The 283982-nt window shown below is 43.8% G+C and overlaps 18 protein-coding genes and 1 long non-coding RNA gene across 29 annotated transcripts in view; 12 read left to right on the forward strand and 7 right to left on the reverse strand.

The window, feature by feature from the left end:
* Nucleotides 1-5915: 5915 nt before the first annotated feature.
* LOC128444060 (coiled-coil domain-containing protein 73-like) lies at nt 5916-13145 on the forward strand. Its single transcript, XM_053426352.1, has 14 exons — nt 5916-6046; nt 6197-6268; nt 6351-6386; nt 6587-6661; nt 8541-8579; nt 9596-9731; nt 10171-10250; nt 10436-10561; nt 10674-10733; nt 10916-11020; nt 11944-12054; nt 12212-12352; nt 12641-12858; nt 13049-13145. The coding sequence occupies exons 6-14, from the start codon at nt 9695-9697 to the stop codon at nt 13143-13145; spliced, it is 975 nt and encodes a 324-aa protein (XP_053282327.1). The 5' UTR covers nt 5916-6046; nt 6197-6268; nt 6351-6386; nt 6587-6661; nt 8541-8579; nt 9596-9694.
* On the forward strand, nt 13021-33174 carry LOC128444367 (uncharacterized). Of its 3 annotated transcripts, none has more exons than XM_053426830.1 (6): nt 13021-14505; nt 14709-14799; nt 14925-15052; nt 16883-16971; nt 17209-17384; nt 32974-33174. In XM_053426830.1, exons 1-5 carry the CDS (start codon nt 13153-13155, stop codon nt 17372-17374), a joined length of 1827 nt encoding a protein of 608 aa, XP_053282805.1. In that variant the 5' UTR covers nt 13021-13152; the 3' UTR covers nt 17375-17384; nt 32974-33174. The 3 variants fall into 3 exon arrangements, with proteins under 3 accessions (XP_053282805.1, XP_053282806.1, XP_053282803.1); XM_053426831.1 differs by lacking the exon at nt 32974-33174 and adding an exon at nt 25896-25941; XM_053426828.1 differs by lacking the exon at nt 32974-33174 and having other exon boundaries at nt 17209-18280.
* Nucleotides 33175-36332: 3158 nt separating this feature from the next.
* Nucleotides 36333-55434, forward strand: wt1a (WT1 transcription factor a). 2 transcript variants are annotated; one of them, XM_053426833.1, is made up of 8 exons: nt 36333-36926; nt 40693-40815; nt 42049-42151; nt 49658-49751; nt 52023-52167; nt 53024-53113; nt 53485-53577; nt 55223-55434. In XM_053426833.1, exons 1-8 carry the CDS (start codon nt 36455-36457, stop codon nt 55342-55344), a joined length of 1242 nt encoding a protein of 413 aa, XP_053282808.1. In that variant the 5' UTR covers nt 36333-36454; the 3' UTR covers nt 55345-55434. The 2 variants fall into 2 exon arrangements, with proteins under 2 accessions (XP_053282808.1, XP_053282809.1); XM_053426834.1 differs by having other exon boundaries at nt 53485-53568.
* A 6384-nt stretch (nt 55435-61818) lies between these two features.
* Nucleotides 61819-71665, forward strand: LOC128444364 (probable E3 ubiquitin-protein ligase HERC3). Of its 2 annotated transcripts, none has more exons than XM_053426819.1 (23): nt 61819-62115; nt 62467-62587; nt 62712-62788; nt 63345-63566; nt 63908-63999; nt 64495-64625; nt 64757-64881; nt 64962-65038; nt 65119-65237; nt 65364-65423; nt 65552-65657; nt 65799-65991; nt 67388-67536; nt 67744-67860; nt 67974-68072; nt 68260-68430; nt 68522-68668; nt 68816-68982; nt 69122-69188; nt 69299-69369; nt 69843-70026; nt 70168-70270; nt 70584-71665. In XM_053426819.1, the coding sequence occupies exons 1-23, from the start codon at nt 61896-61898 to the stop codon at nt 70793-70795; spliced, it is 3030 nt and encodes a 1009-aa protein (XP_053282794.1). In that variant the 5' UTR covers nt 61819-61895; the 3' UTR covers nt 70796-71665. The 2 variants fall into 2 exon arrangements, with proteins under 2 accessions (XP_053282794.1, XP_053282796.1); XM_053426821.1 differs by having other exon boundaries at nt 68263-68430.
* A 1552-nt stretch (nt 71666-73217) lies between these two features.
* Nucleotides 73218-83328, forward strand: LOC128444365 (probable E3 ubiquitin-protein ligase HERC3). 3 transcript variants are annotated; one of them, XM_053426823.1, is made up of 23 exons: nt 73219-73553; nt 73958-74078; nt 74203-74279; nt 74836-75057; nt 75398-75489; nt 76046-76176; nt 76308-76432; nt 76513-76589; nt 76670-76788; nt 76916-76975; nt 77104-77209; nt 77351-77543; nt 78951-79099; nt 79307-79423; nt 79536-79634; nt 79826-79993; nt 80085-80225; nt 80372-80538; nt 80676-80742; nt 80853-80923; nt 81394-81577; nt 81682-81784; nt 82097-83328. In XM_053426823.1, the coding sequence occupies exons 1-23, from the start codon at nt 73334-73336 to the stop codon at nt 82318-82320; spliced, it is 3033 nt and encodes a 1010-aa protein (XP_053282798.1). In that variant the 5' UTR covers nt 73219-73333; the 3' UTR covers nt 82321-83328. The 3 variants fall into 3 exon arrangements, with proteins under 3 accessions (XP_053282799.1, XP_053282798.1, XP_053282797.1); XM_053426822.1 differs by having other exon boundaries at nt 73220-73553; nt 79823-79993; XM_053426824.1 differs by lacking the exons at nt 81682-81784; nt 82097-83328 and having other exon boundaries at nt 73218-73553; nt 79823-79993; nt 81380-81569.
* Nucleotides 83329-84256: 928 nt separating this feature from the next.
* On the forward strand, nt 84257-96909 carry snrkb (SNF related kinase b). The gene is made up of 5 exons (XM_053426353.1): nt 84257-84351; nt 86192-86551; nt 86636-87030; nt 94180-94321; nt 95458-96909. The coding sequence occupies exons 2-5, from the start codon at nt 86316-86318 to the stop codon at nt 96494-96496; spliced, it is 1812 nt and encodes a 603-aa protein (XP_053282328.1). The 5' UTR covers nt 84257-84351; nt 86192-86315; the 3' UTR covers nt 96497-96909.
* Nucleotides 96910-99594: 2685 nt separating this feature from the next.
* ano10b (anoctamin 10b) lies at nt 99595-109029 on the reverse strand. Its single transcript, XM_053426294.1, has 16 exons — nt 108781-109029; nt 108619-108673; nt 106861-107138; nt 106345-106518; nt 105497-105634; nt 105230-105346; nt 104993-105109; nt 104516-104854; nt 104089-104271; nt 103680-103735; nt 103514-103588; nt 102628-102792; nt 102349-102540; nt 102123-102260; nt 101915-102031; nt 99595-101124 (listed from the first exon to the last, which is right to left on the reverse strand). Exons 3-16 carry the CDS (start codon nt 107129-107131, stop codon nt 101104-101106), a joined length of 2103 nt encoding a protein of 700 aa, XP_053282269.1. The 5' UTR covers nt 107132-107138; nt 108619-108673; nt 108781-109029; the 3' UTR covers nt 99595-101103.
* A 3846-nt stretch (nt 109030-112875) lies between these two features.
* Nucleotides 112876-137589, reverse strand: fa2h (fatty acid 2-hydroxylase). The gene is made up of 7 exons (XM_053426296.1): nt 137200-137589; nt 118690-118833; nt 114900-115042; nt 114466-114566; nt 114097-114269; nt 113120-113372; nt 112876-113009 (listed from the first exon to the last, which is right to left on the reverse strand). Exons 1-7 carry the CDS (start codon nt 137473-137475, stop codon nt 112942-112944), a joined length of 1158 nt encoding a protein of 385 aa, XP_053282271.1. The 5' UTR covers nt 137476-137589; the 3' UTR covers nt 112876-112941.
* A 10331-nt stretch (nt 137590-147920) lies between these two features.
* On the reverse strand, nt 147921-156651 carry csnk2a2b (casein kinase 2, alpha prime polypeptide b). Of its 2 annotated transcripts, XM_053427751.1 has the most exons (12): nt 156036-156647; nt 155490-155601; nt 153997-154098; nt 152566-152616; nt 152348-152407; nt 152161-152244; nt 150549-150659; nt 150239-150340; nt 149721-149821; nt 149247-149395; nt 149044-149127; nt 147921-148646 (listed from the first exon to the last, which is right to left on the reverse strand). In XM_053427751.1, the coding sequence occupies exons 1-11, from the start codon at nt 156137-156139 to the stop codon at nt 149051-149053; spliced, it is 1053 nt and encodes a 350-aa protein (XP_053283726.1). In that variant the 5' UTR covers nt 156140-156647; the 3' UTR covers nt 147921-148646; nt 149044-149050. The 2 variants fall into 2 exon arrangements, with proteins under 2 accessions (XP_053283726.1, XP_053283728.1); XM_053427753.1 differs by lacking the exon at nt 152566-152616 and having other exon boundaries at nt 156036-156651.
* Nucleotides 156652-166651: 10000 nt separating this feature from the next.
* znf319b (zinc finger protein 319b) lies at nt 166652-171682 on the reverse strand. Its single transcript, XM_053426359.1, has one exon. The coding sequence runs from the start codon at nt 171680-171682 to the stop codon at nt 169889-169891; it is 1794 nt and encodes a 597-aa protein (XP_053282334.1). The 3' UTR covers nt 166652-169888.
* On the reverse strand, nt 171594-173045 carry LOC128444859 (uncharacterized). Its single transcript, XR_008339195.1, has 3 exons — nt 172695-173045; nt 171823-171988; nt 171594-171728 (listed from the first exon to the last, which is right to left on the reverse strand). It is a non-coding gene; the product is annotated as an uncharacterized LOC128444859 (long non-coding RNA).
* A 570-nt stretch (nt 173046-173615) lies between these two features.
* usb1 (U6 snRNA biogenesis 1) lies at nt 173616-178304 on the forward strand. Its single transcript, XM_053426983.1, has 7 exons — nt 173616-173910; nt 174220-174359; nt 174442-174625; nt 174972-175025; nt 175120-175225; nt 175498-175578; nt 176821-178304. Exons 1-7 carry the CDS (start codon nt 173729-173731, stop codon nt 176926-176928), a joined length of 855 nt encoding a protein of 284 aa, XP_053282958.1. The 5' UTR covers nt 173616-173728; the 3' UTR covers nt 176929-178304.
* pla2g15 (phospholipase A2, group XV) lies at nt 177309-184919 on the reverse strand. The gene is made up of 7 exons (XM_053426982.1): nt 184567-184919; nt 183126-183282; nt 180940-181058; nt 180697-180795; nt 179955-180179; nt 179577-179689; nt 177309-179275 (listed from the first exon to the last, which is right to left on the reverse strand). The coding sequence occupies exons 1-7, from the start codon at nt 184724-184726 to the stop codon at nt 178874-178876; spliced, it is 1275 nt and encodes a 424-aa protein (XP_053282957.1). The 5' UTR covers nt 184727-184919; the 3' UTR covers nt 177309-178873.
* Nucleotides 184920-186733: 1814 nt separating this feature from the next.
* Nucleotides 186734-190779, reverse strand: lcat (lecithin-cholesterol acyltransferase). Its single transcript, XM_053426016.1, has 8 exons — nt 190695-190779; nt 190040-190230; nt 188891-189047; nt 188617-188732; nt 188392-188487; nt 187771-187995; nt 187459-187654; nt 186734-187170 (listed from the first exon to the last, which is right to left on the reverse strand). The coding sequence occupies exons 2-8, from the start codon at nt 190188-190190 to the stop codon at nt 186807-186809; spliced, it is 1305 nt and encodes a 434-aa protein (XP_053281991.1). The 5' UTR covers nt 190191-190230; nt 190695-190779; the 3' UTR covers nt 186734-186806.
* A 2364-nt stretch (nt 190780-193143) lies between these two features.
* uba2 (ubiquitin-like modifier activating enzyme 2) lies at nt 193144-201608 on the forward strand. Its single transcript, XM_053426018.1, has 17 exons — nt 193144-193377; nt 194961-195044; nt 195198-195268; nt 195390-195454; nt 195555-195655; nt 195792-195913; nt 196041-196108; nt 196256-196377; nt 196646-196745; nt 197096-197247; nt 197404-197497; nt 197625-197737; nt 197957-198112; nt 198383-198479; nt 198739-198844; nt 198954-199096; nt 200427-201608. Exons 1-17 carry the CDS (start codon nt 193237-193239, stop codon nt 200633-200635), a joined length of 1944 nt encoding a protein of 647 aa, XP_053281993.1. The 5' UTR covers nt 193144-193236; the 3' UTR covers nt 200636-201608.
* A 1289-nt stretch (nt 201609-202897) lies between these two features.
* ca5a (carbonic anhydrase Va) lies at nt 202898-213008 on the forward strand. 2 transcript variants are annotated; one of them, XM_053426019.1, is made up of 7 exons: nt 202898-203604; nt 207046-207243; nt 208174-208292; nt 210116-210211; nt 210361-210423; nt 211392-211550; nt 212354-213008. In XM_053426019.1, exons 1-7 carry the CDS (start codon nt 203436-203438, stop codon nt 212522-212524), a joined length of 975 nt encoding a protein of 324 aa, XP_053281994.1. In that variant the 5' UTR covers nt 202898-203435; the 3' UTR covers nt 212525-213008. The 2 variants fall into 2 exon arrangements, with proteins under 2 accessions (XP_053281994.1, XP_053281995.1); XM_053426020.1 differs by lacking the exon at nt 202898-203604 and adding an exon at nt 206733-206918.
* A 10272-nt stretch (nt 213009-223280) lies between these two features.
* On the forward strand, nt 223281-236602 carry slc7a5 (solute carrier family 7 member 5). Its single transcript, XM_053427589.1, has 10 exons — nt 223281-224339; nt 227040-227165; nt 232682-232787; nt 232955-232999; nt 233100-233223; nt 234187-234290; nt 234399-234495; nt 234846-234995; nt 236191-236368; nt 236454-236602. Exons 1-10 carry the CDS (start codon nt 223763-223765, stop codon nt 236504-236506), a joined length of 1560 nt encoding a protein of 519 aa, XP_053283564.1. The 5' UTR covers nt 223281-223762; the 3' UTR covers nt 236507-236602.
* A 10357-nt stretch (nt 236603-246959) lies between these two features.
* klhdc4 (kelch domain containing 4) lies at nt 246960-252088 on the forward strand. Its single transcript, XM_053426817.1, has 13 exons — nt 246960-247187; nt 247832-247923; nt 248020-248098; nt 248511-248609; nt 249008-249144; nt 249262-249354; nt 249552-249714; nt 249826-249904; nt 249996-250204; nt 250393-250621; nt 250744-250926; nt 251091-251243; nt 251369-252088. Exons 1-13 carry the CDS (start codon nt 247089-247091, stop codon nt 251539-251541), a joined length of 1788 nt encoding a protein of 595 aa, XP_053282792.1. The 5' UTR covers nt 246960-247088; the 3' UTR covers nt 251542-252088.
* Nucleotides 252089-257769: 5681 nt separating this feature from the next.
* The window catches only part of jph3b (junctophilin 3b), a 29375-nt gene continuing 3162 nt past the window's right edge, over nt 257770-283982 (forward strand). The window contains exons 1-6 of one of the 3 annotated variants that reach the window (XM_053426884.1): nt 257770-258151; nt 269214-269700; nt 271158-271523; nt 279330-279454; nt 280414-280752; nt 280786-281408. In XM_053426884.1, the coding sequence (XP_053282859.1) occupies nt 257770-258151; nt 269214-269700; nt 271158-271523; nt 279330-279454; nt 280414-280752; nt 280786-281408 (2322 nt within the window). Of the gene's footprint in view, nt 258152-269213; nt 269701-271157; nt 271524-279329; nt 279455-280413; nt 281409-283982 lie in introns of all 3 variants that reach the window. The other 2 variants (XM_053426885.1, XM_053426883.1) reach the window with 2 other exon arrangements.

The raw sequence follows: 283982 nt of genomic DNA on the forward strand, positions 1-283982 counted from the left end.
GCGGGCTAACAGGCTAACAGGCTAATGAGCTAATCACTAAAGGTAAATATCTCCCATTAAACCACTTTATTCTCAGATATTCACTCTAAATTAAGACATTTTCAATATCCACTGACATTAACATCTTAACATGTCGTTAAAATAATACATATTACAGTTAATTCACTTATTACATTATTATTTGTTTGATATGTGGTAGCATTAAGGAGGTTTATGCTAGCTAACCTTCCTTTACAAGTTAGCTTCGTGCTAAATGCTAAGTTATTTTTAGCAGATAAAGGACTTTAATTAACGTTTAATTAATTAAATTAGTAATTTAATTCGGAGTTTAAAGTCAAACACTGAGAGAAATAAGATTTTAAACTTGAAACATACATGACTTTTAGCAAACAACATTATGAATATGTATCTGTTATGTAGATAATGTTTAAATCTTTTAAGGATGAAATTAAACTAATAAAGGAGACTCTGACTTACATCAAGTTAATTACACCTTAAGTTCAGAGTTACCATGTTTATATATTACTTTCCATATGTTCACACTTTATTAGTTTTTACTTCATTTATATTTATTATTTTTTCCTATATTTCCTTATATTATACTTATTGTTAACTGGTGTTTATTCCTGACTGATCTCTTGCTTCTGTAACGTTGCAAATGTCCCCAATGTGAGACTAATAAAGGATTATCTTATTTTATCCTATCCTATCATATCTTATATAATCTTATCTCATCTTATCTTATATTCTACAAGGAACAAAGAATTTAAATAACATAAAGGACAATTTATACCAATTAGTTCAAAAAAGCAAAATTAAAAAGGTAAAGCGATTAAAAGGGCTGAAAGAAATGAAATTGATAAATAAAACTCTTTATTGTTGTTGTACAAAATAATACAGTAGTGATCTAATCGCACTTCTGATTAGTGCAAGATAATAAAGTTACGACAGACGGTTTGAAACGGACACAAACAGTGAATATAACAATAAATAATATAAGAATAATAATGTGAAAAGAAATAAAGGATACATCTGTATTAAAAATAAGATAAAGGATTAATTCAAATCAAATTGATAGAAATATTTAAAGTAATAAAATGAAATACAATGACGGGAGGATCTAAGATTTTGTTAAAAAGTTGAATAGAAAAGTTTTCAATCTGGATTTAAAAGCTGCGGTGGATTAATAAAGAGTCTTTACTGATAAATGGTGAAAAAGCCTCTAACATGATGAGACTCCAGAGTGTCGTGTAAAAGACATGTTGGCTTTTTAGAGAAGGAAAAGCACAGGTGTTACTAATAACATTTAACAAGGGCTCTTGTCCACTCCAGTGTCCCGGTCGGACCTCGTGCCAACATGCACAGCACCACTGCCATCAAAGTAAAGTGGAATTTTATTGTTTCAAACCAGGATTTTATTATTTACACCTGTGCTTTTCATGCTGGGTCATGACAAAATGGTAAAACAGCCATTGAAGTCCACTTTCTGCCGTGGTTTAACATTGTGTTGTTTTTGGCTGCACTGTAATTACATGTAGTACATTCCCAGCGCTTTGTTCCAACTTTATTTCCTCTGTGCATTACACAGTTACCAACATAACTCACCCCAAGGTAATACAGGCATCGTGCTGTTTGATAGAAGCGTTCCCATTTTATGGATGGCAGCTCTTTTAATTTGTCTTTTCATGGCTTGGAGACGGTGGTTAATACCTGCTCAACTGAATCACAGGAGAAGCAAATAAAGACATTGTGGTTTCCTCCCGCACCCGGAGTCAAACACACACACACACACACACACATTCACGCTGTGCACAGAAGACACACGTGCATCATCACTTTGACACACTAACACACGTTTGCACATCCCTTGCCTCCTCTGCCTGGGGTCACAGTGTCAGTTTATGATAGTAGCCAATTCTGGCAGGGATCATTTAATTCTCCCAACATGATTGATACCAGCGCAGGTTAAATGGGAGAAAAAAGGTCTGTTCTATTAAGAGACCAGTGGCTAGTGGAGACCTCCCACTTAAATAGTCATATTTTCCAGTAGGTGTGTGTGTCTGTCTGTCTCTTGGCTGCGTTGAGGGGACGGAGACGGTTGAAGAGGACCATCCACAGGTCAAATTAAATAACCTAGATAATTTAAAAAGCATTGACAGCACAATTTGTTCAGTCAGTGTTATTGCTCTGACCCCTATTAGTGTCAATGGGCTGGTTCATTTGAACCTAGATGGCTTATCAAGGTGTAATCTTCCCACTGCAGTGGAAGCGGTGTAAAACAAAGAAGGAAAAAAAACCTTATGGTCGTTCCAGAGCCGTTAGGTGAGACTGCAGTGATTGAGAAGCATTACCAGGCTTTAATGTGCCGGCCTATTATTTCTAATAAAATCATTTATCAGTCAAACTTGCAGATGAGGACGTAATTATAAGCGTGTAAGTGTTACTGCTTATTAAACAGCATATTCTATTAACCTTTTTCAATAATGTTTTTTTTTTTTTGTTGATTAGCAGGAAGAGGAAGCTCAGTGGGACCTTGGCCTGAAACAACCCGATGGACCTGAGTGCAGAGTCTGGGACAGTCGCTCCACACGCAGCTGTAGGGCACAACTTCATTAATAACATCAACTGTTTATGAATGCCAAGATTAAATTAAACATGTTTTTAATACACGGAACAGAGCCTTTTCACAGCGGCCATTTTGACCTGATACAGAAGGTAACACAGGTGTCAACAATCACAGTAATGAAGACTTTAACCTTCATTACTGTTATTATCGACACCTGTGTTACCTTCTGTTTCATATCCAAATGGCTGCTGTGCAAAAGTTCTATTGACAGATATTGAAAACATATTTACTACATGTGTCCTGATATTTATTAGGAATATACTGTGTTCATGCACATTACCAAAGTGATAAATCACATATTTATGTGATTAACCAGTTTTTTCTTTTCAAAATTAGGCCGTTAACTCTTTCCTAGTGAATGCAAGGAGACATGAGCATCGTAGTCATTTGACATATAATGCATTTCATCTGCATTTGGTTAATATTTGAAGGGGCCTAATAAGAAGTATCAATTTCTCATATTTCATACTCTTTTTTTTTTTTAAACTGTAATGTTTATTCAGTTTTTTCCCTCATATTTCATATTCAGGTAGAAGAGGAGAGCCTGTCTCTGTCCAGCGCCTCATGTCAAAGAGAAAGCGGAGGAACCATCTTACTACAGTTGTTGGAATTTAAAACTCATCTTCTTGAAGCTGTAGAGGAGCTGCATATTCGGAAGGTATGGTTTTATAATTTCTCTCTCTATGGGTGGACATTTATATTACTAGAATGTTGACAAAAATCGTAATATTTTTAAATCACAATCTAAAGCAGTAGTGCCCAACCACTGTAGCTGGTGATCCCTTAAAATTATGGCATGTAAAGTTTTGAACAATATCTTAAAACCCCTCAGATCCACCAATCTAAAGAGTTAACTGTACTGAATATAGAAAGTCGCTCTGTTTCAGCATTGCTTCCTGTCTGTGTACCTGCGTCACATCCCTATTTACAGAGTGGAAGAGTGCAGAGGACATTTGGCTAAAGAGCAGAATAATTTAATAGGAATGATCGAGGAGTTGGTTTGTGTCCGTAGAGGAAACCAGCTGCCCCAGTTAACAGTCTGGACAAGAGCCAGCTGGGTTTGAAGAACGCTGCATCAAGATGGGGGACACACCAGCCATTTGGCCCCTGACCAATAAGTAGAAAGTAAAACTGTTTGTAAAAAGTAAAAAATAATGGTTTGTTGCCTGCAGCAAGTACTTTCAACCTGACGACATATCCAGATTGTGCTTAAAGGTTAGAGGAGCAAACATGGGCTGCTGGTCGTTTGTTGTCATTTAGTTTTTATTGTTATAGCCGTGTTAACTGGGATACGAACACAAGACGGCATATCAGGCTGATCCTCCTCAGGCGCTGCTGTTATCAGAGCAGCTTTCTGCGGTTGTGTGTTGTTCACCGGGTGGAGAGGTTAAGAAGCGAGAGGATGTCATGATGGTGCCGGACATTCCTGAGCAGGTCAAATTCCAACAGCTTTCCTTTTTTTATACGGTACGGCCCACTGCTTTAGTCTCTGTTGAACTGGTAGAATTAACCCTGAGTGTGTAGGAACACAAGAACGAGTGCAGTGGGATAAACTGGGTTGAAAACTTCTTCCAACTCAACCATCAAGCACACCATCACATTTTTATTCACAGAGAGAGACTCTTTTAAAATCCTTTTTTAATGCCCCATAAAGAGCATCCGTTCAGAACAGCAATATAACAGCAAAGAGATGAACAGCCATGACAAATATATGATGTGAACCATCATGAATTTTCACATAATAAGTAAAAATATAAATTTGATTTTAGTGTCCCTCAACCTTCAGTTACATGTACAGTATCCTACTTTTATTTATATGAGTTACCAGGTTTTATATAGTTTTTGTTTGCTTTGTAAAACACATGTACACAATTCACTGTGGAGAACTCATTTAGATAATGTATTCACTTGTACCTTAACCTTAACCCTCACAAATAAATCTTACCTTAACCCAAAACAACCTGAACCTTAAAAACAAAAACCAGTCTGCTCTGGACCATAGACTGAAGAAGCAGATGGACGTCATGTCAATTCCCCAGAACTTGATGTCCCCTGGTGGCTGGTTGAAGTATAGCTCAACCCTTCCTCGCCTATTTTAATAGTTGACACATGGACCTCACTAAAAAGTAAAAATGCTCGTCAAATAAATCATTATCAAAGATTATGTTTGTCATATAAGTTACTTCTTATTCATTTGATGCTGTTAAAGTGACTCGTGATTGGTCGAGATCGTTTATTTGGCGGCAGCTTGATACCACGGCTCGAGTGCTGCACAGATTCTGGCTCAAGATGACGTCATCGAGCGTCTTGGATATTTGGGCTTCATCTCTAGAAATTGGGAGAAGGTGGAGACGCATCATCCATCTTTGTGCACAGTCTATGTTCTGCATGTCGGGGGAACCTCAATTTTGTCCCCACGAGCGACTCACGTCCCCTCATGTTCAGTTAAAGTCCACACCAGGGTATAAAAAGTAGTACACACACAAAAACACACACACACACACTAATTATTCCTGTGTGGAAAAGTAACAGCTTTATCTCCTGTGCACTCCTTTCTTTTAAGTGCAGTGCCACGCTGGTAGCATAGTTTAATAGGAACTTATAAAATAAACTCAGTGAGTTAACCAGCTCCCACATGCACATAAAAAAGTCCTGTGGATATAGAGAGCAATTGACTTTTACCTGCCTTCTCCCAGGGGAAGAGGGAGGATAGGGATGACTTTCCATAAATATCACCTCCCTTCTAATGTTCCTCTTTTCTCCGGGTGCTTCCTCAAAAGATACGCAGGGGAAAAAAAGAGGAAACTTAAAGCGCCTTGCAGTTTGGGCCAAAAGAGAGTTGTCTGCCCGTGGAGTGGAGGATATCATGGAATTATAGTCTGTATCATACCATAATTTACTAGGTTGTTATTTTATTTATCAGATGTCGTCACCTCGTCTGTATTTTCTTTAATAAAGCCAAAATATCCTGGATTCGAACGCTGCCATCTTCCGCCGTTGAGCCAGCATGGATTGTCAGTAATGAAATCATGTACACGACCAATTTGGAATCATTCTCAGCTGTCAATCATGATGTTTCGGCCATCAACTGACAAATTAAAACCAAAATTAACAGAAACAAAAACGCTTGACAAACATCAGTGTGATGAGAACGTCTGAAAATGACAGAAAGCTTCTTTGAGAAAATAATTTCACGTGTAATCGGATTATTTTGTTTGCCACCTATACCACAGTCCCCCACCAGGGTCGAAGATGAGTTGAGCCGTCATGTCCGCCATCTTTCTACACATCCTGTCTGTGGATGAGCTTTGTTCAGTAAATAGTTAACGAGGTGTTTCCGTGGTGCAGGATGCAGAGACGCACTTCGAGGATCAGATCAGTAAACTGGTGCTGGAGAAACAGGAGCTGGAGTGGGAGAGGGTACGACTCAACTTTCTTGTCTTCACAGCGTCTTTAATTTAATCGTCTTTAATTTACATATAATAGGAAATCATATTCCTCATATTTGATCTTTTAAAACACAAACTCATGAGTGGTTTTAATAGATTTTCTCTTTTTCCTGTATGACAGGAATCCCTCCAGCATCAGATTGAAACAGGCGTGACTCAGCACACAGAGTCACTCACCAGTGTGAAGAAGCAGGTATGTCTTTATCTTTATGTCTAAAAGTGACGTCGCACAATCCATTAAAAACCTCTTGATCATTTTATTTTCTCTCCTCAAGTTTCAGGCCAAAATCCGAAACGTTGAGGAGGAGAAGGTACGAAGAGGCTCCCCCCCCTCCCTCCCCCCCCAAAATGTCAACGTGATACTCGCAGCATTTTATTCAGTTCATGTTTTTACTGGAGCAGTAAATTCACTCATCTCAGTTGCACAATCTTGACCCTCGGAGCGGATTCCTCTGCGCTGTGCTTTAGTATTTACTGCTCTTCGTTTGTCACTCATCATATAACATTTCAGGGGAAATACCAGGTCAGTGCTGAGTTAAAGGACAAGGAGATTAACAACTTGAAAGAAGAACTGAGGTCGCTGCAGGTACTGAGATGTACAACACTTACACAGACTCTTCTCTCTGACTGTGTGTGATTCATGCAGGGATTTTTATACGACCTGATTGAAACGTGCTGTGTGCAGGAAACAGTCGCGTGTCTGCGCTCACAGACGCATGCTAACAAAAGCTTAATCAAATTAACTTTAATTATTTAAATCTAATCATTAAAACCACAATAGTGCTAAAAGAAACCCGATGAACCCGATGAATATAACCATTTAAATAAAATTCTCCTTTTTTCCCCAATTGGTGAAGTGACATTTGTCTTCAATTGGACACAAACTGTCCCCAATGAATTGTTTTTTAATTTGTAATCTGTCCCTAGAGGTGAGCCTATGAAAGACACACACACACACACACACACACACACACACACACACACATCCTGTCACCTTCCTTTCTATCTTTTACCTCTTTCTTTCTTCTGTAGAAACAGTTCAAACAGATCTTTACCCTCGAACACTCCAGTGTGTTTGATGATATAAAGAAAGCTCGTGTCCATCCAGACTCTGGCACGTTGTGTTTTGATGCACAGGCCTGAGCCAGCCTGGCTCCCAGAGCGTTCGTCTTCAGGGCCTGACACCCCGGTGGTGATATACGTCCGTCCCCATGGTCCAGCGCACTTTAACAGCCCAGCCGTGTTACAGAGACAATAGAGACTGTTTTTGATATTCTATCTGGGAGTGTTTGGCTCAAGTGAGGCCCGCTTGTGCTCATTCCTGTGACACGGTCGGCTGGACTTCTTTAATTTAAACACATTTTCCCATCCGTGGCAGTGATTTAATTGTCCTACCTTGATGAACTGCTAAATTGCAAATTTGAGCTCCGTCGGAACAGTATGGTTCAATTAATCCATAATGAAATCCAAATAATCCATCATTGCAGTTAGTTAATAAACAACCCGTGGCGGAGGAATAACCATAACATGTATTGATAATTAAGGCTATATTTTTAAAAGGGGGTTGTCATTTGATCCTAAAATTAACAAGATGCTGCAGCGTCTCCTGCTCTCGTGTGATGTCTTTGTTAACAGGATTAGATGAAATGAGATAAAGTGAACAAGGAAAATAAAATAGCAATATAATATATTATGTAACAATGAATATAATGCATATAAGATATTCAACCTGATCCCTTTATAATGTATATTATACAAAGCATTGACAACCTCCATCCCTGCTGCACATGAGGAAATCATATTTCCTTTCTTCAGTTATTTTATTTTATTTATTATAAGAAAAAGACGTCAAATATTCAACTAAAACAAAACATGTAAAAAGAGCAAAAGTAATTCCAACCTTGCAACAATTTAAAGGTTTTATCTGAAGTCTTCTCGGGGTTTTTATTAAGTGCTGCTTGTGTAAAGCAGTTGTTAAAATTAATATTAAACAAATTAAACATTTCAATCATTTTAACCTTTGCACTGTTTGAATTTCAAGTGTTTGTTCTGTTGTTGTTTTCTGTTTTCTGATTATTATATAAGAGTGTACATCAATACACAGGAAACACATCGTTTTATTTGAATTTATGTATTCAAATAAATAATGTATTATAGGCATTTTATATAAATAATAAATATCACAGAAATATTCATTATAATATACATTATTTCATTGTATGTGATATTTAAACCCTGAATTAATTTCAAGTTTAGAAAAGGTTTCTGATCCTAAATGAAATCTGAACTCGACTCACCAGTCGATAATTTTACTCATTGTTATTTGTATGTGCAGAACATAATTATGATGCATCTTCGGTGACTGTGCTGAAACTCTCAATTCACACACTATAACCCACAATGCACTGCAAACGGCAACAGAAAGCCTTTATCTTTTTTGATTTTCTTTTACTGCTGTTTTGCAGTTGCTGAAGTTCAACTTGGAGAAGAAATCAAAGGAGCTGGTGAGGAAGAATCTTCCACTTACACAAACTGTTGACAGAGGGCTGGTGGGAGTGAGGAGAATTAAAAGAGGAGGATGAGGGAACGGTGCTAAGGAGGGATGGGTTCGGAGGGAAGAGCTCATCAGGAGTAACAGATAGGGAGTGTGTGACACTTTGAACTGCCAGCCCAGCAGAGAAAATATCTCTATTAAAATATTTTATAACTGAGCCTCGCTCGGTTTAACCTTCTCCTCATAACAGTGGCTCAGCAGAATGAGGGGGTGGACGAGCGCCGCCGTGTTGTAGAGGAGGAGCGGGGGGGGGGTGAGAATGAGAGTGAAATGAGCGAGTGGGAAAAGAATCTGATCGGCTTGATACAGACAATCAAACTGTAATGACAGTTTGAGGAGCGATAAAAGGCCCTGAGGCATGAGCCGGCTTGATACCCTTCATCCCATTGAGAGAGACGGAGGCTCGCTGTGTTAAAGCACAAGCTCTCAATCACCCGACAGCTGTTTCCACTGTCGTGTTCAGTGTCGGACAAACTGTGCCTCTGCCTTCTGCCTCCTCTCGTGTTGTGGAAGTCTTTAAACTGAGCAAGCCACATGGAACATTTGACAGACGGCGTTAGAGCCAGCAGCTAGCGACCTTAGCTTTTGATAAAGACCAGTAGCAGGGATAAGCAGCAGGATAATGCACATCAGGACCTCTGATTCAAAATGAAAACACATGCTTTTCATAATAAATGAAGTTGGAAACCACACATTAATAATCTTAAAACCAAACAGACATTCGTTATCTATTGTGTGGAGGAATTGAGAAACATAAGAAGGCTCTAAGAATTCTCACTATACACTTTTAGTTGAGTCAAATTCTGCACAAATAATGTATAAAGCCTAAGTCACTTCTACACAGAATTCAGAATGTGTTTGAATCGCACTCTACAAAATTACAGCTCTAATGGCGTTTAATAACATTTTCTTTGTTTAATTCATCTCTGAATAGAATTTGCTCTTTTCTTTGATTAAACTCCACAGGAGCAGAAACTCTCCTTGCAGAGCAGGTCGAAGGACAGTCACCTGAACCAGCTGGGGGAGGTGGAGAAACGATTCAGTGCCCTGTCCAGGCAGTGTGCCATGGTCAAGAAGGGACACGAGACACTACAGCAAAATGGTAAAGGAATGATGGATACACAGAACAGGAGATATATTCATGTTGTATCAATAGATGTCTTGTTTGTTTACATACTTCACTATGCTGCAAGTATGCAATCAAATATAACTACACTAACAATGTTCTACACATATCTAGGTACGTACAGTACATGAGTTTGTTACTGAGGTACAGTACCTTCCTTAATATGTAGTGCTCACTTTATTTATTTTAGTATGCAGAAAATGCTAGAAACCATTAAAAAACACTATATAACAAAGAATTTGTAGAATTCTCAACATTGCATTATGTCAAGTTTCACTTCAATGAAAAGAAAATGAATAAAAAGTTATATTCTTTGATTTGTAAAGGTCCCTTCCTGTTTGACCTTGAGCCCAGAATTCACAGCCATGTCAGAGCATTATAAATGACCGTCCATTACAATGTGCCTTCTTTGCAGTGGATGAGGCCATGAGAATCAACAAGAAACTGACTTCTGCAAATGAAAAACAAGAAGCAAACATTGTGTCACTGAAGAAGGTGCAGTATGAAGAAACCTGAAAATGTCCTGCACCCATAAAGTGCGGTTCTAGAACCAATCTATAGGAGGAGTCCTGAGACCTGACGTGGAAGTTGAACCATGACATCCACTGTGAAAACAGTAGCCTCATGTTTTCAGATCATTTTGTACTTTAGAAATGTTTGCCAGTATCTTGTTTTGTCAGGAGTTGGAGCGGGTGAATACCAAGCTGATTAAAACCAAGATGATGTCTGTCACACATGACAAGTTCCACCAGGGTCAAACGGGCACAGAGCAGCATGTAGAGAAACTGCACCAGAGACTGAGGATGGTATGAGAACACCAGTGAATATAAATACTGTATTTTAATGTGCCAGTTAACAAAACATCACATCAAACATTAACTTAATTCATTGTTTTCTTCACTTCTGTCACATCTTTAGGAAACTGAAATTATCAAGAAACTCGAGGAGGAGAATGTTTCTGTAAGAGCAGAAAAGCAGGTAAATTAAAAACAAGGAAACCAGATGTGACCATTATGTTAAACTGGTTTTGGTCTTTGCACTGGAAGAAAAAAGTATTTCTGAAAGCAGGCCGGGTCTTTCCTGTAACTGTGATGTAGTTTTTGTAGTATATTGTGATTACTAACATTACATTGTGTGTATGTGTGTGTTTATTTGTGTAGAGGTTAATGACTTCTCTGCAGCACAACCAGCAGCTTCTGTTGAGTCAGACACAGGCAGTGAACAGAGTCGAGCTGGAGCTGCAGACACAAGAAGAACAGCACCAGGTACCAGAGTTCCTCCTCCCGTTCTCTCATGTACAAAGACACATGAGTGTATAAATATATAAACAATATGTTTTATAAGTGTAAGTATATAAAGAGCATGAATCTGTCTTTATTTGTTGAGATTTAGTAAATTAATCTTAACAAAACAACAAACTCGGAAACAAAACCAAACGCATAATTTCAAAAACTAATACCGTAACAGCAAAACACAACCTAAGTAGAACTTGTATTTTATTATTGTGTTTTGTTGGACGTTGTTTTAAGCACTGAAAAGCAACCAGAGCATTATAGCATCAAAAAAACAATATTAAACTCTATTTCTGAGAATGTCTGTGGATTTTTCGCTGGAAGAAATAAACTCACAGGTGTCAGTTTAACTTGATTTGGTTTATATCCACCAGTGTTTATTAGTTAACTGATGGATTTGAATGGTTTGTGTTTGTGTGCATGAGTCAAGTTCATGCACCTCCTACAGAATCTGAAAACACAAGGAATTTTTCAGGGTCCATTTAAATGATTATGGAGAGAATTTACACGAGGACGTGAATAAATGACGGCCATCGTTTCTTCTCGTAAATGTGATGAATGTGATATCGAGACGTGAACATCTGTGAATGAGGACATTAGTGAATATGATTCCCTCCGCAACTGAATGATAGTTAGTGTGTTTATTCTCCATTTACGGCCTCACAGTTCATTATTCTCTCTCCTTCTCTCTGTACCCCCTTCTCTTTTTTAATTCACCCGTTCATTCATTAAATTATTAAAATCAGGATTAAAGTGTCACAAGCCAACTGATTTGTATTAGCAAGAAGCCCTCTCTCTCTCCCCTGCCCTGTTTAAGACCCTCTGTTCACGTTAAATAAACACATAAAAATTTAGTATTGCATTAAAAATCCCATGGGTTATTAATTTTACTGCAGGCCCTTAAGCAGGAACACGAAGTGATGCGAGACAGAAGCAAGGCTCTGGAAGATAAGGTGGCCCGACTGATGGAGTGCCACGCCGCCTCCGTGACGAGCTGGGACAAAGAGGTAGAAGAGAAGCTGTCGTTTGAAGTGTCACTGAAACATCTGATGAGTTAAATGTGACATGTCAGGAAGCTACTGATGAATCTACGTGTCGTGGTGAAACATCAGAACAGAGTGGACGGGTCTTTAACGTGCATCTGTTGATGTTTGTGTCAAACAGAAGAAAGTGTTTCTGGACGACATGGAGAGTGAACAGCAGGAGCTTCGATCGGTGAGGGAGGCTTTCGACGAGCTTCATGGGAAACACACTGAGGTGTCCTCACTGTCTAAAGAGCAGGCACAGCACATACTGGAATTAGAGGTACAGATAGACACACACACCAGATACAACATGTTGTCCTCATAGGTGTACGTATATGCATATAAAGACAAAGCTGTTTCAGTTACATTTAAACTCGTGGCTCAGGAGGAAGAGCGAGTTGTCCACTAACCAGAAGGTTGATGGTTCTTAAACCCGTCTCCTCTAGACTGCCTGCCGAAGTGTCCTTGGGCCAGAGACTGAACCCTAAATCACACCTTATGACTGTTCTGTCAGAGTAAAAACGATTTATTATTATTCTATTATTATTGTTATTTTTTCTCTACCAAGACGAGAAACCAGAGTCGGAGCCGCCTCAGCGATTCCACCCAGGTCGTCCTTCCCATCGAACCCAGCGATGAGCTTCTGATCCTCGGCCGCGTGCTGCAGGCGGCCGAGGATCAGAGACGACCAGAAGGTCTCGACCACACAGGAGCTGTGACTGAAGGTCAGCCAGCCACAGATAAACAGGCAGTAGATGGAGGAGCCAAAGTTGATGCTCCGCTCATGTTTGTAATTGTTTATCTAGGCTGCAAATGTGTTTTATTATAACTGCAGGGGGGGGGCAAAGGATTTCTCTTTTCCTTTTCATCTGTTCAATAGGTTTGGCGATACACAAGCATTGTTATCACCGATAAACTGTAATTTAACAAGCAGAAGATTTTATTTTCTTAAAGTGTACGTTGTGTTTTCTTACAGGACAAGAAGTCCCAAACTCTCCAGATCTGTTCACACGTCCACGTGTCACCAACAGCCTCTCCAGCTCCTGCAGTCATTCTGGAACAACAAGCAGTGACACCAATATGATGAACAAGCACTTAACGAATGCTGGTGTCATTTCAGAATCTATTCATATGCCATCCTCTGCGTCTGATGATAATATCATGTTTAGCACGGGGAAGAATGAGGGAAAACATGGAAAGAAGGATGATGAGGGACAAGAAAAGGAAGAAACTGTTACAGAGCAGCAGCAGGATGGAGAGGACGTCCAAGGAGAAGATGCAAAAGATGGAGGGAGCACTGGAGAGAGGAGAGGAACTCTCATGGCCGAAACATCAGGTTCTGCCGACAGACGAGAGGACGGCCAGCGGTCAGCGGAGGAAGCTGAGGACACCAGAGCCTCTGAGGGTGAAACAAGAGACGAGGGGTCAGACGCAGCAGAGCACAGAGGAAAGACAGCAGAGCAGACACCAGCAGCACAGATACCGACCCAGACGAGCACTGATTGCTCCTCGGAGAAGAGCAACACACTGCAGGTCGTTGACTTCATGGACGCTGAGACACCACTGGTTGTCTCTGAGCCCTCCCACCACCCGGAGAGTCTCTGTCAGGATTCCACTGAGCAGGACGCTGACTCCAGACGAGTGAACGAGGGAAGTGGGACAGAGAGAGGACAGTTTCTCATCCCCCTCGCTCCTGATGAAGGCCGAAGAAGTGTCAATCATGGGCCTGAATCTGTCACTCAAGTCCATCAAGTTGAGGTTCAAACTCCAGACGCCGAGCCGCTCACTAAGCTGCCGAATCTGAGTCATCAGGTCTCTGAGAAAACCCCAGAAGAGACGCCAGGGGACGAATCAGCAGCTGAGCCTCTGAGTGATTGTGGCTCGGCTGTGCTTCCTTCAGCTGCTCAAACAGACGTTATTATCAGTGTCAGCGAGTTGGAGACGACTGCTGCACAATCAGAACAGAATGATCCCTCTGGCATTAACAGTGACGTGAAGCAAACAGATGAATCCAGTCATAAACATGCGAGTGAAGAATGTGAACTAGGGAGAGCATTTGTCGAATCGCAGCCATTTCCTCAAAGTCAGGAGATCTCAGAGCAACAGAAGGGACCGATCAAGTCTCTGATACCTGAGGAAGATGATTCTGGTGCAAAGAGCGGACGTCAGGCAGATGTGGACACACAAGAAAACTGGGACAGTGAGATTATACAGATGAAAACTAATTTAAAAGATGTCTGTGTCGATATCACGATGGAAACTGAGGAGGACGTTGAATCTGACAAACGTCAGGACCAAATGAAAAATGATAAACCAGAAGACGCAGGAGATGAATGGACCAATAGAAGTGAGACTCATTCGAAGACGTCCGTCCCCTCAGCTGGACCCGGGTCGTCTTTTGATCTGGTCTCAGTCCTGCATCAGTTTGCTCAGGTAGTCAAATCAAGAAACTGAAGCCATTAAGAGGCTGTGATGACAATCTGTCAGTAGTTCAACTAAATAAACTAATTTAAAGTGTAAGTCTTACCACATATATCAGGTTAGATTTTATATAAAAAATGTATGTTCATTTTCATAATTCAAGTTCTACTTTTGGGTTTTATCAGTGTCTCTTGAAAAAATTGGTTCCTTTTCAGGGATCTGAGCAGAACCAGAGTGGGTCTGATGGACGCCTCCATCTTCCTCCCAGCAGATTAACCATGTTCCCTAAGAGCAAACACAGCAGAGGTCGGGCCTGTTTGATCCCTTCACTTAAAATAACAACTCATGCAGTTATGGTACATCTGTATGTCTCACCCTCACTAACAATCCGTCATTCTTACCTTCCTGCCATCTCACCTCATTCCTCTCAGTCCCCTTGGTGATTACCAGGGCGTCGGATCTGTTGAATGCCTCCAGTGTCTCTGGGAACGCGGCTTCCTCCGCGAGGCAGCAGCAGGGAGAGTGGAAACCTCTGGACCAGACGACGGCAGCAGATACGGTCAGTAACAGAACCTGTGGTGAAGGAAGACTCCACTCTCAGGACAGCTTGTGCTCACAGGCTGATAATCCAAATGATTCCTCACACTAAACAACTATATGTCACTCAGTAGAGAGCTTATCTCCACCAACAGTCTCCTTAAAGTCGGTCAAGCTGCGAAAGACACACTCATAGATATCAATCCTCTAAATTTGCCTGATTTGTTTAAGATCCAGGAATTATATCCTGGGATAAATATGAATATATAAAAAAAAAAAACATCCTCCATCGCCCATTTGGAAGACTTGTCTCCACTTCTTCCCACTATCTAGAAATGAAACCAAAATATCCCGTCAATCAAGACGTTTTCACCTGTTTTTATATCATCAAATAACCAAATGTTAAATTCAAATTGATCAGAAACATGAACATTTGGAACAATCATCAGTGTGGAAAACCTGAAATGACAGAAACCATCTTTGAGAAAGAAAGCTGGGGCTGTCAAATCCATCTTTATATTCCTTCTTTGTCCATTTCCCGTCTTTCCACCTAGTTTCATCAAAAGTAGTTTAAATAGTTTTTAGGTAATCTGTCTGACAAGCAAACAAAAGTACAGAGGTATCAACATCTACAAGAAACACAGGGGCAACAGGGCAACAGAGATAAAACACTTATTATTTCCTGATCATGTGATTTATTACTGATTCCCAATTGTCTGAATTCAACTTGCAGCCTTGTGGCAAATTTCATTTCATCATTTTAAGCTCATGTCTGAGTTTCGTCACAGTAAAAACCATAAACTACATCAGGAAACTGCCACAGTTTGTTGTAAAGGAACAATTTGCCTCAGAATGATTCTTAATAGAAAAGATTCTCTATCAAACAAATGTCTCTCAGGTCGTTTTCTGTTCCCCGGCTCCTGAGCTTCATCATCTTATAAAATGTGTCTGACTGAACCTCGGGGGAAATCTGTGCTGTAGCTTTACAAACGTGTCTTTTACATCACACTGACTTTTCCTTGTGAGGGTCGAGACATTACCCCGAGCTCAGAATGTGAGCGTGAGCTAATATTAGCTCAGGTCAACACGGTGTATGTAATGCACATGATGTCTCAGAGTTATTCTAGAAATGAAGAACTCTGACAAATGTTAAGTCACGTGTTGAGTGAGAGGACGAGTGGAGGATGAACGGCCTGTGGAAGAAAATGTACTAATGACGCCCGGGTGCCTCTCCTCTTTCACCCACTCAGTCTTTATCCATCCCCTCGCCCTCTCTCTTCCTCTCTCACTTCATCATCTGTCTGTCACTCACTCACTCTCTCCCCTCTCTCTCCCTCTGGCCGTTTCTCTCGCTCTTTTTAATTCTCCGCCTCACTCTTTCTCTCGCTCTCGCTCACACGCTCTCGTTCCCTCCTTTGTCACCATCACCACAAACTGTCACTGGGGCTTTATACGATCCAGGTGCCGGCAATTGAGGGAGATAAAGTGCAACAAGCATCGAGTACGAGGAGGAAAAGAACCTCGCTCTGAAAGTTTGACAAATTGAAGTGAAGGCCAAAGCCTTGTTTTCTGTGGACTGGGAGCAGTGGGAATGTCACACAGAGTTCAGCCTGGGTCTGGCTACTTTCTCCGGGCTGGATATTGTTACATATCATTGCCACTGGTTATTGTCCGCCCTGCATTTGTTTATCAGTTTAATGTGCTTCTCACTAGAACATTTCACTTTCCTCAGGAGGCTTGAGCAAGAATTAAATGTGCTTTTGAAAATGCTCTTGAAACATGAGACACACGTGGCTGTTCTGCTGTAGATGTTTGACTTCTATGATTATTATTATTATTGTTTTTCTGGTAGGAGAGCAGAGCTTCTCTGTCGATCACTTCTCTTCCAGTCTCGACCTCCTTCAGCACAGTCAGTGGTTTGTCATGGCCGACCACTACAGGGTAAGACCCCCCCTCCCCCTCCATTCATCCTTGTACAGTAAGAGTGTCTCCATGTCTGTGAACCAGAATAAATTCATAATGATTTCTAGGCTTGCATTCCGGTGTTCAGTTGTGTTTGTGTAACAAATGAAGCTTGGATCTGTGTTGCTTCACGTCAGGGTTTCATCTAAAAGAGTTGCATCATTAGAAATACATCAATCTGTGTAGAGCTGTCTGATGTGAGTCTCTCCTCTTCAGGTGTAGCAGAGCTGCAGCTCCTGTTTCTGAGCCTGACCTTGAGCCGTCCTTCTCTCAGGAGAGGGAGGAGCAACAGGCCTCCTTCAGAGCTCAGATCTCCAAGATCGAACAGTTTCTCAACACGGAGCGACTCCGTCTGCCCAAAAGACGGAAAACTGACAACTGACCCATCAGAGGTATTAACGGATGCTGCTGTGTCTGTAGTTATTGTCTGTAGTTATGAGTCACACATACACATGCAGCATTTTGTAGAAGCAGTCAGATGTGCTAACGTTAATAGTTTTCTTAAAAGTTGGACTCTTTCAAGTTCGAAGTAGAGAATTATTGTTAACTTGTTCTGAGGGATTTAACTTTAACTTTATAGTTATTACTTATTCCTGTATACTATACAGCTCAATAAATAGCTTGTTAGTGTGTTTTATTGTATCAGTGATTGTTACTATTCTAAATAATTCACGTTATATATTATATTCCAGTGGACAAACACTGTTCATTTGTTGGTGTCACATTGCGATTGTGTATTTGAGGTTATTGATTGTTCTACTGGAAGTTATAATATTGACGTGGCTAGATTAACATGATGTCATCATTAAACATGGTATTGACAGGTATGAATTATCATATCTATATAAATAAAACGTTTGGTTTACAGTTCACATTCGATCATTAATTTCACTCGTGTGTTCACAGCACATCAAGCGTTTCACAGCGAGAAGCCAAACAAATAAAAACCCGTGAGCAGACGCTGCTGCCACAGTTAAACCGGCCGGTGACTGTTAACATGCTAATTAACATCAATTAGCTTCATGGCTAATCAGGGCCGCGTGTCTCAGAGGAACTCTAATCCGGAGGTCGACACCGTGTTGTCTGTGCTGCTCCTGTTGTTGTTGTTGTAATTACGACTTGAGACACAGGCTCCGTTAACACCGATTAACATAAATTAAGAGATAACAATTAGAGCCCTTAACTGTAATTAACAAAAAAGATCATTAAAACGAACACGCACAGTCCAATTAACACATTCTAACAAGCCTCTCGTTAACTTTATGTTCCCTGTGCACCGGCTGCGTGTCCACGTGAAGCAGCTGAACACCTGGCTCCTCGTTAACTCGACGGCTGCACCGGTGGAACATGTGGAGATAAATCTGGAAGAAGAGAAGTTTGGTTGCTTTACCTAAAGGCCGAAAGTAGAAATACACCTGATGATCCTTCCAGCATGATTAGGACTAAGTCTATGTTCTGACTGTGTTCATGTGAAAAAAATCATTCACCCACACATCAAATATGTGTGTTTTATCATTTAAAAGGTTTATTAAACTTAAAAGAAATTGTGTTGGATGATTTTCAAAACGGTCAACGTCACTTTCTGTAGTAATTTCACCTCTTTCACTGTAATTTCTATCAAAATACAACTGCTGCTGTATTTAACTGCTATTTTCTACGTCCTGTAGATCAAGTACATTATATAAGTATTACATTACTTCCTAGGGAGTATTTTTGAAGTACTCATCCCATCATCCTATGCCCTTATGACTGAATCCTATGTCGTGCTGTGTCTTGAGAACTTTCTCTGCGCGCTGTGGAGAGAAATGTCTTGAATACCCAACATGGCCGGACTCACCTTGTTGACTGTGGCCTCCCGTGTCTCAGGTTCAATATCCAGCTGTGGTTGTTAATGTGAATAATTGAATTTGAAGGACAGAGCTGCCACATGTTCAAAACTTTAGTTGAGCATGTTGGAAAAGGAGATAAATAGAGAAAATATTGTTGTTGTTCTTTAGCTTCTTTTTTCCGTTGAGTATTTTGTTGAATTCTATTTTTCTAATCCGTCCGACATTCTGCTCACGTACGTGAAATGAACCGCGCTCGTTTCAGTGGTGGCACTCGGTCCCCGCTCGGTCCATCTTACTACACTTACTGATAATGAATACGCCTGAATGTTAATGCGCTCATAAAGAAATCTGGAGCGTTTGAGTGGCTGTGCCCACCACTGGTGACCCTTATCCTTACTGGGAGGGAAGGGAGCGCAGGGGAGGAGCGGTGTGGGAGGGGAGGAATATAAAAGAGTTAATTTTAATACACACACACACACGTTTAGATTCTCTCTCACATACAGTTTCCGCCTCTCTCTCTCCCTCACACACACACACACACATACTGGGTTATGAAGTGCTGCCTTTTTGAAACAGTCAATTACCCTCTGGCTGGGGAGGATACCTGCTGTTAATTACTGCTCTGTGTTTTATATGGAGAGTAAATAAAGAGAGCGCTGACATTCACATTCCATCAGCGTGTCCCCGAGCACGGGGTGTTATCTGATGTTAAAGCCTCGGAGGATCAGAGGAGGGCACCGTGGGGAAGAAACTCACTGCGGACATATAAACGTATAAATGTACATGTCAGGATTCTGTCCGTCTGTCACCTGCTGAGTCTTATCCTCTTATCGCCTCGTCTATAGAGTGAAAAGAAAGATGGACGACATGTCATCACTTCCTCCCGCTAGGAGGAGGAAACACAAAATGTCCTGCAGTACGAACATCTTGCGGCAACGACACACTTTGGCGTCAGTGATGGTGGGATGGGGGCGTGGTGTCCAGGTACTGCCGATGCACCCGTTCGACCAATCACCACGTCTGTCTCAGCTGTCAATCATGATGCTCATTTCAAACCAAACTTATGAGCTGTTGGATTATTATTACTGATCTAAAATTGTCGTGTACAGGTAGTGTCGGGGCCAGTGAGTCGCTGGGATCAGCATTTTGAATTTCATATTGTTTGTTACTCTACAATTAAAGTTATTATTATTATTATTATTACAGATAAAGTTAATAATATGTCTGTGGACAGATTTGCAGTATGAACAGTGCCAGATTTAATTTTCATGAGCAGTCTATGATAGAAACAAACAGTCGCCTGCAGCTCAGCTCAGTGGAGCCTTCATGCTGCACGTATATTTTACACAGAGGAAATTTCACCCATCTGTAAGAGATGAACACAAACTCACAGGTCCAGGGATTCAAACCAACGACCTTTCCATCGCTGCGCCCCCCCCCCCCCCCCCCTTAAAGAACTCTAAATCCAATCCTGATTTATTGCCCCATTTTATTGAAATTCTGTACATGAGAAAGGAGGAGAGCAGTATATTCCCCGATCCTCCAGCTAAATGGGTCTCGCCACTAAAGCTTGTTGAATGTCCCGGGGTTACGGGGCCATGTTTTGTCACATTATACCTCTTTGCCTCAAAAGCCATCACAGTAAATCTGGCCGGGAAGTCGTATTAAACGGTGCAGTGGATAGAGGACGTCTGCTGAGTGCAGTCCTGGCACCGTGAGTGGACTGAGCCGTCTCCGGGTGAAGAAGTGCAGCTGCTCCGCCGGCCCTGTAAAAATACTTAAATGAGCAGATTATTATGGAGAGAGAGGATCCTGCTCCTCTTAACTCACCTTGTACCTTTGAGCCGTTATATCGACGTTGTTAACAGAGATAATACACGTTGCCTTATATTTGTTAAACTCAGTAAATAGTATTCAACAGAAGAACTTTTTCTCTTTTGTTACTTAAATGATTAAATTCAAATTCACTGTAGTTTTCTGTATTTAGATGCTGGTTTCTGTCTTTACCCTGATTCTGTTTTATCTGTTTAAAATGCATTTGTCTTAAAATAAGTCAGTTTAAATCCCTCTGGAGTTTTAAATCTCTGAGACGGAAGAAAGAACAAGTGAAACAACAACGAACATAAGTGAAGAGTTTTAATCTGAACGATTTGAGACCATTTTTGATCCAATAACTTTTAGAGTCTGACTGAATTTAAGCTTTGTCATGATTTGTTTGTTAATGAACAGAACAGATGTTCATAACTGGCCGTTGGACGTCTTCTTTTATTTATCAAAATGTATATTTCATCATTTCTTCTAAGTTTAAGAAAGGTGGAATATAATTTTTAAAGTCATTCCCCGAATATAATGAGAAATAGTTTATTTACCCTTTGCTCTGACTTTTTGTTTGGTCCCGTCCATTAACATGGAGAAGTTGGGTTTATTACTTGTACTGCTATCAGCCACCAGGGGGCGATCAAGATGGCTTGACTTTCTTCTCCGGAGGTGTCACGGCGTCCATCTTTATTTACAGTCGACGATTCCTCCCGAACCCAAAATCTGGCGAAGATCTGGAGTTTATATTCCCAGTAAATCAGGTGACGTCTCCTCCGACAGCTGAAAACACCAGCAGAGTTTAAAGAAAACAGAAATCTAAACTAAAAAGCTCTCAGTGTTTATTGTTTTTCTCCTCATTTGAATTATCATTCTGCCGTTTGTCTTCCGAGGTTTGAATCTCTGCACGTTTTTACTGGTGAAACCTCACAACGCTGATAAATAACAGGCTTCACCTTTCCTTCGCGGGGCTTAGCATGACTGACTGCGCCCCCAAGTCTCTGAGAGAGTGTGTCCTCAGCTGTGAATCACTGCTGCTCGACACACACACACACACACACACACACACACACACACAAGGCGAGCGTGCACACTCCTCTCGTCTTTCACCCACGTGGAAAAGAGCAGAGCGGAGAAGATAATCTCTGGAAACGTCGCCCCGCTGTCAAAGGTCGGCAGAGTTGAGAGGTCGACCTGTGCATCATTTACAGGCTCTTAAACGGGCCCAGACTTTGTGCTGCGAGCGACTCTCCCTTCTCAAAGCTGTTATCAGCGTCTACGAGTTATGAATTATCTCCAGCGTGTCCTGCAGGTCTGCGCGTGGAGACATCGGAGACACTGTGCAAGAGAAAAGAAGCATTGTGCAAAAAGAGGAAGAAGATATAGAGGCGTGATGGAGGGAGACAGAAGGAAAGTGAATACAGCAAATATGTTAAAGTGGGTTCAGAGACTTGATCGTCTGACTCCTGCTCGATGACACTTCACCACAAACCTGAGGTGAACTCAGCAGATCACATCAACAGTTATTGAAATTAGTTTTTATTTGGATCTGCACCGACTCACAGATTTCAAATAATTCAACATTGTCAAAGTCAATAAATCGATAAAAACCTGATTTTATAGAAAGTGAAAAACAATCCTGGATTCAGAGTTAACTTCCTTCCTTCCTTCCTTCCACCAAGTTTCATATTCATCCATCCAGCAGTTTTTGGAGGTCATAAAAAGTTTTCACTAAGTCCAGTTGTCATATGACTTCCAGACCAAAAAACCAATCTTTATTCCATCAGGGCGCTGACGTGCTGGAAGTTCTTGTTTGGGCAGAACTGCCTCCGCACATCTGCTGGTTCCTCTGCAAAGGTCAATTAGTTTAAAATCTCTTAACTGTAGATTTACAGCACCTGCTCACTGTGACTGTGTTTAAGTCTCTGTGCATGAGGTGAACTTCACGATCTGATAACGAACTCGCACGTAGAATCACTTTCTGTGTCTTCACAAACTTTTATTAAATCACATCAGCCTCGGATCCAAATCCCCCTTTTGCCAGTTTCGCTCTCACCGGTGGAAAAAGCGGTTGCTGCTCCAGGAACAGATCTGTAGTTCGAGGTCGAGGTGATATCTAAACGCTGTAAACACATAAATACAACACGTCTTTATTGACGGCGTCCATGTTTTTTTTTTCCACATTCTGACGTCAAAACACTTAAAAACGCAGCGAAGTCGGAACAGCGAGTTTCCGTCCGTCTCTTAATCATCATTGCAGGTCTATTCTGGGCCCAACATGCAGTAAACCAGTCCGTGGGTCATCTCCTGTTTCCTTTAAGAGACACTAAAGCCTAAAAGAGCTGGGATCAGTGGAATCTCCACAGCTCCCTGATCAGTGCAGTGAGCAGAGCCCTCGCTGTAAAATGACAGAAGGGCAAGATGGTGGCGCCTGTACCCGGGATAATTCAGATAGATTTCTCCACGATGGGAAGAGGTGGAGATGGTCTGTATCGTGAAGAACGAGAAGGGACGAGGAGAAGAGAAGAGAAGAAGGGATGAAGCGGAGCGAGAGGAGCTGGTTGGTTCTGGGAGACTCGGAGTTCTCCTCACGGAGGACCACCGGGGCGGCAGGCATACGTTTCTGATTTCCTGGGAAGGCTTTAACTTCTTATGGGTACATGGTCCTCCCACAGACCAACACTCACTGGTGCCTATATATCTACTGCTGTGTGTGTGTTTGTGTTTGTGTGACTGTGTGTGTGTGTGTGTGTGTCTCTGTGTGTGTCTCAACCCCACAAGATGAAGCCATTTTGTTATTGATGGAGTATAGGGGCCTAAATCTTGGCTCTGGGTCACACAGACACACACTTGGACCCCAGGAGGTGTTGGTATGTGAGCCCCTCCCTCGGGGGGGGGGGGGGGGGGGAGAACTCCAGGGGATCCTATAAACCTGTCATGACCATTATCTCTCTCTCTCTCTCTCTCTCTCTCTCTCTCTCTCTCTCTCTCTCCTGCGTCTCATCTCTTGATGCCACTTTTTTTGCGTTTGTCACTTTTGTAAATTCAAACCTAGTAAGACACTTCAGATTGGATCAGAACTCGTGTCTTCTCCATCTAACCCATCACACGTGCACTGACCTCTACATCCTCCCCCCCCACACACACACACACACACACACACACACACACACAACAACCTGTCAAGCTCCGTTATGCTACAAACGTATTTAGTTACCGGCTTCAAGAGAAGGAGATTAGAGACGTGAACGTTCGTTGCGTTGCTTTTGTGTCTGTTGTGCGTCTTGTTTTGAACGTGAACTCGTAGATAACAGCTTCTTTGACCTTGTTTCCTTCAACTTTGTTTCAAATACATGGAACCAGTGAGGATTGTGTAATTTTTGTGTTTATGAATTATCTGGTAACTTCAAAGTATTAATAATATATGTCTCACGAAGGTCTAATCTACTAGGGTCTTATTTACATGTGGCGTTGTGTGTCTGCGCCCTGTGAGCTCTTTATGTACCCGAGGCTGCACACACCTGTTCCCACAGCCCTCACTGGTCCCAGTTCAGCCGCCTTCAAAAGCTGCATTTGAATATCGACTCTGTTTCAAAGTCTTAGACAAATGAATCCGACCCGTTCCCAAGCAATGAAGGATCTGTTCCCTAAACACACCTGATCTTTTTCATCAAGATCTATTAAATGATCCTCTGAGAAATGTTTTTAACTTATCTCTCACATGTTCCTGGTTCTGTCCCTTTATCTGGATCTATGCCAACATGTACTGGTTTGTCTGTTGGTTCACGTCTCATCATTCCACCAGGTTTAGTGGAAATCCAGTCAATAGGTTTTACTAAACTCAACAAACAAACAAATAAACGTAAAAGGTAGAAACCATATTGTCCTTGGTGGAGGTGGAGAGAGAGAGAAGCAGAAGAATGTGCAGGTGGGATTTGACGCTATCTGGTCAGGAGAGCAGAAAGTGATCAAGACTCAAACTGGACGTGGAGTTAATCCCAGTGACCGGCCCATTAGCCACTCAGATACATCTCAGCTCTGCTTGTTTTGATAGTAAAGCAGCCGCGACACAGATGAATGTCTTTCTCTGTTATGATTCCATTAGCTGAGCCAGTGTCGCTTTCCCTTCTCTCTCTCTCTCTCTCTCTCTCTCTCTCTCTCTCCGGCTCAGGAGCTCTGTGGTTCTCTCTGGGGCTGAGACCCGCCGCCCTCCACCCAGAGAGGGCCCTTGCTGCTGGGGGGGACACGTCTGGTTGACCCCCCGGTATGCCGGACAGGCGAGACCCAGGAGATGCTGAGTGAATAAAAGGGGGAAAATCAAATACAAGCAAACTGGAAACTTTATGATCTCACCAGAGGGTCATATTTTCTCTCCTGACTCGCCACAGTTTCAGTTTGAACAAGGTCAAAGATATAAATATGGACATGACAGGGAAAGTTAGAATTCCCTGTGTGCACGTGATCTAATCCCGACCGAGTTCTGCTCCGGTGACTGAGGAGACAGTCGGGAACAGATCGGTAGAACCAGAGAGGACTCACTTTACTTCACACTGCAGTTACAGTTGGTAAAGCAGCTTTGAGCAAATCATACGAAGTGGCAAAATTAACATTAATAAGAGTTAATCAACAGAATGAATCACAACGTGTGGCTGCAGGGGGCGCTGTGGCTCAGTCAAAGTTTAATACTGTTGCTTTAACCCGACCCCATTCCAAGTTGAGAGTTCTTTGTTTGGGGGGTTTGACCTTTAATTCAAATTATAATCAGCATCAAGTCCTCAAGTCATTCTAAACCTAAATATAATCTGAATAACATCATAAGTGCAAGATTATTAGAGTTATTGTTTAGACCTGAGATACAACTTGTTGATGAGCAGCTGGTTTCTGTGCAACACAAAAACATCATCTCAGAACTGAAATGGTCGTTTTTAATTGATTCTAAAATAAGTTATGATGTGGAAAATTACTCAAAGTGCAGAAGTCATTTTTCACTTCACTGTCACGTATTCATAGTTTGACCTCAGACTCACACTGGTGGGTTGTTATGGTTCCATATCAGCCAACACAACACTGCGTATTGAACACAGCGGTGCCACAACATCGTCCAACCGAGTAACACAAAGCTGCCCGACAAACGAGTCCTCCTCCAGCTCCAGAGACACAGTTTGTCTTTTCGTGACAAACATTGTTTTCATAGTAGAAAATCTTACTTTTTTTTAAATCTGTTTTAAAGCCTCGGTTGTTTTTTCCATCTATTTTCAGGCTCCGCGTTCTGTCCACCAGTAAATTTAGAACCGGCTCCAGTGGCTGATTTACTGATACGCAGAGGTCAGCGCTTTGATTTACTCACTTCCTGTGTTGCCTGTCTGTTGTTTGTTCTCAAGTTGTTTTTGCCTCTCTCTCTCTCTCTCTCTCTCTCTCTCTCTCTCTCTCTTCTCTTAATGGTTTTTCATAACTGGTAAACATTTGTCACTGGAGGAAACACTTTCCCGTCTCCCTCGTTCACGCAGCTTTATTTATTAGATGAAAGTTTTTAATTGCAGGTCAAACTTCTTGATCGAAACTAATTGACAAAATGATTGATGGAGTGTTGCTGCTTTGAAATAACTATTCGGAGGGAGGCAAAAATGAGAAATCGATGGTAATCTGTTACTCAGTGACTGATGGCGTTCTGTACAGCCCCTAATGACCTGTCAGATGGAGCGAGTGGGGGGGGGGGGGGGGGGGGTGAGGTCAGAGGTCATCAGATTCAGACCAGCGGAGCTCCGGCCTGCTGCAGCCGTGGTCATCTCTCTCCGTGTCTCTGATAACCACGAGCGGTGTTTGTTTGTCCGTGTGCTCCGTCATGTCGGAAGTGAAGTCGGGCCGTTCCTCCAAGAGCAACATGCGCCACCAGGAATAGAAGATTTTCAAGGGAGCCGGGGATGGAAAGAAAACAAACAGAAGATAGAGACGCTGGAGGACGAGAGGAGAGGCGTCTCCTACTGTTCTCCCCGGGTAGAAGATGGCGTTCCTCACACGAGGAGACGCCGTCGCACCACAACGTTACAAGAATCCATTATTGTACTTGATGACTGGAGCCGTGGGCCGCCATCATCATTCCCCGTCAGCCCATTTGTTATTAAAGTGCTGGAATGTGTCTGGTGCTTCATCATGGCGAGCGGTCACTCTGCAGCAGGAGGCCGCATGACTGAGCCTCGTCCTCACCCCCCGTTCTAACACACACACACACACACAGACAGACACACACACACGCGTTACAATGAAAACACAGGTACACACAGACCTCCATCCAGACAAATGAAGTGAGTCCACACTCGTAAGCTGATTATTACAGAGACACAGGTGGTCCGGAGCTTTGTCGTAGATCGTTCTCAAGCTGAAGTGGAGACGAGGAATCTTTCTTCTTCGTCTTCTTCTCTTGTTATAGGACATGGTAGATACACTAAGGAGGTTATGTTTTCAGCCCGGGTCGTTAGTCTGTTATTTGGTATATTTGAAAAACAAAAGTTTGACCTGTTGACGATGTTGTAGCCACATAAACATCAAGGCTGCGTCAAGGGTTAGAAAGTCTGTCCAGAGCTTTCTGAAGACGACCCTGGAGGAAGAGAGAGGACTCGACCTGGGTCTCGACTGAGTAGATGGGGCCTTGGGGCTGAGCCCAGGACCCGGGATTCACTCCTGAACCCTCTGGAGACCTTGTGGACCTGTCAGAGGAACGTTGAGGACGGAGGGTTCCCAAGTGTCCGTCCTGCAGAGTCCAAGCAGCAGGTCTCATGTGTGTGAGTGATATTAACACAAAGTCCTATAGAACAGAAGGTTTGTTAACATAATCACGTAAAAGTAGTGGATGCAGAGCAAAACCTGGTAGAAGGATGAAGTGTTGGTGAGGGAGGAACCCAACGAGTCGGGATCAGTGGACTTTGGGAGATTGGTTTTAATTTTCACGGATATCAAACGGAATAACTCATTGATCCTGATGAAAAAGATCAGGCTCATTTAAAGGACTAATATCTCTAAATGTGTGTCATTGAAGGGTTGAGCCTCTGAGGAGGAATCCACTCGATACTTGTGCTCATTCTAGTTCAGAAACAACTGAATGGATTTCCACGATAGGAAGCAGTGACTTTAACCAAGAAGTAAACCTTCTGGATTAAGGTGTTTCACTATCAGAGAGTTGCAGGTTAGAGGTTTGAAACACGGTAGATTAACCAGGACATTTAAAGCAGCACACATTCAGAAGAGTAACACAGTTCCACAGATTTACGAGATCAAACGTTTTCTTTTCTGTGATGTTCCCGTGTGGATGGACCCGGCGCTGAACCCACACACTCTCAGTCTCGTGTCTCGTGTCCGTGTTCCTCTCAGTTTTCCTGCCAGAAGCTCGGTCGTCTGCTCTGCTTCCTGTTTGGCTGCTTCATGGCGCCGGTTGGCTGAATGACTCCGGCTCCTTATGAGCAGGTGACGGGGACGAGATGAGGATGGAGAACTACGTGGGATCACAAGTCCGTTAGTCCACCGTGGCCGTTTGGGCTCTCTGTACAGGAAAAGCAGGTTATTAGTGTATTTTACTAACAACAGAGAAGAACCCAATAGATGTAGGTGTTGATCCTGATCAGGGGGCGAATCCAGACGTATTTCAAAATTGTTGTTGATTTCTCAGATAATAATTCATAGAGCTTTATGATAACAGCCTGACATTTGTAGAGACTTAATTTGTTTGATCTCGTGGTGCAGATCCCTACAAAAAACTGAGTCTAGTGAATTTAATGGTGTTTGGAACAGGGGGCTGTTGGACCTTGAAGGAGGTGTGTGCTCTCTAAGTTTGATGTGTTGTTACCACAGACTGTACATACAAGTACACGTAGTTTCAAGTACACGTAATATCAGGAACCTGTTTTCTCTCTTATGAAACAGCAGAGGGCGAAGTCGGTTTCTGTGACAGACTCATATCAGGTGATAAATCTGATGGGTTCTAGTTTAGAGCAGAGACTAAAGAGCCTGTTATGCCTAAGAAGCCTAAAGCTAGTGGTGAAGTGTTGTTTGTTTCTGGGATGTATCTCATCAGTCTGAGGCTGAAGAACTTCTCATCACGGGTGTCCCTCGTTCAACCGCTTCAGAAACAAGCTCCATGAGGACGAGGTCTCTGGAGGATACGTTCGTGTCTCAATTCAGGGATAATGTGATGATGATGAAATATTTTACAAGACTTTAATGAATCACAAGTTTTATCAGGATGAGTTAGACTTTTTCAAGTGATTTGAATCAAAGGGTTTGAATTCAGATGTTTAATATCCGCAGCTTCAGGCAGTGTCAGGTGGATTTGGCTGCTTATTAAAGAGAGAGCTGTGATTTGTTACTCCAGTGTTCAGCTCTGAATATATATATATTTTTATAATTATATATATACACACATACTGGTTTAGAAGTTCTTCCCTCGGCCGCTCGCTCGCTCGGAGACAGAGATAGTATCTTTGAAGAATTGTCCGCAACAGCCAGAACATAACTTACTTCACACGGCCAAGTGAAACTGACTGCAAGCCAACTTCACTGTGTGTGTGTGTGTGTGTGTGTGTGTGTGTGTGTGTGTGTGTGTGTGTTTCTGCTTCTCCCTCTGTCCTCTCTTTCACATCTGCCTCAATAAAAACATCTGTAAAGGCTCTTTTCTTTCTCTCCTGTACATTGTTTCTGACTTATTGAAGACTTCTGGTCAAGTTGAAAACAACATTAAATCCAGAGATGTGTAGTGTGTGGTGTGCTGTGTGTAGTGTGTGTGTTCTGGGCTTCTGTAGAAACATGGCGGTGGAACATGGCGGCCTCCATGAAAGAGGACCTGTAGTAGTTTAATGTAGAATCACCTTGTGTGTGTGAACGAGAGGCAACGATTGTGAACCACTTTGTTAAACCCGTCAGGTAAAAAGACAGGAAACAGTTTTATTAACACACGAGTTCATGAAGTTATGAATCATCCAGGTCACATCCAGCAGGTGAGATTCATTTCAAACCATAACTCTTTTTCCTTTAAGTAGTTTGGAGCTTATCTGAATACCAGTGAGTCTTAGTAACCGAGGCCTCAGCCGGTGGTACCACTCTGCCCCGTCCACTGGGACTTGTAACGTGGCCAAACTTTCATAGAACGTCTTCAGGGAGACGCCGTGGGTTTGAGTCCGGGGTCAGTTCACCACCTGTGTTTGCAGGAGGACGACTCAAGTCCGGCGTTGACCAAAGAAAACACGATTCAGAGGTCGAAGGTCACGACAGTTGAACTCAGTTCACTCACAACCATTAATTATCAGTGTCAGTGAGGACGAAAGTTTCAAAAGTTTCATTATGTTGTTTTTTTATATTAAAGTTGATGCCACTTTTCAGACAGTTTGTAAAATGTTTCATCTTTTTCCTCAAAGAAATAAAACTTAAGACGAGAGTTTTCACGTTTGTGCTGTTTTCTTCTATTGCTTCATCATCTGAAATCCAGATGATGAGCAGGTTTTTGTGTTAGTTAGTTTTGTGCTGGTTGTGTGTTTGATGATGTCATTTGGAGCGATGGTATCACACACTGATTCACACACTGGACCGATGTGAGTCCGTCTCAGGGAGAAACTGTGTCATCACGATGAAGAAAGACACAAAACGCTGCAAAATGAAATATCAGACCAAGAGGAAATGCTGCGACTTCCTTAAACTATAAAGAAAAATAATCAATATGTTTTATTGGTGTGGTCGATCAGAAAATGGAAACAAAATTTAAGGATATTTGGTCAAAACAAAACAGGAAAAAGAAGCTCTTTGTTGTGATATCATGAAGCAGCTGTGTGTAGAACAACTCATCCTTCCTCCTTCGTATCAGTAAATAGCTCAGACGGGAGGATCCAGGACCGACACACACACACACACACACACGCACACGCACACGCACACAGCTTGTCTGTAGGAGAGCAGGGAGGAACCAACCATCCGGGCCCAAATACAACCTGCTTTAAACAAAAGAGGCCTTTACAGACAGACACACACACACACACACACACACACACACACACACACACACACACACACATGCACACAGAGATATACACACACAAACAAACCAATCTCAAGTTAAGGCTGTTGCACACTTGAGGATAATCAAGTTGATTTTAGACCCAATTTGTCTCTTCTTCAGTAAAATGGTCTGAATGCTACAGATTGAGTCGGAGTCTCAGCTACGTCAGAAAGTGAGAGAGAGAGAGAGAAAGTGAGAGAGAGAGATCTGGAGTGAGAGAGCGAGCTCAGCGGAAAGTGTCACCGACAGGATGTGACAGAACCCACGACGCCGGTCCTCCTCCATGTTTGTTTTTCTTCCGAAGTCTCGTTCAATCACACGTTTGCGAGATCAACACTTGATTTACAGAATCTTGATTTTAAAATCTCTGCTGAAATATAAGGAGAGAGAGGAAACCAAAGAAGAAGAAGAAGCAGCAGCACTAGCGGCTCAGTGGCGCTGATTCGGTCTCATAACTCACAGAAGCTCCACCTCAACATGAGTCCTCTGAATATGGAAAAACTAAATATTTCCCGGGTCAGTGGGATCTCTGTGTTTCTAGAGGGAGCACTGGGAGCACGCTGGAGCAGTTTTCATTTGAAGATAATTTGTTGTTGGTGGAGCAGGAATGCGTTCCATTGGCCGAGGGGGCCATCAATCTTCAGACCATATTGGTTGAGTGGTCGGATGCCTGAGCGCTCCTCGGGGATAAGAGGCGCTCGAGTGTGATTGTGTTTCTTTATGTAGATCTCTGTCTTATTTCTCCAGAAGGAGGAAGAAACGACAGGAACGAGGAGAAGGAGAGAGGAGCAGCAGTTCGGCTGTTCCCACCTCCGTGCTGCTGCTGCTGCTGCTGCTGCTGCTGGCTTCTTTCTCCTCAGGACGTCTGAGGCCTATCAGGGATCACGTGTCTTATCATGATGGATCCGTGTTCGTTTATCAGCTCAGCACAGAACAAACGGCTCGGACGTGTCTTTGTGTTCCACAGTCAAACCCACGAGTGAGAGGGTGAGAGGTCATGATGATTACTGCAGGTTTCTGGATTTGGTAAAAGAACAAGTTGCAGAATAAAGTCAAAGTGAACTTCTTTAGTATTATTGCTCCTCTGCTCAACTAACAGTAAAATCACAATGAGCCAGAACTCACGGTCTCCGAGGCCTGGACCCGGTTCAGCCTCCGTGAAACTCAGCCGCTGTGGTTGAGCAAAGCAAATATGATTTTTTTCTTCAGTTTATGTTTCAGTCAATTTAAAATTACAACTTCCCAACTGGGAAAAGTGAAGCAGAACTAAAGTGGCCCAAATGAACCCATGAGGTCAAGTCTTGTTTGTTCACTTTCTACTGAAATCTACAAGAAGGGGATTCTACTTCTCACTTTAAAAACTTCTCACTAATGAATTATACATTTATATTATAAATTAGGATCCGTTTAGAGTCAAATAGATCCCTGGGCGTGGATCCCATGTGATTGACAGCCCGTACCGTCCAATGGGTGCAGTGTGTTATAGTAACATGAGGATGTGTGTGTGTGTGTCAGTCGTGTTCCTTCACACTTCATTTCTACAACATCCTCTTTATTCCCTATGAAACAACATATGTAATGTACATGAGTAACACAGAGGTGTGTGTGTGTGTGTGTGTGTGTGTGTTATTCACATGTGCACACAAACTCCGGTTGACGTCTGAACAAAGTGCTTTCTCAAACTGATTCCTCTGCCCATGACAAACACTTTTAACACGTGCCCCCCCCCAGCCTCCCCCCTCCTCCTCCTCCTCCCTCCCTCGTTCCCCCCCCCCCCCCCTCCTCCCCCCCACTAACCTCACTCTCTCTCTGCCTCGTTCCTCGGGAGTTGAAGAGTTGAATCGTGGGTCAGCAGTTCTTTGTGCGCGGAGCCAGACAAGATTTCCAGATGGTGAAGTCACCATCGTTCTCTGCTCATCAATTTAATACAGATACACACAGACTTGCACTTGCACACACAGACACACACACACACACACACACACACAATAAATGGGGATGTTAGTCTCTTTTAACACTGCTGCTGCAACACAATTGTCTAATTGTACCTGTCCTGCTACAAATTGAGACATGTCAGGGCTTTAATTGGTTCCAGAAGAAAAGCATGATGGGAAGAAAAGTGCTGAGTGGACACTTCCGTTTCGAGGGGGAAAACCCACTTTAACTGTGATGCTTTAATGCTTCACACACTCTGTGAATGTGTGTGTGTGTGTGTGTGTGTGTGTGTGTGTGTGTGTGTTTGTGTCCGGTGGTGGCAGCTTGCCAGTGTCTTCGGCCTGTTTAACATCCGTCTCTCTGCAGCAGGAAGAACAACCGGTTACAGAAGTGTCTCAGGACGAGGACGTGATGTTGAGGGTTGAGGATCTGATTGAGAAGCTCATCGACTCCATAACGTTGAAGAATGAAAGTGTGTTTCCACCTCAGGTTCCTCCTCCATCCAGCTTCTCCTGGGTTTTCATCCAAAAGGGATATCTTCTAACAAGATGACCAGGGAATCATTTTTTTGCTTCTGTGGATTGTTAGTGAGCGTGTGTGTGTGTGTTTGTGTGTGTGTGTGTGTGTGTGTTTGTGTGTGTGTGTGTTTGTTGCCATGGCCACAAGAGCGGTCAAAACCAGGAGCATCACTCATCAGAGAGAGAGAGGGAGGGAGAGAGAGCGAGAGAGAGAGGAAGGGAATCTTAAAAAGGCCGACGTTGTTCAGTCGTAGATCAGAAGCAGTGGCAAGATTCAAGGACAACACACACACACACACACAGGAACACACAGTTACAATTCAATAATGTGATTCAGACAAAGCTGTTGTGAAACCTTCAATTTATAAATTGTGTGAACAGGTTTAAAAGGCTCCAGCAGGAAGTCGAACCTCCTGGTTAGAGGAGCTGTTTGCTTCTGATCAGAAGGAGAACCAGTCGGGACGTCTCATGAAGGCTTCTGATTGGACGGTTTATGACATTACGTATATTAATCGATAATGAGGTGATGATGAAATTATTTTAAAGTATATCTGGAGACACATTGATGGACAGGTGTGTCAGCCAATAGCAGTCAGCGGCGGTGGCTCCTCCTCCTTCTGATCTGGATGACGTCAGACTCATGACATCATGGTTCCTCTCTCCTCTGGCACCAGAGCTTCCATGTCATCACAACCTTTACTAGAGAAACCAGTCAGTCTGTTTTAATAATAATGATGAGAGGGGGTAGAGCGGTCGTCCTCTAACCAGGAGGTCAGCGGTTTGATTCCCATCTGCCTGACGAAGTGCCCTTGGGCAAGAGACTGAGTTGCCCCTTGTAGAAAAAAAGTGGCATTTACATACACGTCAGCATCACAACATTAATCTACAACAACACCATGAATGATAAGGGTTAGGGTTCTGAACAGGCCTATATTAAAAGTCAAAATTTATCAATGAAAAATACCTTAACTGACAATATAGAGAAAAATGTATTTGACGCCTACACTGAGTTTAGTTTGGTCCATATCTGTAAACATGGAGAAGTCAGTATTTATTACCTGTACTGCAGCTAGTGAATAATCCAGCTTTTAGATGTACTTAAAAAAAATAAGAATCTGTATATATGTAAACTTTAAGAAATGAAGTGTGTGTGAATGAGAGACTCTTCGTCTGGTTTCCTCCTCCTCTCCCTCACCTGTCTTCAAACTATAACACAATGACACATGTGTGAGCCCAGAGGTTTCTCTATTGATACAAAGGTTTAAAAGGCTGAAGCAGCTGTTTCATAGAAATATTTAGTAACAAAATAATATTATGTGTAGGAATAAAATTAAATTGTCTAAAGTGCATGTTTTGATTATTAAAACGTGTCGGTGTTGCGATAATTTTTTCATATTTATTAAAAATAACAGATTATAAATGACAACTAAGTTTATGTCCCCAGATTCTGTTTATCATTAAACTATAATTATTTACAGCTAGTGAAGTAAAAGGAAAAATTAATTTAAATCTTTAATTTTCTGTCAAGAGGTGAAAAGTCCGCTGGTTTAAAAAAAAGGCCTTTGTTTTTATCTCTTTTTTTTCAACATCAGTGGATTTGCGTTAAACGATTTATTATCCTCCCGTTAACATGATAATTATAACACACACACACAAACACACGCACACACACGCACACACACACACACACGCACGCACACACACACACGCACGCACACAGGAAGAGGGAGTGGAATTGAGGTGAAGCCGTCCGTGTCAACAAATTAATAATAATGATAATAATGTAAATCAAATACCTTAAATAAATAAAATGTGATTTAATTGATTTACTTTGTTCTGCAGTGGAAATAAAATAAAGATAGAAAATGTTAATAATTGAATTCCTCGTGTAATTAAAACGTGTCCTGATGAGTTTCCGGTCAAAGCTTCACTTTGAAACTCACGAGGATGAATCTGAGTCTCTGACCTGAATTTACACGAAGATTATTAGTCTTTTATTATTATTATAGTTTTTTTTTAAATGAAATAAAGTAGAATAAATCAAATAAATCGAGCAGAGCCTCAAACAGCGACTCGTCACGCGAGCTGTTCACCAGCGCGCGACTTAACACATTTATACCAAAAATCTAATGACACAGACAATTATTTCTAAAGTTCCCATATTTAAAATGATTTATAAATAAATCACAGTGTTCAGGTTTGATCAGTATTTATCTAGCAAGCCGCCGTTTTTATATTTCATTTAGTCTCTTAATTAAAACTGATTCCAGCGCGAGGCCCGAGCTGCGAACACAAACCTGAAGAAGTGATAAAGCTCGCGTGACGCGTCCTGCTTCAAATAAAGAATAGAACTAATATTTTATTTAAAGAATAGAAACGAGTCGACCTGTTATTTACTGGAGTTCTGTAATAAACTGAACTGAGAGAATTAACGAGCGAGAAAGAAGATTAACACTGAAAATCTGAATAACGTGATGATCACTTGTTTTATGTAGAGACGTGAGTGTGAGTGTGTGTTTGTGCGCGTGTCCGTTATTATGTATTTATTTCTCTGTGTGTGTGTGCGTGTGTGTGGTCACATGGTCACGTTATGGGAACAAAAGACACGTTCCCATAACACAAATAATATAAATTAAGCTCAAGACGTGTGTTTGAGTCAGTTTAGGTTGAGGTTAAGTTAATGTTCAGGGTTACACATGTAACTGGAGACCCACTGTGTGTGTGTGTGTGTGTGTGTGTGCGCGCGTGTGTGTGTGTGTGTGTGTGTGTGTGTGTGTGTATGTGTGTGTGTGTGTGTGTGTGTGTGTGTGTGCTCTTCATCATACAGTAAATGAAGTCAGGGGCCTCCTGCCCCTCATCACCTCCTGACTCCACCCCCTACCCCACAAACACACACAAACACACACACACACACACACACACACACACTGACAGGCTGACAGGGAGAAGAGGGCTACTCCTCCTCACTCCTCCTCACTCCTCCTCACTCCTCCACTCGGCTCCCTCCTTCACAGAGAAGCTCTGGGCTCAGACCTCTCTCCTCCCTCACTGAGCTCCATCTCCCTGCTCCTCCTCCTCTGCTGTGGGACGGAACCCGAAGCTGCAGCTGATCCTCGTCTCTCACGTCTCCTCGGCTCTTTTGCTTCTGACTTCTCTGCGTCGCCAGCAAACTTCTGTCGGACTTAAGAGGTTTCCAGAGCGGCTCCTCACTCACAGGGTGTGGAGGGTGGAGGTCACACCGACTCTCAGGGCCAGGCCGACAGGTAGAAAGGTCGAGACCAACTTTAAAAATTGCCTACCAACTTCCTCCTCTCCTCCCCTGGACCACGATGGGTTCAGACCTACGTGACCTGAACTCCCTGCTGCCCCCCCTCCCGGCGGGCCCCAGCCCCGGGTGCCCGGCCCTGCCCGTCAGCACGGCCCCGCAGTGGGCTCCCGTCCTGGACTTCCACACCGCCGCCTCCCCCTACTCCTCCCTGGCGGCCCCCCACACCCCCCTGGGGTCCCACTCCTTCATCAAGCAGGAGCCCACCTGGGGGACCACGGTGGACCCCCACCACCACGAGGCCGACCCCCACTGCGGCCTCAGCGCCTTCACCGTCCACTTCTCGGGCCAGTTCACCGGCACCGGGGCCTGCAGGTACGGCTCGGCGTTCGGGGCCCCCCCCCCTCCGCCGACCTCCAGCCAGCCGCCGCCTGTGACGGCGCCGCACCACCACCAGCCGCCCGGCAGGATGTTCAGCAACCCGCCATACCTGACCAACTGCATGGACACACAGCAGGCGGCCCGCAACCAGACAGGTAGGGCTCTGTGTGTATGTGTGTGTGTGTGTGTGTGTGGGTGTGTGTGTGTGTGTCAGAGGTCAGAGGTCAGTCAATCACAAAAGCATCATCTCCCCTCGATCGTCACCTTTTCTCTCTGAAACTTGGAGGAAATCTCTCAGAAGTTTTGTCGTCTTTGCTCTGTTTCCTCCTCGTTTGTGTCTTTTCTTTTCTTTACTTCTGTTTTCTGAGTCACACAAAGTTCAACACATGTCAAACTCGCTGCTCTAACTCGTACACATCTCTGAATCTGCAGGAACTGACCCTTTATCCCATCTGACGCAAAACTGAAACGTGACAAACTCCTCACACATCGCTCACATGTAGATTTCTCAGTGATGTTACAGCTGCATGACGGTGATGTAGCATTATTTCCTCCAGTTTAAACTCGGCCTCATGTTGTTCTGACTGTCTGGCTTTGGTTTTTACTTCACTCATAGTTTCACGCTGTCACAGAGTAAACAACAAACAGTATAAATCCCAGTAAATGTCACAGAAACTGTTCTTTTCCAGTGAAGAACAGATGATCCGACTTCTACACAGAAACAATACACAACTCTTTAAACAACACACACTGAGGAATCCCTTTATTTCAGTGGATACTTGTTCATTTACAGGAGAAACCTGGATGTTCATGTTTCCTCAAACGTGAACTGTGTTTGTCAAATGAGCGTAAACAAGTTTTAATAAACGGCAACACAACTGTGGAAGTAAAGGAGTTCAGACTCTTTCTGATTCTTGCACAGTGACGTGTGAACAGCTCTGATTCATGAGCTTAAATCCATATTTAAACATTTTAATATCAGATTCCGGTTTGAGTTCCTCATCGCTGTCATCAAAACTTCACATGAAGCGAAACAGATTCACTCTGAAGTCGACTCTGTGACGACAACAAATCTCTGTGCAACTTCTCTTGTTATCAATAATCACAGATTCATTTCAATAAGCGCATGAATGTGTTTATTTCCTCGTGGTTGTGTTGCGGTGTTTGTTTTGAATATTGTTGTGTTGTGGCTGAAGATCTAAACCAGAGTTTTTCTCTCTAGATTTGAAATATTTAATGTTCTGGAAAATCAGTTAAATCATATTAATTCCAAACTTGGGACTTTATTATAAAACTCTTCTGTTACAGTGAAAGTAAAAGTTGATTCTATTAGTTAAGTATAAGATAATTGTGCCTAATTCAATATTGTCTGTATTAAAGACTTGATGAGAAATCTGGAGCCTGAACATTAATATCACAAATACACAATAATACACGGCATCTAAAATTTAAACGCTTGTGAATTTCGAGAGGAATCAAAAATATCTGATTTTATATTAATCGCATCCTAAGAATTAATTTCCTGGGATGTTTGAACAAAAATCATGATTGATGTGACGTACGGCAAAAAGGATAATGCACGAAAATTATATATTTTTAATTCAGTTTTAATTAAAAGAAGAACTTTATTATAGTTAATTATATTCTTGAGTTTTGGCCTTTTGAGATCTAGTAATTGTTTTCTACGTAGATTAATTAAATTAATCACATTAACACAAAATAACTACACTTAGTATTATATATACATATTATATCTGAGTGTGTGTGACCTCATACTAAAGCCACAGTGCGTCAGACAGTGTTTTATATTTTGAATAAATTAAATTAACTTCCGTTCGTCTCTTTTAAATTTATCAGATTTAAACAGAACTCAGTTGAAGTGACATCTGATCCCAGGTCTGTTGCAGTCGGGGTAATGAATCTCCTAGTGGTAAACCAGCAGATTAATTAGTAATAACATGCTTATCAAGCAGATAATTTAGGAATAACATCAAAATGAAAGAGCCGAGCTGACCCCCGACCTGTTTTATCTGCCCCCCCCCCCCCCCCCCTGCTGTGGCTGGACGAGCACAGACAAACAAGCTAACAGCAGGACCCAGGTCACAGGGAGCTGATCCCAGACCCGGGTCACACAGCGACCGGCACATCATCCACCACTGATTTCATCTTTCACAGAGAAACGCTAAAAATACACTGAAATAATTAAACAATAATGATAATAATACAGTTTTGTTTATGAAGAACACAGTTAGAAGGTGTTTTACAAGTTAAAAATGAAGATTTGAAAGCAAAATATAGGAAACAACTAAATGAAGTATGAAAAACAATAGACAACAGATTATTTAAAACATACAATATACTAATCAAAATGTAGGTATGTTAACAGGAAAAAACTGAAACAAAATATGGATGCAGGTTTGAGAGGGAACAAGTTTATACTTTACATGTTTTTACGTTTGTTCTAACAGTTAATTATCTTCTATAGATTATGAAAGTTTTTCTACTTGTAATTAATTTCTATACCTATATTCTACTGGCAATTCTGAGTGTAATTTCTTTGGAGAATTTATATTAGTGTTTTCTGTTTGTCTTTTAAATAATTTGCTAATTAAAGCTGGCATTGAAGAGCATGAGTTTAATGAACTTTAATTATTTGAAGCAGCAACTTTGAAGACAGAAGTTAAAGTTATATTATACTGGGATTATAAATAACCAGTCCAAAGAAGTAAAGAGGACATTTCCTCTTGATTCTCTGAATTCTCTCAACATCACTAAAGTTTGAGAGACAGTAAAAAAAAAAGAAAGATCTCGGGGTATTTCCAGACTTTCAGTTTCTCCAGATGAAAACCAATTGACCCGGTTGCCTGTCACCTCAGTGCTGGACTTCAAGGCAACACGCACACACGCACACACACACACACACACACACACACACACACACACACACAGACACACACACATACACACAGATCGGGGGGTGTAGTCAGACAGGGGTGAGTGGAAGATAAATGAAGAAGTTTAATGAGTTTTTTTTTTCTCTTCTCCCGACTCCCCCCCCCCCCCCCCCACACTCCTCACCCACTGATTCAGAGTAAAGTCAGTGAAAGTGTTGCATTTGAATTAATGAAGCGTGTGTGTGTGTGTGTGTGTATGTGTGTGTGTGTCGTTCATGCATGATTTATGAGAGTGTGTTGTGTCCTGTAGGTCAGCCAAAGTCATGAGTCAGGTCTGGGGTGCCAGGCACAGATCTAGAGAGTGTGTGTGTGTGTGTGTGTGTGTGTGTGTGTGTTTGTGTGTGTGTGTGTGTGTGTGTGTTTGTGCGGTCTTGATATTACACATGTTGTGGGGACCTAAATGTGTTTACACAGAGTTATTAGTGGGATCTACCTTCGTTATTGGGACGTACAAAAGTTGCTCGTGCGTTTGAATGACAGAGACATGAATCTGATTTAATTTGAATCATTTGAATGAACATGTTGGTCGTCAGGTGAAATTAATCTCAGTGAATTAATCTTTTAAAAACATCTGTCTCTGTATATGAGTCCGTACTCACGATGGTTAATGTCAGTTTCCTGCTCAGTCTGTCAGGAGCTGATTCTCTGATCGTCAAAACACCTTCACTGCAAAACCATCTTAAAACTCACGGGACCATGTTGTTATAGTAACTTTATATTTAATATGGAGCATTAATTTGAAAAAAGAAATACAGCAGCACACCGAGACTTGAGTCCTCCTGCAGCGGCCTTCAGCTGCGTGGCCTCGTCCGTCCTCTGTCCTCCTCACATCTACTGTCCTATATGTCTATATGAAATATCAAGCGTCAATCATTATTTTGATGATCATGTTGAGAGGAAAGCTTCCAGCCTCACGTCCTTGCAGCTGTCAATCAAAGTAAATAATATGATGTTTCTCATGTTGCAGGTTACGGCGCAGTCGCATTCGATGGAGCCGGGAATTACGGCCACACTCCAACTCACCACAGCTCCCAGTTCTCCAACCACACCTTCAAGCACGAGGACGCTTTAACCCAGCAGAACCCGATGGGTGAGTGTGTGTGTCTGTGTGTGTGTCTTTGTGTGTGTGTGTGTGTGTGTGTTTGACTTCATCAGCATCAGGTGGATTCACTCTCTGAATGTGTTTGACGCTCGTATCTTCAAGTTAATTCATTGTCTCAATGAGGACGGAGGACATGATGACAGCTCCTAAAAGTGAAGCCACAAGTGTCTCCAGCGCCCCCTGGTGGCTGATGTGAACAGATGGGACATGAACTTAACTTAAAAGTCGAAATACAACTATTTAAAAACTAAATGTTGAAAGTCATTTAAGGTCTTAATAAGTTATTTGATGCTATACAAACTGGGTGAAAAGTCATGATTGACAGCTGAGACTGACTCGGTACCTCGTCTCCTCATCATTACAAGATGGCGGCGCTCGTGTCCGGGATGTTTTGGCCTCACTTCTGGATAGCGGGAGGAAGTGGAGATGTGTCGTCCATCTTTATAGCAGATAGAACGTTTTTGATGATTACATAATACACAGAATAACTTCTATATTTTGTATATTTTTCCAGTATAGTAGTATCTCTGAGTAGAGATGGTCTTTTGGGCTCCATGTGTATTTAGAGTCACAGCTGTGTCTGGATGGCAGCTCCGTGGCCCTCACCTAGGGAGAGTCTTGTCCCTTAGTCTGACGTCTCCGCTGTGACCTCGCCTGTCGGAGCTTTAAATCACCCACATCCTGACCTGCAGACTCCCTCTTCTCCTCCCCCCCCCCCCCCCCATCCACCCACCTCCTCTTCTTTTAATCCCTCCCCTGCGCATGTTATTGGTAAACATTTAAATGCATGGTTTATGAAGCCGCCCCGCTGTAAATTTATGCCGTTTTGTTTTAAAGAAAACCGGGAGATCTGGAGCTGAGAGGGATTTTGGAATGTAGGGAAATGTCCAGGGAGCCATTCGCGGCGCTGCCGGGGAAGCTGGGAGATTAGAACCACGCAGAGCAGGATCTTTATTTGTAGAAGAAACCGATGAAAAGTGGAGAAAACCCAGGGAGGGCAAGAGAGGGCCGAGTTTAGAAGAGATGAGATATGGAGCAAGTTTAAATTCATCTCCTCCGAGGGAGTCGGGAGGAGTTTACCTTCATCTGCAGACTCTGGAGCTGCACACACCCACAAATGCATTTGAACATATACTTTATTGTTGCATGTATGTGCGTGTGTGTATGTGTGTGTGTGTGTGTGTGTGTGTGTGTGTGTGTGTGTGTGTGTGTGTCCCATAGGTGAGCAGCAGTATCCTGTACCTCCTCCTGTTTATGGATGCCACACACCGTCAGACAGCTGTACAGGCAGCCAGGCTCTGCTGCTGAGGAACCCTTACAACAGGTAACACACACTAACACACACACACACATAATTCATGGATTTGTTGATTTCTTATAAATGTGGGTCTGGATGTTTGTTTCTGAAACACTTTTCATAATTACCCGTTGGACTCCTCTTCACGTCCTGCCGGGCTGTGACCACCACGACTGATCCATTCATGTGGATTGAATGAGATGATTTGCTGTCGATAACTAACCTGGTCAGTGGTTTGGGGGCGTGGCTTTGACGAGAGAGCCGACGGGATTGGTTGCTGTTTCTACCTCCTACAGGATTACCAACCCGAGCTTTAATAACGTTTCTCCTTTTATTTACGACGTAATTTCATACAATTTCCATTTTTATCGAAGTTGATTGAAACACGTTTGACAGATAACAAAGGTACAGACAGACGGCTGAAACGAGTTATTAAAGTGATGGTTGGATCAGGGTGCATTGTGGGAGGAGACGTGGTCGTCAGCACACACCTGGGATCAGGGAGCTTTGACAGGTCCGACCCCGAGAACGAGAATTGACCCAAGAACAGATATTTAAAAAAATGAGGTTCAGCCAAAATGTCCTCACGGCCCCAAAACGTCAGTTCACACTCGTCTTCTGTCTTTAAAAATCTATTTTCATCACGAAGCAAAAAGAAACAAAAGCATTGTTGATTGTGTTGGTCCGTCGGGGGGGCGGCTGCAGGATGCAGGTTGAACAGGATGTTCACCTTCAGGACAGGTCTGTCTCCCGCTGCTTCCTCCTTCCTCCGGCTCCTGCTCTTTACTGGTTTTCACTTGTTTTCTGCTGTGGTTTTTTCTCCTTCAACTGGTTTTTAATGGGTGACCTTGAAATGCACCTCACAGCTAAGTCATGGTGCCACTGGAGGAAGTAGAGGAACACTGGGAGGAAGAGCCGACGGAAAGTGGGATGACTTTCTAATCAGAAGATATAAAGTATTCTGGAACCATTTCTTCTGTTTTAACTTTTAAATAATCATCGTTATCATATTGTTCTATTTTCACCTCCATCGAGGAGGTCGTGTTTTCACCGCTTGATTGTCTCACAGCGCGAAAAACGACTGAACCGATTTTATTGAAACTTGGTGGACGGATGGTTAATGGGCCAAAAATAATTTAATAATTTCTTGAGGTGATTCATGATTATTTGTTGCGAGTTACAGCGTTTTCCGATGTTTTAGTGAATTTCTCCACCAGGTATTTAGATTTTTTCCGGTGGTGCACCTCCTCACTGTCTGCTCATCGTTATCTTTCTAAATGAAACATTCTTCACAAACTTTGATTTTAATCGACAGAGAAACTGAAGGAATTCAGTGTAAATCTACTGCAGCAGGGAGGATATAGAAGTTTCAGTCTGTGTGTGTGTGAGAGGAAGGAGAGAGAGACATGTCGTCTAAATCCGAGGGTCTTCTTTGTCATAAACATAACTGCTATCTACCCAACACACACACACACACACACACACACACACACACACACACACACACACACACACTGCTGGGAATGCTCATAAGAGTTGCCTCAGTCGTCTAATCTTGCAGCCTGGTACCAGCAGGACTGTATTTACTCTACAGGCCGTCAGCTCAGGCTGCTGGAACAACATGAAATGAAAACATGCGCAAGTCTTATTATTAGAGAGAGAGAGAGAGAGAGAGAGAGATGTGTACACGCAGACACAAACACACACACACACACACGCACACACACAGATCCACTCTAGGTCTTATCATGGTAAGAAACAGTATGAGAAGCCCTAATCTGCACAAAGTGGAGACACACAGCGTTTTTAATTAGTGAAGTTGCTCATACAGATACATTTAGACACTGAGAAACTCACACGTGTCAATCATAGATACATAAATACATATTGTAAAAACTTTAAAAAACAGTTTTTCAGGTCGTTGACCTTTTTAAAAGATGAACAAACCCAAACAGACTGAGTGGGGGGGTCGTGCTGGTGCCGGTTTGGAGAAACTGTCTCTTGTCCAGTTGAACTTGGTGAAACAAGGTGTTTCCGGTGTTTCCTCCTCTTGCTGTCGAACCTTTAGCTGTTAGTGGATACAGTATAAGTGGCTGTGTGGTGGCTGGCTGCCTCTTCCATGTTAGTGGACGGGACATAGTAATGTAATGTTAGAAACCTTCTTTCTGCCCTTATAGATATTTGATTAATGTTGAAATGTTAATGGTTCTGATGAGTTTGGACACTTCATCGTTGACGGCTGAGACTCAGGATTGGTGGAGTGTGTCTGGACCTCGATGATGCAACTCACACGGAACCTGAGACTATAACAACTGTGGTGAGTCTCCATCAGGTCATCAGGTCAGAAACCTGTTTTTGCACGACGACCAATAGTTTATGACCAAATCCTTAAGTTGTCCTCATTCTCTCTTCAGCTTTCACTTCCCACTTTCCTCCTCTGTTTATTCCAACAAGTCCTGTAAAGGTTTCCCCTCTGCCCCCCCCCCCCCCCCCCCGCTGGTGGATCAGGGCAGGAGATTAGGACACAGACAGTCCGTTAAATGGATGTTGACTGAATCTGTGACAGGTTCCATCGCTCTGCGGCGGAGGAAAGAAAAGCAGACGCGTATTTATTTGAAAATGTCACGGATCGGTAATTTAAATCTCACGCTCAGCAGCCTCCATTCCAACGATACTTCAGCAGGAATAGTGTTTGTGCTCTTCTGGCCGTGTGCCCCAGCTCTACTGTAGAAGAAGAGCCGTGTAATGAGCCGGGTACCAGGCACCACACCGACCCCGACCACGCCACTGCAAGCCTGCAGGTGGTGTGATGGAGGGGCTGTGGTGTCAGGGGGTGAGAGCTATAAATCTACTGTGTGTGTGTGTGTGTGTGTGTGTCTGTGTGTGTGTAGCAGTGTATTTAATCACATGGCAGGTATGAATAATGATGGTGGAGTCTGCTGTGTTTAATGAAAGATGGCTGTTATGGGAGAATTTAGCTTTCGTGGTGTCTGTCTGAGGCACATTCTTTAACATGTGCGTGTCTGTGTGTGTGTGTGTGTGTGTGTGTGTGTGTGCGTGTGTGTGTGTTGGCCTTTTCCATTAAAGCGTTTCTACTGAGAACAACAACTAACTACACAAACGGCTGCTCATACTGGGGAACGTCCAGTCCACTGCACAGCTCACGAGTGTCTCCTCTACTTTTTGTCTTTCCTCCACAGGGGAGACAATTTATATGAAATGACCTCTCCCAGTTGGAGTGTGTGTCATGGAACCCAGTCAATGCACTGGCCTCCACCATGAAGAGGTAGGAACTGATCCCTCGCTCCCATCAAACAGCACCAGTCAGTCCAGTTGGGGTTTTATCAGACGATGGGAAACAACGACACCTTCATTGTCTAAACAACAACTGAAGTGTTAAAGTCCCTTTGTTAGTGTGAAGTCACATCAGTGTCTCTTGAAAAAGTTCCACCATTGATTTATTTTGATATTCCTCGTGTCCAATGGTCGTGTCCCTTGAACCATTGGCTACACTGCCCCCTCAGGATTTCTGGTGGTACTGCTTTGTCTCATCCGTTTTGTCCTTATCCACAAGGTTTCTGTCAGTTTCTGTATATATTTATATATTGTTGAGCATAAATCAGCTTTTTGTCATACTTCTTCAACACACACCCCATCTTTCTGCAGGTAGCCTGGTCCAGTGATACCTACAGGACAATGTTTGATTCGACAGATAAGATCCCTTTCAAAAGTCAACTCAGAATAGAGTTTGCTCTACAAAAGCAAGTTCTACAGTCCTTCACAAAGCTGGAGAAACTCTGAAGACCCTGTTGTTTAAAGTCCACTCGTTGAATTTGGCCTCATGACGTCTCCGGTGTCCTGTTTATCTCATTTTCTGTAAAACAGAGCAGATTTAAAATCCCAAACAATCAGGGAAGTGTCGGCGTCTCTCAGTCGTATACGTCCTGGACGTTGTGTCACTGTGACCTGCAGCCGGATCGCATCACGCTGCTCAGCGTCTGTGGAACAAACGCTTTCCTGCTGCGAGCCAACAGGCGTTCACCACAACTGACAAGTGTGTGTGTGTGTGTGTGTGTGTGTGTGTGTGTGTGTGTGTGTGTGATAGAGACTCACACAACGATCTGTAGCAAGCAGGAATGTCTGTGTTGTGTTGCTGCATGGGGAAGTTGTGTACTTGCATGTGTGCAGTGTGTTCTTTTCACTGTCACATGACGAGGTCTGTGCAGAGGCTTGATAAAAAACACATCATGGTGTTTCAACATCACTTCTCAGGCTGAGCTGGTGTTTCTCTGTGAGCAGCTCGGCCGTCTCTCCCTGCGCCGTCTCCGTCAGTGAGGGGGAGACGGGAGGGGAGGTGTGAGGGAGTAGTAAGGATGAGGAGGAGGAGGAGGAGGAGGAGGACAGAGGCAGCAGAGATAAAGAGGAACAGGGGGGCGAGGTGCAGGAGTTGAGGAAGAGGAAGTGAAGGGGAGTCGAACCTGGAGAGGAAGAGCAGATAGTCCCATTCCAAATATTCACAAGGAACCTGGCGTCACCTTAAACACTTATACTCTTATACTCTTATACTCTTATACTCTTACACACTAACACTCTCATACTTTTAAACAACAATTCAAGTATTTTATCCATAGTAACATGGTTTGAACCATAGACTATAAATAAAGATGGACGACGCGTCTCCAGTTCCGCCCACTATCCAGAAATGAACTGAGGTGCGTCAGATACACAAGTTCGACCAATCATGAGTCAGTCCGCTCTGTTTTTATTCTTATAAACGAACAACAAACACCAGTTTGATAAGAAACAACCTAAAATGTCAGAAACCATCTTTGAGAAAAATGGACTTTGCCTTGTTGCTTCGGCCCGTGTCCCATCTACTAACATGGAGGAGGTGGGGTTTGTGACTTAATACTGCAGTCGGACACCAGAGGGCACTTTGGCTCCACTTTTATGTCGTCCATCTTTGTAAACATCAGACACAAAAACATTTGGAGCTGAGATTTTAGTTTGTTTTTTTAACCATACTATGAATTATGGGTATTTCTCTTCAAGTCGGCAGATTTGAGGAAAGATGTTTGTTGATTTTTACAGTTTGATGTCAGGGAGAAACTTCAAAGTCTCTAACTTTAGTCTATTTACTTCATTTTTTTTTTCCTTTGAGTCACTTTGCACTACGATATTCTTTTTATATCTAGTTGTTGTTGTGATGACAATAAAATTTACATGGAACCATATCACACTTTTCATTCAGTTCTGCGTGTTCAGGGCTGAACTCACAGGATCACTCAGTGTAGGTCACATGGTCTGTGGACGTCTCTCGTGGACAATGAGCGTCTCATGAGCGTCTCTTGAGCGTCTCATGAGCGTCCGGCCGGTCGCCGTCCGTTCCCACTGCCACAGGAAGCGAACTCCCATCGCTCGGTCGACCGATTGAAAAACTTTGACACATTTCAGAGACAAGAGCTTCTTGTTCCTCTGTTATCACAGGAAGATACGAGCGGCAGCTGTGTCACACAGAGCGGTTCTGTTCAGAGTGTTGAAGAGGATCCAGAGCGATGTTTGTTGTTTCATTTATCTCATCAAGAAAGAGAGTTATTTGACTTCATTGAAAACAGATGAATGTTTTTAATATTACAAAATGTTCCCTGGTTCCAGTTTCTAGTTTTTACCACTTTCCTTATTTTAATGTGATTTTAAATTAAACATCTTTGGATTTCGGTTGAAACAGTTGAAAAAAACGTGGAACTTGTTAATGAACTAGGATTACGATAAATCTTTTGTCATCTGTTTGGCAAAATGACATTTACATCATCACTAATGTAAATCGTTGTCAGAGAAAGTAGTAATAAAAATGCTAAAACATTAATTAAGAGTTAATTGACACGTTGACAACCATATGATTGGGAATATTGTTATTTTTACCCTCTTAAACCAAAAAACTAGTTTGATCTGAAGATGTTGCTGAATCACCAAAGTTATAACAAGCCATTAGGGGGGGGGGGGGGGGGGGGGGTCCAAAGTGGTTTAACCGGCCGTTATCATAGCTTCAGATGCAACATGAGCAAATTCCATTTTGTAGAGATAATTTCTGTTGTCGTCCATTTCTGGATTTAAACCTTCAACCCACACGTTGCTCAGTGTCAACACATAAACCAGTTGATCTTGTTCATCAGGGTTTGTTCTTCTTCTCTAAAGGTTTTAAAGTTTGTAAATGTATTCAAACGTGTGTAAACAGAGACGTCCAGGGTTCAGCTGGATATAAAACGTGCTCGGACAAATTCTGAATCAGCGACACACGTCTCTGCAGTGACGTCTCCACACAGTCTGTGTTCTGCATCCCGGGCTGAGTGTGAGTAACGATATGTTCCTGACCTCGCTCCACCTGCTCTGACCCCGGGTCACGCTCCATGTGTCGGCCAGCGTGTGTTACACCGAACGAGTTATGTCCCTGGATCACGATGTGGGATCCTGGTCTCTGACGTCTTCACCTTCATCAGACTGAGAGATATTATTTTTTTTACCTGCGAGTGAGACGACCACAGACAGAACTGAACCCAAAAGAAAAGTTGTTTATTAACTGGAGATCGAAAAAACAGGGGAGGAGGGTTGATACCAGGAAATCAGCCCCAACAGCAAACCCATGACTGAAGGGGGATGTGAGGGAGCGACTGGATCTGAAATGACAGAAGAGATTTAAATCAGATTTAAAAATGATTCAGTGGCACAGTCCCAGTATTAGAGCCAAGATTTCGTGATAAAAAAATCAGAATACTACTTGAATCAAGTTGTAATATTACACAAATAAAGTTTTCATGAGATTAAAGTCATGATTATAGGTGAAGTGTCCTTTTACAGGGGGAATATCAGTCAAGCAGTAATAATGAGGAATATGGAGCGTCAAGGAACTTTTTATTTATTTATTCTCATAAAGTTAAGATTTTCTTTCTTGTAATTTTACAACTTGATTCTCGTAATATCAACATGTCCCTCTCATAATATTACGAGATTATTCTCGTTATATAACAAACTTTATTCTTGTAATACAACGACTTCACTCTCACAAAATTAAGACTTTTTCATTCTAATTTTATTATTTAATTGTGTTGCAATTTCACTACTCTGTCCTCATGGTATTATCCGTTTGTTCTTGGTAAATTTTGACTCTTTTCTTGTAATATTATAACTTTTTGTACTTATGACTAAAGTACAACATTAAGACTTTTTTCTTGCCATTTCACAATTTTTTCATCGCAGTTTAAAACTTTATTCTCTTGTTTATTATTGTGTCTAAATAACTTTTTCTAAACACGACCTTAATTCTCTGCCTTAGCAATGTGATATTTCAAAGGTAAAATGATTTGGACTGAATAGTTGTTTTCTCCTGGAGCCAAAATATAAAAGTGTCATAATATAAAAATGTAAAAAGTGAATATATCGACTCGTTTTTCTCACTGTGAAGTGAGTAAACAGTTTATTTTGCAGAGTTAACACGTCACCTTCATCCTCGTTGTTGTTCTCTGTGTGTGTCTGCAGCCACGCAGCAGGATACGACAGTGACCCCAACATGGTGTACAGCTGCAGCACGCAGTACCGCATTCACACACACGGGGTCTTCAGGGGAATCCAGGTAAACGCTCATGTTACTTCACTCACTGTCAGGAGGCCAGCGGGGGGGTCACACTAACCTCCTGTCTGCTCCCTGCACTGCTTTACTGTGTCGTGTCGACATCGGGACCAACACAACTCACTGGAAACAACACACACACAAACACACACACACAAACTGAGGGAATAGGACTTTTTTAAGATAAGTTTTTAATGAGCTGACTGAAAGAGACGAGCGGTGGAGAAGCTGATGCAGTAACCAGACAACATGAAGAGGAAACACTGATGTGTAGCAGAGTGGAGATTTACAACACACACACACACACACACACACACACACACACACACACACACACACACACACACATATTTTAAAAGGCAGCCCTTGAGGCCAAGAGGAATCATTTTCCACAAATCCATTAGCAGTGGAGAAACACACTCTCTCACACACACACACACAGACACACACTCACACAGGGTTACACTGGGTAGAGATATAGTTTCCATACTGGGATCAGAATGTTAATAAATCATTAGATTTTAATTATTGTCTGTCAGCGGCTGTAGAGGACGGAGAGCAGAGACTCTCCAGACCTCCTCTCAGACTTCTGGAGATTCGTCTTTCTCTCTTTTCCTGGGTTTCATTATTCACCCTGCTTCTTGTCTTTCTTTGCACCCCCCACACACAACAACCCCCCCCCCCCCCTAAAAAAAATTCGGACAAATGAACTGCATGAAACACGTGTACGAGTTCTGGCTCGATGCAACACAATAAACAAAACCTCATTTAAAGATTTAAGAGCCGCTGAAATATAAGATAACAGCCGAGATTCTTCACTCCTGCTTTTTTAAATTATATTTTGTTTTCATTCTCCATCAAACAGAAACAAGCTGTTGATGCTGTGATGGAGATGAATGAATGATCATCCTGCTGATCCATCTCACTGTCCATCTGTTTGAATCACTGCAGACAGGCTCATTCCTCCAGCTGTCAATTAGAGCCTCACTGTTGTAATTAAACGAATTAGCAATTATAGATAAATCGTCACAATATGTGATTAAACCAATACAAATAATTAAGACTTTGTGAAATAATGTGTCATATTTGCTTCAAGATTCTTATTAATCTTGTTTCTTTTATAAATTAACATCAATACACATTTTTATGAATATTAGCTTCATGCTACTTTAGCTACCGAGCTAACAAAAGTTTGTGTGAGAAGCAGTAGAAGCTCATTCGTTTCTTTGTCTTATTTTCCTTATTTAGCCAACGCAGCCATCACATATGAGATGATTGAGAAATAATTCCAAATGTTTCAGAATTTATTGATTTTACACAGTTTATGAATACGATTATTTCAAAGTACTTGTTTTTCCGGCCTCCTCTCTAATAACTCCACTGAATTAAAAACCTTCTGGGGATCGTTTGACATTCACGTTGCTTGAGAGACGTCAGGTGTTATAAAGTAAAAAGATGTTTTTTACATGTGTTATTATTTCCTGTTCCTCAGCAGAGAGCGGGGGGGGGGGGGGGGGGGGGTAATGGAGGTGCTCTGTCTAACAGGCGTGACTAACAGCTCCCCGCGGGCCGCAGTCAGTCCGAGGTCATTTTACTGCTAATTCACATCTAATGAATATTTGACCGATTTGTCACGATGATCCTCACGAGCCGACACGTCACAGGTTTAAGATCCTGAGATTCAAATTACATTGAAATTAGAATAACAGTTAATAAATATTAAAACGATTGAATATGTTACGTGACAATAATCCTGTCCTGAAAATTACATTATTTTTTAACTGGGTGTATTGTTATTTATTTTTTGTAATGGACTGTTGAAGAAAACTATTATTTCCAGAATAAAGAAGTTTAATTAATCATTAAAGTCACAATATGACAAGAATTAAATTGAATTTTATAAAATAAAATTATGACTTCATTCTCGTAAAATCGAAACTTTATTCTCACAAATAAAATGTTCCTTCAACATGACGGCATTGCACCTAAAAGCTCTTCACCAGCCGTTAACCAGCAAGAAGTTCTGGTTCTGGTTCTGGTTTGGTTTCTAGCTGATTTAAAAATTTCACAAATCTGTGTCATTCATTTAACTCCAGCAAAGTTATGAATCAGGATTAACAGCAGCTCAATCTCCATCTTTGTCTTTCTTTGTCTTGAAGTATTGATTTGGCTTCAAATAAAATGTGTACATACTGTATGTGTGTGTGTGTGTGTGTGTGTGTGTGTGTGTGTGTGTGTGTGTGTGTGTCTGTGTGTGTGTGTGTGTGCGTGCAGGACGTGAGGCGGGTTCCCAGCATCGCTCCGGCCATCGTGCGGTCCGAGGCCAGCGAGAAGCGTCCGTTCATGTGCGCCTACCCAGGATGCAACAAGCGCTACTTCAAGCTGTCCCACCTGCAGATGCACAGTCGTAAACACACAGGTGAAACCAACAGAAACACACAAACACACAACGACATCACACTGACCAACACGGCCGGGTTGTCGATACCGGAGTTTCCACTCGTCACCGACTTGTTCCAGTGTCACTCAAAAGTCTCTCTGATGTTTCCATTGGCCCCAGTTCCCTGATCTGCTGCTGCCAGATGATACTTCCTGTTTAGTCAAATCAAGAAATCCGAAATCGGTTTTCCAGTTGGATCTAACGTCAGTGGAAGGAAAAGATCAAACTTTATTGATCCCACACACCGGAGGAATCTGCTTGTTACAGCAGCAGAAGTCTGAAAATATAGAATATGTAAATAACAATAACATAACCTTCAGTTAAAAAGCATCAACAACGCTTGATTCTGTTCCATGCTTAAAAAAAACAAGAAGCCACCATCAGAACCAGTGGGAACATCTCACTGGTTCCTTTAGTTTGACCTGAGCTGAACTCAGACGCTGTGAAAAGCCTCAGACACTCGGTCAGAGTCCAAAACCAAAACTGAATCATACAAGAAAACCAGGTTTGAAAACCTATTCTGCTCATATTTAGGATGATCCTTTTTAATTTGTGTTATTAATGAAAAGGTTGATCATGATCTGCAGCAGTGGAGTCTCCTGTGTCCTTTAAAGAGATTTAAACCAAATCTTATATTCTGATAAATGAAGGAAACCAGCAAATAGACACGTCCGACAAGTTCAAACCAGAAACATTTAGCCAGTGTTGTGTTCTACAGAATTAAACCTTTGCACCTTGTTCCTCTGTGAATGTGTGTGTTTGTTCTCTGTGGTATTTAAAAGGTTGAATAATAGATAAACTTATTCAGCTTCATTAAACTCTTGTCTTTGTCCAGGGGAGAAACCGTACCAGTGTGAGTTCACAGACTGCGGCCGGAGGTTCTCCCGCTCCGACCAGCTGAAGCGACACCAGAGGAGACACACAGGTTCGATTCCCCTCCACTCTTTCCTCTCAGTCTTTTGTTGTCTCTGCCCTCACCACGCGCCTTCCCCTGCTGTGTGCATGACAGCCGTGTTGTGGGTCCGCAGCCTAGTGCAGGGCCCAGTTTGCATTGTGAGAACAGCTCCTCTCAGATGAAGTTACCACAAAAGGCCGGCAAAACTTCTGAATGGCTTCAAACGCCTGCAAGCCTCTGCTCTACTGTATTCTTCTATCTCCCTCCGTGTGTGTGATGCTGAACGTGTTCGTTGTACGTGTGTGTGTGTGTGTGTGTGTGTGTGTGAACCTGGACTTGTTTGTGTGGTGAATGTGTGGACTTGTGTGTGTGCGTGTGTGTGTGTGTGTTTGTGTGTGTAGGAGTTAAACCCTTCCAATGCGAGACGTGTCAGAGAAAGTTCTCTCGGTCTGACCACCTTAAGACTCACACCCGGACTCATACAGGTAAAACAAGTGCGTAAACTTTTATTTTTCCATTTCTTCTTCATCCATTTAATATTTACACAAAGATTACAAGTAATTTGTCTGTACACTCAGTGAGCACTTTATTAGGAACACCTGAATGATACTGTAGATGAGTCGGCTGCAGGTTCAGGCTGCCAATCTGGGGCTGGGATCACTGGGGGAAACCAATGACTTAGTTTGAGCTGGGAGCATCTTCCTAAAGAGACAGTAACAATACTCAGATAAAGTAGGATTTCGGGGAGTAGGGTAGAAGTAGGTAGTTTGCAAAATTGCGAAAGCATCTGCAGCTTCAGCAGAAATCCATCAGATCAGGATACGTTTATAAGGTCAAAAGTTTTCCTCTTGGTTTGAGCCTTTCGAAGCAAACAGCCTCTTCACTCACTACAATGACATTTGTACATTTTCCAAAGAGCTGATTATTAAAAATTAATAATATAAAAGTATAAAGTGTATAAAAGTATCAGTGTGTACATGTAAAACAGAGCATGTGCCAGAAACAACAAAAAACAATGGCGGCTGACTGGAGAATAACATAATTTCTGTTAATCTCCTTCATATGTGAAAGTGAAACTCAGCAAGCAGGTGTGTGAGTGTTTCTAATAAAGTGCTCAGTGAGTGTCCACATGTACAGTTTATTATATTAGTATGGGTTATAATGGACGACACATATTCTATATGAAGATCACTGAATCCTCCCATTCAGCTTCTGACCAGCACAAAACTCTAACACTTTGTTTTTCATTTTCACTCTCAAATCCCTCGTGTCCTGATTCACTCCTCCTCTCATCACTGCTCCATCCCTCTCTCTCTCTTCTTCTTCCTCCTCTTCTTCTTCATCCCCACCTCACTCCTCCTCTCATCACTGCTCCATCCATCCCTCTCTCTCTTCTTCTTCTTCTTCTTCATCCCCACCTCACTCCTCCTCTCATCACTGCTCCATCCCTCTCTCTCTCTTCTTCCTCCTCCTCTTCTTCTTCATCCCCACCTCACTCCTCCTCTCATCACTGCTCCATCCCTCTCTCTCTTCTTCTTCTTCTTCTTCACCTCCACCTCACTCCTCCTCTCATCACTGCTCCATCCCTCTCTCTCTCTTCTTCTTCTTCTTCTTCTTCTTCTTCACCTCAACCTCACTCCTCCTCTCATCACTGCTCCATCCCTCTCTCTCTCTTCTTCTTCTTCTTCTTCTTCTTCTTCTTCTTCTTCTTCTTCTTCTTCTTCCTCCTCTTCTTCTTCTTCGTCTTCCTCCTCTTATTCTTCATCCCCACCTCACTCCTCCTCTCATCACTGCTCCATCTCTCTCTCTTCTTCTTCTTCTTCTTCTTCTTCTTCTTCTTCTTCTTCTTCTTCTTCATCCCCACCTCACTCCTCCTCTCATCACTGCTCCATCCCTCTCTCTCTCTCTTCTTCTTCTTCTTCTTCTTCTTATTCCTCCTCTTCTTCCTCCTCTTCTTCCTCCTCTTCTTCTTCTTCGTCTTCCTCCTCTTCTTCTTCATCCCCACCTCACTCCTCCTCTCATCACTGCTGCATCTCCCTCTCTTCTTCTTCCTCCTCTTCTTCCTCCTCTTCTTCTTCTTCTTCTTCTTCGTCTTCCTCCTCTTCTTCTTCCCGCCCTCCTCCCTCCTCCTGCTCTCAGGTGAGAAGCCGTTTAACTGCCGGTGGCCGAACTGTCAGAAGAAGTTTGCCCGGAGCGACGAGCTGGTGCGACACCACAACATGCACCAGAGGAACCTCAGCAAGCTGCAGCTCAGCATCTGAACCCGAGTCCGGCCCACGTCCTCCTGATGCTCCACACGTAAACATCTGGGTCACACCTGCTTTTGTTTTCTGCCCCCCCCCCCCCCCCCCCCCCCCTCACGAGACACAACATTCTGCATTCAGACGTAAAGTTCGGTCTCAAAGTCGTGAAAGATTCTCACAGACGTTGAAAACCGTTTGTCCTGGAAAAACTTTGTCCCTCGTTTCGACTGAATGAGAAGAAGACGACGACTTTGAGGAGAATTCACGATCTTCTGCCTCCTACATAATAAAACTGTTCTCAACTTCAAGTGTTTCTACATCAGATAAACCTTCGGATTTACTTGCTGTTTCGTGAAAATGTAAATTATACAAACAAACAAACAGAATTTAACATTTACTTCACGTGTCGTCCTGCGGCTCAGGTTTTTATCTCCACAGACTTTATCTCGGTTTTGGACTTTTCATCAGAGTTCATTCCAGTGAATAAACGTTTCTGTCTGGATTTAAATTCTCATTCCCTGAAGTCAGTGAGCACATGAGTTCCTCCAGGTTTTAACTAACAGGATTCACAGCTGAGATTTCTTTATACCAATATTTTGTAAATATACACATGTACACACATTCGATCTACATTCACTTTCCACGTCCTGGTGCTAAAGAATCTTTCCTCCTATGTGATGTCTCATCCCCCCCCCCCCCCCCACCGTGTGCACAGGGAGGTCAAAGGTGACGGTCGGCTCAGCTGTAAATATCTCTTCACGTTGAACGATGACTTATTTATTATCCGTTCATTGACACAAAAACCTTCCACTGGATTGATTTAAGACGAGAGAAGTGTTGTTTCTTTCATTTAGCATTAAACTGAAACAGATGCCCTTTAATTTGAAACAAAGATCTAATTAATTAATCCAACTCCTTATACGGTGTTTTGCAATGTCAGCTTTTGGTGTTTTGTCTCGTCGGCATTAAAACATACTTTTTGCAAAACACGTCTTCCCGGTTGTATATTTAGTTTCGGCGTGTTGTCGTCCTCTGTGTTGTGTAAATATTGCTGGACTGTGACAGCGAGCTCTGAGATGTGTCTGCCGGGTCACACTGGCTCTGTGGCCGGGCCGTCATGGTCAAGATGTAAATAAAACCTCTTCACAGTGGGAACGGAACTCTGTCCACGGGGGAGAAACATGTAACTGAACCGATGTACTTCAGACTCTTTCTTTCTTTCGGAGCAGGAACTGTTTCTACTTTGTTGTGTCTTCTTTTCTCTGATGTGCGTTGATATCTGAGTCATACAACAAGACGTGTGAGATTAATGGAAAAATGCTGGTTTCTCTCTGTGTAAAATGTAATGTGACTGTTTTGATACAGCAACACTTTCAGTCTCTGTGGTCTCGTTTTTTTTATTGTTTCCACATTTCTTCAGGATCAAGTTGACATTTATTTATTAGTCGGTCGTGTGTAACTCAAGTTTTACAGCTTCACATCAGGTCACTTCCAAGTTTCAGTCCAGAAAGTGACATCATGTATTTTCATCATCATGAAGATGTGATTGTTAGATATTAAATATGAATTTTTGATTCCACTTGATTCTTATAAATAACACACAAATGTCTGAAAATGACAAATATGCAGATGCTACACTTTTCCATCAGCTGCTCTTCATCCTGACCTGTTTATAATGAAAACACTGATACAGAGATATGACTCATTATATCTATAACACGACAACAAGTTGAAGATGAACATGAGATTTAAAGAAGAGCAATCACAACAAGAGAAAGAAGGGAACTCACCTCTGATTGGCCACTTCATCACCATATTGCATATTAATGTATTGAGATCGGATACATAAGGAAATGTCCTGTTCATGCATTATATCTTGAGAAAGAAAATTGACATAATTCACAATAGTTTTAATCAAACTACAACGTTTAATCAAATCCTCTGTAGAAGTTAATAGGTGACCTATGACCCGAACTTTCCACCAAGTTTCCATAAACTCGGTTTGGTAGTTTTTGCGTGATTCTGCAAACAGACACACAAAAGGCAACGGAAACCTGAAAAGATACTTGAACGAGGTAATAATCAGTTCAACACATCATATCTCAAATATTCATAAAAGCTTCTGGGTAAAGAAATGTTTTAAAAACAAAGTTTAAAAGACCAGTTTAACAGTGTGCGGAGGAAAACATGTTCCTCTTCATTTTAAAAACTGCATTAGACTTTGATAGAGAGCAGGTTTGTGAGCGACTAGTCAGAGGAACCTTTACACACACACACACATACACCCACACAGACACACACACACACACACACAGTACAGTACCATCCACTTTCCTCTTTATCTCTCACCAGATTCCTCGTTGCATTCCTCTGCTCTCAGTAGAAAAAAAGGAGCAGATAAAAATGAATGTGTGTCTCTCTCTCTCTCTCTCTCTCTCGCTCTCTCTCTCTACTCTTTCTTTACCTTCTTCTTCGACCATCCTTTTATGACCGATTATTTTATCGCCTCTAAAAACCTCGGCTTCACATTTGCACGTGAAAGCCGCCACAGGTCGGGCGGCGTGGAGCGGAGGCAGAGACGGATGGAGGCCCAGATGGATAGAGACAGATACAGTAATGTTTCTTTTGTGAACTTTTATCATAAGTTTAGCCAAAGTGTTAGTGTAAATCAGAGGATGTGTCCGATTCCCCTGGTGGAAATCCCCTGAAACTCCCCAGGGCTCTGGTGCTATATCTCAGCTGTCTGACAAGGCCTTTATCTCTCATCTGTGTGTGTGTGTGTGTGTGTGTGTGTGTGTGTGTGTGTGTGTGTGTGTGTGTCCTAGCCTCATGCCGCCACACTCCCTTTCAAGCCTGATCGCTGCTCAGTGTAACTGGAGGTTCGTCCTCTCACATCAGACGCTGTATCTAAATATTCACTTTAGAGCCGATAGAGGAAACATGGATCAGAGGCCTTCTTCAAAGAGCACTGAGGGGAAAGTCAGAGATGTCAACAGAGCGACTTTAATCTGCTTGTTCCCGCAAACAGGAAAAATTCATATTAAGCTTTTCTAGTGATGATGACAGTGCATCTCGTTCTCTATCGTTTATCCTTCATGCATGTGGACTGGGACTGGGATGGAGCCACCGACCCTCTGGTTAGTGGACCTTCCTCCGGAGTCACAGCCGCCTTTCCTACAGTTTCTAAAAGTTGAATTCATTTTCTGGAGTTATACAGAGAGTGTAGCATAGCAGCATGTTGACAATATGATATATAATCTATTTGCACAAACGCATACAACATAACGAAGATGGTTCAGCTTAACTCCCGATGAGGATCAAGCCCCTGTGTGTGATTAGTCCACAGTCGACTCTGGTCCTAAGCTGCTGTGACACAATCAGTTGGTGTAAAATGTTGTCGGTCACTCAAATTAATACTAAGATCGTGAATATTGTGCTGATTCACTACATTTATTTATTAATGAACTTTCTCTCAGCGCCTCAGACTCAGACTTCCTGTGTCCTGGTGACAGATGTGCAGCTCATCAACCAGAGGAACCAAAACATTACTTTCATACTCTCATACTATAAGAATTAAATGTATCTTTGCTGCTATAGTACTGAAGTATTTTTTGTTTGGGATATGCAGGAGTTTTACTTGTACACATTCCTTTATTGGTTTTAACTGTCCTCACTAAAGCATCATAAAATAATATATTTATATATAAATAGATGTTATACATAGCCTGAATATTGGGATTAAAAAACCAGTTTGAAAACCTGTGATTGTGATATAATGTAAAAAAAAAAAAACAGCAGCAGAGAGCTATCAAAAAATAAACTGGGGCAAAGAGTTAGAGACCAAAAAAAAGACAGAAGACGAGACGTCCTCTGCGGTCATGTTGTTCTGCTGTGGAAGCAAAGAAAGGGAGATGATAGTGTGGATGTTTAGGTCCTGGTACGACTCAGACGCACACACCACACACACACACACACTGACACACACACACAAACAGTGCTGGAAACGCTCCGTGCAGTACATTTCTCCAGAGGCTGCATTCCTTCACCTACTGTCAAAGACTCAAGTTGCTTAAGAGGATAAACATTTCTAAAGATTCATATCAGCATGAGTGCAGAGTAGATTGCTGAGTCAGCACAGAGCAATAAAACTGGACCATTCATCTTTTTCTTCAGTTTTAATTGAGACTCTTCAGAAACTTCCCTGAGCATCAGTGACTCGTGTTGATGGTGGACGTCCTCCGGCAGCAGCGCTCTGAGTTTCACATCCTGTGTCTCTGGGTCGAGAGCTGGAGGAGAATCGGTTTTACTGCTCTGAGGATGTCGATGTTCCTCCAGCTCGGACTGAACCAAGATGGTTCCTGACAGCAGAAGATTGAATGATCACTTCCACCGTGATTGTCCTAAAACAAAGAAAACCACCAGGGGACTTTCAACACATGGAGAAATCGTATTAATGCTAAATTAGGTCTAAGTTTTGAGACATCGTGAGCCTCCGTGGCTTCTAAAACTATCGTTAAGATCAGCATCCACTAGCATCGGTGTTCTTATGACTTAATCAGTTGAATGTAAGCTCAACAAGTGCACCAAGCTAACATGCTAACTCAGTTATTTAACGTTCTGCTGGGAGATCGTATCAACAGCCCCCTCTTGTGGAAGTCTCAAAGCTCCTGATGTTTTCGGAAATGCAGAGGCCATGAAAGTTTTGTTGGAAGTTATTGTAACATTATATTTGTTAATTGCTACCCTCTGTACCTTTTAGACTCCGATAGTAATATTAGCGTCCATGTTGCCGTCGCCCAGCAGCGATGTTCTCATAACTTAACCACTAAAGCGCTAAACACGCCGCGTACGCAACTTCCCACATCGTGACCACGGGTTCATGAGTTCGAGGGCAGCTTCGGTTTCAGAGCTAATTAGCTACGTCCCGAACACATAGCTAACAAACACACAAACCAAAAGACAGACGCTGGAGAAAACATAACGTAATTAGCGACCTAGCTATAATCAGCTACAAACAAATAAACAAGGCGACAGACTTCCTCCTCATCTTCGAACCCTCACGTCGGTCGCACTTGGTGACTTGTGCGAGTTTCTTTCACCTGAGTTGTGTTACCGTGGCAGTGAACACAAAGAGGGAAGATGAAGAGTTGCAGGTGATTGACGAGCCGAGATGTTATCGGACATGTTTTATATTCAGGCCGTGATGTTTATCTGCAGCCTCACCGCCCACGTCTCATTGGAAACACATGTGAGGCTCAATGACATCACAAGTGAATGTGTCAGATTTAAACACATTTGTATTTAATATTATTACAACTATTATAAGTAATGTTCTTTAAGTTCAAAACGGGACATTTCTCATGAGGCCTTTTGTTTCTCACTGACCAGACATCACATTACATTAGATTACCAGACAATGTCCTTGTTTTTAACTGGGATGGGGAAAGTACTGAAAAGTCAAATTGCTTCAGAAATTAAAAGATCGAAATAAATAAAGAATTAACTTAAGAATCATCCTGTAACATTCTGGTCTGAACAATGAGGAGTCAATGCACTGGAGAGAGATTGAGTCTCTACCTCCACCTTGTGGTTGATCTCTGTCATTATCTCTACATGTGAATATGCAGTATGAGGAATTCTAAAGTGTTGAAAAATAGTTGGATCAGAAACACTTTTTAAAAATGATGTATATATTCTTTATTTCATGTTATGCTGATGTATTTGGATCATCTCTTTCATGACATCCTCATTTACATTTACTATATCTTCTTTCATTACAAATGCAAAACACAAAGGAAAAGACCAACTCACAAAAAGAAGAACATTAAAATAAATCCTGAATGAATTTATCAGATACAGAATCGTAACATAATTAAATTTGAATCAACAAAGAGCTTTTGTTTGTCTTCAAAAACAGAGAATTTCCTCGACAACAAAACTGAAACTGAAACTCAACTTTCACTGACACAAGGCATTTTGAAGACGAGGTCATATGCTTATATAACATTAGTTGTTAAAAAGTTAAATTACAAGTATACCCTCAACATTCTGACTTTATTCTCGAAATGCAAATCTAAATTTATTAATCACGCTCTGATTTATTCCCAACATTTGGAATTTATTCTCCTAATACAAAGGGAAAACCTGTTTCACTATTTTTTTATTTATTCATGTATTACAAGTTTGTTCTCAATTATGAGTTAATATCTAAAAGAATCACGACTTATTCCCTCAGTATATTACGACTTTATTCTCAAAATACATTTTCTTTGTACTTCTGGCCCTAGTACTATGTTATTATATTTTGGAGTTCTGGTATTTAGTAGTTTTTTAGGCTGCTTTTGCCTCGAGACCTGAAAACCCTGACTTGTTTACATTCGTTCCTATTAGTTTTTAATGTTTGACACCACTAACCCACCGTAGCTCTGACTCACTTTCGTTTCCTCACATGTGTAGGTTTCGTTTTCCCTCTGTGACGTCACAGGTGGACTGAGGTTCAGTTTTGTTTCTCTGTCACAGCTGCAGAGGTTTTAAAGAGCCGGAGCTGCGGGACGCGCCTCACATGCACCATGTTTTCCTGGGGAGAGGACTGTCACCAGGTCTTCTGGTCCAAACACCCCCCTGTGGACGGGTCAGCAGAGGCCAGGGTTCACCAGTTTAACCCGGGTTATCTCATCCGGGGCCTGTCTGCAGGACACAGTGTGCTCAGCTTCATTAAGACCAACGGAGATGCTTTTATCATCCGGACACACGAGAACAAGGACGGAAGAAGAGTCCGAGGGAAACAGAGTGAGAAACAGCTGCTGCTATTTATCTTTGAGTTTTACTCTTTAACTCTTTTTAATCCTGTTCACTTTATTATTATATTATGTTATCTTTCATATATCTGTCTCTCTCATATCTTCCTCCTTTGTTCACTTTTATTATTTCTTTTGCTATGAGATGTTTAGTTAAATTCTGACAAACAGGTGGTAGATCCACAGGTAGAGATCTGGGACCCCCTGCTGGTGGGTTGGGGTTGCTGTATTACGATCATGTGTTTTCCTACAAGAAACCAGTTCATCTCTTACCTGTGATGCTCCCAGTGAACCAGCCTCCTCCCGGTTCCTCTGTATGAGCCGCTGTGGTTTGTGTCCTCAGAGTTCGTGGAGTGCAGAGAGAAGCTCCGGGCTGTGAGCTGCACTGATGACGTGGTGTCCCTGCTGACTGACAGCGGCTCGGTCCTCTGTGTGGACACAACGCGCCCCCCCTTCACACCAAGGTCAGAGACACCAGGTGTTTTCTGCTCAGCCTCAAATGAAGATATGGGATTGTTATAATAACAATACTTATTATTATTATTACAGTATGTACCATGATGATTAGTTTCTGTTCTGTTTTCTCAGGCCGATGAAGGAGTTGTGTAACATACCTGTTTGTCAGGTGGCGTGTGGGAGTCAACACTCAGTCGCCCTGACTCATGGTAGAGTGACGCCACACTGATGACATCACAAATCCATTGATTGAGATCATAGAGTTTATACAAAGATCATAGATTGTAAATACAGATTTATTTGATCTGCACAGTGGCCTCGGCTGTCAATCATGACATCACACCTCATTTTGAATTAACAATTAAAACCCAAATTATCAGAAACCTAGAGAGACGTCAGGTCTCCATCTTTATTTCCACCCTATGATAAAGATGGACGATATGTCAGCATCACACCGCCACCTGGTGGACAGCTGCTGTACAGGTCATTAAGCTCCCCTCCTCCGTGTTGGTTGACGGGACATGGACCAAACTTATCTCACAGAGGGTTTCTGTCATGTTAGGTCGATCTAATCACACTGATGTTTGCTCATGTTTCTGATCAAAGATTGAGTTTCAATTAGTTATTATATGATATAAAAACAGGGTCAAAGGTCATGATTGACAGCTGAGACTGACTCACGACTGGCTTCACATCACAGTCAGACTTCAACATTTCAAGATGGTGGCTAGAGCTAACAGAGTGGTGGTGGTGGTTTCTCCACAGATGGCCGGGTGTACACGTGGGGTCAGGACTCCAGGGGCCAGCTGGGTCTCGGGCAGGGGAAGCCCTTTGCCAACTCACCCCAGCAGCTCCGCTCCCTGTCGTCCACCCCGCTGGTTCAGGTCGCCGCGGGGGGGGAGCAGAGCTTCGCCCTCTCTGTCAGTGGAGGTGTGTTCGGCTGGGGCAGAAACGACCGTGGGCAGCTCGGGCTGGGAGACACAACAGGTGCCGTACCTCTTTGTACTGTATTTATATTCATATCAATGTTAAACTTCAATGTGGTGTCACGAGTCTTATCTTTGTACAAACACTTAAAGGTTAAGGTGAAAGGATCAATTGGTAGAAATTGAGTATAAAATAATCCTAGTGTGTTATATCTAAATCGTAGGAATTGTTGTTTTCTTTACCCTAGAATGGGCCCTTTATATTGAAATACTTTATATTTAAATACTTTATATTTAAATACTTTATATTTACATCAGGAGCGGTTCCTCTCTACGGAGAGGCTGCAACATGCAACTTCACCACTAGATGTCACTACCTTGTTGTTCATTTCTCTGCTACAGACAGACGGACACCAGCTGCTGTTAAAGGTCTAAACATGAAGGGAACTGTTCACATTTCCTGTGGGAAGGATCACACTGCTACTCTAACTAAGGTAATTTAAAAAAGCTAGTAACAAAAATGTTTAAATACTTAGAGGTTGTGTTTTGGTCAGCGTCTATAAAGATGGACGACATAAAAGCTCCCTAAAATAATGCCATGTCATCTTTATCGCCCCCTGGTGGCTGGCTGCAGTAAATTTCATAAACCTCGCCTCCTCCATGTTAGTGGATGGGATATGGACCAAACTAAAACATTGAGTAAACGTTAAATAAATAATGGACAGCATGAGACTGACTCGCGATTGGTTGAGCGTGTGTATTATTGGGACTTCGCTAATACAGATATTTAGAAACAGTGACGCAGACACCGATACTCATTTATTTCTTGATTTTATAACTTGACCACCAGCGATGAATATACCACATATGTGTAACTGGTCCTGTGATATGTGACACACACACACACACACACTCACACTCACAGTGAACCCTGCCTTACCTGATTGTCTGCGGGACTTTGAACCGTTGCCCTCTGGCTGCTTCCTCAGGGTGGTGCTGTGTTTACGTTCGGCTCGGGGCAGTTCGGGCAGCTCGGGCACAACTCGTTCTCTGATCAGCTCCGTCCTCGTCTTGTTGCCGAGCTGTTGGGGGCAAAGGTCACAGAGATCGCATGTGGACTGTACAGTAGACCTACTATTTCTTTTTTTAAAGAATTTCACTTCATCAAATATTGATGCTTAGAACCTGCTTTGAAGAACCAACGGGGATCAAAGTGTCTCTAATGATATTTTTAATTCATTATCTCCTCAGAAACCACACGTTAGTGTCCACAGACGCCAAGAAGGTTTACTCCTTTGGGTGTGGAGAGCAAGGGCAGCTGGGACACGGAGACGAGAGTCATCCCTCTGTGCCGCTCCCCGTTCAACTGCCACAAGGTTTCAATGAAGTCATGAGGGAACAATTACCTAACCTATGAAGGAGATGATATTTTTACTCAGTACTTTTTTAATTCCAGGCAGCAGTGATGGTCCCGATATTAGAAACATCTTCGCAGGAGGAAACTGTTCATTTGCGACATGCTCGTCTAACGAGGTACCGACACTAATACACCGACACACTCAGGGATGGAAGGATAATAATGGCCACATCAACTCAACCAGTTTATTTTGCAGGAAACTCATGAGGAGCCAAACAATGACGGGGTCAGTAATGCCCCACAGTCTTGTCTTGATGACATGATCGACAAATGGACGTCTGAATGTGATGCAAAAACCTGGAAAAAGATAAAACAGTGAGTATATGACATGTTCTCTGTAGGTCAGGAGTTTGCTGAATAGCCTGATGTGTCATGACTGTAACTGTAAATATATCGATCCACAATTTCAAGATCCAATCTCTTGCTATTAAATCTTCACAGGGAAATCCACAGGACTTTTTCCACAGCATCTTGTATGAATCAAAGTTTCCTGGAGAAAAGGTAAACACGGAACCTCTTTGCACGATTATCCCTTCTTTCTTATCTGGTGAATTTCTAATATGAGGAGAACTTCCACTCTCACTTCCTCATGGGTTTGGACCCAACGTTGTTTTGCTTTGTGTTGTTAGAAAAGACAAACATTTCCAGACCTCATCAAAGTACCACGGCATGAACTTGTCACTTGCACGACTTGCTTTCAAGAGACTGGTGAGGAAGGACGATGTTTTGTCAGAGGTGCGTAACTGTTTGTTAAGAGTCGCTTTCTAAATTTGATTGTTTTAATCAAGGGAAATGATTCCTTCTTGTTGTTGAAGTGAAAAAGTTCTTCTGAAATCCTCAGTGGAGGTAATAAGTGAATCTTTTTCCATCAAACAGGTGGTGGCTGCTGTCCTGAAGCTGCTTCCCTCTTTTGAGGATCCAGTGGGAGTGGAGGGGTTGAGGATCTTCTTGCTTCTCAATGATCTTCTTCACGTGATCCAGAAGCTCCATCGACCACAGAGCACCGAGCTCGCTCAGGCCGTCGCTGCTGCCGTTCTGAAGCTGTCTGCTGAGAACCTTCAGGTCATAGGTACTGTGACCACTGCATGAGCAACATCAGCAAGATACCTTTCATTTATTTTTTATTTAAAATGCAGCTCATTAAAATTGAATCCCTAAGATTTCCATTATGTCAAACCCAAATTTTAGATTCCCATGTACCTAGTGCTGACTTCTCTGTAGAGCAGTAACAACAGCATCACTCTTTATTGTTCGCTCTCTTTACGCCATATCAGAATTTAATTACATTTCTGCTCATGCAAATTAAATTGTACTTTCTTTGAGAGCAGATCAGTTTGACATTGCTATGAGTGTTGGAGGAAGTAGGAGATTAAAACCTGCGGGCTGCACAACTTCAAGTCTACAACCTATTGTGCAATAATGCTTTAAAATTGAAATCATAGAATGGCGTGCCTTTCGGCATTCAATAAATTTGGTTATCAAAATAAACTAATGAAACATTAACGTTACCTTGGGCTACTACCCTTTAAATGAAGGGAAAAGATAGCCAATTTAATGTAGTATCTAGTGTACTATCTACAAATTTGGAACTCTGATTAACAATTAAATGTATAACTATAACCAAAATTACCATATAGATAGTTAGCTAAGTTGAAGGATATGGAGTTCTTGACAGTGTAGAGGTTGGCAAAATTCACTAATGAAACATTAATGAAACAAACCATTGTGAAAGAAAAACATTTATTATGAATATAATAAAGTATAAAAACACAAATTACTAGCAATGTGCTAACAAAACAAAGATGTGTATGTGAATGTGTGTGTCTGTGTGTTACATGCTTCCCAAAATGGCGGCTGACAAAAAGTTAACACCTTCCTCAGCATGCTTTCAAAATGGTAGCTGGCCAACCTAAAGTTAACAGCCCCCCTCCTTTTGAAGTGGTTTTACGACAGGTAGCGGGGGAAGAGATAATTAGGTGAAGGATTATGTGTGTGTCTATGTTGGTGCTAAATCAGAGACAGAGTGTGAAGAGCATTATAACTAACCTTACTTTCGAATAACTTATTACCCAAAATATCACAACTCATAAACATCACAAAGAATCGAATAAACGGTCTTGCTTAGCCTAGTATAATTATTAAACCCAGTTGTGTTACCCGTCTGTCGAAAGGGGAAAAAGGAAGTTGCAGTTCTGTGAAGTCTTCATGGCTGGTTGTGTGGTTTCTGCCTTCGCGGTTCTGTTGAGCTGTGGCGCTCAGATGCTGGTTGAAGTTTTCCTGCAGGACATCGAGTCGCTGCTAGGAGTTTAGAAGAGCTTGAGTTGCAAGGAGGTTTCCTTGGTAAGATGAGCTGCAAGCTGTCCCGACAAACCTGATAACTGAAGGTTTCTAGCCTCGATGCTGGGAAGGTGCAATATGTCCTTGACGTCCGCTGAGTTGTTAAATGTCCATGTTGTCTTCCTCAGGAAACTGGTGGACGACACTGTCAGCCTCCACCATATCTGCATATGTTAGGGTTTGGAAGAAAGCCCTCTCAGACCTGCTCTCCTCAAGCCCTGTTCTTCCCCGCTCCAGCTTCAGAAATCTGTTACAAGTCCTCCAGTACATGTACAATGTTAGTATGCCTCAATACTTGTGTTTTCCATAAATATTACTCACCATAATCCCAACCTACTGAGCCCCCGAAGGGTCAAGGGGAAGTAAAGAATTCTCACCATGACCCTTGGGGGCTCCGTACTAATCTTGCGCACTTTTTTTACAAAATGAAGCTTATTTACTTTTTTTATTTTTTCACTAAATGAATAAAACCTCTGTGTTAAAGGCCAACAGCAGGACCTCAGAGTCTCAAAGGCTGCCAGACAGCGACTTCTATTTGCTCATGGACCCAATCTTTCTTGGTTTGGATCTGCGTCAATGGACTTTACAGACGAAACAGAGGGTAAAAAAAACCCGCAAAGTTGCAGTCCCTGTCTATTCATGTAAAAACAGAATGGTGGCCACATACATGTATATTTAGACCTAAATGATGTGTACTCTCTCTTTTCCTTCTAGATGATGGATGCTGAGCCTCTTATCATTGGTAGATTTCCAATTGTGATGGATCTGACGTCAAAGAAATTGATTCTTGACACGTATGCTGAAATCATCAAGGTAACTGAGGTCCTGAGCTGAGCCTCATGAGAAAAAGCTTTAATGCTCAACACGAGGGTCAGTGATCGCCCTCTGCTGGATCATGAGGCAAAGTGAATGTCGATTGATCCATTCACTTTGCAGAAAAAAGCCAGATGTCAGCGTTGGATGTGAATCTATAACCAGTGACATTTTTATTTTCATGTAGCAGGAATCATGCAATAAGATCGGGTGGGATTTCTATTGCATGTATGGACTAGAACATCTGCTTGCTGAAGATCCGCTTTTTAGACTGGAGCTGAGACGAGCATCCATTTCAGAAGACACTTTTGAACAACTGGATGCTGTCCATCACAGGGACTACAAAAAAAGACTAGAGGTATAGTTGATCGCCGTAGCATAGCCATAATTTGCATTATGAACTTGTGTACTCTGATATTAGTTACAAACTTTGTCCTTTGGTCTTTTAGGTCTTTTTTGATGAGAACTTTGAGCAAGACGATGTCAATGTCAACATCAAAGACTTTTTTAATGACGTCTTTCACGAGCTGGTGTCCGACGAATTGGGGATGTTCATTTTCAACGACTCCAAAACACTTGCATGGTTCCCTTCAAATGTAAGATTTCAAATCCACATACAGGAAAACAAATATTCACTTTCTACTTTTCAACTTTAACTCCTCGTAGATTCATTCATCAGTTCAGTATTTAAGCTGTGACTACAGTGGATTCATGGTTTTAATTGTCACTTCCATCAACACCAGGCAACACACGACCACCACAGGTACTTCCTGTTCGGAGTTCTGTGTGGATTGGCTTTGCACAACCAGTGCATCATATACCTACCGTTCTCAATGGCTCTGTTCAAGAAGCTGCTCGGTGTGAAGCCTTCGCTGGAGGACCTAATGGAATTCAGTCCAGACGTCGGAAAGTAAGTGAAAATAAATATAAAATTCAAATAACAATATTTTTAGCTGTAGGGCTCGCTGTAAGTACTTTCTCAGGGTACACTGTAAACATTGTGAAATCTCATTGATGCTTGAACATTGCTGCTTGTGTTGTGTTTGTAGGAGTCTGCTGTCCATCCTGGAGGAATATGGAGACAAAGAGTTGGAAAGCCTGGGCTTGGATTTTTTAGTAGGTTTTTTACAGATGGTCAATAACTGACCTCATTTGTCCTCTTTCTGATCAACTGATCGATTTATATCAGTTCCCAAAGCAGTGATATCGCTCTTCTTTCTAAACAGATCAGCTGGGATGGGACAGACGTTGACCTTGATCCCACAAACCCTGAAAAAACTGTGACAAGTCAAAACAAGTAAGGACCATGGAAGCAGTTAAATGTCACTTTCATCTATTTTGTGCCACAATACAAATTAAGAAGCCCCTTTTAAAGAATTTTTAACGCAATATCGGGGGTGTCAATTGTCCAGAGGTTGACGCTGATTTATGCACGAAATGAGATGTGGCCATTTAAAGGATGTAACCATCACTGCACACGTTTTCATTTTCTTTACATTGGCATTGTTGTTAAGAAATACAATCCACTAGAGGGCAGCGCAAAATTTAGATTTTCTGATAACAAGAACCATGACTATGGTTTAAGAGGTTGATATAGTTTAATTATTTGTTATATTGTTGATTATAACCAAGAGGAAACATGAAAAATAGGGCCCAGAATTGATCCTTGAGGTACACCACGAGTCCACTTTTAAGTGAAAGAGGACACGTCATGATTTATGAGTTGGGTCCATCTGTTTGTTGGATTAAAACTTAGCATCTGCTTAACAGGAAGGAGTTTGTGGACGCCTACGTGAATCACGTCTTCAACAGATCTGTGGAGAGTGTGTTTCTGGAGTTCAAGCGAGGCTTCTACACGGTTTACGACCGGGACTTGTTGAAGGTGTTGCGACCAAAGGAGCTGCAGGAAGTCCTGCAGGGCAAAGACTTCTGTGACTGGAAAACACTGAAACAGGTAGAATCAAAACAAGAGCTCCTTGTGTTCCTGTGTTCTCTACAACTACAACTAATTAATCATGTTTTAATTTGCTTGATTTAAATCCTACAAATGATTACGACAGCAAGTTATTCTAACAACATCTTTCCCTCTAATTAGAACACACTTTACGAGCCGCCGTACCATGTTGACCACCCCAATATGCAGATGTTTTGGGAGGTTTTTGATGAACTAACCGAGGATCAGAAGAAGAAGCTCCTATGTAAGTATTAAAATATAAAATGTTAAACTATCACAATCAAGACAGATAAATGATTTATATAACTAATTTACTAAACCAGACTTTCTATGTGCTCAGAATGAAGGGAGAGCTAGTTGGTCATTTTATCTGACAACGCAGATATAGATTTCTTCAATCCAGAGTCAGGAACATTTTAATATTCACTTTTCTGTTTAATGTACGATGATGATAGAATCGATAAACTAATGAAGAGAATGCAAAGCTTTATACTGATGATATCACCAAAATAAATCAATTAAAGAATCTCTTTGTTAACCACTTCTCTCTCCTCAAGGGTTTGTGACCGGTTTTGAAAGGTTGCCCATTCTTGGCAATAAAAGCATGATCATCAGGCTCAAGAACGTCGGTGACGTCTCTCAGGACCAGTTCTACCCTGAAACACACACGTGTTACCATTATCTGGATCTGCCCCTATACTCAACCAGGGAGAGTATGAAAATCAAGCTGACAGAGGCCCTGAGCAACAGTAGAAGAAGCTACAAGTGAGGCTGGAACTCTGCCGCAGGTATTCTGCCCTGAAAAGAGGGCGGAACGTAGTGAAAACACTTTATAAATCGACCAAACACAATCCATTGTACTGTACCTGCACCTGTTTACTGGCTCACATGACAGGTTTACATTTCTTAAGAGGGCGAGTGGACTAAGTGGTTGTATAAAAAATGAATGCCTCAAAGTAAAAATACATGTATAAGAGAAGTCTTAATTAAAAAGGGGTGATAAATATTTTTATTAATGTTTTTCCAGGTACATTATTTAATTCAACTGCAAACTTGTCATGGGAACTTGTAAATGTGGATAAATGTGTGTGTGCACAGCAGTCACTTTCAATGCCTATTATAGTTTAATTGTTCAAACATTTTATTAGGGTGCCTGCATTAACTGTAAAGAAAAGGAGATCCAATATGCTTTGAGGGCCTTAAATGCCGTAAAGCTTCTAATTGATTCAAGTCTTTCAGAGCATTAATAAGGAAATTAACAGCAACTTACAAACTCTTTAACGGCGGCCAGCAACAAATGAGGCTTCCCCCGTCACCCCGTCTCCATTCATGCACTAACTAGGGAACAGGTGACGTTTATCCTCCTACACCATGTGACCTGATTGTGACCTATTGCTGGAACGATGTGTTGACTGAAATTCTCAGGTTGGATGTAGAGCAATATTTTAAGTATTTTTCATAAACGTTGGGTTTTTATTTATTTATTTTAATTGAGTAACAACTGCTGTCATCCTTCGATTGTGCAAATGTTCATGTGTTCACTGTTATTCTTTTCTTTCGTTTCTTTTTCTATGCTTGTTGTATTTGGAAATTCTGGATTTAAACTCGTGTGGAAAATAATAAAAGAAATCTGACATTTGTTTGAATAAGTCGTTATTATTTTTTTACTTAAGATTGGCAATAATACACGATTACTGTTAGACACTGCACCCTAACTTGAGTGCATGATCTTGGTGAATTACGTTGAATCGTGTGCTAATATTTGGATAAGAATTTCGTCCACCGGTTCGCACTAAAATCGCGATAACGCGACCGAAAACGATGAATGGGACTCAAGGTCTCTCGCCCTAAAGAGTGAGATGGCAAAAATGAATGTTTTGAGATCCTTTCTTCGTCACTTAAACTGCTCTCAGATCCCCAAACAGAGGTTCTCAGACATGATTTTTAGATTTAGATTGTGAAGACGTTTCCTTCGCAGACATGTCCCTCTCAAATCTCGCGGAGTTCTGCTTATATCCGCCACGAGAAATCAAGAATTATTTCTGGCGCCTTCCCCCATCGGGTTTCATGTTAATTTTGACCGATATTTCTGGAAAGAACAAAACTGAAAAATAAAACCTGAATCGCTCCCACGGCTCCATTTCTTAGCTCTCACCAATGAAAAATATATCTGATATATCTTTAAAGTCTTGTGATTCTCAAAAAGTTTTCATTTTACAGATAGGACTTATAGTTTTTGAGTAACAAGCATTTGTTTGATGAGAGCGCTAGAGTGGAGATAAATATCGGCCCCATTGAATCCAATGTAAATTTTCGGAGGACATTTTTGGAATGATAACTACGTTTCTAAACTGCTCGAACGGCCTCATTTTTTTACTCTAAACAATAATATGGATATGTGCTTGTTCGTCAAAGTCTTCGTTCTCAAGACCTCAGATTTCTCACTCGCTCCCTTTCACAGGTGCAGTCATTAGTGACGAAACACACATAGAGGGAGGGGCCAATGGGAGAAAAAAGGGGACAGTGGAAAATCTTTAGAGAAGCTACTTCAAAAGTATTGATCAACATTATATGTAGTGCGGTTGGTAGAGCAGAGGGTCAGTGACTCAGAGGTGTGGATAGAACTTTAACATTCACTAATAGTGATAGCGCCCCCTAGTGGTCAATTTTCACTGACTCATCTACACAAGGCATTTTGAAGACGAGGTCACAGGCTGATATAACAGTAGTTTTTAAAAAGGTCAACTACTAGTATATCCTCAACATTCTGACTTTATCCAAATCCAAATCTAACTTCATTAATCATACACTGATTTATCCCCAACATTTAGAATTTATTCTCCAAATACGACGGGAAAACATGTTTTCACAATTTTATTATTTTATTCATGTCATATTACAAGCTAGTTCTCAACTATGACTTTATAACTAAAAATATTTACGACTTTCGTGTAAAATTAGGACTTATTCCCTCCGAATATTACCACTTTATTCTCAAAATACATTTTCTTTGTACTTCTGGCCCTAGTACTATGTTATTATATTTTCAGTTCTGGTATTTAGCAGTTTTTGAGGCTGGTTTTGCCTCGAGACCTGAAAACCCTGACTTGTTTACATTCGTTCCTATGTGTTTTATGTTTGGCAGCACTAACCCTCCGTAGCTCTGACTCACTTTCGTTTCCTCACATGTGTAGGTTTCGTTTTCCCTCTGTGACGTCACAGGTGGACTGAGGTTCAGTTTTGTTTCTCTGTCACAGCTGCAGAGGTTTTAAAGAGCCGGAGCTGCGGGACGCGCCTCACATGCACCATGTTTTCCTGGGGAGAGGACTGTCACCGGGTCTTCTGGTCCAAACACCCCCCTGTGGACGGGTCAGCGGAGGCCAGGGTTCACCAGTTTAACCCGGGTTATCTCATCCGGGGCCTGTCTGCAGGGCACAGTGTGCTCAGCTTCATCAAGACCAACGGAGATGCTTTTATCATCCGGACACACGAGAACAAGGACGGAAGAAGAGTCCGAGGGAAACAGAGTGAGAAACAGCTGCTGCTATTTATCTTTGAGTTTTACTCTTTAACTCTTTTTAATCCTGTTCACTTTATTATTTTATTATGTTATCTTTCATATGTCTGTCTTTCTCATATCTTCTTCCTTTGTTAACTTTTATTATTTATTTAACTATTTCATGTTTAGTTAGATTCTGACTGACAGGTGGTAGATTCACAGGTAGAGACCTCTATATATACAGTCTATGGTAGAGACCTGGGACCCCCTGCTGGTGGAATGGGGCTGGGGCAGGGAGGCCTCTTGGGTGGGAGGGGGGTGCTGCTGCATCCTCTTGACACTAAAACCAGTTCATCTCTTACCTGTGATGCTCCCAGTGAACCAGCCTCCTCCCGGTTCCTCTGTATGAGCCGCTGTGGTTTGTGTCCTCAGAGTTCGTGGAGTGCAGAGAGAAGCTCCGGGCTGTGAGCTGCACTGATGACGTGGTGTCCCTGCTGACTGACAGCGGCTCGGTCCTCTGTGTGGACACAACGCGCCCCCCCTTCACACCAAGGTCAGAGACACCAGGTGTTTTCTGCTCAGCCTCAAATGAAGATATGGGATTGTTATAATAACAATACTTATTATTATTATTACAGTATGTACCATGATGATTAGTTTCTGTTCTGTTTTCTCAGGCCGATGAAGGAGTTGTGTAACATACCTGTTTGTCAGGTGGCGTGTGGGAGTCAACACTCAGTCGCCCTGACTCATGGTAGAGTGACGCCACACTGATGACATCACAAATCCATTGATTGAGATCATAGAGTTTATACAAAGATCATAGATTGTAAATACAGATTTATTTGATCTGCACAGTGGCCTCGGCTGTCAATCATGACATCACACCTCATTTTGAATTAACAATTAAAACCCAAATTATCAGAAACCTAGAGAGACGTCAGGTCTCCATCTTTATTTCCACCCTATGATAAAGATGGACGATATGTCAGCATCACACCGCCACCTGGTGGACAGCTGCTGTACAGGTCATTAAGCTCCCCTCCTCCGTGTTGGTTGACGGGACATGGACCAAACTTATCTCACAGAGGGTTTCTGTCATGTTAGGTCGATCTAATCACACTGATGTTTGCTCATGTTTCTGATCAAAGATTGAGTTTCAATTAGTTATTATATGATATAAAAACAGGGTCAAAGGTCATGATTGACAGCTGAGACTGACTCACGACTGGCTTCACATCACAGTCAGACTTCAACATTTCAAGATGGTGGCTAGAGCTAACAGAGTGGTGGTGGTGGTTTCTCCACAGATGGCCGGGTGTACACGTGGGGTCAGGACTCCAGGGGCCAGCTGGGTCTCGGGCAGGGGAAGCCCTTTGCCAACTCACCCCAGCAGCTCCGCTCCCTTTCGTCCACCCCGCTGGTTCAGGTCGCCGCGGGGGGGGAGCAGAGCTTCGCCCTCTCTGTCAGTGGAGGTGTGTTCGGCTGGGGCAGAAACGACCGTGGGCAGCTCGGGCTGGGAGACACAACAGGTGCCTACCTCTTTGTACTGTATTTATATTCATATCAATGTTAAACTTCAATGTGGTGTCACGAGTCTTATCTTTGTACAAACACTTAAAGGTTTAGGTGAAAGGATCTATTGGTAGAAATTGAGTATAAAATAATCCTAGTGTGTTTTATCTAAATCGTAGGAATTGTTGTTTTCTTTACCCTAGAATGGGTCTATTATATTGAAATACTTTATATTTAAATACTTTATATTTAAATACTTTATATTTACATCAGGAGCGGTTCCTCTCTACGGAGAGGCTGCAACATGCAACTTCACCACTAGATGTCACTACCTTGTTGTTCATTTCTCTGCTACAGACAGACGGACACCAGCTGCTGTTAAAGGTCTGAACATGAAGGGAACTGTTCACATTTCCTGTGGGAAGGATCACACTGCTACTCTAACTAAGGTAATTTTAAAAAGCTAGTAACAAAAATGTTTAGTTTAAATACTTAGAGGTTGTGTTTTGGTCGGCGTCTATAAAGTAGACGACATGAAAGCTCCCCAAAAAATGAAGCCACATCATCTTTACCACCCCCTGGTGGCTGGCTGCAGTATATTTCATAAACCTCGCCTCCTCCATGTTAGTGGATGGTATATGGACCAAACTAAAACATTGAGTATACGTTAAATATATTATTGACAGCATGAGACTGACTCGCGATTTGTTGAGCGTGTGTATTATTGGGACTTTGCTAATACAGGTGGATGTGTTTTCCATCTTTGTCTACAGTCCAAGGTCCTGACGGGCAGAAGCAGCGATATTTAGAAAGAGTCACGCGAAACTCGTTTATTTCTTGAGTTCATAACTTGATGACCGATGAAGGCCAACTGTTGCTAACACACGCATGCCCAATGTGTGTAACTGGTCCTGTGACATGTGACACACACACACACACAGTGAACCCTGCCTTACCTGATTGTCTGCGGGACTTTGAACCGTTGCCCTCTGGCTGCTTCCTCAGGGTGGTGCTGTGTTTACGTTCGGCTCGGGGCAGTTCGGGCAGCTCGGGCACAACTCGTTCTCTGATCAGCTCCGTCCTCGTCTTGTTGCCGAGCTGTTGGGGGCAAAGGTCACAGAGATCGCATGTGGACTGTACAGTATACCTACTATTTCTTTTTTTAAAGAATTTCACTTCATCAAATATTGATGCTTAGAACCTGCTTTGAAGAAACAACGGGGATCAAAGTGTCTCTAATTATGTTTTTAATTCATTATCTCCTCAGAAACCACACGTTAGTGTCCACAGAAGCCAAGAAGGTTTACTCCTTTGGGTGTGGAGAGCAAGGGCAGCTGGGACACGGAGACGAGAGTCATCCCTCTGTGCCGCTCCCCGTTCAACTGTCACAAGGTTTCAATGAAGTCATGAGGGAACAATTACCTAACCTATGAAGGAGATGATATTTTTACTCAGTACTTTTTTAATTCCAGGCAGCAGTGATGGTCCCGATATTAGAAACATCTTCGCAGGAGGAAACTGTTCATTTGCAACAATCTCGTCTAACGAGGTACCGACACTAATACACCGACACACTCAGGGATGGAAGGATAATAATGACCACATCAACTCAACTAGTTTATTTTGCAGGAAGCTCATGAGGAGCCAAACAATGACGGGGTCAGTAATGCCCCACAGTCTTGTCTTGATGACATGATCGACAAATGGACGTCTGAATGTGATGCAAAAACCTGGAAAAAGATAAAACAGTGAGTATATGACATGTTCTCTGTAGGTCAGGAGTTTGCTGAATAGCCTGATGGTTTCATGACTGTAACTGTAAATATATCAATCCACAAATCCAAGATCCAATCTCTTGCTATTAAATCTTCACAGGGAAATCCACAGGACTTTTTCCACAGCATCTTGTATGAATCAAAGTTTCCTGGAGAAAAGGTAAACACGGAACCTCTTTGCACGATTATCCCTTCTTTCTTATCTGGTGAATTTCTAATATGAGGAGAACTTCCACTCTCACTTCCTCATGGGTTTGGACCCAACGTTGTTTTGCTTTGTGTTGTTAGAAAAGACAAACATTTCCAGACCTCATCAAAGTACCATGGCATGAACTTGTCACTTGCACGACTCGCTTTCAAGAGACTGGTGAGGAAGGACGATGTTTTGTCAGAGGTGCGTAACTGTTTGTTAAGAGTCGCTTTCTAAATTTGATTGTTTTAATCAAGGGAAATGATCCCTTCTTGCAGGTGAAGTGAAAAAGTTCTTCTGAAATCCTTGATGGAGGTAATGAGTGAATCTTTTTCCATCAAACAGATGGTGGCTGCTGTCCTGAAGCTGCTTCCCTCTTTTGAGGATCCAGTGGGAGTGGAGGGGTTGAGGATCTTCTTGCTTCTCAATGATCTTCTTCACGTGATCCAGAAGCTCCATCGACCACAGAGCACCGAGCTCGCTCAGGCCGTCGCTGCTGCCGTTCTGAAGCTGTCTGCTGAGAACCTTCAGGTCATAGGTACTGTGACCACTGCACGAGCAACATCAGCAAGATACCTTTCATTTATTTTTCATTTAAGATGCAGCTCATTGAAATATAGTCCTTAAGATTTCAATGACGTCAAACCCAAATTGTAGATTCCCATGTACCTAGTGCTTACTTCTCTGTAGAGCAGTAACAACAGCATCACTCTTTATTGTTCGCTCTCTTTATGCCATATCAGAATTTAATTACATTTCTGCTCATGCAAATACAATTTTACTCTTTGAGAGCAGATCAGTTTGAAATCGCAGGGAGGGTTGGAGGAGATTAAGACCTGCGGGCTGCACAACTTCAAGTTTACAACCTGCTGTGCAATAATGCTTTAAAATTGATACCATAGAATGGTGTGCCTTTCGGAAATCAATAAATTTCAAAATAAAATATTAAATGTTAAAAAGTATCTTTAATTGACTTAAGTTACCTCGGGGCACCAACCTTTAAAGGAAGGTAAAATATAGCCAATTTATTGAGTAAGTCTCATAAAAGTACTCATCTATGAACTTGGAACTCTGATTAACAATTAAATGTATAACTATAACCAAAATTACCATATAGATAGTTAGCTAAGTTGAAGGATATGGAGTTCTTGACAGTGTAGAGGTTGGCAAAATTCACTTATGAAACATTAATGAAACAAACCATTGTGAAAGAAAAACATTTATTATGAATATAATAAAGTATAAAAACACAAATTACTAGCAATGTGCTAACAAAACAAAGATGTGTATGTGAATTTGTGTGTCTGTGTGTTACATGCTTCCCAAAATGGCGGCTGACAAAAAGTTAACACCTTCCTCAGCATGCTTTCAAAATGGTAGCTGGCCAACCTAAAGTTAACAGCCCCCCTCCTTTTGAAGTGGTTTTACGACAGGTAGCGGGGGAAGAGATAATTAGGTGAAGGGTTATGTGTGTGTCTATGTTGGTGCTAAATCAGAGACAGAGTGTGAAGAGCATTATAACTAACCTTACCTTCGAATAACTTATTACCCAAAATATCACAACTCATAAACATCACAAAGAATCGAATAAACGGTCTTGCTTAGCCTAGTATAATTTTTAAGCCCAGTTGTGTTACCCGTCTGTCGAAAGGGGAAAAAGGAAGTTGCAGTTCAGTGAAGTCTTCATGGCTGGTTGTGTGGTTTCTGCCTTCGCGGTTCTGTTCAGCTGTGGCGCTCAGATGCTGGTTGAAGTTTTCCTGCAGGACATCGAGTCGCTGCTAGGAGTTTAGAAGAGCTTGAGTTGCGAGGAGGTTTCCTTGGTAAGATGAGCTGCAAGCTGTCCCGACAAACCTGATAACTGAAGGTTTCTAGCCTCGATGCTGGGAAGGTGCAATATGTCCTTGACGTCCGCTGAGTTGTTAAATGTCCATGTTGTCTTCCTCAGGAAACTGGTGGACGACACTGTCAGCCTCCACCATATCTGCATATGTTAGGGTTTGGAAGAAAGCCCTCTCAGACCTGCTGCCCTCAAGCCTTGTTCTTCCCCGCTCCAGCTTCAGAAATCTGTTACAAGTCCTCCAGTACATGTACAATGTTAGTATGCCTCAATACTTGTGTTTTCCATAAATATTACTCACCATAATCCCAACCTACTGAGCCCCCGAAGGGTCAAGGGGAAGTAAAGAATTCTCGCCATGACCCTTGGGGGCTCCGTACTAATCTTGCGCACTTTTTTTACAAAATGAAGCTTATTTACTTTTTTTATTTTTTCACTAAATGAATAAAACCTCTGTGTTAAAGGCCAACAGCAGGACCTCAGAGTCTCAAAGGCTGCCAGACAGCGACTTCTATTTGCTCATGGACCCAATCTTTCTTGGTTTGGATCTGCGTCAATGGACTTTACAGACGAAACAGAGGGTAAAAAAACCCGCAAAGTTGCAGTCCCTGTCTATTCATGTAAAAACAGAATGGTGGCCACATACATGTATATTTAGACCTAAATGATGTGTACTCTCTCTTTTCCTTCTAGATGATGGATGCTGAGCCTCTTATCGTTGGTAGATTTCCAATTGTGATGGATCTGACGTCAAAGAAATTGATTCTTGACACGTATGCTGAAATCATCAAGGTAACTGAGGTCCTGAGCTAAGTCTCATGAGAAAAAGCTTTAATGCTCAACACGAGGGTCAGTGATCGCCCTCTGCTGGATGATGAGGCAAAGTGAATGTCGATTGATCCATTCACTTTGCAGAAAAAAGCCAGATGTCACCGTTGGATGTGAATCTATAACCAGTGACATTTTCATTTTCATCGTAGCAGGAATCATACAATAAGATTGGGTGGAATTTCTACTGCATGTATGGACCAGATTATCTGCTTGCCGAAGATGCGCTTTTTAGACTGAAGCTGAGACGAGCATCCATTTCAGAAGACACTTTTGAACAACTGGATGCTGTTCTTCACAAGGAATACAAAAAAAGACTTGAGGTATATGTGATCGCTGTAGCATAGCCATAATTTGCATTATGGAATTGTGTACTCTGATATTAGTTACAAACTTTGTACTTTGGTCTTCTAGATCTTTTTTGATGCGAACTTTACGCGAAGCATTGTCAACATCAGAGACTTTTTTCATGACGTCTTTCACGAGCTGGTATCCGAAAAATCAGGGATGTTCACTTTCAATGACTCCGGAACACTTGCATGGTTCCCTTCCAACGTAAGATTTCAAATCCACATACAGGAAAACAATTATTCACTTTCTACTTTTCTACTTTAACTCTTCGTGGAACATTTATCAGTTCAGTATTTAATCTGTGACTACAGTGGATTCATGGTTTCAATTGTCACTTCCATCAACACTAGGCAACACACGACCACCACAGGTACTTCCTGTTCGGAGTTCTGTGTGGATTGGCTTTGCACAACCAGTGCATCATATACCTACCATTCTCAATGGCTCTGTTCAAGAAGCTGCTCAGTGTGAAGCCTTCGCTGGAGGACCTAATGGAATTCAGTCCAGACGTCGGAAAGTAAGTGAAAATATATATAAATTCAAATCACATAACTTTTTGCTGTAGGGCGCTGTAAGTACTTCTCTCAGAGTACAATGTAAACATTGTGAAATCTCATTGATGCTTGAACATTGCTGCTTGTGTTGTGTTTGTAGGAGTCTGCTGTCCATCCTGGAGGAATATGGAGACAAAGAGTTGGAAAGCCTGGGCTTGGATTTTTTAGTAGGTTTTTTACAGATGGTCAATAACTGACCTCATTTGTCCTCTTTCTGATCAACTGATCGATTTATATCAGTTCCCAAAGCAGTGATATCGCTCTTCTTTCTAAACAGATCAGCTGGGATGGGACAGACGTTGACCTTGATCCCACAAACCCTGAAAAAACTGTGACAAGTCAAAACAAGTAAGGACCATGGAAGCAGTTTAATGTCACTTTCATCTATTTTGTGCCACAATACAACTTAAGAAGTCCCTTTAAAACATGTTTTTTCAATTGTAAAGTGGTACACTTTTACTTGAGGCTCATTTATGTACGAAATGAGATGTGGCCATTTAAAGGATGTAACCATCACTGCACACGTTTTTATTTCCTTTGCATCGGCATGGTTGTTAAGAAATCCAATCCACTAGAGGGCAGCGCAGAATTTTCTGACAACAAGAACCATGACTATTGTTTAGGAGGTTGTGATAGTTTAATTATTTGTGATATTGTTGATTATAACCAAGAGGAAACATGTAAAAAGAAAAGAATAGGGCCCAGAATTGATCCTTGAGGTACACCACAAGTGCACTTTTAAGTGTAAGAGGACACGTCATGATTAATGAGTTGGGTGCATCTCTTTGTTGGATTAAAACTTAGCATCTGCTTAACAGGAAGGAGTTTGTGGACGCCTACGTGAATCACGTCTTCAACACATCTGTGGAGAGTGTGTTTCTGGAGTTCAAGCGAGGCTTCTACACGGTTTACGACCAGGACTTGTTGAAGGTGTTGCGACCAAAGGAGCTGCAGGAAGTCCTGCAGGGCAAAGACTTCTGTGACTGGAAAACACTGAAACAGGTAGAATCAAAACAAGAGCTCCTTGTTTTCCTGTGTTCTATCCTTCAATCCTACAAATGACTACGACAGCAATTTATTCTAACAACATCTTTCACTCTAATTAGAACACACTTTACGAACCGCCGTACCAGGTTGACCACCCCAACATGCAGATGTTTTGGGAGGTTTTTGATGAACTAACCGAGGATCAGAAGAAGAAGTTCCTTTGTAAGTATTAAAATATAAAATGTTCAACTATCAAAATCAAGACAGATAAATGATATTATATTGCAGATGTACTAGACTTGCTATATGTGCTCAGAATGAAGGGAGAGCTAGTTGGTCATTTTAATCTGACAACGCAGATATAGATTTCTTTAATCTAGAGTCAGGAACGTTTTAATATTCACTTTTATGTTTAGTGTACGATGATGATAGAATCGATAAACTAATGAAGAGAATGCAAAGCTTTATACTGAGGATATCACCAAAATAAATCAATTAAAGAATCTTTTTGTTTACCACTTCTCTCTTCTCAAGGGTTTGTGACTGGTTTTGAAAGGTTGCCCATTCTTGACAATAAGAGCATGATCATCAGGCTCAAGAACGTCGGTGACGTCTCTCAGGACCAGTTCTACCCTGAAGCACTCACGTGCCACTCTTTTCTGGATCTGCCCCTATACTCAACCAGGGAGATAATGAAAACCAAGCTGACAGAGGCCCTGAGCAACAGTAGGGCGGAACGTAGTGAAAACACTTTATAAATCGACCAAACACAATCCATTGTACTGTACCTGCACCTGTTTACTGGGTCACATGACAGGTTTACATTTCTTAAGAGGGCGTGTGGACTAAGTGGTTGTATAAAAAAATGAATGCCTCAAAGTAAAAAATACATGTATGTAGAGAAGTCTTATATAAATAGGGGAGATAAATAATTTTGTATATGTTTTTCCACGTACATTATTTAATTCAACTGCAAATTTGTCCTGGGAACTTGTAGAAAGTACATGCATGTGTGCACAGCAGTCACTTTTTTTATTCCTGTTATAGTTTTCATTGTTCAAACTTTTTATTTAGGGAGCCTGCATTAACTGTAAAGAAAAGGTTCTATTTGTGCCAATCTTCGAAAGAAATGTTTATTCTCTGTGAGGCGGGCGATAAATCAAAAAAGGAGATCCAATATGCTTTGAGTGCCTTAAATGCCGTAAAGCTTCTAATTGATCCAAGTCTTTCAGAGCATTTAAAAGTAAATTAACAGCAACTAACGACCTATTGATCGAACGATGACCATTCTTGGATATATATGTGATTTAACACTATTGATTTTGATATTGTCTGTAAACTGTTGACTGGATTACTCAGGTTGGATGTAGAGCAATATTAGTATCTTTCATAAACGATGGGATTTTATTATGTTGAGTAACAACTGCTGTCATCCTTCGATTGTTCGTGATGTGTTTTTTTTTCTTCGAATTCTGGATTAAAACCTGTGTTATAATAAAAAATAATAAAAGAAATCTGACATTTGGTTGAATAACTTAATACTTAAGTCGTTTTTATTTTTGAACTCCTGGGTGTTGATGTGTTGCAGGTAAATGTGTATTGTTGACAGAGAGAACTTTACCACTAGAGGCTCCCATTGTGCTGCTGGTTGTGTTTGGTTGAACAAAGAGGGATGTGATCAGCTGGTGACAGAGCAGAGAAAAAGCTTTTCAAATGTATAAACCTCCAGATGTGGGTCAATGAAAGAGACAAAGAAATAAACTTTACACGATGAGTGCATCCGTATTTACTGTTTTACTCCCCATAGAGACTATACAGGATGTTATTGTAAATTATCAGAACAAGTTAATGTGCTATAATTTCACTGTATATATGTTCACACTCAACATGTCCTGCTAACACAGTTTATATTAGTATTTAACTCCATTTATATGTTTTTTATATTTTTCTTATATCTCCAATTCACTGGTGTTTAATCCTGACTGGCCTCATGTTGCTGTAGCCTGAGGGACTTTTGTCTTATCTTATCTTATTCATCTTATCAAAACTTATCTTATCTTGTTTTTATCTTACATAATATTGACTGGAAGAGATGTGACCACTAGAAGGCGCCATTATCCTGCTGGTTGTTGTGTTTACATGGAACAAAGAGGGATGAGATCAGCTGGTGACAGAGCAGAGAAGAACTGAAATCCACTGATCACAACCACATGCATGAATTAATGAATGAATAAATGCAGATGTTAGAGAAGATCAGGGAATCATCTGGCATCCTGTATTTCTCCATAGAACCCGGAGAAGCAGGATGTTCATCTAAATTCTGAGGATAATAAAAGCAACAACAACTTTCCAGGTCATGTCCTCTGTGGAGTCCGGAGCACGAGGCGCGTTCTGAGTGAAGCTCTCAGCTGATCCGGTTCAATCAGACATTCTGAACAGAAACCGCTCAGTTGTATAATTTCTTGGATCTCGCTCCTCTCGGGGAAGCGCGCGGCCGCGGGCTGCCGGAGCCTCGGGAGCGAGTCGGAATGTATTGACGTCACAAGGAGGACGGACACACGCTCTGTAGGGGCGTGCACGCAGCCCTGTAACACAAAGTGTGTGTGTGTGCACGCTCATAAAGCTCGAGCCCGGAGGGGGGCGGGGATGGATGTGGAGAGAGGTGCCGTGCGTCCTCGTGGAGCCGCGCAGTGAGGCGGCGCAGTCTGTGCGTCCTGGTGGAGCAGCGGACTCTCCAGTGCGCGTGCGAGCCGCGACGCAGAAGTGCGACAGTCCGCGCAACAGCGATGGTGAGTTTAGCGCCGATCTCTGCTGCGGTTCCACTGCGGTGCGTGTCCCGCAGGTCGATTCCCGCAGGTCGGGTGTGCGGGTTGTTTTGGAGCTGCAGCCCGGAGGACAGTGCGTGCGTTGCGTGCGCGCGTGTGTGTGTGTGTGTGTCAACCGGAGTCCGGACTGCAGTTGAGGCGTGAAGCCTGAAGTGTGGAGCCGCGGGATGCGATGCAGCTGCAGAGTGTGTGTATGGGGGGGGTGGTTACGCAGTGTTTTGGGATGTGGTGAGAAGTGAACCGTGCGGCCTGCTGGAGTCCGGCCGGCCCAGTGCAGCTGTCAGCCGGGATTCGAACGTGCTGGAGGAGGCGGTGGTGAGAACAGCAGCAGAGCTACGTGAGAACTGTTTGAATGGAGACCGAGGCGATGGAGCTGAACTCGGTCAAACTCTCCTGTGTAGACGAGCACTTTGATTTCTTATAGTTTTGAATGTTGCTCTGTTGAGGATCTGGGTTTTCTCTGGTGTGCAGATGCACTCACATGCACGCAGGCAGTGTGGGTGTGTGTTGGGTTATGCTTTTTTGTATACACATGCACTGACCCCTGAGCAACAGAAGTTCAAAACAAAGTAAGTCTCCAGAAAGCAACACGAAGAAGAACAGCTTCAGAGCAGCGGGTGAATTGTCTCTTAAGCAAAATCTGACATTAGACAAAGTGTTTGGTTCTACGTCAGAATCTCCCTCTGAGTCTGAGCTCTGCACAAAAACCATATCCTGTGTTGAGTCAGCCCTGGACAGAACTCAGAGACCATTTCAGATTAGTCATAAATCTGCGTGTGCGTGTGCGCGTGTGCGTGTGCGTGTGTGTGTGTGTGTGTGTGTGTGTGTGTGTGTGTGTGTGTGTCAGCCATTTCACACAGTGTCTGTTGAGTTTGGGAAAAATGTTGTCAGTAGTTTTGAGAATAGAACTGTTAAAACCAGAGAAACTGATAATCTTGCAGTGGTCTCTTACATTATCCTCTCGGATTTGCTATAACCTTGCAAATATATAAACAATTTTCACCTTGTAACTCAGGTTTTCAGCAATTAATCACTCAATCAAATTTGCATATATATATATATACACACACGTATTTATTTAATTCTTCTGCCCTTAACCTTCAGCAAGAGAGAAACTATCAATAAAACCCCAAATCTTTTAACAACATTGATGAGACAAAAGATGGCGTCAACATGAACTGAGGTGAATCGATATTTAAAGCATCAATACAAAAGAAAAGGTCGGACAGAGATGAAGGAGCAGTATCGACAGTTGTAAGGAGATATTGTCAGTAATGGTAGAATATGTGAGCAGGCAAATTGTTCATATGAGAAATCTGGTTGTGTTGATAATCCACGAATTGAAAGATGCTGCAGAAATAAGTTCATTATTATTATTATTGTTATTATTAAAGTTACTCTGGGGAGAATCTCATGGTGACATCACCAGGTCTAATGACACCTTCTGACCCTCTTAGCAAAACTAATGACACACACACACACACACACACACACGTACATTAAGGTTTCCTGTTACAGTATTGATTAGAGGAGCCATTTGTGCTGCATGCATGTTATTTGAGATAGAGACACACACAGCCCCTCGGACAGTGAAAGAATATTTTACCCTCTGTTGCTTTCGCAGAACGATAATCTTACACATTTTAATCTGTTCCTACTTCAGAGTTAAACCTCTTTCTCCTCCGTCTTATGAAATATCGGTAATGAGGCATTAGCAGCAGCTGACCTCACCCACATTGAAGCCCGTTTTCCTCCAGGCCAAAGTTGTGTGTATCACAGTGTCGTCTCTTTGTTGTCTCACCAGACGTCTCTCCACACCTCAGCACCTTCACCGGACTCTTCTCCACCTCCTCTTTCCCTCGGTTCCTCTGTGTAAACCCTCTGGCTCTCTACCCACCTCCCGTCCAAATCCAGTCTACGTGTCGAACATGGACTCGTCCGAGGGGGGGGCCCCGGGGCAGGACGGACACCTCGACCTCAGGAGCAGCCCCGGTCGCTCAGACCTCAGCGGACTGTACCACCTGGGTCGGACGCTGGGCAGAGGCCACTTTGCGGTGGTCAAACTGGCTCGTCACTTCAACACTGGCCAACTGGTGGCCGTCAAGATGATCGACAAGACCAAACTCGACGTTATGGCGTCAAGCCACCTCTTACAGGAAGTGAGGTACGAACAGAAAGGATCATGGTCAGAAACTTTAACTCACTTCACTTCTTGTCACGAGCATCATGATGATTTCTTCATTTTCAGGTGCATGAGGCTGGTGCAGCATCCCAACGTGGTTCGACTCTACGAGGTCATCGACACGCCCACCACCCTGTACCTGATCATGGAGCTGGCTGAGGGCGGCGACCTCTACGACTACATCCTCCGCCACGAGGCCGGCGTGGCCGAGGGCACCGCCAAGCGCCACTTCGCCCAGATAGTGCGCGCTGTGGCGTACTGCCACCAGCTGCACGTGGTGCACCGGGACCTGAAGCCAGAGAACGTGGTGTTCTTTCCGCAGCAGGGCGCCGTGAAGCTGACGGACTTTGGATTCAGCAACTTGTTCCAACCGGGGACGATGCTGGCGACGAGCTGCGGGTCGCTGGCGTACTCGGCTCCGGAGATCCTGCTGGGAGAAGAGTACGATGCTCCGGCTGTAGGTAAGAAACCAGACGGAGTATGAGCAGGTTGTGAACGTGGAGTCGAGGTTTCACCGTTTCATGGGCTCCACCAATCAGGAATCAGTCTGAGCTGTCAATCATGATGGTTTTACAGCCTCAAATAACTAATTGAACTCATCTGAAAAAACCAACGCTTGAACACATATGCGTTATATATAAATATGTATTAATAAATATCGAGAATAATAGAAAACCATCTTTGAGAAACATCCGACGTGTATTATAAGTTTTGTCCATGTCCCATCTTCGAACATGGAGGAGGCAGGATTATGACCTGTACTGCAACCGGCCACCAGGGGGTCGATTATTTGGCTTCACTTTGAGGAGGCTTTCATGTCGTCCATCTTTATTTCAGTCTATGTTAGTCAGGACAGAGATGTTTGAGTCCCTACATTACAATGTGAAACCAAAAGGAAACAATGGAACAAACACATGAAGGTGTGAAAACAACCTGAGAGTTCATGTTTCACTTTAAAATCCATTTAGTAGCAATTCTGGAGCTTTTCATCATCCTACAGGATTTTAAGCATCATCTCAAAAGCCAAGGAAGATGTGTTTGTACAAAATAGTCATGTGATCATGTTTGGTAAGACTAGATTGCTAACATGCCAACTAGTCCATATGCCAAATTCAGATGGACGGGTTTATTGTTTGTATTTATGCCAGGTGTGTGCGCGTGTGTGTGTGTGTGTGTGTGTGTGTGTGTGTGTGTGTGTGTGTGTGTGTGTGTGTGTGTGTGTGTGTGTGTGTGTGTGTGTGTGTGTGTGTGTGTGTGTGTGTGTGTGTGTGTGTGTGTGTGTGTGTGTGTGTGTGTGTGTGTGTGTGTGTGTGTGTGTGTGTGTGTTTGCAGATTCATCACATTAGATCTATATGTTGAGAATATTTGTCCCTGTGACCCTGTGTATGTATTTCTGTGTTTTCTTGCATCTGTGTGTGAATGTGTGTGTGTGTTCCTGATCACTGTGCATTCGCTGTTTGTGTCCGTATAGGATTAGTGTGTGCGTGCATGTGTGTCTTTGTGTGTGTGTGGGTATCTGGGTCAGTCTGCTCAAGCCAGCCAGTCCTGAGCCAACTGGGCACGTTCTGCAGAGGAACCAAACGCTGCAGCTCAACACCACCGGGCTCCGACACTGCATAGCAAGCATTATTTGTGTGTGTGTGTGTGTGTGTCTGTGTGTCTGTGTGTCTGTGTGTGTGTGTGAGAAAGAGAAGGAGGAAGACAAAGACAGATAGCAGTAAGAGAAAGTACCCTGCTTCCATGTTTATCCACAGTGGAGCGGTTGGTCCTCAGGGGATTATCAGACATTAGAGGTGAGGTTGTGGGATTTGACGATATGGAAAAAGGGATTTTGGTCTCATGAGACACAACATGTCCGCCTCGGGGGGGGTTGTGGGGGGGGGGGTGGTCTTCTCTGCTGTGATTCTGGCAAAACACTTTTTATTCCGCTGACTGCAAAAGCATCTGCTGAATTCAAATGCATCCCGGCGGCAATTAGTGGTTCTTCTTCTTGTGAAAAACAAATCCAGAGTATTTGTTTCTGTTCAGAGTTTGCAAGCTGCCATTTTAAAGCCTCAAGTTTGGCATTGAGTCCGGCGCCATCTTGTTTTTTTTAAACCAGACATAACCATATTTGGAGGAGCAGGGGGTGGAGCAGACTCAGACTCAGGGCTGGAGGACACCGCCCACCCACCTGGGACCTGAACACATAACACACTTCAAATACAGAGACTTGACTTCTTTAGATAAAGATGGACGACACGCCGGCTCCCCCCAAAATACAGCGTCTCTATCGCCCCCTGTTGGCGAGATGCAGGTTATAAACCCCGCCTCTTCTGAGTTAGCAGATGGACCAAAATGAAAACTCAAATAGTTATTTTTTTTGCAGATGGTTTCTGGGATTTTAGATTTGTTCAAGATCAGTTTTGTTTTAATTACTTATTTGATGATTCTGGGAGAAACATCGTGATTGACAGCTGAGATTACTCCAGTCGTCATGTCCTCAATTCTTCGTGGACTCGCGCAGAAGATGGCAGCATTTGTGCTTTGGGACTTTTGTCTTCATTTCTGGATATTGGGAGGAGGTGGAGACACGTCATCCATCTTTATCTGCAGTCTATGTTGAAACCAGTAGAGTCGCCCTCTGCTGGTCATTTGAGAGAACACATGGTTACATGTACGAGAAACTAAATTCCTTGGATCGTCTCATTTTCGTTTCAAACTAAAAACAATGTAACTCTGGCCACTAGGGGTCTCTCAATCAAAACAAATACAACAGAGGGATCATGGGAGTTGTGGTCTTCACAACCGTCGCTGATGAAAATCTACCTGACGGGACTCGGGTGCAAATTCAGGGATCAGGTCATGTTTCGAAGTTTTATTTTTGTCGCGCAAATAACAATGAATAATCCTGAAACATGAAGATGTGACCAAAAGAAACAGTGGAAGGGAAACAAACCCGACTGGCCAAAAATGAACCCTCTGGTTATTCAGTATAAATTGTGGATTTTCCCGGGGGTTTGAACTTTGTTACACACATTTTGGTACACAAGTCAACACAATGTATAAGTGTAGTTTGATTTTTAGACATCTTAATGAAGTAAGGTGTCTATAAACAGCTGCTGCGATGAAGAAACACGACTCAATGCGTCGTCCACATGACTCACGAGCTGCGTCAGTTCCTGCTTCTAAAAGCGTCCGTGGGAAGGCGGCCATTCAAATCCATTTGTGAGCTATTCTTGCCTTTTGACTCAAATGCACTTCTCTGTTCTCTTCCACTCGACCTGTGGACGTCTTGGGGATTGTGTCACTCTGATAGAAACGCACACTTCCATCCCCCCCCCCACACACACACACACACACACACACAGTCATGAATATTTATGTGTGTGTGTGTGTGTGATTATCTTGAGCTGCACAGAGGAAGAGATGTCCCTTAGTGATCTGAGCTTAGTAAGGTGACTCACAAACCCATCTCCACACACACACACACACACACACACACACACTTAGGAACACACACGCGCACACACACACACACACACACACACACTGCTCTCTGTGTCTTTTCTATTTCGGTCCTGTACTAACTGGCTGCTGTTTAATTCACTGTGGTTCCTTCACTTCTGGGAGCCGTGCAGTGTATGTGTGCTCTGTTTGTTCGAGTACATTGTGTGTGTGTGTGTGTGTGTGTGTGTGTGTTGATGAAAGTCATATGATGTGGAGGAGAAGCAGGAAGGTCCACAGGGTCTCTTGCCTTTGACATAGAAAAACGTTGCCTCTCCCTACAATTACATAATGTCATCCTGTAACTGTGTGTACATGTGTGTTCACTGTGTGTGTGTGTGTGTGTGTGTTGCCTCGTCCTGCTGCTGCTCCAACCTGCTCGTGGATTTAACGCTTGGACTTTTCCCATTTCTTGCCAAAACAGTTTTGTTTGTTTGTCCACAGAACTCCGTGAACCAGGTTCTAGGCCTCGACATGTAGAGTCTGTCAGTTTGTGTGAATGTGCTCCGCCTGAGGAAAATCTATATATGACTCTGATAGGGGGGTTCTGACAGAGAAGCTCTTCTTACCGACACGTTGTGTAAAGAAGGGAAGACGAGAAGGGAGGGAGGCCTGAGTCAGTGGGGGGGGGGGGGGGGGGGGGGGGGAGGGGTTTGGTGAGAACTCTACAGATTGTGTGAGATTCTCTGGACGTCAGCTGACACATGTTCACTATGAGCTGGGAAAGACTTTGTGTGCTCGTGATAGAAACATTCAACTTCATTAAGGTTGTTTAAAAAACAGCTTAGGTTGAATTACCTGAGTTCTCTTCTGATGTTATTCTGTCGACTCATTGAATTATTTGATTCCATAACTGAGTCAAGGACATATTGTAATATTCTTTTTATACTTTAGTGTCTTTTAAATGCAGCAAAAATGTAATGAGATGGGAGGAAAATCTGCTTTTCCAGAAGTTGAGTAGATCACAACAATCCCTCAAATTTAATACTCACAGATATCAGTGCCCTGACTTTTTTTCGTCACGATCCATGAATTATTTACATTAGGTTTTAGAAAAATTCAATGTTCTCACAACGTTAAAGACAGGGATAAAAATAAATAACCTTTTACGGGTTTAACATTTACAGTCTTGGCCCACGTCCTCATCCTCCCACTGAGATTTATTGAAATATGTAAATCAGATGTCAAACAACAAGAAGGACGATTCCTGACTCGTTCTTCATCTTCCACCTGGAGCCTCGACTGGATCTGAGACCCAGAGTGAGTTCTGCACATGAACTCTGAGGCCGGGCTGTTGTGTTAAATCCCTCTGACTCCAGTAAACGTGATTCATTCAACCGCAGCAAAGAGCTTCATTCAGAATAATGACTTTTCCGTCCTTCCACCACTTCACGGCTCTCGTCTCCGCTCGGGGGCGGACGGTTGATCGGAGCCGCGAATCCAACGTCCCCCATAAACATCCCGTTTTAGATCAGAGCTGCATAACCAGAGAGCTTTTCCAGACAAAAGCCCTTTGTCAGTGTTTTCATTGCGACCTGAAGGCTGCAGGACAGTTTATATAAACACAGACTGTTCCAAGCCTCAGGAGCTCAGATCTCACGCACCAACACTGTACGTATGAAATTAAAGAACAAATCTTCTCTCCTGGCAACGAAATCCAAAAAACAGACGACTCACATTTGGGGATAAAGTATAAAACACTTTATATAAATGAGCTTCTTATGCACAATGTGTGACATGAAAACTTTCACCTCCACAGACTCTGACTTGAGAGTTTAAATGTTTTAGATCCAAATGATTTCTCTGAGTTAAAACACACGTTACCTTCAATGTTCAGGTTCAACTCGTATTCATCTAGTTTCACACTTGATAGTTTGTTCCTCTCGTGAAAGCAAAACAATAATCATATTCATCAAGATCAAGATGAATTATTTCCCGTGAAAACATCCTGGATCCGGATCGAACTTTATTTGCTTCTTCTCTGACCCTTTCCACGTCTTTCCAACAAGTTTCTAGAAAACCTTTTTTGAGTTTTTGTGTTATCTTGCTCACAAACAAACAAACTTATGAATATATATATAAAGATGAAACATAACCTGCTTGGTGCCAGTAACATCAACTGAGGTCATCAGCGTTTTCTCTGAAATATGACTGGAGGCATTTACTTTGAAAATCCTGAATTAGAAGAATCATCTCAGATCTTCTGGAGCAACGGGCCGATGAGACTCCGACAATCTGCTGCTTCTTCATGTGTGAAAGTCCAGAAAAGCTCAGGACACAATTATCTGGACATGTCCCAGATGTCATGTCTGTTTATTAGTTGATGACATAAATTCATATAGTGACAACGATGCCTCTGTGTTCGCCTGCAGCTTCGTGTGGATCAGTGATCTTATCAGAGTAATGACATTTGTGAAGATCCTGAGAGAAACGGCTTCGTTTATCATCATCAGCTGTTTCATAAGTGATGGCCGCTCTCCAGATGTAGGGCTGCGTGCTTCGACTGATCTGGGAAGACCCTTTGGAACGGGGCCACATTGTTGACCCTCAGTGACGCATGTGGTCTTTTAAATGTGCACTTCACAGGAGGCGGAGCCTAAACGAGGGCCACAGGGGGCCCCCCAGATCCAGAACCGACCCCCCACCCGCCCTTCTTCTTAACTCTGAACTTTTACAGATGAATGTTTTTGCAATTTTAGATGTAGCTCATATGCATCTAGACTCTTTTGAAGGGTCACAGTATGGATTAGGTGTGTGTGTGTTTTGTGTGTGTGTGCACTCTCAGCACTGCAGTGTGGTGAGAATGTGTGATATTCCCCAGCGAGCAGAGAGAAGCTCTCTCCCAGTCATCAGCAGCTTCTCCTCCCGGTTGCATAACGCTCCTCCGGACGGAGACGTGCACACCCCGGGAGCGTGCACGTGAGTTTTCCATTGTATGGCGAGAACTGAGGGCCGTTGTTTGGACCATCATGAGTGTGATGTGGGACAGGAGCTGAATGTTCCTCACACACCGGGACGTGTGAGAAGCTCCAGATGGACGCGGGTCTGAGAGAACCACAGTGTTTGGAAATCACAATCATGAAGAACTTTATTGACAAATCAGGTGTTTGACAAACGCAGTCTGCTGTCGACAAAACTCAACAACCGGTATGACACCTTGTTGTGTCTCGAGCCGCAGGGCCCTCGTCTCTCACCGCCTCCAGAAACAGACCAGATCTCAGCAGAGGCAGTGTCTCTTTATCTCATCCGCTGTGAGATCCGTTCTTTTTCTGGTTGTCACGTCAGAGTCGACACACAATGCGACACACACACAGCGAGCAGTGTGCTGGTCTCCAGTGTTTGGGTGAAACACAAGGACACAACGTAGAAAGGAAAAGAAGGATCCTTCTCAGAATAGAACGGCAACACAACAAGGCCTCTGTTTGTCACGGCCCTCAGCTCCCTTTCCTCCGTGTGTGTGAGTGTGTGTTTGAGTGTGTGTTTGAGTGTGTGTGTGTGCGTTTCCTCGCCTGGTTCAGGCTGTTCTCACATGGTTACCCCTCTCGCTGCGTCCGAGTACAAGACAGAGGAGGGAGGAGGGAGGGTGGAGGGGAAGGAAAGGGAGGAGACAGGAAAAGAACACTGTCAGCATGCCGGTGTGTGTCTGTGTGTGTGTGTGCATGTGTGCGTGCACTAAGCCCGGCCCTGTGCAGCTTCAGCCCTCACACTTTAAAACTTGTAAAACCGGACATCCATCTGTTACTCATGCACATTTCCTCTTTTACTTTCCTCGCAGTTCACTGAGGAATAATCTAACGTGACCTTGAGGCCTCAGCGAGGAGGCCACTCCCTCCCCGACCTCTGACCTCTCTGTCCAGGCGGCAGGAGAATTTATTAATAACGCCGTCATTTTGACCTCGATCTGCAGCTGATCCTTTTATGTAGATTTATGGGACAGAATCCAGTTTGCACCCTCATGTCCCGGCCGCTTCAGTTTTTAAATGTCCGCCATGAACAACGAAGCTCAGGGAATTCTAAATATGATCAGAATGCAGAGAGAGGGTGCTCGGCTATTCAAAGGCCTGAGATGATTAGCTATGTAAGGCTAATTTTTGTGTCTCTCTGTGTGTGTGTGTGTGTTCCAGATATCTGGTCTCTGGGGGTGATCCTGTACATGCTGGTTTGTGGAGTTCCTCCCTTTCAGGAAACCAACGACAGCGAGACTCTGGTCATGATCCTGGACTGTCGCTACTCCATCCCCGAGCGAGTGTCAGGCGACTGCAGAGAGTGAGTACCGAGGAGCGATCACACGCTTCACCTACAACATGTGAAGATCAAGATCCATGAGAAATCAACAAACATATCATATAAAAACATCTTTCTATCTCGCAATTAATGAAGAAATGCAACTGCTAACTTTGTGTTTAGCTCAGACGCTGGTCTATTGTGTGTGTGTTCGTGCTCTGAATTCTGTGGGAAAATATCAGTCTTGGATCCGCCCATTTATCTGGATCCTCTCTAAATTGAAATGGGTTGTTTCCTGATCTCTTCCTGCTGCATCCTTCCACCGGGTTTCATGGGAATTCGTCCTGTGGCTTTTATTTTAAACACATTAATGAAATCTCCTCGGCGAAGGTCAAACCCCAGACAGCAGCGTGACTGTCTCCTACTTCGTGACTAAGTCGATTCTCCATGTGAAGACTCACTCTGACTGCTCCTCAGACCTGGTGGGCGGCTGCATCTTAACGAGTTACTGACCGTGACATCATCTCATTAACGTACATTTCACTGGATCCTCTCAGTGCCCTGGTTCTCTCAGCTGCTGCAAATACAGAGAACACGAAACAGAGTGTGTGTGTGTGTCCATCTGTTAAATACTGATGTTGTTTTAAACCTTAAACAGTCAAAGACACGGACACACTCTTTATACATCTCACACACACGCACACACACACACACACACTGTCCTCAGCTCACAGGACAACAAGGTAAACTGGGACACAGAAAAACAGAAATGCTGCATGTGAGCAACAGAGGAATAGTCAGGAACAGGAAGAAGAGGCCAAGGTATCGTCTGTGAAAACAAAGCACAACACTTCTTATTCCCTGGTGCCACAGTCAAAGATAACAACACAATAAAGGAAGTTGCACGTGTGAAACAACTGTATCTTCGTGCAGTTCTTGCATAAAGAACCTGAATTTAGTGTTTTGTGGATGATCTGATCTCGTCCTGTAACATCTGAGCCGGCGCTCGTCAGATGACTCGGTCACATGACGCTGCTTTGAGAGAATGTGCAGCGGAGAACAGAACAAGCTTCTGGTCATCAGACATTATGGCTTTCAAGCTGAATCAGGTCACTGACTCTGATGATCACCTCATGTCCTCTGTACAAAACAACTAATCCTTCTGTCTCTCCTCTCAGCCTGATCTCCAGGATGCTGCAGAAGGATCCGTGTGGTCGAGCCTCGCTCGAGGAGATCCAGGCTCACGATTGGCTGCGGGGTCTGGAGAACGCGCTGCTCAGCCCCGAGGCCCCGCCCCACTGGCTCTCGGGGGCCCTGTCCCTCAGCTCCCCCCGCTCAGGAGTCCCCGAGTGCGGGGACCTGCTGGCTGCGAGGCCCCCACCTCAGCCGGCTTTCCCCGGGCCCTGGCAGCCGAGCCTCACCCTCACCCTCCGTCCACCTCCCGCCGAGGAGCCTCCGGTTCCCAAGAACCTGCCTGCACTGCAGCAGATCTGTGAGGAAGAGGAGGAGGAAGATGAGGAGGAGGAGGAGGAAGAGGAAGAACGTTTGCCGTCTCTGTTAGTGGCAGAACCAGAGACCGAAGCCGAGCAGATGCTTGATGATCACGTCATGGGAGAGGAAGAGTCAGGAAGCTCAGCGGAGACAATAGAGGAGGAAGAGGAGGAGGAAGCAGACGTGAAGATGGAAATAGAGATTAAAGACGTTGGCTGTGTGATTTCAGACCAACCCGTGAGTCACGGAGACAAGTTGGTCGGTGAAACTCCTGAAGTCCCGTCGTGGTCCCTGCCGGGGCTGGTCCCGTGTTGTCAGGGTCAACCAGACTCCACTGCAGAGGATGGCGAGGAAGAGGAGGAGGAGGAGGTGGAGGAGGAGGAGGAGGAGGCGGAGCCTAACAACAACACCAACAAACCGCCTCCCTCCATCCCTGCATCCTCCGCCAGCCTCGACTGCAAAGAGGCGTCAAAGGCAGCGAGAGAGGGAGAGGACAAAACCGAGGACGGGGCTCGAGACGACCTGATGACGGACAGATCGCAGCCCCACAATGCACTGGGGGAGGCGGCGCCGCGGCTGGAGCAGGGGAAGCGACCCAGCCTGAAGCTGCGTGAGCGACTCTTCCAGTTCCCTCTGTGTGAGAAGGCTCTGGCCCTCAACATGCCGGCGCACAACAAGCCCAAGATCCTGCCGCTGGCTCAGTACAACTGCTGCCACGTGCTGTGAGTGTGACCCAGCCGGGGCGCGACCTGGGACGTGCCGCTCGACCACCGGGGACACGCCGGCTGTTTGGCATTCGGCAGGTGGTCGAGGGCGGAGCTCGAACCCTGTGACGTGGCTGCTCCCTGCTGAGAGCCGGGGCCGTGGGCAGCTCCACTCTAACACTCGCTCTGCGGCGCCACGTGTTCAGACCTATATCGTTTCAGACATGGACTGATGGAGGTCTGGACATTTTCCAGAGTTTGTCTTTCACATGTGCAGAAGCAGCAGGAGGATTGAAGAGGGGGGCGGGGCCTGTGCAGAGCAGCAGGAGGCGGGACGTGGCGTTTGAAGTCTGCTGCGGAAATCACAGTGATTGAGAATTTCTGCGTCGGCCCTTCTGCTGAAAAGCTCTCGAGCCTCGTTGTCTTTTCAAGTTGACGTCTCCACAAGTCTTTGGGTTTGAAACTCAATGCAGGTTCCGATAGTTTGCTGACCCTCGATACCCGTTGAGACCGTCTTAACGTCCCTCGCTAGTTAACAGCAGTGAGGGCTGGTTTGAAATCAGTTAGCTGTTCCCTTTAGTTGAAGCCTGATTCTCAAACATCGGCTGTCTCCACTCTTTAAAGAACGGTTTGTTTCTGGGATGAAAGCTGTGACACAGTCGGTTCTTAAATGTGGATGGAGACACCGCTCTAGAGAAGTTTCCTGCTTTTTCGTCCCTGCTGTATTCTTCACATTGGCAGACACAGGGGCCAGAGCCTTCTCACACAGAGGGAACTGGAAGAGTCGCTCACGCAGCTTCAGGCTGGGTCGCTTCCCCTGCTCCAGCCGCGGCGCCGCCTCCCCCAGTGCATTGTGGGGCTGCGATCTGTCCGTCATCAGGTCGTCTCGAGCCCCGTCCTCGGTCCTCGGGGGGGGGGGGGGGGGGGCTGGCAGGCAGGAGAAGTTCCAGAAAATATCCGGAGCGACTGACCCGGGGGTTTGTGTTCTCACGTGCAGCCGCTCCGGATAATTTGTGGAAAGTGTCGGTGCATGTCTGAAACCAGCTTCAGTAGAACCTCATCCAGTCGACAGAAACTGAAAGAGACGGACGCCTGCAGCTGTTTGTTCTGAAGAAGCTATCGTCTGTGGTTTGTTCTCAAGGTGCCTACACTGATCATTTTGGATCCGACTGCAGGAATCTGTGGGAAGGTCGGAATGTTCTCGCACGTGCACTTAGTAGAACCATGGTTTCATATTTTATAATGTATTAGAATAAACGTTGAGACGTTTCCTCTTCCCTTTGCACAACCTGCGTCTCGTGTTGCTTTAAAAGCTTTTAATATAAACTTCACACAGACTGAGACTGTTAGATATATATATATATATATATATGAGATATGATGCACAGACTGTGAATAAAGATGGACGACAAAAGTGAAGCCAGATCATCTTGTTCGCCCCCTGGTGGCCAGCTGCAATACAGGTCAAAGACACCTCCATGTTAGCTGATGGAACGTGAAGAAATACATTTTTCTCAAATATTGATTCTGTCACTTTAGGTGTTTTGTTATCACACGGATGTTTCAGATAAGGTTTGTTTTTATTAGTTATCTGATGATGTAACAACAGGGTGAAACGTCATGATTGACAGCTGAGACTGACTCGTGATTGGACGGGTGTTTTTTTGTTTCCTCTCTTAATTCACGAGTGTGGTTTTTCACTTTGAGAGCAGGACTTATTGATTTCACGTTCAGATTTTTGTAATTCTTTCACGTTGTTGGTATTTTCTGATATTTTGGCTTCACTTTTATACAAACAGGAAGTGGAGACGTCGTCCATCTTTAATACACAATATATAATATGATATATGATGTTATATATATGCTGAAGCCTGAGATGATATAATTTTTCTCTTATTGATATATTGACTCGTCCTAACGTATGTATGATGCTGTTTATTGGACCATTGATACGGATGCAGGTCTTCCACTGTATTTGAACCTGTACTTTTTAACGACACTGAACTTAGATGATAACAGTTTTATTTTGGATGAAGTTCCTCCGTTTTTTTTTTTTTTTTTATAAATGTGACAGAGATGTTAATTAACCGAAGAGATAATGTGACTTTGTGCATGTTGTTACTGTTATTTATCACAAAATACCTCCGTGTGTCTTGGGTCTGACGGGACCTGGTCCTGGTGTAACTGTACCTCCAGGTGCTCGAGGCACAGACAGTGTTGTGTAGCTGAGGAGTCCGTGTGTGGTGTTATTCCACCGCTGTGTGTTTCCGTCTCCTCGACCTCGGACGTGAGTGTTGCAGAGCAGCAGAAGACCAAAGCTGTACAGGAAGCTCTATTCTCCCTTACACCTGAACTGAGATTATTCCCGTCGGTCACTGCAGCTTTGTGGGTTCATCAAATTGGATTTTTTGACTTGTGAGTCGCTGTCTATATAAAGTGTGGACGTCACGTGAAATCTTATTATTTATTCGCATTTCATCATCTGTGGAAGCATCAAACGTGTGCAGACGAGGGATGAAATCTCATTACTGCTGAGTGACTGCAGCTCCGCCTGTCTGCTGACCTGAATAACAACCAGGACCACGTCTCCACTGGAGCCAGGGACCTATTTTCTGTATTTATTTATTAAAATGGATTAAATAAATAAATAAAAAACATTTGTGAAGCGTGTTTATTTCACACAGACACTAGAAAGAAAAGCAACAACAAACCAGCAGCTTCAATAAAGTGAGTCTGATGTTTGAACATGGAGAAAGTTTAAATTTTGAGGTCAAAATTTTTTAAATTATCCAAATATTTTCCACATGACAAGAAAAATAACTAATTTTTACAGATTTTTCTGATCATTTGGACGAATTTTTAACTTTTATCCAATTATAGTTGAAGTAGTGTTTTAAAAGCAGTGAGTTTATTTACATCACTGCAGTATATTGTCGTAGTACTTCTCAGTACTTCTTCCACCACTTCACTACACCGGGATAATCCTTCATTCTCTACTTCGAGATAAAGAGCCGATGTTCACGTGATCATATAAAAATCTTAATTTGTTTTCATTATCAATTAATCTATCAATTCTCATAATGCTTTTTTTATTTAGAAAAAAATGACAACAACCGTCCATTTAGCTTTTGTGTATTTATTTTAGCACAACCAGCAAACACCTGTTTCTGACCTGCAATCCTGATCCTATAGCTTCATTCCCACATGCGCACCCTCACACACACACACACACACACACACACTCACACTCTCACACACACACACAGGTTTACGATTAGTGCCACTAGTGGAAATATAGACTGTGGCTGACTAAGTGCATCTCACCATTACTCCGCATCTTTGCTGAATCAGTGTCTCTGCAGCCACCAGGGCTGGTGGGAGGTTGCATGTTAAATACAATTAAAGGTGCACAGCGCCCCCTGGTGGCTGGAGGGGGAACAATAACTCCTAACAACAATAATTTAGACAACACAAAGGACAACCACAGCACTGTTCAGCAGGTATGGAAGAAATGGTGCCACGTTGTGTAACAATTCAAATGTGAAGAGTGAACGACACCGAGTGTTCAGGAAGTGATTAGTCACGGCAGCACAGTGACGTCAGAGGCACAGCAGTGAGAACAAACTGAAATCCACACGTGTACAAAATTATATATTTCTAATAACAAAGCTTTGGTTGCTCCGCCATCGAGTTCAAGGCAAATCTTAAATCTTGGCACATGATCGACTGTGTTTGCTTTAATTTACAGATTATATTTAATATTAAGCTTGTTCCTATTGTCAGAGCTCGTGTGATAAGTTCAGGAAAAAAAGAAAAGGACAGTTTCATCAATTGGAGAAGAATTCATGATAAAATAAAATATGATTGTTTAGAGTCAAATCAGGACAACCTATATTCAAACATATTAAATTGCACGATACCCATAATACAAATTTAAAGCTTTTATATTATTGTCCTGTAAAATACAGTCTACAAATTTAAATATTACATTATAAGGACTTTTTATTAACAGTGCCTTGGGACGATATTTTTTAACAAATATTTTTCCAACTATTTGTGTGACTTTAAATTTATATGATCAATATTAATACAGACTTTTATTGACATATGTAGAGGGTTTGTTGTGATAATCCCTCCAATGACGATACTGTCCTCTGATTATAGATCCTGAGCACTAGCTGCGTTTCATCACGAGGTGGAAGCACTGAGCAAACAAAGGAACCTTTTGTCAAGCACAGTCACATTAAATACTATTGCCCTAAATATTGACAAATATTGAATCTGATGAAACCCTCCCCCATCCTCACATCGTCCTTTTAGAGGCCACATGTTCAAACCACCTCTAGATTCCACTTGCTGTCTAACATCCGGGGGAAATACTTTAAACAGCTGTTTTAAATGCACTTGCATTCTGTGTGTAGAGTGAATAAAGGTGCATTCCAAAGTGTGTACGCTGCAGAAGCACTCTGCTCATTACAAAGCACAGAGAGTTTAAAGTTTACACACAGGGAGGATCAGGCTACAGCCGCTTGTATCGTTGTCCCTGCAGGTCAACACAACACTGAGGAGTCGTTCTGTATCTTGTGGCTGAAGCACAAAGCACCGACCGGACACCGAGACACACAATCATCACTCGTCAGACTGCAGCTTCTGGAAAGAGGAGACACAAACATCGTCAGGTGAAGGAGGCAGACACACAACCTGCAGCACGCTGACACCCCCTGCTGGGTGGATACTGTCCTTGAAACCATACGATGACCAATGATTGGTCGATATAACGTCTCTTATCGTGTTGGATTCAGAAGTCAATGCTTTACTGCAAAGTATGACGTCATTTTCTGACTTCATGGTGATGTCATGATTACATCATCCCAACGACATGTTGTTTCTGGATCACTGGGTGATGTCGATACGTCTAAAGGAAGCATTTTGAACAATGCATGATGTCATTTCCTTACTTCTTTGTGACTTTGTTTAAAGTTTAAAGTTTGTTTATGTGATTCCACCAGGTCAGTAAAACACAGAGTGAACCCATGTGCACAGACTGAGGGTTAAAAGACGACAGCAGCGCTAATCATGGAGTGAAATCAAGTTAAAATATTTTTTAAATAGTAAAAACATAATAACAGGGCATAATAGATACTGTGGTTTAAGTAAAAGTAGCTTATTTTGACTGTTAAAGTGTTTTGTTGGCTGCTTTTGCTCCATCATCACTTATCATATGACATCACATGATCAGATCTACTTTTTGGATCAATAACTCTTCATTGTTTACAAAGATTTCTATGAAAATGTGTCTTTCGGACCATTTTCTCTTGACCTTGACCTTTAACCTCTGATCAATCAGCCCCAAGGTGAATATCTGTCCCATGTATTATAAAGAAAGTGTTTCCAGTGCACAGGGGGGGGGTGATGGAACCTATGGGAGGATCGGGCTGACCTGCTGCTTCAGAGCCTCCATGGACGTGAACTCGATGTGCTCCCTCTTCCTCCGGATCCAGTCCGGCTCATCTGGGATCAGAACCGACATGACCAGCTTCACCAGGATCAGTAAATGCTGCAGGGACACACAGATGTGAACATGTGGAGAGAGAACGCACTCGTGTGTGTGTGTGTGATTGTTCGATTTCCCCCGTCGTCCTTCTCACCTCGACCAGAACAGCCAACAGCAGGATGTTGGTGGTGCTCAGCCCCCCCTCCTGTAGCAGCTGCTGTAAACGTGGGGACAGCAGCAGCAGCCAGCAGTTGGACACGACGGAGACGAAGCTCAGGACCTCGAAGGCGACCTGCAGCAGCAGCAGAGGACAGAGACGTCAGCCGATCGGCCCGTTAACTGAACGACGTGGTGGAGTTGTGTCGTGTGATTCTGCCGACCTGCCACACGCCCATGCACGCCACAGGGGGGGAGAAGGGCTTTCGGAAGAGCTTGCAGATCTTGTAGGCGTCCGATCGGATCTCCGTCAGGTTGTTGATGAGCAGCAGCACGGCGGTCAGAGGGTAGACGCAGGAGAAGAGGCTCAGGTACCCGAACTGCACCAGGAGCTCGATGTACTCGGCAAACAGGCCCTGCAGCAACACAACAGGCTCGATGTCACCAGGAGCTTTGTGTTGACCCTAACCAGATTTAAGGAATTCTCAATACTGAATACACACAGGGAAAACAGGAAGGGTGCTTTGTTTCCTGAATTTGTCCTCCTGAGGGTCGTCTTCCTTCTCCGCCCTGTGGGGGGCGCTGATGAAGCGGTCCACCAGGAAGGGAATCACCACCTCGGTCACCTGGTTGAGGAGCTGGGTCACGATCAGCAGAGACGCCAGACGCTGAGGACACACGGACGAGGACAACATGGGATTCAAACCATTTCTATAACCTCTAATGACTTTTCTTTAAATCACGTCTTTAATAAATCATTCTGATTTTACACCTGAAGATTAGCTTGTTCAGAAAGAGCAATAGATTTATTTAACGATCGAAATAGGTCAATGAATCAAAGTTTGCAGACCACAAGAGGGCGACATCATTTAATCTAGCTAGCTGCGTCCCAAACTACATACATGACAAAAGATTCCAAAAAGTGAGGACTAGATTAGCGAAGCTTTAAAAATTGTTGTGAGTCGATTTACAGAAATATTACTTAATAATTACTTACATAATACTTTGATCTTTACGACAGATATTTTACTGCTTCTAGCAAATGCCATTCTTCCAACAAGAAATTTGCTAACATTGAATACATTGAGTTTTAATGAGTGAAGTGGAACAAAATGGTGATTTGGTTAATCAATCTGTAAAAACAGTTATATAAAGTTTTATGGCTCTGTGGAATTTCTCAACCTGGAGATTTCTCCATTTCATCTCAGAAACTTTTAGTTTTAAAGACACTTTATGGGAGTTCAGTGTGATTCAGTGTTTTTAAAACCCTTTAAGAATATTCCAGACTTTGCTGCAGTTATTTTCATAATTTCTTTATATGTGAGGTGTCATGTAAAAATGAATAAAGTGCAGTATTGTTGGAGTTCCACCTGCAGGAGCTGCAGTTACCTTACGAAGCAAAGGCACATCCTGCTTGAAGAAGGCGATGTGGAAGAGCACGGCGAAGTAGTTGAAGAAGGTGAACTACGAGGAGAAGAGAGAAGAGTGAACGAGTCTGTTCGGGTTCTAGCTCAGGAGATAACTTCCGATTAGAGAGATCAGAGCTGGAACCAACCACCAACACTTTGGACGTCAGATGCTTCTGGAAGGACGACTCCTCTCTGTGGTTCTCTGACAGGACACGAGAACACGTCACTGACTTCACATCAGGCACTTGTAACTTGTAATATTAATAATCTACTCTCTCATGTCTTCCTCTTGAAGTTGGACGACATGACAGACAGGTACATAAAACCCACCTCCTCCATGTTAGCAGATGGGACATGCAAATTTTTTCTCAAAAGGTAATCTTATGTAGTTTTCTAGACTTTGAAACCACGATGCAGCACAGATGACTCAATATTTAAATACATTTAATGATCTGTACCACATTAACCAAAGTGCTAACCATAGATTTATCATCATGTTAAAGATACGTGTTATCCAAACTCCCACTCTGACTAACCCCCCGCCTCCTCACTCACCATATTCAGTCAGTTTCTGTGCCGCCCTCTTGTAAGCAGTCCCCAGCATGTTGGTGTAGAGGATGTGAAGCACCGAGGGCACGTAGAGCAACGTTTGGGACAGCATGGAGTCCCAGTCTCTGTTCAGCTGCTGCACCTGAGCTTCTGCCCAGTAGAAACAGAGCATCCCCAGAACCACCAGCCCTGCAGGAGGAGAGGTGACGGTGCAGCGGAGGTGAGGAGGCGAGAGGAGGTTCTGATGTTTTCACAGAACAAAGAACTTCTCTGGATCAAAGTGCTTTTAGATATTTCACATTCTTCACCTTCAGGCTTCTTTACTGCCCAGAAGATCAGAAAACTTTATCTTTTACTCTTTTACTGCTGATCAGCGTCTTGTTGACTTTCAGCTCAGCAACAAGCATCAATCAATTCAAAATGAAATTCTTACCCAGAAACAGCCCGACCACTGGGAGTGACACCAGTGCAATGCGCAGGTCTCTCTGCCAGTCGGGGAACAGAGGCTCCACGCGGCCGGTCACCGGGTTGACCCCGAGGTCACCGTGGAAGCCGGGCCGGGGCTCGGCGAAGCGCTCGGCGAGGTGCAGCGTCCCCCAGCGGAACGAGAGCGAGGAGCTCCTGCGTTTCCACAGCTCCATGAAAACCGTGGACCAGAGCATGCTGAAGACCGCCTGGATCATGTGACCGCTGGCCGTGGGTCCAGAGTCTTCACCTTCGTCCATGACCTGTGACCCCGAGTCCGAGTCCACCATCTCCTTCTGAACCTCACCTGCGATGGGCAAGAGGAGCTTAGAGGCCAGTTAGTTTGTTCCCAGCATCATTCTGGTCGGATTCTCAATCAGGTCTGAGCCGAAACCATCGTCTGGAACCTGGGACATGAACATAAACGAGGAATCCACACACCTACCTGAGAAGTACGTGATGGTCAGGCCCAGTATCGCTGGTGGGAGCAGAGACCAGGTGTAGAAATCCAGGAAGCTGAAGTAGAACGCCACGGGGCTTCCGAAGTACGCATTCACCGAATCTGGAGGAATCAAAGGAGCAGCTGTCACACAACAAGTCATCCATTGTGTGTGTGTGTGTGTGTGTGTGTGTGTGTGTGTGTGTCTGTGTGTGTGTGTGTGTAATGCATATTTAAACCTACCCAAAGGCTGACCCAGCTGATTACCGGCGTACCAAGCTTTGCTGAGATCCTTCAGCTGCTCCGGGTTGTGAAGGGGAAACGTGTCTTTGATCACACCGGCCGACTCGAGCTTCTGCCCTGCAACAGTTTCACAAACACAACAGCAACACAACACAACACTTGACTTGAGACCATCAACGAAGGAGCAAAAATGTTCTAACAACGCAATAATTACTCCTTCATAAACCCTTTCCAATGTGCACTGATCTGAGATCTGAAAGCACTCACAGATGTTGTTTCTGTTCTGCAGCGTGCAGGAGTCCGACAGACCCGGGACCCTCAGGTCTCTCTGCGCCCGCAGACCGTCCAGCTCGTACTTCACCATGTAGTGTCGCTCCGCCAGCGTCAGGAACACCTCCATGTTGTCTGTCACACACAGGAACACACACAGATGTTTGTGTAGACAGTGATGCATGGAGACAAAGACAGACAAATACAAAGTACAAGAGACATATCCTCCTCACGCAGACCCTGGTTCCCTTACTGTCAGTTTACAGTGATTTAACGACGTATGCATGATGATCCAAATACTAGGATTTTAATAACACTTCATGTACAAAAGGAAATGTATCCACGCCAAAGTATTTCACTACAGTACCAACGTTTCACCAAACCTATCATCTGGCACGTGGACGATGTTTGTGCTGAACTGAATCACTCCAGTAACACAGTTTGGATTTATAAGCTATTTAAAACCCAGATATATGAGCAGCTGCTAAAGCTAATATTGTATTAAAGGTTCAGTGTGTAGGATTTAGTGACATCTAGTGGTGAGGTCTCATGTTGCAGCTGAACACCCCTCACCTCACCTGGGCTACTGTAAAAAAAACATGGCCGCCTCCTTAGAGAGGATCCACTCCTGATATAAATATAAAGTATTTAAAATATAAAGTATTTAGATATAAAGGTTCCATTCTAGGGTCAAGAAAACAACAATTAGTACAATTTAGATTAACCACACTAGTGGAAACATCACTGGGATTATTTTATATTCAATCTCTGCCACTAGATCCTTTCACCTGAATCTTACCCACTGGACCTTCAGGTGTTTTATTGAATCCACTCCTCTGCTGTACCTGAATCCTTGAAGTTGTGTCTGTCGTTGTAGGAGAAGGCCTCCATGTCCCCGCTGCCGTAAAGTTTACACAGACCCAGCTCCTCGGTGGCTCGCAGCAACGTGCAGCGAGGGGCGGAGACCACGATGATGTCACCGCCGGCGTCCTCCCCCGGGTGGGCCATTAACCCAGCGCCTGGGGTGGGGGGGGGGGGTAAAGTGCTGACTTCAGTGAGGATCTAAATTAGCTTAATTAAGTTTAAGGTCGTGCTAATTTAGGTTATCATCATTACATGAGTTTGCAGGACACCATCAGATAGAATCATGTCTGAACTCTATGCAGAAACTGTCTCTTTACATTTACATAGAATCATTTCACTAAAACTATCTGCAGTGCCAACGGGCTTGTAAATGCAAATGCAATCGAATGCAATCAAGAACTCAGAATCGTTTGAGCTGCATGAATTTCTCTGCACGGTTTCAATCGATGGATGAGAGTAAACTGATCCCTGCAGCTCAGCACCATTCAAGCCCTCACCTCCATCTTTCTGAGAAGTTCCGATCAGTCGGATGAGCCACCTCTTCGTCTCCGGCCGAACCTTCTCCCCGAGCTTCACCAGCACCAGCGGCTCCACTCGCTCCGACACGCAGCAGGGGCAGCCGACCTTGGTCCAGCCCGGTCCGGTGGTGGTGGCAGTGCCCGGTTTGCCCGGGACCTTTCCCTCGGGAGTCTCGTCCTCCGGCTGTCGGGCCTTTTCACTGCCGCGGTCACCAGCTCCTCGACCTTCATCACCTCCTGCCTTGCTCATGGTGACACTGGGGAGAGATGTTCACAACAGTAGCTGAAGTGTGTGTCTCGTGTTCAAAGTGGACAACGAGACGAGTGCGAGGGACGTTCCCTTCTTCTATCGGACTGCTGTGCCCTTGTTACCTTCACTGGTGTCAATATTATTCCCAGTGGATTCAGGCCAGACACTGATCAATCAATCAATAAAACTTTATCAATAGTACCTTTTATACACAGCATTACATTTGTGCACTGATGATTGTAGACTTTTGTTTTGCCCCAGTCGGAGGTTGACATTTTCATCTTTTGGTGAAATATGGTCAAACATGAATGATGCCCAGAGGATGAATCCCTTTGACATCAGCTCTAGCGCCACCAGAAGGTCAACTTTTCCTCTACCACCACGATTTTCAATATTTGGTGCGATGTCTTGATTTTGAGACCAATTTTTTTAAACGATTCTTACAAAGTCAATAGAAATTCATGGTTCCCAGAGGATAACTCTAGCTGAACCCCCTGACTTGTCCCCTTTACCAGCACCAGGAAGTTCTCACTTGATGACCACCTTCATGAGACCCTGAGGATTGACTCTTCATGATAATGATGATCCCTCATCTTCATTTCACCTTCTACCACCGGCAGTTTCAGTTTGTTCCGACAAAGACAACGACAAGTCCCATCAGCTTTAACTTTTTATTTATCGAACGCTAGCATTCAAACCTAAACTGTGGCCAACCATTTGCTCAATATGAGCACGTTAGCGTCCTGACTTCAGCGTTTACCACGAGCCACTGCAACACTTCTCAGAGCTGCTGACCTCGGCTGTGAGGTCGAGGGCTCACACTCACAAGTAGGAACCTAAAACCCTCGATCAGTGTGATGACTCGTCTATAATCATTTAACAAGCAGAACGAAGCTGTGAAGTTACGAGAAACTCGCTGTGAGAGGAAGAAGCAGTTTAAGGTTAGTGTGTCACCAACCACCACAGTATCACCGTCTCCCTTGTTGTGACCTGGACTTGTCATATTTACATCTCTGAGTGCGGTGACACGGCTGCTACTTTTATTTCTGGCATTTGCATCACCAGCTATTAAATTAGACACAGAGGTTTATGGAGCTTTTGCATTTGCACGTGAGACTGAACTGGCAATGAATATCTGACATCACTTTCCAGTGATCTGCCTCCTGTAGCTCATCGTTGTTCCTCGGGCAGTTGGTTCCTCTCTGAACCCCGAAGATGTGAACTGACACCAGATGGTTGTCAGAGGAGGAAACAGCGGTTGAGTCTGACCACAGACGAGGCAGAATGAAAATGATTTGGCTGCATGACAACAGGGTTTGAGCTGAGCTACAGACACTCTCATGGAGGAGTGCGTCTGTAGCTCAGAGAGGACAAGACAGAAGGACTGAAACGGAAAGTGGTTCTTCCTGTTGTGATCTGGAGCCTGTTTGAAACCTGCAGTTTGACTAACCAGAGTAAAGAGAGAGGAGGAGAATGCAGATCAATACCTGGCAGGACGTTGATGATGAGGTTCCTACAGCGGCCCACACCCCCTCCAAACTCCTGTGTGATCACACACACACACACACACAACACAACACAACATCTACTCAGTCGTGCTAGAGAGAAACCAGGAAGGAACCGGACATTGTGAGTCTGCAGACACTTACCCAGCCTCAGTGTGTGGTTCCTCCCAGACTTCTGCCTGCGTTCATGTGTGTGTGTGTGTGAGTGTGTGTGAGTGAGTGTGTATGGCAGGAATGCGGAGGAACTTCCCAGTCACTGCAGGGTGTGGAGGGTTGTTTGGTTTCCATTCAGACTCCTCCCTCACGCCTGCTCACTGCCTGTACTGCTGCTGGTGAACCTCAGGGTCCTACTGCACCACCCGGCTGAGCTGCCCCCGTGACTCAGAGGCAGGAACCCACTGATCTGAATGAAAGACAGAGGAGCATGATGGGATGTCACCAGTGCAGCTACAGTGCCCCCCCCCCCCCCCCCCCCCCCCCCCCCCGATGACCTTTAATGTGCACACAGGGAAGCTGCGAGGCTTCAGTTCAGTGACTCTGCACCGACCCTCTGACCTGCAGAGTGTTTACTGTGTTCTGAGTCAGTTCAAATACAGAGTCAGAGCTGTGGAGGGATAAAAGCTCAAAAGAGCAAAATGCAACAGAAACGTGCTTAAAGGTTCAGTGAGTATGAATTAGGTGAATTTAATGTATTATCAGAAAGTTTATATGAAATAATCCCAAGATGTTTTCACTTGTTTGTTTCATCTAAATTGTACAAATTGTTGTTTAATGGGTATTTTATATATACTTTATATTCACATCAGGAGCAGGTCCTCTCTATGGAGGCAGCCATGTTTTTTAACAGTAGCCCAAACTGGACAAACTAAACCTTTTTAGTTTTTATCACAACTGAAGCTTCAACAGGTTCTCTGTCATGTTTGTAAGGGGAGGGTGAGGTCAGGGGTGTTCAGCTGCAACATGACACCTCACCACTAGATGTCACTAAATCCCACATACTGACCCTCTAACAGTGTAGAAAGGTTCAGGTTCATCAACACTATGTTCTGTGCATTACAGAGTAGATGTGCTTATACACAAATACAGAGTCAGAGCTGAGTATGAAATAATCCCACTGATTTTTAACTTGTTTGTATCATTTAAATTGTACAAATTATTGTTTTCCTTACCTTTAATGGGGCTTTTATATTAAGATACTTTATATTTAAATACTTTATATTGACATCAGCAGTGGATCCTCTCTACGGAGGCAGCCATGTTTTTTTTACAGTAGCTCAAACTGGACAAACTAAACCTTTTGAGATTTTATCACAACTTAAGTCTACCACAGTTTCTCTGTCATGTTTGTAAGGGGAGGGTGCAATATTACACCTCACCACTAGATGTCACTAAATCCCACACACTGAACCTTTAACAGTGTAGAAAGGTTCAGGTTCATCAACACTATGTTCTGTGCCTTACAGAGTAGATGTGCTTATACACGCAAGATACAAAATTTAAAAATATACATTTATTTTATTTGCTGCACCAAAAATGTTAAATATTCATTGAGGAATACCTCTTGGTGAACTGCAGCAGATTAGTATGAAGTAGACATGCTCACTATGTTTATTTACTCAATACATTTTTTTATATTCGCTCTTTTCTAATGACACACTGTATCTGTGTGCATTCTTATAATATAAGAATATATCTAATATTCAAGTTAGGCTCTAAATAATTTTGAATGAGGTTATTACTAAATACCAGCATAAGGTTTACTTTCTGCAACTCAGCAAACATTAGCAAACACTCTCAATTTAGAGAATAGTGGAGAACAATTACACATATTATATTATATATTATTTATTGCCTGCTAAACATTTACATTTCTACATTGCTAACAGAGTTATCATGTTTGGCACTGACACCTCACACCAAGAAGATTCTCCTTTAAATCTCTGCTTGTGTTCTCACTTGGTACTACAACTGGATTTGAAAAGACAAGGTCCTACATTTCCCACAATGCAACTTGAGAGCCGATTTCAAACTCCATGTCCAGTTTGTAAGGCAGATGTTGAGAAAGTACAACAGACACAGTAGAGACCAGAGATCATCAGAAATATACAGACATTTATTTACAAATACGTTTGCATTTGCATAGAGGTTTAAAATTCCAACAGGTTTTAGGATATTATAGTAAACAGATTTAGGAAACATTATTTTGCACAGCATAATTTAGCACAAGGGAAAAACTTGTCACAATCAAAGATTACAAGTTGTGGTTTTAATCTTTGTCATCTTTATCATATAAATATACATAAATAAGAATAAAGATCTGTGCCAAGCAGCCATCATGATCAATATGTGTTATTTAAACTCATCATCTTCATCATCCTCATCTTCATCAAACGTCCTTGTGGTAGAAAGTTTCACGTTTCATTAAAAGTTACAGTTCATTAACCCTTGTGTGTGTTGTTGTAGAAAACACAACACACTTTGTTGATAAAATCTGACGACACAACCCGCGTGTGACCTGAAGACCTCACTATCGCTGCACTGTCAAGAAAACAGAAATCACTCAACTGTAATATTGAATTTCGTCTAAAAAATGGTTATAATTTTCTATAAAAATTGGTAATTGCACGTTACTTGTGTTGCATTCAACATATTTGCGTACTTAATATTCAATTAAGTATTTTTCTTCCAAACTAGAAAAGTCGATAAATAATTTTATGCCCTCGTATCTTCACTGTTCTCTATTATTCCGTGGAAACAGTTTGAATTGACAGTTTGTTCTGCTTCAGTTCTCAGTGTGGTTGTCGGTCGATGGGAGGAGACGTGTGCGAGGATCCGCCAGCCGCCGTCCGACCGTCAGTCAGAGGCGTCCTCCATCGTCACCCTGCCGAGATCTGCAGGGTCAAATACCCCAGAGGCTCCGGGTGGGACGAGCGAGACCTGAAGGTTTAAAGAGACTAGAACCCTGGTGGCCTCGCTGCCCCCGTGACCTTTGACCCTGAGATGCCCCAAAAGCAGGAAGTCTGACAGAGCTGGCCTCATGCCTTCAAGCTCCGCCCCTCCCTCACCGTGTCAACACTCTACACCCACACACACACTGGGGATCAACATGGAGCCGGTGCGATTAGAGAATCTCCTCTTCTGTACAAAGCTTCTAATAAAATATCTCGATTTACATCTTTGTTGTATCATTAATGACAAAGAAAAAGGAAAATGACACAGAGGAAGTATTACATTTAGACTTTGCAAAAATACATATCTCCACAGTGGCTTCAAACATGTAGAACTTTGCTTTCACACGACTGTCGCCTCCCTCCTGCAGCTCGGGCTGATATTTAATAAGTTAAATCTTTACCGTCGACTGCATGTTCCGATATCTGAGACCAAATGTTTTCTGGGAGTAAAAAAACGACCTGTGAGCGTGTGTGTGTGTGTGTGTGTGTGGGGGGGGGGGGTTCTGTCGACTGTTACAGACGTGCAGCAGCGAGCGACAGAGAGATAAAGAAATATGATGTTTTCCTGAGTTAGTCGATTTTGGGATTTTCTCTCAATCACAGTCTTCACATTCACTTTCTGTCAGTTTTCCTCTCTTCTGTCCTTCGTCCACATTCATCCTCTCCTTCTCTCTCTCTCTTTCTCTCTCTCTCTCTCTCTGTCTCTGAGGGAAACCAGGACAGAGCACGAGTGTGTGTGTGTGTGTGTGTGTGTTTCCATTTGTGCAATGATGTTGGCAAATGTCTAGAAATCTGAAAAAAGCAGCTGGTGTTTAAGATGAAAAAATAAGTCTCTAAATATACGATTTTCACAAAGATCCACAGCTAAACCTTGAAAATTAAACCTGCAACCAAAACAATGACAAAGACAAAGACAAAGATGGGAACGTTTGCATTTCGTGTCTGTTATATGTGTGTGTATTGTGTATTGTGTGTGTGTGTGTGTCCCTCACTTTCTCTATGGCTGAGTAGTGGTGAGTGGTGATCAGGTGACGTCGTGGCAGGTCAGTGCAGAGAGAGAGCAGCAGTGACAGGTTTGGATTGGTTATTAATAAACAATGGCACAGAGAGGCCTTACAACAGACACACACACACAGAAGCAGAAGTAGATTGCGTTGATGGCTGAATCTTGAAAAAGGGCCGATGTGTGTGTGATCGTGAGCAGGGACGGATCGGTCGTGGGAGTCTTCCGACATGGATCTTCCTCATCGCGGGGGGGGGGGGGCTGGAAGCTGCGGCTGTTTTCTGAAGAAGGGTGTGGGAGGGGGGGGGGGGGGGACAAGTCCTGTGGCCCTTCACGAGAGCCGGGTCTGCGTTAGAACTTCTCATCGGGGATGACTGTGTTGAAGGGGTGGTCCCAGAACGTGGTGGTGATTCCAAATCCTGGAGGGAAAATAAAGGGTTTATTAGACATGTTCTCTCTTCTATCCACTAAATCCAGAAATCTGTGTGTGTGTGTGTGTGTGTGTGTGTGTTTGATTTCCAGCGCTCACCTGCCCTCTGGTGCTCAAAGTGGTGTTTGACGTGGTACGCCTTCAGGCCGTACATGTACGAGCCTCTCTTGGGCGAGCCGTAGTGAAGGTAGTAGTGGATCATGTCGTACACCACGTAGCCGCAGAGTCCGCCCACGAACACGGACGTCCCGAGGATCTCTGGGAGCGTGTGCTGCAGGAGGACGTAGAAGCTCCCCACCACCAGGGAGGCCAGGCCGGGGGGGAAGACCAGCCGGGCGCCGTCAAACGGAGACTGAGGAGAGAAGGACAGAGAGTCGAGCTCAGAGAGGAGGGAATCAGGAGGATTTCCTCATCCAGCATTCACACAAATCACACAAATACAAGAGAAACCGGAAAAAAAACAGTATAAAGATATGAAAAGAGACTTCCTTATTGTTTAAACATGTAAGCTCCTGTTGTATTTATCTTTTTATCTTCATATACAAGCATTTCCCAGATGTATTAGCATCTGAATTTCTATTGGACATTTCAATAACTTTCATTTAAGAATAAAAAAGTTCATGCAGAAAAAGTAATTTTTTCCTAACACGGGTTCTATATATTTGGGTTTTCTTTTCATTTATAGTTATTTATGGTTAAACTGTAAAATATCAAACCTTTGTCATTCAGGTTAAATACCAACATCATAAGGAATCTTTGACATTTTCTAAAATATTTTAATCGGCAAATTTATCAATATTTGTATTCTATATATTGTTCTATTGTTCTATATTGCTGGTAGCTGCTGAGGTAAAAGTTTTTATTTTGTGTAATGTTTTTAAAAGTATAAAATGTGGCATGTGACTTGGTGAAAGAGTTAGAAAACATTCACTGTGTGTGAAAAATGAAATCAGCCGTTTATTACCTGCAATATGAGATGAGTTATGAATGACAGCAGGTGTTGTGTGCCACAAAGCAGAACATCATAAAACCTACGTGTGTGTTATGAGCAGGTTGTGTGGTCGGAGTGTGTGTACCTTGTGGTGCTGCCCGTGCAGCAGGAAGTGTAACGTGATGAGGTAGTAGTTATGGGCCGGCGGCTTCATGTGAAAGACAAAGCGATGGATGCAGTACTCGACAAGTGACCACAAGAACCAGCCCAGCAGAAAGAGCAGCGGGAAAATGGACATGTGGATCGAGAGTGAGATGTCTACACACACACACACACACACAGACACACACAAACACACAACAACCGGAGGTGAACATGATGCAAACAAAGTACATTATGTTGTGCGTCGGTGAGAGTATGTGAACGAGTAAATTAGTCTCTGGGGCTTGCACATTGTGTATTGTAATATAATCATGCATGTTGTGTGTATGATCAGTGTGTGTGTGTGTGTTACCTGAAGTGAGGGCTATCCGTGTGGTGCCCTGTGCCAGGGTTGTGAAGCAGTACCAACTGAGATAAAACACAATAGGGAGCCACACCACTGGTACCCAATACCTGTAGACAGAACAGACCCACTCTTTACACAACACAACACAACACAACAGTCTAAGTCTCCATCCTCTGATTTTAAATCTTTACTGCCTCCTTTAACAGAAGGAATCTGAGATGTAAGAGGAGCAGAATTAAAACCTCATCAGACATTGATATGGATTTGAATCCTGTATTTTTGATATAATGGTAATAAAATGCATTAAAAGATCCTGAAGTGGATCCCTGGCTTGTTTATCTCATGCATGTTCACCGGGGATGTAACACACAGATCTGCCAATGACTTCAAACTATTCCACTGATCTACAGGAGGAGGAGAGCAGCTCGACCCAGTCTTACCAGGACGTCTTGGTGCCGGCCTCCAGTAAGGAGTTTCCGAACAGTCTGATTGGTCGGTCGACCGGCTGGTGAACCCAGGCATCATATTTCTCTCCCAGGTGTCCCACCTGCCACGCCAGAGGCTTCCTCCAGTCCACCAAGTCCTGTGGAGAAACACACCAGGAGAGATCTGTGAAGAGCATTTACATCCAGGTGATAATCTGAGGGAGGAGAGGAGAACAGGAGTCTCCAGGAGGCGGCAGCAGAGAGTTAAGAAACAGATGAACTGCTCGGGGACCAGTCAGACCAGGAAGTGACTTCATATTGTGTGTGTTTGTGTGGGTGTGTGTTTGTGTGGGTGTGTGCGTCTACGTGTGATTCTGCAGGTTTACTTGAGAAGCTGCCGGCGGTGAATCCGTTGCTCTGAGTCCAAAGACCAGAAACTTTTACGAGCTCCTCACACTCGATGCTCCACGTGAGACGAGGAACTTTGACGTGAGGGTCAACGATGAACATGCAGAAGAGTCGTGTGTCTGATCTGTGGCCAACATTTCATCTTCATTTCTTCAGAAGCACCAAATGATGATTATTATCACCTCAGGGTTCCATAAAGCTTAGAAGAGAAGGAACATGGGGCCCAGAAATAAGAGCATTAACTTAACAGGACTTTATTTGACGTTTTCACCAGTTTCTCAGAGAATAAATTATGGATCTTGATGAATGAAATTATTCATATTTAGACGACTCGTATCTCTGAGTGTTTGTTGCAGCGTGACTGAATTTATTGGACGTTAGAGTTCGGTAAGAGATGATTGTTGACCTGCTAATGATGCCCCGCTGAGGATACTGGTATCAGGCACGGACTGACACATTCACAGAGCAGGTCACCGCCCGGTTGATAACGTGTTTATCACACACACACACACACACACACACACACACACAGACACACACACTGATTTAGCCACAGAGACCAGAGGAGACGCTGGTTTCTCTCAATCCTGCAGCACAACAACTAGATTTTATGTGTTTAAATTAATTCACTGCCCCTCAAGGTCACATCACCTCAGGGTTTATAAGTTATTCACCAAAGAGCACGCCGCCGTGTGAGTCGTGACACTGATTTCCATCTTTATGACAAACCTCGGTTCACTCAGTACAAACTCATTAAAGCTCTTTTGTTGGCTTTGGTGCTGACAGGGACAAGAACAACTGGAGCAACACTCAGTAGAAGCTCATAACTCCACCGAGGCTGAACCATCCCCCACAGGATTCTAACAAGAAGAAGAAGTGAAGTGGTTTGATAACCTGAATGAGTCATTTTATCAAAGAACATTGTGAAACAGGGTGGATCCTCTCCTTCATCTGCATCCTTCCCACCCGGGTCAATCCTTCCCACCCGGGTCAATCCTTCCCACCCGCTCACAAACTCTTTGAGGTTCTTCCCTCGGGCAGGAGGCTGCGGTCCATCAGGACCAGAACCTCCCGCCACAGGACCAGCTTCTTCCCGGCTGCAGTTGGCCTTATCAACAAGTTCCGGGACCCCCACCTGACTCAGACTTTCATTCCGCCCCCACACCTCAAGGATGTGTTAAATTAACACATTATATTATATTATATTATACTGCATTACATTAAATATTGCAATCTGACACTGTTCACTGTCTTGCATCTTGCATTTCACTGTTTACTTCACTTTTCATATCTTTTATCTATTATATATTTTTATTTAGATATGTGTATGTCTAAATAAATTACTTTGTATAAATATTAGAAAAAGGGAGTAAATAAGAAGTAAATAGTGAGTAAATATATATTGTTTCTTTTTATTGCTTTTCTTATGTGTGTTGTATTTATTGTGTTTTTATGTTTTTATGTTTCTATGTTCATTGTATGCACCAATAACCAGAGCAAATTACTTGTAGGTGTAAACCTACTTGGTAATAAATACTTTCTGATTCTGATTCTGATTCTGATTCTGATCCACAACTGAACGATAATCGGTTCTTCCCAGGTCCCGTCACCAAGCTTGTTAAAAAGTTCTGAGGTCATTAATCAGACATCTTCCTCTGTACGTGAACAATCTGTGGAGTCAAATATGATGTAAAGTGAATGTATCTGTCTGATTTGACTTTGCATGTATTGTTAGCAAAATACATTTTCATGTAAATTGGAATGCTTCCACCCCTGAGGTGTGGTGTGCTGGTGGAGCAGCAGAAACAAACTGTGGCTGACAACTGGGAGAGATGCGTCTGAATAAAGATTTGATATCTGCACAATCACAGTCATAAGATTAAAAAAGTGTTGCAACAACAAAGTACAGTCTCCACCAGCAGCTGTCGTGTTAAAACAAAGAAGTGAAACTCCCTCTCACATGGTTTGTTACACTTTCACCTGAACTGAACCATCACACTGAATGTCATGAAACAAGTTCTTTCAAGTAATTCAAGTTTGAAGGCGTAAGCGTTCCCAACACTTCACAGACGATTATCACACAGATCATAGCTTCAAACTCGAATGTGTCAAACTGATATCAAAAATAGAGAAATTCCACCTGAGCAGAAATAAACTAAAGAAAACACAAAAGAAGAGAAACAATGTGGAAGCTGCTGTTGAATAAATCACAATCTGATTTGACTTTTAAAAAGTCAGTGAATCGTCACACTGATGTTTTTTTTATCCCCTAAATCGGATTAACACAAAGACACGATCCTGGTTCCTGGGTCTGAAATTACCTGTTGACAAAAAAAGACACAAGAAACTCGGCCACGTGCATTCCTGCAATGACACACACCCACACACACCCACACAAAATAACACACAATAACACACACACCCACACACGCAGGTGAGAATCTAAAAACAGCCTAACTGGACCGTGACAGTGACACATTAAACAGATCATTGAGGTTTCATCACATGAAGCAACACGTTAAACAGCCTACACCCCCCCCCGACCCCCCACCCCAACGTTTGAGAATAATAACAAAATATCGAGACACTTTCATTGATCGTTTTCTATCCTCCACCCTTCACAAATCAAATTCAACCAGTTTTACAGCTTATTATTATCATTATTACTTTAGTTTTCGAGACTAACTCCCGTGAAATTTGCTCATGGGTTTGGTCACGGAGATCCAACCACAGTGCAGAACTAGATGGACTGGTTGACTCTGTTCTTCACTGGGAGCTGTGGCCTGGGACGAAGATACAAGATTCTGCTCGAGGGAAAAAACCTGAATTTGCTCGATCATGAACAGAAGTGAGTTGTGGTGTGTTGGTGATTTTTTGGGTGATTTCTGCAGACAGGAAACTCACAGTCTCTGTGACTGTTGATGTTCTGGATCGGTTCAGTGTTCAGGTCGAAGGATCAGATGTGCACGTGAAGGTGAAGGTCATTGTTATAACGTTTCTTTGTGCAGCAGTGTGAGAACTTCGGAGCGAGCTAAAAACAACAAGGACATACTCGGAGGTGAACGACCTGACGACCGTCCACTCTCCATCGACCCACATTACACACAAACACACAAACACACACACGTCTTTCTGTAGTTGTGAGGGAACCCACTGATGTAACACAGTCCACAGACTAAATGTCGTCACCATGTTTGCGTGTTTTCTTTGAGGTGGAAACTAAATTATATGACATTTACTCCCATATTTAATAGAATCCACATTTAGGGGTTGAAGAAAATAGTGTTTGGTACAAGTACACACAGTTTGGTCCACACAAAGAGATACTGGCATGTAGAAGTACACGCCATCCTTGTCATCACACACCAGTTAACACCAAACACACGGACAAACGCACCTTATCCAGGTCGACAGGGCTGCAGCGGTTGTATGCGTCGCTCTGATCCTCCTCTTCCTCCTCCTCTTCCTCTTTCCTGTCCGTCGTCTTGTCGGCCACCGCTCCTTCTGTCTGCTCGGTGGCGTTCCTCCTTTCTCTCAGGGTCTGAAGAAAACAAGAAGAAAACGAACACGGTGAACAAACAGAAAAGTCACTTTATACACCAATATGATGATGAAGTAGCCTTGAAAAACGGTAAACTTAGTTTTTCAAGGCTATGATATGTTCTGGTTGAAAGGAAATACACTTTTCCTCAAACTATCATTTACAAAAGATGAACACGACCTGTTTATCTGTGTGTGTGTGTGTGTGTGTGTGTGTGTGTGTGTGTGTGTGCATGTGTGGGCGTGTGTGGGTGTGTCTCAGTCCATTATTTACTTTTATAATGTTCAACCTTTGTGATCAATCACATGTTTTGGTTTCACTTAACCAAGTTCTGAATTTCAGAATTGAACACGTAAATCAATAAAACTGAATCCCAAATGCTTCTAAACAACGCTGTCTATGCAATTGTGGAAATATAATGTGTATTGACTTTGTATGTGTTATTAAACGTGAACATTTCTCACACACAAACACACACACACTGTACTACACTGTGCTTCAAGATATCAGAGACACGAGCAGGTCAGTGCAAAGGTGGCAAACAGAAACATTATCAATGTTATTTAACCAGAGTCACTTTTCTATTTTTCAAGTTCTCTTCAAGTTTGAATCTGAAGTTTTCCTCTCACTTTAAAATGTATTTATTTGTATTTGCGTGCACAAACTGAGGGGAAGTATCACACAGTTTGAAAAGTGCACATACAGCAGCTATTTACATAAACCATGAAGTGAAGTCAAGTTTATTTAAATACATTCAAAACAGAGTTGAGCAAAGTGTTAAACAATAAAAAAAAAACATGAATAGAAGGACAAGGATAAAAGAAAAGTAAAAAATTGGGAATAAAAAGCTAAAAAAGGGAATAAAACCAACTTAAACCAAACAAACTGGCTTCAAGCGCACGGTCACGTTTAATTCTCGACCAGTAAACAGCCAGGATGTGAAACCTGGGGCAAAGCAGCAGAGAAGCTCTGAGGTGGGTTTGGCAGCCGGGACATTGAACTTGCCTGGAGAGCACATATCTCCAACAAGGGTAATGCCCCCGACCTCATCATGCTTATTTATCCTGATCCGCTCCACATCTTAATTTGATGAGTTCTCCCTCAGGTCCCGCCCTTCTCCACAATTTGATTTAAAATTGGCTCGGTAGTTTTTGAAAATTAAAAACAGATAAATCAAATCCAGCTGAAAACACAGCTGCTGTAACAGGCTCCAGACATTCAGAGCCTCCTCAACGTTCCATAAACAATTCATCATGGAGGAGTTTTTCTAACGAATAAAGACTTTATCTGGATCCTGATAAAGTCGATGTTATAAAAGACGTGAAGCAGCTGCTCATCTTTTCAGTCTGCGTCTGGGTGGAAGATCCCGTCAAGTGAAATATTTATCAGCTAGCTTCAAACACAGTTACACACATAATGTAACACACACGCACACAGGTCCCATTTGGTTTGTTACCAACATCACCTTGGCAATACTACACCTCCAGAGGCAACTGCTACACCCCCCACCCCCCCACACACACACACACACATTATCATTGTTCTAAAACAAAACATAAAGAAAAACACAAAGGAGCGTTCATCTGTGAAGAACGTGATGCAACTCTGACGCCTGGTAATAAGAGATCAACACTTCAAAATTCAATTTGTATTGGAAGTAGCGCAGTGATCTTTTATTATTAATGATAATGCCAACAATTATCAAGAGCTCTTTATCGGTTATAGTCTCGAGTTAGACCAATCAGCAAGCTCACCATCAGATGGCCCCGCCCCTCGGCCCTGAATCACCAACATTAATCTACACGAGTCAACATGAAAATCTGCATTAGAAGGTAAACAATGTTTTTTAAACCCTAAAAACATTGATCAACTTTACAAACGATCCTAAGGCCGAGGCGCCGATTGGCTGTCTCGCCAAATTAGCGTGATCACCAGGTTGGCTCCGCCCCTTCACTGCCGATCGGAGCCAATTAAAACCTGTGTCGACCGCGGAGGCGTCTGAGTCTGATCTGATTGTATCTGACTTCTACTTTCATGTAGAGAACACACACACACACACCCACACACACACACACACACAAACACACACACACACACACAGAGCAGACACACCCTCTGAATCAACAGCAGCTCGGCCTACGTGAGCCTGTGAGCAACATTTGATGGAGATGTTTTAAGTTTCTGTGCTGTCGATGAAACCTGCAGGTGAGTCAGGGAGGAGGAGGAGGAGGAGGAGGAGCCGGTGTCCAGAGTGAGAACCCCCCCCCCCCCCCCCCCCGGGTGGAAAGGGGAGGAGCCGCTCGTGGCTGATGAAGACGAGGCTGTGATCCTGAATCCTGTTCTGAAACAGCTCTGACAGCTTCACTGTGTTTCTGGAGGATCACAGAGTTTGTTTAGGCCGAAAGGAAAAACTTCAGTGAGAATATTGTGAATTCACTGTCGACTGTCTGCACCACAGCAGCGTGCTCGTGTTTAAATGATGCACTTATTGTTTCTTTAAGTAGAAATCTACAAATTTATCAGTTGGCTGCTAAAAATCGTCTGATATGAGCCTTTCACAGAAATATCATCATCAGCGTTTATGATTTCCCAATAAAAACGTTTATTTTAAAACCTAACACAAAGAAAATTATGTTTATTTTCTAATATATATATATATAGTAGAATTCGAATGTTATTCTTCATATATATATTTGGATGTTTTCTTTTCATTTTGTTATTTATGATAAAGCTTAAACTGTTTAACTGTAAATTATTTAAAACAGATATATTGGCTGACATCTTTCTATTGTAAAATCTTTAATCCCTTATATCATTATGAGTATTTCAATTAGTATTTCAAATCCGTCTGTAGTTTTTTTTTTCAGGGTATTACATAGAACAGCAGGCTTTGCTGTACACGTGTTGTATTTTGACTTTTTAAAACTAATGCAATATTGTGAACTATTGCATTTAATTGGAAGAAATATATATGAAACTGAGTGCTGCTGTGAATAGATAATTAATTTCAACATTAATTTCAAAACATCTTTGAAACTTAAACACATAAATTAATGTCATATAGAGTTATACTGTTAAAAATTGGTTACACAGCTTCACAGTGACTGAGCCGATATCTGCACAACATAACACAAACGCCTCAGGTTCAATGACTGAACAAACACAGCTAATGCTAATCCCAACGATTCTGCCTCTTCTAATATGTTCTAAAACATGTGCACCTTTCTATAGCATTAAAAACTCACAAAGGAGATGTGTTGCGCAGCGGGGACAGAGCTCTGCTCTCCAGGGAGCGGACAATGGAAACAAAGAGGTAAATAGGATCTGCAATCATCCCGGCTCACGGAGACTATTAGTTTGCATCAGTCACGATCCAGATCAGGTTGTAGGTTATTGAAGAAGAAGAAGAAGAAGAAGAAGAACAAAGCTGACCCCAGATCGGTTCATGTTCCTTCTGGTTTGTCAACATGACGTGACAATCACATGTGGCTGCGCAGGAACATACGTAATTTAATGTTATATTTAAGATTTTATTACCCACAACCCAATTAGAGGGTTCTCACACATGCTTTTATCACTAATTGGAAAAGCAATCAATGAAATTAGAGCTCTGATGTGAACGTGAACGTGAAGATGAAGGGTGAACCGGTTCAGAGAGAAAGAAAGATCTGAGAAATGATTATTCAGATTTAATACGACTGAAGAAACAAGATGGACGTCGACCTGTTGAAGAAACTTTATGAGAATCTGAAGTTTTGTTTGTGTCCCTCAAATCCAAAGAAGCGTTAGAGATAAGACGACTTCCCTGGAAGACACAGGGAGGACGAGCTGATTAAATGGAGCCAGAAGTACAGACGTGCAGGAGCTATAACGAGGGTTAATGAGTGTAGACGTGGAGGAACTAGAGAGGAATATTATTATGAAGAAGACGAGTGACGGCAGAGTACAGAGAGAAGGAGCCACGAGAGGTTTTCCTTCACATTACGAGTTCAGCAGAGGAAGAGGAAGAGGAGGGTGTGCGAGTGTTTTCCTCTCTGGAGGATTCATGAAGCTGATGAGGAGGATCGCTTGTGATCTAGTGTGTTTTAGTGTTTATTTATAAACTACATATTTCAGAGATACACGTTAACCATACTTTACAACCTGACACAGTGGAAAGGTCATAACGCAAAAGGCATAAACCAGCTGATAAGACTCTGGAGTGTCGGTTGGTGCAGGAAACATTTATTCATATTCACGTGACTTGAGAGTCTGGCATTTTGTGTTAGGGTTTTAAAATGAGTTTGATTTATCAGTTGACAGATATAAATCTGCCAATATGAGCTTTTCACAGAAGTATCGACATGTTGGCCAATATGTACCCAGGAATACTTTTATTTTATAGAATAAATCCTGCAGAATAGATGTTCATATGTTAAATTTAATGGTAAAATAACCTTCAAAGTTCAGATTGTTGTTTATAATAGTGAAGTAATAAGGGAACAGAATGTGTCGGCAGGTTCGGAGAAGAGCGAAACATAAAAACTAGACAAATCAGCTGAGTTCACAAGAAAGCACGTGTTAATAAAGTATAAAAATGGAAAAGTGAAAGCAGAACTCAGAGATGTGGGTCATTCCCCCGATGATCAGCTGATTCTGTGTACAAGGGACGTTCAGAATGTTACAGACACAGTCGATACTGACTTTGTGTCAGTTGACAATCTGGTGACAGCAAAGTGGGAACTGGAAACACTGGAAGGAATAACGAAACCGAAGCATCACGCTGATGAAAACATTTTCCATTACAAGTTAAAGTCGACACATTAAAAGTCTCATTTAGATCAAAAAGAAAAAGTTGTGCGGGTGAAATAAATGAAGAAAAGAATAATTAGTTGTTGCCCTAATTAGGAATGAAAGGATTCATAATCAATTATCTAACCAGTGTCTTATGAGGGTTTTTTCTATTATCCATTAAACTGCAGCTGCCTTCAGTTGTTATCACCATGTGACCAAGAACATGAGGAAGAGCTTTGACCTTTGACCGCCAGAATAAAAGCTCTGGAATCACAATGACCCATCGTATGCAACACAAATCTGTGACTGAGCTCAACAGGACGACTGAGAAACCGACGCAGACAGAAAATGAACAACACATTTATAAGATAAAAACTTATAAAATCTAATAAATCTATTGAGTTTAACACAAACAATGTAATTCAGAGCCGGAGCAAGTTAAAGTTCGGAATCGTCTGTTATGAGCCACAAATATATCGGTACCTGTGAAATACATATTTGGTGGGATTTGTGTTTTCTTTGTATTTCTAGTTATTTATCGTAAAGTTTATGGATTTACTGTAAAATATCAAGCGTCAACTACATTATGTCTTTAATATAAGGCTTCGGTAACGACATCTTAAGAAATCATAGAGTCATCTCTGAATCATAAAGAAATGAATTGATGTTAGTGTGAAATCCATCAGGACTTCTATTGGATCTGGTTAAAGGAAACACTGTGGTGGTTCCTGAGTTTTAAAAAAAAGGATTAAAAGTATAAGATGTATTGATGGATATTTTTCTTCATATGGCTCCTGATATCGAAACACTGATGTCATAACGCAGGTGAGGGACTGTCAGGTGCCCCCCCCCCCCCCCCTTCTCTCCATCCCAGTCTCTTTCTCGACGTTATATAAGGAACATAGAGGCCGACGGCTGCAGAGCCCATGAAGAGCACGTCATGTTCTGGTTGGAGGGTAAACACCGGAGTCAGGAGGCGTGAGCTCAGCAGCTACCTGTCGGCCTCCACGTGTGTTTCTGTCGATCCAGGAATGTGTGCACTCCTCAGGCCCGAGCGGAGACAATGGACGCTGCTGTTGACATTACTCTCACTTCACCTTCAGCTCATTGTGAAGTACAGAGCGACTCCAATGTCATGCATTGCACTGAGGAGGGTAAAGACCCATTCATTATCCTAGGGCTGGGTCATATCCGCAAATATGTTAATAAGGTAGCAATTATCTCATCAGTCAATATCAGTAATTATCACAACACAATTATTATATCACAGTATTAGTGTAAAGGCAGATTATGTGAAGGTTCTGGTTTTAAACTCTTCTTTATAGACAGAGGACCACAAACAGTTTGGAAACAGATCTGAGGTGGAACTGCAGTGAGGTTTCAGACCTGAGAGTCTGAACCAACTGTTTTATATCTGATCTGGTTACTTTTGGTTTCACATTGTAATTTAGAAGGAGTTTTGTGTGAGCATATGACCTTACGTGACACTTTCACACCTAAGGGCATAAAAGTTATCACCATCACCACCGACGTTTCTAAATCTCAACGAAATGAAAACACATCAGATTGAGGAGACGATTCAAAGACGCTAAAAGACAGCAGGGTCACACAAGAGGCCACTGTCCCTGCAGGACAGTAAAAACACAAGAATGAGAGACAAAACACAAAGGAGATGGTGAGAGGAGGACGGGGACGTGCCCTGGTACCATCACAACACACACACACACACACACACACACACACCACGGAGAGGGAGGAGGAGGAGGAGGAGGAGGAGTTAAATAAATGTTGTTAAGAAAACAACATTTTTGGTCGTGATCCCTTGAAGACACACACTATGATTCCAGTTCCTCTGCTTATTTGCAGTGTTTACCAGAGAATGATGTTGAGTTGAGCGGTTACAGTACAATCAATGAGAACATATTTCAACATGTGTCAGCAATTTTAATTATTATAAAAGCTCCTTGTGCCCAATTTACAAAAGACAAAAAAAAACAGCTTATTAATCAAACTATTTACCGTTTGGAGGAAAATCCTGTTTGAGGAGCCAGGAGTCACTTCACTTATTGTTGTGACCTCTTATTGAATAACTCTCTCCCTGCACATTAAAGCTCCTGTATGAGGAAGTGAATCTTTCTTTCTCTACCTGTCTGTAAAAAATCCTTTTCTTTTGTCAGTGAGGGCAAAACCACCTCACGGGGAGATTGTGAAATCAATCCATCATTCTTTCTGAACAATGACGTGCATCTGTTCGGAACTTTTTTTATAAGTTTTACAACTGGTCACATGTTTGCATCAATGTCTGTATCACAGCTTCAACACTAAACTGTTTGCAGGTGAGTATTTTCCATACGAGATATAAATAAAGGAGCGGTTGAATTATAAATTCCACTTGCACAACGAAGTCTCCAGGAGGTGTGTGTGTGTGTGTGTGTGTGTGTGTGTGTTTCCCTCATTGCTCTTTATGGCTGGTGATAGCACTTGGACAAAGGGTGGAGGAGCGGTGTGCGGGGCAAAGGTCGAGTCGGGCCCACACTATGCAAGCACTCTGGGTCGTGGCCGGTTTGTGGAGAGTTGAGATTGACAATGACGACCGCAGCACACAGGCTGAACCGCAGCGGTCGCACAACTCTTCCCTGAAATCAAACAATCGTTTTTTGTTTCGAAATAAAAAACACACCTCGCATGGAGACACTAACTGTGGCCCAGTCTCAAGCTCTACTCCCTCCTGAAGGCAACATGTCCACTTCTATTCCCACTAGATTGTTGCCAGAACCTAGAATTTTCCCATTAATTGCCAGTCTTTATCATATTGTATGATTCCTGCTGGGTTTTGTTAAACATAGACCAGGACCTGAAAGCTTTCCTCACCCTCAGTCGACCTGTGGAGCTGGTTTATTACTACGCTCCTGATATGACCGTTTTGTAAGAATGACACAAGCAACTCCCAGAGCACAACATGCATAACTCTCAGTCTTACATATGCACGGAGTATTTCATAAAGGTTCCCTGTGACGGGGGCGAGGTGCTGCAAACAAACGAGTTTCAGGTTTATTATTAGCTGCTCTTCTTCCACGTCGGGTCGCCCTGACCCCAGTGTGGCAGGAATCAACTTTATTATAAATAAGAAAATAAACTTTGTTTTTCATATATAATGTAAACATCTTTTTTGCTTAGTTTTTGTTTATATTCTTCAAATAAAAGATTTCATATTGATACAAAAGCTCATAACGGATGATTTTCACCGTTACTGAACTTTCATATAATTATATTTTTCGTCCCGATGCATATCTGCAAAAAGAAACGTCACAATAAACCGATGAGTCTGTGAAAGACTCGTTTCGGATGAATTCTATTGTCAAAACAATAAATTGATTGAGCTCCAGTTTAAAAATGTTTTAACATAAACCACAAGTGTCAGTGGTTTAATTAAATATGAACAACTGTTTGAATTAAGTAAGTATTAGATAATTATACTCGTGTATGTAACCTGGCACAAACCTGGTTTTGTAAGGACTGTGTGTGTGTGTGTGTGTGTGTGTGTGTGTGTGTGTAGGTGAGATTGTGAGGGTGTGTCAGCATGAACACATGTGGTCCGATCAGGGTCAAAGTTCAGTCACACTGTGGAGATTTCCATAACGCTGGATACTGTCGCTCACGTGTTGCTCCGGCGCCCAGCGACTGACTCACTGTCTGTTGATCTCAATGCAATGTTAATCTTATTTGACTAATTAATCAAATAAAACCACATCTGAAAATATTACTTCATCAACCAGTCAGTCTTATCAGCTCTTATTTAACACTAATGGCAGCCACACACACACACACAGAGACACACACAGAGACACACACTGACATCTGATGCCATAAGTCAGTTACGCCCCGAACAAATGTGACCAGGTTGTGATTTATGACGGAAATCGTACGTCAGTGTCGTGCAGATCTGATAACGATGACTCTGGTGACACCAGGAAAAGTCACATGATGGTTTTTAAAGGTTGAATCCTCTCGTGGTTCACACACCGTCATGAGGGGAAGATGGAAACACACACATCCCTCCTCCTCTTCCCTTCTTTAAATATCAGCCTCAAGACACAATCATATCTGTACCTGGTCTCTATTTAGTTGCTGTTCAGTAACAAATATCGATGATAATTATCAAGATAAAGGTCAGATTATTGTTTTTAAATTATGTTTTTGGTTTAAAGACCGATTTTTGCTCCTGATTGAAAGTTGTGGTTCTAAACTTCTTTAAAAGTAGAGAATGACACATGGTAAACATTGTATGAATCTAAAGGGAATCAATCAGGTGTTGTACCTCCTCACTGTGCTTATAGAAGGTATAAATAAGATTTATAACAATACTGGATCTTTGTCATATTGCTATTGATTGATGATAATTATATTCATTAATTATTGATTATAATTCCCAGCCCTACTGTGATCTATATCAGAGCATGGATTATTTAGTCTGTGTTTAAAATGAGCAGTTTGATTTGTGTCTTCCTTGTGCAGCGAGAGGCTGTTGACAGTGAGGACAACACAACGCAGGTCAAAGGAAGACTGAACAATGTCCTCTCGGACGTTTGACAACTTTACACTCTGATCCAACACAACAAAAAAAAAAACATCTCCAGTGGAGATTTTCTCTTCAAACAAACCGTCCGTCTCTTTCAAATAAAAGCAAACACGACTTCAGCTCGGTGTGTGTCTGCTTCTCACCGGCCTGACAGGTCGGTCGTGGCTGAGCGAGCTGGAAAAGCTCGTGTGCAAACAGTTCTGTCATCCCTCTCCGGTGAAAAGTAAGTGACTGTAAACAACACTCCAAAGAATGCAGCAGGAGACAAGACTACATAACAAATCCACGTGGCGTCCAATGGCTGCTGCTCTTTGACTGACAAGGCTTTTCAATCTGCTGCTGCACTGACATCCACCTGAAATCAGGAGAACCGAGTCCCAGCAGACAGAACAGACCTAACCACAGGATACGTCCACATTTATATGTTTTATAAATGCATTACTTCTGTGACTGTATGTTTTCACCTGGCGTCCACATTGCTCCGGAGTTTTCAAGATCCTTAAAACAGACACATCTGGAAACACATCTGTTTCTGTTTGGAAACGCTGGGGTTGTGTTTTAATCTGGACGAGCAGAAACAGAGGCTTCTGGGAAACAATGATTGTTGTCTGTCCAATCAAAACATCCCTGGTCTCACTGTGCTTCATCCTTTCTTTTCAATTAGGCAACGATGAGTCGACCATCTGCTTCCTGCTTCCTGCACCTGAACGAGCAGCGAATGGTCATGTGACATGGGTTTTCAGACACGTTATGATCCGTGTGGACGTAGCTGAGGAGATCAGGCTGGAAAAGATGGTGAATGTGTGTGTGTGTGTGTGTGTGTGTGTGTGTGAACAACAAGATAGCATTCATCTCCCTCAACCTTAAAGAACCAGTCAAACCTGAATGACCATCTCTCTCTCTCTCTCTCTCTCTGATATCTGTGTGTGTGTGTGTGTGTGTGTGTGTGTGTGTGTGTGTGTGTGTGTGTGTGTGTGTGTGTGTGTGTACGCAAGAATCAGACGCTCCATGTATCTACCCAGTTTGTACAGAGGGTGTCTCGTTACCATACAGACGGTAACTAGTGAGCTAAGCACCATGTAAACAACCCTCTTAACGCACGCTGCTGTATTCTGACGTCAGGGCACCGGGATGTTTTTTTTTTATATAATAAATCATCCACCACAACACACATGAGTCTGTGGAGAGGCAGCCAATCAGCAGGAGTTATTTCAGAAAGCACGTCGTCGTTGAAACACATCATCATATATTTGCTATATTCACCCACAATTAACTGAGAAATCTAAATGTCTCCGACTCTCTACATCTCCACAGTGTGAACAGGGAAGGTGAGGAACATTTAAGACACGCCTCTACCAGTGTTTACATTGTCGGACTAACTTTATTCCACTAATTTTATTATAATCCAGCTATGAACGGATACCGAGCTGTGTGATCAAACAGTGTAACCTGTAAGGAGGGCTTGTAGTGTGCGTGATGCCTGTGTGTGTGTGTTTTTTTTTAGATTAGATTCAACTGTATTGTCATTTCACAGTACAAGTACATATACATGTACTTGCAAAAAAAGGCAGTTAAAGTGCAGAGTATTGTGCATAGTGGAATATGAAAATAAATAGGAAGTACAGTTAGAAATATAAGTGGAATATGAACAGTATTAAGAGGTAAAGTATGATATAAGAATGATGAATACACTATGAGCAGGATAAATATAAGTATGAATACACTATAGGTGGGATAGGTGGGATAATACAGTAGTAGAAAAAATAATAACTCTAGTGCAAATGTACAAATGTTCAAATGTTCAAATGTGCAAATGTTGTGTACGTGCAGTTGTGTACGTGTGTGGGCAGTGCACTGCTTCTCCTCCCTGCAAGAACATAACTTGTGTTATATTAGAATATGGTGGGACGCCGCAGTCTGGAGAAGTAATGGGAAAAGCCGGCTTTACATAAAGACGTCAGCAAGAGTCTGACCACGGGTCGGTCCAACTGTATGTAAAACATCCACATGGAAACACTGTCCCTGTGCTGCGAGCACCACAACACCACGACACCACCACGACACCACCACAACACCACGACACCACAACACCACGAGGAACTCCTTCAGGCCTCCATCACCTGCGTGCCCTCCTCCCTCCTCCGGGTGTGTCGGAGAACCTCGTCTCTTATTCATGACACTTTCCAAACGTTTGTTGTACTGCAACAACACAACACAAAGTGTTTGTGTGTTGCCCCCTGGGCTTTTAGCCAAACTTGTCTACACTGTATACACTCGGGCCCCCCCCCCCCCCGAGACCCGCCTGCCGCGAGGAGCACCTCTGCATCATTATGTAAATGTCCAGAGGCTTAATGGAATAACGACGGGGTGAAACCATTCTGAAGCAGGGAAACCCAAAAACCAGACCTCCACATCTGGAATCAATATGGAACTGTCATAACCAATCACCTGCACCATAACGTGCAAACATCTGCATCGATGAGAGAAGACAACGACACACAAAGACTAACAAAGAAAAGGAAAACTCATTTTAAAGTCGAGCGATATGACTTCAAATCACGATAATTTCTAACGATTGATTTTATGAATTGCTCAACACGATTTCAAAGGCTCGACAGAAGTAGCATCAAATGAGTGTAAACATCATTAAGAACGTAAATCACACCCTTATTGTTTGATTTAAAGTTAGTTAGGTCAACCTGTATATTTTGTTTATATCATCTTAAAACTCAATGAGTCACGATCGAGCGATAATCACACCTTCAGTCAAAATGAAGTTAGCTCATCCAGCTCATCTTTTAGTTTAACACAATTTTAATCTTTCTATTTAGTTTGGTGAATGAGAACTGACAAATCAAAATGTAATTAAAGTAAAAGTAGCTGTTATAAACATGTCATAATATTTTTGGGGGACAGGAAGTTCACACCTCAGGACACACAGACAGAAAAGAGCAGCGTCACATGACCTCATCGCCCTCTGAGACCTTTGGACAAATCAATTGCGTCCCTCCGTCCCTCCGTCTTCTCTCTCCTCTACGCCTCACCCTCTCTTTTCCAGGTGTTACCCTGGCGATGGGGGGGGGGGGGGGGGGGGGGTCACCTGAGGCACCTGAGCACTAATTGCCAGTCGGCAGTCTCCATGGTTGCAAAGATAAACAATGTGCTGGGTAATGCATCACCACGGGGACACAGAGGAGCTGAGAGATAACAAGCAAAAAAAAAAAAAAGACCCGAAAATGTGTTTAAAAATAAACATAATCATCACTTTGCTTTCCTGGGATTTGGTTTTATTTGATGAAAGTCTATGTTAAGCTGTCGGTGACGCAGTCTTCAATAAATAACCACTTTTATGGCTCAACAGCTTGTTTGGCACTTGGCAGGTGCTCATATTGAACCTCATGAGTGCAGCACCTGTTCCCGACCTGCCTGTTTGGACCGGGGCTTCATGTTCTACCTGTGGTGAAGCTGGTTGCAGGTTTCCGTTCTGAAACTGTAAAAAAGAACTTCGGTAAATAGAGACAAAAGTCAAAAGAGCCCAAATGGCACCGAGCTCAACACGGCGCCTCCTCGGGCTCGTAACAACACACATGACCAGAGTGGAGCTGAGAGGATGAACAGTTCTCCAGGGTTTACCGGACGAGATTTCTGGAATCATCAGATAATCGTTAATAACGTCCGAAACCTTCTCCTCCTCTTCCCTGAGCTCGCTGATGAAGGACAATCACGTCATTGAGCGAGAGAGACATCCATGCATGAGTCTGCATTCCAGCCCCCCCCCACCCCCCCCCTCCTTCACATCCCCCACCATCATGACCTCAACTCTAAACTACGCTTTCCTACTCTCACATTCTTTTATTCTTTTATAAACCAGGACATAGATACTGGAGAGCATTCGAATCCGAATCAGAATAATTTTTATTGCCATGTATATTTGCACATACTGGAAAATTGCCCTTGGTGTGGTTGGTGCACTGTACAAACAACAATATAAAAACAACAATATAGAACCTCCAGTCTCCTTATGAAGCCATATATAAAATTCCCAGCAAATCCAGATTCTTTATTTGGGTCTCTACCAAATACCGTCCCCTAAACAAGCCTGTTTGTTTTTTTATTCATCCAGATCCATGAAATAACCTCCAAGAAATCTGATTGGTTCTTTCCCGGCCCACACTGCATCCATTCACCAGGTTTCACGTTGGAAATCCTGCTGACAAACACAAACACATAATCTCCTCGACGTCTTAACTGCTCTAATTTATTCAATTCCACTAAACTGTCTGCTCCCAGATCTGCCGAGCTCCTCCTCACTATCTCTGCTGTCCGTTCATTCATTCCAATCACAAGCTCTCAAACCTGTAATTCCCTTCACTTCACAATAAGTGTTCTATCTGCTCAAGTTCACGACTGTGCAGCTACATTGTCCTCGAGCATGTGTTTAACCGCGTCGGCTGTTTGCTCGGTGGGAATCGTTTACATTCCAGATTCCTGCGAGAGACAAACCGATCCCGTGGAACAGAGGAAATGGGACGCTCGGGGGTATTTCCACATCCCGCCCACAGGTGGATGGAGCGTGTGTCGTGAGGTAGAAACTCAAACACAAGGTTCACCCACGATTGACACAGTGATCGAGGGGATAAGCAGTTTTCTTCTTTACTAAGTCAACAGTGAAAAATGTATGTTCAAACCCTATCTTTCCTTTTTACACTGATGACCCATGGATTGCTGCTGGGGGGGGGGGGGGGGGATCAGTGTAGGATCAGTGTTGCCTCAACATCATAAACGTCTCTGGAACTGTCAGGGAGATAAACTGTAGTTTCACTTATTTGTTTTATCTGGATTTGGAAAAGCAAGAAAAAAAATGTATTCTACTTTCAGCAGAGCGAGAACTATGTGGATGGAATAGTCACATACAAAAGAGGAATGATTAACTGAAATCATTAGTTAAAGTTTCCTTCTTTTTAACCTTCCACGCTCTGTTTGATTATAAACCTGCTCTCCCAAACACACACACACACACACACACACACACACACACACACACACACACACACACACACACACACACACACACACACACACACACAGACACACAACACGACTGCCTCTCCCACTTCCCACTTCTGCAGGTTCAGATCCTGCCTTATGTGATCATTGCTGCTTCCCAATGAAAATCAATAATGAGCACAACTTTACAATTTGGGGTCCTGGGGCTGTGAAGCTCTGAACATATCAGTAAAATAAGAACACACTAAATAGAACAAGTGTGTTTGAGGGGCTGTCGGCTGTTGAATCGTTCAATTATACATTTCTATTCACTTTTGGACTTCAACCTCCTGATAACTGGCTCGTCCCCTGAGACAGAGAACAGTGTGGACTGTGTCTCCTGCAGCTGGTTAGGGATTTAATCCTCTGGGTGACGGGTCGTCCCTTAACGAATGAGTCAAGGTGCTACAGCGTCATCCTGCTTTGCTCTGGCACCGAGTAACACATTAGCTTTTAATTACCTGAAAGTTAAAAATCGCTTTACAGATGAAAAGTTCTGATCAGATTAAAGTCACACTAGGATATGAGAGCGTTGTGGCCGCTTTGGTTTGTTCAGGTAAATAACAGCAGCAGGACCTCAGGTTATAACACAATACGACACTATGACATAAAACCATCAGTCAAGTCCTCAGTATTAGAGTAACTGAAAGTAAATACAAAAAGACTAAATCCTTAAATTACACTGTGTAAACTGTTCACTTTAAAAAGACTCGTTCCAGCTTCTGGAATGTAAATATTTGAAGGTTTTCTATGTTAAGTACTAAATCAATAAGTCCATGGTTTAACTGATCACCAGAGAAACTGATGTCGTCAACTATGACTGCAGGAAATTATAAGCAATTATAAATGATATAATAATCATTATTATTGTAATTATGAGCAATTTTCTGACACTATATCGTCCTCAATCATCTCTATATCATAATCTACAACAGACGATATTATTCAGATCATGAAAAACACAGCGACAGGGAACTTAACGGAAACGCTGAACCTGGTGAATTGTGTGTTTCCAAACTGCATCAGGGTTGTGTTGCTTAGCTTGTGTTGCGTGTGCGTTAGAAATGTAGAAAAGGCGAACTTTTCAAATGACAGTTCAGGCCTCAAGAGAGACAGCTGTGGACCTGGAGAGTGTTCATCCGGTTGTGGAGCATTGACAACCAGGCCAGCACCGAGCGCCGGGGGCACGCCCACTGCCAAGCGCCAAGGCAGCAGTCAGAAGCTGTGCGGAGGTCAGAGACACGTGTGAGCAGCCAAAACACAAAAAGTATTACAACAATATGGATCGATGAGTTTCCCTCAATGACTCAGAGATGAGATCGTTGCCTCAAGCCCAAAACTGTGACGTCTCCAAGTCCCAGTGCTGCTGCTCCATGATGGACAATGATCAAATGAGTGAGTTATTGTATATATTAATATGTCATAAAAATAAATGAAAGCACCTCCACAGGCAGAGTTTAATGATTTATCCTGTGTCGTGGAACTTTGTGTTGGATCTTATCCAAGTAGAAACCAGATTCCCTCTGAAGTCTCGGTGTTGGTGAAAGTGAACCCTCTGGTGTTTGGTTGCTTAGTGAAAAAAGCCATTTGATTCCATCTGTGGTTAAAGAACAAAACGAGGGATTGGTTTGACATTTCCAGTTTGACCAAGGTGGCTCCGTGGTGGCAGAAAGCCAGGAGGCAAATCAAATTAGCATTGTTCACTGCAGCCGAAACCTGCAGGTTGAGTAACATTTCATCAGGAGCTGGAAGGTCCCGGTGACTCATTCGGTCGGTCGGTCGGTGTCTCAAGACCTCCGCCGTCACATTTGACCACAGTTTCACACCCAGAGGTTGGACGTGTACGTTCCTCTGTAGGGCTGAGCCGAAACAAATCAATGGAGGGAGAAGTTGAACAGTTTCCTGACAGGAAATCTAGAATATCTACATATTGACATTCGGCCTTTTCACATAGGAAAAAACAAAACAGGACATTTTCTGGAAAATTCAGCTGAAAGCTCTCGAATCTCATCATATTTCCAATTTGACAACTTCCTATGCGTCTTCTACGGGTTCGGCACCGTGCTTTGTGCATGGACTCACTCCGATTGCATTATATTACATTTTACTGGCAGGAAAATGTCCAGAGCAACTGACTCCAGACAATCTGCGTTCTCACATTCCGCCCCTCCAGAGAATGTCTAGCTGTCAAACATCCCAGTTTGACCCTCGGTTCCCTCCGATCAGCCTGAGCTGAACTCGTGTACGAGACTGACGTCGCTGCTGAGTCAAATCTAAACAAGCTGCGGCTGGATGGGAAAAGAAAAATGTGTCTTTAGCTGTTTTACAGTGAATAACCTGAAGGGAGAAGCTCAAAGAGACGGACCACAAACAAACATCTAGAACTGTGAAGAGCTTGAGTGACAACATGTGAGATGGTTCTGCATTGTCACACTACGTTTACACCACTAACAGCATCACACACACAATCACACACACACACACATGCAAACACACAAGTTTCTCTGACAGCTGACAGACATTTTTTTTTAAATTTAAAAACTCCAGAGAAGATAAAGAAGAAGAGAAAACTCCAGATCATTCCTCTGCTGAGGCTCAACATTTAAATTCCATTCATTCAGATATTTATTCTGATACGCACCAAGTTGTGCACAATCATAGACACCGACCTCCTGAGTAAATCTGATGTTTCTCATAGCAATCCATAAATTACCCCCCCCCCCCGAAAAAACGCCAATGTTAACAAAAGTGATACAAAAATTCCTGGATCTGCACCAAAATTTTATGAATTCTTTCTCGGCCTGTGACCGACCCGATCACCAAGTTCCGTGATAATCCGCTCAGTTGTTTACGTGTAATCTTGTTCACAAACAAAACAAACAAACAGATTCCTGGGTGGTATAAAAATATAAAACCTTTTGTTAGTGCAAGTGTGTAGTGTGTGTTCAGGAGGAGGAGGAGGCCAGCGAAAACACACACTCACATGAGGATGGGGCCAAACATGTAAATGTCAACGTTGTCGGAAGAGATTTATGCAAACTCTTTTGGTTTGTCTCTCCTCACATCACACACACACACAGACAGACACACACAGACGCACAGAAAGGGTTAAATTGGGTGTGGATTCATGCGACAACAAGAAGAGGAGACTCTTCATCAAATTTCCCATTTGTAGACTCTTCCACTTTGACTCCGGGACAAGATAAACCAGTTATTTGTCTCACACACACACACACACACACACACAGACACACACACTTTTTGAAATCATTCACAATCGATCCCCCTCCTCACACACCCACCCCATCACCTGTGCTCCTCCACCTCCACTCTGTGTGTCTTTTTCCAATTACTCCTCTCTCCCTCCCCTATAAATCAATACTGACCTGGAGGAGGAGGAGGAGGAGGAGGAGGAGGAGGAGGAGGAGGGGGGGGGGGGGGGGAGAAGGAGTGCAGGTAGTTCCTGTCCTGCAGAAAACGCCCAGTAAAGTCAAGTGAGAGACACAATTATTCACCTGTTATTCAATCTGCCAAATGTCCCAGTCGGGTTTTTCAACATGTTTAAAAACCCACTAAGTGTGTGTCTCTTGGTTCCACAACTTGCAGCCAACACTTCACAACCTGTTGACACAAAACACTCCACTACAGGAAACCTCCCGCCCGGTGAGGGGAGATATCCAACTCCTCAGGGGACACATTTCACTCCACCTCACCGGGACACATGTGGAGGACAGACACGTGTAATCTGAAGTCAGGGACCAGGAGAAAGTGGGAGAACTGGTTTGTCAGTGTCCCCAGAGGAGCCACAGCCGGACAAGGAGGCCCCTGGTTCTACCTCGACTCAGAGATACAAGTTTGAAATGAGAGTAATCTGTGTTGTTTTGGTAATAAAGGCGCTTTCAGGTGCCTGCTCTGCGGGGGGTCCGGGGGGTCATGGGGGGTTAGAAAGCCGCGGGTCCGCCACCCACCTGCGCCTTGTCGCCGCCGCTGCTCCGGTCCAGCTCCCCGATGTAGTACTGCTCCATCCACCGCCGCGCGTTCTCCGAGTGCCGGTGCGGGGGTCCTTCCATCTCCGGGCTCACGTCGTGGCCCGAGCGGCGGAGGATCAGCGCCTCGCCGCCCGGGTGCATCCGCAGGAAGCCGGTCACGTCGTACACCCGGGTCCCCAGCAGCACCCAGCAGGAGTCCTTGGTGCGGTGCCGGGACACCTCCCGCTCCGTGAAGCAGCGCGGGGACGGAGACATCCTGACAGCCGAGAACAAGTGATGTGAGGGCGGGCAGCAGAGAGAGCGAGAGAGAGAGACACCTCCAGGGAGGACCAACGACTTCACGACCGGTCAGAGAGTCACACCCCGCCGTTTGCACCCGGAGGCTGCGGAGCCTCCCGCGGAGCTCCGAGGCGACAGAGGCGGGGTCTGTGAGGCGTTCAGTGGCTCGGAAAACACACACGCGGCCTCACACCGACGCGTCCAAACAGAAACTCTCTCACTCAAACCCCCTCTTCAGTCTTTCTCTTGCTTTTAAAACACAATTCAACTGTTTTTTATCACTTATATTCACATTACAACTTCAAATAAGACCAGTTTCACACAAGATAGAGAAAAATACCGGACTCTTGAGTGTTCCCTGAACGCAGCATCCCATCCAGGTGCACCTGTAGCTCTGAAGTTATCTCCCAACTGGATGACGTCATCCAACTTTTCAATACATAATCATTTAAAAACGACAGATGATCAAAATAACTTTATACTAAACTAAATAGTTTAATATAATTATAATTATTATTTCAAATATTTTTTATAATTACAGATTCAATCGACAGGGAGGAATCCTCTTTAAACATCTGTTATCACTTCCTGATCTATGGATACATATAACTGCTGACGTCAACAAACCAATCAATACGTAATCATCTAATAACGATATATATCTACACAAATAAGACATATATCATCAAAATACATCCATTCAAACGTGCGTTACTTTAAATTATCTTCAGTTATAGATCGAATCTAAAGGGAGACATCATTTTTAAGGATCTATCGTGTGTTTCGTCACTTCCGGATCAATAGATTCAAATAGACTCAAATACACACATCGATAAATGGAGCTGAACACTTTCGTGAAGTCGTTTCTTAAAAGTGGAGATTAAAAACAAACCCTTTGACACAACTTCCTCCAGGATGGTTTGGTGCATGTTGTAAAATAACTGTCACATGATGATGTAAAGAATATTTGACTGATGTGTGTTTATGTTAATCCTTGTGCCCCCCCCCCAAACTCACACACTCATACACAGAGCAGAGGGCGTGTGTTTGCTTTGCATCCTCTCAGCTTTATCTCCCCTGAACAGACAAACTCATAAATACATATTCATATTCTACAGAGAACAAACTGCTGCTGCTGAGCTGCCGAAGGACCGACACGTTGGTTTTAACTGTGTTCACCCAATAACACTACAGAGAAAAGCGTCATTAGTGACGTTTAGTGGTTAACTCGACAAAAAAAAGTGAAGTCACAAGTGGCCCTGAAAGCAACAGGAGACTCAGCAACCTGCCCACTAGCGCCCCCATGAGGGTGCAGGTGAGTATGCCATGTGCTGACGACAAACAAACACAAGGAAGAGAGATAAGGCTGTAACTTGACCAATTTAGAGACACTGATCATGGCAGAAATAGATAATAAAACAGATCTATTTTATAAAATATAAAATAATAGGCCTCACTGGTTGGTTAGTATTGACAGACATTAAGATACTACTGCTACTACTAATACTACTAGTAATGAACAAAATAGAAAAGAACAAAACATATTGAACACATTTAAGTGTATAAATAATAATAAAGTGACACAGGTTAACAAAAAAACACAATTCCATATTTCTGAACCTGTAGGAACCTGCAGTTACGTGTGGAAACCAGCAGGGAGCAGAAAAGGACTGTGTGGTGGTGGAGACTCAGACGTGATGAGTCAAACTCAATCTCTTCTTTTTTTCTCCCACTGTCACAGTCGATTACTTTTTGCAGATGATCCGTCACATAAGCGATTATGATTTGTGTTTCTTTGAATTGCAAATGTATGAGACATATGATCCTGTGTCCTAAGGTCCTGTTATTATCATTTCATAAAGCAACCATACTTAATGATCATTTAGTTGTATAGCACTTATCGAAACAAGGTTGTAAAGGACCTCATTAAATACATGGTTTAAACAAATAAATAGAAATAAAAGATGATGAAAAGCCATGTTTTAAAGTTTTAAGCTTAACGATTCAAACGCTTCCAGCTGCTCAGACACTTTTAAAGAACTGTTTTTGAAGAATTAAGAATTTCGTCCAGAGCTTTGGTTCTGTATTTAAAGTTAAGATCCCCAAAAATAAAGCCTCAGTCGCCCCCTGGTGGCTGGCTGCAGTATAGATCATGATCCTTACCTAATCCGTGTTAGTAGATGGGACCAAACAAAACAAAAATCGAAGAACATCCATCGATAATCAACAATGCTTGTCCTTTGACATACATAGACAACATAGGGAGGAGCTATCCCAGCTGATGTTCACCCTCCCAGTTAGCCATGTCTTCAGCCTGTGGGAGGAAACTGGTGAAACCAAAGAAAACCCACTCAGACGAGCTGGAACTCCAGAAAGCCCAACTTTGACCCAGATAACTGATGGTATATAATGAATCAGTTTCTGTTTAATTTGTTATTTGATGCTACAAAATCAGTGTGGAACATCCTGATTGACAGCTGAGACTGACCCGGTCGAGCATGTGTGTCGGACGCAGGAGGACAGTTTTCAGATTTGGGATATTTTAGGTGAAATTGTGGAAGTGGAGGCGTGTCATCCAACTTTATATACAATCTACGGCTGGGGGTTTCCTGAAGGACCCCTGGATAAACCTGAGGGGGGTTCCAGGTCTTTTCTTTTTAAACTTGGCATTATATAAAGCAACCGTTCACTCCTCTGGAACGGCTGCAGTCTGTGGATCTGGGCCCATGTTGCATGAGTGTGAATAATGAGCGAGGACAATGTGTTTGAACGTTAGTTGGACGCGTCGACACCTCAGACCTTCTCCTGTTTCCTCCCGGGAGATCAAACCCATCAGAGGGAGCGTGTGTCCGCTCACCTCGTATCTCTTCCCATCAGCGATGTGAAGTATTGGACTGATTGACGATATGTTAACGCATCAGTGCGTCGCTTTGTTCAGGGACATCACCCAACACCGCCTGACGCATGCTGACCCCCCCCCCCCCCACCCCCCTCACAGCCTTTTATTCTACATCTGGTTTCCCTCCTCTTTCTCCAACTTTTCTCATCTTTCTCTTCTTTCTTGGAATCTTCTCAATCCCTCTTTTCCTCCCGTCATCATCAATAAGCCCCCCTCTGGTTTCAGCTCCTCATTTACTGCTGCTTCTAAAAATACCCTGCAAAACAAAGGAGCCCTCAGTGTACGTGTCAGTGTCTGTAACCTGAAGCAACATGCAAGTGTGTGTGTTATGTGTTATGTGTGTGTGTGTGTGTGTGATGATGGGAGTGACCTCAGTGTGTTGATGTCAGAAGTAGGCGGGTTGTTTTGTGTATAAAAAGGCCGAGATACTCATGCTAATATCATTTCATCACTAGAGAGCGTTCACACTCGTCCATGGCTACAGTTGTACCTGTAAGTATCTGTGTGTCATTGTGTGTTTGTGTGTGTGTGTGTGTGTGTGTGTTTGCATGTCCATCTCAAGCTGCTGCATCACTCGTGCAGTTTAATTCTGTGTTTTACTTCTGGCTTAACCAGACTTTTAGATGATCTCATGCAGATCTGCAGGGGAAAGCAAACTTAAGTGTTTAAAAGTGTAAACGTTAACATTTTAGGAAACTTGAATATAGTAAATTTCTGAAATACAATTGTGTTATTGCTGCTGTAGACATCTGATAGGAGGATCGAGTATTGTTTTCTCTGTGCATGACGTTTAGAGATATAGTCAGTTATTATGAGTACAAGTGTGTGTGTGTGTGTGTGTGTGTGTGTGTGTGTGTGTGTGTGTGTGTGTGTGTGTGTGTGTGTGTGTGCGAGCGATGAGTGGACAACTGTTGCAAGGACGGAGGACACGATCCGGTGTCGCTGCTGTAAAGGAATCTGCACTGAGTTCCCTCTGTGAGATTGATCCTTTGTGTGTTTATGTGTGTGTGTGTGTCTGTGTCTGTGTCTTAGGTTTCTGATGAAGTGGGTGATTAAGTCTGCAGAGGCTAATTACAATGGGGCGACGTGTGTGTGTATGTGTCTATAATCTATAGTGTCTTTGTACAGCATCTATTGTGTGTTGGTAGATGAACATGTTCGAGCTTCGGGGCGAATGATTTCAATTTGTATCTAAACAATTATCAGTGTTTTGAATTCTGCATCAGTTGTCAAGTGATTTCCTCAGTGTCACACTCATCACGCAGCCCCCCCCCCCCCCCCCCCCCCCCAGCAACACAGCAGTTCATGTGTAGTTGTTGGAAGTTGTCTATGTTAGTATCGACCAGAAAGCCTTTATCTGTCATTGTACAGCTATGCAATGAAATTTAGTGCATATCTGTATAGTGCAGATAGTGCAAGATATAGATATGATAGAACAGACAGAGCGGTCTGTGTGTAATCATCATATACTATCATAAAAAAACAGTAGAACCAGGGTGTTATTGCAGCTTGTGTGTATGTGACCTTCTCAAAGCATCGGATCTACTTTATCCTGTTGTAAAAAACTGAGGACAAAATACTTGCTGCTGGTCGTGATGACACCTAAAATCAAAAAGTGATCCAAATGGTTCAGCTTCACTTATAAGGAGCTGTCACATCGTCCCTCTTTAAGGTTGAGAGACATTATCCTGATGTGTGATTGTCTCACGTGTCCGTCTCTCCTACCAGTTTGCGTCCTGCTATGGCAGCGGTCAGCCCCTGTACCTGTTTGGCCGGGCTCCCCGAGGGACCAACTATCTGGCCCTCTTCACGTACCGGGGCCCCCGGTGCACGCCGAGACCCCGCCTGGCGTACCCCCCGCCCAAGATGACCCTGCGGCAGATCTGTGGCATGCTGAAGGTGATGAAGCAGGTCAGGAAAAGAGAGGCTGCTGCGGCTGCTGCTGCCTGCAGGTGATAAACGACTCCCCTGCTAGAGACTGGGATTCATAATGTGTCAATGGAGCTTTATCTTCTATGAGCTGATAGGAATACATATGACCCAGTGTTTCAGTGAAGTACCGTCATCCACAGTCTTACTCCTGAGGTCCACAACTAAAGTAAAACATAACTTTAATTGGTAAAACACTAATTTTACAGTTTTTTTTAATTCATATTTGCAATTCCGGTGATATAACATTTTCCCTTTGAGTTAAATCAACTTAATACATTTTTGTGCTACTATTGAAGGGTGAAGGTAAAAGCTAATTGTCAAAATGTAGAAATTAAATTACATTACTATCATAACTTAGTTCCACTTTCTAATGAAGCCTGTGCAAACGGTTTAATTCATTGTTAATAAATATTTACTGATTACTCTTTAGATCAGATATTGATAAGTAGAAACAGTTAATTGGTTTTAAAAGAAGAATACTTGGGACTTCACCAAGTATAAATCCTGATGTATTTAAGGAAGATAATGATGTGGCTGTTATCCAACCCCCCCCCCCCCCGCCCCGCGCCCGCCCCCCCGGAGTGTGATCACACCCGTGTTTCTGTCGGCAGAGGTCACAGGAGCCTGAGGTTAATAATTAAGAGCTTTCGTGTCACTGCCACAACCCATCTTCACTTCCTCCTCTCATCTTCCTCTTCCTCGGTCTCTGGTTTCTCTCTCCGCTCAGGAAACAAGGGTCCAGCTCTCCGACCCCGGCGTCGCCTGGCACCAAGTCGGACAGGAAGTGCCTCCTGGGCGGTCCCAGGCACAAACGCAGCATCAAACGTGTGGGCTGAGTGCAGAGCCCCCCCACGTCCCCAGCAGGTCACACCATGTTTCCACACTCCCAGTCGGGGACCATGGCGCGAGCCCCCTCCCATGGAAAGGTTAATTCAGATGATTCCACTTTGGACAGCGAGCAGAGCCACTGAGGACTTCGGAGGAGGACGGTCACTTGACTTGTGTTCTGTCTGGAGAGGAAGACGTGACCTTGTCCCCATTTTTTTAGGACAAAAAAAGGCTTGAGTGTTTTTATGTTATTGTTCAGCAGAGTGGATTTTATTCTTTGTATTTCTGTTGTGGTCGAGTTCAGACTCTTCATCCGCTCGAGGACCTGATGAGTAACATCATGCTCCTGAATGAAGCTTGTTTGACGTGTTTTCATGTCTTTCATCATAAAAACCAAGAAAAACGTTTGATAACTTTAACCAATTGAAAAATCCTGAATCTGTTGGGCAGATGTGGTCCAACTTCAAAGTCAAATGGTCTCTACAAACGGTTTCTGGCTCCTCTGCTCGTTTTATGCTGTGATGTTGAACATGTTTCTTAAATGTGGAATAAAATTTGAAGATCTTCGTGATAATAAAAGATATGACTGCATATATGGTCTTTGTTTGGTGGAATGAAAAGCTTACAGACATCCAAAACTGCCTTTGGATTCAAATTCAAAAGTTACTCAATAAAGCACGTTCCTTTTCCAATGAATCCACAAACCACTTAATATCAGTATGAAGCAAACAGAGCTGCAGAAATATGTGTGAAACAACCCGATTTGTTCAAGCATGGACAGAAAAGGTTGTTGTGTTGATGACAAACACAGCTAACAATGTGTTTTTTAGTTTTAAATCATTACAAAGACCAACAAGAGTGTCACTGAGTCGACTGCATCCCTCTGCCAAGGGCCCTGTCTGGCATTATAAAGGAAATACCTTCATAAAACCCAGAGAACCAGATATTTATTTGAATTTGAACCATCTCACTTTGTCGAGCTGAAAATGACGCATGGTCATGTGATCTTGACCTTTTGTCCTTAGACAATAAGTGATCAGTTCCTCTTTGAGTCCAAAGGAACATTTCTATCCATTAAAGGCAGTCGTGAGATATTCCTTTCATAGTTTTCATAATTGTTCAATTTTAACCTCCAACGATAAACTGTATCACTTCTTTAGATTTCCCTTTACTTAAGATCATTACGGTATTTCTGATCGGGTCAAAGGATAACAGATCAAAGGTGTGATGGTGATCGGAGCACAATGGGCCTATAGAGTGGAAAAAGTCTACAGCCTTGACTCACCAGGAACCAGACAATCTCTAACTGAGTCCTTGATGTCCATGACCGGTTCTGACTGAGGCCCGTGACGCTTGGCTCTTGAATTGTCCACCAGGAATATCCCGATCAGGTCAACGGTGTTCGAGTAGAAAGCTTCTGTTGCAATGATCCGTCTAATTCGCAAAATGACCAAGCGCCTGCTCCCCGTGCAGCGAGGGGACGGACGAGGAGATGTGACGGACAAGCAGAAGCTCTGTGAGGACACGAATGACCAAGTCAGTGACGTCTCACCTGATAGAGAGTCTGATGGGGGAAGCTTAATGGAAAGTCGGAGTAATGACCATGAAGACTCTCATAATGGACGCTCAGAGGAAAATAGGGACGCTGACGATGAAGAGGCTGATAATGTAAGCTCTATAGAAAGTTGGATTACTGAAGAAGGAAATTCTGATCATGGGAACGCAGAGGAAAATGCTGATGATGAATATTCGGATAATGGAAGCGCAATGGAAAGTTTGATCTTCCTTTTTGTTGCCAGCCTTGAGGCAGGTGGTAACACTGACAATCAAAATTCTGATAATGGAGGCTCAACGGAGAGTTGGAATGCGGATGGAGATTTTGATGAAGGAGATTTTGATGAAGGAGATTTTGATGAAGGAGATGTTGATGATAAACACTCAGAGGAAAATTATGGAGATTCTCATAAAACAAGCTCAACGGAAAGTTGGCATACTGATCAAGGCAACTCTGATGATGGATGCACAGGGGAAAAGGAGGAGGCTGATGATGAAGATTCTGATAATAGCAGCTCAGAGGAAAGTGCACATCCTGACCATGGAGGCTCAGAGGAAAGTTTGGATGCAGATGATGAAGCTTCTGATGATGGCAACTCGGTTGATCCCGGATCACTGGGTGCCACTTCCTCCGACAACCACAGTGATACTGAGTCGGTACAAACGCCAGGTGATCACATGCTGATCGCCTTTGTTCTCACCAAGCTTGTGCTGCACACCACCATGAAGGCTCAAGTTCCAATGCGCTTATCAGATTTAGAAAGAATAGTCAAAAATCTGCTGGAGAAGAGCGAGCAGATCCAGGTCATACCCGGGAGTACAATCAAACACAAACACGTCAACCGGGCCTCCAAGGGTTTGTTCAAACACCTGTGTCGGAGGTTCGGCTCCGCGGTGGAGCTCCTGGCAGCCATAGAGAGAGAAAAGGCTGACGACGCCATTATGGAGGCCGTGAAGATCTTCACAGCCAAGCACAAAAAGAGGAGCATTCTGGAGAGGTTCCTCTCATGTGTGAGGAAACTCATCGGGAGGGTCCGTTCCATGTGTTCACGTAAATGTGAGCAAGGAGTCAAGTTGAAGACCAGGAAGTCAAAGCTCTGGTTTCTTTACAAAGAGAAACATGATACACTGGACCCACAAACACAAACACACAAACACACAGAGCAACAACAGCTGATTACTGACCTGTGAAGGACAGCTATATAATATAAACCTCTACACTGTGAACATTCAACGGGATAAATCAATAAATACAAATGTAATGTACAATTAATAATTTGAATATTACAGTGAAATTGTTTTCACATTACAGAAACAGGAGTATTTATATGATCTGATATTGTTAAGGTTTGAGGAAGGAGATGGACCCAGGAGCAGAGGTATATGACAAAAAGAGTATATAATATAAAAATAATATAAACAAACGAAAAACACAAAACACTAATAGTGGAAAAACTGCAAAGACAAAAACAAGGGGACAAAAACACAAGGAAACTTACACGAGGCTCAGGAGATCACACACGAGAACATCTCTGATCTGCCGTAGTATACAGGAGTGTTTCAAGGGAATTCGTCAGCCCCGGGCAGAAGGGACCCTGGGGGGCCCCTCAGTGGTTCCCACAGAATGATTTCAATCTATGGCAGTAACAGGGGGGGGGAACACATTCTGGGTGACCTGTATTCACTGTATTTCATGCCACTACTGCAGCTGGAGCTCTGAGGTCTGACTGTCTGCATTGACTGTAAAAACATTACGGACCATACGATACAGATGTGCTCCCACATGCGGTTCAATGACATAGAAGAGAATCTGCTATGTTTTCGACGTCTCCTCCAAACGAAGAATCAAGTATTTATCAGCTTGAAGAACATGAAGCGTCTGTGACCCTGTGGATCTGCTGGGTTTGTGTGTCTGTCGCCTCACGTGGAGTTTGTGGTGATCACAACATCTGGCCAAACGTCTGCAGTGGAAGATCCAGCCATTTACAGATTAATGTGTTCCTCTAAATAAATGAATGAAAATTAAATACATTGTGCAGTTCACATTATTGAGGAATGGCCGCCTGGTTCAATGTGGTGCTTTCAGTATTTCTGGTTATTTGCTGACTCGTGTGTGTCTGTGGTTTGGTGCAGTGAGATAAGCACACACACACACACACACACATCACTGCAGCAGCTGTGAACTAGATGTGGCAGCTTTACACAACAGCTCAGTTTTCACACTCCAGCGCTCTCATTACGTCGCCCCCCCCCCGGAGCAGGTGCTCTTGTTTTACTGTATCACATCATTTCCAACCTTTTGTCTCAGGTGTTGTTTTGTGTGTGTGGGCTGCAGAGGTCACAGGTCACATGGTGGAGAGTTGTTTACTGATGGGAGCGATGCTGAGAGGGAAGCAGCTCATTCAGATAATAATTAAAATTACCATAAAACTGAATGTATTGAACAGTTTTCAGTTTGTTATTTATCCCTTGTGGATTTGCTTAATGACTCTATAATGATTCTTTTAAATTGTATTTCTTGGAAGCTTCATAATTGTGTTTTCTGCTTCATTAACATGTCGTTCTTGAATCTGTCCTCGTGTTCTGTTGTTGTGTTTCATCTCTACACCTCTGGGAGAACGTTTCTAACACAATGTTCCATCTGTGTGATGATTTAACAAAATCTAATTTCAGTCGGTTTTGGCACCAAAGTAAAAAATCATTAGTTACAGATCCAGTGGCTCCGTAGATTTTCACAGTAAAAGCTTGAGGTCACAGTCCTGCCTCCACCTGAGCCTTGTTTTTCATTCATTTACAGTGCAACACATTATATACATGCACAATATTCATTTAAAAACAGAAAACTAGGCAAATTTAGTGGATAATTATAAATGTGTAGATCCATGTCTTCAGATCTCTCCAAAATGATTTGTTCCACGACCTTTTATTGTTGTTGAACTGTAGAATTTCTAGTTGACACATTTGTGTATAAACTAGAATGTATCTTACACTGGTTGTCAGAACTGTGTTCAATGTAAAACGAGTGGACGGATCAACATGAACCTTGAAGCACGTGTTGTACGGATGAGTGAAGAACTCGATACAACTTAGTGTGGCTGCCGATCAGGGGGAGGATCCATGACATTGACATTTCCATTGATTTCCCACAGTGCATGAATCTGTACAGTGACACGAACATAACAAAGAAATCCACCTGTCACAGGCTGAGTTCATCTAAATAAAAATCATTTATTTTTCATTAATATTATTATCATCATCATCATTCTACCTAGAGAGAGTCCACCATGCCACTTTCAGAACTGGGGTAGTGCTAAGACGTCTGTCTGTCTGTTGATGTACATGGTGGAGAGTGTGGGGGGGGGGGGGGGGAGAGAGACGGGGGACAGACAGACAGACGGATGGATGGATGGATGGAAGATGGGGTTTAGAGAGGAGGGGCTTGTACAGGCTCACGCTCTGGGTCATTCTTCATGCTGATGCAAACAAAGAGGGGATGATAATAAAGGAGGGATGGAGGGACAACGGAGGGAGGAGAGGAGGCTGAGTTGTCTTTAAAAGTTTGTCCCAGTCGACCTACATGAGACTGAGCTGGGAGGACGAGGACCATTTGAGGGGACGACGGAGGAGCAGCTTCAAGCTCATTGGTCAGGCTGCTGGACAGGGAACCAGGACAAGCCAATCACAGACTGATACAGAGGAGGAGGGTGTTTGTGTGCATGTCTGCGTGTGTGGTTGTGTGTGTGCGTATGCATGTGTGTGTGTTTGTATAGAGGTGTGCTTGCACTTTTGTGTGTGTGAATCCGTTTGCACATATCTGTGAGTGTGTAACTGGTCAGAGTTACTTTGATCCATTGTCACTGTACACTTGTCAAAGGTTACTGTCACAACCGGGTACAAAGTTGAGGTAACAAACATCCTTCTTCTTCTTCCACGTCTGTGAAGAAAAGAGAGGAAGACGAGGATGAGTGTGAGCAGGAGGACAGACGAGACGAGACATCATCACAGGAATCATTCAACACGGAAACTCAGAGTCTTCGATGCGTTTGGTTTTCCTGCTACACTGAGATCAACTGTCAATCATGAGGTTCACTCGTTAGTAAAACAACTAATTAAAACCGAACTGATCAGAGTTTGGTTTTAGTTTGGTCCATGTTCAGTCTTCTTACATAGAAGCACAGAAATGCTTTGGTTTTAATTCATGGGCGCTGTTATATCGTCGGTTTTCCTTGTTTGCATTTGTCAAATTCACACACGTAGCAGCAGAAAAGTCTCAAACAAAAAACGAAAAATCATCTCAACACAAAACCGTGAGTTGTGTTTCCAGCCGTTACCTGCGTTTCACCGCGCTGTGGTGTTGCCACTGGACACCATGTTGTTGTCAGAGTTTGACAGAGACTGTTCTTTTACTACTGGATCTGCAGGAGGAGTGAGGAAGGGAGGTCAGAGCCAAAATGACAAACATTAATGCTGGACTCTAACCCGTGTTACCCGTGTGTGTGTGTGTGATTTGTAGTGTAGTGTGTGTTGTACTTACAGAAGTACGGGTGCTCCATGGCCTCTGTGGCCGTCAGCCTCTGTTGGTGGTCGTAGCGTAGCAGCTTGTCCAGCAGGTCCAGAGCTTCTGGACTCACCAAGTGCTGGTTCTCCGTCTGCACAAACTGCTCCCAGCGCTTCCTGCTCTGCCTGCAGGGACGCACAACACACAACGACAGTTACACACCATCACCATCAACACTGAAGCGGCATCGACCCACAACAGCAAGAGGAGGAAAATACATTTCACATTTGACAGGTACACGATGGGTTTTGTGGGGAAACACTGATCGTCCAACAGGAGCCTCCACAGGATTCCTGAAGAGGCTCAAAACTGACGCCAGAAAACATCAGAGCTGAAATATTCTACACTCTGGTTCTTTATCGATCAGTGGAAGAGTGAATGATACAACCACACACACACGCAGCTCCTGTTCGTCTGAATGACCCACAGGCAGAGACAGAGCGAACTCACTGTCCCAGCAGGTCTTTGAAGCGCGGGTCCAGTTCAATGTGGTATTTGCGCAGGTATCCGAACAGCTCGTCCGTCCCCAGCACCTTGGCAATTCGCACCAACTGGAAAACACAGCACACGTGGGGATCAAACTCTATTCTCCACTGTTTGAACGGTTTCTTCAGAACACATTTCTAAACATGTTATCCTTCCACCCTCTGTCATTGTGATGAACTCGTTAAGCTTTAGTTCTGCTAGAGCCGAAACGACAGCGCCCTCTTCCTGTTGTTACCATGAGTCACAACACAGGACATTCATTAAAAGGTCCAGGTCACGAATCCAGGTTGTCTCTATTACATGTTCAGGACGTCCTCTGCCTAACTAGGACACAGGATTCTACATCAGCCATGTGTAAGTATTTCCTTATTTGTTTCTCAGCATGTCTGTGTGCATTAAATCATCTTATCCGTCTCTTTTGATTTGAAAAAGCTGCTGTTGTCGTTGGTGTGTAGCAGCCTCACGTGTGGTGACTGCAGTACCTGGTCGTAGTTGTCTTGCCCGTGGAAGAAGGGCTCTTTCTGAAAGATCATACTGGCCAACATGCAGCCCAAGCTCCACATGTCTAGACTGTAGTCATACATCTGAAACACAAAATCATCAAACAGCACTGCCGATGATGAGAACACACACACACGTGTCCAGATTATCCACATGAGACTACAGCGTATTCTCATGAACGTGTGACCGGGAAAACTTTGTTTGTTCAAAAATGTAAAACGTGTCAGCCTTGGCGTGTGTGTGTGTGTGTGTGTGTGTGTGTGTGTGTGTGTGTGTGTGTGTGTGTGTTACCTGGTAGTCCACCAGCAGTTCGGGGCCCTTGAAGTATCGTGAGGCCACTCTGACGTTGTACTCCTGGGACGGGTGGTAGAACTCTGCCAGTCCCCAGTCTATTAGACGAAGCTGTGGAAACAGTTTGTTCTCCGTCAGCTTCACTTCACAGAAAGTTTTTAAAACTCAACAACATCAGCGGTGACCTCACGTCACCTTTGTCCGAACCGCCGCTGCTTCCTGTGACAGTGGGTGTGTCTGCAGGGCTAATTTACACTTATGGTAGCCTCCTGCCCCCTGCTGGACAAATACTATTGAGTTGTATAGAAAGTGTTTTTCCGCACTGATCAAAGTGAAAATATTTATTTCTTGATATTAGATTCCCCAAAACATTTATCAATGCACGATTCCTCTTAAAAGGAAGAGATTGACGAACTTTGCCGTCGGCTTTTTGGCGAGTGAAGCAGGGAACAACTAATCAATGTGGGGGGGGGGGGCTCTGTTCGCCCGCCCGCCTGCCGGATTACGCAAAAACAAAAGTACGGATTTTCGCAAAACTTGGTGGGGGGGAATAGAGACCATATTGATTTAATGTTCAGATTTTGCAATGTTTTCGCTTACAACTCTGCGCTTGCACTCTGACACACCCTGCTTGTGCTTAGATTTCTTGCTCTTCAGCTTCAGCTCTACTCCGTACACTCATGCTGCTTCAGCGCATGTACGACCAACTGCTCTCAAATTTCTCCTCTGCTCAGGGACAAGATAAAACACACTCTATCCAGCAATGTTAACACAAGTGATACAAAAAAAAAAAATCCTGCGTCTGCATCAAAACTGAATGAATTCTCTCTCTTGCCCCGAGCTCCGTCCTCGCACCAAGTTTTGTGAAAATCTGTTTAGCAGTTTTTGCGCAATCTTGCCGACAAACACACAAACAAACAGGGTTTCGAGTGACAGCGTTAGAGAATCCAAACATGAATCAATGAGTCCTGCTCTCAAACCGAGAAACCAGGCTTTTGAATAAACAGAGAGGAAGAACTCACGGTATTTTCCGCTGGCGAAGAGGGAGTCAACATTTAATCATTTAGTCACACACACCCCAAACGGATGGTGAATCAGAAAACGCATTAACATTTTAAACTTGCTGTTTAGACGCGTTGATTTTGTCCAATCCTGATAAAGAACAATGTAATATAGAGAATTTGGATATACAGGTGGAGCGTATAACCTTGTCCAACCATCGCTGCTCGAGCTTAGCTGTTGACATTACTGTTAAACTGTTCAGAGCAGTTACACTTAAAGCTTCTGGGACTGGAGGCAGACTGCATCCGGCTGTAGCAAGACTCACGGTTCATTTAAATGTAAATGACAACTGCTCTTATTTTAAGAATCTCACTGCTCGTGGACCCGGGGACTCCATCTGTACAAAAGCCTTCTCAACAATAATCTGGCTCCGGTTCAAACACACAGAATAAGGAATAGGGAGAGTGATGAAAGGATGGAGAAAGCCAGAGAAAGAAATAAACTGGGAGAGAAACAGAAGCTGAAAAAGCAGAGTGGGATGTAATATTCAGAGTGTGTGGGTGAGCAAAGAGAGAAAAATAGAAAGTAGGCTATATAGGGCACCGCCTACCTTTCTCAGCTGGTGATCAATCATCACATTGTGTGGTTTGACGTCACGGTGCATGATTCCCATACTGTGACAGTAGTCCAGAGCCTGACGAGACAAAAGAGACAGGTTTGTGTTCACAGTCGATTTAATTCCTCGGAAACACAAATCAGGACATGGATTAATCGTAGTTCCTGGAAACAGGTCTCACCTTCAGTAGTTCATACATATAGAAACGGATATCGTAATCTGTCAACTTCTGGTACAGCTCCTGGAGGGAAACACAAACCTGAGTGAGAGTCTGAACGAAGCCTGTGAAAAGTCGCTGCTGCCCCCTGATAACAAACCATCAGTAGAACATGACCAGTAAGAGCAGAGAGACCGATGTGGCAGAGACGCAGCAGAGGAAACCAGAGGAGATGACTGTACCTTGAAGTCTGTGTTATTGATGCATTCAAAGACCAGCGCCGGAGTTCTGGACTGTTCATCCCCCACAGAGAGACAGAAAAGGACGGAGAGTCAAAATCAAGACACATTCATTATGATTCAGTCGCCTGGTTACTCACAGATTTGATTAACCCCACATTATGATCTGAAGAATTAGGAACAGGATCCAAACTCAGAACAGAGTAAAACAGGAGGAAGAGAAAGTCACAAGAGCAGCTGCTGTTGCTTGAGTCTTAAAACTCAGGCGACACTTGTTATTTTCTAAAAGTTTCCAGTAAAAACTTGGTCCCACATAAAAGGACTCTGCTGGTTCCCACTGTACGGAACGACCTCATGTCTCAGCTCAACGGCATAAACATACTCTTCCTTTCTGGTTGTTGAACTTTTCCACCTGATAAAAGTTGTAAAAGGAAAAATAGAAATAAAAGACTAAAATGTAAAACTACTTGATCATCCCACAGATTTGCTTCTTAAGTTACACACCTCTTTAAATTCAGAAACTCCCAACACCAATTCAAATCTTTCTTTCTCCCACATGCACAGAAATGAATCATCACATTCAGTCCATGATCAAAGTCAGTGGCTCTTATAAGAGCTAATATGATTTATAAATATCCACAGAAATCCATGATTGTTTAGAGCTCATCAAAAAGAGGCAGTTTCTTACTTTAGTTTCCATAAAGCAGCCGTTCGGTCACATGCTGCAAGAGGAGTCATTTTTTATGGTGATTGTTACAAGTGATTGAAAATAAATAGATTCTAGAGTTTTATAATTGAGTTTTGACTTGATTTTCTCATAATTAACTCTAAAATGTTTTTCTGGAACAAATATAAATATTCCTGATTTGATCTGATGCATTTACAGAGAAATATGTTTTTAATACCCAAACAAACATGGTGCACTTCAATATGAACCAGACACAAACCGTTTGGTGTCCATGTGAACACTGATCTAATCCTTCCTCCTTTTCCACACTAGTCATAAAAAAACTTCTCTATAAGCAGCGTGGGGACATTAAGTTAAGAGCCTCACTGGGTTTATCTCATCATTTCAGCTTTAGGGTTTTAAACACATTTTTTACCAGGAACGAGAACAAGGTTTCCTATTCATTACCTCAACTGTGGGGATCAGCTGTAGCCTAAGTGTGTCTCACCACCATTTCATAATCTACCCCAAAAGATTCCACATGACTTTTAACAACGAACATCGTTTTTGTGCGTTTGCTTGATTGTAGCGTGAACAGATTCACTGAGGACTCCTTAGGAAAAACAGGAGAAATCCCACTTCATCTGTGACCCACCATTCAGCCTCTAATTGTTTGGAGAAAACACTTTCCTCCTCTCTTACTCTAAAAGAACATTAGACAGGTGTTGTTTACTGCCCGAGTAGTGATTAGTCATTAATGAGCCTACCACTGGGTCTTTGACTGTGTCCACCAGTCGGATGATGTTGGTCCCACCTCGCAGGTTCTCCAGGATCTTGATCTCTCGCTTGATCTTCTTCTTCTTGACCGGCTGATTTGAAGAAGGACAAGTCGAGACAGACAAACAAAGACAAGAGATTTAACAGAGAGCCAAAAACAATTATATCACATCATCTGTAAACCCAACTGATTCTGCCTTGGTGTTCTTCAGTCTGTCAAAGTCACATTTAAATGACGGGCAGATTAACTCCTGCAGCTTCAGACAACATCCTCTGTTTATACTCATTTAAATCTCCAGTGTCACATCTGAACAGGTGCAGCAGGAAGTTATTTTAACCACCTACAGCAATGTGTTTATTGTTCACGCTGCATAATTCATCTAGTAATATTCAAATAATTTATGATTATGTAAACCAGAGGAGGAGGTGTAACAGTCAAATCAGTTTATACAACACCAACGACTAACGACTCACTGCTACCGGATTGTAAAGTTATTTGGTTTAAAGTGATGACGTCAGAAACTCGTGTAACAAAATTCACAGCGACTTTCAGAGTTGTTCCGATTTGATGTGGCGCTCACGTACCTTTTTTCCAGTCTGGATTAAATTTATCAGATTATTCCAGCACAACTTGAATGCACAATGAGAGCCAATCACACTCCGGAGACCAATTTGGCCTCAACTGTGGTTCTTACAATCGATCTTACTAATATACACCAGAAAAAAATGTATTCAAAAATTTCAAAAGATGATTTCAAAATGGAAAAAAAAAATTGAGATACAAAAACTAGTGTGGAAATATAGGGATTGTATAGGAAGTGTAGATTTTCTTTTTTAATGAGTGATTAATAACCCAAATGTTTTCATTATCCATCTGTGAGTCATATTTGCTTATTCGTATACAGATAAATTATTTTTTCATTTCCTAATAAACACTTCAACACAAATTAATACAGTATATTATTCAAGCTGTGTAAATTGTAAATAGCACTTTACACCCATCTTATTTTCTTACTCCCTGTGTAAGTGATCACTGTTCACTTCAGGTTTGTATAATTATCTCAAGATGTAGAGCTTATATATCGTTTTATTCTAACTTTTTATATTCTATATGATTTGGTTAACAAGCATTTAAAAATCAATCCAGCCCAACTGCCCCCACTACTAAAAGATCCTCAGGGAAACACGGCGTCTTATTTTGTAAATAGTATGTGACTGTTATACTCCAATCGGGTTTGAGTGATCACGCTGGCAGTAAAAAAAATTATGTTTGTATCATCAGCTCGAGGAGGATAAGACAACTCAGAGATTGTAGGACCCCCCCCCCCCCCCATGCTTCCCATTAAAGTCAAGAGTCTGAAGGAGAAATGGATGTTGAGCGGGAATCAAGGTGTGGAACCAAAGCGTGGATCAGATCAGTTAATGCTTCAGTCAGCCTCTCAGGAAAAGCAGCATTTCACTCGGGGCAGCTCCACCCGCTCACCTTCAGGATCTTGACCACCACCTTCTCATTGTTGGTGATGTTGATCGCCTCGAACACTTCGCTGTACTTCCCTCTGCCCAGCTTACGAACCAGCTGGTAGTCCTCCTGGTTGCTATGAGGACAGACGGAGACACACAGCAGAGCAGATGTGAGACAGAGACAGAGAGAGAGAGAGAGAGAGAGAGAGAGAGAGAGAGAGACATGTATTTCCAGCGTCAGAGCTGTCGATAAGTGAGTGTTCCTGTTAGTGGGATGAAGCTCTGCCCCCGGGGACTGGAGTGATTTCTGCCTCTGGTTGGTTGGGGGGGGGGGGGGTAGTCAGGGTGAAGGGATGGACGTGAAGTGTCAGACAGCAGTGGAGTGGGCTGGGAGACTGTACTACCGTAGTGTCATCACACCCTTGCAGATATACATGTAATAATAGATCCCATCTGCCACACACACACACACACACTCCTCCTCCTCCATAAAAAACACAATACACACACTAACACTCCACATGCATGTAAGTGCAGCAGCATGCAGCAAACACAGAAATGTCCTCACTTCCAGTTGGGGACGTGGGCCTCGTAGTCCCAGTACTCCCGGCTCTTCAGGGTGTTGACGTCTGCGTACACACGAGACTTGCTACCGGCCACCGGACCCGGCATGGCGAGACCCGTGGCTCGGGCGCTGCGGTGGGACTCACGGACAAGACGAGGCGGGGGTGGGTGGGTGTTGAGGGGAGTAGATCCGTAGTGTGGGGGTGTGAAGTGGGACAGACCAACCAGCGAGCTTCCCTCTGCAGCGACACCCAGCAGGGGGAAAAAAGAAAGGAGGAGATGGAGGAGGGAGGAGGGAAGCAGATGTGACCACCGGGGTTCGCCGCAGTCAATGCCCGCCGAGCAGCGCTCCCTGGTCGGATTGTCAGAAGCAGCAGAGCCGGGGTGATGGTGCAGCTGCACGGGGGCGGGGAGGCATCGGGGTGTTGAGGTAGAGAGGGGACGGACCCCGGGGAAAGGCAACCGATGGGGAGGAGGATGAGGATGAGGAGGATGAGGGAAGCGGGATGGAAATGAGAAAATTTCGGGTCGAGACTCGGGGGCTTCTCTCCTCACGGGCCCCGAATCTGGGCAGAAAAAAAGAGGGTGGGTGTGTGGGGAGTGTCCTCGGTGGTCCAGCTATCAATCAGCTGCTGATGGGGGGGGGGGGGGTGTTCAGCGGCGGGGGGCTTGGCCGGAGGGGAGAGCAGCGGAGCGGCGGACAGATCGATGTTATTAGCTAATGTTAGCCGGCGATGCTTCCGGAGCGCGGAGATGTCGCACCGACGGGGAGCGCTCGGCGCCGTGAGCCACCATCGGTAGAGCCCGCGTCATGTGCCGCCGGCCGTGCGGGGAAGCGGCGGAGGGCCTCGGGGGCGGGGGGCAGGTGCCAGACGCCGACGGAGGGGCCCGGAATGCGGCGGGATGTGGTGCAGCGGCTCCCCGGTGGAGAGCGCAGGGAGGCGGATTGCAACTGAACAGCAGCGAGAGAGCCGCCCGGAAGTGAAAGAAGCTCGCTGCCGGGAGGAAGATGTGCAGCACGGCCGCCGGGAAACAGCGCCCCCTATTGACTGGAGGCAGCACAGGAGGAAAATGTTAGATAAAACTCGATAAAACCCAAAACCTGGGATTTTATCAATTGGCTGCACAATTTTCCTCTTATTTTCTATCCTGAAATGTATCATTTCTTTTCAGGATTTCTCAGATTATCAATATGAAACACACAATCACACCCCAGGATTTATTTATTTTAGCATTAACACAAACTGTGGACTCACACAAGACACGGACATTAACGATGCTAAAACCTGACGATACAACAACATGCATGAAGTTTAAGCCTCGGCCCATGGATGTCTTGGGCCCAAGCCATCAGGATCCAGGCATATCAGAATTGAGTTACACATTAACATCATCCAATAACACAGTACATCACACATGACATTACATTAAGACATTATTCCGAAAGAGAAAGAGGATCGCAGGCAAATGTCCACTGCTTAAAAGGAAAAACAAAGAGAAGTGAAAATAAATATATCTATATATTCTGCTTATCATATCAAATGGAAGTGTAGAGCAATGGGGGACCAGTTGTAATAGATCAATCAAAAGTTCCATCCTGTATATATCTTGAATTCTATCCCTCCATTGGGTTATTGTGGGGGGCTGTGGCTTCAGCCAGGAGGCTGTTATTACTTTATTTGCTATAAGAAGAAGTTTTGTTTGGCTATTTTCTTCAAGGTTATCAGGCAATATCCCTAAAATAAAGTGGGATGGTTCTAACGGTATGTCTATAAATAAAACAATTTTATTTCCCTTTGTATTTTTTGGCAGTATTCTGTTAAATTTGGACAGTCCCAAAATATATGTGTGTGGTCTCCCACCTTGCCACAACCCCTCCAACATTGTGCTGAGGTATTGCTCCATTTAGATGTTATAAGTGGAGTTCTGAAGTATCAAATTTTTTATCTTCCATCCAAATTCCCTCCAGTTAGGACTACTGGTTACTCTGTGTCCCAGCTCGCCTATGTTTTCCCATTGTTCATCAGAGATTATTGTGTTCATCTCTAGTTCCCATTTTTCTTTAATATCCTGTATAAATGTGATATGAACCTTGCTTTCACTGTTCCTTCAATTGCCGATATGAAGAAGTGCTCTATTTTGGATGGTGGTGAGCAGAACTTTTCTCATTTGGGCACACACTATTAAGGTTCATTATTTTGAGTTTGTAGTTTGCAGTGATGTTTTTCTTGAGTGCATTATACTTAAAGATGTTTCTAGTGTTTCTAATATTCTGCCCCTCGTGTATTTAAATCGGCCCAAGTACTGGAGACACCTCTCAATTTAATGACATCCAGTTCAGCACCTCTGCAAACTCAATAACACAAAATCTTGTTAAGTTAATACCTCTTTGACAATGTTTTTGTAAAGACAAAATCTTTTCCAGTGCTGATGTATTGGATTAAATAAGATTGTGCAAGTGTACCCAATGAGGTAACCGGTGAATCAATGTGACATTATAAGCAGAACACGTGAAAAAATCAATCCATATTACCTTAGTCTGCATGTGAAGAGCAGGCCACAGGTCCAAGAGCTGTTTCACGGGTGGGCAGGACATCATTATGGTCTGTTGCCGCAGGGCAAATGTGGTCTGCATCATCTTACTAATAAGAGGAAGGTTTCTCTCAGCCTTCTTTACTTGTTAGTGTGTGAAGGTTCATTGTCAAGGTTTCTTCGGCTTCTTTTTCCAGCATTTACGGTGACCTCTTGATAGCCGATCTATCAGCTTGGTCCTGTAATTGCCCAATTCAAACTTGATGCTGTTTTTCCAGCCATTCCATCCAGTGTCAGATCCTACTTCCTTTAAAGAGGGATGTTCGGCCACAAGAGCTTCAGCTGCCCTAGCTAACTCTTCATCACTTGGGTAAGCCTTAAAACCATATATAGCAGAAGCAAGTTGCTCCAGAATATCATGCTTTTGGTCCTAGCCAGCCGAAGAGGGGTTCCATTTTTCTCAAATTCCTTATTTCCTTCTCTCTTCATTAGCTCAACAACAAATGAATATGTGGGAATCGGAAAAGGACCTGAAAGCCATCTGTTTAGACGTTCTGGGGTTGATACATCTGAGAGTGTTTCAGTTGATGCAACAGATCATGTGAAAGTGAAATATGTAGAGCAGCTTTTTGTGGCAACTCGTTAATGTCAACTAGGGAAGTAAGTTTCCCATCAAGGTCTGGATCTTCATAGTGTAAACTAAAGTCCTTGTCCAATTCTAGTTTGTGTTTCAAAATGTTGATTAGTTCGTCAGCAGACCTAGGCCGGGAGCTGAGTTTTAATTTTATAACACGGTCTGCCTCAACGACACGGAGGATCATTTCTGGAGCTTCAGCTGCCATTGAACTAAAAAAATGTAGAAACATTGAGGGATTAAAAGATTGGGCTTACAAAAACCGGACTAAGCACTGATTGATGCACACAATTTCGTATTTAAAAACAGTATTATTAATAGTTACTTACCAATGAGTAGTCTCAATCCTGTCTCACTTGTAGGAACCTCTTTGGAGTCAACATTCTGATTCACAAGGTAGATCTGTGCTAGATGGAAAAATTTAGACAGTCCCCCACTAACTCCAACTGACACAAACATTCCACTAATATAGTCGCTGCCATCAATGGTCATCTTTGATATACTTTTATATACTGTCTAGACTGTCAGTCTAGACAGACAGTCTAGACCAGGGGTTTTCAGCTAGGGGTCCATGGCCCCCTGGTGGTCTGCGACGGCATTGCAGGGGGTCCGCGAAATTTGCTTTGATATTTCAACACATTTCCAGATTACTCTTGAATATCGTGAAAAATATTTAAAATAAGAAAAATATGTCTAAAATAATATAAAGGTGATGAGGGGAACCTTGAAACCGGCTTGGGGCTAGAAACTGCCAGTAGTTTCCCCCTGTGCGTGCGTGTTAAAGGTAGATGTAGAAGAGCGGTTGAGCTAGGTAGAAAAACCCTCAGGAGGTCTTGGAGATGTAGTTTGTATGATGGGAATTTAGATTTTCCCAAAAAGAAGGCCCACAAGGGCAGAATTAATAATGAAAATATTAAATAAAACAAAAAACAAATACTTTGTAATGAGAAAAATAAATTGGCATAATAGCCCAAAAAAATTATTGCAATAACAGTCAACTTTACCACATTCGCTGGTTGAGAAACAATTTCTTAGGAGAGCTCTAAACTCACACACACAGAAGAACTACTCACGCAGTAGGTGGGATTTGCTGCTGGTGATCATGAGATTAAATTTAAGATTAAGATTAAGATCCATTTATTCGTCCCAAACACATGCACAGACATGCAAAGGCACACTCATGCAGGTAGGGAAATTTAATCTCTGCTTTTTACCCATCTGGTGCAGGACACACAGAGCAGTGAGCGACCATGTACGGCGCTCGGGGAGCAGATGTTGGGGGAGTGAGGTGCCTTGCTGAGGGGCACTAGACAGGGTAGGGAGACTCTTGGATTTTTGGACAGATCAATCCAGGTTCGTCTTTTGTTGTCTCTCCATGGAGTCGAACCAGAGACCTTTTCTGCCCATAGTCCAAGTTTCAGCCACTCGACCACCGCCTCTCCTCGAGTAGCCCTCAATTGTTTGTGTGATATTGTATGATTATCATTTGTGACATATTCTGCATTACTTTGTCATCAGTTGTAGCCCCAGTTTATGTTGATTGTTATTGATAACCGTTACTTTAACGTTCTCTCAACATGTCAGCTACATGTCTGTATATTTAAGTCATGAACGTTATATATTGACATACATATGGTTCTGAGATGCAGTACAACTACAAACAGCACTTTAATTTTGTTTTCAATTCTTAAGCACTGAAAATCTACAGTTTGTTTTTTATACATTTTTGTAGATTTGTTTGAGGTTTTAAATAAAACAACATGGAAAACCAAATGTTAATACTTCCTTCTATCCACTTGCGCGCGTGCGCACACACACACACACGCACGCATGCAGGCAGTGGGCCGCGGATTACTTTCTAGTCAGAATGGTGGTCCCTGGGACAAAACCAGTTGAAAACCCCTGGTTTAGACAGACAGTCCAGACAGTCTAGACAGACAGACAGTCTAGACAGACAGAGAGTTCAGACAGACAAAGACAAACATTCCAGACCGTCTAGACAGACAGTCTAGACAGACAGTCCAGACAGTCCAGACAGTCTAGACAGACCGTCTAGACAGACAGACCGTCTAGACAGACCGTCTAGACAGACAATCCAGACAGACAGACCAGACAGTCTAGTCAGACAGACAGTCTAGACAGACAGACAGTCTAGACAGACAAAGACAAACATTCCAGACCGTCTAGACAGACAGTCTAGACAGACAGTCCAGACAGTCCAGACAGTCTAGACAGACCGTCTAGACAGACAGACCGTCTAGACAGACCGTCTAGACAGACAATCCAGACAGACAGTCCAGACAGTCTAGACAGACCGTCTACACATACAGACAGTCTAGACAGACAGACAGTCTAGACAGACGGACAGACAGTCCAGACAGACAGTCCAGACCGTCTAGACAGACAGACAGTTCAGACAGACAGTCCAGACAGACAGTCCAGACAGTCTAGTCAGACAGTCTAGACAGACAGTCCAGACCGTCCAGACTGACAGACAGTCTAGACAGTCAGACCGTCTAGACAGACCGTCTAGACAGACCGACTGTCTAGACAGACAGACAGACAGTCCAGACAGACAGTCTAGACAGTCTAGACTGACAGACATCCTAGACAGACAGACAGTCTAGACAGACCGTCTAGACAGACAGACCAGACAGTCTAGTCAGACCGTCCAGACAGACAGACAGTCTAGACATACCGTCTAGACAGACAGACAGACAGTCCAGACAGACAGTCTAGACAGTCTAGACTGACAGACATCCTAGACAGACAGACAGTCTAGACAGACCGTCTAGACAGACAGACCAGACAGACAGTCCAGACCGTCTAGACAGACAGACAGTTCAGACAGACAGTCCAGACAGACAGTCTAGAGAGACAGACAGAGAGTCCAGACAGACATCTAGACAGTCTAGACAGACAGACAGTCTAGACAGACCGTCTAGACAGTCTAGACTGACAGACAGCCTAGACGGACAGTCCAGACCGTCTAGACAGACAGACCGTCTAGACAGACCAGACAGTCTAGTCAGACCGTCTAGACAGTCCAGACAGTCTAGACAGACAGTCCAGACAGACAGTCCAGACAGTCTAGACAGACCGTCTAGACAGACAGACCGTCTAGACAGACCGTCTAGACAGACAGACTGTCTAGACAGACAGACAGACAGTCCAGACAGACAGTCCAGACAGTCTAGACAGACAGTCCAGACCGTCTAGACAGACAGAGAGTTCAGACAGACAGTCCAGACCGTCTAGACAGACAGTCTAGACAAAAAGTCCAGACAGACAGTCCAGACAGTCTAGACAGACAGTCCAGACAGTCTAGCCAGACCGTCTAGACAGACCGTCTAGACAGACAGACAGACTGTCTAGACAGACAGACAGAGAGTCCAGACAGACAGTCTAGACAGTCTAGACAGACAGACAGTCCAGACTGTCTAGACAGACAGACCGTCTAGACCAGTGGTTCCCAAACTTTTTGTGCCCAAGGCACACCAAAGGACAAATAAAAATTTCAAGGCACACCTATTGTGCAAAATAGCCTTATAACACGTGTTATCACTAATATCATCTGTTTATCTGTTAAGTTTATAATTATTTACTAATGCCAAATAAGATGTGACCAAGACAACTATTCTACTCATGAAATATTTATTAACAAAATACTTCACAAAAATATTTAAACTTTATCAAATTGGGCTTAATCAAACACACCCATTTCAACCAGACAGGTGAGGCAAAGGAAACAGAAATTCAGCAGAGAACTGTCCATGAGAAAGCTGCATGGTCCTGAATCTGACCCACAAATTATAACTGTAACATTTAGAATCAGGCTTTTTTTGTAAATATTCTGCCTACTAACAAATCAGTGGGACACATGTGCCTGTCGGGGCGCACAGATTTTTTTAATCCTTGGTGGCACGGAGGAGAGGGCCACTCGCAAGTCCTGCTCAACAGAGAGCCGTGACCTGGTCTTGTTCTTCATGTGAACAAGAGTGGAGAACGCCAACTCACACAGGTAGGTGGTGGGGAAATGAAGAAGTTGGTCGATAGCGTGGTGGGAGATGGTTGGATATTCTGATGCACAAACCAACCAAAACTGATCGAGTGTGAGCTCACTAAATTTCAGTTTCAGCGTGCGGTCCGCATGGAGCTCTGCGCTCTCCTCTCTCTCCTTCATAGTGAGCTTCTCGGTTGAGGACTCGGACTCCTGGTTGAATGGGTCTCGGATCCAGTCATTGTCCTCGATGTCCGCCACACGTGGAAAATAGCGCTCAAACCTCTCTTTTAAGGTCTGAAGGTGTTCGGCATATATAGCGCGCTCACTGGCTGCCTGTGGCGCAGCTGATGCCAGCGGGAACATGTTCATGAAGCCCTGTTCCAAAGCCTCGCGCCACAGGGTCAGTTTGCCCATAAAGCCCCGAATCTTGTCTGTGGATGATAAAATGTTTTCATTCCTGCCCTGAAGCTTGGCGTTTAACTCGTTGAGATGCCCAAATATGTCTGCAAGGTAAGCCAGCCTGGCGCACCAGCTCTCATCCGCGAGCCTGTCCTTATGAGGGACAGCGTGTTCACGTGAAAATTCCAAAAGTTCAAACAGCGAAATGTGGGATCCTCTTTGAGGATTTTTAAAATAGTTTTTAGATAAAGAGTTTGCCTCTGTATTATGGAATGAGTGCATTCAAAGTAGTATATAGTAAATTAAAATAATTATTTTTGTATAGTTGTATACTATATTGCAGTAGGCTGTGGTTGTCACAAAATCCCACGGCACACTTGGACTTGCCTCACGGCACACCAGTGTGCCGCGGCACACAGTTTGGGAACCACTGGTCTAGACAGACCGTCTAGACAGACAGACCGTCTAGACAGAGAGTCCAGACAGACCGTCTAGACAGTCTAGACAGACAGACAGTCTAGACATACCGTCTAGACAGACAGACCAGACAGTCTAGTCAGACCGTCTAGACAGACCGACCGTCTAGACAGGCCGTCTAGACAGACAGACTGTCTAGAGAGACAGTCTAGACAGACAGACTGTCTAGACAGACAGACAGACAGTCCAGACAAACAGTCCAGACAGTCTAGACAGACAGACAGTCCAGACAGACAGACAGTCCAGACCGTTTAGACAGACAGACAGAGAGTCCAGACAGACAGTCTAGACAGTCTAGACAGACCAGACAGTCGAGTCAGGCCGTCTAGACAGACAGACTGTCTAGACAGACAGACAGACAGTCTTGACTGACAGACAGTCTAGACAGACAGACCGTCTAGACAGACCAGACAGTCTAGTCAGACCGTCTAGACAGACCAGACAGTCTAGTCAGACCGTCTAGACAGACAGACAGTCTAGACAGACTGTCTAGACAGACAGACCGTCTAGACAGAGAGTCCAGACAGACAGTCAAGACAGACAGTCTAGACAGTCTAGACAGACAGACAGTCTAGACAGACAGTCCAGACAGTCTAGACAGACCGTCTAGGCAGACAGACCGTCTAGACAGACCGACTGTCTAGACAGACAGACAGTCCAGACAGACAGTCTAGACAGTCTAGACTCACAGACAGCCTAGACAGACAGACAGACCGTCTAGACAGACAGACCGTCTAGACAGACCAGACAGTCTAGACAGACAGTCTAGACAAAAAGTCTAGACAGACAGACCGTCTAGACAGACCGTCTAGACAGACAGTCTAGACAGACAGACTGTCTAGACAGACAGTCTAGACAGTCTAGACAGACAGACAGTCTAGACAGACAGTCCAGACAGTCTAGACAGACAGACAGTCTAGACAGACAGAGAGTCCAGACAGACAATCTAGACAGTCTAGACAGACAGAGAGTCTAGACAGACAGTCCAGACAGTCTAGACAGACAGACAGTCTAGACAGACCGTCTAGACAGACAGACAGTCTAGACAGACAGACAGTTTAAACAGACAGTCAAGACAGACAGTCCAGACTGTCTAGACAGACAGACAGTCTAGACACACAGACAGTCTAGACAGACAGACAGTCTACACAGACAGTCCAGACAGTCTAGACAGACAGTCCAGACTGTCTAGACAGACAGACAGTCTAGACACACAGTCCAGACCGTCTAGACAGACAGAAAGTCCAGACAGACAGTCCAGACAGTCTAAACAGACAGACAGTCTAGACAGACAGACAGACAGTCCAGACAGTCTAGACAGACAGACTGTATAGACAGACAGTCTAGACAGACAGTCCGGACAGACAGTGTGACATCACGAGCCACCTGAATGCGCTCAACCTGCAGCTTCAGGGGCGGGGCTGTGTCATCACTGACATGTACGCCACAGTGAGGGCTTTTAAAACCAAGCTGCGGCTGTGGGAGACGCAGATACTGCAGATTGAGCCATAAGCAGTTAATGAACCTGATTTTATTACTTTTATAATTATTTATGTATTATGTATTATTTATATTTCATTTATTACCTAATTAATGTTGTTTTATCAGCAATACTCTATAATCCTTGTTAGTTCCAGGTTCAATATGTGCACTAAGGTTCTTTCAATAAGTTTTCAATAAACGTTGAACCCTTCTGGCCCTTGACTTGTACCAATTTTTTAATTTTGGCCCACTGTGTAATTGAGTTTGACACCCCTGCATTAGAGGCTGGAACAGTGGAAGCAGATCTCCAGGTTTCTGAGGACTTCACACAAACGGTTGTTTTTCTTATTGAACATTAATCGCATTTAAAACGATAATTTTAAAATCCTGACAGTGATCGTGTGACTGACTCTACTTCCTGTCATGTTCTAATAAATGTGTCCTGACGTGTGAGTCGAGGTCAAACATCCAGAGGAGTCAGCATCTCCTGGAGACACCTTCATCCTCCTCATCCTACAGACACACACTGTAACCCACACTCTGCTCCTCACTCCCTCACTCTCCTCCTCCTCTTAACTCACCCATGTTGTATCCTTAGGGGGACTGGGACTGCCCTCCTCACCTCCTCCAAACTCCCCCTGAACTAAAGGATGAAGGTGGTGTGGAGAAGTCGGAGGTGTAGAGGGGTAGAGATCTACTTCTGATTGGTCCAGACGCTGAGAGACATCAATCACACGTGAGCGGAGCATCCCACTTCCTTTTCGAGCTTCCAAAATAAAAGCATGAGAGGAGCTTTATACTGAAGTGATGTAAAAGTATTTTTACAAAAAGTTTTTACAGATTAATAAAGATGATATTGATTATTTACCTGCTGTTGTATTTAATGATAATAAATATAAATACATTAATTTGAAATGTGACTGTATGTTTTGATTACACTGTTTTGTTCCTAAATCTGTATTTCATGTAAGGTCCCAGTGAATAAGGATTACACTGTATTGTGTCAAATCACAAGAGGACAAGTCAATAAGAGAAATAAAACATCAAGGCTTCGAGCTGAATCTGTGCTGCAAAAAAAAACTGGGGACGTGAGTTTATAAATGGAAAAAGTTTTATTTGTTAGTGCTGTGTGTAATTGAATGCTACATACATACAGATATTCTTATAATGAATGTACACGTACTGTACGGCGCCACAAAGTTTTCTTTTTAAATTTTTTTACCAACATCATTCACATAAAACTACAGAACAATTTGAAAAAGCTATAGGAGGGAACAGTGGGTGGGGGGTGGGGGGTCGGCACCAGTTCCCAGAGACAGAACAGAGGAACTAACACAGCAAGCATGCAGAGAGAGAGAGAGAGAGAGAGAGAGAGAGAGAGACACCAGAGTCTGATGGGTTCATTAACTGAAGAGGAGGGAAGATGGCTGGTGCACAAACTGACCGTTTCCTTTAAAACGAGCTGTTGAAATGCAGACAGGTTCATTTGTGCTCATTTGTGCAATGGGATGGATCGATTCGTGACCCTCAGTAATATTAATTCCTTTACTAGCAATTCTGGTCCGGAACTTTTCTTTGGATTTGGACAGCACCGATTTACAAGTCAAAGTCCTTGAGCACTTTATATTCATGACAAATCCGAGCAGAGTTTGTGTTGTGATGTTGTATGCCACCGCAGAAACCTTTTTGTAGAAACTGCGTGTTTGTGTGCACTTTGTTCAGCGATCAGACTTCAGGTGAAAAACTGCACGTTGTTCAAGTTTGAACACGACTCTGTGTTCTGAGTAAAAACAGCCATCTTTATCCCAAAGCTACACCCAAGGCCCTGGTCTCTCTGTCCAAGAATATAGATATTCATATCAATTCAAAGAATATTAATAACAAAAATAAAAAGATACAAACAAATGTGAAACCATTAAAAACATACAGTAATTTATTTTCTTCTTTTTTTTTTACTTTAAGTCAAAAGTTGTCCTCAAAGTCGTATAATGCCAGATCCATAAAATAAAAACACGATGGTTGACAGGAGCAACCACTTGACCTCGTATGAAGACAGTGATGATGGACAGAGGCAGGAAGCAGAAGAGGAGGCAGAGGTGCCTCTGCTAGGCTAACGCTAAAACATCCAAATGATAAAAGCCAGGATAAAAAACAATGTCAATTCAGTCTCTGCGGCCTCCTCAGTTTGTATCAAATACATTTCAATACTGCACTCGAGCCAAGAATCGACAATGAACAAGAAAGGACAGCGAGGGGGGGGGGGGGGGGGGGGGGGGGGGGGGGGGGGCAGCACCCCAGACGTCCAGAGAGAAGGAACAATGGTGAACGCTGCCAACATGTAAACAAACTGGATCTCCAGGCTTCTCGAGAATCTCGTAGCATTCAAAGAAGAGGAAGGCATCGTTCACTCTGGTACAAATCCACCCTCAGAGGTTCAGTGTGTAAGATTTAGGTGAAAGGGATCTATGTGAAGAAATTAAGTATAAAATAATCCTAGTGTGTTTCATCCAAATTGTACTAATTGTTGTTTCCATAACCCTAGAATGGGTCTTTTAAATTTAAATACTTTATATTCACATCAGGAGCGGGTCCTCGCTGCCGAGGCCACCATGTTTTTTACAGTAGCCCAGAAGGGAAAAATTAACAGATTTTGAGTTTTTAATGACAACAGAAGCTACCACAGGTTCTCTCTGATGTTTGGAAGAGGAGGATGAGGTGAAGGGTATTCAGCCGCAATATGACACCTCACCACTAGATATCACTAAATTCCACACACTGAAGCTTTAAAGACACGATGTCGAGCTCAACGCAACATGTAACAGGAAAGAAATACATCGTTAATATTCCTTTTCAGAAAGATGGAAAACATTTAACACAAGATGAAACTTCATTCTGCACAAAAGGCTCTTTGACAAACCAGTAAGGTTAATAAACTTAAACAAAGACAAAGGCGAAGGTCTCCTGAAACATTTCTAAAACAGTTCTTTTCAGTCCGAGTTCCCCTGTTTGATGGAATACTATTTAAATTCACACTCACACACACACAAGCGGGGCTCTTTGAGATTCCCTGCAGCAACATACCGATACAATCACTACACGGACTACAAAAACAACAAGAGAGCATTTGTCAAAAACATTTCACATGGTAAAAAGTAGCAAGAATACAAAAACAGTTCAATACACTTTTTAAGAAAGACAAAGTTTTGACTTTTCCAACTCGTCTGGCTACACACCCACACGTCCACGTATGTACAGGCTGAGAGAGGAAGCTTAATGTTCACGTGTGGACATGTTCAGCTCACATTAGTCTGACAGCACTGACCTCTGCAGAAATATGACGAGCATATTAGTTTGAAATATATATTTCTATATATACACACGTCTCTAGTGGAGCGTGAGCTTGGTATCAACCATTATGGGGTTTAACTACTCATAGTTAATTTCAGATTAACTATGAGTAGGTTGGATTACAAACAGCACTGGGACCAGGTGCTGGTGTTTTGGTTGAAGCACAAATGACCAAAAGAAAGATCGTGGCCAACACATTCACTCACAGACATTTTACCATTAGAATTACTTCACCACAGGACAATAAATCCACTAACTAAGTCCAAACTGTTTTCCTTCACATTTGTTGATGACACCACTCTTGATAAATAATAAGGGAAAAATAGACTGGGATTATGTTGAAGCCGGGTGCTACGTCAGGACCGAACCAGTTACTGTCGTTGTTTTACTGTGGGAGATGAAAACCAAATACTAGTCTCAGTCAATCTTCACCAGGCGAACAGCAGTCAAGTCATTTTGATACTAAACAGCGACAGACTGGAAGCAAAAGAACAGGAGGGAAACCGAGGAGAGGGGAAGAGGATAAATACTCAGGCATTTCACGTAATTTCTGGCCTGATCAGTTTATGTGGAGACGCATCTCTATTGATTCATTTCAATAATATTGACAGACTATTGTTTGGAGGAAAATGTTTGGCACCTGTTTCTGTCCACAACTGAAGGACAGGACTACAGAGTTTGTGGCTTTCTCGCTGCGATCACCTGTGTGGGGGTTGAAAAGAGGAGGATATAGAAACAAAAAGGAGAAGAAGAAGAAGTGCTCCTCATGTTTTTATGGAATGACAGCGCTGGAGTACTGCCGGGCTCGGGGCAGGTTAGTAGAGCAACAAAAATCTGATGTGGAGCTGGCGGGAATGGATGCAATAGAAGTAGCCTAGGCTGTCCTGATAGATTCATGAATGTTAGGCTGAATAAAAAGCCTAAAGGTTTCAGACCAGAGGGAGTTGAGTTAACGGTTCAGAGGGACACGGTCTCCGGGGATTTATAAGCACTGGGGCACCGGATAACCGCCTCCTTCAGCCGTGTGCTGCACCGTGTGATCCTGCAAAGAACCCAAGTCACTGTAACGCTCTCCACACCAGACACACTTGAACTGCCCCTCTCTGGAGTGCGTGCTCTGGTGTTTGATCAGGTGCTCGCGCTGTTTGAAGCCCTTATTGCAGTGGTCACATTTGTACGGTTTCTCCCCCGTATGTATTCGCCGGTGTCGGTTCAGGTCCGATGAGTATTTGAAGCGTTTCTCACATTCCGGGCACTTGAGCGGCTTTTCCCGTGACGGGTCGCAGCGGTGCTGGACGAAATCGGAAGAGGACAGGAAGCGGCGGTCACACAGCGAGCACTTGAGGGGCTTCTCTTGGCAGTGAGAGTTTTGATGACGCTGGAGCGTGGAACTCTTCTTGTAGCCCTTGCCACAGACGTCACACTTATACGGCTTGTCTGGTGAGTTGTTGGCCGACTCGCCACATTTGTGTCGGAGCAGCTCTCCTGACTGGCTGAACTCCTTCTGGCACGAGGCGCACTTGAAAAGGTTATCCATGCCGTGAACGTGCTGGTGGTAAAGGAGGTGAGAGGGCTGCAGGAAACCTTTGTCACACAGGTTGCATTTGAACGGCCGGTCAGTCGGGTCCTTATGTGTGCGTCTGTGGCGCACGAGTGCGTACTGCTGTTTGAAGCTCATCTGACACTCCTCACAGTGGAAAGGACGCTCCTCAGAGTGGGTGCGCTCATGTTGGCGGAGGTCCGATGGTCGCTTGAAGCCTTTGCCACATGTGGCACAGCGAAACGGGCGGGAACCCTGCGGGTGGCAGGGGTGGTGGAGGAGCTCCGACGACTCTTTGAAATGCAGCTCGCACAAGTTGCATTTGAACAAGTGCTCGCCTGAGTGCACGTACATGTGGCGCACGAGGTGGGACCGGTGTTTGAAACTCTTTTCGCAGACGGCGCACTTGAATGGGCGATCGTTGCTGTGTGTTCGCTGGTGGTGCTGGAGATGCGACGACTGGCTGAAGGCCTTGTCACAGGTGTCACATTTGAAGGGCTTCTCTCCCGTGTGCACCCTCTCGTGCCGTGTGAGTTCCGACATGTGTTTGAAGCCTTTCTGGCAAACAGGGCATTTGTACGGTCGGTCTCGGGCCGAGGGAAAGGGAAGAATAGACGTGCTGCTGCTGGCCGATGCCCCATCACTGCTGGGCTGCTGGGGGTTGTTGGAGGTTGGCGTGGCATTGCCAGAACCGGGCCGGTAGGTCTTCTCACATATTGAACACTTCATCGGGTTGGTGCTGTTATGAGACGTGTGGTGCTGAGCGAGAGACGTGAGTAGAGAGAATCCCATCTTACACACCCCACACACAAACGGCTTCTGCTCCACCTGAACACACTGATGCTCGAGCAAGTCGGTCGCCTGGTGGAAGATCTTCATGCACTGGGTGCACTGGAACGACCGGTCCTGACTCACCATGCACTGGTGCTCATGTGGGTTCGCCAGGTGGGAGATATCATGTCCACAGGCCGCACACTTGTGTCCTCCCTCTGCAGCTACTTGCAGGGGGGTCTGCTGGGCGGCGTGCTGCGGCTGACTGTGCGCCCCGCTTCCATGCGGGCCTCCGCTGTGCTGCTGGCTGTGCTGCCCATGCTGGGTCTGCTGCTGTAGCGACGTAGCATCCGGCTGCAGCACGATACCGTACACGGCACAGCCCAGAGCGCTCTCGGCTCCTGGAGGGAGGGTGTGGACGACCGGAGGAGGAGCCACGGCGTGCTGCGGCCAGGCCTCCGACATGCGGGCTCTGGTGTAGGGATTTAACTTGGCAGCTGGTGTGGCCCAACTGTGGTGAGAAAAGGAAGATTGGCATTTATTTAAATAATGCATTAAACCCTTTGGAGTGCGTTGAAAGAAACAGTTTGAGAGAAAAAACTCACTCCATCTCCGACAGTGGCAGCGAACAACTGGAAAAGGTCCTGGGACGGACAATGTGATGAGAGGAGCGGCTGGGCAGAGCAGAACAGCTGTGTGGGGATCAGACCTGGGATCAGAGATCTGAGAAGGTCCCCATGGTTTCTCTTCCTTCAGGCCTTCACGTGTTATCTGCATGAAAAGAGAATCAAGGTTTTGAAAAAGAATTAAATAGAGATAAATCAGCGATAGTGTCCAAACTTTACATCTTGTGACTAATCAGTGTAACTTTGGATTAAATCAGTTCAAATAGATAATGGTTAGTATGGTTGTGAATCATGTTGCTGTGTTAGTATCAGACCAGACTACAACACACCAGGGCAGATGTTGGATTTATGCTGAAGGGGCAGAAAGGAAGTTAACCACGTTTTTAATCAGTGATATTATTTTTGGAGTTACACAAACACTGAAGGGAGGAACCGGAGCTTTCCTGCAAATACTTGTTCTTCACACTGACACAATTGAAAACATGCACTAAATCATCTTTGTAAACAACTCGTGAATGTGCAACACAAGCAAGTGTCATTACCATAAAGCAGCGATCAACGCAGCGTCGTTCACTCACATGAATATTTCATCGGTTGTATAGATTCATTTCTGTCTTTGCAGAAATCAGAATTCATAAACGACGCGCGAGGAACAACGACGTCGGCGCAGCGGAACGTTTTTCCGTCTCCAAGCAAAGATCAGTGTTATCGGGATAGCTTAGCTTAGCATGGCTAGCTTAGCCGCTACCTAACGTAGCCAGTGTATAGGTTAGCGGGTTAGCTACAGTGACAATTAACAACCAGGTAGCGGCGACACGTTGGTAAGCGAGTAAACAGCCGGGTTTGTGTACCTGTGTGTCCGGTGAAGCCTCCACAGGGACCCGGGGAAAATGCCGCTTTCGCTCGATAGCTTCTCCCCCCTCAGATATCGCTAGCTGCCCGCTTCACATCCGCAAACGGTCCCCCGGAGCTCTCTTGTGGAGAAATGTGATTTTGTGGGTCAATGAAATGGAAGAAAAATCCTCCCGAGCTTCACCGAATCACCCAGAAAACACCACCGTCTTACGAACACGTTTACGGGGAAACTACGGCATCACAGCGGCTGGAGAAGAGGACACAGGCATGTTGATGCAAACAGCTAAGCTAGCTATCGGCTATCGGCTAGCATCCGAGCCCCTGCCCGCGCACAGGAACATGAATAAACCAAGACACACACACACACACACTGCGCGCGCGCACGAACACACGCACTGTCTTTCTCTCTCACGCACACAATAATTATACTCTAAAATTAATAATGACAAATATGTGTGCATGTATACAGTGAATATGTAAACATAAATATGGAAGTATCCTATCTGTTAACATCCTCAATTAGCATTAATGTATGTCAATTTCAACTTTACAATAATGTTTTTTGTAATGCATCAGCACGTGTTAATGAGTCATCAACACACATCCCTGAGTAACAAAGAAAATCTATAATAAGACAAACAGTAAGTAATAGAAAATAACTCAAATCAGAGAGAGAGGTTAAATAATAACAAGACATTTCCTGTTGCCACCAGGTTCAAATTGATTACATTAATAATTACATTGTATCACAATATAACTAAAATAATAAAGATTAAACAATAATAACAATAATAGTTTTCCCAAGTCAAATAGTTAAAACTGATATTTTCTGGTTTAATTGTGAAACTGTATATTGGGAACTAATCATCGGGGGTGGTTGTTTCACTGGGACTTATTTTATTATCGCAACAGGATATTTACACCGGAAGTTCGGCGCAGGAACAAGTCAAGCCAGATGCTGTAAAAATGTCTTCCTCAGGTTTTTAAACATGTCTCCTCCACGTTTACTTTGACCGCAGCGCTGTGCAGGATGTTGGTGGGGTACAGCAGCAGCTCCGAGGAGGAGAACCAGGAGGAGCACCAGGAGGAGCACCAGGAGGAGACTGCTCCCAACAAAGATGCTTCTCCCACGCGTGAGGAGGAAGAGGAGGGAGAGGATGGCTGCCCGGCGAGGAAGAAACCCAGAGCTGAACCACAGGTCACCAAAACAAGGTGTGTGTGCGTTTTTTGTGTGTAACTGTGGTGCTTCTCTAAACTGTACACATCACAAAGACCCCCAAATACAACTGCTTTTTAAAACGCATACATTTTAAATAACACAAATCTATAAACAAATGAATCATTAATGCTAATAAAAGACAATTCATCATCACCCACGAACACAAGGGCTGTACTTTCTTGAGAAACCTTCAGCTACTGAGACTGTGATAATATTCCTAAGTGTATAGTAAGAACGAGACATCACATATGAATATAAACATGTAGAAACAGTCATAATTAATATTGCTGTGTTCCCTGCAGGCTTCCTGTCCCTGGTTCCCTCATGTCCATGTTCCCAGATGACGATGACCCAGAGACGGAGGACAGTTCCCTCCACGGTGGACGGATCCGCTCGTTCAGACACGAGAGAGGAAACTGGGCCACCTATGTTTATTTACCATGTAAGACTTGATCTCATTCCTCAATCAGGACGTTCAGATCTGGTTTCTAACGCATGTTGCCTCTCGGTCTCCTCCACCTCAGACCATCCTGAGGAGGAGTTTGAGGAGGTGCTGGAGGAGCTGTTCTCCGCTGCGAGCGACGGGGGGGTGGATTTGACCCAACAGGAGGAGTTCCACCTCAGCCTGTCTCAGACGGTGGTGCTGAGACACCACTGGATCCAGCCCTTTATACAGAGCCTCCGGGCAGACCTGGCCCACTGCAAGAAGTGAGTGAATGGAAGGATTATCTTTATTATCCCGAGGGTCAAAATGATAAACACGGGTAAATAATAATAATACATTTAATTTGTATAAAACCTTTCATACAAGAAGTGAAGCTCAAAGTCCTTTTCAACATGTTAAAAATTCAAATGAGAACAGATTTGGGGATACATAAGAACATGTTAAAATGTCAATTAAAAGAACAGGAAATAAATAAGAAAAAGCATTCAAATTGAATATAAAGATGCATAAAAGCCGTAAAGCAAGAAATAATAAAATAAGTAGCATCTTAAGTTGAATATAGAGACATTTTCCTTCTTGCTGACACCGGCCTGTGTTCCTCGCTGGCAGGTTTGTTTGCTCTGCGAGGAAACTGAAGGTCTATTGTAACGCTGAGAAGACGAGGTACAGTCGAAGCTTTCTATCGTCTCAGTGCAGCACAGACCATTCTCTGTTTGACCTGTGGTAATGTCAACATCTGTCTCTTTGTGTCCCACAGGACGTTCCTGGGAATAGAAGTGTGTTCTGGTCAAACTCAGCTGTTGGACGTAGTCCGAGTCGTGGACAGAACGATGACAGAGTTTCGTCTGGACACTTTTTACAAGGTTTCTGATCAACAACAATAACCAATATTTGTTTTTACCGGGTCTATGTAGTGACTGGGATGTTCTTTTATGTGTTAATGTTGGTTCACAGGAACAGGACGGATGTGTATTACATGGAAATACCCAGCAGTGCTCAGGAGGATTTGTTTTAGAAAGAATAATCGGGTCATTTGATGATTATTTATATTATTATATTATTATAAGCATAATAAAAGAGTCATGGGGAGTTTGTTCATCTTTAAACCTCATGTTCCCTCTGCTCTGTTCTTCAGGAGCCGTCTTTCCATGTGAGTCTGGCCTGGTGTGTCGGAGACATGAGGGAGAAGATGGACGGATGTATTCAGAAGCTGCAGGTACGGAGACATTTTGTGTCTTTGTTAAATCTCAACAACCTTTTACAGTGGGGCAAAAAAGTATTTAGTCAGCCACCAATTGTGCAAGTTATCCCACTTAAAAAGATGAGCGAGGCCTGTAATTTTCATCATAGGTACACCTCAACTATGAGAGACAAAATGAGGAGAAAAAATAATCCAGAAAATCACATTGCCATGCTGAAAGACCCAGCCACGATTCATCTTCAATGCCCTGGCTGATGGATGGAGGTTTTCACTCAATCTCACGATACATGGCCCCATTCATTCTTTCCTCTACGAGTTGAGTTTTTACCAAAAAGTTCTATTTTGGTTTCATCTGACCATATGACATTCTCCCAATCCTCATCTGCCTCATCCAAATGCTCTCTAGCAAACTTCAGCCGGGCCTGGACATGTACTGGCCTATGCAGGGGGACACGTCTGGCACTGCAGGATTTGAGTCCCTGGAGACATAGTGTGTTACTAATGGTAGCCTTTGTTACTTTGGTCCCAGCTCTCTGCAGGTCATTCACTAGGTCCCTCCGTGTGGTTCTGGGATTTTTGTTCACCGTTCTTGTGATCATTTGGACCCCACGGGGTGAGATCTTGCGTGGAGCCCCAGATCGAGGGAGATTATCAGTGGTCTTGTATGTCTTCCATTTGATTTCTTCACACCAAGCTGTTTACCTATTGCAGATTCAGTCTTCCCAGCCTGGTGCAGGTCTACAGTTTAGTTTCTGGTGTCCTCTGACAGCTCTATGGTCTTGGCCATAGTGGAGTTTGGAGTGTGACTGTTTGAGGTTGTGGACAGGTGTCTTTTACACTGATAACGAGTCCAAACAGGTGCCATTAATACAGGTAAGGAGTGGAGGACAGAGGAGCCTCTTAAAGAAGAAGTTACAGGTCTGTGAGAGCCAGACATCTTGCTTGTTTGTGAATTCATTAAAAATCCTACAATGTGATTTCCTGGATTATTTCCCCCCATTCTGTCTCTCATAGTTGAAGTGTACCTATGATGAAAATTACAGGCATCTCATCTGTTTAAGTGGGAGAACTTGCACAATTGGTGGCTGACTAAATCATTTTTTGCCCCACTGTATAAAATGTCCCTAGTGTTTGTAATTCCCAAATCCTGGGGTTATACTAATAATAAAATATCCATTTTTCAAGTGTAAAATGTCCCACTGAGCATGAATCTCTGTTGTAATTCTTTTTATAAATTCTCAAATTCTTGTCTTCAAGTGCTTGGTTGATGAACGTGAAGAAGGACCGTTTGAGCTGAGGCTGGACGGCGTGGAGCTGCGCTGCAGGACAGGAAACAAAACCTTCCGCTTCCCCCTGGAGCCATAAGACCCGAGGAGACTGGAACCTCTCAGGTCAAAGGTCACACTACAAAACCAGGAGAGGGATCTTACAGCTTCATTCCAACTGTTACTCACTGTGTTTAGAAATCTCCTTTTAATAATGGCAAAGACAATCAAGGCAAAATGGCCGAAAGAATAAATGTTATTGTAATTTTCTGCATTATTTTTACCACTGATTGTGAATAAAGTTTCTATGTGTAGTGTATCATTGTTTTGTTTGGGACCATATGAATGTTATCAGTTATTTATGTCCAAAAATATTGTGTGACTGAAACAAGCTTTTAGAGAAAAATGACGTGTGCTAACGTGTAAAATGATAAATGTCATGTTTGAGAGACGAGTCCAAAGGAAGATGCATAACACAAGTAACATTTGAGATATTTTACTGTGTAGAAGGCAACACACGTTCATTACACACAATCTCACGATAGTCTTCAGCAGATATGATTGTTAGATTATGTCAATGGCACGAGGACAATCACCCAAGAGAATTAGATTCGGGCTGAAACTCTTCGAGGACAAGGAATCACGTACACTTGTATCTAAAGATGGACGACATGATAACTCCCGTTATAGTGAAGCCAAATCATCTTGTTCGACCCCTAGTGGCCGTGGATGGGATGGTTTGTCATTTTTAGGTTCTAATCCCTCTTTGTTCATGTTTCCTTTAACTTTGGTTTTAGTTGTTGCTGTAAAAACGGGCTGAGACCTCATGATTGCAGCTGAGACTGACTCGTGATTGGTCGAGCCTCCACATCAGGATCACTACTGTGCCGACGGACTCTGAATGGAGCCACCAGACCAAGATGGCAACGTTCAGTTTCAGGCTTGTTCAACGGGAGGAGGTGGAGGCGCGTCGTCCATCTTTATTTACAGACTGGTTTAAAACAGAGGAAATGAGAAAACCATAACCTCCAATATGAAATAAAAGCCCACCCAGTTCGTGCCTGTGTGAATCCAGCCCAGTCGAGGCACCTGGTTCACTCTGAGATTAAGAAGAACATGTAGTGAAAAGTCTAAATATATAGATTAGACAGAGAGACGTAAAAACTGTGTGGACAGAGGCACTTCCTGCCAACTTATAGTTTGAACCCTTAAGTTAACAGCTCATGTAACACGAACGAAAATAGAAACAAGGCCGTTCATGGAGGATCGGGGTCTTAAAGCTTGGCTGCATGCAACAACAAAAAGATCACCGGAAATGAAATGATAGTAAATTAATAGACTGTATATAAAGATGGCCGACGTGATGGCTCTACAAATAGGGAAGCCAAATTATCTTGATCACCCCCTGGTGGCTGGCTGCAGTACAGGTCATGAGCTCCGCACCACGATCACTACGTCACAGACACAGGCAACAAATACCGAAACACAATTCCACAATACTTCAGCTCCATCTTTGTACGACAGGAGGAAGCGGGGATGCGTTGTCCACGTTCATATACAGTGTGGGTTTTAAACCATTCAAATATATATTACAAGCACTGACACGTGCACAGAGAAATGATCAATAAAATATGTGCCTGACCATTAAGCCTCACAACATTAGAGTCACAGAAATCTCTTCACAACACTGATAAAAGACCTGATGAGGATAATAACTCACGCAGCCGCTCGCACCCTGGTTCATCCCTGTTTGTTTGAAATGTAGATAAAATCTTAGGTTTGTTCAAATTCTGAGAAAGATTAAAAAAAAAAAAGTCACAATATTCCGGCGTGACCAACAGTAAACAACGTGACGTTAAAATAAATCGTATAATTTCAGCTATAAAATTAATTGGAAACATTTCCTTCTGTAATCCTCCTATAAACTTTCAATACTTTCTTACTGTGGCAGTTATTAGGGGATATTTTGGTGGTCACTGCTCAGAGAGACAGAGCCGATCAGTCAGTTACAGCGGCGTCCCCCTGTCCCTCAGCGTCTTCCAGCCTCAGGGGGAGAACAGCACGGTCTTGATGTAAGCCACAGTCGTATAGTTCAACAACATGTTCACGTGTTCGTTCCCCGGAAGCTCCTTCAGCATCACGGGCTGTTTCTGCTTCCCCACCCACCGCTTGCACTGGACGGCGCTGCGCAGGTTCACCGTCCCGTCGCCGTCTCCTGACACCACCGTGGGCTCCACGTCGGGGAACTTGTCCGAGTACCGGAAGGCCTCGGATGTCTCGACGCCGCTGCCGAACAAGCAGTGGATGGCCACGCCGGGGGGGGTGAGGTCCTCCACCAGCGGCTCTGTGTCCTGACGCATCGACCAGCCGTCCTCAAACCCGATGTCGGAGAAGAGACGCTTGTAGTCCTGTGCGGTGTAGTTGGTGGAGGGCGTCTGCACCAGGACCTTCAGGAGGACACAGAGAATAAAGTCTCAGTGGTTTGTTTACTAGCTTACATCAAACTCTAACAAAGAACAAGTTGTGTTCACGTCAGAGACTGAGGGACAACATGACAACTCCCCAAAAGTGAAGCCAAATCCTCTGGATCACCCCCTGGTGGCTGGCTGCAGAATAGGTCATAAACCTGCCTCATCCATGTTAGTGGATGAACCAAATTAAAAGATTGCACACATCAACTAAGGAAGTGGAGACATGCCACACCACAACACACACACACACACACACCACACACACGCACACACAAACCTGATCTTTGGGCCATGAGTGGGCATAGGGGAGCAGCCAGGCGGTGGAGACAGCAGAGCGTTGCTGGGAGCGAATCTTCAGCGGGCTGATCACTGGGATGCGGTTGTTGTCACCTGTGTAAGGGGAAAAGAAACCAGAGGTGGAGAAGTGAAAGTGAGAAGAACCGACTGAGACCAGGACCCAGAAACCAGCAGAGTTTCATTATAACAGGTGAACAGAACCTGAAACACATGTGATACTTCCGCATCATCGTGATTTCATGTGACATCTGGTAGTGTAAAATACATTTCTTATCTACTGGGAAATTTCCACCTCATTTGCTTTGAACACCTGTAAAACCCACAGCGTGTGCGGGGAGGTGCCGGCTCCACCTCTTACCGGAGATGATGACGCGCAGGGTCTTGGCGACGCCGGCCCACGGGGCCCCCAGGCAGATGAAAGCCTTGATGTAGTGGTCCTTCCAGGCCTGAGGCTGCTGGTTCAGGAAGTACAAGGTGTACATGTTGCCCATGCTGTGAGCGATGAGCACCACCGGCCCCCCCGCTTTCTTTGACATCTCTTCAATCATCTTCTGCAGCGCAAGGAAATACTCTTTATTCTCATCTGGAGGAGGAACAGAGAACGACAGCGGGGATGAGAGGAAATACCACTTGCTACTAATATCATGCTGAAGTTATTAACGCAGTGAATCAAGTGAAAATGTGGCCTTATGGGTAAAATGAACATCCGCTCACCTGGTTACTTTTTATGAAATTGTGAAATCAAGTGTATTTACAGTGTTTATTTGGAAGCTAAAACAAAGGCCTTAACAAAGAAAACACATGTTGACCATTTAAATCTTATATATATATATATATGTATCTATTTAGATTTAGATTTTATTGTTGAAGTATATACAAAAACGTTTGTGTGTGTGTTGTAAATATGTCGGCAGCTTCAGCACACATTTCACAGACAGGTTTAACAAGCATCAGCAAACAGGCTGTGTGTACTTCTGTCTCCCAAGTTGTTGTGTGATCAGTGTGTTGTTCTTATTGTTGTCCTTGTTTTACAGGTGACGGTTCATCTTTAATATTTCCAGGGAACAGTTGTGTGAGTGTGTTTGTGTTTTTTTATTTACTTGGGGCTTTCCTCCAATCATAGGGAGCTCCTCTGACGTCATCGTCTCTGGTGTATCCCCACCCTTCGAGCGCTTCCACTATTGTAAAGAAATACATGCCTAGGACACACACACACACAACACACAACACACAACCCACACACAACACAGACAAGAAAGACAAATATAAGCGTTAAGTCTCTTACCAGAAGAGTACAGGATATTTAAAAACTTCTTTGAGGTCCCGTTTTGTCTTCAACTCACCCACAGTGCGTTTGCTGGGGTCCAGGTACTCCAGGGGATACGTTTGTCCAAACCCTGGGACACGAATGTCCACGCCTGGAGGGGACATGGTGCTGTGAGTGGTCCTGTTGTAGATCAACCTGCACACATACACACACATCTTGTCACAAGGAGGATCTGATCACTTTTAGTTTGGCAGCTGTGGTGAACCAAACACGTATTTTAAGACAAGGCCACTGAACTACTTCCTGTATTAAATCACGGTTTTGCCACAAAAACAGAAGTGAAGAAAAAAAACTGCAGATGTGAACTGGAAATACTTAAAAATAAGTAATACATATAATATTGATAGAAATAGACTGTTTTCTTTTTTCATTTTATAAATCAGTACAAACTCTAATCACAATGAGGCTATAATTTATTTATTTAATCAGAGATTGATTTACTTGAGTGTATTAAAGTTATTTCACTTAAACTGCGACAGGTGACACAGACAGTGGAACCTTCATTGTGCCTGATGCACTGAAACGTGTGTGAACCTGCAGCTGGACTCATGTCACTCCCTCATATTCTTCGATGTCTGTTACTCAGGTTCTCAAGGTTTTAGGTAATTATACATCATGTGCATTAGAGCGGAGGTTTGTCCATCCCGGACGATGACTCAGCTGGATTTCTAATCTTTGGAGACTAATCTGGAAATTTTCCAGTTTTCTGAAGCTGACTTGTGAATGATCCAGAGTTGTTGTCACAGCTGCCAACAAGAGGAAGAAGGAAATCGACTCTCGAAACATACAAAAAAGCTTTATCCTCCTTCCTTTAAACACCTTGTGGTTAACGCCATAAAAGGAATCTTGTTAAAATGCAAAACATCTCATAATTTACTATTATGGATGTTGGTGCATGAGGAGTTTGTTGATATAATATTTTAAAAAATCCTTTTCATGTCATAACTTGTTACACTGATCCCTTTTTCTCTGACACCATTATGTTTCGATACACTGGAAACTAAAAAGTTGATAAGAATAAAACAATGAGACACAGAAGTGTGATATTAAATGCATTCAGGGGTTTTGTTGCTAAAGTTTTCCTTGGTTTAGATCATGTTAACGCACTCTGGACAGATATTGTGTAAATGACATCACGGAGGCTGTTTTTAAAGATGAATATTGAGAAATGCTTTAATTAGTCAGAAACACGTGGGAGTTATTGTTACGATTTCACAATTTTCCCAACAATTTATTACCTAACATTTCAGTTTTTCATACGATCAATAGAAAAATGAACTGATATGAAGTTGGAATAAAAGATGTTTTGTTTGTGATCATGTGATCAGCCAGTTTATGAGTGTCCATCACAGTTTCCTCTATCCAATCATGTTGCCTTGATTTCAAAATAAGAGCACACAATCAGTGAAGATAAAGTTCAACTAATCAATCCTCATTTCGAGTTATTGTAGTTTAGTCCTCTTCTTTAAACAAATAGAAATGTTACATTCAGTATATTTTTCCTCGGTAAAACACAAACAACTCATATAACACAATGAGTTGAATGATTTAAATGCAAACATGAAAGGAGCCCTATCTGTGTCCTTCTCCACCTTGTCGATAAATGAAAGGTTCAAAGGTCAGTTTATCCCGAGTGCGTTGATTAGAGCTCATAGAAAGTCAAACAGGTCGTTGAATCATCTGACGGCTCCACCCAACTGAAATGAGGAATTTACCAAATCAACTAGAATGGCCGTGAGTAATGGCCCAACTCTCCCCTGATGAAACCACATTGGAATTCACTAGATCTGGATTTTTACTTTGACCTGCATCAAACTGCAAACAGATAAATAGCAGTCCAACAAACATGTCGGATTTTTGAGGAAAGTTAAAATAAAAAATTCTGTATCCGCTCCGCATAAGATATCCCTCAGGTCAAGCCCCACCCTCCTTAAAACTTCATGGAAATCAGATGAGTAGTTTTTGCGTAATCCTGCTAAGAAGCAAAATATTCTCCACAAAAATGAGCTAATGGATCAGTTGCAAACATATCTGGTCACAACAGGAAATTGCCGCTTATTCATTAGTAATTCTAAACTATCCAAATGGGAAACAGGAGATGTTTTCATCTTGTGTTTATTCACGGAGGAGGATGAGTTCATCAGTGGCTGATGAAGCCTCCCTCATCGATGACTGTATGTAAACACACGGGCCGACTCCTACCTGATGTTGTCGATCCAGCAGTCGATGGCCACCGGGACCAGCAGCTCCAGGTTGAGCCACAGGGTGAAGAAGGTGTCGGTCTTCTTGTAGCAGATGTAATGAACCACACTGGGTTTATCCAGCTTCGCCTCCAACTGGTTCCCCAGGTCCCCGGGAACTGCATCGGGGAAATGTGAGCACAGGGGTTACAGGCCGGGTCGCAGGAAACAGATCATAACAGAGACACTCTGTGCAATTAGCCAAAGCTGAATTGGGGGGGGGGGGGGGGAGCATGTAGATCAGTGTGCAGAGTTTTGCCCTGTGAAGATAATTCAGTTAATCATCTACACTAACAGTTCTCTATCCTCTGCTGGGTTTTTAAACTAGGTCCCTGAGATGAGTCCTATCGGTTGAGAGACTCTTTGACTTTTCCTCTTGCATAACCTTCAGGTTCTGTGAAACACCAAAGCAAACACCAGGACGTTGCGTTGTCGTCCGCAGTGTGTTTCAGCATCGGCCCGTGACCTCACGATGTTCTTAAACCTGCCGGGACCCGGGTTCGTGGCAGCAGCACCGTGATGCAAGCAGTTAAATGTGATGCAAGCAGTTAAATGTGATGCAAGCAGTTAAGAACAAGTCACCTTCATCCTCACACACACAAAAACCACTCGGCTCCAGACTCTTATCACAGCGACCGAGGCTGGAACTAACAAACACAGATAAGGCTCTTCTAAACTCAAGACCTTTATTGTGAAGGAGTGGAGGAAGAAGTTATAAAACACGAGTTCAGATTTAACTCTAAACCTGGATTTGTTTTAATTCCCATAAAACTTTATTGTTAAGTTACACAGATTTCCACAGTAACCAGAGAGAACCTCCCAGTTGGACAAGCTGGTCTGGATCAGTCATATGACCGGAGTCTCACGCGCACATGCACACTTTTTGTTTACCACTTGCGGCCGAACCCCTTCGAAGAAAGCAGCTAAATAATCCCCTCTCCATTAGAAGCGGTGGTGGAAACAAACAATGACTGAGCACATTTCCACGACCGGTTTCGACCCAAACACAAACACACACATTTACATTTTAACCCTAAAAGCAACACGACGTCCGACCTGCTACAGGCGATAAATCTGAGGGTGTTGTGACTGGATGGACATTGTGGGAGCGGACAGGCCAAACGTGTTAGAAAGTTAAATTGACTAAATATACAAACAGCCTGGGTGGATCTGAATGAGCCGAATTGAAGTGTAGCTCAGACGCCATCAAACAATACTGTTGTTGTTGCTCTGAGTCCCGTGTCACACGTGTAACTACGAGGCGGATTTAAACGTGTTGTATCGTTGATGGAGTCTGGTAGAGATTGGATGTGACTCCAGCTGAGGGATGACAACAAGTTGCGCAACAACCAGGTGATGGATGAAAAGGTGGAAAAGATGCAGAGACGCGGGGGGACACTCACCGAGGACCACCGGGGGTCTCGCCGGTCCACACGACCTTCCTCCGGGACATTGTTCCAGTGGTGTCCCGCCGCAGAGACCCGGCAGCAGCGGCAGCAACAAGCCGAGCTGGAGCAGCGAAGAGAGCGAACAGAGAGCGGTTATCCGCTGGCGACGCGCCATGACTCCCGCTGTCTCATCGCCCCACGGCCATGGCGCCTCTCCGGAGGGTCCAGCTGTAAGTGAGTGTGAGTGAGTGTGTGTCCGTCTGCTGTGTTCGTTTTCTCCTTTAACACAATCTACACAATCAACACAATCAACCCTCTGACGAGATTCCGGAGAGCGCACGTCACGAGGTCCTCAGCAGATCGCAGAGCAGTCGATCCGGGGAGACAATTCCTGCGATCAAGGCAAAAGTCATCGAGATTAGATGTAGTCGAACAGAGGTTGATATTTACACCAACTGGGTTTTATTTTATTTTTTAAATATTCCCCTTTGTGTTAGGATGAAAGTTAATTGAACAAAAATGTTTAAATAATGTTTACAGTTATTTACATATTCATGTTTACAAATTCATTCTACTCAGGTCATTCTACTTTGTTATACATATTCTTTTAATATAATTTATATTTTTGGTATTAGATGGAGCCTGTGACACATGAATTTCACTGTCAGCGACTGCTGTATGTAATTGTTGTGCACATGACAAATACAGTCTCAATATTTCATAAGAACAAGAGCAATATGTGTTGAATCTGCCTCAAGTTCTTTTCACCTTTACCTTCGTCTTAGGGCCTTTCTGGCTTCTTGTTGTGCCACAGGAGAGTGAGAAGAAGGAAGCTTGTGTTGTTAGTAGGTGACCAGTGTGGAGGAGGAGAGTAAAGTGCTGCTGTTGTTCCTTTAAATTAAAAGTGGTCCAACTACCTCACAAAGGCTTTATTGTCATTATGCAGTAATAAACAAGTTATCAATGCAATGACATTCTTAGTTCTCTTGTCTCTGCCTGGGGCCGTTTCATTGGTGTTTTTTGAGCATTTGGAAACAAGATCAACTTTATTACACGAGCCGTGAACACATAAATTAACTTAATTTAAGGAAAAATAAAGGAAACCTTTAATTTGTATTGCATGTGGGAGCATTCCTCTGCGTGTGGATGCATTCACAGTAGACTGGTTTATTCAGTGGTTTAGAGAGCTCAACGCACTGACCCTGAAGAATACACATGCAAATGTACACATCGCACTGGATCACTGACCACGGCGGACCTTTGGTACCATAGATCTTTTATTTTCTTTTCATGTTTACAAAGCAACATTTTACTTTTACGATCAAATGTATAGTTTTACATCACTGGTTTCAGGTGCCACACCGGAAATATGATTTGATGATCACCTTTTAATTTTTTTACATAAATCTTAAACATATAAATCCTAACAGAAATATTGCAATGATGTCATACACAGAAATGTATTTTTCCTCCTTCTTTGTCAATCTTATGAACAATAGAGAGCATTTATAATCAATTTGATTTGTCCCTTGCTCTCTGTGTGTGCGTGTGTGTGTGTGTGTGTGTGTGTGTGTGTGTGTGTGTGTGTGTGTGTGTGTGTGTGTGTGTGTGTGTGTGTGCGTGTGGCAAGCTATTTATTTAACATTTAATTGCTACTTTGAACACAGAGATGAAGAAACATGCACACGGAACCATGAATTGAATCCAGGAACCTTCTTGCCCTCAGGCACCACCACACCACCACCATGTACGTCATATAGGCCTTACCATTGTGTTTGTGTATTTGTGTGTATTTGTACATAATAAGGAAGCGATGAAGAACTCACCATCTATCAAAAGTAAACAAATCATGATTGTGTATTTATTTTAGAGTTGTATGTTAATAATACAGTTACAAAAACAGAAAGAAAGAAAGAAAGCATCATTTAAAAAAAAAAAACTTATTTCTATTTTTTGTAACTATAATGATGTTTAACAATGTATATCTGACCATGACCACCACCATATATAAGGCTGAACAACAGACTGTGTGGGTGAGTCACAACATAATAGACTATGGAACATAAATAAACAGTTAAACTAAGATAAGGGGTTCACAGTTATCTGCTGGGGGGGGGGGGGGGGGGGGGGGGTCAGGGTAGGGGCAGGTTACAAGTCCAGATTAGTTTGTTGCACTAACTTGGACCATGACGAGGGGGGGGTAAACATGTAGGAGCTACAGTGTGTGTGGATGTGTCGGGTTTCATTTTTATTTGCTACTCAGTTCCAAATCGGACATCTACTTCTTCGGGTGTGTCTGATTTGCCCTCCAGGATGTCCTGGATTTGGTTGATCACCTTTTCGTGGACCACAATATCCAGGTGGGTCAAGCCTCTGTACTCCGTCACATGGACAGGCTTCTCCTGCTGCCCCGACCAACGCTTGCACAGGCTCATGCTGAAGCTGTCCACCGTGTTGTCCCCATCGGCGTAAACAAAGTCCACTGGGTCTACGTTGGGAAAATTCTCGTCGTAAATATACGTTATCGGAGTGGGAAGCCCCACGCCGTACATACACCACGTCTCCACACCAGGTGGGATGAGATCGCTCGTGAGGTTCTTGGTGTCCTCCCACATGTACCTGAAAACAACAGGGGGGATTGAGGGGTTTATTAAATGAAGAGGACGACAGCTTATGTTGTGACTTTTCTTTCTATGATCGTTGAAATGGTGGATTCTAGTAGTGACCTAATCTAAGAAGATTATTACTTATCATCAGCTCTATAGTGACCTTAAAAGAGTCTGGCAGTAGCTACCAGCTTCAACCAACGCTGACTCAAGTGACATCACATAAGGTAACTGATTCCATTTCCAAAGTTTCAACCCCACGGAAGGTTTCAAACACACTAATATCAAAGCCGTTATTTACCAGCCATCCTCAAAGCTGATGTCCTTGAAGAGTTGGTGATAGTCCTGGTTGGTGTAGTTGAAGGTCGGCGTGGAGATGAACACGTGGTCCTTGGGCCAGGCTTTGTCAGACGGCAGCATCCAGGGATTCGTTGTCGTCATCCTCTGCTCCTCACGGATCTTGATGTTGGAAATCATCGGGATGCCGTCGTTCTCTCCTGCGGTGAACAAGCACATGAAGAAGAAGTTTCCAATGTGCAAAACATGCATGAATAAATACATTCAAATTTGAAATACTGAATCAAACCAGGGTTAAGGTAGTTATGTATCATACCTGATGCCATGACCCTGAGTGGTTTAACAGCGCCCCCCCATGGAGCTCCCAGGGAGATGAAGCCCCTGATGAACTTGTCCTTCCAGGCCTGAGGCTGCTGGTTGAGGAAGTAGAGGACGTAGTGGGAGCCCATGCTGTGTCCCAGCAGGTAAACAGGATGCTGGTTCTGATCGTACATCTCCTCCACCAGGTCCTTCAGCTTCACGAGATACTCTTCATTCTCATCTACGAGGAGAGGTGACAGGAGGCAGGGACTTTAATAAGTAATAGAACACTCATGGTATTCCTTCTCCTTATTATCATCTAGAATGTCACAACAAGATGGAATAACCCACAGTAATTGCTATGTGGCTATCACTGGCTACAAATGGCTGCCTGTTTACATAAAGCATGAAAAGCAAAAGTTCTAATTACTTGGAGTCGTGTTTTTTCTCCTTTTAGCAAAGTTTTGGTCTCCACCAACTCCTTAGAAGAAAACATTGTCGTTTGAAGTTGCTAGATTTCTGACTTTAGGTCATTGGTTCATCATTTCCTGTGGGTTTGCTTCATTTACTGAGTTTTGAGTACCGATTGCAAGCTGCACAAATCAATACTTTGTGAGTGTGTGTTCATGTCCCTTACTCGGAGCTAGTCTCCAGTCGTACGGTGCTCCTCGGATGGTCTCATTTCGTGTGTAGCCCACGTCGACCAGATGTTGAACCATACTGAAAAAATAACCTGCAAGAGAAAAAGCCCAGCAAAACGTTTGTGAGATCATTTGTCATTCATCAAACAAATTCAGTAACCACAGAAACCACAAATCACACTCCCACTGTTAATCCACCAGTACACAAGTCTTTCTCTCACCGGCCAGTTTGTTATAGTCAAGATACTCGATGGGATACGTCTGCCCAAATCCTGGGACTCGCACCTGCACCCCCGGTGAGTTAGATGACCGCCGGGTCGTCCTGTCGTAAACAAGTCTAGGACACACACATGGGCATTCATATTAATCCACGTGCATAGTGAGTAAGGGTCAGGAGATATTTCATGTGGAGCAAAGGGAAATGTTTCATTCAGCAGCTGGAGTGTGAAAGGCAATAGAGATATAGGACGGAAATTAAGGGTCAATCAGTGTTACCTAATGTTATCAATCCAGCAGTCTATACCTATCGGCATGAACATGTTGAGGTCGATCCACAGGGGGAACCAGTGTTCAGTTTTCTTGTAGCACATCCAGCTGACCAGCGTGGGTTTGTTTAACTTGGCCTCCAGACGGTTCCCCAAGTTCCCTGGTACTGGACACACACAATCACATCAGTGAGTCACTTTGCAGAAAGATTCATTAAATTGTGGGTCAATTGTTCCCAACATGTGTCCCAAATAAAGATGGACAACACATCTTCACTTCCTTCACTTTTTAGAAATGTAGCCAAAATATCCTGGAATATGATCGTTGCCATCCGGCACATTTGGAGCCAGGATCTGTGCAGTAATATCGAGGAATGACCGGAAAATTGGTTTCATGGAAATGGTCTTTACAAATCCGGACACAGTAAAACCCAAACAGCTGAAGTGTGGAGCATGAACTCTCTATCACGTCTGGGCCCTTTGTGCCTTTAAACCCTGAGAGATAAGAGGGACACAAACAGTAGCACACAGGGTCAAATGTACAGAGCACTACATCAATACACAGTTGGATAGAGAGAGAGAGAGAGAGAGAGAGAGAGAGAGAGAGAGAGAGAAAGAGAGAGAGAGAGAGAGAGAGAGAGATGGATGATAGATAGATATGTAGATATATCGGTGGTATAGGTCGGAAGTTTGATGATTTGGTGGTTAGATAGATAGATAGATAAATAGATAGATAGATAGATAGAAGCATAGATAGATAGATAGATAGATAGATAGATAGATAGAGAGATAGATAGATAGATGGATAGATGGATAGATAGGTTAGTAGTTTGATAGGTCAGTCGGTAATTGGATCAGTCGGTCAGTCGGTTTAAAGGCAGTTAGATCGATCAGTAGGTAGGTGTAGGAAGCTCGTCCGTAACGTAGGTTCGTTGGTAGGTCAGTAAGTTGATCGGTCCGTCAGTCGGTCTATGGGTAGGTAGATCGGTAGGCAGGTAGGCTGGCGGGTCAGTTGGTCTACAGGTAGCTAGGTAGTTAAATTAAAGAACTTGTCCATCAGTGAAAAAATCTTTTTGGTGCATATTTCCCAATAGATTTTCAATGAAAACAGCCCGGGTGACACCCAGTGTTTCAGGGGCCCATTCAGACTCTCACTTACCGATGATGAGTGGCGGAGTGCTGTTACTCAGGACTCTGGTTTTGGTGTTGGGAGGGAACACAACATTTATAATCCAGAACCCTGAGGAGTGATGAAGGACCAGCAGGATCACAACCAGCAGCCCCGAGCAGAGGTGCACAGAGGAGACCATTATTCCTTCCACCAGCCACTGAATGAATGACAGGGTCGGTCTGAAGGACGAGGAAGAGGAGGACGAGGAGGAGGAGGAGGAGGAGGAGGAAGATCAGACCTTTATCACCTGGTCCTCTGTAGAACTGTATCCGCTCCGGGTCAGAGAGAGTCACAGCATGTTTGACCTGAGTGAAACTGTTGCTGCTAACACATTGAATAATAAGCCAAATATTCAACAGCCCACGCGCACACACTCACGCGGACAAACGGACCAATAACACGCGTAGACTCGGGTTTAGTCGTTGCCCTATTGATTCTTCCAAATCACAAGTATTTATTCTCACAACACATTGTCAATGATTGACCGGGAGCACTGAACAGAGGAGATTTATTCTCACACAAAAAAACAGCTGTTTTCCCGAGAAAAACTTTTATCAACAGATGTTTAATTTGCACTGACTTTAGAGTTCTGCTTAAATAAAAGCAGATGTCGTATTTAGAGTTAAACGAATAAACTACTTACATAAAGAAAAGTTCTGTTCCAGCTGTGAGAGGCCAAAACAACAGAGACTACTTTCCGCTGGTGCTGCGTTCATGCTCCTCGTAAACCCCACAATTTAAGTCCTTTAATGAGGAAATAACGATTATTTTCAACAAAAACACATACTATGATATCATATTAATCTGATATGCATTAGACTTATTTGTATTTGAGTATCATGTTCCAGAAAATAATGCAAAAAGCTTACTATTCTACAGACCCACATGTAAGAGCAAGACATATGTAATAATAAATGTTACGGGCTGCAATCAATAATCAACTCTTTCATTTTCTTTCAACCTTTATATATAGAATTTAACATGCCCTGTGTGTCTATTTTAACCACGAAATAACCAAATTAAACCGAAAACTAAAAATATCCTGGTGGCACCTGAAGGCAACATATTGAAACGTCATCACGTCGCAGTGGTGCCATGGTTACAGAGCAGCAGCAGTAACGTAGGAGGCCTCAGCAGGAAACTGATTATAGTTATAATCAGGGCCGGGTCTAGACAGGCATGTATGAGGGGGCAGCCACAAATCTTGAGGGGGCATTGTGCCTAACCCTAGCCCTAACCCTATTTAGTTTGAGGGGGCACAACATTTATTTGAGGGGGCCAGGCCCCCTCTTGCCCCTGCCTAGACCCGGCCCTGGTTATAATCCCTTTATTAGTCCTCAAGGCATCAATTCTTATTGTGACAGTTAAAAACAATATTGCACTCCAGAAGCTCTTGATATATCACCCCATTTAGAATATTTTTTTAATTCTTACAAACAACCAGGACATCCACAGTTTGGAGTCAGGATGTATTCAATAGTTTTCACTTACCTCCCAGCCAGGCCTGAGATCAGCTGAGCAAAAAGCTTTAGTTGTTCCAGCAACCAAACAGAAAAACATAGGTTTCCAGGGAAACTTGGAAGGAAACAGTTTCAGCTACGTCTGATTCGTGTGACGAACAACTTCCTGCTCGGTGTGAGATTCACTGACTCCATTTCAGATTGTAGGTCCCTTGGGAAGAAGATGGTTTACACTTGGTCATGTCTCATCTCTAATATTAGATATTAAAACAAGTAAATTCCAGTTTGGGATATTTAACTATATTGTTTTTGTAAATCTAAACTGTACATGTTTTTGTATCTGCAAGCTTTTGTATAACTAATACTAATATTGACTTTATATTGGATGATCTTTTATAATTTCATTGCATGTTGCTATTTTCCTTCTTAAAATGTTACTTGCCTTAATGGATCATATTTTCTTTTTATCTAATTTCATCTTATTCACATCATGTGAGCCACATATTGTTTTCTTTTTTAAACAATATAATACTTATTCTCCAGATGATGTTCAGCTGTTCAACAGATGATTCTTTCTAATGCTGGAGTGTGAATAGTGACTTTTTCTGGATGTGTATCTGACATGTGCACTAGATGTGTCAGACACAGACAAATCTATGTTTATTGATTAACCCATTTATTGTGCTGTGTTTTTTCTCTCTCATGCAATCCACTAAAGTTATAAATAACCCATTATATCATAAACAGTTCATATTCAGTATTCTCACCAAGTTTCTATTCTCAACAGCTGGACGGACACGACATCCAAAGTTGTGCTTGTCCGGGGTCGAGTCTGACAAAACTAGACTCAAGGGTGAAACTTGACCCACATCACAGGGCATCGCGAGTCATGTTTGCTGTACTCTGACACACACACACAAACAGTAAGTTCTTAAAAATCCATATCATGACAAACAGAGCCTTTTTTTTAAATTGTAGGCGGTTCTGTCCGATTCAATATTGACAAGAACTGAACATACTGTATCTATTCACTGGTGGGTTGGTTACCAAGTTAAAGAGAAAAGAACAGAGAAAGGGAATGTCACTATAATCAGAAGACAACCATTCAAATAAGTAACTGAGGGCTCTTGTTCAATGAGCACAAACAAGTCCAGTCATGACAGAACGTTTCAGGGCATTTTTGTTTGTCATGCATTGAAGAGACTTAGCAAAATATCTTTATCGAATCTTTCACAACACAATCAGGTTATTTAGTGTTTGAGTAGAGGGGGTATCATTACTTTTGGAAACTGGAGCCAACTCTGAAATGAACACTTACATTCTTCTACAGGAGGAAACTGAAATAACAAAAATAATAAAACGTTCCTCACACAGAAAGAGCGCACGTTCTCATTCTGATTAAATATTTTATGTTGGAAATTCTGCACTGGACAAATGTCTATTCAAATGTTACTTCACTATATTGTTATCCTCACTATAATACCAAAGGCAATAATAACAAAAACTATAACAAGCATATTAAACTTGTTTAAAGTAGGTATGCCGAATTCAACAAGTTCCACACCATCCGGGAGAGGGCGCTGAGACATCCCATTGGTTGTTGAGCGCCTCGGACATCTCGCAGAGAAGAAGAAAACCCGGAAGTGGTCTGGGGTTTCTTCGAGGAGAAGCTAGCTGTTAGCATCCCGGTGTCGCATCCTCCACTTGTGTCTCCAGCCGCTCGACATGGTCCAACTGGTGGGTTCCCTCCGGAGGGAGCTGGCGGACTCGCTCGCCACCTGCAAGGTGCTGGTGGTGGGAGCGGGAGGAATCGGCTGCGAGCTGCTGAAGAACCTCGTCCTCACCGGCTTCAAGAACATCGAAGTGGTCCGTTTGTGTGTGTGTGTGTGTGTTTGTGTGTGTGTGTCTGCTAGCCGGTTAGCTAGCTAGCCATCATGCTAGGTCTTTGTGCTGCACTGGAGGTGTGCGGGCTCCGACTAATTCCCGAGCCGTGGCATTGAAAGCAGTTCAATTAACATAGTGTGCCCGGTCCCGGGGGGAGTGGTTGTGTCGTTGCATCGTTGTGTAGACGGAGCCCGACATGATGGGATTAAAACAGTTGTAGCGAAGCATTTGGCGCCATTAACACCGCGAAGTTAGCCTGGTAACTTCTTTGTGTTGTGACTGTTAGCCGGCTCCATGCTAACACTCTTTATCACACACTTACTTCATCAAACACTGCAGTCCCAGTATTCTGATGGGAAGTTTAATGAGATTTACTAGAATTGGGAAACATCGCAGGTTTTCATGGTGACCAGTGAAATGTTCAGTCTGAGCTGTCACTGGGAGTCAGGGGCTCTTGTTCCTGGAGTCACTGGTGAACTGGTCAATGTCTTGTGGATTCCCAAGGGGCGGAGGGTCAATTAACCTTCACAGTCAATTAACGATGCAATTAACAGACAATAACAACAAGTTTCATGTCAGGAAACTTATAATTAGACAACAAGCAGCATCAACACAAGAGTCGTAACAAAAGTCAGATGGTAAAACCTCTAATATTCAATACTCTTATATATACACACACTAAAATGCATCATGGAGTATGAGTCAAATGGAATAATAAATCCTAAAACAAGTGTTGAAATAGATTAATATATATAAGACACGAATAACTGTAGGGCAACAACAGCTTTTAATATCAGATTATGACGTGTATCTTATATATTCATGTAATTTTATGATCTGTATATTATTTTTATAGTTATTCACATTTACCTGCTTTCTATTTATGTTGACCTTTGTTTAAAGTCCTCGACTCACACAATTTTTTATTATTATTATTATTAGAATTATCAGCAGCTCTGACCTACTGCATTTAAAATGCAGACGTGCTCGACAAAAATAAATGTGCTTTATTGACCCTTATTATAAACCTTCTGAGGGACCTGCAGAGCTGGATGCAGAGGAATCAGACGGTAGACAGCTTCTGCACAGGCGCTGTTCTGGAATCAGACTTTTCAGTGTCATGTGAAATATAAAAGACAGTAGCAGGAGAATGAAAGTGGAAAAGAAAAAGTAGCCTCATGGCACTTTGTGGGTGATGTATTTATAAATGTGCAATGAACCTGAAACGAGTTTTGCCAGAGATTGATGAGGTTGTTTGTGAACGTTTACAGTAGCGATGACTTTATTATTACTTATTGATCGGGTTTCTCTCCCAGTGATGACCTTCACTTGTTATGGGCTCAAATCTTTACAACCTTGTAAAAGCCACTGTCCTCTTGAGACTATTTGGACATCTGTAAATGAAGTGTTACCAGGAGCAGACATTCATGTTGTAATTACTACAAAACATATCCTCATTTTGTGAAGTTACATTTGTGTGAGTGACAATTTGACAGCTCTTGGCTGTTAAGTATATTACATTACATGTAAACTTGACTAGCGGCACAACTCTTGTCTTTTGGCAGATTGACTTGGACACCATCGATGTCAGCAACTTGAATCGTCAGTTCCTCTTTCAGAAGAAGCATGTTGGCAAGTCTAAAGCTCAGGTATGTAAACACCAGGAGCCAGACGGCTGCCTGCGGTGGTTTTAAATCTGGTTTGAACAGACACTGTTATGTAAAGCACTTTGAAATTCCTGTGTTTTCTTTTTCTCTAACCTTAACCCAGTCGTTAACTTTATTTCTCTGTTGTCTTTGCAGGTGGCGAAGGAGAGCGCCCTGCAGTTCTGTCCCAGTGCGAATATTGTTGCCTACCACGACAGCGTCATGAAGTCAGTTTCTTTCTTATTTGTCACTTTTTTTTACTGATTTAATGAATTGAATCATTATCATTTCTACTTTTAAAGTGATGGACATTGATTTGATCTATGATTTTTGTTTTGTTTTGAACAGCGCTGACTACAACGTGGAGTTTTTCAGGAAGTTCATACTGGTGATGAATGCTCTGGATAACAGAGGTATCCTCGTCGGACCTTCAACGACTTTTACTTCTTTTATTTCTTTTACCTGCCAACAATCTGAATAATGAGGAATATGAAACACCTTCTGTCTCCGTAGCGGCCCGTAATCATGTGAACAGGATGTGTTTGGCAGCTGATATCCCTTTGATCGAGAGCGGCACAGCAGGTTACCTGGGACAAGTCACCGTCATCAAGAAGGTAGGACATGCACATCTTAATTAAGATTAAAATCCACAGAATTACAATCCTGTGCTGCATAGAAGATATCAGGAAGACGGTGAATATCTCATGTTGACTTGTTCCTTTCCTAATATTTTATTCCCCTTCCATTAAGGGAATGACCGAGTGCTACGAGTGCCAACCTAAGCCCACCCAGAAGACCTTCCCAGGATGCACCATAAGAAACACGCCGTCCGAGCCCATCCACTGCATCGTCTGGGCCAAGTTTCTCTTCAAGTAAGGGACAATTAAGTTCTAGGTGTTAAAGTAGAATGTATGGGATTGACATGAGAATAGTAATATTTAAAAAACAATAGGGTATATACACTGCTAATGGTTCTTTTCCAATTGTCTGTCCACACAGTCAGCTGTTTGGAGAAGAGGATGCAGATAAAGATGTGTCACCTGACACAGCGGACCCAGAGGCTGCCTGTGAGTGACCGTACATTCCTTTAATGATATTGTATTTCCTCAGCTCTTCTCTACACTTCGTTTGAGACAGAAATTGAAGATTCGCATTATCGGTAGAAATGCACCCGCATCCTAGTACCTTGTGTGAAACTGGTTTCCTGTTCACAGGGAAACCAGAGGAGACTGCAGCTCGTGCCAAAGCATCTGAAAAGGACGGGGACATCAAGCGTGTCTCCACCAAGCAATGGGCCAGCTCCATTGAGTATGACCCCATCAAGATCTTTAACAAGGTAACCGTCTGATAATTGCATGAAGACTTGGAGATTTACTTCATGCAAAATAGGACACAAGGTGAAATGGTTTTAAAATAAAAAATATTATTTGAAAATATATGTGGTCGTTGCAAAATTACAATTATAACCCTAAGGATACTTAAAATACTTCTGAGGTGCAGGGTTTTCAAATTGTCTTAAACTCTTTGCATTTCTAATGCTACATTTTAAGTTTATTTCCATGATAAACATGATGGGGTCTGTTATAATTGTCTGTCCTGTCCAGCTTTTTAAGGACGACATCATGTACCTGCTGATCATGGACAAGCTGTGGAAGAAGAGGAAAGCTCCGACACCTCTGAACTGGCAGGAGCTCGAGAAGAGAGGTACGTCTGTGACACACTTATGTCAGAAAGTTCTGGTTTTACTGGTTCTAGCTGACTTGATATATTCTGTGTAAGGACCGATGAAAACAATTAAGATGTTAGTCCAAGGTCGTTATGTTAAACCAGGCATACACAGGGAAATATGTGGAATACAACCCTATGGAAAACAATTCACTTTATTTATGATATAAATACATATTTATGTGTTGAACAGAATTGCTCACAGTTAAAGTTCAAACACTGTTTTCTTCCTCCCTGCTGTCGTATGTGTCTCACCAGTGAGTGTTTGTCTTTCTCTTGGCTCAAAGTATTTGTGTCAGTTTGTTCATCTGTGTTTCTGTTTGGCTCAGCGTGTCCTCAGGAGGAGATTCCAGTTTCCGGGTTGAAGGACCAGCAGGTTCTGAGTGTCTGGGGTAACTGCCAGCTGTTCCAGCACAGCGTGGAGACTCTGCGCTCACAGCTAAAGGGGAAAGAAGCAGGAGCCCAGCTGGTTTGGGACAAGGTAACACACCAACACACACTAACTAACTGGAACTCTGTAGATCTGAATTTGTTGACCATTTCTTTCTAGAGAATAAACAACCATAGTGAAATATCAGTGACACATACATGTTGTGTACGTCTCGTGTTTGATGCCTTTACTGTCTCCTCTTGTCAGGACGACCCTCCGGCCATGGACTTTGTCACTTCAGCAGCAAACCTCCGTATGCACGTCTTCAGCATGAACACGAAGAGTCGCTTCGATGTCAAATGTAAGTTTGTTGGTCTCATTCAAGTTGTGAATCCTCTGAATTAGTTTGAGTTATCTCACGACCATAACACACTCTGATGAATGTCTCTGATTGAACGTTAATAGATTTATTTGTTGTTTTGTTTCAGCCATGGCAGGAAACATCATCCCAGCTATCGCCACCACCAACGCGATCATTGCTGGACTCATCGTACTGGAGGGGCTCAAGATCCTGTCGGGGGAAATAGAATCCTGTCGCACGGTTAGTTCAGTGACTTGAACTGTTTATATTAATCCAGCGATCTGCCAGTCTACTGGCAAGAGCTGTGGCGATCACCTAATAACAAAAAAATATATGAAAATTATTAATCTTGTATCTTCTCTGTAAAGTTATGATATGGAATGTATTATGTGATCGACCATAATATACTTTTGTTCCCCCATCACCTTAAAACATCTCCTTTATTTGCCTCATCTCCAGATCTTCCTGAACAAATGTCCCAACCTCAGAAAGAAACTGCTGGTCCCGTGTATCCTGGATCCGCCGAGCGCCGACTGTTACGTCTGCGCCAGCCAACCTGAAGTCACAGTGAAACTCAACGTCCACAAAACCATGGTCCTCTCTCTGCAGGACAGGGTAATGTGATGACCTGTAATTCTTACGTACAACAACCTGAACCCAAAAGAGACAATATAGTGATTTATGCTAAAAACCAATTATAAATCATGAAATACCTCAAAATGTATAAAATGTCTTGGATCTGCACTGTTGTTTTCAGTAAAAAAAAAACTCCCATTCTGGGGGGGGGGGATCATGAACCATATAAATCTTGCATCGTTGGTGCAGTGATGTTGTTGTTGGACTGTTGCCTTGTTGTGGGTCTAATGTCTTTGTGTATGTGTTCAGATCCTGAAGGAACGGTTCGGCATGGTGGCTCCAGACGTTCAGATAGAAGATGGAAAAGGGACCATCCTCATCTCCTCCGAGGAAGGAGAGACAGAAAGTGAGAATAAATTTAAAAAAGACAATTAATGTCTTCAATGTATATTAAAGAATGTTGAAGATGTTAACTTTAACTCTTATTTGACACACGTTATTGCTAAACACAAATGAATCTGTGAAACATGGGAGTTAAATATCTGTCACTGTTGGTGATGGAGTCATTTGGACAGAAGGGGGCGCTGTGACAGCTTCTATGAACCAGACGACAACTGCTTCACTTGTTGTTGGGCGAGTGTGTAACTCTCATCTTGTCCCAACAGCCAACAACAGCAAATTTCTCTCTGACTTTGGGATCCGTAACGGCAGCCGCCTGCAAGTTGATGACTTCCTGCAGGACTACACCCTCCTCGTCAACGTCCTGCACACGTATGTGGATCTGTACATACGAAAGTCTCCATGTATCATGTTTTACTGATGCCCCCCCCAGTGAGTGAACCTAAACATGTCATGTGCTATTGTCTTTCTCTGTTTGCAGCGAGGAGCTAGAGCGAGATGTGGAATTTGAGGTTGTAGGTGAAGCTCCAGACAAAGCCCCGCCCCCTCAGAGCAGCCAGAAGGATGATAACAACATCACCAACGGCAGCAAGGACTCCGCCCAGCCGTCCACTTCCTCGAAAGGTGAGCAGGAAGGAGGGAACTGGGTCATTCCTCTTGGAGTTAAATTACAGAGATAATGATTGGTTTGATTGAGGGGGGGGGGGGTAAGCAGGGATGTGCAGAATGTCCTGTACCGTGTTATTTCCTTATGGTGTTAACAGGAATCCATCATTTGCAGTGAGGTCGGGTTCCTCAGCATCGTGTGAAACACTGGACTGAACTGACTTGTATCTCAGGTTCAACGTGTTTTGCAGCCGTTCAGTCGTTATTGTTCCACGTTCACTAAAACCTCTCCCATGTCAAAGATCAGACGCTCACTGCTTCTAGAGCAGGAATGTGGTCAGACCTATGTTAACTCTACATGTGAGGAGCAACTGTAGAAGAGTAAACTAGAGTGTCTACAGGGTTTGACTGTCTGATAAGTTTTTTTACCTCTTATTTGTTTATAACACAGCTGTTTTCAATCAGCCTCCTCTTGATGCAAATTCAGTTTTAAATGAATTGCTTTAAGTTGCTTCGTGTGAAATCTCAATCTACATAGATCCGACCAGGTGGAACAACTTACTTGTATTTTAAATGTTTGAAACGGAACAATAATAGGAAAGTGGCAGAAGTTAAAACCAGAGGTTATCTGGGACGTGATCACTTCAGTCAGAAAGATGGTCATCTTGTTGACATTCCCAGTATTCAGTAACCAGTATGAGACGAGAAGGTCGCTCAGTGAGCACGTAGCTTATCTCCAGACGTCCTGGATCTGCTTCAACATGCAATTTGTTCTTTCTTGGCTGAAGCCTCCAACAAGTCATGGAAATCGATTGAGTCGTTTTTGAGTAAATCTGCTGACAAACAAAACCATGAAAACAAAACCTTCTTGGTGGAGGTAAATGTTACCTTAGCCACGCCCCTCTTTGAACTCTGCCTTCGTCCTTCATCTCAACTCAACACCTGTAAAGTTTTGTGAATCATTCCCGGTTGTGATAAGTTCTCAGAAACACACCTTCTGTGGTAGTTTCCACTTCAGCAGTGGTCTCCAGGTCTCACATGATAAAAACAATGCTGGCCCCACTGTAGCATGTGATGAAAATACATTTATAACAAGTAACATCAGCTGCATATGTTGTAATTGATATTGGTCTGATTTAATTTTTCATGGTTGCTTCAACGTCACATAGATATTTATTCACATTGTCCATTTTTTATTGTGAATCTTTTGACCTGTGGACGTTATCTTTAATTTCATAAAGGCTTCAAATGTCGTCACTTTATTTATTCAAAAGTTTAGTGTCCTTGTCTTGAGTACAAAGTGCATCAGCCTCTCTTGAACCTGAGTTTGAACCTTGGCGTCTTTCAGCTCCGGCAGACGACTCCGACGACCTCATGATCGTTGACTCCGACGAGGAAGAACCGGTGTCGTCCAGTTCGGCAACGACGGCGAGCGGCACCAAGAGGAAGCACCCGGACGCAGAGACCGGGGAGATGTCCTCCAAGCGCCCGCGGACCGAGAAGAAGAGCTCCGCCGCCGCCGATGATGACGACGACGACATCATCGCACTGGACTAGTTGTCTCCTCCCCCCCCCCCGTTGTCTTCTGAAGGACAGAGAACTCTTTGGACGTTTGTCGTTTTTGACAGTAGGCTTAAAATAAAACCACCTGTTTTATGAGGAACTCTTTACTGCCCTGCTCACTCCCTCGTCACTCTCTCCTCCCCTGTTCTGTTTGTGATTTCATATTCCCTCTGCTGTCCACACGAGGCTGTAAATAGGTTCTACACTTTAAAAAAAAAAAAAACTTTTTGAAAATTTACATGCAACTTCTTATTTTGTATTCATTCCTCGTCCCTATAAACTGATTCTCTTGATGGTAGAAACAAGTGGATTTTTTTTGTATTTTTTTTTTTATAAACGTACTGTATTTCTCATGCTACACAAGTCAGGGTGTGTTTGTGCTTTGTGTGTCAGGTGATGACATTGAAAACCAAAGCATGTGATGATGACCTCAGTTTGTTGCGAAGGGACAGTAGAAGACCGACAGACCCGGGAGTCTGCAGATTGTCGTACTTTAGCTCAGTAGGCTGCTGCTGATGTCCGTGAACTGGTCGTTAAATCAAAGAGGAGATGGGACACGTTGTCCCAGTTTGTGGCCATGGAGCAGCAGCACAGTGGAGTCTCTTCAAAGTCTCCCACTAAGCACAAGTCTCTTAGATCCAGGCTCGTAGTAGTTTAATGTTAACATGTGACCGTGGCTTTTTATTTGTGTCACTGTTTGTGAGGTCGCAGTTTGTGATAGGACAAGTTAAAGACTGAACCAGAGAGGGAGTAGATTCATTGTTTCACTCTGCAGCAGTTAAACTGGACGGTGAGACGACAGACGCAGAGCAACAGACGAGCGCCGGCTGTTGTCTTCTCCAGTCTAACCCCCCCGTGTGTCTGTGTCCATAATTTCATATTTCATTGTGATCTGTTTCTTGAAATGGCCGGAAAGAGCCTGATGGACCAATTTGGTGATGACAATAAATTCAACAATGCAGAGGCATCTGGTTTTGTCTTGTTTGTTCAAACTTCTTGGGAATCCAATCATTTTTTGAATGTAGAATATATTACATCTAATTTTTAAAATCTAGAATTACTCTTGAGTAAAGCGTTAATCTAGAGTAAGACCCAACAGTCGCCTTAAATTATATCATGCTGCAGCAAACTGCACACTCATCAATCTAATATATAAATATGTCAAACAAAATTTCAATAAGAACCATGAATTATTACCTTGGAAATTAGTAAAAATGTGTGGATCCATCCCTTTCTCCAGATCAAAGCCAATATGTAATGAGTTCTTTAGAAAACTTGCCAACTCATTGATTTTAGTCTGGTATCAAAATATGTCAAATTAAATTTCATCAAGAACCACGAAGCAGAAATTGTAAACATGTCAAAAAAGCCCTTTCTCACAAAATAAAAAAAGTTTCAGGATTCATACAACCTTACACCAAGTTTCATGGAAACACCTTTTGTAGTTTTTGTTAAATCCTGCTGACAAACTGCTGAAATCATTAAGTTCCTTGGTTGAAGTAAATTGCACAAAAAATATGTCAAAGTTCAGGAAACGATGTGAAGTAAACAAACAAAACACGTGTTTGTGTGTCGGAGTCGTCATCGGCCGACGAGTCTGTTTTCCTGGTGTTTGATAATTACTCAGTGTTCAGGGATTAAAGTCTGACGGACGTGTGGTCGCCTCCGTGCGCAGTGGAACAGCGTTCAGGGGATTGAACGTGATGCAACTCTACTACACGCACACATACACCAACACACACACACACATACATCACTTTACCATTAACAAGCTTTTAAAAACTCGCTTGATTAGATGATTCTGTTTCCTGTTAGATCAGTCAAAGTACACAACATGGATGAGAGATACACAAACTACACTTACTCATATGTAAAATTTATATATCATATATTTCCTTTAGATGCTTTATATCTAATTAAAGTCAGTTTGAAGCTCATTTTCTATCTTGATGTTTCTGACTCATTTCTTTGTGATCATCAAACTGCTCTGAACTGTTTCCTGTAGTTTTCCTTCAGTTTTTAACCTGAGTGTTTTGAAAGGTGATAATAAAGTTTATTACTGTTTTTATTGTTGTTGTTTTCAAGTTGAACCCACTTTGATGAAAAGTGTTTCCTCTCTGTCATCATCACTGGGACTGACGCCCCTCAGAGCAGCTCTCTGATTGGTCAGGAGGACAGACCCCCCCCCTGTCTCTTTCCAGCCTGCACAATAAACACTTTTCATTAGGGTCTGACTCCCGGTCTCTGGTCTGTCTCTCTGGCCCCTGTCTGTCTCTCTGTGTCTCTTTGATCCCTGTCTGTCTCACTGTCTCTGGTCTGTCTCTCTGTGGTCCCTGTTTGTTTCTTTGTATCTGGTCTGTCTCTCTAGTGTCTGTCTCTCTGTGGTCTGTTACTCTGGTCTGTCTCACTCTCTTTGGTCTGTCTGTCTCTCTCTGATCCCCCCCCCCCCGGGCCTCAGTCGGACCCTCTCTCAGGGGACACGGTCCCCCGGTGTCTCTCTCTCTCCGTCATGTTTTGAACCAGTGTAAATAGAAACCAGGCCGTTCACTCCGCCTCCTCCAGTCCGTCGGTGGGAGGGCAGACCTGCGGGGGAGCGGGCGCTCGGTGACGGCAGCTGTGTTGTGGAAGGAGCCGCTGCTTGCGGAGCTCACTTCGCCGGAGAGTTTTAAAAAGGAGCTAGCTTTTAGCTGTTAGCCGCTAGCTCGTTAGCTTCGGGCTAAAAACCAACCAGGGTCGTGAACGCGCCTGCTCGTCGCCGCAGTGAGCTCCTGTTCAGCGTCTGTCGGGGATCAACATGGTGACACTGACGTCCGTGGTCCGCCCGCTGGCCGCACAGCTCCAGCGGCGGCTCCACGGGCAGCTGCACCGGCGGCTCCCCGCTCACACCGGGGGTCGGCACCGGATCACGCCCGTCAGGAGCTGCAACCTCTCGGCTTGTTCCAGCAAATATGTCCTGTCTCAGAGTAAGTGGATGAGATGTTGTTATACGTGCACGCGATGACATGACTACACATCTGCTAACTCCTCCATCACGCAGAGTCTCAGTGTGTGTCTTTGTGTGTCTGTGTGCGTGTTAACGTGGGTTTGCACGAGTTGTGGCTCTGATTTAGTGTGTAATCAGCTCATTGTGGGTCAACATAGCTGAGGATCACTTATTGTTGTCAACGGAACAAAACGTACATGACATGTAATGCAACGAGGAGAAGTGTAAACCATGGACTGGATCCGCCTCATCACTGGATCCGGATCACAACACGTCCACCCCGCCTCAGCGGACCGGGACCGGAGCCTCCGGGTTTTACGGGCTCGTATCGATCCCTGGCCCGTAATCATCACAAGAAGCCCTTTGACCTACATGGAGCCTGTAGGAGAAGAACACGTCAAACCTTACCTAAAATGCATTCAGATATTTTATATATATATATATATATATAATATCACAGAGTTTAAAGGATGGTTCAATGGAAATTCATTGAAGAGGGACATTACTCCTTCTATTCCCACTCATCACTCCCCACTGGGTGTGATCTCCTGAGAGACGTGTGTTCAGACCTGCACTGAACTGAACTAATGCAACACACACGTTATCTTTGTACTTATAACAACAGAGTTTAAGTGTGATGGTTCAGTTACTGTGAATAAGGAACAGAGCTCTTGCCCACGGATGCTTTGGCATGGGGGAACTGGGAAGACTGGTATTCAACAGCCTTCTTAGGGGACGACCCAGAATACATGTGGACCTGACTTTCCAGAGTTCAAACGAGTGTCACAATCAGGTCCAGCGAGTTGAAGAGCGAAGCTGAACTGTGGATAAGTTAAAAATACTAAAAAAATAGGTTATTAAAAAAAAACAAAGTTTATCTCCAATATTCAGCAGGAAACTTTTAAAACAGAGTTCGGTGGATTAGTTACAGCTGCAGCTCTTCTGGTTCAGGAAGCCGAGGATCAGGGCTTTGAGTTTTTTCCCCACATGAAAATCTCACTTTGAGTCGGAGCCCAACAGAGTTAATCCCTTCCATTGCCTGCAGAGGGCGCTGTTGCTCAGTAAATTTCACAGAGTGTTGCTTTAATTAATTTGTGTCCCTACTGTCTCTGTCACATCTCCACTGTGTTAGTCCTCACTTAACTTTGTTTGAAAGACATCGGATGAAATATATGGAAAATCTGAACTGTGCTGGAATAAGTTGCACCCGAGGAAAGTGACACACGAGCCCATCGGACGAGTCGGGACCTCACCACACCCACCAACATGAGCCGTGTCCTGCTCCCTGTGTCCCGGCAATCACCGAGTCAACATGGAGGGAAAAACTCTACAAGTGGAAAAGAACGGTCCAGTGCTGCAGACGTTATAAATCCAACCAGCGCTCACTGGTCGACGCTTCATGAAAGAGCTTCTGTGTTCACCCAGAAGATCCACTAGATGTTAGGTTCTGTGGGAGTTTCCTCGTTGATGTGTCCTGATGCAGTTTCTACTCTTTTCTTTGTAAAATGACTTTTGGGCCTCTTCTCTTCTTTAGGTCTTAAACAGCCGACTCACAGGAAACTAATGCGGTTTGTTGTGGTTTGATCACAACGTGGTTCCCTCAGTTGAGCCTCACCCAGGGAACAGAAATCCTGTGGTTGACTCAAATTGTGAAACACCAATTGTGACACTTAGTGTCAATGTGTTTTTTTTTCATGGTTATCTTTGGTTTTATCTGCACAGGCTTTGAGATAAACTCCTATCTGGGTTGTGTAAAGACTTCACAGTGAACAACTCTTTTTCAATAGGAAATATTCATTCAATCATTATCTTTTTAGGACAGGGTGGCTGGGCCCAATTAGAAAATACCAATTACCAATATTCTACAAATTACACATTTGGATTGAATGACTGTTGTACTTTACATTACTGTCAAAAACTCTTCCAAAGTAAACCTTAATGTATTCGAGTTTTAAATGTGAGCCGTGTATTTTTTCAAACAGCCACAGATTTCCATTCATATAATAGGACACCAGCCCAACTCCTGCAAACCACCTACACACAAACTATGAAGATAAACTGTTGTGAAAAAGCCTTGTGAGGGAAACTAATCATTTCAATGTTGTTCAGATTTTTTTCATTTTGAATATAAAGAAATCATCATTTTATATCCTTATTGTCCATCTATAGTATGAGTTTTAAATCGTATCCACTCTTATTGCATTTAAGCTTCTACCATTGTGACACATGCTGTGTAACACTGAGTCAGCACTTCCACCCTCTACCAGCATGTATATTCATACTTTCCAGAGATGATGGAAACCAGTAGCTTCCACAAATGCAGCGTCAGACCCACAGTTTAGTGCAGGAGCTGAACTTGAGTTCAGGTTTCGATGCCTCAGACTCAGGCCGGTGTCTCTGGGCTCATTCGTCTCATTCACACTTTCTGATTCTGTCCAGCTGCTCGTCATGTGACACTCGGAGGAGCTGATCCTGAGACAGTGGCGCTGACATGTCACAAATCAGAATCACCGTCCACAGCTTCCTTGGGATTTAGCTCCAACAGCTTTTTTGAGCAGTTGCTGTTTGTCCGTTCAACAACGGAGTCATGCGGCGAACTCTCCCAGGAGGAGTCGGTGAAATCGGAAGAAGATGAAGGTCATCTCCCAGTCAGACCTGTTCGGCTCGGCTCACAGTGGAAACCTAAGGCTCTGTGCTGGATGAGTGGAGAAGAAAACAACACAATGAGCTGCTTTTTTAGCCTTTGACAACCTCGCTTGAAATATGTTTCTCAGCAGGTCTTAGGTCAGGTGGAGAGAAACCCGTTTCAGAATGAGCTTTCTCTGAGTTAATGATTTTTGAGCTTTGGCCTGATTTCAAAGGTGAAGTGAGAGCAGAAGTTAGGGAGGCAGGGAACACGCGCACAGCTTCAGGTAATTAGAAGCTCCTTTGACGGACGTTGGTCCGAGCTGGCAGCTCGACTGACCAGAGGTCCCGGGCAGATCCCCCCCGCTGCGGAGTGGAGCTGGGGGCGTGCCAGGACATTCCGCGTGTCACTTTCTTTACAGCCAGCCCACTTGGCTCTTATTTTGTAATTTCCTTCCAGGAAAAAAACCCCGGAGAGGACAAGGAAGGAAGTGCTATTGCTCACTTGCCCCTTTTTCATTTAGTTCCTTCAAAGAGCTCCAGGAAGGAGGGTTGTGTGCGTCTGTCTCTGTCTGTCTTTTTGAATTCCTTTAAATGAGGCTACTCTGATTTTCTCTTTCAAAATGGACTGTTGCAAAATGAAGGAGGCAGCGGAGTACAACATGAAAAGTGGGTATCAGGATATTACACCTGTACATGGACAGCAGGAGATCTGCGGGTTAGTAACTTTAAAATCTTATTTTCCTCTTTGATTAACCTCCCTTTTCTCCTCCTCCTCCTCCCTCCTCTCCTCCAGTGCACCCCATGTGGCAGGGACCCCTCGCGATACCAGGAGGCGATCGCCAGTCTCCCATCGACATCATCGCACGGAAGAGCGTCTTGGACACCGAGCTGAAGCCTCTGGTCACCGATTATGACCCAGACACCTGCCAGCAGATCTGGAATAACGGTTACTCCTTCCTGGTGGAGTACGATGACACCACAGACAAGTCCAGTGAGTAGTTTTATGTCCTCTTAGTTTATATTCTCACACTCTTCTGCCATGAGTCACTGTAGAGATCTAGTAAATGAAATATGGTTCGTTCCACAGAAGGTCCTCATTATTTGTTTAGATTTGGAGTTAGTGAAACGAAATCTCAGGGGAATGTGTGTTTTTTATCTACACAGATTATCTCTCTCTCTCTCTCTCTCCCCCCCACACTCACACACTAAAGAGACTTCAGTCTGTGGGAAAATCCAGTTTACATGATCGTCATGTGACTTAAATGTCTCTCCTGACTTCCACACGTATTTCACAGTCTGTGTACAAATGGCTGGTCAGTGTATTATAATGACTGGAATCCACCAAGAGGCTGTAACGTGTTCAAAGTACCACAACTTTTAACTGTAGGTAAAATACAAATGTTTTTAAAGCTACAGAATTTCCCACCTCAGAGGTGTCAGGTGTTCTCGGTCGTAGTATTATGAGCTGTGTGTGGAACTGAGAGGAGAACAAACCGGTTCCTAACAGAGAAATGTGGAGAAAGACAAGAGAGCAGGTTAAGTATTATTAACAGTTTAACAAAGGAGTGCTTGTGACCTGACTGCAGGTGTCACCAGTGGAAATTGATGTGTTATCATGGAATGTTGTGTTGTATAGATAGAGAGAAGTGCTTATCTTTTGGTAGCAGTCCTGTCCCTGATAAGCTGTTTATGGGGTCAATAGGAAAGTCGTTGTTTTATAGACTCACTTTAATATTTTCTGTTCCGTGTTTCTGCCCAAAAAATCTGCTCCTCAGCAAAATCCTTTCTTCCCCTCGAGGAGGAAACTCTTTCCAACACAAATGATGACTAGGCAGTTTGAGATTTGACCTGATTCTTCTGGAGGACTGGCGTTTCATCCTTTTAACAGAATCTACTTGTGTCTTTTCATTTCCTGGTGCAGCGCTGAAAGGGGGCCCCCTGAGAGACAAATACAGGCTGTGTCAGTTCCACTTCCACTGGGGTGAGAGCAACGCCTGGGGCTCGGAACACACCGTGGACAGGAAGCTGTTCCCCGCAGAGGTAACACACCTGCTGTCACATGGATGCACCAACTTAGACAGTAAACACTGGATGAACATTAAAGCAGGAGTTTCTGGCACAAATGAGGATCACATAAAATATGATTTCAACAATTTCCCAGCACATTGTCAACACTGGAGTATGAAGGTGTTTCAGTTTCAACCCATTAATGGAAGGAAACACCAGTAAAACCATCAGTAGCGTAAAAGAGTTCATCTCTGTTACTGTAACTCTGATGAAGAAATGAACAGGAAGAAGAATATCTTTAACATCAGTTTACCACTTGAGGTAAATGTTTATCTACACAGGTTTTACACAACAAGAACACTTTTATAGAGTTAAACATTTAGGCTTCATAAAGTTTTATGCCCGTCCTTATCGATGACGGAGATCCACCCAGTGGAGACTCAGATATACATCGTTTATATGAGGATAGTTTTTCCTTTCAAAGATTAACTTCACACCACCCTGTTTTCCCTGATTGAAGGTGTGTCTGTACTGTTCTCAGCAGTGACATCACAGTGTACTGACACACTGATAGATCTAACACAATTAGCAGCAATCCACAAGATCACTTAATACATAACAGACATTAATTATAATTGTATAAACTGTACGACTTAAAGTTCAAGTATATAAATAACATACAAGACAAGACAAAGATGATTTGAGCTGAATTATTGCACCTGGGGTAGTGTACATGTGAGAGTGGAGCATGCAGATGGTATTATAAAAATATAATTGAATAAGTATATTTAAGTTGTGAGCAGCCGATGATTTTCTGACTTTCCTGTTTGCTGCCTCACGTGGAGACGCATTCAATTTATTTTTAGTAGCTCTTGTTGTGGGCCATTGTTTGAAATGACATAAATCGATTTGATCGATTAAAAACACCAAAAATAATTCATGTTTGAAACTTTCTTTTGTTCAATTCATGCTTTAAAAGACCTGACGTCTCTGGTGCTGCGTTAATGTAGCGTGTAAAGTGAAGAGGCGTGGATCTCACAGGTGGCGTTTGTGTATTTTAGGATAGCATGGAACCATTGAATGGAAAAAAACTAATATGTCGAGCTATAGAAAGCAGCTTATAGAGTGAGAGAAATGCAGTTAGTCCTCTGCTGCGACCTTTCACATAACCAAATGTTTTCTGAAGGCTTAAAGGAAGAAAGGAGTCATGGAGGAAAACGAATCAGAGCAGTGTTTAAACAGTGTTGACTCAGTCGTCCTTTTGAATTCTATTCATGTTTCCCAGTTAAAAGGCCTGGGAATCTATAACCAGGTTCTGTGGTGCAGCTGGTTTCTTCTGTTAACTCTTAATGTCACGCGTCCCACCTCGTGTTGTCCATGAACACACAGGTGTGTAAGTACGTGTGTGTATTTGTGTTTGACTGTGTGAAAGACTGTGTGTCCTCTACCAATCCCTTGTCAGTGGTGTTGGGAATGTGCACATGTCATTGTTCTCATCACTCAGTCTTTGTGTGTGTGTGTGTGTGTGTGTGTGTGTGTGTGTGTGTGTGTGTGTCCCCTCAGTGCTCAAGTTACACTTCTGACTCACATATTTTCCTATATTTGGCTGATGTGTTGATGTATTGAGTTTGTGCATGTGAGTTTTCAAACCTCTGAATCTGCAATAAGACACTTTATTCATAAAGTCAGTCAAAGGATGAAGAACTCTTATTTTGAAAAGCAACGGAAAGAAAGGGAACTAGTGGATCTGGAGAGGAGAAGTTTGCATGGGATCAGCATGGAGACACACACACACACACACACACACACACACACACACGTTCATGGTAGGTTTCTGATAAAGTGTGTGTCCACAGCTCCACTTGGTTCACTGGAACTCTGACAAGTACAGTCTGTTCGAGGAGGCAGTGATGGAGGACAACGGACTGGCTGTGATCGGAGTCTTTCTAAAGGTAAACACACACACACACACACAGACCTACTTTATGTTGTGAACACACACAATCTGCTGTGTGTTAACTGTATACATCTCATTGTATGGGCTGAAGATGCAGCTTCACTCTGTGAGTTAACTCCAGATTAATGTTTAATCCTCGTTCAGGTTGGAAAGAGACACGAGGGGCTGCAGAAGCTGGTCGACGCTCTGCCTGCGATCAGACACAAAGTGAGTTCACACACACACACACACACACACACAAACACAACATAGCTGTTTGTCCTCAACTCTCATCCGTCTAGTGACCAATTCAACAGACCCTTATGGAATAAGATCAATAAACATTATTTAAATCATATCTGAATTGTTTCTGATTTAGGTTATATTGAGAATATCTATTTGATAACTTCCGGCAGAGTTTTATTCCCGTTGATTGTTCTCGGAGCTGTTTGAAGGTGAGTAACACAAGGTCACAGTTTGTCCTTCGTTTATATCACTGCTGCCGTTCTGCTTATCACCAATAGTCTGATAAGGTTTGTTTGAATACATGCGACGGTTGTTTAACACTCATTGTGCGACACAACATGTTTTATGATGGTTAGTGATGATTGTGGTGATGAATCATAGACAATAAAACACCACAGGGGACGATCCTCCACCTGCTGAACGTCTCCTGTACCTCAAACAGTGTCTGTCGGTTTTCTCATTAACACACCAGACTGCATTGTGTTGACACAGTAACATGTCAGTTAAGTGTCTCAAACGTGCATTTGTCCCAACCGCTGTGTGCTTTGTTAGACAAACACAGCAACGTGTGTGTTATCCAGACTTATTAGTGATGTTTACATTAGCTGGCATCATATTTACACAGCCCTAATCAAACCTTAAGTCTTTTATAATACACTGAAAATGTTAATTTACTGAATTTGTTCATCTATGAAAGGAAAGCTGGTGTGGGCCATGTTAAATGAAAGGTTCACATAACAGCTCTGGGGAATATGAACATTTTAATAAGTTAGTAGTTTCCTTGAACAATTAACAGCTTAAGTTGTCGGAGTATTTTTCATATCCAAACAAAACTAAAATATCCTAAATCTAATCATTATTGAATCAACAGAATTGTAAACGTCAGTAGTCGTGTTTTCTTTATCCCTGATTAACTGACAGCTGTGTGTTGTGTCTGTGGTCGCCTGCAGGACAGCGTCGTGGAGTTCAACAGGTTCAATCCCGCGTGTCTGTTACCCGCCAACACTGACGACTACTGGACGTACCACGGCTCCCTGACCACGCCCCCTCTGACCGAATCTGTCAGCTGGATTGTGATGAAGCAGCACATTGAAGTCAGCCACGATCAGGTGTGTGTGTGTGTGTCTGTGTGTGTGTGTGTGTACGTGTCTTATTCATATGCATCAATGTCCAGGTTTGTTATTAAAAATCCAGATCGCCTGCAAAATCGACCTGCTTCTTTCTGGAGTCATTTCTCATCCAGATCTGCAGCTCACTTGTTTTAACCTCTTTTGGCTCAATCGTTTAATTTAACTCATCAGATCTTCTCTTCAGATGTCAGAGGAAGCTGTTTTCAGAAATACAACCTTAAATAAAACCAGAGTGTGTCTCTGTGTTTGCTGGATTTAAAACAAAGAAACAACAGTTTGCACATTAGATTGTTTTGGGGGGGTTTAAGAATATCTGATGATCTGCTGCCCCCAGGTGGCCAAAAGAGAGTGGTGCAGTTTGGTGGTTTGATCAAAATTCTTCAGAACTGGTTTCAGATGAAGAAGAATAATTCTGTTCCACAGAGCAACTGGTCACATTAAGGTGTTTCCATTTTACAACTGAGCAAACGAGCAGGTCCACATATTTGGCTCATGACGTGAGACCAGCAGCAGTTACAAAGAAGTGGTGAATGATTTATAACCAGAATCATGATTATAACCAGGCAGGTGAACACTTAGAAGGAACATTCTCTGTGTTCATGTCTGTGGACGGCACTGAGTAGATATATCACGTGTATCTCCACCAGGACCCAACAGTCCCCTAATGAAACCACGTTAAAAATCAATAGATCTGATCCTAAAAATGCCTGATTTCCTCCGGTAACAACCTCTCCCTCTCTCTCCCTCTCTCTCTTCCTCTGTCTCCTCCTCCTCTTCCTCAGCTGGCCGTCTTCCGGAGCCTCCTGTTCACCTCGGCTGAGGAGGATGTGCAGAAGAGTATGGTGAACAACTTCCGTGTGCAGCAGCCTCTGCGTGGTCGCACCGTCCGCTCTTCCTTCAGTCCCTTCCTGCAGGGGGCGCCATCAGCTGACGGCGACCATCACTGCCACTGACAATGCTGGACCCAGTACACACACACACTCAAAGAAACACACACACACACACACACACACACACACACACAGAAACACTCACACACAGTTCTCTGTGAGCAAAACGAAAAATGTCCTACATGATCGTGTTGAGCAGAAAACCTACTTTTAAAGTTTCACCGGGGAAACTTCATTTATATTCTTCATGCTGTTCATTGTTTTATTATTACAAACAGTTTTACATGGAGGGACGAGGGAAACGTCTGTTTTATGGGTAGTTGAGATTCATATTTAGGAGACTTGGTTCCTGTGGGGAAAGTATATAGTTATTAACATGAGTCGTATTTATAACTTATTTCATATGATCAGTTTCTGTTTTTTACCAGAAATAAGACTTTTATTAACCTGTGTCGTTGGTTGCTGGGTTAATCCTCAATCGTATATTTACCAGATGAACAGAATGTATGTTTTCCACGTCTGTTACAAAGAGGTTTTATTGAATTCAGTTCATCTGACGCTGGTTTTTTTTTACAGCATGTTGCTTTCAAACATCAAGTGGACGTTAAAATCTCCACCGAGCCTTCGCTCCTCTTCCTACAACCTGTTCAATAAGTTACTAATATGCACAAACATGCCAGGTCACTGAGGCACATGTACTTTAAGACTCGTAAAAAGCAAAATAAGCAGTTCTCTTCTCTTTCTTACAGTAACACTCAGCATCAGAGCCACTGTGCCTTAAACGTTGTCGGTGTCAGAGCGCGAGCCGAGCCACACGCGGCCCAGTAGGCTGTGGTTCGAGTGCACTGGTTGTTCACAGTCAAGTCCAGTTCATATCTGCAGATCCCTGACCTTGAGCTGGAGACTCTCAGTTTCTAGAGGTGGTTCCTGGAGGGAGGCTCCGGAGGCAGTTTGGTAAAGACGAGGCATTCTTCAGGAAACTGTGGACACGCCTCTGCTCAGGGTGTGTTCTGGTGAAGAGGTGTGCACAGCGTGAAGTGGAGCCTCTGGAGGAAACACCCCAGAAGCTCCTCTTCCTCTACTTTGCCTCTTTCCACGGAGTCTCACAGTCGAGACTCCGTGGACTTGGTGGAAGAAGCCGTGACTTGTTTCTCTGGAGTGAATGAAATCTGTGTTGGACTTGGCAGAGTTCCCATAACACACCTCTGGGCTTCGGCCAATCAGCTCCGCGACAGCAGGAAAACAGGAAACTGACAAAACTTCATCGTCCACTAATCCAATCACGTTTAGTCGTTGAGAGGAATCTGTTGTCTTCATTAGTCCAGCTGTTGTTTTTTAATTCTTCCCTCATTCAACATGAATCAAATTAACAAACCAGATTTTACTGACATGGGTTGGGATTAGGGTTTAAAGAGTTTATATTATTATTAGACTTTAACTGGTCTAAGCTGCTTTTACTTTTTAGAACGTTTTAAATAATAAACCGAGAAGCACGAAGGGATACCCCCCCCCAGAACGATGGTTGAACAAACACTGTATATTCATACTGGGGAGACACAATGGGACCAGCTGTTCCCAGCAGCCTTGTGTGCGTCACCAGTCGTCATGACCGTGTTTCTACCTGCTTCCGAGGTTCCAGTCTCTCGACGTGTTCAGAACTTTGGAAGCTGTGAGACGCAGAGAATCCAAAACAAGCTTCCATTGTCTGACCAGTCCAGTCTCATGCAAACCAGTAGAGGTGCTCTGGGGGGATTCTTACTATGCAGCAGGATTAGAAAGATGAAGGTGAGAGTTCACAGTTGTCCCCCCGTTCACCCCCCCCCCCCCCCTGCACGGATGCTCACATCAGGGCATGTGCTCCCCAGTAGGGCCTCCATCGTGCTTCTCTCCCCCCCCCCCCCCCCAGCTGAGGCCCGGTGCTGAATAGACCAACTGGACATGTATAGAGAGGATTTGATGGTGTGGGGGGGGGGGGGGGGGGGGGTGCTGGGGCCCGCTGGGGGCCGGTTGTAAAGATTTCTGAAGTGCAGAAAAGATTGTAGTGGATTGTAGTTTGTGTGACACTCTGAGGAATGTTGTGTGGTAGCTTTGTTTCTTTTCTTTTCACGTTGATGCATTACTGAATCTGTGTCCAGCGTGTCGTACTAACTTGGAGATAAGGGACCCAGCTCTGCGTTTATCTGGTGCAGCCGGGTTTTACTGATGTATTTGAATCATGCACCACGAGCTGCCGTCATGTTTCATGGCCTTTCACTTCTTCTTTTAACTCTGAATGCAATCAGTGCCGATGTGTTCTCGTCCAGATGTTCAGTCTGTAGGACACGTTTTGTCTAAATGGCCTTTTTCTTTAAAGAAATCATTTTCCTTTGACCGTTCAGTTTCTTCTCCAGCCTTATATCATATTATATTATCACTGTCCGCCTTCCTCCACATGCTCCGTGTGTCAGGACGCTGCCGTGTCGTGTTTCCTCCGTGATGTTTTACACTCGAGTCGTTCCCCCGCCTCCTGCAGCTCCCTGTGCTGTGTGAGCAGGTGTGTGCTTTGTGTGCTTTACGTTATGCAGAACATGTGTAAGCTGTTTATTTGTTTAGTGGGCGGCAACATTCCTGCCCTGCAGCGTTCTGGACGGCCCCCTCTCCCCTCCCAGCATGCTTTGCTGCACCTGGATGGCTCTTTAAGGCCCTTTGTCCAGCTGTGCAACCAGGAAGTGTTTTGCTTTCCCAGAGACCCTTGCTCCTTGAGGTGGGGGTGAGTGAACCGCCCTGTTGTGTCACATGATAAACATGTAAGGATTAACTGACATTTGTAGATGTATATGAATAAAGTCATGATGGTAATAGGAAACGTGTGTTTGTGTTTTTATTTGATAGTCGTTTCTATTTATTTCTCATGACATGTTTAAAGGTTTTGGGATATTTTATTATTGAGGTTTCTGAATATGTGGTTTTATTTATGCTTTTTGACTGTTTTTACAGTTGATGCTCAGTTGGGAAATGTGACACCAATCAGGATTTTACATCTAAATCCAAACCTGATCAAACCACACCCACACGGTCCTGATGTAAAATACTTTTAAGTGACTGTAATAATTGTTCAACTGTTAATTTTTTCATTTTTTGTTGTTTTACAACACTGAATTCAAGTGGATTTAACGTGGTGCTCTTTTAAAAAAATTTGAAAAAGAGGTTTTAATGTGAAAGTATAGTAAGCACATTTATTTTTATTATATATAATAAATCTGTATTTTTATTGAAAATAGTATTTCTATTTTCTTTTTACAGATGAATCTTGAGAGATCAGAGACCTTAAATCATTTTTCTGCTCATCAGTGTCAATAAACCTGAATTTAAAACATCTAATTCCATCTGGTGCAAGACTGAAATATTATTACACATCAGAAAACTGATCCAGAAATAAACACAAAACCAAGTTTTCACCAAACTCTTAACTTAAGATCCACCTCGTTCTTCACATGAGAAAGTCGCTCCTTACTCTGACCACCGGACCCGACTCCTCTCTGAGTCCCGGCAGGAACTCGGTTCTAAAGAACTGCCTCCCTCACCCCCCTGATACCTTTGAAGCCCCCCCAACACAGAGAGGGGATGTTTGGTGGCCCCCGCCCAGACGCCTGGGGTCCTGGGGGTGGGGTGGGGGGGGTTGTTTAAACTGTCTTTTTCAAACTGTATGGAGGGGGGGGGGGGGGGGGGTGTGGTGTGGGTCTCCACCTGACCTAAAGGGATGGAGACGGAGGCCCGAGCTCTCGCTGAGTTTATTGTGTTTGGCTGCAGGGGAGAGAGGCCTGAAGGTCCAGGGACACACCGGAGCGGCTCGGCTGGGCTTCCCCCGATTGTATGGACGAGGACAGACTGACTGGAGACCCCCCCCCCCCCCCCCCCAGGCTTTTTCCAGTGTGTGTGTGACTCTGAGCACAAACCTGTCTCTGCACTGGATGAAGGAGAAAACGTCTCAGAGTCAGAGAACTGGGACTTATTTTCAAAAGTCGAACCTCTTAGACATTTTGAGGCTCGTCGCTCGCTGCCTCCATGATCTCTTTGAAAAACTGTTTGTCCCTGAAGCGCTATGAATCCTGGGATATGTTGTCTCCCCCAAACATTAACCCCAGAAATACACAAAAGAATAATATCAATAAAAGTGCAATTGTGCAGAAAGCCACCTCCAATTTCCATTATCTGGGTTAAGCCTGTTTTCTCCACATGTGATGAAAGAGTGATTACTCACCTAATCTGATTTATTTCGCTGCTATTGCTCAATAACCGATGTTGGAATGAAACTAATTTCTGTTTATCTAGTTCTGCATCAAACAGTTTTTCACTGTGGGTGAATTTTAGAGTCGTTTTAGGTCCACTGACCCAGATGTGCACCCCGGACCCAGATGTGCACCCCTGATGTTTGATCTTCACTCCGTCGTCTTCGATGAATCGGAGAGATGAAAAGAAGAAGATGAAGAACGCAGGTTCTGATTGGAGAGCTCGTCTTCCTGCCGTCCTTCTGTTCTCGCTCCAGAGGAATAGATTTAGATCAACAGACGCCTCCAGCTCTCCGATGTAAACAGGAACATACAACGAGGGAACCTCCTCCCTCTGAACTCGGGGCCAGCTGCTCCTCCTCATCGTCTTCCTCTTCCTCTTTTACTCGTCTCCGTGTCCCTCAGCTTCTCTCATGTGTTTGTTTGTTGCTTCGAATATTTCAAAAGGACTTTTCATCCGTGTGATTCCTGTTTTTATTTGAGTGCAGTTGAAACGGGTTTGGTTGTGGATGAGAAGTGATTCTCAGACAAACTCAACTGTTACAGCAAATTCAAAGTCGGGAAAAGTAAAAAAAAACAAAGATTCAAAATATATCTTTCTCAAAACTTATATAAAATATCGGCAAATTAAAGAAATTAAACTTTAAGATGGATTTAAGAAGAGTTACAGTTTGAGCTTCAACAGAAGTGCATTTTGTGAGAATTTCTTCTGAATCAAACTCAAAATGATTTGATTTTAAAGCAGCATTGATGTTTCGTCTTTCATGAAAACAGTGCACACACTGTAACAGCCACTGTTTCTACCGATGCATCTCTCAAGTCACACTTCAGGTTGAATGACCCTCAGTCGACCTCAGACCTCCACCAAGGCCCAGCAGTCTCCTTAAGAAGCCACTTTTAAATTCAATAGATCCAGGTTTTCATTTGTCTCTGCACCAATTCAGTCAAGATCCACAGTCATGAACATGTCAAAAACATCGCTCTATCTTTGACTGTTACACAAAATAACTTCTTGATTCTGACCTTTTACTTCCTCGTCCCTAACAAAACTTCCTCCTCGACCCACAATGCATCCTTCCACTAAGTTTTGTGTTAATCTGTTTTGTAGTATTTGTGTAGTCCTGCTCACACTCAAACAGTAGAACATGCAGGAGTGAAAATTATGGAAAATATGTGAGAATCAAAGAACAACACAGATTGAAGAGAAACTAAAGTTCTATTTCCATTTGTTAAACTGTTTCTAAATCACATTTTTCTCTCATGAAACAATGCAGCCACTGTAGCAGGTGCATTAAAAATCCTTTCTCGACTCAGAACCTCCTCCTGCACCTTGAGTCGCTGCCAGCAGATTTGTGTTGCTCGGCCAGAAGCTGTTTGGCATGTTTGAGTATTTGAGGATTTCAGTGTTAGGGCCTCCACACAGAGAAGCTGGAAGCCGAGGGACTGGGACCACGACCTCTCCCACTCCCACTCCTCAGAGTCCCCGTGTCATCCAGGACTCTGCCACCCGGAGTCAGATGATCGGCTGGAGTAATGTCAGGAATGTGTTTTTGTTCAAGTTATGTGTGGTCGGTGCAAAAATGAAGTCAGGGAGAGGAATTGTCCCGTGAACAAATACTTGTTAAATTCATTGTGAGACGTTTTTTAATTCTAGAGAAGCAGGCTCCACTCTGCAAATCCAGATGTGGCAGAGGGTGGGAAACCTGATAGTGGGTTCTGTTCCTCCGAATACGTAGAGATAACACTCTGAGGAAAGAGAAGAAATCAATAAACAACATGTGTGTAATGTGGCTTTGATTTTGACAGAGGGTCAGACTCCGTGTTGTGTTACCACATCGTGAGGACTAATCCTCTCCAGCAGAGTTATCTTCAGACTGTGCAACCAGACGTGGACTCAGTGTGACTCAGCATTTTCAACTGTGCAATACTCAGAGTTCAATCTATACTCTTACACTGTACTTATTATTTTTCTATATTTGTATATTTCGAGTATTGCGTGTCACTTATATATATGTTGTTTTGTTATTTGATGTTATTATCTAGACTTTCAAATAGCAGGAATGTAGCAGTGATGCTGTCACACATGCTCTCACACGAGTGCACACTTGACCCGGATGCTTTTGTGAATCTGTTGTTGAAAACAGCCCATAACTGAAGATGAGTTATAATCTATCACGTGTACAAGCAGCTCGGTTCTATAATAAGAACAGTAGACAGAATGTTTTGGGGTTGAACAACATGTCAGTAATAGAAATAACCTGGAATTACTCTCAGTCTCCTTGAGCTGCACCAGACTGCTCCCACGTTTCAGTCCCTTGAATGTTACTGACTGTTGGAACCGTTTGGAAATAAATAAAGAATGGACACAATGTGAAAGTGGATCTGACCCCTGATCTAGATCCACATCTAAATTTAGGCTCTACCCTGAATCGTGTGAATCCTCCCTCCAGGATTGTGTAATCAGCTGACAAACAAACAAACAATCAAACAAACACACAAACAAATGAAGACAGAAGCTGATGAAATTCGATTTGAGATGTTTCCTCTCTGTCCGTGTCATCAGCATCTGAGGTCAACTTAGACATTAGTGATTCAACATATTACATCTTATCTTAGTAATAAAAGTGTATATGTGTATTCAGAGTTTCAGTCGTTGTATTTAGACTCATAGATGAATATTGTGAATACTTTTTTTCAATTTTATTGGTTTATTTATGTATTTGTTGGCACTGGTCTGGGATCTGTTGACGGCAATAAACAGAAACACATGAGCGTGAGAGCTGCAGACAAACTTTCATTCTGATTCCATGTTACTTTTATCAAATATAAAGAAGGAGAAATCCGGCTTGTTGAAGGATTTCCCACTGTATTAATGTTGATCTGAACGTGGACTCTGAACATCAGCCTCCCACAGCGACTGAAGAAAAGCTCCTTCCTCTGTCCCCAGGTGTCTTCGGGCCTTCAGCGGCTGCTGTGCAGGTTTTATAAAGACGCAGTCAGAAGATCCAGAGTCGACAGACGTGGATGAAGGTGCTTTAGTGTCTCTTGATCTGTGGTTTGACCCTGAGAGCGGGCGCCTGCATTCCTCAGGCTCTGTGCAGGTCGACAGGAACAATATCAGGACGCACATTTAGGATTTGTCCACGTTGTCCATCTGGCCTGAGCTCAGGAAATTGTCTGTCTGTGGCTTTGTGTGGAGATCACAGCTCAGACGTGTGTGTTTGTCTGCGGGGATGGAAACAGCATGTGTGTGTGTGTGTGTGTGTTAGCCTGTTCACACTGAACCCTAGAATGTTTTAGAAAATGGTTTTAACCTTTTATTGATTAATTTGAAGGCGTTTCAATGTCTAGTCGCTATCTTTTATATACAGCAACCAAAGAAGCAAATAAAACTAAAGAGCCAAAAGACAAACTTAGCCGAGCAACACACACACACACACACACTTCCGCCGCCTCCCACAGACCAATATTAGATTTAACTCAAATCACGCAGGCAGGGGGCAAGTTGGAATAAAGGCTCATCTGTGTCTCGAGCTGTTTTCAGACTCCAGCCCCAGAGAGTGTCCTGGGATCTGTGGCTGGACACTTTTCAGAGCTTCCTCTCACATATGAAAAACGCAGCTGGGGATGGACTGGGGCGGACAATGGGTTCACAGCACCGGGAGCATTTCAGGATCAGTCAGGTGAAGGGTGGAGCCTGGATGAAGGAGTGAGGAACGTCGGGCTGCATCATTAAAAGCTCCTGAATCTGGTTGTTTTGCGTCTTTGACTTGATTGGCTCCTTGATTTCATCTTGAGTTCTTTGTATTCTTACAGTTTCATGTCTATCGTGTGTTGGTCACGTCATCTCATGTCACTCAGATGTGATGAAAACAACTTTATATACCTGATCTTTAAGTTTGATACTCACCTGCTCATCCCTGCAGATCCAGAGGTTTGGTCTTTGTCCCAGGAACCCTGTTAAAACCCAGAGGTGACACAGTATCTGCAGTTTGGGCCTTGAGGCCTTAAAACGACCTGCCTGAGGATATCCCATCCGCTGACTCAGCAGTTTCTCTTCTTAATATGAAACTTTTACCGGACGTTCTGTCCCGTTCGCTTTTCCTCGAGTTGTCTTTTTAAATGTGACAATTTCAGAACATTTTTTTTTTTTTGTGACGCACTTTGTGATCTGAGTTTTTGTAAAGTGCTCTGTGAAAGGTTACAATTATTGCGTTATATCAAAGTGTGTGAGTGTATCGTGTGGACCTGGCACCAAGCTGGAGGGTCAGCTGCAGAGTCAGATTGCAGCCAATGTGTCTGCGTGTGTGTCTGTGTGTGTGTGTGTGTGTGTGTGTGTGTGTGTGTGTGTCCTAGATCTTGTCGATTCAGGCCGAGCTCCAATCCACACACTCAGCACCTTCCCTGTGCTTCGCCACTCCTTCCCCCAAGAACCTCCGGGTCATTGTGTTCAAAACTCTAGATCAGCTGGTTCAGTGGCATTCACCGTGACTGGTTGTCGGTTAGAATCCGGCTGCCTTAGATACATGTACCTGCTCATCACACATGATCCCCTGAAGGTCCAGACGACCACAGCCTTCAGGCTAAACAGACAGTGAAGGTTTAACTGGAAGTCTGATGTGACGATTACACAACTTCAAGTGGAACCCGGCCTCAGTTTTCTATTCTTGCTGCACACTTGAAGTATTTGTGTGTTAATATTTGTAGAATTACTGGATTTGACAGAATTATATTTTTATATTTGGTATAAACCTGGGTTTGTGTCTGAGGGGCAGACGGGGATTTTCTGTCTGGAGTTTTTTTCTTTCTCCACTCATTTAAAAGACAAGTGGGACAGTTATTAGAAATGCTGCAGTTCTTTCCTGGTAATATTCCCGAGGCGCTTCCTTTAACCCCCGTGAACACAGAAGATATTCCCCAGTCCCCTGTGACCGAGTGAGAGAAATACCACAGATAAATGGATTCTACTCAGTGGTTTCACCCTTGTGTGTGACTGGTCCTCACAGGCCCAACTGGACTGGTTTAGCTACTGTACAGGCGAAGCAAGGCAAGTTTATTTGTGTAGCTAATTTAAAAAACAGCTCTATTTAAATGTGCTTTACATGAGATACAAAGGGCATCGCGATAAAGTGTGAAAGCAACAACAGACAATTCAAAAAAGGAATATTTAGAAAGAGTTGAATGTGGAATTTGGACAATTTGGTTTTCCACTTGCAGCCCCTAATTTAAATAGAAATGCATTTGATCTTTAATATCGAGCTCTTTTACTTTATTTACATTATTTTCTTCTTCACTTTTCATTGGACTGTTGATCATGCCCTAACTTAACTAAAAATCTCCCAAGTGTTGATTTAAAACCGATGAGAGTTGCAACAGATCTATAAACATAAATTAAAACCACAGTTTTGCAAAACAGTTTTAAGATGGGACAAAACAATAGAACCAAATTCAAATCCATCTTGTTTAACAAAAAAGATGGACGACATGACAGCTCCCAGAAGTGAAGCCACATCATCTTGATGCCCCCTAGTGGCCGGCTGCAGTACAGACCTCAGCTTCTCTATTTACTGCAAATGGGACCGAGACTAAACTAAAAATGTAAGTAAACATTGAATAAGTTGGTTTCGGTCAATGTAGGTTGTTGTTATCGCACTGATGGTATAAACTGGGTGAAACGTGATGATTGACAGCTGAGACTGTCCCGATATTGGTCAAGTGTGTGTATCAGTGGTACGTTGACACTGCGCCTCCACTTCATCACAACTCTGCAGGCTCCGGCTCCAAAAACCCACAAGATGGCGGCACCCATATTTTGGCTTCATTTTATTTATTTTTTCCAGAAATGGAGGAAGTGGAGTCGTGTTGTCCTTCTTTGTTTATGGTTTGTGGTCCAGAAACACAACTACACAACAAATGAATCCTCATGTTGACCTCTGTCTAAAAACCTTCACTGTTTGTCAACACATTCATGACATCAAAGCGTAACCATGGTCATAAAGATCCATTAAAACCGGTCGATGGTGGGATGTGTCATCTGGGGATTCGAGCTTCAAACATGTGAATGCACCAAAAGATGGGATTATGCAAATCAATGGGTGACACCCTATATTTAAGTCCTGATCCAGATGAGTCAGCTGCTGTGTGAGAATTGGGCCATGCAGCACTTTGAAGAGGACGAGCCTTCATCTGTAAACGAGCTGCATGTTGTGCTTCCTCATTCCTGGGAGTTACAACACCATCAAACCAGTCCAGGCGGTTTGAGTGTGTCACTGGTGGCGGGGGGGGGGGGGGGGGGGGGGTGGATTGATTCCATATTGCCAAATGCTTCTTGCTGCTGTTCAGTATTTCAGGTATTTCCTTCCCTGCAGTGATTGTCATGTGCAGTGTAGGTCTCCTCGAATACAGCAGCCTGTAGGAGGAGAGGAGAGGCGGGGCCAGGTTATAGGGTTTGTTTTTAAGTTTTAAGAATCAGTCGCCATTTACTTCACTTATATTGGATTCTGCTGCAACGCTGTTTACTCCTGAAACTCCAGACACACACACACACACACACACACACACACACACACACACACACACACACACACACACACACACACTTCTGTGAACTTTCCCTTTAACGTCGAGACTTTAAAATGTACAGAGAAACACAACAGTTCAAGAATGTGTGTGTGTTAGTGTGTGTGGTAGTTCCAGCTGTCTACCGATAGGGGGCGGAAAGGCCAAGCGGTTAATGGGGTGTTAGTGATGAGGGTGAAGATCAGGGGCTGGACTTGACTGAGGAAGAGGAGGAGGAGGAAGAGGAGGAAGAGGAGGAGGAGGCTGGTAGTCATGCCTGTCTCCTCTGATCCGTTCTACACACCAGAGACCACGCTGCTCTGACTCACGCGCACACACTCACCCAGGACTCCTCGTGGCTGAGCCCGGCCGGCAGCACGCTACACACCGGACCCGCACGGAGGCAGCACCGACCGGAGGAAGAGCTCCGGGGAAGCGGGCAGCGCATTGAGGGAGAAGCGACTGGAGAGCAACGATGTCGGGGCTGAAAAAGAGGAACTCGAACTCCCCGGTGGACCGGGAGGAGGACCCGCACGTCACCCAGAGGATGCTGTCCCCGGGCGGGGAGAAGGGGGACGCCGGCGCGGGGCTCGACGACAAGCCGCCCGGGGAGGCTGCGGGCGCGGGGGGAGCGGAGGAAGAGGTCGGCCTGAAGAGGACCATCACCCTGGTGAACGGCGTGGCCATCATCGTGGGTACCATCATCGGCTCCGGCATCTTCGTGACCCCCACCGGCGTGGTGCGCGAGGCCGGCTCGGTGGGTCTGTCCCTGATCGTGTGGTCGGTGTGCGGGGTGTTCTCCACGGTGGGCGCCCTGTGCTACGCGGAGCTGGGGACCACCATCTCCAAGTCCGGGGGGGACTACGCCTACATCCTGGAGGTGTACGGCTCGCTGCCCGCCTTCCTCAAGCTGTGGATCGAGCTGCTCATCATCCGCCCGTCCTCCCAGTACATCGTCGCCTACGTGTTCGCGACCTACCTGCTGAAGCCCGTGTTCCCCGACTGCCCGGTGCCGGAGAACGGGGCCAAGCTGATCGCCTGCCTCTGCATCCGTGAGTACCCGAGCCGAGCCGAGCCGAGCTGCCCGGGGTGATGCAACTTCATGCATCCTTGTTGATGCTGTGGCATGCATCCATGCATTCACACACGCACATGGGCACACGCACACTAGACGGTTATCATACTTTCTTCATGATGATAACACATGATGAAAGATACACAGACAGACGCTCACGCACGGACACACACATTACTTGTCTGTGCCACCTGCAGTGTCAGTTTCACGCACACGCGGGCATCGACCACGCAGTGATGAAAAAAGGCGCGTTGTTACATCAGCAGGATGCTGCGGTGTGTCATCACTTTGTTCAAATCACCTTAGCATCATTTCTATATTTACTTTTATGTGCTTATTTCTTGAACATGCTTTGTTCCCCATTTAATATTCAATGGTTGTTTTTAGTTATATACATATACTATACATAAATACTTATTTAAAATGTGATTCGTTTACATTTCTCTTGATATTTAATGGATATGTTAAATTTAATATTTATAATAATAATATTAAAGCAATTTTATGTATGCAACACTTTTCAAAAACAAGATACCAAAGTGCTTCAATTAGATTTTTGTGTAACTCAAAACAATTCAATTCACTTAGAATTCATATATATATGCAAAGAAATATTGCATATTTTTATATATATACTTAAATATAGTATATATATATATGCTAAATACTTTTACACCTTTTAATGAGTATGCTTTATTTTTATTGTGTCTTTGTAATAAATTGTCTGTGATGGACAAACCTGAGAAAAACTACAAAATACATATCAGTTCAGAAACAGGTGAAATCTTCCCATTAAATAATAATTCACATATCACAGGTTATTAAATGTTCACATTCCATTTAGCTTTGATCTAAACTTGAGCTTTAACGAGACATCCAGGAAATATAATGAATATATTAACAATGTGTAAAATTGAAGAAAAAACAGTTAATAGGAGCTCAGTGTAGAAGTTCACTTCATATAGTGTCGGTTGCCTGATTGTGTGTCACAGGCTCCTTGTGTGTTGTTGTGTGTTGAGTCTTAACAAAACTTAAGTCTGGATTATTAGCAGCTTTAGCCTGTTAGCACCAGTCTTTACCCGCCACACACAACAAGTGTTCCCCCACCAACCAACCCCCCCCCCCCCCGCACTCCATCGCTATATGAATACATGATGCACATCGTAGAGGCTGTTAATGTGTGTGTGTGTGTGTGTGTGCATGTGTGTGTCTGTGTGTATGTGGTACCAGCCAGTAACCTAGTACCTGATCTTCAGATTGACTCTAAAGTCTAAATCCTCACGGAGACCACATGACCGCGGACCAAGAGGATCGGCTGTGTGCGATTGTGTTAGTGTGTGTGTGTGAGTGTGTGTTAGTGTGTGAGTGTGTGTGTGTGTGTATATGTGTTTGTGTGTGTGTGTGTGTGTGTGTTTCATGAGGATTGCCCACTTTAGGAGGCCTGTGGAGTGGACAGTGGGGTGTGTTGAGCTGGGAGCCAAATTGCTCTCGCTCTCTTGCACACACTCACACACACACACACTGACACGCACACTCACACGCACACGCACTCACACGCACACACACAGCCTCATAGGTCTATTCCGGTGGTGGTCATTGTTCCGTTTGACCCATTTCTTTTGGGAACTCGTCGGTGTGTTTATATGTTCACATGCCAACATGCACATGTTACTGTTCATAAGTATCCCAGAGTATTTGCCAGTTATGTCCGTTCATGCCGACATGTGAGTTTGGATGCCATGACTGTGTGTGTTCAGCCCTTTACTGTACCCTCTCTCACCCTCTCTCTCCCTCCCCCCCCCCCCCCCCTTTCTCTCCCTCTCTCTCTCTCCCCTGGTCTTTGTGTTGCTCTCTCGAACACAGAGCCTCATTGTGCTCCAGCTCCTTCTTCTGTTGTGGCTTCGACCTGATTTAGGAGCTTTGAAGGAGACCTGCTGCGTTAGTTAATCACTTTTAATGGGGTTCAGGTTCAGGGGCCATTTAAACAACTCTGTGTGTGTGCGTGTATGTTGTGTGTTGTGTGCGTTAAAGACACAGGGATCTGGTGCAAAGGATTTTATTACCTTGTTTTCTGAGATCTTCTTCAGCTTGCATCGTGGTGTGAGAGCCACTAATACACACTGACACACACACACACACACACACACACACACACAAACTCGTCTATGTTCAAGTAGAAAAGTTGTGTTCAGTAAAACATTTTAAAAGCTATTTTAACATGTGTGAAATTACAGAGTGTTCTATATATGGAACCTTAAAGAAATATTTGCCAGGAGGATTTTGTTCAGGCTGTGCCTCCTTACATGGTGTCGTGCACACGGAGAGAAGACACTGGTGATGTGTGGTAACTCAGTCGAGACTGAAAGATATGTAGAGAAGAACAAGGATAAAATAAACAATGACCTCAAAGGATAAGTGGTAGATAATGGATGGATGGATGGACATTAAATTAAATTAAAAATTAAATAAAATCCATCCGAAGCTGTGGGTCAGCGACAGAGAAACACACAATCTGCCTTAAAGCTTTGAAGCTCAGCTCTTTGAGAAGATGTTCTGATCATTAAAAGACAGTTTAGTGATGTTTCTTAGCTGATATTAACCGTGCATAAGTTGAATAAAGAGCTGATCTCACTCTGTCTTTATTCTCTCTCCCCCCCCCCCCCCCTCTCTCCTGCAGTCCTGCTGACCTTTGTGAACTGCTACAGCGTGAAGGCGGCCACCCGAGTGCAGGACTTCTTCGCCGCAGCCAAACTTCTAGCGCTCGGACTCATCATCATCATCGGCTTCGTCAGGATCGGCCAAGGTACCGAGCCCAAGCCCAACACAGACACACACATTCACCAGGTCACTGCTCGAGATCCCATCACTCCCAGCAACACCAGTACCACAGCTTTCCACAGTCAAAAGTAAATGGAACATGAGTGCTATAAGATAATTGAATGAGCGTCCGTGGGGGGCCAGGGATCGAACTAGCAACCTTTACGTTAGTGTGGACGACCCTCTCTACCCCCTTACCCACAGCCGACCCTCCCACCCAGCAGCACACAGCCCATAGACTCAGATCTGAAAACAGGAAGTCTCAATCAGATAATTCAAATCTCTCACATGCAGATAACGTTCTCTCCATTAAATTATTTGGATGCGGTCAATTAAATAAAACTGAAATCTAAGGTAGTTGAGCTGTAACTGAGATTCTGAGTAATCCAGGCGACTATGATGACTTAAGGAGTTTTCCCACTAGGACCATCTTATTGAACCCTGTTGCTGTTGTTGTTGTTGTTGATGCTATTCGAGCAGCGTGGAGGCAGAGCAGTCGTTGTTTAGCTCCCTGGCGTCGGGCCGGAGCCTCATTAAGGTCACAGGACGTTGTGAAGTGAAAACCAGGAACAAGAGGACGGAGTAAAGAACCCAGACGGATCCTTTCATTCAGAAATCCACTCATTAGAAGTCGCACAAAGACTGAAGCTGAACAAGCAAGAAGTCCGTCCACTGGAGCTTTAATGAGGGGGGGGGGGGTTAACACAGGCAGGAAGTGAGCTCAGGGATTAAAAACCCTGCCCTCCAGTGGAAGACCTCCTCAAACTGGACTTTGGGGGTCACTGGTTTCATGCCCAAGAGATTACACGACTATGGTTCAGTCCTAAATATTGAAGTTGATATAATACCTTTCCTCTCTGGGACCGACAATTTAAAAAACCCTTTTAACCACGTGTGTGTATCCCCCTGCTGCCTCTGTGAGTTTTTGTGTTGCTGCTTCTCTGCAGTGACTCTGTCGACTGCTGCGTTTAATTATAGTCAATCACTGATCTAATGACATGGAGAGAAAGAATTGGAGGGGAACCGAGCGCGGGTGCAGAGATTGAATGATGAGGCGAGAGCAGCAGAACCAGTCTCGCTCTGTGAACGTTCCTCTTACCGCTCGTCTCCGCCCTGAACTCCAGGAACCAGGGTTGTGCACGTGGAGCAGAAATTCCTGTTTGGGATTATGGTGCCGTGCTCATGTGGGCATCGTTTTTCCATGAGTGAGTTTTGGCAACTAAGTAAACGCCGTAGAAATCCATTGCTGTCGTGATGACAAAAGTCGTGTTCAGTCATGTTCTGCAGAGTTTGCACGTGAATCATCATGTGACTTAGAGTTTTAGGTGTGTTAGCCTGGGGGGGGGTCACTTATAAGATGTAATAATAAACCCTGAAGCAAACTGATGTTCATTGATTTGTAGCATGAAGCTGATAACGGCCTCATTTTGTTAGATTTTTACTCAGTTACAAAGTTGTGTGTAGTTTTTAAAGAGAGACATCTTTCAAAAGACTGAGGGACGATTGTGTTGAGCAGCCGACTGAACTGGTAACCAGTGTGTAGAGCAGCCGACTGAACTGGTATCCAGTGCGTTTCCTCTGTCTGGAGCATGGAGCTCACTCTTGACCTCTTGACCTCTTGACCTTACACCTGACTTTGACCTTCTGAAATGTTTTCCTGACGGTCTCCGTTTAAATTGAACTACAACATCAAACCTTCAGTCTGGATGGGATCTGCAGGGATCTGACACGACCTGAAACTAATTTAAAACAACTCAAATATATATATTATACTGTTAAAACGACCAAGTAGTTTAATTCCCCAAAGTAAAACAAGAGCTGAGAGAAAGTTCAGCTCAGGTTTTGGAATCAAAAGAAGAAGAACCTGACTAATGCATTGCCAAAACTATTTTCTGATATGAAACAACAGTTTTGCAACTTTTACAACGAAGAAAAATGAATCAGCAGAAGCTTCAGTTTCTCACGTGTCAATAACAGGAAGTCACGGATTATTCAAATTCTAAACAACTTCTTATCAAAACTGTATATATTGTTTTGTGTGTGTGTGGTATCCTGTTGAGTTGAAGAGCGTAACAATAAGCCTGAGCTGTAACCGCACCGCCTCTAGCAGCTTCCTGCTGATCTCTATCCACACGGTGTAATATCTGTTTAGAGGTGACGCTGGATCACAGAGACGGATTCTGCTCATTTGTAAAAAACCAGCTCCTGCTAAACCTTTGTCATCACCGTGCTTCTGATAACTGTTTATGTGAGACACCTCAGATTATCCAGATTTAGACGAAGGCCCGAGCACGTGGCTCAGATTACAGCAACAAGCTCAGCTGTCAGGTCGGCTGCTGTCTGCCACTTAGAGCGGCAAAAAAATAAAATACAGATTTAATATCCCGAACAACCGGTGTAGCCAGAAGCAGCGCATTGTTTTACCCTTGTGTGTGTGTTGTGTCTCGGTAACTCATAAGGTCTGAATCTGCTAGTCTCAGATTAGAGAGCAGGTTAATCTGATTAGCTCCAGTAAACCCTGCTTTCTGTGTGTGACACCTGTCCACGGGGTTCAGAGGAGCAGGACACCCAGACGCTGATTGTCTCTTGAACAACAAACGACTCAAACTCTCCACTGAGTCGCTGCAGCTTCATCTCACAAACCCCTGATGCAGTGATTTCCCTCTCGGCGTCTTGTTCTTTATCTGACACAGTTTGTTCAACACAAACACTGACACACATTCATACTCACACACCAGGATCTTCTGGTGGTTTTTCCCACAGCTGGTTCCCTCGGAGCTGCTCTGTAATTAAAGGTGTGTGTTTGTGCAGTTGGAGGGTTTCCACGGAATCAGACATCGCAAATATCCAACTGAGCTCAAACCGTGGTTCTCCAAGAAAAACCAGAGAACTCCAAACGTGTCCGTGTTAAGATGAGGTCGAATCTGATGCACTGTCTTTTTGGATTTAAGAAGTTATTGATTGTTTGAGAGACAAATATTTAAACATTAACAGGCGTACAAGACATTAATTGGTTAATTCAACATTTTGGGAAATGCACATCAGTGCCACAGGAGATTTTCTGGGTCAGACGTGGTCACAGCATCCGGCTCGGGGAATCAGTGTTTGAGAATTTGGTTCACCGTGAGTTCACCAGTAGCTCTTGAGTCACGTTGCCTTTTCCAAGTTCACATCTTCGTCTGCACGTGTGGCTCCTCTTACTCATCCTTAGATACTTCATAGAGATAACAGCAGTTTCACGAAACTTCCAGCAAAATGTCTGGAGTGCGGGTCTGAAATCACTTTATACAGAATGTGTGTGATTTGATATAAGTGCTGCCTTATGATGTTTATGTTGCTTTTCACTGCTGTAGACAGTTTGGTTAAATTTAAGGGAGTGTTAATTCAAACAGGGTAATCTAGAGGCAGGGACTTTCTTTGCTGGAATGTGAGCACTTAATATGTGTGTGTGTGCATATTGTATTTTGTGTGTCACTTTCACTGCCTAGCACTGGTATCATGTGACCAGCTGATCACAGCTCGGAGAGTTTCCTGGTGGAAGGTGACGGAGGAGAAAGAGGAGAAGCTGCAGTGTGAAAGAGTCGAAGTGAAACACAAGCTCTTCTTCCTCTCACTGTGTGAAGTACAGACTGAGCAGAGCTGAGGGTGGAAGGAGGAGAAGATGAGAGCGGAGGGTTTGGTCCTGTTGTGTAGCGGTTGTGGGTCATTGTGTGACGGTCATGTGAGTTTTCAGGGTAACAAAACTCCCTCTTTCCATCCAGTGATTGTTCCCACAAGGTCTGACTGGAGGAAAATGACCTGATTTAACATTTCAGTGCACAGCAGAGTAGAACATGTTTGTCATGTCAAGAAATATTCACATGTCAAACCTACTTTAAGTGTATTTTGAAAGTTGCACGATTTAAAAACGCACAATTTAAAAGAAGGTGAAAAAAGTCCTGGATCGGTCCCAGATTTTAATGAGTTCTTTCTTGGCCCGTGTCCCAACACTCCACCAAGTTCCATGGGAATCTGTTCAGTAGAGTTAGTGGGATCCCGCTGAAAAACTAAAAGAACAATATTTTCAACAATAGAGGAGTCAGCGTTATTATGAGAAATATGAAAACATCATGATATTTTAACTTATAGATCTGTGGAGAGTGTCGGTAGAAGGAGCAGCAAAGTGTGCACAGATGTTGTAAGTGCATGAAAACACAAGAACAAACGACACTTCAGCTTTTAACGTGTCAAACGTTTCTACATCATACTTTATTCACGTTCCTGTCAAACCTGATCCTTTTCTATTTGCTCTTTATCAGCTAAATATTGGACAGAGGTGTCAAAGTTCAGTTTAAACTTATAAAGTCAAGAGCAGGTGTGACCAGTTGGCACCGATGATCCCGACCACACCCACCAGGTGAAGTCTGTGTACCTCTGAATCAGACTCGATGACTTTCAAGCATAAGGAACCTCTTCTACAGCCGGGACCTTTTGAATCAGTTAAACCGGGACCCAGGCGCCTCCAGGGCCGGGTAGCGCCCCCTCCTGGCCGGCGTGGGGAGCAGTGTCGGTGTCTCAGGACGCTGTCTCTCCGATTTTAAAGATTGTCAAGACAAGACAGACAGCGCAGTAATCAGGCGTTTCCCACACTGCACAGTGGCTTACGACTAAATCTCCCAGTACCAACACTGCCTGGGGGCTGTTGGTTTAGCAACCGGCGCTGTGTCTGAGAATGTGTGTGTGTGTATGTGTGCTGTGTGTGTTGTGGGGTTCAGGTCCGACAGGAATGTGGTATAAACCAGCAGAAACCTGGAGGTCAGACAAGACGAGCTAAATGTTGTAAATCCTCAAAATGGCAGAGAAGTCATCGTGCCCCCCCCATGGCCTCAGGTTGATCCTCAGTCTGGGTCAGTGACTGAGCGTCTCAGACTCAGCTTGATTAAATTCTACAGGTCTTCACTGATCCACTCGCTGAGACGGATTTAAGCGGAACGTTTGGCCTCTGCCCCCCCGACGAAGCCTTGATGGTGGAAGTTGGTGTTTGTTGAGTTAACACAGATCTTTTCTTTTACCTCCCTTCACCTCTTTAGTTTGTTTGTTAACAGGATTAGAGGCAAAAACTACGGAGAAGTCCATGAAACTTGGTGCAGGGATGAGACACAGGCAGAGAAAGAGCCTGTTGCATTATGGGGGATCTAGTTATTTCTGTCACTTTTTTTCCATCATGAGATTGAAAGATTCTTAAGACTTTCTCAGAAGTTCTTAAAAACCAGAGTTTATCTCCAATATTCATTAGGAAACTTTTAAAACATGAAAGATTCTAAACAGAGTTTGGTGGATTTGTTACTGCAGCAGCTCTGGGTCAGGAAGCAGAGGATCGTGGGTAATATCCAGCGTTCAGTGGGACGACGCAGTGATAGACTCTCACCACGCGCTGCTGCAGGGGGCGCTGTTACTCAGTAAAAGTCACAAAGTGCTGCTTTAACCCCAGTTTGTCCCTCTGTGTCTTCTCGTCCTCTCCAGGGGACACAGACGGACTTCTTCCAGAAAACTCCTTCGAAGGATCCAAGTATGAGTTCGGAAGCCTCGGCCTGGCTCTGTACAGCGGCCTGTTTGCCTACGGTGGCTGGTGAGTCATCTGATCACATCACAATATGATCTGATTTTAATTCGTGATTAATAATGTGTGTATTGTATTTATAGTTATTTTACTTTCTCTGTTTTTAAGCCATGTCTCTGAGCAAACATATTATTATTATACATCCCTGGTCTAACGGCCGTCCCCTCTGCTTCCAGGAACTACTTGAACTTTGTCGTTGAGGAGATGATCGACCCTTACAGGTGAGTTTTAACTTACCACATTTAAAAACACAGCTCTGGCTCTCGGGCCGATGATCTGCTCTGCGTCAGATCCGTCAGACTGTTTGCTCGTCTTCCTCAGGAACCTTCCTCGAGCCATCATCATCTCCCTGCCCATCGTCACCGTCGTGTACGTTCTGACCAACCTGGCCTACTTCACCACGCTGACCCCGGATCAGATGCTGAACTCGGAGGCCGTGGCTGTGGTGAGTGCCGCCGTCTTTGTTTGAATTATTATTATTAATAACAGTGCTCTGCTCATGGAGACTTGAGTCGTCCTGCAGCAGACACAGGATCAGGTCCGGCCACAGGATCAGGTCCGAGCACAGGATCAGGTCTGACCTCAGGATCAGGTCTGACCTCACGATCAGGTCCGACCACAGGATCAGGTCCGGCCACAGGATCAGGTCCGAGCACAGGATCAGGTCCGACCACAGGATCAGGTCCGACCTCAGGATCAGGTCCGAGCACAGGATCAGGTCTGACCTCAGGATCAGGTCCGAGCACAGGATCAGGTCCGAGCACAGGATCAGGTCCGAGCACAGGATCAGGTCCGACCTCAGGATCAGGTCCGAGCACAGGATCAGGTCCGAGCACAGGATCAGGTCCGACCACAGGATCAGGTCCGACCTCAGGATCAGGTCCGAGCACAGGATCAGGTCCGAGCACAGGATCAGGTCCGGCCTCAGGATCAGGTCCGACCTCAGGATCAGGTCCGACCACAGGATCAGGTCTGACCTCAGGATCAGGTCCGACCTCAGGATCAGGTCCGAGCACAGGATCAGGTCCGAGCACAGGATCAGGTCCGAGCACAGGATCAGGTCCGACCACAGGATCAGGTCCGACCTCAGGATCAGGTCCGACCTCAGGATCAGGTCCGGCCCTTCGCTCCACCGTGTTGCCAGCAGCTGATCCACATCCCCTGTGAGTCACTACAAGTCAGGAGCAGGGAGAATTTGGGCAGCGAGCTGGCGATGCTTCCGTACTCAATTTAAAATAAGATTATACTTTATTGGTCTCACAAAGTGGGAGTTTCCAGAGCAGCAGCAGCAAAGGGGAAATAAGAAAATAAATATTAGACGAGGAGGAATGTGAAACTAGCAGTAATATGTAGGAACAGGATCGTACAGAGTAAGATATTGATTTCCTGTGCGTGTGGTGTCTTGCAGGATTTTGGAAACTACTACCTGGGTCCGATGTCCTGGATCATCCCCGTGTTCGTGGGTCTGTCCTGCTTCGGGTCGGTCAACGGCTCCTTGTTCACATCCTCCAGGTAACATGTCCCACTCAAACACAGCTCATGAGAAAAACCACGTTTTATCTGTTGAGAGTGAAAACTGCCTCAGACTCATCCCTCTGTCCGTCCTCTCCTCCCTCGCAGGTTGTTCTACGTGGGCTCTCGGGAGGGTCACCTGCCCAGTCTGCTGTCCATGATCCACCCGACCCTGCTGACCCCAATGCCCTCACTTCTGTTCACTGTACGTTCTTCTTCTGTCACTACCGAGGGAGTGAACAAATCTCTTTAGACACTCTTAGAACTAGAACCCGACTGATGTGGGTTTTCTTGTGAGCGGTGTCGGTGGAAGTTCTGTGTCGTGCATCAGACAGAACCTGGAAGTGAGAGTAAGAGGTGTAGACGGCAAACTGAAGAAGAAGGGATGAGACAGGGAGGGAGGGAGGATGAAGGGATGTAGGTGGGGATGAGGTAGAACGGGGAATGCTGAAGGGAACTGAAAAATGTAGAGAACCTCCAGATTCAAAGTGTTATCTGTAATCTGTGATGCTGTTTTCCTGTGTTGCCTGATTCCTCCTCCCTCTCTTCCTCCAGTGTTTGATGACGCTGCTCTACGCCTTCTCCAACGACATCTTCTCCGTCATCAACTTCTTCAGCTTCTTCAACTGGCTCTGCATCGCAATGGCTATCGTCGGGATGATGTGGCTGCGCTACAAGAAGCCGGAGCTGGAGCGACCCATCAAGGTGTGTGTGAGAGGACAGGTCCGGTTCAGATCCCGGGACATGGACAGATGGACACTGTCGCTCAGAGACAAGTGGACGATGAAGTTTGGTCTTCATCTCCATCGACTCCCACTCGAGTTTGCTTTGGCGACAGGAAACGTTTGTGTGTGTGTGTTTCCCCCGAGCAACAAAGATCCATTCAGCGCAGCCCGGATGAATAGAGACTGATCTCAGATTAAAAGACAGAGGCCGAAGCTGGATGCTTGTCAGCTGGTCTCCAGGCCTGCTGGGTGGTGGTGTGTGCACGTGTGTGTTTGTGTGTGTGTGTGTGTGTTTGTGTGCGTGTTGGTGTGCGCGCAACAGGAAGAGCACAGTGTCTCCTGACTGAACCACTTGCTGCAGGACTCGCACCGACACACAGAGGACCATTGTGCCATTGTTGCATGTTTGGATGTGAGGGTGTGTGTGCATGTGTGTGTGTGTGTGTCTCTTATTAGAGCCGGATTGGCCACCATTAAACTCCTCATCCGCTCGCTTGCATGGCTTCATTTGTTGGTCAGAGGCTGGATCTGTCAGGGCAGTGAGGTGGAAGAGGCAGATAGATCTATTGGCCCAGTGCTCACTCTGTGTGTCTGTGTGTGTGTGTGTGTGTGTTTGTGTGTGTGTGTTGGCTCACTGTCTCTCCGCTCGTTCACTCGCCCTCTCTTCTTTCTCTCTCCTTTCTCTGTCTGTCACATTCCTGCTGTTCACCAGACTCAGAGCGTCGCTGCCAGAGATTCACTCGATTCCTTTGATTAATTATCGTCCACAGTAACGAGAGGGTTCATCAGAAACCAGTTTAACGACTGGGACTTGAAAATACCAGATGAGAGATTCCTGTTGTCTCTCGTCTCTGTAGAGTCTCCTCGTCTTTCAGCCTGTTGTGGTTTTCTAAGAAACTGCTTCTTCACGCTGTCGACTCACTCTCTTCCCACAAGTGGCCGCGGCTTGGTTCCACTTTACAGCCGAAGAGAATCACATTCTGAAAACTGGACGTCTCTTTCATCAGTGTTGAGATCTACAGTGGATGGACACATTCAAAAAGAAGAAACTAAGAAACCGTGGCATCCATCTTCTCATCCAGCTCTTAAAGTGGATTGTTTCTGTTCCTCTGGTGAAGAGAAGCTGTGGTTTCTTCTCTTTGAACCCATGAACCTTTCATCTCTTCCTCCTGCAGGTGAACATCCTGCTGCCGGTGAGTTTCGTGCTGGCCTGCCTCTTCCTCATCGTCGTCTCCTTCTGGAAAACACCAGTGGAGTGCGCCATCGGCTTCGGCATCATCGCCACCGGCGTGCCCGTCTACCTGGTGGGCGTGTGGTGGAAGAACAAACCCAAGTGGCTGCTAAATGCAATCGGTGAGTCTGGTCTCCACTCGTGTGTTTGAAGTGTTGACGTCACCGGGCATTGTGGGTAATCCTCCATGTCCTCTGTGTTTTACAGATTCGACGACGGCCTTTTTCCAGAAGGTGATGGAGGTCGTGCCTCAGCACTAGTGGAAGAGCTCGCCTTTAACTTCAGCCAGTGGCCTATCAGATCCAACGAACAGTGATCTCCACTGACTCCCTTCACACACACACACACACAGACACACACACACAGACACACACCCTGTCTGCAGGGTGCTGATAAGGACCTAATGAAGACGGGACACGTGCAGATTACTGTGGCCACCGCGTCTTTTCGGCCTTCGACTAATTTGTCTTTGTCTATTTTGTTGCTGACATTTTTTGTGGTTGTTTGTTTATCGCAAACTATTTTTAGTCACTAACTTTCCTTCGTAGGCGCTTTTTGCATTGTTACTGTTTGTTTTTTTTACGATGCATTTCAACGTATATGTTTTATTTTAATGTCATAAGTTTCTCTAGAGCATCCTCCTCCTCCTCGGGGAAACCTGTGGTGTTTAGCAAGTTGTGCCTTAAGTGGCACGTGACGACCTGTTGCTCAAGACTGGAGGGGAGGGGGGGGGGGGGGGGGGGGGTTATAGAAATACTGATGTCAGCAGATGAAGCTTCTCCTCTAAGGTTTTATTCCTGTGGTCACTACAGCTCTTTAGCTCTTTTCAGAGTCTTGTGTCTTTTCCGTGTTGTTTTAGTCATCAGACAGTTTTTAAAAGTTGTGCTGCTGCGGGGGAGTAACCGAAGCTGAAGGAAGAGCTGAAGTAGTTTTTTTTTTTAAATTATTAAATTTTTCCATTTTAAATGTCGTTCCATCGCAAATCTGCAGTGAGAAAGATCAACTCCCAGTCAACGATGGTTGGTTCATCGATTCTACACACAAGAAGGGTTTAGACCTTTGTCAGAGTAGCCCTGATGATGTCATAGTGATGTCATTAGAAAGTTTCATAAATTCATATGATGGTGAACACGTGCTTACTATGTGCAGCCTACTGATGTCACCTCACAGGACTTCTGGGTCTTGAAGTGGTCACATGTCCTGTTTCTGTCTGTGGGGGGATTTGTTTTTATTTGACCGTCACTCCAAAGTGGGTCAAACTGATGTTGACCTTATTTTGTTGGGTCAGTGATCAATAACTCCGTTAACACTCCTACACACTGAATACACACTGTAACACAACCCTGGACCCGAAACGCAGAGTGACATGAAGAAGCCAGCGACTCTTAGTAAAGATGGACGACGCGTCTCTTCCTCCTCCATGTCCCACCTGCTCACATGGAGGAGGGAGGGTTCACGACCAGTACTGCAGTCAGCCACCAGGGGGGGTTTATCAATGCTGTTTGGCTTCACTTTGGGCTCATGTCCGCCATCTTTACTCACCGTCTGTGGAAGATAGCTGACCCTCTGGTTATCATGATGTTGTGTTTTCTACATGGGACGATGCAGTTTGTGGTTTTCATGTGTTTGTCAGACACACACACAGATAAACCGTAACTTCTGAATCAACAGGCAGTTGTTAAAGTTACAAGTTTTAAGTTTCACTGTTCCACACTTACATTTTTCTGTCACACGCACATTTCATTGTGTTTCTCTGTGTGTGTGTGTGTGTGTGTCTGGGGTAAATATTCAAATCAGAGAGACGACCAAATGCTTCGGTCCATGGACAGGAAACAGGAAGGAGGAGATTTGTTTGTTTTTGGGGGGGGGGGAATATTTTTCCGATCACGATGAACTGTTGTTTTTTTTGTTTCATCCTTTTTGGTTGTTTTTGTTGCTCGGCTGCAGAAAACCCAGTTAGTGCTGTATTACTAACGTCGAGTCTCCTCCTGCAAACGGACCAAACGTGCACGACTGTGGCTGACGTCATTTCCGTAGAGACACTGTGACCCCCCCCCCCGTGTGGATGCGGGTGGGGGTGTTGCGATGGAGACGGGATGCAGGAGGGGCTCATGTTCATGTTGTAGATCGTTTCTAACACTGCAGCCTTCACACGGAGCCGATGTGGAAACTAACCTCAGTAGGACTGTAGAAAGTTTATTTATTTATTTCTAGGAAACCTCGTTGTTTATTGTTTAGTCCCTCTAATTTGTTTACAGGGCATTTTGTGGAAAGTGCTTTTCAAATAAATCTGGAGGTTTTTTCCATCCGTTTGTTTTTTGGTTATTTTTGTCTCATTTGTTCTTCATCTCTCATTTTAGTTTTCATTTTTATTGAGAACGCAGCAAAAATATTTACATTTTTTATTATTTAACCTCTTTAACGAGGATAAGTCCTGATGAGATAATAAATCTCTTTTTCAAATATTATCTGTTGAGCCAATAACAGAAATATACATAACAGGCTTCTAGCATGACTGGAAATATAACATTAACATAAGAGTGGACGTTCATGTTAGCAACCTAATGACACTTTACTTTTAATGGTGTACATTTTACCATATTCAGCCACAGTGTTAATAAACATAACACTGATTGGCTGCTAATGACCAAGTATGAATATGTTTGTATTTATGTTGAGTTTATTTTTAAGCTTTCAATATTGTTTTTCTTTACGCCTGTAATGAATTTTCAAATCGAAATTATTCTAATCTCCTTATTTTGAAGTGCATCACTGTGATAATCTGCTTTTTGTGCCTAAACATGTGTGCCGAGGAAATTTTTATATTCTATATATATTATATTCTATATTTTGCAGCTTCTACAGCAGCAGGAAGGATTCACGTCAGAATCCTGAGTTTATTAATCCACCAGGATGAAGAGCAGATGAGATGTTGTGCTCTCTTGTGTTTTGTGTTTCTGTGGAACTTCCTCTGCCTCCACATGTTCTGCTCACGTGTAAAGAGAAGTGCTGAAGCTCGGCTGCTGCAGGATCCATCAGAGACGTGCAGGCGGGTTCATAAATTCCTTTATCCAGCTTCTGCTCCAACTTGTCAACTATGACTAAGTAGATGAAAGATTTCCAAACCTCGGACACGCCTCGTGCAGGTGTGGCCAATGTTAAAAAGACTCGTGGCCAAATTTACTCCTGTGCATCTGTTTGACCAGTTTTGTGAGCAGAAGCAGAATTTTCATTTAAACTTCAGACGTGTGTTAAAGGAACTGGGCCGAGTCGAAGTGAACGTGTGACGGAGGCAGAGCAACGTTCAACCTCGATGCTGCTGGAACTTTATCCTTGTTTTCTCCTCTTGATATTTGTATGTTTTTTGCATTTTATCCCAAAGAATTAAAGTGGAAACATAAATAAAACCAAACCTTGTTTCTCTTGATATCTCTTTGGTTCACAAAGACACACTTTACTTTTACACTGAGCTTTTTTTTTAAAAGTAGGATTTCTGTTCTTCTGTTGATGATATGAGAAACCATGTGATTGTGCACTGGCAGTTAACTGCTGTGGAAGATTCAAGCCGCCTCAGAGGTTAACATGACACCCGGCAGGCAAATGTTTATGGAGCCAAAGAAACGAATCCTCTCAAGTATTCAGAGCATCCACAGCAGCCCGGGGTGGAAGTGGCAGACTGGTCCCAGGTCAGTCTCACAGTCTGGTGATGAAGGGTAAAGTAAGAGGACAGTGGAGCTCAAGTTTAAAGTTACTTTCACATGGAGGAGGAACGAGGCCCGATGAACTAAGTTTTATTGGCTGATACAACAAATTACAAATGTGTCTTCAACTCCAGATTATTCCTAACGAGCTTCTGTCTGTAGAATGTTACATGTTCTTATTTAATCCTGCTCAGTTTTTACACATTTAGCATTTTCAACTGTGTCAAACATCACAGCAAACGAGAAGAGAGGTTTCTACGTAATCAGATTAAATAGAAAGTTGATTCAAATATATATAAATTTGCACCGGGCGACAGGAGCTTGTGTGTGAGTCAGTGTTGTGTCGACCGTTAGTTGTCAAACCGTCTGAGTCATTTAAACAAAGTTCATTCAAAGACCGACACCTCCTGCTGGCAAAGATCCTGGGACATGATGGAAAACTCCAGAAAGATAAATGTGCTGATCATGTTGCAGTCAAACGTGAGAAATATCACTTTTAACTTCTTTGATGTTTGCACGTAGCGTCTGTAAACTCCAGTGATGAACTTCAGGACCAGAGCTGCAGAGCAACAAGATACAATCATAAACACAGACCGTCACAACTCTACAGATCCTCTGCAGATGTGTTTCAGTCAGCAACGATCAAAACAGTTAACTACACGACAACGTTACACAAAGTTACTCCGAACCAGTGTTTTAGGAAACTGCATTAGATCGGAGGCCGCTGCACTTCACTGCAACATTTCACACGAGGCCTCGGTCGACCTTGAGGGTCAGAGTCCGTCCCCTCTCAGGGTCGAGCGGCGGCCGAGGCCCAGAGAGGCTCCACACTGCTGGAGGAGGAGAGTCCATGTGGGAAGCACGAGCTGGATTCTCAAATAAATATTTACTGGATCCAGCTGAAGCCTTTACTGGAAGTGAAGTGTGTTTACTGGGAAAGAAGCAACATCTCTAGACTCTATGTCATTATTGAGAGGAGAATCTGTGAGAGGAGAACCTGTGAGAGGAGAACCTGTGAGGGGAGAACCTGTGAGAGGAGAACCTGTGAGAGGAGAATCTGTGAGGGGAGAACCTGTGAGAGGAGAACCTGTGAGAGGAGAATCTGTGAGAGGAGAACCTGTGAGAGGAGAATCTGTGAGAGGAGAACCTGTGAGAGGAGAACCTGTGAGAGGAGAATCTGTGAGAGGAGAACCTGTGAGAGGAGAACCTGTGAGAGGAGAATCTGTGAGAGGAGAACCTGTGAGAGGAGAATCTTTGAGAGGAGAACCTGTGAGAGTAGAATCTGTGAGAGTAGAATCTGTGAGAGGAGAACCTGTGAGAGGAGAACCTGTGAGAGGAGAACCTGTGAGAGGAGAATCTGTGAGAGGAGAATCTGTGAGAGGAGAATCTCTGAGAGGAGAATCTGTGAGAGGAGAACCTATGAGAGGAGAAGCTGTGAGAGGAGAACCTATGAGAGGAGAAGCTGTGAGAGGAGAACCTGTGAGAGGAGAACCTGTTAGAGGAGAACCTGTGAGAGGAGAACATGTGAGAGGAGAATCTGTGAGAGGAGAATCTGTGAGAGGAGAACCTGTGAGAGGAGAATCTGTGAGAGGAGAACATGTGAGAGGAGAACCTGTGAGAGGAGAATCTGTGAGAGGAGAATCTGTGAAATGAGAATCTGTGAGAGGAGAACCTGTGAGAGGAGAATCTGTGAGAGGAGAACCTGTGAGAGGAGAACCTGTGAGAGGAGAATCTGTGAGAGGAGAACCTGTTAGAGGAGAATCTGTGAGAGGAGAACCTGTGAGAGGAGAACCTGTGAGAGGAGAAGCTGTGAGAGGAGAATCTGTGAGAGGAGAATCTGTGAGAGGAGAAGCTGTGAGAGGAGAATCTGTGAGAGGAGAACCTGTGAGAGGAGAACCTGTGAGAGGAGAATCTGTGAGAGGAGAACCTGTGAGAGGAGAAGCTGTGAGAGGAGAATCTGTGAGAGGAGAATCTGTGAGAGGAGAACCTGTGAGAGGAGAACCTGTGAGAGGAGAATCTGTGAGAGGAGAATCTGTGAGAGGAGAATCTTGGAGAGGAGAACCTGTGAGAGGAGAACCTGTGAGAGGAGAATCTTGGAGAGGAGAATCTGTGAGAAGAGAATCTGTGAGAGGAGAACCTGTGAGAGGAGGACCTGTGAGAGGAGAATCTGTGAGAGGAGAACCTGTGAGAGGAGAACCTGTGAGAGGAGAACCTGTGAGAGTAGAATCTGTGAGAGGAGAACCTGTGAGAGGAGAATCTGTGAGAGGAGAATCTTGGAGAGGAGAACCTGTGAGAGGAGAACCTGTGAGAGGAGAATCTGTGAGAGGAGAATCTGTGAGAGGAGAACCTGTGAGAAGAGAATCTGTGAGAGGAGAATCTTGGAGAGGAGAACCTGTGAGAGGAGAACCTGTGAGAGGAGAATCTGTGAGAGGAGAACCTGTGAGAAGAGAATCTGTGAGAGGAGAATCTTGGAGAGGAGAACCTGAGAACCTGAATCTTGGAGAGGAGAACCTGTGAGAGGAGAACCTGTGAGAGGAGAATCTGTGAGAGGAGAACCTGTGAGAGGAGAACGTGTGAGAGGAGAATCTCTGAGAGGAGAAGCTGTGAGAGGAGAATCTGTGAGAGGAGAACCTGTGAGAGGAGAACCTGTGAGAGGAGAACCTGTGAGAGGAGAACCTGTGAGAGGAGAACCTGTTGGTATATCCAGGAAGTCTCTAATCCAGGCTCCCTTCTCGTGGTTGGTCACCTTCACTTGGACGAACTGCTCAAGCTGCAAATATCAGGCTCTTCTTTCTCATGGTCCTGGAGACATTGCAGTACATCAGGGCTTTCTTCACAGAGACTCTCCATATTTCATAGTTTTAAAATATCTTGAACAAGTACAACATAAATCATTATATATGAAAACAACCCTAAATTTGGATTCCAGATGTCAGGGGCCAGAACCAAGAGAAACAACCTTTATTTAAAACTGATTCCAAACATTGTTCAGAATCCAAAGAGGAAAGAGGAAGTGGAAACTTTGGCCGTTGCTGCTTTGATGGATTTTGAGCTTTTTTCGAAAACAGAATAGTTTCAGTTCCTTGTGAGAATCATTCAAACTAACTATAAAGTGTAAAGTAGAGTTAGAAGCTGTGTTTATGAATCATCTGTCCAATAACACAGCATGTTCACGTTCTCCAGCGGCTCTCTCTGTGTTCTCTGTAACTGACCCAGATGTTTGTTCTTCAGATGTGATTTCTGACGCCTCCTCCTCTTCACTGTGTGTTCTGGCTCTTTCCCATGCTCCTCTGCTGCTGCTGATAACGTCTGTGTGAGCGGAAACCAGCGAGAACAAAGAGTCTGTATGCACACGGCAGGGAGCACTGACAGGTGTGAGGTCTGATTCCCACTTCCCTGTATCAACACACACGCACACAGACACACACACCCGCACACACACACACACACACTGAAACATCCACAAGTAGCGACGTGCGTACACACAAACACTGGCATCAAACAGTCACAGTTTACTGGTCTTTTTCTATTGTCTGTGAAGTTTAAAGAAAGACTGAGGAAGACACATACACACACACACACGCACACACACACACACACACACACACACACACTCCCTTTCCTCCCAACATCCAGAAACAAATCCGAAACGTCCTGGATACGAACGCCGCCATCTTGCTCGGGTAAGACGTTATTTGGAGTCCGAGTCTGAACAGTAGCGATGGGGGGGGGGGGGGGGTGGGGACACACCAATCGAGTGTCAATCTCAGCTGTCAATCACCCCATGTTTATAGCATCAAATAACAAATCAAACATCACAAACATCAGTGTGATAAGAACAAACCTAAAATGACAGAAACCATCTGTAGGAAAAAGATTATTCGACTTTTCAGTTCATGTCCATGTCCCATCTGCCAACACGGAGGAGGCGGGGTTTATGACACTACTGCAGGCAGCCACCAGGGGGGGGCTATCAAAATGCTTTGGCTTCATTTTCGGGAGCTGTTACGTCGTCCATCTTTATTTACAGCCTGTGATTGTCCCCCAGCTGGTTGCTTTCAGTAAAAGTGAGTTTAAATAAATGTGAGTATGAGGATTATCAGCTTAGTTTCTAAACAGCAGATGATGTTAAACAGTTTTGTGTTAATTTTACCTCCAGCGACAGCGACTGTTTAAAAAACCTTCACTGTCTCAGCCTGTTTGATTTCCCTTCGGTTCCGGTTCTCGTCTTTTATTCTCCTCCTGCGGCCTCAGTCACGATCTCACGTTAACGGGAACCGGCCCGGACCTGATGAGGACATCATGGACGTCTCAGGGCTGAGTCACAGGTGGAGAGCTGCCGCCTGCTTGTGTGTCTTCATCAGAGGAAACAACATTCGATCGTGACGTCTGTTCCCTTCGTCTCAATCACATTAACTCTGGAAAGTACCCGTGTTCCCAGGGACGCTTCAATTACCTCGGATCAATCAGATCAAGTCTTATCAGGTCCAGTCGTGTCAAAGTATAGGACACGTCCAGAATTTCCACTTAACTGAAATGAAATGTAGTAAATCCACATCGGGACAGGTTTCAATAAATATATAAATTAATAAAATAACATCAAGAAAAGTTCAATGAAATCAAAAGGAACCCAAACAGACTCAAAGCTCATTTAAATCAGATCAAATTGACTCTGTTTCTGTCAATATAACAATTATTTCTCTTTAATCTCATCAACACATCGTGGTTATTAGTGTTTGGACTTTGAAGAGAAGTTTGGAGCAGGTGGCTGCTTCCGTGCAGACTGGAACATCTGATGACTGATATGAATCTTTACTCTTAGACATTGAGACACTTGTTCTTTTCAAGTTCACATTATAAATATTAGAACAATGTGAATGAGTCGTTGATTAAATGCCTGATGTGACTTTTAGCAGCACAAGAGGAAGTGTGTGTCGAAAAGTGTGACGGCCGTGCAGTGTCCCCTGAGGAGGAGAGGAAGAGAATGTGGTGTGTTGACCTTTCACTCACAACAATCGCTCTCTGCATCTTTTACTAAATGAAGACACACACAGACACACACACACACACACACACACACACAAGGACCCGCACACGATAAATCATATGATGCCTGTAAATGAAAGAAAAAATGCACTCACATTGTAGAACCCACATGAAAAAATGTGTACGTACACACACTAACACACACACACACACACTCACACACACATTGGAGCACACACCTTGGGGCACCATGCAACAAAGGTTAGCAGTCAGGAGTGAGTGGTGGGCAGAGCAGTCATGTGCTGTGTGTGTGTTGTACATATTTGTATGAGCTTGTGTGTGTGTGTGTGTGTGTCTGTGTGTGTAAAGATGCTGGGAAGGAAAATGAGAATCACAATACGCTGACAGATGTCTGGAAACAGCCTTGATGAATTTGCGTGTCGTATATTTTTAATGGCTGTGAACAGATATGAATTAATAACAAGTGATGGAGACGAGAGACAAGGATTTTAATTTTAACCTCAGAGTGTTGCTCCTGTCACCGGAGAAACACATTGTTGAGACCGGTATTGTTACAGCAACACACATATCAACCATGTCCATCATAGTTGGATAGTGTAATGTGCACCCCCCCCCCCCCCCCAACACCACTCTACCCACAATGCACCAATGATGACTCAATATCCAGGCCTCAGTGTGGTTTCATATTTTTATTTATTTCAGTGTCAAACACTAAATCACATCTTAGCCTCAGATTAGAAAACACCTGGAGGAGGTTTGTGTTATTGTTATAATATAAATCTGCTGACTCAGCCTCTTTCAATCAAATCTTAAAACTACATATTTTCTAAACTCCCTGATTTGACCTCGTTCCTCGTTTTCTGTGAAACGGATTAAATTCTGTCTCACATTTAGTGTTTTTATTCTTTTATGACTTTCTAGTCGTTTTTCTTTTTAATTGTGAGGCACTTTGATACTTTATTTTAAGAAGAACTCCATGAATAATCAAATATCATTATTATATCATTACCGTGGTTCAAGTTCTCTGTCAAGGGTTTGAACGACTGGTTTCATGGAAACACACAACTGCCCCCTACTGTCTGTCTGAAAGAGCTGAACTACAACGTTGTGTGTGCGTGTGTGTGTGTGTGTGTGTGTGTGTGTGTGTGTGAGTGTGTGTTTAGGTGCTGTTGTTGTTAAAGTCGAATGCCGTATTAAGGTGTCAAGACACTCTTCTGCTTATTGGAACTTTTCGGTTTCTCTCTGTGACATTCCACACACACTGAAGATAAATTAACTTGTGTGTTCAAACAGGTTCAACACAACGCTCCTGTGACGCGCACGAGGACATGAAGCGTGTGAATACACACAAAACCACCTCATCACAATCAGCATCAGCTTCATTAGACACTCCCTGCCATATTCATATATAGTTAGATTTCTGTTTTACACTATTAACTTTTGTGTGTTTTATATTTACACACTTTGCTGTTGTGTAACTGATTTAGTGGCTTTTCAGTTCCCTTATGGATTTGATAATGAAACATCACAAGTTTAACTCCAAAAAACAATAAATCAACTTTTTATTCGTCATATTTCAGAAGCACAGTATCTAAACTTTTGTTGTAAGAAAAACGGTTCAGGATAGATTTTAGACTATAGAGTTTGCAATATTTAATGAAGTTGAGACCTGGAATTAAACTATTATTATTATTATTTAACAAAAATATGAATAGCTAAGTTATTTCTCCTTCTAATAACATAATGAAATGACTTCAATGTTCTGTATTGTTCCTCTTTGTTTGTTTATTTTCACACTTGTTTCCTGTGAGTGGTTCGGCCTGATGAACACGTTGTGCTCATATACGTATGAATCTGATCTGGATCTGTTAAGTCTGTATCTTTGGTGTTGTGTTAGTTTTTGTGTACTTGTTTTGGATCCTGTAGAGGTGCTGAGGGTCTTCCACAGCCCTAGAGGGCGCTGCTGCACCTCCACACCGCTCATCACTCTGACTTTGTTGCCGGAAGTGAATCCCAGGCCCCAGAGGGAAGGAGGTCGGCGTGTGTTGATCTGTTTCCACGTGTCGGTGGATTCATTCAGATTAAATCCAGCGGGTTTTAACAGATTAACGTGAATCCAATCCAAACAGCAGCGATGGGTAAAAAAGGGAAGAAAGAGAAGAAGGTGAAGGGAGCAGAGAAGACCGCGGCCAAGATGGAGAAGAAGGTTTCAAAGAGAAGCAAACGAGAGGAGGTAACTGGATTTTAACTAACTAACCAACTAGCCAATTAACCAATTAACTAACTAACTAACTGGCTCACTAACTAACTGACCAACTAATTAACTAATTAGCTGGCTGACTGACTAACTGTGGATTTAAATGAAGGTGTACTCAATGACTCTAGATTTAAACTAACCTATAATAACTGTAGATTTACACTAACCCTAACCCTACACATAACTAACTAATAATACATAACTAAACTAAATCATGTCCGTTAATATGATGTGAAAAATATCTTATTATTCATCTTATTACTAAACTCTTGCGTGTTGATTATAAATCTTTTATCATCTGAACTTTGTTTTAGTTGCATTAGTTGTTAAATCTGGAGGTTTAACATTATTCATTTTAAAATCCTGTGAATTGCCTCTTAGCAGTTTGACAGGTGCCCTAAAGTTTGACTGTTCTGTTTATTATGTGGTTTACTACAACTACATTAAAATTAAATCGACATTAAATTCTAAATAATTTAATTTAGTGTAAAATAAAACAAAACGCAATTTCACCACAACATAAACGACTCTTCTGAAAGAGAATAACAGACTTTTCCTTCCTTCCTTCCTTCCTTCATTCCTTCCTCCCCTCCCTCCTCCCTTCCTCCCTCCTTCTCTAGGAGGATCTGGAGGCTCTTATTGCTGAGTTCCAGACTCTGGATGGAAAGAAGACTCAGGTTGTGGAGACGACGTGTCCTCCTCCGTCCCCGAGGTGAACCCCCCCCCCCCGCCCGTTGTTCAACCTACAACCCGCCTGCTGTGGAATAAAAGCGTTTCTTAATCTCTGACGTCTCTTCCTGCTTTTCAGATTGAGTGCGTCTCTCTCTCCTCATCCGGAGAAAGATGAACTCATCCTGTTCGGAGGAGAATTCTTCAACGGAAAGAAGGTAGAGAAATACTCTGAAGCTGTTTACAGACACAAACATATTTGTATTCTTCTCGTTCTGTGGTCCTTACGTGTTGGAGACGTCATCAACGTGGTCACTCAGACATTTAACTCAGGGTCTGACAGGAAAGTTTCTGGAAAATGTCCAATGCAACGGACTTAGACCTTTCTGGAAAGTTTCAGGAAATCATTTAGACTTCAGTTCATGTCTGAAAGCAGCTTTAAACACGTTCCTCTGCCTGAGCGAGTTAGAAAATAGTTAGACAAGAAAAAAACAATAACCTGAGTGTGTGTCCTACACACCAGTCTTACAATCACCAGCCCTGTACAAGCTGAATCTGAGTCTGAGCCCATTAGCCTGAATCATGTTTTCCTCTTCTTCCAGTTTTGACAGTTGTTAACTTTGTTTGCAGACGTTTCTGTACAACGACCTGTTTTTCTACAACATCAAGAAGAACACGTGGGTGAAGTCCGACATCCCCAACCCTCCTCCACCACGCTGCTCTCACCAGGTAACTCCTCCACGTGGATCCTCTCCTGTCTCCTGATGCTCGCCCCGATCACACCGACCATCTCAGAGGTTCCTCACTCAGATTTATAACCAGCTTGAAAACAGTCGGACGTTTTCCACGAAGAGAGAGAAGTGGATTTACAGAAGCATGTGTCACTCCTGTTGGAAGTTTGAATGCAATTGATGGTGTAATTCTTCTTTTCAACCACAAGGGGGCAGAATGCCACAGCACAGGTTGGGGTGGGGGACTGAGTCTTATCACCAATGTCATCATGGCTGATGGCCAGTTGCAAGGAAACAAATTAAGTCAAAGAACAACAGATCTTTATCTCACTCTGTTTATGCTCTCCTCTTCCTCCTCTTCCTCCCCTCCCTCCCCTCGCCCTCCCTCTCCCCCAGGCAGTGGTAGTTCCCCAGGGTGGGGGCCAGCTCTGGGTGTTCGGGGGGGAGTTTGGTTCTCCCAATGGGGAACAGTTCTACCACTACAAGGACCTGTGGGTGCTGCATCTGGCGACACACACCTGGGAGAACATCAAGTATGTGTCCTAAACGCAGACGTAGTAACAAACAGTGGAGTTAAGGGTCAACGTTTGTGTTTATAACTCATTTTTAAACTTACATCAGTGTTTTAAAATGAGCTTTGTGTTTTCCAGGGCGACCGGCGGTCCGTCGGGTCGCAGCGGACACCGGATGGTCCTCAGCAAGAAGCAGCTGCTGGTGTTTGGAGGTTTCCATGAGAGCACCAGGTAAAGTGTCAGATCAGGAGGATGAAACAGGAATATTCAGAACTGATTTACAGATATAAAGATATTCTGGTGTTTAGGTTTCATGAGATGTTGTTTTTGTTTGACTTCCTGTAGCAGCTCATTGAGTCTTTTCTTGTCTTGGCTCAGTCTCAAACCGTTTCTCTCCCGATCCCTCCCCCCCCCCTCCCCCTCCTCAGGGATTTTATCTATTACAACGACGTCTACTCGTTCTCCCTGGAAACCTTTTCCTGGTCACGCCTCTCTCCGTCAGGCTCCGCCCCCGCTCCACGCTCGGCCTGTCAGATGAGTTCCACGCCCGACGGCACGGGCGTCATCATCTACGGCGGATACTCCAAAGTTGTGAGTGTGGGATCTGATGCTTTAGTTGCATGTGCGTCTCCTCCATATTGATCATAGTGACTTTTGTTCTGTGATAATGTGATTTACTGTATTTAAATAATGTTCCTTTAGAGAGTCAAGAAGGATGTGGAGAAGGGAACCATCCACTCGGACATGTTCCTCCTGAAGCGAGAGGGTAAAGATGGTCAAGGTACAGAACACTTCCCTGTCAGAAACAGTTTGAGATGATACGACCACAGGAATCTTCTTTTTGTGACTCGTCTTGTTTCTCCGTCCTCCAGAGAAGTGGTCCTGGTCCAGGGTGAGTCCCTCAGGGAACAAGCCTCATCCTCGCTCTGGCTTCTCTCCGGCGATGGGCCCGGCGGGGCGGGCGGTGCTGTTCGGTGGGGTGTGTGATGAGGAAGAGGAGGAGACACTGGAGGGTGACTTCTACAACGACCTGCACCTGTATGACACGGTGAAGAACCGCTGGTTCCCCGGCGTGCTCCGGGTAAGCTCCACCGCCACCGTTCACCTGCTGCGTGAATGAATGAATGAAGGTTTGTGTGGAAGAGAAGTTCATATAACACCGGCACCAACTTCAGGATCTTCCCGTCATCGGGGGGGGAGCACATGGATGGATCAATCCTAATTTAATCGTAGTAGAACTCGACTGATTTCACATTTGTGTCCTTTCAGGGAAACAAGACGGAGAAGAAGAAACGACGCAGGGGGAAGAAGGAAGGAGCAGAGGGGGAGGGAGGAGAGATGGAGGGGGAGGGTGGGGAGGAGGCGGCGCCACAAGGACCCACTGAGGTCATCAAGGAGATCGTCACCGAGGACGGCACCGTGATGACCATCAAGGAAGTGATCCCTGGAGCTCAGGTGGAAGAGGAAGAGGAGGAGGAGGAAGAGGAAGAGGATGAAGGTTAGATTACACAACCACACACATCGAGAAAGTCTGGACAATCCCTCGTTCTTGTCCTTTTGATATTTGAATTCTCATTGATTTCAGACTCAGGTGTAAGTTTGTCTCCTCCTCTGCTCCAGCCTCCGTCAGCCTGGTGGAGCCCTGCCCGAGGTCCAGCGCCATGGCCACGGTGCGGCAGGGAAAGCTCTTCCTGTTCGGAGGGATGTTTGAGGTCGGCGACCGCCAGTTCACCCTGAACGACTTCTACAGCCTGGACCTCAACAAGATGGACCAGTGGGACACTCTGGTTGAGATGGATCCCAGTGAGTCAGCCGCTCGAAAAACACAGTAAACAAAGAGGAGCTGAGATTTAATCACAGGCTCCTCACCAGGCGCCCTGAAGCTCCTGACGCAGGAGAGGAGGTGGTGATGAGACGGGAGAGACGCATGTGAGGTTTCATCTGGATTTATGATCCTTTGTCCACAGAGACACAGGAGTGGCTGGAAGAGTCTGAGTCAGAGGACGATGATGAGGAGGAGGAGGAGGAAGAGGAGGAGAAGGAGAAGCTGAAAGGAGCAGAAGGAGCAGAAGGGAAGGAAGACGAGGTTGAGTCTGAAGGGGAAAGTGACGATGAGGAAGGTAATGATCTTCAATCTGTATCTTTGTCACTTCACCTTTTCACGTGATTTTAAAATGAGCAACAAGTGACCAGCTGAGTCTGCTGCTGCTTTTTAAAGTCTAATAAGATCTGTGTCTGTTTCCAGATGAAGACGAGCACCCGGCCGTGCAGGAGGGGGAGACAGTGACTGATTATCAGATCCGTACAGAGACGTACTGGACGGGACTGGCCCGGACTAAAATGGGCCCGGACATCAAAGACAAAAAGGTCGCAAAGGTCGGCCTCGCCATGGCTAAAGTCTTCCATGAAGACCAGTAGTGGAAAAAACACCAAATGTTCTGTGTGTGTGTGTGTGTGTGTGTGTGTGTGTGTGTGTGTGTGTGTGTGTGTGTGTGTGTGTGTGTGTGTGTGTGTGTGTGTGTGTGTGTGTGTGTGTGTGTGTGTGTGTGTGTGTGTGTGTGATGTTACTGCAAAACGATTCGGTAATACAAGTGAGATTTCAAAACAAAAACATTTAACCATCTTCCTACTGTTTGACATTTATAGGTTATTTTTTTTTTTTTTCGGGTTTATAAGAATATTTTATTATTGTTTTTTTTTTCAAGATCAACATCAGTTTTCATTTAAATGAAATTAAAACTAAACTGAAATAACACTTTTTAATGCTGCTGCTGTCACTTTGAAACCACAGTGCTGAAGCTAACAGAGAGTTGTTAGTTACAGATAGAAGAAGTAAGAGGAAATAGCTTTAGTAATTTTTTTATTTCTTATGGTCGTTCTTTTATTACATGTTTTAATTTTTCTTTTTCTTGGTATTGGAAGTATTTTTGTGCACTTGGTTTAAACTCGTTTAGCTTCTTGGTTCTCGTCTCCTTTGAGGAGTTTCTTTTTCACTGAACAACAAACTGTAACGTTCAGAAAAGCAGCGTTAGAAAGTTAAGACAAATCTAAAAGGACCACATGTCTGTGTATTTGTAAATGGGACTGTCTCCATCTGGTGGACATGTTGGTCAACGCAGTCAGTCACAGGTGGAGAGAGGTCATGTGACGGCTCAGATTGACGACTGCTCCTGAGAGACAGCGAAACTAAAATGTACGTTTCAATAGAAATGAAACTAGAATGACACTTGGGGAGCCCAACACTCCATTCATAATTCAGATTCCTTATTGAGATCAACACTAAATTAGAAATACAAACAGACATCAGTCTACGTGAGCTTCTCAATCAAGACTATGAATTATTCTCGTGGGAAATTGGAGAAAATAAAGTGAAGTGGGAAGTCGACCTTCTTGGCCCTCGTCTCATCCTTCAAAACAAATCATGTGGAAAACTCATCTGGTAGTTTTTGTATAAATCTGCGATAATAACCAAAACCAATAAACCTGTCGTCACTGTTTGTTTTACCATAGTTTTTACTTTACTGTTCCAAAGCCACACCCCACAGATTTATGTTTGAAAAGTAAAACTATGTGTTACAGCTCAAATAAAAACATAATTCATCTTCCTTTCTTCTCCTCTTTTTTCTTTACACTCGTGTTTTCCCAACACCTCGTCATACTGGGTTCTTCCTCCCTTCCAGTACCAAGATCTGTAGATGTGATGGGGACGATGGTGTGCCCCCTGCAGATCTGTAGAGGCAACACATTTCCTTTGTCTGAGTTTCACTCGTCTACAGCGTGTGAGACGGAGACTGGGAACAGAGAGAAGGTGGTGGGGCAGAGGATGGAGAGCAGGGGCAGAAAGAAGAGATGACACGACGCTGTGGGAACAGTGGGGAAGTAAAAGGGAGAGGAAGAGGATGGAGGGAGGGATACAGGGGAGGAAGAGGAGGGGGAGTGAGTGCACGATAAGTCAGGGAAGACATCAGTCACTGTGAGCAGCAGCCTATCCCTCAGTGACCTATTTTATCCTCCATCAGCATGCTGAACGCGGGATGAGAAGAGGCTGATGAATAATAGAGGAGAAGGAGAGATGGATGAGAATGAGGCTGCCTTCCTCTCCTTCTTCTTCCCCTCCTTTTTCCCGTGCCCCCCCCCCCCCCCGCCCTTTCTTTCTTCGTCTTTTCCTTTTTTTTTTTTATTTCAACTCCGGGACCAAAAAAAGACTTGATAAATAACTAAAGAGAAGAGGATTTTTTTTTGGGTGCTGTGCTGACGTGAGGGGGGGGCAGCGTGGAGTCGTCACAGACGCGTCAGTGACTGTGTCAGTGACACACAACTTGTCATACACGACCACATCAGGCTTTTTATTGTCTTTGTGTACGAGATGATTCAAGAACAGATTGTCAATAAAGTCTTTGTGTCGTGAGAGGACTGACTCACGACTCGACAGGAAACACTCAGTCTCTCATGTCTTCCTTAGTGTCCGTTCTTCTCATCGTGCTTCTTGCTCACCTCGTGTCGGATGCTCTGATTGACAGGTCAGGCCTCATGTCTTCATCTGACCAGTTTGTCTTGGGGCCTTGTTTGGTTTGGACCTAGGGTCAGAAACAAAGCATCAGGTCTGAGATGTTCCTCGACTTCTATTTGCCAAACTGACAACACGTCTGTCTACTAACGAATCAGAGTCAAGTATAGGTAGACCCCGCCCACGCAGGTGATGAGACAAAATGTTTTAGTTAAAATATGAAACCGACAGTGGACAGATAAAGTTAAACAAACGGGCCAAACACATGAAGGTCGGACTTTTAGGTGTGAACCATTAAATCCTACTGGTCCAGACTTTCTTCCCGACCTTTCTCTTCCTTCAGGTGTTTGAGGAAGTTTCTGTTTTTTATCGTCCTCTGAACTTTGAGTGTTCCTGTCCAGTTGTTTCAGTAAAGAACCCGATATGAGGAACGTTTAGTCGGAATTAGAACTTGATGAATAAAGTCTGATGTCTATGAGCGTGTTCAAAAATCTGGATGTAGTGAATTAAAGGGTTTCAGGAGGAGCCAGCTGGGAGTCGTCCTCCACCTGCGTTCTGCTCGTCACTGTATAATAACGTCTCTAACGACCCAGTGATCATTACCCGTGACTCTCTTCTCTCTAATTGATTCCTTCCACTTTGTGTCGTGGGTTCGTACGCGAGCACACGGAGGTTTTTCTAATGTCTTTAATTCCTAATCCCTCTGTTGTGGTCAGGACATCACTCGCCACACTGCACCTCCCCCCCCCCTTCCTGCCCTGTACCTGCTCACCCTCTCTCCATCGCCCTCCTCCACTCTCCTCCCCCTTCCTCTCTCTCTCTCTCTATACTACCAGTGTGTTTAGAGGCCTAAGCCTTAATCCCCGGCCTCGCACTGATTTTATTACTGTAATCTGGGCTGGAATTGGCTTAGCTCTCTCAGACAGCGGCGAACAGGAGGACAAGGAGGACAAGAGCAACAGGACGAATGATCAGAGGACGGACGACCACACCTGTAGTTTCCGGTTCGCCTTAAATGTTTAACCGTCCGCTAATGGATCCACATTGACTAATTATTAAATGAATTAGTTGTTTGATTCTGTAAAAACAAGGGGAAGAATGATGATTTACAGAGTGCGTGTTTAGACCTGGACTCAAATCACATTAAAAGCAGAAGTTCATGATCTTTTATATCTGAGATCTGGCTTCATGGAAATCAGTGAGTCTGATCACTGATCTGCTGAGATCTCCTCTTTCTGCAGGTGCTTCCTGTGAATAGTTTTCAAACCAGGAGTCCAGTCAAATAATAATAATAATAAAACGAGATATGAGAAGTGTGTTAAAGCAACTTTGATTTAAAAATAAACTCTCAAACACTTTGAGTAGTAGTATCTACCTGATTAGCTGCAGTTCACGTTTTCCAGTCCTATGTGAATGTTTAGATGTAGTCTCTCTATGTGGCCAGGAAAAAATATGAGTTATTATTTCACAACTGTCCATTTGTTTGTTTGTTTATCAGCAGGATCACAAAAAAAACTTCACAGATTTCCATAAAAACCTGTTTGAACGATGGAACATGGGCCAAGAAAGAATTAATAAAATGTTGGCGCTTTCTTTAACATCACAAGATTTTATGTTTTTTTGTGACATTTTCATTAATTTCACAGACAATAATTCATGATGAAATCTTGATGAATAAAAACAGGCATACTTAGGAGACGTCTATGACTCTGTTGAATTAGCTGCAGCTCGACTGGATCTCACTGTTGTGCCTCCACCGAGTGACATTCTGCTCTATTTGTTGGCTGGTTTGTTTGTTTGTGAGTCAGCAGGATGACGCAAAACCCTCTGAATGACACCGTTCGGTAACAAACACAAACCTGATGTGCAGCTGAGGCAAAGTGGATTCAGCTGGGAATCAACACTTTTATCCTTTTTACAGCTGTGATGTGGATTTGAGGCAGAATTTAAAATGACTGCTGGGATCTAATGAGTGCAGCGAAAAGAGATTGTTTTTGTTTTAATTGCACTTTAGATGTTTAAGAATATAGGAACAAGAAGGATAGATGTTAGCAGGTGTTAGGGACCTAACTTCCGTTGTGCACTTTAACATCATCAAGTGTTTTGTCCTCATGATCAACGCCACAGGCCGGACTTCAGGGTCCACTGAGGCTAAAGGTGAATCTGACTGGCTGCTGGCTTGTGTGGCAGCCCCATGAAAACCACGAGGCCGCTCAGTAGATCAGACGTCATCACCTCGATGTACGTTTTTAAACTAAACCCTGTCCCCTGACAGAACACAGGACACGATGGAGAATATCCCTCGTTGATGTGAGCGGATGTTGGGGACATGTCTTCAGCTCTGCACCTTCGTCATCGTGTGTTTCGGCCTTTTGATCTCAAGGCCCAGTTGGGATCTTTCCTCCTGATCCGGAGCCATTGGCTGACAACTGACCCTGTGCACCCCCACTCAGGTCGTGTCTCAGGTCACGAGACGGAGGCCGGACGCAGGGAGACGGACACGAGCTGAGTAAATGAAGCTACAGGTGAGGGAGGAGGAGGAGGAGAGGAGCTGGTCTGGCTGTGGAGTGTGTGTCCCTTTAAGAGCTGGAGCGTGCTATTGAGCAGGAGGAGGAGGGGTGGGTAGGGGGGGGTGGTTGGCTGCATTGGAACAGTCCTCTCTAATGAGCAGATTTTCTGTGGGAGAGAGGGAGGGAGGGAGAGAGAGAGAGAGAGAGAGAGAGAGAGAGAGGGAGATAGATAGAGCCATCCAGCCATAGGAGGAGAAGAGCTTGTGAGGCAGCAGGCTGTGCGTCAGCCGGCGCTCCGTAGGGAAACATGGAGACGAGCAGGAGATGCTGAGGAGGACAGAGCTGCACCACAACAGCATCTCATTCATGGATGTTATTTCATCAGGCAGCAAACCTGAAGGCAACCCACGCAGAGGATAAACCACTTATGGACGCAGTGGATTAAAGACCTACAGACAGACTGAGAGAGAAGGGGGGGGGGGGGGTGGGATAGAAGAAGGAGAATTAATCAAGCCACTTGTTTATTTTCCTTGGGTGTGTGTGTGTGTGTGCGCATTTGCTGTCAGGAAAAGTGTGCATGTGTGTGTGCATGCATACAGTGTGCGTGTGTTTGTGTGTGTGTGTGCAGAAGGCAGGAGACTGCATTGCTGCTCTCCAGCACCACAGGACCAACACAAAGCAGATTACCTTATGTTTTCCCCCATTTGTCTGCCTCTCCCTCTTCCTGTGCATGTGTGCGACCAGGCCAAGTGTGTGTCTGAGTGTGTGCGTGCGTGACACAATAAGAAGAGGATGCTGGAGCCTGAAGTGAGACACACGTTCCGACTTTGAATGATTTTCTGCTCAGGAGCGAACCCAAAGAAAAAACATTTTCTACAGAGGGAGAGTTTCTCTTTTTCCTCATCGAGCTGAAATGTCCCAGCTCCAGTCGGGCTCTCGCTGCTGATCAGGGTGGCTCCTATGCTGGAGGAAGCCTGGAGGTTTGAAGGGCTGCCCCCGGGGACACTTCTTGGCTCGACACCCCAGAGAGGTGGAGGCATCGTCAGGTAGGAGGCGGCCGAGCGAGTGGGCCTGAGCCGGAGAGCAGGAGAAGAAGAGGAGGAGGAGGAGGGAGAGTTCTTGCGTTTGTGTCGGTGGAGGCTGATTCGAGGCCGGATGGTTTCATCTCCTGCTCAGAGAGGATGATGGCAGCTCCGGGCCCACTCTCCTGTCTCACCTGCGTCTGCCACAGGGGAGAAGGGAAGTGCTAACCGAAGAAACACGGAGTCCAGAGAGACGATGGTGTGAACGGCTTCTCACTGCCTTTTCCCACCGAGCCGGGAAACCCCTGACTCTCCTGTGAGGGGCCAAGTTTGCTCTTCCACCTCTTTTCTCCTTCTTCTTCTTCCTGCCAGCTGGAAACAAAGGGTGGCGTCTCTCGATTTGAGTGGGAGTTCGCTCCTTCTTCCTCCCAACTTCCTCCCCCTCCTCCTCCTCTTCCTCTTCCTCCTACTCATCGAACTCTGAATTCAGCTCCATGGATTGATTCGTAGCACCAACCTGTCCTTCTCTTTCCTCCCTCTGTTTTCTTTTTCTTTTCTTTTTCTTTTTGTTGAGGCTTCAGGGGAATTGCCAAGACCTGTTTCATGCATGTCCACTGGCGGCAGGTTCAACTTTGACGATGGGGGGTCATACTGCGGCGGGTGGGAGGAGGGCAAGGCGCACGGCCACGGGATCTGCACGGGACCCAAGGGCCAGGGCGAGTACTGTGGGTCCTGGGCCCACGGCTTCGAGCTGCTGGGCGTCTACACGTGGCCCAGCGGGAACACCTACCAGGGCACCTGGGCCCAGGGCAAGAGACACGGAGTGGGTGTTGAGAATAAAGGCCGCTGGGTGTACAAGGGCGAGTGGACGCACGGCTTTAAGGGACGCTACGGAGTCCGGGAGAGCACGGGGACGAGCGGGAAGTACGAGGGGACGTGGAACAACGGCCTGCAAGACGGATACGGGACGGAGACGTACTCGGACGGAGGTAGGAGGGGACAGTTGCATTGTGGGGGAGCTGTGGGGTTGGGTCTGAGAGTGTGTGACACAGGGTGTGAGAGGTTGTGTGAATGAGGACAGTGATTGACAACTGTCCTCATTGAAAACGACCGCCTGGTAACCGGAGGATGATTGAACGGGTGCTGACAGCCACCCAGGTGACAGATTTACAGTGGGAGGAGCTTGTCCCGAGGTCTTCTCGGGTCATCCTTTCTCCTGTGCCGCCCCCCCCCCCCCCCCCCCCCCCTGTCATCACACCCATTCATGCAGCGGCAGGGGGTTGCACAAGGACAGGCTTTGATGAATGATTCTCAATCTCTGGTTTCTTCCTCTCTGGTTTTCCTCCTCTTCCTCTCTTCCCTCCGGTCTCAACCCCTCGATTCAGCCTGATGAGGACACACTGTATATTTGGAGGCCTTCGATTCAGGCCATGCAGTCTTAAGGGAGGAATAAAGGGTTGGAGGGACAGAGGAGGACGACAGCTCCCGAGTACCGGCCGTAATTTACTGTTAATTTCCCCACAGCAGCACAAACTGTGTGTTTTTTAATTACTCCTGTGTACTGGGAAGTATTCTCAAATACACAGCAAAGGCTCCAGACTTGTGTGGCAGAGCAACAGGCAGATACATCAAACCAGCCTCAACTTGTAACTCACATAATCTTTAACCTGCTTAATATGTTCAAACCTAAGATAATATTGTTGCCTTTGTGAAGACTCCCCTGAGTTGTGTAATCCTAAATGTGAGTATTAAAAAATTGTACAGTGATTTAAACTGGGAGTTTGTAGCCTTGCTCTAAAGGCTGAAGTCAACAAGCTAGCAGCGATGCTAAGCTACAAGTTAGCACGTCACCTCTTTAACATTTGCAAATCAGCACTAAACCTTATATGTTGCTTATGCTCACGTCTTTAGTTTGATCAAAGTCTTGCATAAATTCCCATTTGGACCTGATGTTGATGACAGGGGATCAATGTTCATCCTCTGGGGAGCATGAATGTCTTTACTAAAGTTCATTCATGGAAATCCATCGGACAGTTGGACGAAGTTATCGCAAATGTAAAGTTCACGATGTTGCCGGAGGAAAAGTTACCATTTTGGTCGATCCAATATTTTTCGTACAGAGTTTTCATTTGGACATTGGCCAGAAAATTGAATTATTTGAATGCAATATATCTATGACTTGATTTTCTGGTCATTTGATTGTTTTAAAAAGTTAAATCATCACTTAGGGCAAGAAGAAGAACAGGTCTTTTTGGTAATTGTTGCATAAAAAGTGTTTTGGCACATTTACAGATATTTTAAAGGTTCTTTATTTTACAGAATATCGTTTAAATCGACACCAGATTTTCCCTGAAATTGAAATCAATGGCGTCAATGCACTTAGACCCGGACTCAGTTCAGTCCCCGTTAATGAGACACATACCATATGGATTCCTGCTTAAAAATAGAAACACACAAGAACACGTGCCATGCATACACAATGTGTGTGTTAAAAAACGCACACAGGACACAGAATCAGGCTGAAAAAGTGTGTGAGCTGAGCATCAGAGCTGACAGACGCATACACACAGTACAGTTAAAGCCGTGTTACATAACTCTACAACCAGCAGGTTTCACAAAGCTCGTCTGGACCACACACACACACACACACACACACACACACACACACACACACACACACAAACACACACACACACACGTTGTCCTAAAGCAGCCCGATACAATCCACAGACCAGACGGGTGTGAGAGGTTGATTCAGGACGGAGAAGAAGAAGAAGTGGACCTGATAGATAAGCAGACAGATGGGAGGGGCGGATAGACGGAGAGATGGATGGACAGATGTACAGGGTGACGGATGAATGGATCAGTCAAGTGATGGATGGATAATAGAAAGATGGATGGATGGATGATTATCGTTATTACTACGAGAGATTCTCTCCATCAGGGGACGAGTGAGGTCGTCTCAGAGAGAAAAGGGATGAAGGATGAAAACGGAGCGAGAAATGAAACGTGATAAGAAAAACCTCCCGGAGAGATAGAGAGAGAGAGAGAAAGAGAGATAGAGAGAGAGAGAGAGAGAGGAGATAACAACACTGTCGCTCTGTGAAGTATTTGAACCCACATACTGTACATGCAGCAGAGATTGGCCTAGTTATGATTGTTTATCCAGGTCCAGCAGTACATTGTGTACTTATACTGGCAGCAAGTATTTGTCTTTCACAAATTAGGTTATACATCAAACTGAAGGTTTTAATATTGAGTGATTGACAAAGCTGGAGCATTAACATCTTCTACTGCTTCTAGTACTTCTACTACTACTACCACCACCAACACTACCAGTACTACTATTACTAACACTACCATTGCTACTACCACTAATACCACCTCCAGTACTACCACTACTCCTACTAGTTGTAATCTGGACAGTAAAATATGGATTTCTGTGTTTACGCATCTTTTCTCTCTTGACGTCTTTTCAGCCAATCATCGGGACTCGCGAGCTCAACACAAGTCCTTCCTGTCTGATTTTTCAAAATAAGAGCCCTATGCAATGTATTAAATTGCTTCTGAATCTCGACACATCTTCGAAACGTTCGTATTTAGCATCGATCATCGTTTTCTTGAGCTAACGTGACATCATCATCTGACAGTCAGCAGCTGTTGGAACAAACATGGGTGTAAACAAGAAGGAGGATGTCAAGATGATATTAGTCATAGCATCATTTTGCTCTATAGCATGTAAATATGAATGGAATATTCAATTAGGAACTCATGGAAACATTATAATCAAAATAATGTTTTATTCTGAATGAGGTCAATGTTCCGTGGAAACATAAACATCCAGCTTAAATCGTTTATAATGAACAAAATAATTACAAATTATAAATGAGACTCGTTCGTCATTTGGGATTAATTGGATTTTCTTTGAGAACCAGAATTAATGTAGAAGAGTGGTTAAATAACGACAAGTAGAGATAGGTCCAAGTAAGTCATGAACATGGAGGTGGACATCTTTTCTTTTCTCCCGACTAATCACACGAACAGAGTTGAATCTGACTTCTTGTGGATCTCTGAAGGAAACGAGGCCTCGGCTCTTTGAGCTGAACTCAGGTTCCAGATTGAAGCCGACGATCGAACCTTTACAACCTCAGAACTCTGAAGTCCTCAGGAGTCCAGAGCCCAAACATCCAGAGATGCTCTGCAGGCGACACACTGAGAACACGCTGTGCACCTCCGAGCCGGCTCCACCTCCCCCGGTGGAGCTCATCCCTCTCTCTCTCCTCCAACTACACCCGGAGCCACTTCTCTAGGAATCACTCCTCCTCCGCTGTTTGGCTTTTTCCTTCCTCGTCCTACGTTTGCAAACATCCCTCTCTCCTCTCCTCTCCTCTCCTCCTACCTTGCTCCCCCCTCTCCTCTCCTCTCCTCTCCTCTCCTCTCCTCTCCTCTCCTCTCTTGCCTCCTCTCCTCTCCTCTCTCTCTCCCTCCCTCGCTTCGCTGAGTTACCTCGGAGCCGCTCTGTACAGTAGGGTTTCCATAGCAACGCTCACCGACATGCAGCGGGTCAGCGTGTCACGGGGGGGGGGGGGGGACTCAGTGTTCCTCCCTGCTATTGGCCGCCCGGCTGCCTCTGCTAGGCTCTGATTGGCCGGCTCGGCCTTCCAGGCTAATTGTTTACCGAGATGAAGAGCTAAGCTGACTGATTACCACACACACACACACACACACACACACACACACACACACACACACACACACACACACGAACACACACACACACACACACAGTAATCATTTTAGTGGGGAACGCAGTGAGTCACAAAGGGAGAGGCAGAGATTACAACTGTCACTGTTTACAACAGTCACATTACACCAGGACGGACGAGCTAACCGTCCCAGTATCAGACACACAGAGTGTGATGTGAGGACAGGATCTCAGGAGGACACGAGGCAGGGACGGCCTCTCTCTCAAGTCCCAGACCATCACAGATGCTTGGAGCTTGTGACGGCTCAGAGACGTCCCGGAGCCTCGGCCCTGTCCCCCGAGCGGTCGGCCTAATGCTCCACAACAACATGATAATTGTCCAGCGTAAACATGTTCTGTTAGTTCGCTCACGGCTGCCACCAACGAAGTCATTATTCCAGCTCCGACCACATTATGTAAATGATGCTGGTTCGATTATGTAATGGATGATCTGCTCCGACACACGGTCAGTGTTTTTATACTTGGAGTGAGAAGCCAAATCAAGTCTGAAACCTGCTTCCCTTGGACCGAGTTTGAGGGAATCTGCTTGTAGCCTGTTGAGTGAGTGGGAGGAAGCTGCTCAGTGAACAGAGCCGCTCTGTCTCAGCTTCTCTGGATCACTCAGAGGAGCAGGAGGTTGGGTTTGGTTCAGATTGGACCATTTTCAAGTAACCGGTCAAATACACGATCACCACAGTGTCTCAGATATGACCTATAAGACACAATCTTGTTGGACAAGATGGGCCATGAGGTCGGAGACACTATTGAATTTATTTAACAGGTATTTACCCCTTCGTTTCCATTTATATTTCATTCTCACAAGCTTTATTTTTCGTGTGGACGAGCGTCTCAAACGAGAGGAAAAGTTAGTTTTGCAAAATATCCAGATTGGTTTGTCCCGGGCATCAAACAGACCAGAGGGTTCGGTATGGTTCTAGATCCTGGGATATTCTAAGTTAGCAAAGAGGGGTGTTGTGAAGCAGGACTTTTCAAAGTATTGTCTTTGTTTTGTTTAAAAGTAAATGTCCCTTTTGTTTGTGTAATTTTTGCATTTATTTGTACACCAACTTCATTTATTTTAAGCCACCTTGTGCATTAAATATTGATGAAAGCAAAATGCAATGGAAAAAATCGACTTCTAGATGAATTATGTGGCTCCAACATCACTCAAGCTTCTTTTCAACCAAAGAGACTAAAATGACAACATGAGATTTTGTCTCACCATGTTGAAGAAAGGGAGAAAATAAATAATCCTGGATCTGACCATTTATCCGGATTTGCTCCAAAACGTTTCGGGTCAACCCCTCCTGCAAAATGTCATGGAAATAGTTTTGGTAGATTATGAGTAATTCTACTCAGATGGACACAGAACACAACGTTGTGTTCCTTCATGGTTCAGGTATAAAACACACAGTCCAGGATCTGAGTCTGTTGAACTCAGTGTTCTGCTCCTGAAGCTGAACGCTGCCTGATTCCTTCACTCTGATCGAGATGATCCCGTTAATGAAGGAGTGTGACTGCTCGGTAGTTTGTGCAGATGCTGAAGTTGTGTTGTGATAAAACGTTGAAGAGTCGTATCTCCACCCTGATGTTAAAGTTGGGACGTTTGCCTCCATATTTATTCTTTTGATGGTTTATTATCGTCCATGTTTGTCCCATTTGATTGTTTTTAATTGTTCATAACGTACTTTCTTCTTCTGCTGATTTCAATTTGATAGCTTTATCGTTGACCTACTGGTGTTTATGTATTTGTACATTACAGTTCCCTTGTGTAAACATTTACTTCTACAAGTGCTTTGGCTTTTTATGAATGTGCCCCAAATTGTTTTGCACATGCATGCATGACCGTGTAGCGATGCATTGTAATACCTAAAAAATACAAGAAATATGGTTTGGATCTAGTTTTATCATACAAATACAGTATAGTATTTGTGTTTATGAAGTTTTCGTGTTTATAAATCAAAGCTGAACTCTAATACAAAAAACATTGGTTATAAAATCCCAAGCGGCCGTGTTGTCGTTGGTCTTTTTTCTGAAATGTTTCAGCAGATAAATAATCCTCAAAGAGACTCAGACAGAAAAGGGGCCCGAGCAAAATCTCTTAAACGGATAATGGTCCCACACAGAGATTTACTGGGGGCAGAGGTTTAGCTTTGAACTGACTCTCTCCGTGTTGGGTGATGTGTAGTTTGGGACGTGTGTGTGTGTGTGTGTCCAGCTGTTTGTCCAGCCTGTCTCACTTGTCTCTAGTTACCTGGTCTGTGTCGTTGTCACTCTTCTCTCCAGCTGACGTGTCTGTGTTCCTTCTCTCTCTCTCTCTCTCTCTCTCTCTCTCTCTCTCTCTCTCTCTCTCTCTCTCTCTCTCTCTTTCTCTCTCTCTCTCTGCTACATGACGTGAATCCTTAGATTGACGTCCGTCTCCTGAAAGGATTTCACATTAGACCCACACATCCATTCAGATAAAAAAAGACAAAGAAATGACGTAGAAATGTCACTTGCACTTTGTTTGTTTCTTTTCTATTCAGAGTCACTGCAAACATGCTCCTCCTCCTCCTCCTCCTCCTCCTCCTCCTCCTCCTCCTCCTCCTCCTCCTCCTCCACCACAACAAGCCCACTGCAGGCTTCAGCTTATGTAATGGAACGGCTTGATGTTTTAAGTGAGGATTTGCGATGCAGTCTGAAACATGAAAACGCTGAATTATCTATCTTGGAAATCTGCCCTGCTCCACCGCTGCTGATACAGTACCAAGCAGAAATACTAATGAGGCCACGCTGGCCTGTTGGGATACTGTACGGCAACTTTCCTGAAACTCTTCGTTACTGGGGAATGGATGGAAATGAGTTGAAAGGGTCGGATTATATATTGAAATACGGCAGTGGAGTTTTTTAAAAATGTTTATCCACCCCAGTGTTTTGACTTTAAAGTATTCCTCATCTTAAATTCTTTTTTTAGATATTTTATGGGCAGTAAGCTTTTATTGGATAGGACGGAGTTAAGCATGAAAGGGGGAGAAAGACACTCAGCAGGGGGTCGTGTCGGAATCAAACCTGCGGCCACCGAAGGACGACCTCACACGGGACCCCACAGCTCACTGGGTTTTGAGGTCCCCCAGTACAGAGGCTCTGGTTCCCTCTAGTTTTTCAGGACACTGTAGCGATAGTTGTAAAGTTTTATGTCCCCTTCAAATGAATGGCCCAAATAAAATGAAGCTTAAACCTCAACCCCTCAATAACATCAGAGCTTGTAAACCTTTTCCAGCAGCAACACAAATGAAAATATGAATAGATCTCCTTTAAAACCTCTACCCCTGAAACCCCCCTCGGCACAAATGATCCGAGACATAAAGTAAAAACTGTCTTTTCTAATGTCACAGAACAGATGTAAACTCATCCACAGCCGCTCCATTTCCACGCTTCTTCTTTCTTTCTGCTATTGTGCCATGCAAACGATTATTCTGAGGCACATGAACCTCGAACCTTGAGTCTTGTGAGTGAACTTTTGAAGCCCTGTCATCACAACACTCGGTGTGAGTCGCACGATACTCGTTAGAGGAGACGAGAGCTGCACAGTTCAGTCGAACCAGCATCATGTGTCTCCCGCTGCAGCTTCTTCAGAGTGAAACCCAGACCCAGAGAGACAGATGGCTTTTAACCTAGAAACAGGCAATAGACGCACACATTCGTTAAAGACACAATTATGAATTCAGCCCGTGGGTCCATCAAATCGCTGTGTCCCTGTGATGCTTCCACAGCTTTGATCTCTCCGTGTAAACTCTGTCCGTGCGGCGGCCTCGTGCGCGGCCGGGGTTACGAGCCCATGTGATGCGAGAGCACTTCCTGTCGGCCTCCAGGCGGAATCAGCGGAATCAAGTTGGCGTGCGAGTTGTGAAGTGGATTCTCCTCACAACCAAAGGCCCGGGGGTCGAGGCCTTTATATATATCCAGAAATCTGTTTTTTCTCTCTGTACAAGTGTGACAGTTGGACACGATGAGAGGAGGATAACCTCTCTGCTGTACACGCATGTTTCCTTCTGACTGTACAAAGTCTGAACCTCTGTTTCCTAGTTTCCACATCATGACAGGATTTGACACTAAAACAATAAACGTGTTTGATTCTGATAGAAAATCCCGGCCGGCTTCTTTTTCAGCACCATGGAGAGCGACAGGCTGAAGCAACGTGGAGCCACACTGAATATTTGATTTGCCCAGTCATCACTAATTGAAGCTGTTATTTGCCTCCAAGAAACAATGAAGAAGCAGAAAGCAACACACACGTTCACTCACTCGCACTCTGAGCCTCTTCACTGCTCAAACTGAAACAACCTGAGATAAACCCTGCGTCATTCAAGGCTGCAACGTTTCCGCTTTAGTTGAAAGTGTTTGTGGAGACGCGTTGATTCGACTTCATGGTTTTTCTGGAGGCTGCACTTTGTGTTGTGTTGGTCTGTGTTGTGTTGCACTGGGAGGTAATTACAGGAGTATTTACAGTATTTAAATAGAGACGACAGAATAAAAGAAACACTGTGTTTACACTGAGGCAGCTCCAAGTGGAGGGTTATGAAAATACTTTGCAAATTACGATATGATATGTGTAAAATCCTTCAAATCAGAAATCACAGCGGGTTTTCCTTTCTGTTTTTTAGTTAAAAAACAACCTATTTATTTATATTCTTTATATTTAAAAAGGTTGAGACATTTGCATATATCTAACTGCATATTCTGCACTTATTGCTTTTATTATATTGTGCATAATGATCTTTATAGTACAAACTACATTTGGACGATACCAGAATGTTCTTTTTACTTTCTGGAGCCGATTCACCACATTTCACTGATCCAATCAGAGCGGGCAGGTCACATTAGACCCCGCCTACTTCAACAATAGATTACATTATGGGAAGAGCTGGCAAGTGCTTTTACTTTTTACACTTTAAGTTTATTTAAAAGCAAGTATTTGCTAAATTTGACTAAAGTAGAAAAAGTTACGTTCACTTGAGTACTTATTTGTACTTTTACTTATGTAAAACGTTAGAAGTTTGTACTTTCTCCACCTCTGCTGCATTATGGGAGAGTAGTGAACATCCAAAACAATAATTTTGCATACAAACTATTTGTTTTGCCCTTTTTTCTAGTGTGAATACACAACATACATCCTTCTACAATCAGTAGAGTTAGTGAGACTTTGTGTAGAATACGTCGTCCACTCAAGCGTTTTGTCGGTTTAATGAACAAATCTCACCACGCAGTTGCATGGAGTGTGTTGGTGTGTGTCTGTGTGTGTGTGTGTGTTTTCTTTGATCTGTCTATCATATGGTCGTACAGCTGTGTACTGACAAGATTACAAAGACCTGGCCAGATGTGCCGGCCAGCTGTCGGTGACACGGATTCTGTTTTTGTTTGTCTAAGTGTGTGTGTTTCGTGTGTGTGTGTGTGTCTGTGTGTGTGTGTATGTGTGTGTCTGTGTGTGTGTGTGTGTGAGGGATAATGACAAGGGCAAGTCTAGAAGCAGCAGCACTTCTCAGAGAAGCTTTTTAAAAAGCACTCCTGCGTATGTGCTCGCCGTGGCCCGGTGACTGTGTTTGCGTGTGTGTCTCAGGACGTAAGCAAGGATGCGATTGGCTTATAAGATTGGCTCCATTCAGCACTTCCCACTTCACTAACACATTGATCCCACCAGGGAAACGTTTTGTGTGTGCGTTTGCGATTGTGACGGAGAACGTGGTTGCAGTCCTTATATGGTCGCGTGGTTTGGTTGGAGAATGAATCAGAGTGCTGTTACATCAGAGGTACGGGGCAGGAGGGATGGATCACTTGCACTCCAGCTGGAACACACACTTCCGTTGGAGTGTGTGGGTTTGTGTGTGTGTGTTTGTGTGTGTGTGTGTGAGAGAGAGAGAGAGAGAGAGAGGGAGAGGAATGATGGAACCACACAAACACACACACACACACACACACACACACACACACACACACACACACACTCAGATGCCCTACTTTTCAGATGTAAGGGCAGTTATGTAGCTGCGAGCGAGTATGAATGAACGGGACGAGCTGACAAGAGGAAAACAAACCAATGTTTCTTCTCATATTAATGTGTCTCAAATTATCTTTATTAAAAAATAAGATTTTGAATATGACATCACAGAGAGAAGAGATAGTTTAGGTTTAAACAGTTTAGAACATCAGCTTTGTTCTGCCGCTGATTTCGCGAGAAGAAGATTCATATGATTAATTAATATTATTCTGTATTCAATTCATGTTTTGGATTCTCTCCCACAATGCAGCAAACATTTCCCTTAAGGAAAAGTACCAATAAATAGACAATTATGTCCTCGAGTAAAAGTAAATGTAACTCGTCCACTTGAGTAGAAAAACATCTATTATTAATTATTTCTCAAATTATATTTTAACATTTTAATATGACATCACAGAGAGAAGAGTCGAGTAGTAAATTATTTAAGGTCTGGGATATTTCCGGATTTTTCTTTTAGTTCAAAACATCTTATTTATTCTTGTCAGTATTTTCCTGCTGCTACGTTTCGATGAATATAACGAGGTAAGAAGATCGGTCGACTCCCTGACTCAGACGTAAATGGGAACAACACAAAACCTTATTAATTTCAATCGCTGCTTGAAACTGAGACGTTTGTGACGATTCACAGATCAGGAGCAGCTCTCCACTGTGAGACAGGGCAGGAATGTTAGAGAGAGAGAGAGAGAGAGAGAGAGAGAGAGAGAGAGAGAGAGAGAGAGAGAGAGAGAGAGAGAGAGATGTGGGACAACCTTAACCCCAGGGCTCATCTAATAAGGAGTTGATAGAACACGTAAATGTCACAAATTTTCCAGCAATTAACACAATGAGGAAGAAGCAAAGTGATTCACTCAGTGAGAGACGAGGCTCTATCCTCATTACTTTGTTTTGTTTTTGACAATATGTGAATTCACACACAAAAGCTTCTCATCTTTGTTTAGTTGGAAAATGTGTGAATCAAATATAAAAACACTTGGCCTCTTTCATTTAGTCAAAGTAGCTCTTGGAAATTAAAAAGGGTTTGAGACCCTCTGGTGTCAATCTAAATAAATCTGGATCTATATGAGTTAGTGTTTCCAATCAATGATTTAATAAACTATAATGAATTCAGGCAGCTTCGTGCAGATATTTGCTGCTGTTGTATTTCCTAACACTGATCATCTCCATGTTTCTATTCTCACCTGCTGCTCTGTACCTGTGACCTCCTGAAGACATCATGACCCTGATGAGTGAGCCTCTGTATTAAATCTGTTTCTCTCTCTCTCTCTCTCTCCAGGAACCTTTCAGGGTCAGTGGGTTGGCGGGATGCGACACGGCTACGGAGTTCGTCAGAGTGTCCCGTATGGGATGGCGGCCGTCATCCGCTCCCCTCTGCGAACCTCTATAAACTCTCTCCGCTCCGGTTCGGAACACAGCAACGGCACGGCCCTGCTGGACCGGACCGGGGCGGTGGTTCCTGGGCCTCCCCCCGTCCCCGGCACGCTGACCACCAGCGTCTCCATGTGCAGCACGGGCAGCAGCGGCAGCAGCCCCGCGGTGTCCCGGGGGGGCTTCGTGTTGATGGCGCACAGCGAGGCCGAGCTGCTGAAGGGGAAGAGGAAAGGCGGGCTCTTCAGGAGGTCCATCCTGTCCGGCCTCAAGCTGAGGAAGTCCGAGTCCAGGAGCTCTCTGGCCTCGCAGAGGTCGAAGCAGAGCTCGTTCAGGAGCGAGGCTGGGATGAGCACCGTGTCCTCTGCTGCATCGGACATCAACTCCACCATCAGGTGATGAACCAGGAAGAAGAGAGGCTGAAGAACCAGCTGCTCACATGGTGGTAGACTCCATAAAGGAAGTTAGACCTGGAAGTGAAAGAGAGTAGAGAGCATTTTAGTTATTGGACGAGATGATTAATCGCAGGAGTTATTTGTTTTCTGACTCTAAATATGACAAAGTTGACAGGTAAAGTTGATAGTTTAATCTCTTCCTGGTAAAGTATTAAAATCCTAATCTACAGAATTTTCATTTTGTGAATAAAAAACAGCGACTTGACACTTGAGGTGTTGTGCTGTCCTTACACTGCCCCCTACCGCTCCTTTGGGAACTGCATCCTGCGGAGGCGTCACGTTATTTGGACCCAGAAGACGTTAATGTAGCCAGGATGCATATGCATAGTTAATATCAGGAATATCTTCAGCCTTAAAGTCTCATAGAGGACTACTCCTATGAGCGTGACAGATGAACGACTATAGTCCACAACGATGCACAGCGTCAACTCGTGGTTTTGTAAGTCGACTAGTGGAGAAGAGAAAAACCCTGGAAGGTAGAAAGTGTAGTGAGAGGACAAGAAGGGACGATGTACTATGAAAAGACCAGAGTCCTTCATGTGGACGTCATAGATCACAAACAAGCTGCAGTTAACATTATGTGTCCGATCAGGTTGGACAGAGCAGATCCGATCCCCGGTGGGACCTCCTGCAAACCACAGCTGATCTGAATCGAATGTGGTCGATCGGTCGTGGACCAGAGGAAGTGTTGGATCGAGGTGTTTTATTTTTAAAGGGACCAATTACTGGACAGCGAGCGTCAGCGGCTCTAAACCTGTTTGTTGGCAAAGTGGCTCATCAGGTCTGATTAGTGACGGGCGAGGTTGATAAGGGCAGAAGTTATTTTTCCATTGTGCTGCCGGAAACAGATCCATGTGTGTGTGATGTATCACAGTTAATCAATCATTGACTGATTTGTGTTTTTCTATATTTATTATTATATTGTATTACAGGACCCATCGTAAGCCCAATTTACCACAGTTGATATGGCTCCTTGGGGTCTTAATGAAATGTCTGTAGCATATTTTGGTCAAAATATCACAAGGATCATTTAAAACAGCTCCTTTTTACCCTGTCTAAAACAGCCCTCCTCAGATTGACCTGTTTTGAGCTGGTGAGATGATGGTGGGGGGGGTGGTCCATGCCCATTCAGGGGGCATGGTGTGACTATGACGTATTTTTCGGTTGTAATCCCATTCGACGCACTCTAGCGTATCGTTTCTTAAATAGAGGAACCACAACAAATCGCGGGAGTTGTTTTTTTCCAGAGTTTTTGGGACGGTAGACATGCCAGATACCTAAATTAACTACAAATTAATTAATGTAGAAGTACTACAAAAACATGTTTATATTCAAAAACAGATTTCGATTGTTGCCTTTATACACAATCAACCTAATGTGTTCATCGTCCTTCCCAGTCTCGGAGACGCAGACGCCGAGCTGGCGGCGGCGGACGACGACGTGGACGCGACAGCGACAGAGACGTACAGCGGCGAGTGGAAGAACGACAAGCGCACCGGGTTCGGGTCGAGCCGGCGCTCCGACGGGCTGCAGTACGAGGGCGAGTGGCTCAGCAACAAGCGCCACGGCTACGGCTGCACCACGTTCCCCGACGGGACCAAAGAGGAAGGGAAGTACAAGCAGAACGTCCTGGTCAGCGGGAAGAGGAAGAACCTGATCCCCCTGAGGGCCAGTAAGATCCGGGAGAAGGTGGACCGCGCCGTGGAGGGAGCGCAGAAGGCCGCCGACATCTCCCGGCAGAAGTCTGAAATCGCCCTGTCAAGGTAGTTTGCTGGTTTGTGGATGAGGCTGTGTTTTGATGTTCCTTCATAAAATTGTAAATCCTTAAAAACAGAAAGTTCTTCCAACACTTTTGGTTATTTCACTTCCTGCATTTATGTTTACGCCCGGGCTGTGATGTCATTTATGTCTTTTACACCTTTCAGGATTTCAAGAATGTTTGAATCGTTGTCAGTCGACTGAGATAAAACATCAAAATGATTCTATATTACTTTAGTTTTACAAAAGCCACCATTTTGCATATTTGGCTCTGTACAGAAGGAATCAGGGGATGGAGTTGATGCATGTACTTGACCAATCACGTGGCAGTCTCAGCTGTCAATCATTATGTTTCATCCCCATTTTTAAAACATCAAATAATCAATGAAAACCAAACTTGCCAGAAACAAACATGTTGTGATGAGAACAATTCAAAATGACAGAAACCTTCTATGAGTTGTCAATGTCCCATCCGCTAACATGACAGAGGCAGGGATCACGACCTATACTGCAGCCAGCCACCAGGGGGCGATCCAGATAGTTTGACGTCGACTTTTGGCAGCTTTATATCCAGTCGATGGTTTTCAAGGGTTTGACTTTCACTAATGCTTCTTCTGCTCCGTGGTGAACAGACGTCATCGTCATTGTTGACGTTGTCTCGGCCTAAAAACGCCCGTGGCTTCATTCCACGTTTTAATTGAGATCATTGAGCGATTAAGAGCAGGATTAAGGTGAAGGTGAAAGACGGGCGAGGGAGGAGCGGTGCGGGCGGAGCCAGACGGGGGGGGGGGGGGGGGGGGGCTGCTGCTCGGCTGAATGGAAATGAGTCTGTTCTCATTATCACTCTGCTCAGCCGTCTAACACAAGGAGCACAGCTGGGGTCGGGATGTTAATGGACGTGCCCCGACCTTTTCTCTTTCTTTTTCTATTACAGTAGAAAGAAATGATTGGATTAAAGGAGCAGTTCTGTGTTTTCAGCTCAGGACTCACAGCGGAAGTTAATGAGCTGTCCTGGGACCTGTTGTCGTGGACAGATGTCGATACTCTTGTCATGTGTGGAACCACCAGATCTGGGCCTATGACCCAGTTTGGTCCCAGTCCTTGTTGTTTAAAGGAAGATGGTTATAAATACTGTTCATTTATGGGCTGATACTCGGTGAACACTCTGGACAACAACACAGAGATAAATCCAGAGATAGAAACTGAGCAGGGCAGATGGTTGGAAATCCTGTTCCACAGTTTAAACTACATTATTTAAATAGTTTGATTTGCCTCATGCAGCCAATTTTGATAAGAAATACGGAAAGTCATAATAAATGTTTCTCTCAGTTATCGTGGCAGTATTTCATTGAAGCAGTATTTCCTTGATGCCACACAAACACCCTTAAAAGTCTGAAACCCTAGAAAAGCAATTTGTTGAGATGAACCTTGGGTTCTCAGACCACGTTGGACCACGTAGACCCTCTGAAGGACCTGGACCCTATCATCCCAACGTTCAGTCCAGAAAGGGGTTCCAGATTCTGAGGAACTTATCACTTTCACATCATAACTTTAAAAAAGAAACGTTTATCCCTAACGTCGTTGGACAGGAAGTCCTCGATCTACAGGTTTGATCAACTTTCAAATTTACATGTCTATACTCTTTGAACATATTTGATCTGGACATGGAACCAATTGAATGTTTTAAGTATCTGGTCAGACATGTTGTGTTGGGCACTAGTTTTGGATTAGGTTTCAGTTTTGCTAATTACTTTGTCATATCAACATTAACTAAGTTATTGAAGTCTGCTCCTCAAAGAATTGAACTACAGCAGGTTCATCACTTTTTTGTCTTCTCAGGAAACATTTCAGGTGTCGTTTTTCTGTATTTGCATGTGTGTTTTATTTTATTTACAGTGCGTTGAGGGACGTTTATCTCGCCATGTTAGTGTAAAGTGGAAGAGGCTCCTCTAGTGGATCTGCTCCAGTAGTTTTGGATCCTGCTGAGAAACAGACGGTGACATCACAGCCTCGTTGGTGGAGATTATAAAACTGCATTCAGTTACTTTCTTTTAAAGCTGATCTGAACTTTGTGCAACAATAAATTAAATCCTGCAAGTCAGGAAGCAGATACTATCACGTCAGTGCAATCCAGGAAGAGGTTTGCAAGTGTTGTGTAACGTTGTGTTACTATGATGGAAAAGAGAGACGTGAGCAACAACTGGGATAAATGTGCGTGGAGTGAAGGCGGCCTCAGATCGTGGGTCAGTGTCACTGAGTCAGAAAAGAGGTTATGTTCACTATCTGATTAACGGTTAACCTTGGAACCGATCAATGTGGTGGCCCTCTGACATCATGGTCAATAGCTGTAACTTACACACAGGATACTGTATGTGTCCACCGGTCACATGTGGACGGGAGGTTTGCATGTGTCCAGGGGCCAGAGACAGAACTGGTGCGAGGATGAGGAAAAGAAGAGAAACGATGGATGGACTGGGTGTAAATTGGGAGCAAGAGAGAATAAGAAAGTGAGAAAGAGCGAGACATACATACATACAGAGAGAGAGAGAGAGAGAGAGAGAGAGAGATTTCCGCATTATGCCAACAATGCTGGCAGGTGGCCTGAAAGAGAGCGGAGGCAAACACACAAACACACACACACACACACACTTGTCTTTACATGCTTACAGGCTTACATGTGTCTGATGTCGATGCAGCTGCTGATCATGCCTGTGTTGGTAGCGGGTGCATGCAAGAGGACACATGAGCTGAATCAGTGCAGATCCAATCCTATTAGTCCTATTAGTGTTCAGCTGAGGGCGGTGACCACACGGGGCTGCAGCTGCTCACCTCACCCGTCCACACGCTCCAGAAGTCACCAGAAGAAGAAAGTGATCGAGGCAGGCAGACGAGAGCGACAGGGCCGTAAGGAGCCGCTACAGGATCTTCACAAGTTATGGTGCTCAACTTGTAGAATCCTACATGTTAAGGGTTGCGTTAGTTGTGATTTGTACAAGTTTTGCAGTCAGTGTAAAAGGCTAATAGAGCAACAATGAGCAGGTAACACACAGGAGCAATTCAAAGGACTTTGGGGGCCCCAGGCCAAAGGGACACGCGAGGCCCCTTCACGAGCGCCGCCGCTGTGGACACCAGTTCTGACCCGAAGGCAGCCGACTGGTTTGCCAACCTTGTTGTGATGCTACTGCAAACTCTCTTGACATCCTCGTCTTTTTCACCGGGAGAAATTGAGTTAGTTTTTTCTGTTGCGTGTCAGAAGCACCCCCCACTCGCTTGCTGTAAATCCAGGGGGGCCTTCTCCAGACGTTCTCCCGACTTCAGGGGGCCGGGCTCAAATCAACTAAGTTCATGTGTGGAAGCAGCATTATTGAACTCTCCAGCTTTTCTCATGTTCCTAATCTTGACCGAACCCCATCTTAGACATACTAGGAGCTAGGTGGCTACGGCTAACAGGGTAAAACTCTTTGGTTGAGGCACTTCTCCACATAGAGTTCCTGTTTTTGTGCTGAGCTACGCTAATCACATCAAATTGTTGATGTGAACAAAGTCTCATTGAAAACCCTCAAACCCACTGAAGGATCTGACAGGGTCAAGACATTATAAATAAATAATTAAAGACAATCGGAAAGTTGTAAACACTGTAAAACTTCAGTTAGCTGAGGAGCATCATGGTTTTATATTTAGAGGACATGCAGCTCCTGCACGGGGGGGGGGGGCTTGTATTATTTTTGGGGAGGGACAGAGTGTCCTTGTTTAAAGTAGGGTGCCACTTTATGCTTAAAGGAGATCTCAACACTGAAAGTACTTGAATGCACTTATTTCACGAGTTCAGGTGAAGCAGTCGAGAGAAACGCGAGACTTTAAGTCTTTAAGGGGAAAGTTAAAATACTTTCTATCAAACAGAAGTAGAATATGAATATTCTCATATATCTACTCCCAAAAGCTTCTGGTGACTGTACCATGTATCTCCTAAGACACTTTTATACCGTAGATGATGTTTAATATTTGCCATTATCCCACGAGAACCAGCAGTAATCTACATTTAGAATTATTCCAAGTTAAGAATTGACACTAGATTTTAAAACCTAAGCTTGTTCTGATAAGCTCTTTGTTACAGCTCCAGCTTTGAGCTCCACCACACGTCTGAAACACGTCAGATTAACGCCAGATTTTATTAATACGATTTGAAACAAAGTGGTGATGTGGTGAATATTTGCCAAGACCAGTTACCAGTTACAGCCGGGCCTGGAAACCAGCTCAACTCAAGAGTCTCCTCCGCACTCACACAAATGTCTAACCCAGATTTAGACGGTAGCAGATCCCAGGACAGGACAGCCCCCCCCCCCGTCTCTCTCTTCCTGTGTGCGAGTCCCAGAGCAGAACAGCAGGGTATTTCCTTGTGGAACACCAGGAGAAGCCCTGAGAGGTGAAACTCACTCGCAGGATAATTATGGCTGCAGATATATTTTCTGTTGGATCCAAATGAAAAGCCCCGGTGGCAAACTGGTTCAGCGATGATGCAGCTCTTTCATTAACTCCCTCGTCTCTGCGTTTCTAAATCTGTCGCCGACTGTTCAAGCAGATCCTCAGTGATGAGGCGGTCGACTGTAAAGATGGACGACACATCTTCACTTCCTGTGACATCCTGGGTCATTTAAAGAGCTTTTAGCTGCAGTTTATGTCTGAAAGCTGCTGTATACATAACATTTATTTTAATTATATTATTATTAAAGGAGATCTCAGTGTTTTGCTCCATTGCTGCTTCTTATATCTCTGCTCTCGTCCCTAAAGCTTTTACCATCCACGCAGTCAGACCTTATAGTTCAAGCTGCATACCTGCAATACAGTGTGTCTGTGTTTGTGTGAGTGTTAGTGTGTGTGTGTGTGTGTCTGTGTGTGTGTGAGACCTGATCACTGTTGTCCCATATGCTGATGTCACTGATGTGGCTACCTGTGATTACTTAGTAGCGGTGACTCACTTTGTGGTTTGTGGACGGAGCCATTCACTGTTTCATCAGCAAGCCTACAAACACACAACACACAACACACACACGCGCACACACAAACACACACAAACACACACACACTATTAGCAAACACACTAAACCTGAAAGATCTGTTGGTTTTCAGGTATGAATCATCCTAATCATCAACAGCTGGTTCCGAGTGACGTGACGGAGGAGCTCAGACATTAGCTCGAGTCCTCGAGTAACCCCCCCCAGCCCCCCCCCCCCCCCGGTCTCTCACCCCCCCTCATTCTGTGCGGCCGTCTTTCATCCTCTGTTTGTTTTTGTCCTCGTCAACTTCCCTGTCCTCTATCTCTTTTTTTGTCCCTTCCACCAACGTGTCCACCATCACGATCTCACTTCTACCAGCAGTGTTAATTAAACAGTTTGTGCCTTCATTAGCTTTTTACACATTAATTGTTGTGTGATCAAATATCGTAAACAAATAAATCAGAAAACCACGAAGCGGGTTCTTCTTCTTTCGACTGAATACGACTCGATCACAGGAACAACATGAAGCTCTGTTTTATTCGACTGGTAAAAAAATTTCCCTTCAATCCCTCAGCCTCCCTGTCGTGAAGATGACGATGCTGCTGGTCCCCCCCCCCCCACCCTCCCTCCCCCCCCTCCCTTGGCTTTAATGGAGGCTGTCAGACTTTTGGGCAGCGCTGTAATTACGCTGTCTCACAATTAATCTGGTAATGATTCATTGATGGTGAATACGTAACACCTTTTAACTCCATCTTCTTTCTTCCCTTTCACTCTCTCCTGCTGCCTCTCTCCATTACAAGGCTCCCCCTCGGCACCTCTCCCTTGCCACATGCCCCCCCAACCCCCCACCCCCCGCCCCCCCATCCCCGTCTCTTCTTGCCCTCCGTCCGTGATCTCTCTCTCCTTTCTCTTTTGGACAGGATGTTGTGTTGTGTAATCAAGCGTCCTCTGAACAGGCAGCTCCTTTCTCTCCTGGCAGTTTGATTGATCCAGACACAGGTTGTTCCCGGGGGCCGAGGGGAGCGGGGCAGCAAGTTGTGAATGGAGAGACGATGGAGGACGAGAGGGAGAGAGAGAGAGAGAGTGCTATGTGACGTTTAACCTTTGTAAATATGGTATTTCTTTAAAAAAAAAAAAAAACATCTACATGTGATGGCCTCATGTGAAAAGGAGAGCTTGCCTCCCTCCCCCCTCCTCACACCTCGACTCCCCCACCAACGCCAGGCGTGCACTCACACACGCTGGTGTTGAGAACACTGTGGGCCGGGCACAGCGGCGCTGGCAGAGGCTGCAGAGAGGGGCAGAGAGAAACACAGAGGCAGAGAGGGAAAGAGAAATCAATAGCCATCGACATGCAACACTGCATCAAGACTGTTACTGTCCAGTGAGAGCAGATCAGGATGGAGGGAGGAGGAGGAGGAGGAGGAGGAGGAGGAGGATGCAGGGTTTGGAGAGGCCTTTGTGTACGAGTCGAGAGCCCTCGGAAAGACAGAGACACAGAGACGGTGGTTGTCATTGAGGGAAAAGATGTGTTTGATACAAGCAGAGAGAAAGAGAGAGGGGGGAGGCAGATGAAACGGGGATTGTGATGAAGAAGGAGGGAGCAATTAGAGAGAGGCCAAGAGGAACACGGGCGGAAATAAAAGAAAGAGAGAGAGAGATTTGAGATGGAGGCTGTCGAGGAGCAGTAAGATAAAGGGCATGTGAGACATCCTGCAGACAGACAGACAGACAGACAGACAGACAGAAAGACATATAGACAGAAAGAGAGAGACAGATAGACAGACAGACAGAGAGAGAGACAGACAGACAGACATATAGACAGACAAAGAGAGACAGACAGACAGACATATAGACAGAAAGAGAGAGACAGACAGACAGACAGACAGATAGACAGACAGAAAGACAGATAGACAGACAGACAGACAGACAGAGAAACTTGGTGAAATTAGTTGTGTTAAGACATTAGCTCCAGAAAATGTTTGGACAATGGACAAGTCCCTCTCCTTGAGGTTTTCAATCATCTATTGTTGAATCCAACAGATGATTTCCTGCTGTATTCTCTCATGGGCTCATCCTGGCTTCATTAGAAGATGAACTTAGTGCAGCTTCTCATTACCTCACTAGTCAAGATGTTCAGTGCATTGGACGCTGATGGTCACATCTTGTTTTCTAATGGGCCTCAACCAGGTCATCAGAAGCTTCTTTGACTAATGTTTAGTTTTCACACACTGAGCTGAACTTTCAAAGTATCGTCACCTAAACACAACAAACCAGTACAAAGATAATGGGGGTGAGCTGGTGAGCATCCTGTGTGTGTTAAACCTGGGTTCACCCACCAATCCCAGCTCTGTCAGTGGGGACCTGAACACACCGAGGTGCTTTATTGGAGATTATTGTTCCAAAGGTCATTTCCTCTGGAGTTTTTCCTCCACAGCACTTTTGGACAATGGTTTTGGGTTCTGTTTCTCATCATCTCCACTGTACTTTGTTCTTAAAACAATTAGTCACCATGATTTACTGTCTGTTACTGCAAAACTCGTCCCCCCAAGAAAATGCCAGATGTTTGTACAACAAAAGACTAATTAGAAAACAAAACAGCTGTTGTTTAAACCTTTGCTGTCTGAGCTGCAGTCACATGATCGCTTAAACTGTAGAAATCATCTCAACTCCTGCTGCAAGTCCCCTAGAAATGGACTATGAAGGGACTTTAACATGTGCACGATATCGTTATCCGGCTTTTTCTCATTTTGAAATGTTGTAAAATGAACATTTGCTCTGTTTGTTGAACCAGTTCTGTTGTGTCCTCTGTGTCAGGACGGCCCACGCCCAGGGGAAAGCAGAGGCAGCAATGGGAGCGGCTCAGAAAGCCCAGGACGAGAGTCGCATGGCCAGGGTCACCGCCAAGCAGTTCTCCCCTTCCTTCCAGCACCCAGGAAACGGTGAGCGCACACACACACATGGGCAGAGATATACACAACACGTGTGCCACTGTGCCTACGCATGTATGAGCACATAAATGTGTGTGTGTGTGTGTGGGGGGGGTTGTTGATAAAGGTCAGTGCCAACCACCCTCCAGCTTTGTGTCTCTGTCTTTGTCAGTCACATTCGTACAGCACTGCAGGTATCCAACCCACAAGAACATGCACCGTGACACACACACACAAACACACAAACACACATACACACACACACACACACACACACACACACACACACACACACACACACACACTCTACACACAGAATGCTGCCTCTTGGACAGATCGTTGGGTGTTAGTTGCATCTCTCTTCATTTTCTTTGCCGATGACATTCTGTTATTCTGTTATTCTGTTTCCTGTTGTATTGAGTTGTTTAAAACTGATGAGTTCATCTCACTGTCAGATTCAAATTAGTGTTTGGCTTCTCCACAATGCTGCTACTCGTGTTCTAACAAGAAATTCACAGAGATCGAATATCACAGCAGTTCTTTCCTCTTCACACAATTCAATTCTGCATCCTTTTAAAAGATACTGGTCCTAACTCTTAAAGCCTTACAGGGTCAAACACATTCTGACCTTTTCCTCCCTTATTCGGTCAACCGGCTCTTAGAAGCTAAATGTCTGCTGTTCCTCAAACCTGCAATAAAACCCGAGGACGGTGCCTTTCGAGCTGTGGCCCCCACTTTATGGAACACTCGCCCCTTTAATGCTGCAATCCCTCGAATCCTGTGACGTCTTTATGAACCTCATTGTCTGAGTCTGCTACATTTTATCGATTGCTTTTTACTGACTTTCCCTTTGTGTCTGCGTTGTGTTGGTGTTTGCACTGATACCTGTTGTGCTATCATGTCTTTCAAGCAAGTAATCAGTGCTTCACAGCTTCACCTCCTCCCTGTTGTCTTTGTGATGTCTCTGGCAGGTATGGAGGTGCAGCGTCCCAAACGTCAGGTGTCCAGTGAGGTGGAGGGCGAGGGGTTGTCGAGCAGCGCCGGCACAGCCGATAGCCCAGATCTGTACGTGAAGAGCGCAGCCTCTGACGACCCCTCGAATGACGCAGCCACCCCTGACCTCAGTCCCCCGTCCTCCTCGCCTCCTCACACTCCGCCTCCCCCTGCCCGGCCGACCCAGCGCACCAAGAGCGCCCGCTTCCTACGGCAGGGCGCTGTGGACCATGCAGACAAGGCGAAGGAGGCAGCAGAGAGGAGTGAGAAGGCTGCGGCTGGAGGGAAGACAGAGATCCAGGTGATGATGGAGGGAGGTAGTGCAGGAGGTGAAGGCAGCGGAGGAGGAGTAGGGAAGGGGGAGTTCCCGCGGGCCAACAGCTGGACTGAGGACAAGAGGAGAGGGGTGCTGTCAAAAGGAGGAGCTGTGGTCAGTGGACGTGGAGCGAGTCGGACCAACGGACACAAACACAGCTCCTCCAATCACAAGTCACGGGAGCACGGCTCATCCAATCACAGACAGGTCAGAGGGGACCGGTGGACGGAGTCGTCCTCGTCGGCCTCCTGGACGTCAGGACACAGGGGCGTGCACAGCAGGGGGGGGCGGCTGCTGGAGCAGGACGAGGAGAAAATTAGTAACTACGAGATGGAGATGAAGCCTTTACAGCCCAGGGACTCCACTACCCACAAGCCCCATGGGCACGGGGAGGAGAGGCCCGGGCACGCTCACGGAGAGGGGCGCTCGCACGCGGTGCAGCGACAGAGACACAAGAACCGTGACGGGAGGGAGGGGAGGGAAGGACGAGAGGGGAAGGAGGGAGGGAAAGACTCATCGCACAAGCTGGACAGACCGGGGGAGAAGATGGATCCTCGGCCTCTGCGCCGGGACCTCACCCTCTCCCCCCCTCTGAAGTCCTCACCCATCTCACTGGGGCAGCAGGACCAAAGCCTCACGCTGAGCAAAGGCAACTCGGTAAGACTCACACTGCACCAACACCTCCGTCATTAAGTTATTTTATACATTCACATTGCAAAAAACCTGATGAAAGAGTTTTAAGGCTGTTGCCGACCGGCTCAGAGATGAATCAGGACCATGAAACATTTGATTCAGAGCAAAAGAAAAATTGGAAACATAAAAAAAAGGCAATATTACAAGACTGCTTATATTATTATTTAAAGAGTGAAGGAACTACGTATCCCATAATCCTTTGCCAATGATCTCTCTCTGTTTCGGGTGGGGCCTTAGTCAAACAGATTTGTTAGAAATTGTTAGAGAGAAAGAAAACGCAGCGGTCAAATACAACATCAGTGCTACAACACGTGCAGGTAATAAACACAATGGCCTTTATTAATAATGCATCCTTGATTGCAATTCACTTAAAACGAGTGGAAACACAGGCTGGTTCACTCAGAAGCACCGAGGATCCAAGAGTCTGGAACAGAACCGGATCAAGAACCAGATGTTATTTGCTGGAAAAGAGACTAAAGAGTAAAGTAAAAATAAAAATGACTTTAAATCCCCTTGAAGCTATAACGATAGCGATCATCTTTCCCAACCCACAACCCTTTACATGTTAATTAATAATTAACATGAAATCATTGATTCTAGCATCTCTGAATTTGATCAGCTGGAACCTCTGATTGGCTGTTGGGCCGACATGTGTCGCTGGACAGCAGCTGTATGGTGCGTTTGTCATATCTGTCATGTCACTGCCACACATTGATTTGACTAAAAGGATTACTTGCCCACTGTCATGAGGATACATCCCATCCCCAGTGACATAACACAATGTTATCCCACATATTAAGATAATCCTGGTTGGGCGAGCCGCAGCGTTTAACCTTGTGAAATAAAGAAAGATCTTTTTGTGTTATGGGCAAGCAGGGGCAGGATTACACAACGTTATAATGTAATGTTTTGGCTACGTCTTGGTTCGGGCTGGTGGACGGACACAACCACAGTAATCCTGGATGATAATACAACCGCAGCATTAGCTAATGAAACCAACAGGAAAGTGAAAACCACACATTGAATATATACGCTACAGACGTATATATTTGTTTATTTAGAAGGATCCCCATTAGCTCTACCCTAAGACAGAGCTACTTTTAGTGGGGTTCACATTTAACACATACATACAGATATCAAACATTTAAAAAAAAACATTAAATACCAATATCAAACATTTAAAACATACGTTGCATTATAAACATATGTTACATTATAGATATCAAAAGTTAATATACATAAAAATAGTGATCATATAATATTACAGATATCAAAAATAAATTCAGTGGTTATGCAATATTACCTTTGTCATGATATAAAACACTGATATATACAATTCAATAGAAGCGAAAACTGCAAACCATGTAAGAGAATACTACTCCTTTATGTACAGTACCTCACCATCTAGTGTCACAAGTATATATATATACTGAGCACATTCTAAACACACACACACACACATAAACATGCACAATTTAGTATAGTGTGTAGACTGCTAAATATAGCTCATCACAACTTGTTCCTGTTAATATAAATGTGCTTGAAACAATGTGATGACTCTGAGTTAAGTTGGTTATCTAAGACACACAGACACACACACACACACACACACACACACACACACACACACACACACACACACACAGACACACACAGACACACACAGACCTCAGCGGTCCTCTGTGCACCTTAGTAACAGCAGATTGGCAAACTAGCCCCTTCCTCACAGACGGCCCCCTATTGGTTAACCAGCGCTCTGTTGCTAGGGAACAGCTTATGCCTGGCTTCAACAGCGGCCAATCGGTGGGCGTCTGTCAGTGACAAGGAGGTGAGGGTGAGTGGAGGTGGGGTGCTTGTGTGTGTGTGTGTGTGTGTGTGTGTGTGTGTGTGTGTGTGTATGTGTGAGTTTGTGTGTGTGTGTGTGTGTTTGTAGCTGCAGAGGAGCAAGTGAGATTTGTGTAAGACAGGTTCACAGCATACACAGATACTGTCACACTTAGATAAATATACACAGGGAGCGCAACGGAAACCATGAGAACACGGGTGCAGTCACACACACACATACACACAGACACACACACACACACACACAGGTCCCCCTAAATCAATCAATCTGATGAACGCTATTTATACCGTGCGTGCCATGCAGGATTGCCCATGCTAAAGAAACAATAAAAAAAGATGCTTCCTCTGTGACAGTATCCTGTGCAGCATGACACCTCTGTACCGAAATAGCACCGCACCTCTGTGTCGACACAAAAGACATCAACTAGTCGTCATCACGGAACACAGAGATGTTCGTAATTACAGCGAGATGTGTCCCGGGCAAAAGAACCTTCCCTGGCCCGCGGTAACATCACTTAACAAGATGACAGTGAGTTCTAAGAATTGATATTACATTTAAATATGAGTCGTGGCTTTGCAGGTAAACCAGTGACTTTAAGATACGCACATCTTAAAGATTTCAAGAGGAAATGTCAACACATTGTGCAGCTGGAGGATCAGAGGCACTAGAACCTGTTTCTCCAGTGGTTTCAG

The sequence above is a fragment of the Pleuronectes platessa genome, chromosome 7 (assembly GCF_947347685.1).
Source record: "Pleuronectes platessa chromosome 7, fPlePla1.1, whole genome shotgun sequence".
Classification (NCBI taxonomy): Eukaryota; Metazoa; Chordata; class Actinopteri; order Pleuronectiformes; family Pleuronectidae; genus Pleuronectes; species Pleuronectes platessa.

Excerpts from the sequence above, each read along its gene's own strand:
- klhdc4 (XM_053426817.1), top strand. The coding sequence starts at position 247,089 with ATGGGTAAAAAAGGGAAGAAAGAGAAGAAGGTGAAGGGAGCAGAGAAG. Across the intron at positions 250,622-250,743 it reads GGAAGAGGAAGAGGATGAAG|CCTCCGTCAGCCTGGTGGAG; the intron begins GTTAGATTACAC and ends CCTCTGCTCCAG. Across the intron at positions 251,244-251,368 it reads GGAAAGTGACGATGAGGAAG|ATGAAGACGAGCACCCGGCC; the intron begins GTAATGATCTTC and ends GTCTGTTTCCAG.
- slc7a5 (XM_053427589.1), top strand. The coding sequence starts at position 223,763 with ATGTCGGGGCTGAAAAAGAGGAACTCGAACTCCCCGGTGGACCGGGAG. Across the intron at positions 227,166-232,681 it reads CTTCGTCAGGATCGGCCAAG|GGGACACAGACGGACTTCTT; the intron begins GTACCGAGCCCA and ends CGTCCTCTCCAG. Across the intron at positions 232,788-232,954 it reads CTGTTTGCCTACGGTGGCTG|GAACTACTTGAACTTTGTCG; the intron begins GTGAGTCATCTG and ends CTCTGCTTCCAG.
- csnk2a2b (XM_053427751.1), bottom strand. The coding sequence starts at position 156,139 with ATGCCGGGTCCGGTGGCCGGTAGCAAGTCTCGTGTGTACGCAGACGTC. Across the intron at positions 152,408-152,565 it reads TCAATAACACAGACTTCAAG|GAGCTGTACCAGAAGTTGAC; the intron begins GTACAGTCATCT and ends GTTTCCCTCCAG. Across the intron at positions 150,660-152,160 it reads TTGATCACCAGCTGAGAAAG|CTTCGTCTAATAGACTGGGG; the intron begins GTAGGCGGTGCC and ends CTGTTTCCACAG.
- fa2h (XM_053426296.1), bottom strand. The coding sequence starts at position 137,475 with ATGTCTCCGTCCCCGCGCTGCTTCACGGAGCGGGAGGTGTCCCGGCAC. Across the intron at positions 118,834-137,199 it reads GCGGCGGCGACAAGGCGCAG|ACCCTGAGAGAAAGGAGGAA; the intron begins GTGGGTGGCGGA and ends TGTTTTCTTCAG. Across the intron at positions 114,567-114,899 it reads GCCGGCACCAAGACGTCCTG|GTATTGGGTACCAGTGGTGT; the intron begins GTAAGACTGGGT and ends TTCTGTCTACAG.
- ca5a (XM_053426019.1), top strand. The coding sequence starts at position 203,436 with ATGGTGACACTGACGTCCGTGGTCCGCCCGCTGGCCGCACAGCTCCAG. Across the intron at positions 203,605-207,045 it reads CAAATATGTCCTGTCTCAGA|TGCACCCCATGTGGCAGGGA; the intron begins GTAAGTGGATGA and ends CCTCTCCTCCAG. Across the intron at positions 211,551-212,353 it reads TTGAAGTCAGCCACGATCAG|CTGGCCGTCTTCCGGAGCCT; the intron begins GTGTGTGTGTGT and ends CCTCTTCCTCAG.
- LOC128444365 (XM_053426822.1), top strand. The coding sequence starts at position 73,334 with ATGTTTTCCTGGGGAGAGGACTGTCACCGGGTCTTCTGGTCCAAACAC. Across the intron at positions 75,490-76,045 it reads ACACTGCTACTCTAACTAAG|GGTGGTGCTGTGTTTACGTT; the intron begins GTAATTTTAAAA and ends CTGCTTCCTCAG. Across the intron at positions 81,578-81,681 it reads ACTGGAAAACACTGAAACAG|AACACACTTTACGAACCGCC; the intron begins GTAGAATCAAAA and ends CACTCTAATTAG.
- snrkb (XM_053426353.1), top strand. The coding sequence starts at position 86,316 with ATGGACTCGTCCGAGGGGGGGGCCCCGGGGCAGGACGGACACCTCGAC. Across the intron at positions 87,031-94,179 it reads GTACGATGCTCCGGCTGTAG|ATATCTGGTCTCTGGGGGTG; the intron begins GTAAGAAACCAG and ends TGTGTGTTCCAG. Across the intron at positions 94,322-95,457 it reads GTGTCAGGCGACTGCAGAGA|CCTGATCTCCAGGATGCTGC; the intron begins GTGAGTACCGAG and ends CTCTCCTCTCAG.
- znf319b (XM_053426359.1), bottom strand. The coding sequence starts at position 171,682 with ATGTCGGAGGCCTGGCCGCAGCACGCCGTGGCTCCTCCTCCGGTCGTC.
- wt1a (XM_053426833.1), top strand. The coding sequence starts at position 36,455 with ATGGGTTCAGACCTACGTGACCTGAACTCCCTGCTGCCCCCCCTCCCG. Across the intron at positions 40,816-42,048 it reads AACCCAGCAGAACCCGATGG|GTGAGCAGCAGTATCCTGTA; the intron begins GTGAGTGTGTGT and ends TGTGTCCCATAG. Across the intron at positions 49,752-52,022 it reads GGGTCTTCAGGGGAATCCAG|GACGTGAGGCGGGTTCCCAG; the intron begins GTAAACGCTCAT and ends GTGTGCGTGCAG.
- pla2g15 (XM_053426982.1), bottom strand. The coding sequence starts at position 184,726 with ATGGCGCGTCGCCAGCGGATAACCGCTCTCTGTTCGCTCTCTTCGCTG. Across the intron at positions 183,283-184,566 it reads GAGACCCCCGGTGGTCCTCG|TTCCCGGGGACCTGGGGAAC; the intron begins GTGAGTGTCCCC and ends TCCCCGATGCAG. Across the intron at positions 181,059-183,125 it reads TGCTGGATCGACAACATCAG|GTTGATCTACAACAGGACCA; the intron begins GTAGGAGTCGGC and ends GTATGTGTGCAG.
- LOC128444060 (XM_053426352.1), top strand. The coding sequence starts at position 9,695 with ATGGTCAAGAAGGGACACGAGACACTACAGCAAAATG. Across the intron at positions 10,734-10,915 it reads CTGTAAGAGCAGAAAAGCAG|AGGTTAATGACTTCTCTGCA; the intron begins GTAAATTAAAAA and ends TTATTTGTGTAG. Across the intron at positions 12,859-13,048 it reads AAAGTTGATGCTCCGCTCAT|GACAAGAAGTCCCAAACTCT; the intron begins GTTTGTAATTGT and ends GTTTTCTTACAG.
- uba2 (XM_053426018.1), top strand. The coding sequence starts at position 193,237 with ATGGTCCAACTGGTGGGTTCCCTCCGGAGGGAGCTGGCGGACTCGCTC. Across the intron at positions 195,455-195,554 it reads GAATGCTCTGGATAACAGAG|CGGCCCGTAATCATGTGAAC; the intron begins GTATCCTCGTCG and ends CTGTCTCCGTAG. Across the intron at positions 196,746-197,095 it reads GCAGGAGCTCGAGAAGAGAG|CGTGTCCTCAGGAGGAGATT; the intron begins GTACGTCTGTGA and ends TGTTTGGCTCAG.
- lcat (XM_053426016.1), bottom strand. The coding sequence starts at position 190,190 with ATGGTCTCCTCTGTGCACCTCTGCTCGGGGCTGCTGGTTGTGATCCTG. Across the intron at positions 188,733-188,890 it reads TGCTGGATTGATAACATTAG|ACTTGTTTACGACAGGACGA; the intron begins GTAACACTGATT and ends TGTGTGTCCTAG. Across the intron at positions 187,655-187,770 it reads ACTCAGGGTCATGGCATCAG|GAGAGAACGACGGCATCCCG; the intron begins GTATGATACATA and ends TGTTCACCGCAG.
- ano10b (XM_053426294.1), bottom strand. The coding sequence starts at position 107,131 with ATGAGCAAGGCAGGAGGTGATGAAGGTCGAGGAGCTGGTGACCGCGGC. Across the intron at positions 104,855-104,992 it reads GACCATCACGTACTTCTCAG|GTGAGGTTCAGAAGGAGATG; the intron begins GTAGGTGTGTGG and ends TGCCCATCGCAG. Across the intron at positions 101,125-101,914 it reads TGGAGGCTCTGAAGCAGCAG|AAGCTGCAGTCTGACGAGTG; the intron begins GTCAGCCCGATC and ends TCCTCTTTCCAG.
- LOC128444367 (XM_053426830.1), top strand. The coding sequence starts at position 13,153 with ATGATGAACAAGCACTTAACGAATGCTGGTGTCATTTCAGAATCTATT. Across the intron at positions 14,506-14,708 it reads TCCTGCATCAGTTTGCTCAG|GGATCTGAGCAGAACCAGAG; the intron begins GTAGTCAAATCA and ends GTTCCTTTTCAG. Across the intron at positions 14,800-14,924 it reads TAAGAGCAAACACAGCAGAG|TCCCCTTGGTGATTACCAGG; the intron begins GTCGGGCCTGTT and ends CATTCCTCTCAG.
- usb1 (XM_053426983.1), top strand. The coding sequence starts at position 173,729 with ATGTTGGTGGGGTACAGCAGCAGCTCCGAGGAGGAGAACCAGGAGGAG. Across the intron at positions 174,626-174,971 it reads GACCTGGCCCACTGCAAGAA|GTTTGTTTGCTCTGCGAGGA; the intron begins GTGAGTGAATGG and ends CCTCGCTGGCAG. Across the intron at positions 175,026-175,119 it reads TGTAACGCTGAGAAGACGAG|GACGTTCCTGGGAATAGAAG; the intron begins GTACAGTCGAAG and ends TGTGTCCCACAG.
- LOC128444364 (XM_053426819.1), top strand. The coding sequence starts at position 61,896 with ATGTTTTCCTGGGGAGAGGACTGTCACCAGGTCTTCTGGTCCAAACAC. Across the intron at positions 64,000-64,494 it reads ACACTGCTACTCTAACTAAG|GGTGGTGCTGTGTTTACGTT; the intron begins GTAATTTAAAAA and ends CTGCTTCCTCAG. Across the intron at positions 68,431-68,521 it reads ACTACAAAAAAAGACTAGAG|GTCTTTTTTGATGAGAACTT; the intron begins GTATAGTTGATC and ends TTGGTCTTTTAG.